The sequence below is a fragment of the Centroberyx gerrardi genome, chromosome 8, assembly GCF_048128805.1.
Source record: "Centroberyx gerrardi isolate f3 chromosome 8, fCenGer3.hap1.cur.20231027, whole genome shotgun sequence".
Taxonomy (NCBI): domain Eukaryota; kingdom Metazoa; phylum Chordata; class Actinopteri; order Beryciformes; family Berycidae; genus Centroberyx; species Centroberyx gerrardi.
Genome location: NC_136004.1, coordinates 2,779,963 through 3,039,311, shown reverse-complemented (window position 1 = coordinate 3,039,311; position 259,349 = coordinate 2,779,963). Strand labels below are relative to the sequence as shown.

At 40.1% G+C, this 259,349-nt stretch overlaps 4 protein-coding genes and 1 long non-coding RNA gene across 5 annotated transcripts in view; 2 read left to right on the top strand and 3 right to left on the bottom strand.

Annotated features, from left to right (window-relative positions):
- Positions 1-21,223, bottom strand: part of apba1a (amyloid beta (A4) precursor protein-binding, family A, member 1a) — a 27,536-nt gene extending 6,313 nt beyond the window's left edge. The window contains exons 1-7 of the mRNA XM_078285252.1: positions 19,631-21,223; positions 10,893-10,991; positions 10,699-10,738; positions 8,994-9,139; positions 3,751-3,783; positions 1,172-1,258; positions 182-367 (exon numbers count right to left, since the gene is read on the bottom strand). Coding sequence (XP_078141378.1) covers positions 182-367; positions 1,172-1,258; positions 3,751-3,783; positions 8,994-9,139; positions 10,699-10,738; positions 10,893-10,991; positions 19,631-21,223 — 2,184 coding nt within the window. The remainder of the gene's footprint in view (positions 1-181; positions 368-1,171; positions 1,259-3,750; positions 3,784-8,993; positions 9,140-10,698; positions 10,739-10,892; positions 10,992-19,630) is intronic.
- Positions 21,224-77,103: 55,880 nt separating this feature from the next.
- On the bottom strand, positions 77,104-94,442 carry ptar1 (protein prenyltransferase alpha subunit repeat containing 1). The gene is made up of 7 exons (XM_071899496.2): positions 94,348-94,442; positions 91,057-91,226; positions 89,855-89,921; positions 86,530-86,634; positions 83,712-83,952; positions 79,732-80,093; positions 77,104-78,692 (listed from the first exon to the last, which is right to left on the bottom strand). Exons 1-7 carry the CDS (start codon positions 94,431-94,433, stop codon positions 78,305-78,307), a joined length of 1,419 nt encoding a protein of 472 aa, XP_071755597.1. The 5' UTR covers positions 94,434-94,442; the 3' UTR covers positions 77,104-78,304.
- A 1,715-nt stretch (positions 94,443-96,157) lies between these two features.
- On the bottom strand, positions 96,158-97,522 carry LOC144539626 (uncharacterized). The gene is made up of 3 exons (XR_013505058.1): positions 97,404-97,522; positions 96,772-96,842; positions 96,158-96,306 (listed from the first exon to the last, which is right to left on the bottom strand). It is a non-coding gene; the product is annotated as an uncharacterized LOC144539626 (long non-coding RNA).
- A 15,182-nt stretch (positions 97,523-112,704) lies between these two features.
- Positions 112,705-146,102, top strand: mamdc2a (MAM domain containing 2a). Its single transcript, XM_071899495.1, has 13 exons — positions 112,705-112,852; positions 130,014-130,264; positions 132,918-133,002; positions 133,217-133,354; positions 134,206-134,462; positions 137,119-137,212; positions 138,152-138,298; positions 139,615-139,880; positions 140,085-140,181; positions 143,067-143,222; positions 144,174-144,433; positions 145,801-145,885; positions 146,044-146,102. The coding sequence occupies exons 1-13, from the start codon at positions 112,705-112,707 to the stop codon at positions 146,100-146,102; spliced, it is 2,043 nt and encodes a 680-aa protein (XP_071755596.1).
- A 21,170-nt stretch (positions 146,103-167,272) lies between these two features.
- On the top strand, positions 167,273-239,639 carry arid3c (AT rich interactive domain 3C (BRIGHT-like)). Its single transcript, XM_078285291.1, has 8 exons — positions 167,273-167,392; positions 167,741-168,409; positions 215,244-215,316; positions 232,545-232,728; positions 233,908-234,152; positions 236,199-236,489; positions 238,049-238,138; positions 239,406-239,639. The coding sequence occupies exons 1-8, from the start codon at positions 167,354-167,356 to the stop codon at positions 239,585-239,587; spliced, it is 1,773 nt and encodes a 590-aa protein (XP_078141417.1). The 5' UTR covers positions 167,273-167,353; the 3' UTR covers positions 239,588-239,639.
- Positions 239,640-259,349: the final 19,710 nt, after the last annotated feature.

Sequence of the window (259,349 nt, the reverse complement as noted above, 5' to 3'; positions counted from 1 at the left end):
TATCAGGAAACCAGGGAACTTGAAATGAATGTTAGGTTAGGAAGCCAAATGCTTCCACAAGCAATTTGAATTGATGGCAGTTGTTAAATTGTCCCTCTTAGATACAGTACATCAGCACATGGATATGCTTGCCCTTCTGGCAAGCAGAAACAACAAATGCATCTGCTCTTGTTGGACTCACATCCTCAGACTCAAAGACGTGGCAGATCATCTTGTACTGGCGCTTGTTGTCTTGGCCGGGGTCCGAGGCCTCCACGTTCTCCTGGGAGTCGGGTCGAGGCATTCGGCGCCGCGCCATCAGAACCACGATGTTGCCAATGTCAGCAATGTAGGAGATAGTCCGCAGAGGGTGGTCCATCATGGTCTCCTGGTGGGGAAACAGAGAACCACAACACAGGCCTTATATCATCTACAATAAGGTTAGAAACACATCAACTAACTTAACATGAACGCTTGTAAAATTGAAGCTGACCCAAACAAAACCATATGCAACCATCTGTGACAATGAAATAAAATAGAAAATATGACCAATTATGGCCATCAACAGCACTTCGAGAGGACTAAAGACGGCTAATAAAGAGAGCTTCCAAGGAGCAGAGTTATGATTTCTATATTTCTCTCATCTTCCAGTCAATATCTGTGCACATTATTTGACTCATTAGACTATTTGACTCATTTTCAATATACAAGCTATGATGTAACCATCGCTTGTGCTATTTTGGGAGAGCACCCATGTAGAAATCTAGCTTGGATGTTAAAGAAATAAGGGTGAAAGCAGGTATGTCATTGGGGTTATCAAGTGGTCTCCTCCCATCACAGATGATTGGTTGACATAGACCCAGGACACCTCCACCCCCTTCCACACCCGCTCTCCTGCTCTCAACACAGAACTAGAACTCAGAACTAGACTCATGGAAGCCCCATATATAACTGTATGTTATATGTATACAGTTTTTATTGCGTAAAAACTACATTTCTTTGTATGCATATGCACACATTTTCATGGCTCTTGGGGCTCTGCACTGTCTTAACTGTGCACACCATAACTCCCCTAAGCATTGTGCATGGCAAAACTGTTACATGCGAACACGTTACACGCCTGGCTCTTATGGATGAGATCCTCCCGAGCACCTAATAACATCTTCAGTCAAAGCGGTAGACTGTGCAGTACCTGGGAGTCAGCGTTGAGCACTTTAATCCTCTGGGTGGAGATGAACAGATCCACCTCTGTCATGGGCTGAGGCTCACCCTCAGGGGCCTACAGACACACACACACACACACACACACACACACACACACACACACACACACACACACACACACACACACACACACACACACACACACACACACACACACAACCAAACATGCCACAAAAATATTTGCAAGCACACATATACACACTCATAAAACATACATACAGACATAAAAAAAAAAAGGCAAAAACTTAAGTGAGTAAATGTCACTGCATAAATAGACACAGTCAAGCTGAGAGCTCAACAACAGGCTCATTATGACCAGACTGCACAGTGAGAGAAAACACTGATAAACCAGCTGCTAAAGTAATTGCACTTTTTGATTCATGTTTCCTTATCTAAGGGCCGGCAGCTATTTGAGCAGGAGGCAAGCCTGGGCACAAACTGCAGGGAGTTAACGATATGATAACACATAGAACTCTTAAAAGCAGTTTGGAGACGTGCTCACATGCTGGGGGCAGTGCTGGAGCTTCACTTATAAATATTAATAAATAGCTATACGATTTCAATGTGATTTATTTTCCTCATCGGGTGTAAAGAGGAATCAGCCGCAGTTTACATGCTCAGTTTGTACACCTTCATATTCCTCTAACACTTCATGTCTCTAAACTTCTTATGGCTTACTAATCTAGGTAAATGACTACCTATTTTAGGTAAAGTGAACTGAATCCCTCCACTATGGAGGCCCAAAATACTCAAAATGAAATTATCATATCTATAAATGATGAAATCAATAATTAAATGTACCCTTTTATTATGAGTTACTCAAAATGAAATGAATGCACAAACGAGTAAAAAAAAATACAGCTTTATACGGCTCTTGGTGGCTTCTAAAGAATAATGGACCCAATCATTTAAAATTTTTATTCAGAATTTTACAGGTGTTTCTTTTCTAATGTATCTCTATGGGAAATGGCCACTACGTCAAAATGTGAAAAGTCTCTGGGTATTATGAAAAATGACATTGGGAAATAATAACTTTTATTATGAAATGAAAAATGAATTAAATGCAGCACTGTTATTGTGAAAAGGGCTATTATGAACTGTTTGTAAGAATAATTGGTAAGTTTTAATAGAATAATGGTACATTTAATTATTGATTTATGTAATTACTTATTGGTTTATACAGTATATGGTACATTTAATTGTTGATTGGTTTAATTATTTATTGATATAATAATTTCATTTAGACTATTCTAGGCCTCCATATCCACCAAGTTGTTTCCCTCTGATATACACAGCAAGCAAGTACACAGAGGTACACCGAGGATGGGATTGAGTAATGCCTCGTTCACATCATGTAGGATTTACCTTAAATGTGACCTGCCGACTGGAAAAAAACATGCAAGTCAGCCTCCTAGTGGTAATTACAAGTGGGAAGAAGTGTTTAAGTGCGACTTAAACACTTCTTCCGCTTCTTCTGATATAATGTGAACGTGGCATTAGCCCGTCTGTGGCTACCAGGGAGGTTGGTTAGTCTCATTGGTGTTATAACAGATCACTGATTGTCAATACTGATCCCAAGGATGCACTGTGTGTGCTAGATTTATATATCTGATGTCAAAGTATAGGGACATTTGCAACTGTTTAGAGGAGTGGTCAAAGGCCTTCGCAGGCCTTACTATTGCATTGCTGCCAACATCTGTCTTATTTTTGAGTTCAATTTCAATAGGGTGTCAAGCCTTTTCAGTAGGTTTAAGTAGGACATATTGGCCCAGTTGGAACCCTCACTGACCACCCTGCAAGACACCTCATACATAATACATGTTTAATTCAGCTGGTACTTTCATTGAGTATCCGAAATGGTAGGTGGCAATGTTCACACACACACAATGGGTCCCTGAAACCAAAATTATTAACTGCAAAGGTTATAGTAGTACACATTTATAGTGGGTCTGTAAATAACGGGGGAAAGAGAAGTAACTTCGCAACTGACAGATTCACAGTGCGAGTGACACTATGACTGCTAAAGATTGCAATGGAACATGTACAATACCACGGCAAATACATAAGCGGTGCCAGAGAGAAAAAAGCACTTTGAATACAACCACAAACACAGTATATCTTCACAGTGTTTCAAGAAAGGAGAAATTAAAGAGCTCCTGTGCAGCAATTTCCTGCATCCAGCAAACTGAAAATCTTGTGATCTTAAATCAACATTATTTGATTTAAAAATATAGTAATACTATCCAAATTGAGGTAGCAAAATGTCTGATATGGAATGAAAAAATGGTGAGGGGAACTCGACCGAGAGACAGACCTAAACAATGAATACAATGACTCCAACAGTACAAAGCTGGTTTGCTGGATTCAGGAAAATGCAGCGAATCACAAACGCAATGAAAGAGACACTCGAGAAGACAAAGAGGACAGGCGAGTGACATCTAGACGGACGAAGAAACAGACAGAAAGCAAAGCGGGGGAATGGTGGGTGGTGGGGCAGTGCTGGGCAATGCGGAGGTGGAGGAAGAGACATATATGTAGGTACTGCACCTTCTTCCTGTTCTGGGCTAATTTCTGGGCCGTCTGCCAGGCATGGAATAAAGCAGACAGGAGAGTTATGGGTTAGAGCAGAGCACAGGAGAGACTGGTTCTGGACAACAGGGAGGGAGGCAGGGAGTGTGTTTCAGTGTGTGTGTCTGTGTGTGTGTGTGTGTGTGTGTGTGTGTGAGAGTGTGTGTGAGTGAGTGAGTGAGAGACAGAGACAGAGATAGAGAGAGAGAGTGAGATAGATAGATTGTGTATTCGTGTGTCAGCAAATGTATCCTCTTATGTGTGCGGCTAGACCATAATGTAGATCCATATATTCCATCAGAAAGTGCTAGGCTTGGAAGTCACATGTCAAAACCCACATGTGAATTCAAAGCACATGTGCAATTTGGACATGTGGCAGGTTTTACTGTTACTTCAGATGTGAACATTTCAATTCATAGGCGAAAAGTGTTCTTCACATTTTCACCTGCAATGACAAGATTTGTTTCACATGTGAAAACTTAATTTCACATGTGAAGAGACAATTCACAGTTATGTTTCGGAAACATAATTTTAAAGATATCCGCCAAGCCACATGTTGATATGATGAGATTTGAATACCCACAATGCTTTGCGGGGCAATCAGTGAAGTCAATGCATTCTTTGTCCCGCTGTGGTAACCTGTTCATTGGTGCCAACAGCTATATGTTTTCATTTATTCTTCTACTGAACATATTTGTTTTCTTTGTCTCAGTTCTACTGCTGAAATTTTGCACACCCAGCAAATATGCTATTACAACTATATTTTCTAGCGTTGCCATTGTGTTTAATAATAATTTTTATACAAATTTTGTCTTAAATGTTTTTTTATTTGTTTTCTGCATTAGTGTGTCAGTAAACTGCTCTTTATAGTATATATTTTTTTTATTTAGAAACTTTTCATTTCATTATTTTTGAAAGCATCTTCGCTTTATGGATGTTTTTTTTTTACTTGTGCCTAAGACTGTATATTCTATGTTTCTTTGACGTATCCTATTACTTTTTGCTGCAACGACCCAAGTTTCCCACAGGGATAAATGCTGGTTCACCTTATCCTTAGACCAGGTGGCTGGATCATTTCAATTCCACAGTGAGGTTATGGGTGGTCCTGTATGGCTGGTAAACTGGTATGGTATGGCTGGAACACTGCCAGGGTTTAGTGATTCATTTCCCGCTGTGACTAAAAATGTTTGCACTCATGTTACTGTAGGAGGCTTTGGAGTTTGGATACAAGCACCCATGGAATGTACTATTAGATGTAGTATTATATTATGGTAAAGGGCATTTGTTATAGCCTTCCTATACCAGCAGGTGTCTCTCTTGCCCTTGCTCCTGAAGAGACTAAGTGCATACTCTGATTCATGCTCAGCACTTTCTGTACTAACACCACTTTGCATTTTAGCTCTGTATGCTCAATTTGAAAAGCAAACTCCAGATGAGGGCTGCCAAAAGCTAGCATACATTTCTAATCACGGCCTCTCTACCAACCAGTAATCCCTTAAAATAACCTTACATTTACATGAATTCACCCCTTAATTCATGCAAAATCCCTTTAAAATGAGTTAAGGGAGTTATTAATGGAGGAGACCCCATCAAAACCACCTTAAACAGCCCTTATTTTTTGACTCCTTACTTTCTAATTTAATGTAAAATTCAGGGAGACACCCCGGTGTCGATCCCATCCTATCATATCCCATCTGCAGGATACGTGGAGGATAATATGTCAGACGTTTAATCTAAATCCTTATCTTAACTCAGACTCAAGTATATGGTTAAATCCCAAATTACTAATAGGCAAAGCCCCTTTCTTATGGAAAGAGTGGGTGGATAAAGGCATTCTTACACTTGGAGTTCTATACGAAGAAAACACCCTCAAAACATTTAATAAGCTAGTCCTAGATTTTGATCTTCCCAGATCTAAGTTCTGGCAATATTTACAACTAAAGCACTTACTAACACAGGTCTTTGGATCGCCCAGAAATATCCCTCAAAATTCCGATATTCTCGCTGGTGTCACTATGGTATATGGAACAGGCCACGAGGCTTCATTTTATTATTCAATGATCTTTGATCAGACCATTACAGTATCTAATGCTCTAAAGATAGCCTGGGAACGGGACCTGGGCTTTTCATTAAGTGTACAGGAGTGGGAGGGGATTTGTGGAAACTCTAAGAAAATGTCAAGGGCTATTAGAATTAGGCTTATCCAATTCAAAATTCTCAACCGATTTTACTGGACACCTTCTCGTCTTCACAGACTAGGTCTTAAGGAATCGGCGGAGTGCTGGAGGTGTCAGGCCCCAGACTCAGAGGGCACTTTATTTCATGCCCTATGGGAGTGCCCAGTGAGGCGGGTCCACGAATGAATTACAGAAATTTCTGGGGACAATTTTGGTTTCGAACCAAGGCTGTATGTACTGGGTGAACCTCTACAAGTTGCCCATTGTAGTGCGTCCGATTGGATTTTGACTTGCATCATGGTGGGTAGACAGGTTTTAATGAGGGGCTGGAAGACACCAGGGAGCCCGTCCTTTCAGGACTGGTCTACTGAAATCGGCAAAGTAGCCTCTTATGAGCAAATGTCTTATAGAAGCACTGATAGGCAGGACAAATATATCAAAAAATTGGGAAAATATATTGTATATCTAAGTTCGGGTAACGGGGATTGACCCCTGTTTGGAGTGGTAGCACAACAGGCCTATATGTTACTTGGAATGTATCACTTGGAAAACCTGGCATACTACTATTAATAGAGGACCCATTTTGGCGTGGGTTTTTTTTTAATTTTTTTAATCTTTTATCTTTTAAATAAATTTAAGATAAATTTAAGTTAATTAGTTAATAAAATGTTCTTTTCTTGGTCTTTTGTAAAGAGTTTTTTGATGTTTGTTATTCATGTTTTTGTCTGTACTGTGTTAAAAATGTGAAAACTTTAATAAAATATAAATCATAAAAAATAATTCAGGGAGACAGGAACTTTCCATTAATAACTCATTAATAACCCTGTAAACCTGCACAAAAGGCATAAAAAATCCCTTAATCTGCAGTGTCTCCATGAACCAATCCATGAATAAATCCCTTAAAAACCCATGATACTAACCTTACTTTTTTAAAGCTATGTTATTTTTAACGGATAATTAATGTTTATGTAATGAGAAAGTGAGTTGTGGATTTCAGCTTTAAAACACGTTCCCTCCGGCTGTTCTATCAATATTTACCGTAACTCTTTGACTAAGGAACATAACCCTTAATTGGTCATTTAGGATAGATTATTCCATGCCCCCCCATGAGCCCTTTCACTGCTGAGAAGAAGGGAAGTGAGGATAGATTGTGCACAGGTCCCAAATCTCAACTGAGGCCTTGCGGTGCTGTGACACTATGATAGATAATACAGAAAATCATTTCACTGTGCTTGTGTGTGTGTGTGTGTGTGTGTGTGTGTGTGTGTGTGTGTGTGTGTGTTTATGAGCTCCCCCTGAGGCCGGAGGCACTGCATTTTTACTGCTGGCTGAAAAATGCTGAGTCACTGTGAGCTATGGACTGGACGAGTGGTGGGAGGGTGGGGTAAGGGGGCTGATGCAAACAGGGTGATGACAGCAAGACCCTGGTCATGTGACAGGACGTGAGCGAGGGGAAGTGAATCTGTCATATTTAAACATTGCAACCATGCAACAGTGTATATCCATAGAAGTCCGCTGATAGCTGATAGAGATGTTTTTGCTCTTGAGTGAAACCCTGTATGGAGCATACAAATTAAAAACTGCACATGTTTTTACTGCACATGTATTACATTTCATATATTGCATTTTTACAATAGCCAGTCGAAAGCAGTAGGGTGTTAGAGATTGTCAAAACTGACTATCAGTCATCACAGCTCATGGCTTGGCCAGCTAAAAAGCAAGATACATCGTAAATGCGCATCAAACAGTATCAAAACTTCAAACCTCATTAAATTCCATGAGGCAGAATAACAATAACAATAAGAGTAATACTGACAATAATAAACGTTATTTATATATATTTATGTAACACTTAACTAAAAGTGGGATGGACAAAGTGCTTTACAGAAAAATTAAAACAATATTAAAATACATTATGAGGAGATAAAATTAGGAAGCATTTTCAGGAGATAATGGGTTAAAAAAAGCTTAAATAAATACATAAAATGAAATCAGGAAAAACAAAACACAAGAAACAACACAAAATTAAAAGTGGGCAAGAATACAATTATCTAAAAACGAGTCTATAAAAATACATTTTAAAAAGTGATTTAAAAGATGAAACTGAATTAGCAGCCTATTCCTCACGCAGGACATTCCCACAGTCTAGTGGACGTGATGGAAAAATCACCTTTAGTCTCGAGTGTAGACTGAGGACAGTCAGAATCAATAATCATTAGTCTGAAGTCTACACTAAGGGAAAGTCAGAATCAATTGCCTTTAGTTTTGAGTCTACACTGAGGACAGTCAGAATCAATCACTTTTAGTCTTGAGTCTAGACTGAGGACAGAATCAATCACCTTTAGTCTTGAGTCTAGACTGAGGACGGAATCAATCACCTTTAGTCTTGAGTCTAGACTGAGGACAGAATCAACCATCTTTAGTCATCAGTTTAGACTGAGAATAGTCAGAATCAATTATCTTTAGTCTTGAGTCTAGAATGCAATCATGTCAACTGCTTCACTATAGAGCTAGTAACGTCTTGATTGCCTGGGCACAGCTCTGCAATACAGTCATATGGGGCCGATGGACACTCCAAAAATCAAACCACAAAGCAACCAAAGCATGTCTTTTTCAACATATTGATTATCACTCTCTAATGATACAGGCCAGTAAAATGATGTAAATTAAAATTGTATAAAGTCATGGCTTTCTCCTACAGTTTTGATGCTACCTTGGCCATTGCTTTGCCACTTCCCTGTTCACTTTGTTGGGGTTGGGGTAATGAAGCAGTTGATGAGATTTTGGTCATAACTGATCGTTATAATTAAAAAGATGGGACAATAGGGTCCTAGTCAAAAATGTCCACAGCTATGCTTTAAAAATATAGATTGTCTCTTCGTTTGGTACCAGTTAAAAACCAAGATGCTGCATTCTGAATAAGCTTGAAACGTGTGAGTGACATGACCGAGGCTGGCAGAAGGAGATGTTTTATCTGAGGACTTGAGGAGAGTGTGTGTACATACATGTGTTTGTTTGCGTGTGCACTGTGTGTGTGCTTTTCACCTTGATGCGGCTGACAGCCTCCTGGGCCTGCATCATGCGAACATTCTTGGAGGGCGTCTTATCCGACAGCAGCTGGGTGGAGCCCAGGTAGTTGGCTGCGAAGATGATCCCATCGATCAGGTCCTCGGGGTCACATGGGCCTGGTACTGGAGGGGATGATGGGAAGGAGGGAGAGATGGGAAGGAGGGAGAGATGGGAAGGAGGGAGGAAGGGAGGAAAAGTGGAGACCAGGAAGAAAGACGCAGGTCGTGTTTAATTCTGAACTTCTGGCTGGGAGAGAGACCACTGAAGCAATTTGACTGGTAAATTATTGGAATCTCTGTATCCTTTACTTTCCCTCTCTTCCTCACCCTCTACCTCTCTCTCTCTCCCTTACCCTCCCTCTCTCCTTCTCAGTCCATACTGGCTCCAGAAATCCTTGACATTTAGAAAGTGCTGACGCGGCATTCACATCAGGCTTAGATCAGCAGTGCAGTTCAATAAGCTATGTATTAGGAATCAGTGGGGAATCAGTCTCGACGCAACAAACACTGACAGCAGACGGTCTTCAAGCACAGAGGTTTAAGTGTGTGCATAAGCCATCCTCTATCCGTCCTGCATCTCCATGTGCCGATGTGTCTAAGAGCCTGTAGGATTTTCATTAGGTCCTTGTTGAACTGCCATGTCTGAAATGCCTGTGGTAGTAACCTTTAAATATCAGCTGATGGTTTTTCTTGTGGAAGCATTTAGCTAGCTAGTAGGAGATTAATTTCAAGTTCTCTGGTTTCCTGAAATGGTAAACTGTGTCATTTTACATTAGATTGATTAATTAGGATTTGTATATTGTTTGTTAGACTTCTTTGTTGTAAGTGGGCTTAATCCTTTGTTGAGCATGTAATGTTAGCAGCAACATTAGTTATGAAGTTGTATTTATTTCATTTTTCATTGTTATATATAGTGGGTTTTCAAAACTGGAAAATGTGTTGACTGTTTTGTGTACTTTTGTTTGTAAGTGTTCAGCTTGGTTAACACTGGTCAACACTGTTGGCTGTGGTAACTTTGTAATAATCTAGACGGCTTGGTAGTGACGATGCTCACAACTAGCAAGCAGTGAACTAGTGCTAAGCTAGTTTTCAACTGTTCAGACAGTGAACATAGCCAAGAAATCTTTGAGACCAATACATCAGGCCCAGCCATCCCCCGTGTCTCAAGATCTTTTAAGACTTCTTCACTTGAGCCGCATGTCTGAATTTAAAACCAAGTGGTCACAGGACATGAACAGGCTGAACGCTAACATTAATTTAATTAATATAGATATTGATATGACTGAAAAAAAAGAGAAAGAATGTTTTTGATGGCACTGTGCAAATATGCAATAAGGCATTAACTCGCTTGACTTATCAAACACACAAGTCTGGAGTAATCAATAAATTAACACCTGCATCATTTAACACTTGACCAATAACAGATACAACGCATGGACATGCAACCAGACACTGAACTGCTCACGGTTAAAGAAACGATTCGCTCTGAATTTTGGAAAGGTCTGAATGGTGAAGTACAACAAACCAAACATGCACACTTGCTGAAAAAACTAAAAAATGATTTGCAGTAAAAATCAAGCGTCAATGTCCCTGGAAGGAGCTTCTCCTTCAATCAGTGAACATGTGTTTCTGTCTCCTGCAGCCAGAATGTCTATGAATGCACCATAATGTGAAGCACTCACCTTCTACGTATGTGGGGAAGGATGCAAGGCTTCTCCTAGACTATGAATAAATAGACAGGACAAAGTGTTATGATTTATTCAAACATGATTTCAATTCAATCTGACAGGCAAAAGTGAAAATCAGATGCAATGCAAGCTATAATGAATGAATGTACAGTGAATATCTAAACTGTATATTGAAAAATTGAACACACCTCTTTATTGGAGGGAGGGGATTCAAAGCTGTCATCCTGTAACAGATGTCGGCTGGATGACTCGGCCCCTGGAGGAGAGGACGAGCCTGAACCAGGAGACTAGAGAGAGAGGGAGAGAGAGAGAGAGAGAGAAGTCCCACTAACTGAGATGCCGTAGATTCATCCTGCACATTTTACAGCCACCTTTAAAAGTTACGTCAAAGGAAGACCACTTTTTGTGGGTTAGATGTTTTGCCTCTTTCGTTCCTTTGGTATCCTTTGGTATTCTTTAGTATAAAGCATCTAGGCTTGGGCGATATCCAAAAATTTGATATCGCGATACTGTCCCACCAAAATATCGCAATATACGATATTATCGAGCATATTAAGCGTTTTTTGGGGTTTTCTTTTTCCCCAGTTGTTTGGGGTTGTCTTTGGGGGGGAGGGGGCATCACAGACCAGCTGGGGTGGTAATGTGTGCAGTTAACTGACGTCACCTTACATCAGTGGTTTCCATTATGGTCCATGGACGCCCAACAGGCTGCGGGTTTTCATTCCAAAACTACAGCAGCTGTTTTCACTGATTAACCAGAGAATTATAACTAATCAGTGAAATCATCTGGGGCAGTGATTGGTTGGAATGAAAACCTGCCGACTCTTGTGCCGCGTTCACGTCATGAAGTGGAAGAAACAGATGCTGTCTCATTGCTACAACTTTGAAGCATTTACGTGTTAGACTTGCTGGTACTCCCACATCCAAAATAATTTTCATCTATGAATTTAAAATCAACCATAAACAAATTGCAGCAGCTGTTATCATACTGCAGTATTACCTTGCTGCAGTGTTTGCAGCTTGTGTTGACCAATTACCACTTGTGGGCTGATGTGAAGGTTTTTTCCCAGTTGGCAGCTCGTACTCATGGTAAATCTGACATGACGTGAACGTGGAATTGGACCTTGACAGCACATGGAACTAATGCGTTACCTAAATTCTGGGTTACACCACTGCCATTTGGGGCTGCTGATGTGCAAAAAATGGCGTAGTGCAGCTTTAACGCCAGCAGAAGGCATAAAGCCAGGCCCAAAACACGAGACAAGAACACACAAATCAGCTCAGACACCTCACATGCCCAACGCAAAGCGCGTCTACCAGTTACATGACAGCATCCATCTTGTCCGCTTGGAGTCTAAATGACTTGGACAACGGTAAGGCAAACACACACGCTGTGATGAGGTGAGCCGAGACGGCACACGGACGCACCGACGAGACGACTCACCGCTCACAGGCAAAACATCACAACTCATCACCTCCACGTGGGAGAAAGAGCAGCATATGTCCAAACACAGAAAACCACACAGGCAGGGAACATCCAACCGCTTTTGGATTGCAATTGAAATGAACGGCGTATGTTATAATGTCTGCTGCAGTGGATTGGGAGAATATACACCAATATGAATCACTGATTCTTGCCAACTGGGACAAACAGGCCTATGTGTCTATTTAATCACATACAAGTTTCAATATTAAAATATTAAAATCTAATCATATATGATTATAGATAGTTCTGGTAATACCTTCTGGTTTTACAATTTTTTCACAAAATTCACATAATTTTTATGTCACTACTATCTAATTCCATCAAAATCAATACAGTTCTATTTTTATTTTGTACAACACAGATTTAGAGCCAAAAACTGTCCTTTCTGCCCTATATATACATATATGTGCAATTAAATGTTGACTTATGTTCATTTACTGTATTACACTACACCAAATATACTGCTTTTAAATCTCCCACCTTATCTAACTTTATCTTTAGTATTACAGATAATCATTTTGGACATCAAAAACAATGTTTTGAAGTTTAAAGAAATAAATGCTCCGATAGATCAAAGCTATTGTCTGAACAAGTTATGAGCACATATATTTCAAATCCACAAAAAGTCCATCTGACAGATCTGGCAAGGTGACAGTGAGCTATTACAATGTGTATTTTCTTTATTTTGATTACTCGATTAATGAGTTAATAAGGTTTTTACGTGACAGCAGTGGTATATGCAGTATATGAGTTGTGGAGGTTTTTTTTGGACATTTAGAAATGTAAGGCCAATACATATCATTGATAATAAAGTAGAATTTGAACAATTAAATTTGAACAGAATTTGATCATCATAATATAGAGGGAGACAGAGGGTGTGAGTGTGTGTGTGTGTGTGTTGGGGGGGGGGGGTATTGTTACGACAGATAGCTAGATACATAAACCTGCCTAGTGTGACGTCATTTCAGATGTAAGTCGAGCAGTGTGCTTGCGCTTGTTTGTGTGTGTCCCTTTTCAGTCTCAGTCTGTTGTATCAGTGTCGGATCAATGAGAAATGTGATGCCGTATCAATGTCAGATTTAAATGAAACTAACATTGGAGTCCTAACATTGATTCTATGTTGATTCAGTGTTAGTTTTCTGTGTGAGAAGCCAGAAATCTGAAAAATGATCAAAATAAGTACAACAAACATTCCCATTTAAAGCAAGACTTAGTGCAAGGAATATCAAGAAGTGACAGTGATCTGATGGGAGTCTTTTTTCTCCTGCTCAAACACAAAATGTAGCAGTGAGCATCGCTAGTAACAGACAGAGCAAGAGCTCAAAGGGTGCAAGGGAGCGTTAGATCATTTTAATACTTTTTGACTTGCAACTTGCAAGCTATTTAATTAGCATTAGCTGGCTAACCTGAAGCAACGACAGGAATAATGTTGTCAAAAATAAAAATGGACAGGAGAAAGTTAGCAATTGCTCTGCTTGCTGTTGAAGAAGAGGATAAGGAGCCAATTTTGAAAAGGAGGATGTTGATAGTCAACATCAGTGATTCTCAAACTTTTTCATATCAAGGACCCCTAATTTAGTCCACATTAGGGCCACGGACCCCCATTTGATGAGATTTTGTCTCTCCGACCGAAATCTGAGAATATTTTTATTGTTAGATATGATTTTATCCAGAATTCCATGACTATCTGTATTGTAGGTAGAGAGATAACAGAGAAACTATGATCAAAACAGTCATTCTTCAACATTCTCTAATTGTGTTAACTTCTTGTAAATGAAATAATGCTGAAGTTTAACAATTCATCAATTTGCTGGGGACCCCCTGGAACCCCCTCAAGGACCCCTGGTGGTCCCCGGACCCCACGTTGAGAACCATGCATAGTTTGGAAGAGACGCGCGCCTGCCACAACTAACCCATTGAAAACAACTGAAAAAAAGGCCCAGGCCCCTTTGCGATCACGGCTGACTGGCGTAGTCGAAAACCAACCTGCTATGAAAGATAAATAATGAGAGACAGAAATGCCATGAAAGGCCGCGTCGCAGCAGTGTGCAGAGTGTAATATGTGGAATAGCATTATTTACAGCCTATTTCATAACACCTAATCCCTTTACACACCCATAATGCTTTAAGTGTGCTAATGCGGAGAATGTCATCCGTGGTAATAGACTTTGTAATGCTATAGAAATGATAATGCTTGGAATGTAGCCTGCAAAAATACACTCCTGGATGTGTGCTATACATGAAATAGAGCCAAACAGGCAACCTATTATAGTTGCAGCCTATTCAAAATGATTCACGTGAAAGCTAGTTATTACAGTACTCTTACTCTATAGGAAGTCTATTTCTCAACACTGCATATTTGCAAAAAGACATCATTCCACAAAAATATATATATGGTATATATGGTGATTTGGCTATACATTTATTTATGCAGCTTATAATGGGGAGGAGAGGGACCTGTAACCTTGTAATTGTCCAAGACCATCTTTCCACTTTATACTATTTCAAGCTAATAGGGTCAGCCATTCCTTTAGCCTATGATTGTTGGTACAGTGTGGTTTTTGAACTGTTGAGTGGGCTGTTTCAATTGTTGAGACCAATTATTGGGTGTAATGTTGTGCGGAGCCTACTTGATAACCAAAATGACACTCTTTCTACTAGGATTTTAAATAGGTGCTTATGTAAAATAGCATAAGGCACAGTTACATGATCAGATACTGTGTATTGGCAAATGTCTCAATATTTCTCATTTTTCCTGACTGAAATGGATGTGCCCTGACAAGATATCCGCGGGTTGCAGAAAGCCATTTTAAGACGTCATTAATGCTAACTGGAATTTAATTCAAGACCAGTTTAAAAATCTAAATAATTAAACAAAGCTGTCAAAACCAGCCTTTTTCTGATTGAACATAGCTAATGAAAGTTGTGAAACTATAAATGGGCAGAATAAGAAAAAGGACACCAGCAAATTTATTGTTAAGTGACATGAAATCCACTTGTGCTTAGTAAAGCAGATAGGATGGATATTGTACTACTAACCCTGTTCTGTATCCAGAGTGGACATGCAGTACTCTGGATACAGAAAAAACACAGCCTCTAATAACAAGGTTTAAGACATTTTAATACTTTTTAAGGCTTTACATTTAGATTATTTATTTTATGACCTTTTCAGACTTTTTAAGCCAGTGTATACCCTGCCTTAAGACATTGACCATGTCGATTAACAAATGAAAGTTGATGATGTAAGAAATATGAAGCCACATTTGGCTTCAAATTGAAAATTTGGCGCTTACAAAAATACAATCATGTGTGAATTCATAACTTTCCACATGTCATATGTCTCTTCAAAGAATTGATCGACACTGCCTCAGATTCAACTTTGACTTTTAACACAGGGATACATTATAATAAACTCTTCAAAATGTCCAAACCTGATCTCGATCATGATGTTGGTCAGGCTGCTGCTGCTTGGCTTGTTCCTCCTCATGCCTCTCTACTTGGTACATCCAAAAGTTTTCCATCGCTCTCAATGAATGGACAATTCTAGCTGAACCTGTTAGTGCTTCTAGGAACTTCTAGGAAGCGTCCAAGATGAACAGCGGCTACTGCTGAGAGTGGTACTGAATAGTTAACATAGTCTGCAATAGCTGGCTACAAGCAGGCGGGCAGCTACTCAGGTGACACTCAGGTATCAGGATTCACCATGGAATCAGCGGGGTGTGTCTGTCTGTCTTTCTGTTAGTCTGGATTTGATTTGCTAAATATTATGCTAAAAGCATTAATGTACATGCCAAATCATCAGTGAAATATTCCTCTGATTCTATAAAAAACATATTGATGTGGAAATGTTATCCAGTGCAAACCAGGCTACAGGTATGTTCTGGCCATGGTGATTGTGTGTGTGCGCGTGTGTGCATGCGTGTCATGACAAGCAGCGGAAAACAGCCTATCTCCTCCTGAGTTATTGGATCCTCACTGAATTATTTAACTTCTCTCACCCTCCATCTTTCTCTCTCTCACCCATGCTGAATAAATCATTGGGAGGGTGGGGGGGGGAGCAAAAATAACATGTGACAAGAATACACTAGAGGAGGTGGAGAAGGTGAGAGAGGGAGAGAAACTACAGTATATGACTATTCGGGCCTAGAACAAAGTTTGGAATAACCACCATGAAGATACAGCTGCATAGGGAAGCCTGGTAAAATGAGGGTCTGCTGCTCTGTTGCAACATGGCTGACTGTGTTTCTACTAGCTAATGTTACGTAGTTAGTAGTGGCTAGTTGCATGTTAACATTAGTTGCCATCAGGATTCCCACTGGTCATTGAATTTCTGGAATATCATGGAATTTTGAGAGGTGTACTCCAGTCAGGGAATTTTACAAATGGGTCACTTTACAGGAATACACCAGAATATATTTTCCAAACCAGTCCAAAGCAGAGACTTTAGAAAAACATTATCAAACCAGCAGCCTGATGCAGCAGCTGAACGTGCGTTCAAAGTTAGGGTGTAAAGTCTACACTATTATGTTGAAAATAGTTTGACACTAAAGCTGTGTCTTTATTTAGTTGCACCATGGAGACTTAGGGCGTTTACACATTAGTCCTTTTAACCTGAACCAGTGTTCGCTAGGTTGTCACACTGTATTGGTCAGATTCGTTTCACATTGCCTAATATCAAGCAGACCTAATGAATTGCCATTGAACGACACTGTAGTATTCCGGCAGACTTTTAATTTGACCATGTAGTCCTCTGCAATGCATTAGATATACTTCCGCTTTGGGGCGGAGTTTCTCTCGCTTAAAATGTATAAGGAAGGGTCAAATGACTGTGGAAAGTATCAATAAGACAAAAGAACCCCCCTGTCAACAATATGTAAGAATTAGACGAGTGTATACATCCTTGTTTTTGTAAAACATTGGCCGAGGTGGCGGGTATTCCGTTTTGCACTTAAGAAAACATAGCACCTCCTTACCGAACGTGGAGGAAAAAAGAGAAAAGAATATCGTTAATGACTCCACGGTCGCTACTGGCTAGTCGATTGCAATACCGACCAAACTAGGTTCGGCAAACTCTTTCCTCTTTGCTGTACTTTGGCTAAAAACAACCCAAACGACCCACTGTGAACCAACAAAACATTGCGTATATATCGTAATTTCCTCTGTTTGGTTCGTACTTTAACAAAATGGTCTGAATGGAAGAGGACCGAGACCTTTTGCAAGTTTTTGGTCTGCGCCAAAGTCCATAAGGCGTGTTCACACCTGTCAAAGTTATCTGAACTTAGCAAAGTTTGTTAAGGGAACAATGAGTAATATGGACTCCACAAATCTCAGCCAAAGCCCCCAGTTCCGCCTCTCTCACCCCTCCCCGTCCCTGTGAGCTACGGTGGCCTGAAATTGACAGAAAGTATGAACTGGCGTTTTCACATCAGATGCCACCTAGCCAAGTAGCAATAGTTCAGAAATGTCAGGTGAATGCCAACTGTTATAAATGTTTACAACATTCCACAGAAATATTATACAAGTCAAGTAAAAAGATGGAATCAATAGCTAGCGATGCTATGGGCTAAGCCAGTGGTCTAGCAGCTCAATTGTAGCTAACGCTAACCAACTTTACCCAGTACCCTTTTTGCCGCTTACTAGCAACATTTGTGAGCATATTGCTTGACAGATATTTATTTATGCACAGCGTAGCTGTGGCGAGCTAACATTTGCCATGTTGCATCAACAAGAAAAGTTAGCTAGCTTGTGTGGCTAACATTAGCTACATCATAGGTTGACTGGACCAGACTGCTTGTTTAGAAAGCTTGAAATCTCAGCAGCCATTGAGATAACAGTGGAGTGACTGGCATTGATCAACAATACATGTAAACCCCTGCAATATATTATGGTTATTTTATGCAACGAGCCAGTAAAATATTACTGATTGCTCCTTTAAGTCTGCACCAAACAATGTAGGTGTGAAAGCCACCTTAAGGCTGAGCCACACTGAAAGCAATGTATTCGCATTCGCCCCACAGATTAGTTGCTTCTGGGCATGTCAACTAGTGGTAGCAAATGGGAGTCAATCAACTTGGTCAAACCCAAACATTTTTATATTCAAAGAGTTTGGATATGTGTAAACTTTTAATTACCAGGCATGGAGTCGGATAAATAAGTTTCAGTCAATCCAAAGCAATTAAGGAAAAGCTATTGCTATGGATTGCAGAGATCACTAGTAAATCCATCTTAATAGCCTGTGTAGACTCATGAGGGGCACAGACATCTGCCTCCTTCCTCCAGGCAGAATCTCTCATATCAGTGTTCCGACAGGTAGGGAGAGACGGGTCGTACAACTCAAGAAATCTTGACACCGCTATAATTTGTGTTCAAAAGACATGCCAGGGTATAGCTAACGTTACTTCCTGGTAATGACAAAGTGGGTGAAAGCCAGCAGATGCACTGCGCAATCAGTGTCATCCTCTTAGGCCAAATGGATTGGTTCTCGTATGGCAAACACCGCCAAAATCAATTTCTCCTGCCCCAATTCTCAGTAGCATTAACATTGGCTAACTTGCACGATAGCAAGAGAAAAAGAGAATAAACATAGCTAATTTAGCATCACCAGGCATCAACAAATAGGTATCTAGTGCAAAGTAGTGCAGGACTTTACACCTAGCAGGGGGTAGGTGTAATTTTTTAAGTTGTAACTTATGTCTACTTACATCTATATTTCAGTTCTCTGTTGGAAAAAAGACCAGCTAAACGTGGTAGATGGTCTGAGCTGGTCTTTGATGGGCACTGCTGGTCTTTTGCTGGTCTTTGCTGGGCAGAGATGGTCTCATGCTGGTTAAGGTGCTAAATGAGAAAACCGATGCTGATACTGGTGCTATTAGTCTTATTCTGTCTGTGCATAGTATGTGAGCTCTATTTCATTCATTAACTTACTTTACTTAATTTACTACTCTCGCTTTTGTGTATGTGTGTGTGTGTGTGTGAGAGAGAGAGAGTGTGTGTGTCTGTATGTGTGTGCATGTGTGTGTGTGTGTGTGTGTGTGTGTGTGTGTGTGTGTGTAGTTTCAAAAAGCATGACAGATTGTTGGTTAGAGCAAACTCCCTTCATTGCAGAGAGAGTAGACGGGATGAGAGGAGAGGAGAGGAGAGGAGACGAGAGGAGACCAGGGGAAAGAAGAGAAGACAAGATGAGGAGAGGACAGGAGACGAGAGGAGAGGAGAGGAGACGAGAGGAGACCAGGGGAAAGAAGAGAAGACGAGATGAGGAGAGGAGAGGAGAGGAGAGGGCTCAATCTTTCCTAAAGGTGGCATCATAATGCTATCAGCTTCATTAAAGTCAGTGAAGTGACCCAACACACTCAAAGATTAACAGGTGTCTGATAGAAAAAGCGTAAAAATATCACTTAGTATCAAAATTCACCAATAAAAATCCCAAATCCCTGCACTTACGTCGCCCCCTAGTGATGGCTGCAGGTCACACTCGGCAGTGGGGCTCAGGTCCTGTCTCATCACCCAGATAGGCTCCTTAGGCTCATCGGGTGTATAAGGAGATCTGACCGTGCGGGTCTTCACCTCCTCTATGGCCTCCTTAATGTCCTTGATGGCCAGAGATATGGCATCGCGTTTCTCCTGACTATTCCTCATTGCAACGGGTTCCTCTAAAGGACTGACAGCCTGGTTTTTCTCCCCTCGGTTGGCGGCTTTGTGGTTTTTGTCGGAGGGAGGAGGGTAATCTCCTTGGGAGTCGGGTTGGGGTTTTTCTTCTCCCTGCAATTCCTCGCTTTCTTCATCGATGGTGTCGTCAGCGGCCCGATGGAGGCTCTGAGAGCTCAGGCTCTCTTTGACCTCGGCCACGATGCTGTCGATGTCCTCTTCCTGGTCGTAGCTGTCGGCGCGCGGGTACGGGGCGAACTCTGCCTCCTTCTCGGGACTGTCCGACTCGCCGTCCGAGCGCTCGTCGTAGTGGCGCAGCCGGGAGCCCACCGCCTCTTGCTGGTGATAATCTCCGCCTCCCACCCGGCCCTCCAACAGCCGAAACCCCGCCCTCCGCTGCTGGAGAGACTCGGCGCGCTCGGCCCCATCGGCAGTCGGCGAAACTGATGAGGGAGCATCGCCGATTTCCTCATAAACGTGTTCGGAGAGCGAGTAAATGTCGTACGGTTCAGAGTAGGCCTCGTCCTCTGGTCCGGCCTCCAAACTCTCCAAGCTCCGCACAGCCGAGACGTCAGCCCGTCCCCCGGAGCGGCAGAGGGGCTGGGTGTAGACGTAGTTGGAGTACCCAGGGTTCATAGCCTCCTCTGCTTCGTCCTGTCTCTGGGGGTGCTGAATGTCAGGCAGGGGTTCGCGCGGAAGGGGCGGCGGCTGAGGAGGGTAGTTGGGGTGGGGATGGAGGTGTTGCTGTTCGGCCTCGGCGCTCTCGGTGTACCCCTCTGCCTCGGGGCGTAGCTGGACTCCGTAGTTCCCCACCTCGTCCTCCACCTCTGGTTGGCCCTCGGGCTCCAGCGACATCATCACCAGGCCGTCGTCGCCCTCGGCCCGGTCCGTGTGGGTGTGGAAGCCGCTCTCGGTGCTGGCCGAGCGCGCCAGCACAGAATCATCCCTCTCTCTTTCGTCCTCCTGGTTCATCTCAGCGTGGTGTTGCTTCTCCTGTTGTTGTTGTGCTAGCTGTTGTGCTCTCTCCGCCTCTCTCTGCTGCCTCTGTCTGTGCCTCTGCTGCTGGGCCCGGATCCGGGCCTCGCTGTCGCCCTGTCTGCGGTAGCGCGTCACCGCGGGCCGGGGAATCGGCTGGGGCTGCTGGGGCTGCGGAGGCGACTGGGCCCTGTGCTGCAGCTCCGCGTCCGGCTCCTCCTGCGGCCTGCGCTGCGGCGGCCCCCTGGCTCTGCCGCCGGCGCTGCCTCCGCCGGGGCCCTCGCAGCGTCTGTAGCGCTTCTCCTGGTTGCTGTGGTTACGAGGCCGCCCGTTGTGGTTGTTGTGGCGATGGCGGGGAGGGGCGTCGGCCTCCTCCATCATCTCCTGGCCAAGCTCCGCCTCCTGGGGGTTCATGGCTGTCTGGGATCAGTTGGTCCAAAAGGTGACAGGGGAGGGGGTCTAGGAGTCCATCGTCAGCAGACGCCTCAGAGACACACGGTCAGGGCAATGGCTGCTGGGAAGAGACTGAATGATAGAGGGAATAAGAAAGGGAGGGAATAAGAGGGGAGGAGCAAGAAGAGAGGGAGAAATAGGAGAAAAATGTACTGTAAGTATCCAAGAAGATTCTTTACAATCAAACATACCAGCATAACAGTTACTCATTCAGTTGTTTTCTCTATCCGCTTAAACCTTTTGAGGGTGGCTTTTCAAGTCATCAAAATACAAGTCAAAGTCAAGTCCCAAGTCACCAGAACTCAAGTCAAGTCATGTCTCAAGCAATTCAAATTGTGAGTCAAGTCTGACTCGAGTCCAAGTCATGTGACTCGATTCCCCACCTCTGAGAGTCACCAATCCACATGACTGTGGGAGGAAACCCCAGAGAACACGGGGAGAACAAACTCCACATAGAAAGGACCGGGAACCCAGCATGTACAAGTGGACTAGCCGACTACATTAGATCATATTCAAGTCAAGTCACATCAAGTCAACTATTTATATATAATGTCTTAAACACAAAACAGAAGGTTAAAAGATAAAGGTAACATAACAGTAAACAATCTAAACATTCCAAAGACCAATGCATTCCTAAAAGCAGATAAAACACATCGGTCGCACTGAAAGGCCACAGAGTAAAAGTGTGTCTTTAAGTGATGTTTAAAAATTCAGCCTGAGCTCCCAGTTTGCTCCTCAACCCTCAAAGCTGTGTGTGTGTGTGTGTGTGTATGTGTCTGAGTGTGCGTGCTTGCATATGAATGTGTGTGTGAATGACCTAGTTTAAAAGCAAAGACTACTGTCAAATTCTACAGTGGTGCTCCGTAGGAGAGATCTTATACCATCATTTCTTTTCCAGTGAGACAATTTAGTCCAAGTGAGTCAAGGGAGTGAATACTCTTACAAATTACATTTTCTCTTATCAGACTTTTACATTTGCGCATACATTTTTTTTTTTTTAATTTCCATTCCACTTTGATAGATAAAGGATAATGGTATATTTTAACTTGTATTTATCCAGGGAAAGTTGAATCAGTTCCATGCTCTTTTCCAGCATCACCCTGCTTTACATTCATACAGTTCCACACATTCACACTTGGATCTGCCCAGCAGAGCCACAGTCTTCTACTTGTGGCCATTGAGAGCAGTTAGGGGTTAAGTGCCTTGCTCAAGAGCAGCTCATTGGAAATTTGTCAATTACTTTCTCCACCCAGGCTTTCCCAGCCAATCCAGCGACCCAAACTCATTTTGTGGCACAATAATATGGGTAAAAAGTCAAGGAGGTAAATACTTTTATGGCACTGCAGATACCAAATGAATGTTACAATGCTCCCTGACCTAGCCTCAACTCAATTTCTGTGTTGAATAGCTGTAATTGTAGTGCCTGACGTTTTTCTGAACATGGAATGCCTACTCAGTCATTTTGTGGAATAATACTTTTTGTTAGGCTTTAGGCCGAGGCCACACTGATCCATTGTGTCTGTCCGTCTCCGTTCATTTCAGTTCATTTTCAATAAGAGCTGTCTGTTGTCCGGACAGGACTGATGACGCGTCCGTCTCCGTCAGACTTCCATCCGTGTTGACGGACAGAAAGTTCAACCCAGTTGAACTTTTTCTGGACGGACGGATTCGTCACCATCCGTTTAGCCAATCAGAGGCGTTTGTTTTGGAAAAAATAGCGGTGAACACAGAGACGATGGTACGACAAAAACAAAGATAAAATGGAGAAAGCCTGGTGTAACATTTGGATGACTGGAGGTTTTCCAGGTCAGTTTCTTATTTAAGTTATACTGTATAGTCTGTTTCTTCTGTTTTCTATGAAGTAGCACCATTATGAGTGTATTTCTGCCTCTTCCACCATGTTGACGTCCCTAAACAGCCCAATGGACAGAAATCTATCCATCAATAATTCTGTTTTCTGGCGGATCAATGTGGCCACAGCCTTAGACGTTAGGCTTTAGCAGGGACAGTTTATTGCTAACTTACAGCTTAGCTAATGGTTGTCCATCAAATCCAATGATGACTTCTGTGTCTTAGCGAGTTTTTGATGGCAGTCCAATCTGGGAACCACAGGTTTCACCACTGGTTGTGCCTGTGTAGGTAGAGGTGTTGGTGGTCTTTTCGGTCCACTGGCGGTCCTCTCTCCCCCAAGTCTGGGAGTCCCTGTAATGATCAACATTTTCTTTTTCAGTTACTATGTGCTCAAATCAATTTCAGTGAATGAATAATACATTTTAAGTTATTCCAAATGATCAAGTAGAAAGGCAATGAAAGGGAAATCCAAAATCGATAGCTGAGATTTCAGCACACTGTGTTCTTATCAATCAATGAAAACACCAAAAACAATGTCCGTCTTTGCCAAGAGTACAAGGAGAGAGGAGGATGAGAAGGAGAGGTGATATTACCCATTACAATTAGGCTATTACTACAGCAGCAGTGTCAATGGCAAATATTAAGGGGCAATGGGAGAGATGATGAGACGAGATGTTTTTGTAGATACTCTTACATATTTAAAAAAAATGCACTCATATATATTTTATCTGCACACATGACCTGCACTTTACATACTGTACCGTAGGATATTCATTACATTAGGGTATTGTAGTATATATAATATATTATATTATATTAAATTGTAGTATATTATATTGCATACATTATATCATATGTTGTAATTATTGCAATTATTATAGTTGTTTACATTGTCATGTCTAACTGCACTAAATGTAATTCAAATGCTGTAAAGTCTTGTGTATTGTATTATTATTATTGTATTGTCCCGCTGCACTGTGGTCCCGAAGGAATGACATTTCATTCTTCTATATACTGTGCACTGTATATGGTTGAATGACAATAAAGTTCAGTCACTTTATTATCCCAGATGGGAAACTTGACTTGCAGTCAGGGGCACAAAATAAAAAACAACACAAGTACAAAAACAAAAACAAAAACAAAAAGTACAAAAATGTTTCCTGTATATACAATATACAGAACACAATAGTACAACAAAACAATCTCTAAAATGCAAAATTACATGTATAGATTAAGCAGAGTTATTGCACAGGGAACAAAGGAGTTTTTACTCCTATTGCATTTAGCAAGTGAAGGGGGTGGTTTGTGCAGTCTAATATAGACCTGGCCTTACGGAGAACCTGCTGGTCAAAGATAGCCGTCAGGGGGGTCTGTGGGACACCTATCACCTTACCAGCCACCTTCAGAATATAGCTCAGGTGGTTTTTGTCCCTGATGTTCAGGTTACCATACCAAGCAATCATAGAAAAAGTAAAAACAGATTCAATAAATGACTTGTAAAACAAAGACATCATTTTCCTATCTACATTAAAAGCATTTAACTTCCTAAGGAAGTACAAACATTGCTGTCCCTTCTTACAGACCACATCAGAATTTGCATCAAATTTCAGGTCATCGTCAATGACTGTTCCAAGATATTTATAATGTTCTACAAATTCAATGCCAATTCCTTTGATGAAGGTCTGAGATGGTGGGTGGGATGATTTCCTTCTAAAATCAATGACCATGTCCTTGGTCTTTGTGGCATTTAATTGGAGGAAGGCCTCATCACACCATTTGACAAACTCATCTACCACCGGCCCATGCTCAGATTCGTCTTTATGGAGCAGGCTGATGATAACTGTATCATCAGCGAATTTCAGGATGTGCCTGTCCCCATGCTGGCTTCTACAGTCATTGGTGTAAAGAATGTAGAGCAAGGGGGACAGGACACAGCCCTGAGGAGAGCCAGTGGAAGAGGAGTGCCGTTCTGACAGAAAGCCATTCACTCTCACCCTCTGAGACCTACATGTTAAAAAATCTACAATCCAGCCCACAAAATTTACATCAAGATTAAAATAAATAAGCAATTTCCTAGCTAAAACATGTAGTTGGGTAGCATTAAATGTATATTATAAAATAAATCTGCTTGACTTGACTTGACTTGATGTTTGCATTCGGCAATAATGAATGCCAAGCATGAGCACTGTCTCTGAAGACAGGGAAACATCCAAAGACCCATTATGTTAAAGGAATACTGAGTAGGATTTGCCTGTGGCTTGTAAACACAACTTTCAAAGTTGGCCCCTCCCCCCTGCAGTTGCCAAAACGGTAAAAACCGGTAAAAACCACCACGCAGACAAGGCTTGTTCCAAAACGAATTGGGGTTTGCATTCACCTGTTGGAGAATATTTAAGGAGAGGATGAAGAGCGACGCGGAGTTGGCCTGTAGGTGCCGGTTAGCTTAGCTGCAGCTTTTCTACTACAATGAAGCTACGCTAACGGTAGCTAGCTGCCAGCTCACGACACTAGCACTGACCATTTGCCCTGTTTTAGAGTTCCAGACCGCTACCGTAGCCAGCGAGGCTTTTAGATATAAAACAATTTAGCAGTGGTTTTAGTTGCAGCCGCACACACCTGCTGCCAAAAGGTTGACGCCCAGAAATGTACCGAACATTCAGGAATAAGAAAATCCATGCAAGCGCACACACTGTCACAGACTATCAATGGGCCATAAGTAATGATGGAGTAGGATCATTTTTGGATGAGTTTATGCTATTTCAAGGGGGAAAATCGTACTCAGTATGCCTTTAAGTTAAACGCCCTTCCTGCTATCCAATGAGGAGAAAGAGGCGTTAGCCCTATGACAACACACATCCTAGTAAAAATATGCATGAAGGCATGAAACATACAGTAAGATGACCAGATTTGATGTACCACAGCTCACCCTTCCTACCAAGAGACCTACCATTTTTTTCATGTGGCAAAAGGATGAAAATTATACTTTAAATAAAATGATTGAATGTAATTAATAAAGATATTGGCCCCCACCATTATGCTTGGATTCCCAAGAAGGCAAACTGCTAGAAAAGTAAGGGGAGGGGAAGCACTTTTTGGGCAATGGCCATTGAGATAAGGATAAGATTATGGTATTTCTGAGGAATCTCTAAACCTGTTAGATCCCCAATAAAGCAAAGGGAAGGGCATAATGGAATGCTACAGCCTATTAAATGCATCATTTTAGCTATAATGTTTATCTAAAACTCTTGAATGGTAAAATTAACTCTATGAAGAGTCTTAAATTGAATTAACTGCAAACGTCTTATCGTCAACATCTGAATATTTTCACAGACTCTCCACGTTGGGAGGCCTCTGGCAAATTGTAAATCTTCATGCCGTTTTTTAATAGGAATAACAAAACTAGCTGTCTTTTCGTGCAACACTTTACAGATATTTGATAGCTGTTTTTTGGAGTTACTAATAAGGAGTAGCTTCTCTAGTAAAGATGGTTCCAGAGTAAGTGAATTAATAGAAAGCTTTTGTTTTAAGCTATTTTTCTTAGTTATACAAGCTATAATGACTACTTAGTGGTAGATTATATTTTGAGTTTAATGCATCCCAGGACAGAAGAGAACCATTATGAAAGATCTCCTGTTTAAACCTTTCTCTTTCCAATTAGGAAAGATAAAGGGTTTCCCATTAAACCATATAGGTGCCAAACATTCACTGCTGTATTTATTGTTAAATTACTGAAGCATTTTAGTTTCTTAATCCAGTCATCCAGGTGGAGTAGATTGCCAAGTGGAACTTTACCACATCTGTATCCAGGAGTTAGTTGATCTATCAGAGTTCATCCATTTAATAACATTTTGTAAATGATGGGAACAACTAATACAAATAATCACAGTATTTTTTTACAAAATTAGGATGAAAAATGTCAGCAACCATATTTTACACGACTAAGGTGTGTCAAAAACTAGACACATGAACTTTAATAAGAATGACAAGACTAAAATGATTTTGAGGTTTTTTTTTTGTTAGAAAACTAAAATTTATTCAGAGACTAACATTTAAGTTGACCAATTAATTATAATTGGTCATGTCTTTGCCTTCAGATAACGAACATAAATGCAAATTCTTCCCCTCTCACCATCGCCCATGCTTCTCTTTGCCCGACTGCTGCTGTCACACACACACACACACACACACACACGTGCATATTCCTCATCACAGCGAGCTTTTAGGATTTTAAATGCTGGATAGTCTGTAAGTGAGGCAGGCAGTATTTTTGAAATGTTTTTAAACCCCCAGGCCCAAATGCCAGGCAAAAAGCAGACTGAGGAATATTGGAATATGGAAAATTCCATTTATAATAAAATAATAATAATAATAATAATAATGCATTTTATTTGTATTGCACTTTTTATTCATAGTGAATCTCAAAGTGCATTTATACCTGGTATTAAAATGCAATGGGAAAAGACAGGTGGAAATGCAATCTGTACAGTACGTTGACATTACTAACTGCCTACAGGGTAGAATGTCTTTGGCACAGGTAGAAACGTCACCATCGACGCTATAAATGTCATTGCTGTGGGTAGAAAAGTCATCGTCATGGGTATAAACATCATCTCCACAGGTTTAAGTGTCGTCACCGCAGGTATAAATGTCATCGCCACAGGTAGAAACACGATCACCGTGATTAGAAACGGCATCACCATGGATAGAAACGTCATCGCAGGTAGAAACCATGTCACTACGGGTCAAAGCGTCATCACCACAGTTAGAAACCTCATCGCTGTGGGTAGAAACCTCATGACTGTGGTCAGAAACATCATGAACGTACTAGAGAGCAGTAGAGGGCAAAGAGTAGGAAGTCCAGGATGTACAGTAACCGCTGCCGTGTGCCAATGACAACCCTAACCCAATCACAATGTGGAGAGAATGCAACAGGGACATACAATTAACAGTAAAATGCAAGGTTAAGTGTTTTCAAAGTATGTCCACAGGGAGCTTGATGTATGTTGACTGGGAGGTTGTTCCATAGTGTTGGGGCTCTGATGGCGAAGGCTCCATCATCTCTTGACTCCAACACAGGGACAGTTAAAAGAACTTTGTCGGGGCGTCCTGGTGGCTCAGTGGTCAAAGGCACGTACCATGTAAACGCAATGAATTTGGTCCAGGACCTTTGTCGCATGTCATCCCCCTCTCTCTCCAAGTCTTTCCTATTTCAACTATGTAATAATGGCTAGAAATAATAATAAAAAAATAAAAAAATAACTTTGTCAGCTGATCTAAGACTGCACTCTTGTGGCAGGCACTTAAGAGCTTTGCTATTAAGGCCAGAATACAGAGAATTGCAATAGTCGATGTGGAATGAAATTAGAGCATGAATGACTTTATATGATATATGATGATATATGATATATTTCTTGGCTAGAAAGAAGCAAGACTAAGCAACAAAAATGACTCCCACATGTGTGGCTGCTGGCTTGATATTAGCTGTTAGGCTGCCAAAAGTTTCATTTAGTTTGAGCAACACTTGGGACTTGTTTCTCAAATGTCTGACAAGAATCAAAAATGACTCCCACATTTGTGGTTGCTGGCTTGATATTACTTGTTTGGCTGCCAAAATTTTCATTTATTTTTAGCAGTTACATCAGAGGGGCCAAATACAACAACTTCAGACTTATCTTCATTCAGCTTCATTCATCTGATTTTGAGACAAATCTAACATTTATGTCAGCTCTCCCTGAGATTGTCAAGAAGATTTTACAGGGAGGTATAGTGGTGTGTCGTCAGCATAACAATGAAAGGAAATATTATGCCTATGAATTATGTGGCTGAGTGGACATGTAAATGGAGAACAAGATAGGGCCGAGGATGGATCCTTGGGGGACTACACAGGAAAAATGAGCTACGCAGGATGTAGTACTACCCAGGCCAACAGAGAACTGTCTGTCAGTGAGATAAGAAATAAACCAATTGAGAGCTCTATCTGTATTCCCCACAAAATTTCTGAGAGGTCAGTTAGGATGCAATGATCAGCCAGATCAAGGGCAGCACTGAAGTCTAGTAGAACCAGAATGGAATATTCACCAGAATCTGCTGTAAGGAGATCAACATAAAGGCCCTGACACACCAAACCGACGTCAAAGAACCAGAGGCGACAAAGGCCGACTGTTGCGTCGCCTCACGTCGCCTGCGTCTGGTCCAAAAAGTTGCACTTGAACACACCGCAAAGACTACAGCCGACGGCCAACTAGCACGTACGTTCTGCGCCTGCGTGAGGGGAAATAACCGTATGTCTGATAAGAAGTTGCAAATGGCACTGGCGTTGTCAGCCCTTGGTCTTTTGGTTGTGGAAGAAGAAAGGAAGAGGCGGAGGCGAAAAATAAGGAGAAACCGCACTAAATGGGTGAAATCATGAATAACGTTACTCCAGCGACAGGCTCAAGGGGCTTTCCCGAACCTGTCTCGAGAGCTGGAGATAAATGAAACCTCCGATTTTAAAAATTTCGCTCGGCTCTTTCCTGTTCAGTTCCACATGTTGAAGGAATTTATCAGTCCAATCAAAACAAAAACACAAACTACCAATCAGAGTGATCTCTCTCACCGACGGGCTCCGACGCCGATTCAACATGCTCAATCGGCCGAAAAGACGCCGACAGGGTCCGACTAGTGCCGACGGTGCGGGACACACCGCAAAAACTAGGGACACTGACGCTTACCGACGGCCCGACATTGGCCAACGGCCGACCGTCGGCCTGGTGTGTCAGGGCCTTAAGGGTCCAGACTGGGCTTTTTAAGAAGAGGCTTGATTAATTTGAGGAAATAATCTCCTGTTTGTGCTGAAATCTGTTCAAAGGAGCCAAAAGAAGTGCTCACTTTGTGGATCACAATCAACTCATGCTGAGGAGGAACAATCAGATTTTTTTGCCAAAAACTTGCCAAAAAGGCGCATAAACAGCGTAAATTTGGGAAAATGGAAAAATCAGCTCCGTCAGTCCCTGCCTATGCCAGTGCTCAATGCCCATGTGCAGTTTGAGATTGATTGGCCAGCCCGTTGAGGAGCAAAATGGATGCGGACAGACGGACGGAGATTTCCTCATTCTATAGTAGGATGTTCACAAGTTTCTTGGTGAAGGAGGATAAAAACTTCTCACATTCTTCTGGAGTGTGCTCAAAATTACTAGGCACTGGAGCATTAACACCACTGTTAGTGGTATCAAATAGAATTCTAGGGTTGCAGTGGTGAACGCTAATTAGAGAAATATTTCTCTCTCGTAGTCTTAACTGCAGTAGTAAATTCTGTCTTCAGTTCCTTCATTGCTACTCCTCCATTTCCTTTCTGCTTTCCTGCACTCTCTTTTAATTGCACGGGTATGCTCATCCAACCAAGGAGAGTTCTTGAGAGTTTGTTTTCTTCTGGTTTTAATTAAAACTTTACTCCTAGTAGAAAACTTGTCGGCATGAGTTTCAGGTTGTCGGAGTTGGAAGGTAAACGTATCCACCCTTCCACACCCTGACCTCCACACTTATACTTTCCATTGCGCTATTTCAATGTCAAACTACTACCCGTTTCTAGTCATGCCTCCTTCACGTAATCCTTTTTGCGGTGGGAAAATGTATTTCTGTTACATGGAGCATCTATTTGCATTTTAAGATATCATGCTCATTTCGCAAAATTTCATGAGACCACAGACCAGGCTGCGAAAATGTCCCGGGAAATCTATCCTGTTAATAATGAATCCGTCTGAAACAAGTCCGACTCCAGTCATGCCATTACAGTCAGACCTGTCAAAACATTCAGAGTTGGATGCGCCTCCCTTTCTTTATCAGTCTACTGACAGCTCATCTATCTTGGCATCACTCCAGACTGGGCCAGTGACTTGTGATTAATTGCAGGCTCAGTCATTGTTGACGGAGACAACATCAACACTGATTTAACCACGACTTCAGTCGAGTTATGGTGCATTAAATACCACCCATGCTTTAAAAGCCATTGGGGTTGATTCAGTGTGAGAGTGCCTTAACATAAGGGCATAATCACATAATCACATGTAAACACTGAATTAGACTCATTATAGCAATCCCTTAAAAGAAAGGATTTTATTTGCTCCCTCTCATCGTTGTCCTCATACACTGAGTTCTAGTCATTATGAGATCCTCCCCCATCTACCTCATGCTGAGTCACTCTTGTATCATTATTGTGGCGAATTATCCATCCAGAGAGAGCATGACAGAAAGACAGAGGGTGATTCAAAAATAAAAATAAAAAGGGAAAGAAATTGAGTGGGAAAAGGGAGCGAGAAAGAGAAAAAGACGTGTTTAGAGACCGTGTCCTAATAAAAGCATTGGTGGTAGAAATATAAAGAAATATTCATGTGGAACCATTAAATAGAGAACAGGCCTATTAGTGCCATGGCTGGATAAAGCCATCATACACATTCCATTCAATTAGCCTGCTGCCAGCTAATTAAGGTTGGGAAAATTTCTCACTGCTGCATACTCACTGTGATAGTATAGGACAATTCGCTTTACACGGTGGCTATAGTTGATGTCATACTCAGACTGGGAAACACTATGCAGAGCACAGCGAAGCAGATGAAAACAATGGCAGACTCAACTGCCCTACATTAATATTTTGTTTATGCAAAATATTCAAATATTATGGGATAAGCCCATATCCTGAATATGAAAAACCTGAATATGCTAGTTGGGATATGGCATTATTAACTGGTAGCTGTAAACACCATATTGCATTGGGTTGTTGGGTTTGGTGAACAGCGCAGGCGAGTGTGTGGAGTGCATTGGCAACTGGTGATCAAGCATTTAAGTGTGCACTGCTCTTTTGGGAGGCATGATTGTGCCAACATTTCATTTCCATAGTTTTCTTAGTGAATGAAATGAGAACTCCAAGACAGAGGAAAGTGCCCAATTTGTCCACACAATGCAATCTGTCTGAATCAGGGCCTCAGTGTTTCTTTTTATTTGGCTGGCTGCTGCTGCACTTACATATGCATCCCAGCTGAGAGACTTTCCATGCTGTACCCTGAACTGAAATCTCAACCTCTGGCTCATCCCACCACAGTCTACCAGGGACCATCTTCCAGGCCTTCCATTGACCCCACCACCATCTATACCCTCACTGATTATGCTAATCCGTGAAATCAGATCCTGTAGAGTTTGGTTAGAACAAAAACCTTTAGACTCTAGCGTCATGATTGACCATGGTTGAAGATCACTGTAACAGACTATATAATGCCTCTATATGGAACTTGAAACTTGGAACACTTGGAACTATGGAACACTACATGGAGCTTATGCCTTAGCCATCTAGGAGGCTACTGAAGAAGCCTTCCCTGCTTCTTTGGACTACATGTGTGGGCAGCCATCAGTACACTTGTAGGTGTGGCCCCTCTGTGTGTGGTGTGATTGATAACTCAACATGCCGTCTTTCCCTATGTGCTCATATGTCATTGCGGCAATATGTCACTATGTGCTATATGTCCCAATGTCATTATGTCATTATGTTGATACTCGACTATGTGTAAAATGTTAGGATGAGCAACGAGTCTACTAACCCTAACAGGCAAACTGAACAATAACAATGAAGATGGGCATTTGAATTCAATTTGAAGTCGAAGTCAATTATAAGTCAATGAATTATAAGTCAATGAGGAGATGTGCAGATCTCAATCTTTCTTATGCTGTGTGCGGGAAGGGTTAATTTATATTGTTTATGAGAACTGTTGAGCTTTTGTTTCAAATAATTAACTGAGAACTGTGATTAAGAATTGATTATTATACTTGAGTAATTGTTTAGGAGAATTATTGTTGAGTCGAATTTCTTTTGTTTATTACTTAGTGTGCAAAATATTGGTTTGCTGGGGTGGGGGATGTTTATTGTGATTACTGTGTTTTACTGTGTCATATGTTGATATATAAAGAAGGTCAGGGGATTGAACAGAGGGGCAAACAGCATTTTAATTTTTTATTTGAATTTTATACAGTTATCTATCTATCTATCTATCTCTCAATCAATGTACTTATTAGAATGATTACAGTATTTTATTATCTTGTGTGCCGTGTGTCAAGTGCGTGTTTCTGCTGCGACATTTGGACTTCTGTCTGGGATAAATAAAGTGTGTATGTATCTATCTATCGGTCTAACTCACATGTTCTCTCTCATTTTCACTCCCTCTCTCACACACACAAAAAAAACAAAATCAGTCTCTCCCAAAGATCTTTGCCCTCTCACATGTATACATGCAAAACTAAAGTGCTAATTAAAGTGCTAAAGTACGTAAGTAGTAAGTGATTTGTGCCTGGCTTTTTTTTTATTGTTTATCTTATTAGTTTTGTTTGTAACATTCTTTGTAACACTGTTTCAAAAAGTACAATATAAGTGTTTTTTGCTATCATTAGTTAATTCAACTGAATTCAACACCTGTCCCTGGAGCAAGTTACACATGGGGTTTAGGTGGCCTTGCTCAGGGGCATAGGCCCTTTTCACAAACATGGCTGCCGTACTTCCACAGGGTATAGATCAACATAGTGCATAACACAATACAGGTGTTGTCATTGATATATCTTTCTGTTGTCAGACGACTGCAAAACTATAAAAAGTGATTTGATCGAGGGTCACAAAATGCTAACAGTACAGAAATTAGCGTTAGCCTTGGTTAGCCAGTTAGCATTTTGTGACCCTCGATCACAGTTACTTGCGCAGTGGTCTGACAACAGAAACAGAAAGATATGTCAATGACAACACCTGTATTGTGTTATAGATTATGCTAAAACACAAAATAAGTGATCACAGACAGAGTTATTGGCTTTTAACATTGCTGGCAATGATGAGAATCGAGCTATACCCTGCAGAAGTATGGCAGCCATGTTTGTGAAAAGGGCATATTTCAGCAGTGTTGGACATGGTATCAAGGCGCAGACCAGCTGCACTTAATCTACATTGTGACCTTGATAATCAACCTGCCAACCTACCCATTATTTTTGGTGTCACTGCTGTGGCATTTTCTTTTTTTATTTTGTCTCCATCTTTGGTGCCAAGCGCTCATGGCGTTTCAGCACTGTGGTGTTTCTGCACTGCACTTCCCAGAGATCACTTGTCAATCAAACAGTGTGTCCAGTACTGTGATGTCTTTTTCCTTGGATGTTCTGTTGATGAACTTTGAGTTTCTGTAGATGGCGCTCTTTTCTTTCTCTGTTCAGCCATGGTGGCTATCACTGCTCATGCTAGCTACCCAGTTCTTCTTCTGTTTATTCCAGGAACGAGCTACCAGGCACCGGGTGTCAAAACAGTGTTAAAGCTTTCATGAACTGGTTGTAGGTTGAATCACTATTCTGTTATATGAATTGGCCATAGAGAGTAGCAAAACGGACATTTACTTCTATAAAAATGTTGCTATCTGTTATTACTTTGAAGACAGTGCGTGGAGTGCAGTGGCAACTGGTAATCAAGTGGGGGCATTTAAGTGTGCACTGCTCTTTTGGGAGGCATGATTGTGCCAACATTTCAGTTCCATAGTTTTCTTAGTGAATGAAATGAGAACTCCAAGACAGAGGAAAGAACAAAACAGAAGTGCCCAATTTGCCCACACAACACAATATGAGCGAATTAGGGCCTCAGTGTTAGTGAATTGTTAATCCCTATTGTGTTAGATCAGTCGGTAATAGAGTAGCAAAACAGACATTTATTTAGATGAAAATGTCACAGATCATTACTTTAAGTATTAAGTGCGTCAGTCAGGCACTCACCTTCTGGTAACAGATGTAAGTTGGCACTGTCGACTTGTGTTGGCCTTAGTTCCAATAGTAGTTTTAGGTTGGCACAGACAAGTGGTTCAGATCACTACAAGTCCATCCTGGAACAGAGGGGAGAGGACACCACGTTAGATTACAAAAATGAGTTGATTCCCAGTGTACCCCAGTGTGATTCCCAAATGTACTTTCAACACGTCCTGTTATGAGCTTCTAATGGCTCATAGAGTGTTAAAACACATATCTATTACAGCTGTATTAAGAAATAAGTCAGGGGCGGGCAGAGAGTATGCAGGTTTTCGGTCAAATCAAAGACTAAGCAGCTGATTTCACTGAATAGTAATTTACCAAATTACAGAATTTAATTGAGCTTTATGTTTGTTTAATTGTTCTGAACATGTCTTTTTATGCTCATACAATTATATCCATTCTCAATGTACATAACACGTGTTGTGTGTGTTATGTGTCATGTTTGGTGTCAAACAATTCAATCATTTGTTTTGGGTGTTTATGGTACTATGTGCACTGCTTCTGATACATTCAGAATGAGGTTGTAACACTGGAATCAGATCCACAGTGACAGGCATTTTGATCAGAAAAATGTACCTAATATAGCGTCCCATACAGTTGCCCAGGGAAATACCAGCATGTTTAACTAGATTAGGTTTAATGCTACGACCAACTAATGGTAGTTCACTAACTTCAGGCTATGGGACATGGCTATGTTTTTTGGGTCATGCTGTAATCATTAGCAAATGAAATGATTAACCATTTGAGTAAATGTTGAGTAATGCTACAATTTCTGTTCACTGGCCTGAGCTTCTTTTCTAAAAGAAAGCCCAGCCAGCCAGTCAGATGGGGCATAAGTGCAATGCATAAGCACTTATCCACGCAGCATCACGTAAACGCTAACGAGTGCCGTGTTTTTAAGAACATTAGATTGAGTGGTACTCATACCGATGCGAGTGCAGCCGGTTCACACTCAGGTAACAATAGTCTACACAGCTGAGGGAGATATTTATTTTATTGACATGACTAAAAGGGAAACTAGTAGTTATATTTTCTCTATATTATGTTCATTTCAGCACCTCCTGCTCAGTCTCCCACTGTCATTGGAGTTTTTAGTTTCAAGTTATATTTAAGATCATACATATTTTTTATTTTTATTTTATTTAGTTGTGTAAATGTAAAGCAGGGAATTTCTGAAAAAGAACAAGAAATAGTGCTCAGGGAATAAGAATATGAAGAATAGTGAAAAATATGTTGCTGCTGCAGAATTCAATAAAAGCAGTACTGAATCTAAAGAACTTTTCTTTGTCCTTCGATAAGGGATTCGAAATGATTTGGATTTGATAAGCAAATTCAATGCTGGATTCAGATTCGATAAAACGCTTTCGAACCCCAACCCTAATAGTATGACCACCTCCTCGAGTTTGTTGCATTTCTGCAACCATTCAACGAGGATTTCCATGAGCTTGTCATGCTGTGCAAGATAGCCATGTGAGCACTCAATCCAGGCGGGCAGTCATTACATATGGATGAGTTTGTTTAGCATTTTAGCAGTGACCATAAAAATTGTAGCATTGTGCTCCTTTGAAATGGACAAATTTATTGTACTGTTACAGTGTTAAGTGTTAGAATGTGTTCCTGATTTTTGATCGACTTGAGGGAGACTTGTTAATGCCGTTTTATAGCCGAGTGAGGTGTAACATTGGTCAATTCACTTTAAATTCACACAATTTGGGATGTAAAAGCTCGTGCAGCATAATCCAAGTCTTCTGAAGCTAAACGATCGCACAGTGAGTGGAAAAGACCTATATTTACACCATTACTCAGCGCAAATCTTCACTACGGCCGTTGTTTTCGAAAACGTTCATGCTTATGCGCGGCCAGACCTCATGCGTTCACGTGAATCTTCCCCACTTCCATGTTTACACTCCTACACATAGGCCTGCGTCACGTTATGTCAGGTACAGTCACAGCGCGATCGTTTAGCTTCAGAAGACGTGGATTATGCTGCATGAGCTGCATGGAGTAAGTTATGGTATTTTTTTGCCCTTTAAAAAAAGAAAAAATCGGTCCCCACTGACTTCAGTTGTCTGAGAATAAAGGCTGAATTCTGTGTTTAACATCCGAATTCTGAGAAAAAAGTCCGAATTCTGACTTTATTCTCAGAATTCTGACTGAATGAACTATTAATTTAAGAAGTCTGGTGAAGGTCTTGGGAGGGTTGTAACAATGAATTGTGTTGAGTATAGCTCAATGGATAGAGCATGGCAATAACATTGCCCCGGTTTGATTCCCACTGGTGCCACCCATGCTAAAACGTATGCGCACTCTGTACTGTAATGTGCTTCAGACGAAAGCATCCACCAAATGACGTACACGTAACAATGATAGCACAAAATAAACCTCTATCAACGGATATCTGTAATTTTCTTCTCCAATTACGAGTATTAGATTCAAAAATCCTACATCAGAGTCTGGCGCTAATACTAACCATTGCAGTATTACAGCAATCAAACCCAAACAAGCCAAAGTCAAATCAAAAGAGGAAAAGGCGTACACAACTGCAAAAAAAGCTTAGTAATAGAAAGGAGAAGAGAGAGAGAGGGATGTGCAGACAGATAGAAGAAACACATTACAGCTCCAGTCCACCTCGACAAGAAGAAACAGAGATAAGAAAAAAGGTCAATAGTAGTACATCCTCCATGTATAAAGAACGACTGTTCAAACGTCTCTAAGATAATCAATTACTAAGGACTTGCAACAATGGACTCGGCCCTGCCAAGGAGATGTGACAAAGGCTATAAACAAAACAATAGATCCACTGACGAAGACCGTGACAGGCAGAGGGAGAGGAAAAATAAAGCCATACTGCCGTTCTCTAGATATAAACATAACTCTTTATGGCACACAGGCATTTTTTATGCACACAGATATACAGACAACTTAGTGTTTTCAGCACACAGAGAAAAGTAGCTAGCTACTTCTTCATGCTTTCTGACACCTTGCAGGGTTTCTGCAGGTTTCAACAAGTTAAATTTAAGACTTTTTAAGACCTTTTTAAGACCATTACGAATGCAATTTAAGACCTATTTCACGTCCATACTGGCAAAAAAAGTACGAAGGATATGAGCATTTTTAACAATAAATAACAATAAATATTGGGGCAGCAGGATGGACTAGTGGTTAAAGACACCATCCTTAAACCAGATGATTTGAGCCCCATGTCAGCAAAAAACGTGACCGTGTCCGTGAGCAAGTCAGTGAATCCCTAACAGCTCACACACACATACAGTTATTTATTATATTTATTGTTTATTGCATTATAGGATATTATAGATCGGTGTGTAAAGTCCAGAGCACCTCCGCTTTTAATGTTGGCGTAGATCCAAACGCTGTCCGGAGGTCGCTTGCCGGAGTTGCATGCGAACCTCCTTGGTTGCATGGGTCGCGCTGGGGCCGGACTTTGATGCTCCCGATGTGAAACCAGAATATTGGGTGATGGCAGGCGTTTGCTGCTGGCTTTTTACGGCGGCTTTATGTTTTTCAGACTTCCCATGCGACTCTAATGCCTTTATACCCAACGTTCCTAATTTCAGTGTTTTCTTGCACAAGGTGCAGCGGGCTTCAAATGTGTTTTCAACCGGCTTCAACCAAGCACTAAATTGGCTGTTCTCTTGTTGAACTTGCACTTGCCCATTTTAGATGAAAGTAACGTAAGCCCACACACCACAACGCGATCGCGACACACTAGCTGGGTGTGCTTCGATAAATTCTGACTGGGCTGCACAGTTTGCATTAGTGGTTATTGGTTCCATGTTGGTTTCGTTTTGTAGTTTTGTTACAGCGTGATTAATACACATTTTTCTCAATTTAAAAGCGAGACTGAAGTTAATGCAACTTTATAAAAGTAACGTTAACTTCATAATCCAATCAATTTTTAAGACCTGTCAAAATCATATTTAAGACATTTTAAGACATTTTAAGGCCTAAAATTCAGATTATTGGATTTTAAACTTTTTAAGACTTTTTAAGGACCCGCGGAAACCCTGCCTTGACTCCATTCATAATAATAATTAATTGAGTCATTTCAATCTGTTTACCTTAAAAACTTAAGTACAAGTAAGTAATTTAAAGGATAAGGCTGGTGTTTTTTAATGCATTTCTTACCGTCAACAAATCCTATGAAAATAACAAAATCAGCAATGAATTTGTTTTGCTAACAAGTCTCGTCCATGTAGCCGGTGCCCAATGAAGCCATGTCTCAGTAGCCATAGAACTCCATTGTATTAAAAAATGATTAAAAACATGTCAGAGAGCCATGCCGTTTCATCATCACGATGCACCGAGCCAGCCGATTTTTTCCTCAAACAACTTAATAAGCCGACCGTAAACACGTTTTCCATCTCAGGAAAGTAGTTCCATAGCACCGAAAATAGTCCCCATCGTAATGAAGAATTTTTATGATTTGAATTTGATGTGGTAATAACTACAATAGCCTGACTTTTCATGGTAACAGTTAGCGATTTTTAAAATTGAAACTATGTCTTTGTGAGCTGTATTTAAAGGTTTTTAGCTTACAATTGGAGCCAATGACTTCTGGGTTGAAGGCTAAAAAGGGAACGTGGGAAGTCAGAAAGTAACGGGAGTAGAGCAAACGCATTGTTGATTTTGTTATTTTCATAGGATTTGTTGACGATAAGAAATGCATTAAAAAACACCAGCCGTATCCTTAAAAGGCAAACCGAGTAGAATTTTGCTGCTTGTGGCTTGTAAACACAACTTTCAAAAGTTTACCCCTCCTCCCTGCGGTTGCCAGAACAGTAATCAGTAAAAAAGCACAGCGAGGCAAAGCAGAAACTCGTTCCAAAACAAGAGTAAATCTGGGGTTTGCTTTCACCCGTTGGAGAGTATTGAAGGAGAGGATGGGGATGAAGAGCGACGCGGAGTTGGCCAGTTTTCTGTTGGACAGGTAGGTGTCGGTTAGCTTAGCTGCAGCTTTTCTACTACAACAGAGCTACGCTAACGGTAGCTAGCTGCCAGCTCATGACACACACTCGCTCTGACCAGTTGCTCTGCCAGCGAGGCTTTTACATATAAAATGATTTAGCAGTGGTTTTGGTTGCAGGCGGACACACCTGCTGCCAAAATGTCGACGCCCAGAAACGTCCCGAACATTCAGAAATGATTAAATGCAGGCATACACACACACTGTCACACACTACCAATGGGCCATAAGTCATGATGGAGTAGGATAATTTTTGGATGAGTTGATGCTATTTCAAGGGGGAAAATCCTGCTCATTATGCCTTTAAGTAGATCTTGAGAATTACTGCTTTAAATAACTTGTAAAAACACATTGAGATGAGCAAAAAAATGGCAATAAAATTAAGGTGAAGACGTCTCAGCAGTGCATATAGCGCAGCCTAGCTATGACGCACACTCACAAATCAGAAATCAAAACCTAAATCCCACTTGTAGTGAAGAGGAGAGAAAGGAAAGAAAGAGAGACGAGTTGGGAGAGGAAAATCTCATTCATCACTCTCTCGTTGTCCCTTCTCCAGTGCTGCACAGTAGCGAAGCGAGGAAAATCATTCTTTGTGTCCTTGTTAAATCTGAAGTTTTATGATGTGGCTGTTGCACCTCTGTGACAGATGAAACAGCAGGGCTCCAAACAAGCAGACTGACACGACACACACACACACAGCGAAGCATGTACTCACGCACTCACGCATGCACCCGGGCACAGACACACACACACACACACACACACACACACACACACACACACACACACACACACACACACACACACACACACACACAGCACGCACTCACAAACACAACTCAATTTCTCAAAGCGACGTTGGTGACTCAACTGAGAGTTATAACCCAGATTTCCTCGGCGCACATAACAGATAGTTGGCTTCTGAAGTGAGTCTGTTTTCTATTTCCTTTCAATTACCTCTCACAGTTCTGGCTCCCTCAGACAACTGTCTAAAACTGTATTATAGAATTACAGGAATACATCAATAACAATGGCTTTAGATAACGAGAGCTAATTGATAGCCAACATGACAACTGAATAACATGACTCCCTTATGCTAAAGACAGGACTGATGTTAGTTAGCTGCATCATAGCGTAAGTTGGCTAACGTTGCCTCTCAATACATCATAGTAACTAATGGTAGTTAAAGCAATATTCCACTTACTTTTGGGGGTTATTCGGCACTTGACTTGCCATGAAAACCAGAATATAAACTAATCACTATGATTGGATGCAGCTGGACGAGTTTGTAGTGTTCAGATTTTTACTTCCCATTCATTTGAATGAGCCACGAAAATAGACTGAAAACTGACATTTAACACGTTGGTGAACAGATTCAACAACAGATCCTGCTGCTGTGATTTTCAACTGACTGTGGGTCCAACGTTTTAGAACATAATTCAGCCAAATAGGATTTTTATTGATAGAAGAGAACATAGCGGCGGGATACCATTTAGGAGAGATAGTTCCTGTTTGGGAGACCAGATCTACTTTTATTTATAAATAAAACATTTTGCGTAAACCAAGAATAAATATAGTTAATATTTGATAGTGTTAACCTAGGGAATGTCAAAATTAAGTGTTATGAGTTATCTGGTTTATTTATAACAGTTCACCTTTATAAGTCCATCTTGATGGATCATGCACATCCCTCTAGTAAACAATTGCTGTACAAACGCAGTAATTCATTTTTACTGATGCTAGGATTGTGTTATAATAGAACAATAAATAGAAGACTAAATAAATTGAACCTTTGCACATCTTTTATAACCTCAAGTGTACAGTCCTGTGGATTTATTATTAGTACATTATTCGGTGAATGCATTCTTGGCTTTACAATTCAGTTTGTGGAATGAGGAGATTTTGATGACACTCCTCCAAGTTAAATAGCCATAAACATTTTCTATTTTCCTATTTCACACGTTTTTGCGATATTAGACTCATAATGCACAGCGCTTCCTGTAGTTTGGTTGAGTCAGCACACCATGGTTGGTTTGGAAACGTAGCGAGAAACCTCCCCTTTAAATAAAGTCTCAGTCTGATTGGTCAGATTGTTTTGTGCTCATACAGCCAAACAAAACAAAGGGGAAAACGCTCCAGGGTTGGACATAATTGTGCTTTTAATTCAGTTTTCTTTCTTGCCTCTTCAGTTTTGGTTAGGATGCCTGCAAAGATTGAACTGGAAACACAGTTTGGGACAGTAATTGGATAAAAACATAGTCAAATATATTTAACAAAATCTGAAATGAAAATCTGCTCAGTGTCCTGATGGTCACATGAATACAGTTGATGGCACCGATGACATTTGGACATTTTTGGTGTGTCTGCAGTAACATGTTACCTGGAGTAACATGGAGGGATGTGGGCTGGTTTGAATTGCTTTAAATGCCATTCCCCATTGTTCATACACCAATCAACAGCATTGCATAGGCTAACTCATTTCCCCCAAGTTTTTGTGACTCAACAATTCATATCCTGTTGATGTCATTGGTGTTCATTAGTGTGCGGATTTCTTGTTTCGCATAATTAAACCGACGGGAGCACTAGACATATTGCAGCGATTCAGGAAAGGAGCAAACAAATTGACTTCGGGTTAGTTAGAATTGGCCTGTCATAATGTGAAGATGGACATGCCTTGATTTACATACTCATCAATTCAAAGTCTCATTTTATTTATTTATTTATTTAACCTTTATTTAACCAGGAAGTCCCTTGAGATTTAAATCTCTTTTCCGAAGGAGACCTGGCCAAGACAGTACACCAGTTACATCTTGTAGGAGGCAATGATTCTCCAGAGTAACTCCAAGTTTGGAATTGGTGGAGTGTAAAAACTGAGTCACGCACAGATGCACAGCACTTTGGTAAAGGTCTGAATCCGGTTCAGAGAGGCAGACTCCTGCTCTACAGTCAACCCATCTTTTTATGTGGTACTGCAGGGGTTAGCTAAGATTGCCTGTCTCAGCATGATGTGTAGCTGGCCAACACAATATAGCTTGTCTCCCCACAACACACACAAGGTTCTTTTTAGAGCAGAGCTAGGTATAATCTTTGTTACCATTTAGACAGACTGATACAATGTTTATGACATGTTCATGAATATGTTTGTGCTTTTTAATTCACTAATACGTTTGTGCTTTTTAATTCACTAAGAACATTCATCCTTTTCAACTATATGATATGGTCAATGATTTTCAGTAGCCCCTCTTAAAACATATCTTCCTCAAAAACAATCAAACAAATTTTTATGTTTGTGAATATTTAAAATGTATATACTTTCATTTAAATAACAGACAACAAAACCTTATGATTTTCATTTTGCAACAATCAAACAATTCAAGAACAATCCAAGTAAAAGTCAGCTTGGGGAATCAGTATTCAATATTCTATGTTCATTATGTGATCAAATTCCAATTCTTTCAACATATTGATTTCATGTTCTACAGAACCTACTTGAACACCTATATTCATATAGTCATATACTGTTATATTTACTTTTTGCTTAATTGCAGTTAATCGTCTGCATATGGTTTAGGTTCTAAGACAATTGTAGCCTACTACTACTACTACTGTCTCTCAACCATTTTGCATAGCAAATTTACAGTTCAGTAAGGTATTATTGGAGACATAATATTTCTAATATTCCAACCAAGCTAATTCCATGCAATACAGGCTACATGCTACTTGAATTTAATTAATTTATAATGTCCCATTACATAGAAAACGTCTCAAAGCAACATTGTTCCCCCAGCTTATTTGCAATGAAGTAAAGCCTTTGTTCCCTGAGAGCTAGTCATGTTTTGTCAATTACATAATCTCATTTGACCAGACAATGTAGTTCTTTTAAATAAGACAGAAAAAAGCCTGACAGGGCGTATTGCTGGGTGACCAGGCTGAGGCCCACAGCACATGTAATGTTGTAGGTTTGAGTGCTGAAACATTTTCTGCAGTCACACTCCATTGTAGCTGAGCTAGAAATATCTCAATGTGACGTCATGTCGTCTTCATTTGGCCAGTTATCCATAAGAATAAGAAAAACATACCACCAAACAACAAAATGGACCGAGGAATGCAAGGTACATCACCAAAAGCTGTTTTTAACCGTGTTAAAATGTTTTAGAGTGGATTTTCCCTAATATTTGATTCAACAATGAGTTGCAGTTAGATGCTGGCAACTGTTTCACGGCAGTATGTTCAAAATGTTCAACTGGTCATTGTCAAATTAAAGGGTAACTTAGGTATTTTTCAACCTGGACCCTATTTTCCCAACTTTTTGAGTCTAAGTGACTAAAGGGGACAACAATTTTTGAAATTGGTCCAGTATTGAGCGAGATCGCGTCAGCCGGCAAAAGGTCGGCTGAAGGGTAAAGAGGTAAAGAAAAACAAAAGGTAAAGAAAAACATTTCATTTCTCTGTAGGGTCCTTTCCATAATGTTGTCAGACACTTATAATAACAATCTGAGCCTGTCAGTGGCAAAAACAAGCACTTTTAGTGGACGTACATTGACGGTTCACATTTGCCCCGTCGGATTACATTGCAGCCCGTTTCGCGGCTGCCGGCGATGCAATCTCACTCAGTACTGGACCAATTTCAAAAATTGTTGTCCCCATTAGTTACTTAGACACAAAACGTTGGGAAAATAGGGTCCAGGTTGAAAAATACCGAAGTTACCCTTTAAATACTTGATTTGTATCGATCCAGGTTTGTATTCTAAATGACCAAACAAATGGTTGCATAGTGCTGTCACTCATGCTGACAAGTAAAAACTAGCTTTACGCCTCTCCCATGCTAGCCAGCTGGGTGTCTGGGTAAGCAATGTAAAAAGTCATGGATACAGATAACACCTCTAAACTTTTAGTAACACCACTTATTGAGATCACAAAGGGTTTGGAGTAGAAACATGTTACAAGTCATTCGTTTACAGTCTTGGATAACATCCCATAAAAATTACCGGATTCATTTTTTCCGGTAAAGGTTGCAGTTTCTGTTGTTCACACAAGACATGCCTTTCCGCTGTTTCACCATAAAGCTACCATTCACACAACACTGGCAATACTGTTAAATTCCTCTGTTGTCATTCCCTGGAAATTACGTTTAACCGTTGCGCCGGAGTCACTGCAGTTTGAAAACATGGCGGGTGAAGACGCTTGGCACAGTGCTATGCTATTTTGTCATAAACAACCAACTCCCTAACTGTCCCTGAGAGCTGCTGGCTAATCTCTTCGTCCGTTCGGACGCAGTCCTATTTCCTATTTAGTCCTATTTTTGTCCAATTCGACATTTTTCCAATCCTTCGTCAAAAAAGCCCATTGTATAGTGGCTTGTATTTCCCTCCGACATGTGGTTTACACAGCACGGGTGACGCGGAATAAATCAGTCATCTCCTTGAGAACTTTGTGATTGGCTCACACAGTTTGACAAGAGAGCGTCCTACATCAGAGCCTCCTAACGTTGTGCGTGCTTGTGTCATTAAAGGTCCCATATAGTGTAAACAGGATTCCCCTTGCCTCTGTGATCATAAAGGAGTTGGATGGTCTATCTAAACATGGTGAAAGTATCAAAACGCACAGCCGCCAAACTAAATCCACACAATCCATATTAGAAAAGCGAGCCTCTAAATGAGCCGTTTGGACTTCCGTAACTTTGTGCCGTCACAAAGGTTCGCTCATTATCATTTTTGTAAGAAATAATAGACTAACAAAGTGTTTTTTTCAAAGCGGTTGAGCGGTTGTCATTGTTTATTACCGGAGAGTTTTCCCTACCTGTAGCTGCCGGGCTGCGGTGTCTCACGTTTCACTCTTGAAACGGTTAGCCAATCAGAACAGAGGGGTCGTTAATATTAATGAGCCTTAAAGACCCAGCATCAGAAACAGCCTGTTCTTGGTAAGGCTCAGAGAGATGCTGGAAAATGAACGTGTAAAAATGGATTGAGAGTGTTTTTGGTACATGACACCACACACAGCTTTGAATGGACTTTGGATTTTTTATAATGCGATTGAAATATAATGATTCTTGATAATATGTGACCCGTTCTATCATTTTCAGTCGGAAGTCGCAACGGCGCATTTGTGGATAAACGTGATTTTATGAGAAAAGATCGATTTTTGGCTGTTTTGGGGTTTCATCAGATTTTAAGCCTTGGCTTAAAAGATTCAGGTTTTCATCAGATTTTAAGCCTTGGCTTTCATTCTGTGTAAAGATTATTGTGAAATTCAAACGCTAAATATAGTTTTGAAGCTCATAAAGGTAGGGTGACAAGCAGAACTACTAGCTTAGTTTGTCAACAAAGCTCGCATTCCTCATGTTGCCAGGTTCGCGGTTTTTAATGTACTTGGAAATGTTATAAATGCTGTAGGACTTAAAACGCTGTTTATTAAGTTTGTCAGGGTTGTATTGTGGAGTTTTGTTATTGGTTTGTTATTTTGGACTAGTTTCATTGATCATTGGGCTGTTTATGGGTTGGGTTTAATTGGCACCGGGAGGGTTTTGTCGCTAAGAACCTGGCAACACTTCTCCCCGTCCCTCTCTCCCTTACTATGTGTCCCTTAAAATTATGAATGAACATCTGCATAGTAACAGGTTGACCATCGTTCACTTTATTGTCTAATCAAAATTATTGTTTCATCCTCGGGAAAACGTAGCTGTCAGGCATCTCAACCTCTGTGTGTGTGTGTGTGTGTGTGTGTGTGTGTGTGTGTGTACGTGCACACATGCATATCTGCTTGAGAGTGCGTGTGTGTGTGTGTGTGTGTGTGTGTGTCTGTGTATGTATGGGCACTCAAGACTGCAAATGTAATGTTAGTATGTTATGTTATGTTTGAATGATTTCTTTATTTGAATAAATGTCTCAGAATTGACTTTGAGGCCCTTTTTCTCAAAAACATCGTTTGGAAACAATCAAGACATCAAGGGGTGCATCTCACTCAATCTTTGGAGTACAAAGATAATTTTGATATCACCAGAAAGCTTAAATTCTCCTCTTTCCAACAGTGTATTAAACTCAAAATGGTTTGAGGGGTCAATGTGAGCAGGTCACATATGTTTAATAAAAAGGGTGTGGATGTGATAAAGTGTGCACAGCTTAAGGGGGCTGTAGTTGACATAAATAATAGTCACATTTTCTCACTATAGAAAGTAAGATGTCTAATTAGAGCAGAGATCCAACAGAAACTTCTAGTGAAGAGGTAATATATCACCATGCTAAATACTTGAATAATAATACTGCTTTGTCATTTGCTTTTTAGGGGGACATATTATGGGCAGTAAGAACATTACTTAATGCCCCTTTAAAGGAGACTGCTAGATGTTCTATTTGCATGATTGGATGTCCATCATAGCAATCGGTTATATATGGAGTCAACTACTATAATTATTGTTGGTTTTGAGTTGTGGTGTTGACCAATATGCAAGATTAGTGTAGGGTAGCAGGTTATAATGTAGTAGTAAATATTACTGAAGTTTAGACATGCCAATTTATATTTAGCTAAGAAGTTCAAGTGATTTTCAGTCAAGCTGGTTAGTTATATGATAGTTTTGAATGATTATTAGTGACTAGCAACCCTACAGTCACTTTACAAGCATAAAAAGTTAATATTTGCTGTTTTATAGCCAGTAACATTTGACAGCAGGCAGCACCACTGAAGGCTGGCTGATCGTCATGCCTCCTCTCTCCTCCCTCTCGCCCTCGGAGCACAGGCGGTGGCAAAACTGCTGGTTGTCATGGAGACGGCAGGGTAATTACTCTCTGTGGGAGGCCAGGTGAGGAGGTGACCTCTCTAGGGGGTAGCACTGCTCTCCCACCTCCACCAAAATGGCTGTCTCTTCCTCGCCTCTTCCAATCCACCAGAAAAATCTGGACAGGAGAGGCATTGTGGATATTCATACATTCATTCATTGGGCCTCATTTCTCGAAACGTTTGTAAATTTGTGTGTACATTCCCGCATTAAAATAACTAAAATCTTACGCCGCATTCATGAAATGTTCGGAAGCATCTCTTTTTAATCATATTCACGTGGGTATGCGGATGAATCACAAACACTCGTAAATGGGAAGCGTGTTAATTATCAGAAATAACATTATGGCACCACCTCAGAAATGCAATAATGCTGGGGATATAACTAAACACGGAAGGCTTTTACTCTGAAGCAGCTGAAGGCACGTGACGTAAACCAAAATGCTGTGTTAGCCACCGAGGGCAACTCAATGCTGGATGAATGATTATCTAAATCTACATAAATTTGTGTATTTTTCGCTGCTTTTTTGTGGGCAGATCTGTTTGTAACATTGCAAGGTAGGAAGGGACTTAATTACAGCTCAGACAAAGCACGGCAAAGAGGCTACTATCTGTTGGATGAAAACAAAGTTGTAACGTCGGGCTAAAATAAAATTCCCAACGACGTTACGCAGGAGCTATCGCAGCTCATGCTAACTACCCAGTTCTTCCTCTGTTTATTCGAAACAAACCAGAAACATAAAACGCATCACTTCCTATGCACCAGAGGATTTTTCTCAAGAAAAACCTACCAGTGGTAGGTGTTTGGAACAGCAAATGTAAAAGCTTTCATGAACTGGCTATAGGTTGAATCACTACTGTGCTATATCAATCAGTGAGAGAATAGAGAGAATTATGGAACTTTGACATTTAAAAAAAAAAATGTCAAAGAAAAATGCTGCACTGCCCTGGAATAAATGCTTTCCTTTATCAATTAGCTCAACTGGTAGTGTATGGCACAGGTTTCATGTGTTTGAGACTGGAGAGGGACTTACCCTGACATTAACATGCATCCTCGGTACCGCAGATGTTTTTTCATTCACAACTTTTAGTATGTGAGTAGATGAAATGAACATGAATGTTGACTGTAAGTTCTCCAGGACAGCTCCAACCATGCATTAGAGCAGCTGGTCCCATTTGAATGAATGGCTGTTGTAACACAATGGGTTCCAAAAACAGAGAGTTAAGAGGTTTTTTTTGGGGGGGGGGGTTTCTGAGAAACTGCTAGTCCAAATCACGTTGATCAAAGTTTTTTGGTGTCTGAGCAGTCTCTCTGGAGAAACCTTTCAGAACAACAATGATAGGGCTAAAGATGGTAGCAGAGAACTCAAAAACACAATTCTTCCTTATGTTCTGTTCACAACAATGTGAGTCTATATAGCAGTGAAGTTACCATTCACATGTATTTGTAAATAGTTTTGGATGACACTTTTGAAGGGTATCCTCTAATGGTCTAGGGTCACAACAATGCTCTAGCACTAAGCATGTACAGTATGTGATGTGTCTTTATGGGAGCAGATCATTCACTTCAGCCTCTCTGGTCCCATTCACTAAAGTAGAGTTTGGTATATTTATCCAAACTAAGGTCCACGCTCTAATTGTAGTAACGTATCAGGTCGCTAATTTACAGTTGTTGCAGCTCATTAACCTGACATTTATCACTAACCTCACATTAAGAACACAGTAATGTGCAATAAATAAAGCTAAGGAGACAGATACTATGGTAAATAACTTTATTGTTTAATAGTAAATACTAATCTGTTTACTTGTAAAAAAAATAATTAAATGAGATAATAACGTTAGGAGCCTAAATTTCTCAATAATTTATTAAGTTTGTTGTTCTGAAACCATACTGTAAGAAGACAAAGGATTATTTAGTGTCATAATATCCTGTAACTGCAGGTTAACAAAAATTAATTTAGGATAATGATACTGAAATATACAATATTGAAGTTGAGTATGGTGTATTTACAGTGAAATTAGCCACTTAATAAACAGGTAATTTAGGGTCTACTTTTATGCCACATTACTCAATAAGTTAACCCCCTTCTGCCTGGGAGATATAGGCCAAGAACAAGAACAGACTGCTCTCTCTCTCTTGTTTGATGAAGGAACAGTTTGGAAATAAGCGTTTCCTAAAATGCTGTTTCCCAAAGTGAGGTCTGGAGACTCCCGGGGGTCCTTGAGGTCCCCAGCAAAATAAAGAATGGTTTGTTTGATTTCAATATCATTTAAGTCACTATAAATTAACCCATACAACTATGAGTGTAATCCTAGGTGTCCTATTGCTTTTTTCAGCAATGTATTTCTGTATTTCAAGATTCCTTAGATCATCAAGAAAATTAAGAAAATCAGTTAACACTATACAACTTCCATAAACTCAAATTGATGTTTACAGCTTTAATGCTAATTAAGGTGCACTCTGCAACAAAGCTCTAAAAACTCTTATGAAGTCTATAGCATCACATCAGCCGTTTTGATATTTTGGAAAATGCTAGTTATGCTAGTTAATGCCAGAAATAGTTGACTGGCTAAGTCTGCTGCCTCTGGAACCATATGCACTGTATGCCACTGGCCTAAGATCAAATCCCACCAGTTTTTCCAATATGTGTAAATAAACATATATATTAGAAAAACAAAAACAGGCCACACTATTATTGTGCTTTCCTTATACGTCCAGCCATGTACATCATGCTTTGCCTAAGAAAGAGTAAGCTATTGACCTGCTCTCTCCAGCTTCTTTCCATTTCTTCCTCTCTCTCTCTCCTGACATTTCTTTCATCCCTCACACTTCATTTCTTTTTAGCCCTCTTCATCCCACCCTTCTACTGCCTTCTGACTCTCTCTAGAGAATAAACCTTTGATGTCCCTGTGGGGCAATTTGATTCGCAGGCAGTAGTCCAACAAAAAAAAAACCAACAACAAAACCAAAAAAACATAAAACAGTATACAAATACAACAACAGATGAACATAAAAAAAAATAGGCCTACATACAGCAACAGCATCACTTAATGAGTGCAACTCAGAACTAGCTTGGATTCCTTTGGCCAACATAACCACCATGGCCTCTTTTTGCTAAATTATTTAAAAACTCAATAGCTGCTGAGACAAAAGGTTTCCCACACCTATTGGTCCCACAATTGGAAAACTGAACCTTGCCCAGATGGAAGCAGCTGGAAGTCACCATAGAGAAGGTGAGGAAAGTCCTTGGGGACTAACATGTTAGGGATGCAACTAGGAGCCAGGCCCTGTAAAGCTTTAAACATTATCAGTAAAATCTAACCATGACAAGATAAAAGCATGGACGAACTCCTCAACGTCAGCAGAGGATATAAAAGGACCTAATTTTTTTAGATGTTCCTCAGCTGGATGAAATGTGACCCTTGTCACTTCACTATCAAAAAAGAGTTCAGAACCAAAAAGCACACCCAAATCACGGGCAGCATGCTTGAAATTGGTGGACATCCTGCCAAGATCATTCTGGATAGTGCTGATTGAGCTCGAAGGGCCGAATAAAACAATGTCTGATTTTTTTATCATTGAGCTGGAGAAAGTTCTGCAACATCCAGCACTTAATATCTGAGAGACAAGCCATAATACGAGTTAAGTTGCCTGCTTCACTGGATTATCGTCCGCATAGCAATGGAAGTGGATACTGTGTTCATGAAATACTGTGTTCACGAATGTGCCCCAGGGGAAGCATGTAAATTGAAAATAATGAGGGACCAAGTATCGACCCCTGGGGAACACCACAAGTGAAAGGGACCAGAGAAGAAGAGGCCTCTCCAACTACAATGGAGAAAGTTCTGTCAGTGAGATAGTAGGGAAAGCGTAGGGAAAGAGCCGAGTCCTTGATGTCGACCCATTTTTCCAGCCAATTGATTAGGATTGTGTGGTCAACTATGTCATAGGCAGAGCTAAAAGCCTAGTAGGATTAAAATCGAACAGTCACCGGAATCAGCTGTGAACAGAAGATCACTAGTGACTTCCGCCTACATTGAAACACAAATCATGTGGAATCTATCTTCTCTAAAATTTTTGATAAAAATGGTAATTTAGAAATTGGTCTAAAAAATAAAAATAAAAAATAAAAATAAGAGGGTCCATTTTTGAGCCACAGTTGAACTATTGTATGTTTAAGGCTGGAGGGGAAAGAGCCAGTGTGAGCTATTAGTTTGAAATAAATCTTTCAGGAACCTGGCAGGGATGATGTCTACCTCTATGGTCAGCAGAGATATTTTCTCAAAATGGGTCAACATGGCAGGGGGTTCAAAATGAATAGGGAGGTCTCAAGAGAAATCTGAAGCCTAAGAGTGGAGAAACTCCTCACACTTTATAGGGAAGGCTTCAAGTGGATGGCTAGGAGGAGGACTGACAACACAATCAATGGTCTGAAATATGACCCTGGAATTATGACAATTTCTGTCAACAACGTTAGAGAAATAAGAAATCTTTGCATCCTTGATATTCCAGAGTTTGGTGTTATTCTTAAGACTAAGATGACCGATTGCAGATGAAATCCGTGTTTGCCTCAAAGTTAAGTTTATCATCCAGTGTTGTCGCCAAATATTTATACTGCTGCACCACCTTAACTGGCTCATCTTTAATAAGGGTTGGCACAGGGAAAGGATGCCTCCTGTGGAAATCTATGAACATCTCTGGATACGTTCAGTTGTAAGAAAGACCGCTCACACCAGCTAACAAACTCTTCTACATCTGTTCCTCATCATGACGAAGGTTGACAGTAACAGAATCATCTGCAAACTGCCAATGACAGGTCTGGAGTCATGACTGATTTGACAGTAATTTGTGTATAAAACAAGTAAGTACATGGTCCTGTGACTCAATCATCCTCTTCCTTCTCTATCCTCATCTGTTTATTTCTTCCAGTCCTTTTCAGCATTAATTTATATTCACCACCTCGCTATGTCTGATGTTCCCTATGGAGTGGCATACATTCAATTTGCTTCCTTTCCCCTGCTAGCTAGCGAGAGTTTCTCAGCTATGGCAGCTATACAATGATACAATATTGACTCAGAACGGACATGTCTTGGGGAGAAACCGCAAAGATTGCTTGCCAGACAACTGCGCAAATTGGAAAATGATCATACGATCCATAAAGTCAAGTCCAAACATGGTGCTTGTCTTACCTCAGTGAAAGATATTAACAAGCGTTTTAAAGAATTCTATGAAACTCTTTATTCCTCCAAAACGAATGCAGGACCCCACAATATGGAAAGCTTTTTTGAAAATATTAATCTTCTCTCTCTTATACAAGAGGATTACACCTTCCTAAACAAAGACATCACCCCTGAGGAGCTAAAAGAAACAATTAAAACTTTAAAAGGAGGCAAAACCCCAGGCCCTGACGGGCTCCCTTGCAAGCTGTACAAAACATTTGCTGACACACTCACACCTTATATGCTTAATATGTTCTCTCAGGCCCTCAAAAATGGGTCTCTGCCACAAACGCTTAACAAGGCTGTCATAACACTTATTCCGAAAAAGGGCAAGGACCCGGAGGAGGTTGGAGGATATAGGCCTATATCTCTCCTTAATGCGGACCAGAAAATATTGGCTAAAGTCTTAGCAAATAGACTTAACAGGTATATGAGCACGCTGGTTCATCTGGACCAGACCGGATTTATCCCTGGTAGAAACTCCTTCTCCAACCTTAGATGTCTTTCTAATATAATGTACCATTCTAAGTCCAGCATGAGTGATCTCGTAGTCGTCTCTCTCGGCGCCGAAAAGGCGTTTGACCAGGTAGAATGGTCCTATTTATTTGCCGTGCTGGACAAATTTAATTTAGGAGATAAATAAATTTATCGCCTGGATTAAACTTTTGTACAAAAATCCCAGGGCCCAAATATTAACTAACGGAATGTTATCCTCCCACTTCAGCCTGTTTAGGGGCACAAGACAGGGTTGTCCCCTCTCGCCCCTCCTGTTCGCGCTAGCTATCGAGCCCCTCGCAGAGTCAATTCGCACAGACCTAAATATTCATGGCTTCAACATCACAGACACATTTGATAAGATATCCCTATACGCAGACAATGTTCTGCTGTTTATTACCAAACCTCAAGATAGTTTTCCGGTTATTCTGGACAAAATAAACTTGTTTGGAACCTTTTCTGGTTACAGGATTAACTGGACCAAAAGTGAGTTGATGCCTGTTGGGTTAAAGGACCTATCCCTGATACAATATTTACCATTTAAAATTTCTTTACAGACTTTAAAGAATTTTCCTCTCTTTTCAAAGCTAACTATCCCCCTCTTGTGGCCAAATTACAAGCCAACATTCAATTTTGGAGATCACTCACAATTAAAATGATATTCCTTCCCCAGCTACTGTACCTCTTCCAGTGCCTCCCCGTGTTCTTGCCCAAATCCTTTTTTAAACATTTAGATTCTATTATTCTCCCCTTCATTTGGGATTATAAAAGTCATAGAATTAAGAAAGCTCACCTCTGCAAACCAAAACGAGTTGGTGGGCTTGCGCGGTTTTGAAATCCGTTCGCACAGTTTACAAATCCGTTTGCACGGTTTTACGTTTTTTTTTTTCTACCATTTGACCCCAGAGGGGCTCTGTACTTTCCTGCTCCCCATAGCTGGGAATCCGTCATTCCCACCATCCCAACTTGATAATGGATTTTTACAGTGGAGAGACTTGGGTATTCACACAATTGGTGACTTTTACCTGAGTGGAACCTTTGCCTCGTTTGCTCAGTTGCGAGAAACGTACGAACTCCCTAGGAGTAATTTTTTCAGGTTTCTGCAAATCAGAAACTATGTGCTTCACCCTCACTTCTAGATAGGTGCCTTCTCCAAAATGCGGGTCCTGACAGAAAGGTGTCACACTTTTACGATTCATTACAATCTGTCAATCCCCCCTCTATGACAGCAATCAAAACTGCATGGGAAAATGAGCTGGGGATGCGGATCCCCGATGAGACCTGGGAAGAGAGCCTTAAAGAGATTAATGCTTGTTCTATCAACTCTAGGCATTGTCTCATTCAGTTCCGGGTTATCCACAGACTCCACTATTCGAAATTAAAGCTTCACAAGCTGTTTCCAGACATCTCCTCACAGTGTGACAAATGCAATATAGCAGAGGCAAATCTCCGTCATAGCTTCGCTCTCTGTCCCAGGATAGAGAGATATCGGACACAATTTTTTAAAACATTCTCTGATATTCTTAATATCCACATTGAACCGGATCCTGTCTTAATCGTACTGGGAACTTCAGATTCCACATCTGTATTAAAAAGAGCACAGCAGCAACTTCTTTCCTATGGTCTGGTTACAGCTAAAAAAATTATTTTGACATTCTGGAAGAAGAAGGAAGTTCCCACTTTTAAGCTGTGGCTCAATGAAATGACTGATACCCTTCACCTTGAAAAAATAAGGTTTTCTTTGAAGAATAGAGAGTCACAATTCAATAAGATTGACTGACTTATATGTCAATACACAGCCCTCATACCTTGCAAAACCCATGGCATTAAATATAGAGACAGTGCACACTGGATGAGGAGCTATACATCTTCATGTCAATTTACAGTATTTACTTGAGAATTTTTTTCCTCTGATTAAATAAAACTCCCTTTCTCTCAAATACAACGTATGTTGCTTTAATAGAAGGTTTTCAGGTGATGTAACACAGTGATTCACAAACTTTTTCATATCAAGGACCCTAATTTAGTCCACATTAGAGCCACGGACCCCCATTTGATGAGTTTTTTTCTCTCTGACCCAAATCTGGGAATATTTTTAGTGTTAGATATGATTTTGTCCAGAATTCCATGACTATCTGTATTGTATGTAGAGAGATAACAGTGAAACTATGGTCAAAACAGTCATTCTTCCACATTCAGTAACTGCGTTAACTTCTTGTAAATGAAATAATGGTGAAGTTTAACAATTCATCAATTTGCTGGGGACCCTCTGGAACCCCCTCAAGGACCCCTGGTGGTCCCCAGACCCCACGTTGAGAACCGCTGATGTAACATCCCCTCTGGTGGCCATAGTGGAGGACCTCAGCTCTTTCCAACATGCTGTTTCAGCTGTTTGTTTGGGTTATCTGAGCAGACTCATCTCAAGCTTCAACTGATAGTGCTTTGCAGTATGGTTTTCCAATGTCACAGTAACCCAAATCTGTAAACAAATCTACATTATCAGACTATTCACTGAACTGACCTACACTCACACCACAACAATCTTGTTAGGTATCTCTCTTTTTCTAGCCTGGTTGTTATATATTGTACATTCAATTCAAGTTCTTCCATTTCCCTGCTAGTTACTTTGCTATGGCAGCTATATAAAGATACAATGTTGACTCAGAACTGCACGTTTGATTGGCCTCTGTCAACCCACAGCTAGGGCTTCCAGAAACAGGTTTTGGAACGGAATGTCAGGTTTTCAAATTATTTGTACAGGTCCGGTTCATGGTCCTGACCGGACAATGCTAATGTTGAGTCAGAATACCATGGTTGACATTTGAATGCCATCTACATCAGCATCAGCTAATTGCAAATGAGTATCAGTCAATGTAGGTGGGAGCCTGTTCCGTAAATGTAACGGCACGCCTTCATGTGTGAAAGGGGCTAATAATTATTTTCCTCTCTGCCTTTTCTCTTGAATCCAACCTATGGTGTTTTAATATTGAACTAATGCAAAGTCTAGCAAGCTAGCTTTGACCACTTGACTCCATATTATTTAAATTCACCTTTAAGTTTGCTTGCAGAAACTAGGCCTTGCTAATCATTGACGCTTGCCGCTGTGACACTCAAGAGATTTCACACTCCAATTTACCGTAAATCCTCTAATAGTGGCCTGTAGTCAATTAAAAGCCGGGTCTCTGATAATGGTCGGGGGCGTGGTCGACGCGAACAAATAAAGGCCGGCCTCAAATACAGGCCGGGGAAAAAAACAAAGGAAACAAGACTAGGTCAAAACCTAGTATATGGCTGGACCGTGTCCGTCTCCTCTCTCCGCCGCTGCCTCTCCACTGCGCCCATAGCCCGCATTGATCCTCCCAATCCAAGCCCGGACGCCCGGTGACGCATCGGCGTCGGGACCCCCGCCGAAATCTCGGCCGGATCACCGGGACCACATCGGCGCCCAGGTTCAGTTAGCTTCAGTTCATGCAAACAACGGTGGATACCGGTAAACTCCTGGTGCCTGTTTGTAACTGTAGTTTGTAGTATCGTACAAGTGCCACAAGATGGCTCGGCCGGTGGAAGTCTCTGGAGCATGCCGTCGTCGATTACCGTAATTATCGTAATGTATTGCAGTAACAAAAAAACGTCTACCTAACGTACCCCAACAGAAGCAGATCAGAAAACAAGGAGGCTTCTTACTAAAATATGAGCAAATATACTTATCAAACAGAGGGAATTAGAAATAAAGGCCTGTCTCTAATATAAGCCTGCTTCCAATAAAGGCCTGGTACCCTCTGCCGTTGAGGTAAATAAAGGCCCGGGCCAATACTAGAGGATTTACGGTATATGCCATTTTTCACTCAATGGATCTGAGACATGCTGAAAAAAGTTATAGCAGGTCTGTTAACAAATAATACTGTACAATTGAGTCTCAGTGGTAGAAATATCAAACAGCTGGTTAAGAACTGCTGCACAGAACAAACACAATAAAATGATTCGAGAGAGAGAGCTACAGCTGGTATTATCAGCATAACAGTGGAAACTAATATTGTGTTTGCAAAGTACCAATATAGTCCTCCACTTGATTTGCTAATAATGGGTAGAGAGAGGTTGTGAATATATGCAGGGTGAACTAAGGAACACTATTAGCCTCATCTCTCTCTCTCTATACAGTATATATATAGAGAGATCTGGCTGTCATGAATATTCATCAGTTTCTTAATGGGCGTCGTAGACATGCTATTTAAACATGCTAAGTTTAACTTGGCAAACTTAAAGTTCGGTTGATCCAAACCCCCTCTAGACATCCAATTAGCACTGTGGAAGAGATGGAAGAAATGGATAGACTTCTCTTTCGATTAGTTAGCTTAATGCTAGGTTCAGACATTATTTAGCATTCCCTTTCAACTGATGCGCAATAGCATTAGTGGCAATTCCATGGGGTCCAGTCCTAAACACAAGGAGAGGAGAGTGTTGCGTCTATTAGGTTCTGACTTGAGGAAATAATTAGGAGGGAGCAAAAACAAAACAAAACAAAAACACAGCAGCCAAGAATAGGCCAGAGTATGCAGAGCCTCATTTAATCTGGATCATTCTCCTTTTGTGTACGTGTTGAAGTTTCGTTTTCTCACAGGCAAGACTTGTGCTGTCTCTGTAACTGTGCTGGAAATATCGACACGATGTGATGTTGTCTACATTTGGCGAGTTATCCACGGGAATAAGAAATATACACCACCAAACATCAAAATGGACCCAAAAATGAAGAAAGGTACATCGCTTGGATTTTTCCTTTAGCTATATCTACTGAAATCTGTTGAGACAGCCAAGTTGTACATTTAGAAACATAGCTATTTTCAGTTGTACTAGTTCTACTTAGTTCTACAGTAAGCTAGTACTATGCTGACACTTCCCAAGTAACCTAGACCAGTGCTTTCAACTATGTGCCATTGTTCAACTACGTCCCAAGAGTTTGCAGGTTTTCATTCTAACCAATGACTACACCAGGTGAGCTCCTCCTCTCTGGCTGAAGGCGAGCTAATCAGTGAAACCTTGAACGAAACACTGTATACTCTCGGCCCTTCATGGCGCATGATTGCCCACCCCTGGTCTAGGGTCAAAACAGACCATTCTCAATTACACAGCCGCTCACATTAACTCAATTTATTAGTAGCTGGAGTGGAAGCCTACGGTGGCCCTGAGGGTCAAAACACAACATTTCACAAAACACGACATTTAACAAAACACAACAACATTTCACAAAACACAACAACATTTCACAAAACACAACAACATTTCACAAAACACGACATTTCACAAAACACAACAACATTTCACAAAACACGACATTTCACAAAACACAACATTTCACAAAACAAATGAACATTTCACAAAACACATTTCAAAAAACAAATGAACATTTCACAAAACAAATGAACATTTCACAAAACACATTTCACAAAACACAACAACATTTCACAAAACACAACGGCAAAAGAGAAAACAATTCAACATTTCACAGAAAAAGGAAAAGGTAGGTCCTTTCTTTATTGTTACTGATTGGATGTATTCGTTGTCACTCAAGGTAACAGGAAGTGGGACCAGAGCAATGGCTCTGAGAGATGCGTTCCACTGGTTCAAATTAACTGAAAATAACGCTTCCGGCGTTTAGCCTTCAAAATAAAAGCGTGATATTTTAAACATGTATAAATGCTGTTTTAAACCAATTACTTTGTATTTAATCGTCAAATTCAATAAGTGAACACCCATATTAATGTTTGATGTCAAAATAATAATGAAAAATGCCATATTATGTGCCATTGTTAACTATAAATGCTGCATGTATTACACTTTTTGATATTTCTGACTGGACACTGTACAGTTTAGAGTAACTGCACAAGTTCTATGTCAAAACACTCCTGCAGATGTGTACTTTCACTACACACCAACATTTAGGCCCAAGCTGCCCAAGAAAAGTCATGACAGGCCCTCAAAGTCAGCCATACTGTAATAATGTGACATTTGTAGAATAAAGTGGACACTGTACAGTTTACCTTACATTGTAACTGCACAAGTTCTATGTCAAAACACTCTAACAGACCTGTACTTTCTCTACACACTATCATTTAGGTCCAAGCTGTTAAAGAAAAGTCATGACAGGCCCTCAAAGTCAGCCATACTGTAAAACTGTGACATTTTCTGACTAAGTTGGACACTACAGTTTATCTTTCATTGTAACTGCACAAGTTCTATGTCAAAACACTCCTGTATACCTGTACTTTCTCTACACACTATCATTTAGGTCCAAGCTGTGTATTTATTATTTATGTATTTATATCTAATTTGTCCCATTTCTTTTTTTCAGTCACACCTGCCATTGAAACCAGTAAAATTGAAAACTGTAAAAAAAATATTTTACAGTGTGAAAAAGACTTGACCTGAGACTATTGTGTGTGTTTCAAAGGTGTGTCTTAGATACTTTTTTCTACAAATGTCACAGTGTTAGAGTATGGCTGACTTTGAGGGCCTGTCATGACTTTTCTTAAACCATTTGGGCCTAAATATTAGTGTGTGTGAAAGTTCAGGTCTGCAGGAGTGTTTTGAAATAGAACTTGTGCAGTTACACTAAAAGGTAAACTGTACAGTGTCCAATTTAGTCAAAAATGTCAGAGTGTAACATATGCAGCGTTTATAGTTAAAAATGGCACATATTATAGCATTTTTCATTATTATTTTGACATCAAACATTAATATGGGTGTTCACTTATTGAATTTGACGATTAAATACAAAGTAATTGGTTTAAAACAGCATTTATACATGTTTAAAATATCACGCTTTTATTTTGAAGGCTAAACACCGGAACCGTTATTTTCTGTTAATTTGAACCAGCGAAACGCAGAGCCATTGCTCTGGTCCCACTTCCTGTTACCTTGAATGACAACGAATACATCCAATCAGTAACAATAAAGAAAGGACCTACCTTTTCCGTTTTCTGTGAAATGTTGAATTGTTTTCTCTTTTGCCGTTGTGTTTTGTGAAATGTTGTTGTGTTTTGTGAAATGTTCATTTGTTTTGTGAAATGTTGTGTTTTGTGAAATGTTCATTTGTTTTGTGAAATGTTGTTGTGTTTTGTAAAATGTTAATTTGTTTTGTGAAATGTTCATTTGTTTTTTGAAATGTGTTTTGTAAAATGTTAATTTGTTTTGTGAAATGTTCATTTGTTTTGTGAAATGTTGTGTTTTGTGAAATGTTCATTTGTTTTGTGAAATGTTAATGTTTTTTGAAATGTTGTGTTTTGTGAAATGTTCATTTGTTTTGTGAAATGTTGTGTTTTGTGAAATGTTGTTGTGTTTTGTTAAATGTCGTGTTTTGTTAAATGTTGTTGTGTTTTGTTAAATGTCGTTGTGTTTTGTTAAATGTCGTTGTGTTTTGTGAAATGTTGTTGTGTTTTGACCCTCAGGGCCACCGTAGAAAGGACTGGAAATGGCCACAAGAGATATGGCACTGAAAACTGTGATATTTGCCTCATCAGAACTGTTTTCAGTTTCAATGAAATAAACGTTGGTCCAGGCGCATTTGCTGTAGCTGACATGCAGAACTTTATTCATATCTATTACAATTAAATACTGCTGAATGAGTCTCTCATTCATAATTGTGGTTACTAAAAATGTCCTGATATCAACCCTCGTTGCTATCCTGCGAGTTAATAAAACATGAAGCAATAAAACATGCAAAATGCAAAATCGGGCTGAGGCATCTCATTTTCCCCACAGTCTCCCCTCCATTTTTCACACCAGTGAAGTGTGAGTTTAAAAATGTCTGATTTATACACTCACGGCAGACTAGGAGCTGTGGGTGGCCAAGCAGTGAATGTAGCTAAGAATGAGGATAGTCCACATGGTCAGCAGACAGTCTGACAGAAAGGCAATTAGCCACTCCAAACAATTATGATATCAAGAGAAACCAGAAGACGCACTGAAAAAGTTAAAATGGCTGTGGTGCTGCATGATTCCACAATAGGAGGGAATGGGTGTCTCGCTAACTTTGATTTTTGCTTAGTTGGAATGAAAACCTGCATACTCTTAGACCAGTGATTGTCAACCTTTTTCAAATCAAGGACCCCTAATTTAGTACATATTAGGACCACAGACCCCCATTTGATAGGGTCATTTCAATTTGAAATTTTGTCTCTCAGAACCATCTGAGAATATGTTTATTGTTAGATATGATTTTGTCCAGAATCCCATGACTATCTGTATTGTAGGTAGAAAGATAACAGTGAAACTATGATCAAAACAGTCATTCTTCTGCGTTCTCTAATTGTGTTAACTTCTTGTAAATGAAATAATGGTGAAGTTTAAAAATTGATCAATTTGCTGGGGACCCCCTAGAACCCCCTCAAGGACCCCTGGTGGTCCCCGGACCCCATGTTGAGAACCACTGTCTTAGACCTCCACGGCCCTCCATGTCCAAGCTACCCTCTAGAGGCCATTGTCCATCCCTGACTTATATACTTATAATTAACAACATAGTGCACACTCACTCCAACCTCAGGATATAACAGCTATTTATCTATCTATACCACCAGGACAATAATGGTGGTATAGATGGATGACTGTGTGTATGTGTCATATAACAAGCCAATACCAGATGCGTTTTTTCACTGGTTAACATTCTTCTGATCATCTGTAAAACCACATACATGTGAGCTCCATCAATCCGTCCCATCTCACTCCTACAAACACTCAAGCAAGCCATCATTCCTCCCTGCCCAGTCCTCAGCACTGATATCCTGCCATGTTCCATCATTCAGTCATTCATTCATTTTCTGAGGGCGGCTAGAGCCTATCCCAGCATGCATTGGGTGGAACGCAGGGAGACACCCTGGACAGGTAACCAGTCCTTCCCAGGGCTAACACAGATGGACAGTCACTCCCGTTCATACCTATGGACGATTTAGAGTCTGCAATCCACCTGACTGTGGGAGGAATCCCAGGAGAACACAGAAAGGACCAGGAATCGAACCGGCAACCTTCCGGCTGTGAGGACACAGTGAGACACCATGCCACCCACCAGCATGTGCAGATTAACAGTCCCCACTAAGGAGGTCAGGGGATTGGCTGGCCTCTCAGGGGAAATTCAGTCTCTGCTCACCGTCTGCTATAGAGGCCATTTCTGCCCTCGAGCAGTGACTTTCCCAGACAAATGGAGATGCAATTTGCCAATGGGGAACAGCTTCCTTTTCCATGACTGCCAAGATCTCCACTTGTTTTATGTCCCTTCTGTCTGAGCGGGCAACTGATTGCACGCTGCCAAAGCCAATGGCCACTGACAAAGACAGAAACGACCAGAGACAAATGGGCTGAAACCAAAGCGAGCAGGTTGGAGTGTAGCTGTCTGCTTGTTCTTGATCAATAGATGGAGATTAAAGGCAGCTAACACAGCAGCAAACTGCAACATTGCTGATCCTCAGTGAAGGAAAAAAAGACCATGTTTTTGTAACATGCCGTCATCATTACCAACTCAGGGAAGATATTTCCTGTTACTGTTAAAAATTGCACCATGGTGGTCATCACTCATATTGAATGGCTACTAGGTATGGTGTTTGTTTATGCTTGAGCCAAGTCATACTTTTACTAATACTCTTTCCAGCGAGGATATGGTTATATCAAGTTGGGCAAACTTAACCTTAGAGCTACAATATGCAACCTTTCTCCTTGAGGCATTGGGCGCATCATTAGCCCCGCCCTCGTCTCCCTCAGTTGGTCAAGTTCCCGCCCCAACACCTGTCACTCATCTTGACGAGCTGTCATCTAGCCTGAGGCTGAGGTACGCAGGTGTTGAAGAAGCAGATGGAGAACTCAGACGATCTGCAATAAAAAAGCCGATGATCACCGTGTTTTTGAACATTTAGCTTCGCTGTTCTTTCTTTTCTTACTGCTTTCCTCCATTGTTGTTGCTGGGACTTCCCTGCTCAGTGGCCACTAGCCTCACCTTGATGGCCACAACCTAGCACACAAATGCCCGTACAACACACCCACAGCAAATGGTATACGCCCCCAACAACATTAAAAAGCCAATTTCAAGCAAACACAGGGATTTAGGCTTGAATACACAGGGCCACAGACTCATAATGTACAGTACATCCTATTTACTGCCATTTAAATGTCAAAAAAGTTGCATATTGTAGTTATAAGCTTTCCAATAATCACTGCGCAAAGCCAAAACCTTATTTTCAAATATCAGTCTTCTGAATCCAATAAGACCCTCTGCACAAGGGCCTTCCATCAATTTCCGCATTTTATTCCCCAGAATGTAATGAGGGGATGCGAGTAGAGGAATCATATTAATGTAGCTGTAAACTGGTGCTGAGAGAACGCCCTGCACATCATAACACATGACATCTGGATGCCATGCTTTCTCTCAAACACAGATTAATGAAGGGAGTAGCCTAGATATCACAGTCCATGCAGACTATTCCCAACTGTTTTGGTCCTGATGCTGCTGCAACAGAGCCTGGTAGGGAAATGCTGTAGGCACTTGTGGAATAGTGATAGCTCTCATCATCGAAGCCTTGCCACCGATTGTAGATTCATGGTCAAATTCAGTTTGCTTACCTGCTTTGCATCCTCATCAAGCAAAAGTGGGGATGAGCAGCAGTGAAGAGTCAAACACCAAGCTCCATTATAAAAACAAAACTGACTATCTTCATTTCAGCTATAGTCCGACATCAAGAGATATGTGATTTTGGCAGGGTGGCAGATCCGAGGAGCCCCGGGCGTTTTTTGTATCCAGTGGCCTTCGTCCTTTCATCAGCTCAGATTTTGTCAGAGGCACCGGGCCCGGTGTTGTGCCAAAATTTGTATCCCCTAAAAATGTGTGGCATGTCCTCGACGTGTCCTCGATGTGTGTTGCTGGTTTTACCACCGCCACAAGGAAATCACCGTGAGGGGGAATGCGCTTAATAAATCACGAGCAGACGGAATGTACAGCCTGACAACTTCCTTACAGAAGGAAGGGCATAGGTTTCATTTCAGCTTTTTTTTCTTTCTTTTTCTCGTGTGTATGTGTGTATGGGAGGGGGGTTGTTAACTGTAGGAGCCTTAACACAACTCTGTTTCCCTCACTACATCAGCAAGACTGAAACTGCAGACAGAAATTTACATGAGAAAAGTCTGCAGGTATGAGAGAGTGCAGAGAATTCTTGGTCAATGTGAATAATGGCACACAGAATAAAATAATGAAACATGGCATAGGTTATACATGCATTCCACAATTCCCTACACAGTCTATAAATGCCTTTAATGTATGCAATAAAAGGAATTTCAAACAACTCCCAATAGCCCTGCTGGTTTTCACCCTTGCCATGCTAATCAGGGACTGATTTACACCTGGGATGCCAGATGACTGCAATTAACTAGCTGGTAGGACAGAAAACCACTTAACTAGGAGAAGGGTTCCACATTTTTAAAGGGGATGGGGTGTCTACCACAAATTGTGCTTTGGTAAAACTCACCTATGCTTCTAAAAACGCAGTAAAAATAAGGAAATTAGTAGGTGGGGTGCGGGGGCAGTATCATCCTTCAGCTGGTATAAGGGGGACATGTCCTGTCTCCCCTGACATACCTATGATGAGCTTGTGGTTTTCAGGTAGTAGCCTAAGTCGGTCCCGGTGGAGGAAAGCCCTGCAGCATAGACAATGATGCTTTCACTTGTTACAGAAACTATAACCAGCAGCTCTGTAAACAACAACCAGGCCACGCAAACAGGCTGGGAGTCTGCATATGCGTCTCGTTTTGGCATCAGCATCACATCGGGATGGGAGGCTACCTAATTAAAGCCGAAGCTGAACAGGCCTATCATCTGTCAGCCGCACAGCTTTGTGTACCAGTTGATGCGCAACACAACTCCCGGGGATGAGAGCGACCCGACCCAGAAACCGACGCTGGTAAAGAGAAAAATAATAAAACACATAGACGAGTCTGTTTACTGCATGGTGGTTACTGATGGGACTGAGCACCTGCCAACAACAGGGCCTCTATGGGCCGCTTCCTTCATGTCAACAAAGTGGGCGGTCGCGTTTCTGCCCCAGCACAAAGACTCATACATCAGCAAGTGTTGCGTTTTTTCGCATCCCGGTTAAATCCTGGGACGGCATTTCCCCCATTAAAACGCGTCGTTACCTTTTCCCCTGGCCACTCCTCAAACACAATCAACGGGAAGAAATCGGCAACACAGTGTTCTCCGGTCAGCGCAACAAAAAACACCCGCAAGAAAAGTGTTTCGCACTTTTGTAACGGGAGAATCGTCCGCAGGGGCCAGCGAAACGGCGTTTACAACCAAATCTGCATGCGTTTTCCTCACCTGGTTTCAGCGGTGATGTTGCTGCAGGCTGGAGATCCGCTCCGCCGCTCCCACACTCCGTCCTCCATCTTCCCTGTAGCGGCTGTGCTCGGCAGCCTCCCAGCCCCTCCTTCCACCGCCGTCACATCACAGGACACACAAGACAGCACACACAAAGACCCTGTCCACTTGTTTGGCCGTCTATTGGACTGACAGACCCGTTTGCAGCAGTGTTCCCCACAAAATGTAATTTCTGTCAGGGTAGAAAAACCTCAGAAACAGCATTTAGACCTATGGGACACTTAAACTCTTCATTGAAACAATAGGGGAGAAAGGGGTAATAAGAGCCACTTTTTGCTATTAGTGCTACTAAGGCAAAATTGTGTATTTATGTCAAATGATTGCTATGTGCACTTCAGGTTGTCAGGCATTAATGGAAATTAAAACTCTGTAGCTTAAACATTTTTAGACACAGGTATGACACATTAAAATAAGTTGGTATTTTTGCACAATTTACCCTGTAGCGTAGGGATGGGGCAGGTTGATATGGAGGTAAAACGTTACTGTACTTTAAGAGTAACTAAACCCCAAACCCTAATCTGTGTAAAGCCTGACATCTAATGGTACCACCTTCTACAGGTGGTGACATCACCTGGCACCAAAGAGCAGCCAATAGCAGAAGGCCGTGTAGCATGCTTTTTACCATTAGATGTCAGGCTTTATTGTTGTCCTTTTCGGTCCTTTCACTAAGGCCTTTCTAGCCACTAGGGGGCAAACAATCTGTCTCTCATTCTGTCTCCTCTGAGAATTACAATCTAACAGCATAACTGATGTTTACTTCAATATAACATGGTGATAATAATTGTCTTCTTTTCAAAAGGATAACAAGCACAACAGTGACTGTCTACAAAATTTTTGTTTGTGTGGTGTGTCTATCCGTTTTGACTTTCTGTTTGTTCTCCTTTGTCGATTTTCTCAATATATCTCTTTGGTGTCATTCTTCTTTTCTCTTGCCACTGATTGAATCGACTTTCCGTCTGACTCTTCCTTGGCAGACTTCAGTTTGTTGGTTTTGCATTTGTAATTTTATAGTAATGATATATATCTTCTCTGTAATATTAGAAAATACCACTTGAGCACATATCTGTGTGTTTAAATTAATTTAAGAGAATGTTATTGTATTTAGATTGTGGTAAACTGAGACATTGGCACAGCGCATGTGAGGAACATCTGCTGGTCAAATGGATGTAGGTATGAGGTATGTACTCTATGTCTGTATGTATATATACGTATGTATGTATGTTATGAGGTAGATGCTCCATTATTGGATCTGGGATTCTATTGGATGTGATGCACATTTATGAGTTTGGATTTAAACAAATGCATAACAGTTCTGCGTTTGACTGAACAATAATTTGTCTGTGATGTATGTTATTTGGCAGGTCTGATTCTATATGTATGTTTCCGTTTTTGGTGTGAAGCACTTTATGCTGCTATTTTATGAAATGTGCTCTACAAATAAAGATTGATTTATTGATGCTGTTTGACACGGGTCTCTAATAAATAGATTACGTGTAAACTCAACCTATCAAACCAAACCAGTCATGTGATTCACTGACTGAACGTCATTATTCACATCATTATTTCCGCACCAAAGCACACTGGGTTAGATACAACTGCTTAGCGATTTTTGCACACGCCTCAGAGTTTCTGTGTCAGACATAACATCACTACTTATACAGTCTTAAGTTAATATACAATAAAAACCTCAAATGTACCAACTTACATTTAGATACAAGAATTATAACATCTTTACCATGATGAATCACTCAACTCAAAAATCACTTTTTTGACCTGGTTGCTTTGCCACTTTTGTCATGTGCTGTCCTCCATCATAGATTCAGGGAATTGAATGATTGGGTGCACTTAGGTACCGTGACGGTCACATGATGGGTGGAAACTGGCCAGGGTGGAGCGTACCATGATAATCAAGTCTATAAATAACCCGTGGTGGCGGCAAACTAACCCCGCCTCTCTAAACATGACGGACGGAGCAAGAAGAGGAACAGCGGCGTCGTCACTCATTGACAGCAAGCTGTCACTGTCACCAAGCAACCACAACTTCTCCATTAATTCTCCAGATTGTCAAGACAATCTGGAGAATTAATGGAGAAGTTGTGAACTGATTAAGGGAGCAGGGAACTATACAGTAGAAAGTGATAAATTAATTTGATGGTGTTATTGAGCAGATATGATCTACAAAATTGTCTTCATATGAAGCAACGAAAACCGTTGTAAAAGCAATTATAACTGTTGCATTCCTCTTCAAGCCTCAGAGTTGGCCATCAATTGCCTTTGATCATAGTATTTCAAACTCTGTAAAGTCTAGGCCTAACCTTGCCAACAAGAGAAGTATAACCATAACTGAATTCAGGCCTATAATTAATTTAGCTTACAGATAAGACCTAACATTATTTTTATTTAACCTTTATTTAGCCAAGTCCCACTGACTACAATAAAAACAAATACAGGAACAGAACAGACTACAATAAAAGCATAGGATACAAAATACAGCATAGACTAACAAAACATTTTAAAAAGAAAAATCTGCTACACAGTTGAGAATGTAATTAAAAACAGTGACCAAGGAATTATCCTCCAATTCTTTAATTTTGGATTTAAAAGCATTTAGCAAGATTAGTTTGTTTAGTTAGTTTTAAGTCATTCAGGATCATATCCCAGGCAGAAGGTGCACAATAAACACCCTTTTTCTAAGCTATTTGGGACAGAAAGCATATACAAGGTTATACGATGAATTCCCAATCTAGTTTAGGCTTAAGCCTTCATGTATTCGTACCCCAACAACACTTAATTGTGGATATGTGTGTGAGTTATGAGTTATTCTTAGAAAACTTCTCATAGCAATTCAAAAGATAAGGAAAAGTAGCCTATGTGGACTGCAAATGTTTGATACATTTGGCCAGTGGATTGTGGAGTGTTCATCAGGTTGTTTTTTCTTCTGCTATATGGGCTATTGTTTTGCATGACGTGGCCACTTTTTGCTGCTGATTCAGAGTCAGGGCAGGCGGCCACCAAGAGTGTCCATCTTATATCGAGTACAAAGTTTGCCCAGCCATTACTCCATCGACGGACCGGAAGCCCATAAACAAGTGCACCCATTCTTCCCAAGCCTAGGATCAGATGCTTGCTTTTGTGTATGTTTGCTTAGAAACAAGGGGTGGCTCATCCCAGAGGCTCAACTTACCCCATTCTCCCATACTAAAGAAATCATTTTATATGGGTTAACAGTTCCTTAAGGCAGGGTGACCCACCACACCTATTCCATGGCGGCATACACTGTAAATGTCACACAGCATGTGAATAATCCTCAAAATACACATTGGTGCAATTTTCATCATTACATGACCTTATCTATCAAAACACCCGTTTGGTAAATGGTCAAACATATGAATTTGAAATGTAAAGTTGCACTTGCTGTTACTAACATTCTATGCTACCTAGCTAGCTAAAGTTGCCAAATATAATTGGCATAGCATTGGCTGTTACATGGGGAACAGTATTTTATGGTGTGCAAATCTAAATCTCAGGGACATCCATGTTTTGTCCTTGGTTTTTCCGAGCTGGACAACTGGAACGAACAGAGGTAGCAATTACGACCTACCAACTATGAATTTGCGACTTCCCACTTTGAATGGAATGCAGCATCAACAGTCGGTGATCATCATACAACTATAACTAAATCAACTATTTTTCATTAAAGTATTATGCTTTTTCCCTTTCTGATACAAATTACTTGTATGTCATTACTGATTTATGAGTTTATGTCAAAGACTTATGCCGCAAAAGGTGGCAAACTGTTCTGCAAATAAAAATGAGAGTAAACTATGACCTTCAGTTGGTGATCATCTTAAGGTAAACCACCACTAATAGAAATAAAAACTAGTAATAATATTAATTAATACAACTATTAATATAATAATTTATATAAAAACTATTTATAACATATAACTTACATCAGTTTGACACGTGTTCGATTGAAACACAGTATTATAAAGTAGGAACCCTGTAGGGACACTAGATGGCATTGATTACCTGCCATTACTAGCGTCCTCCGTGGTGGCTCAAACTTTCACCCTTTCTCCTAGGCCTTAGTATCACGTAGACGTCACCATCAAAGTTCCAATAAAGTCTTTCGGGAGCTGGGAGCTAAAGCTAATGCTAGCTCGCTGATGACATTGATTGTGCACTGCTGCACGCACTTTACATAGCCCTTCAGAATAAAAGTCCTTCGGCAATATTCCAAAACCTGTGAGAGAGGAGTGTGCACAATACTTGGCGGGCTAAGAAACAAGTAAAATATAAACTTTACTGTCATTCAGAACTCAATTCTTACCCCGCAAAGTATCGTGCACACTCCCTCTCAACACGTGTTAATAAGTCATGTTCATTTCACGTATTTGTGTAAGATCAGGTTGTCACATCTTAGCTGTTGATTGAACGTCATCTAAATGTATATATTCGTAGAAATTACTTGGAAACAACGGCTAAACTAAGACGTAGACATCTACTTAACTTTCACTTTTCAACCCCATGTAACCTTAATTTAGCCTGAACCATTTAGATGCGTTTTAAACAGCTAATAAACCTAAACTTGCTAAGTGGCCAGATCTAAAGGCCATACTTTAGATCTGGTCCTCACCAGTGGTTTTCCCCCCATAAATGTGAACCTCATTGACTTTTATGTCTCAGATCATAAAGCCATTGTTTTTAATGTTCCCTTATCTCCTCCCTCTAGTAAGCCTTGTGCCACTGTTCTGTCACGTGTTCTTAATGCTGATTCTGCCAGTAAATTCTGTGAAGCTTTCTCCAATACCTTAACCTCGAGCTCTTTTATGCAGCAACAGTGCCCGGAGGCTCTGGCTAATTCTTTCAACACTACCTGCCTCTCCATCCTTGATCATATCGCTCCTCTAAAAATCAGAAAGAAAAAGCATAATCCTTCTCCTTGGTGCAATGAGCACACTCGGGCCCTCAAGAGACAATGCAGAAAAGCTGAACATATATGGAAGGCTAATAGGTTACAAGTTTCCCTTGACATCCTAAGAAGTCACATGGTCAACTATCAGACTGCTGTTAAAGAGGCAAGATCAGCCTATTTCTCCAGTTTGATTTCCAGCAATTCCCATAACTCCAAAGTTTTATTTAAGGTTATTGATTCTGCTGTCAGCGGTTCCTCCACCTCTAATACTCAAACTCAGCCCTGAATTAGTGGAGGAATTTCTGACTTATTTTGTTAAAAAGGTGGAGAATATTAGGACTCAGATCATTTCAGACACGCGTGTCCTATCTGTCCCCCCCTCAAACTGTGCAGTGCTGACTCAATTACAGCCAATTTCCCTCTCAGTCCTAGAAACCACTGTCTCTCATATTAAATCCTCTTCCCAGCTTGATATTATTCCCTCTAAACTTTTAAAAGACGTATTGCGTACTGTCAGTCCCTGCATTTTATCAATTATTAATTGCTCCTTGGCCACTGGTATTTTTCCTTCTTCCTTTAAACATGCAATTGTGCAACCCATGTTAAAGAAACCTAATCTTGACTCGCTCACTCTAAGCAATTACCGACCTATTTCTAAAATTTATTTTTATCTAAGGTGTTGGAGAAAGTTATTGCCTCTCAACTGATTGATTATATGAATGTTAACAGCATTTTTGACAACTATCAGTCTGGTTTTAGAGCTCTACACAGTACTGAGGCAGACGGCCCTAGTCAAGGTGACAAATGACTTATTCCTTGCTGCAGATAAAGGTGAAAGCTCCATTCTGGTCCTGCTAGACCTGAGTGCGGCCTTTGATACAGTAGACCACTCTATCCTTCTACAGCGTCTTGAAACTTGGGTTGGTCTAAAAGGGTCTGCTCTCAACTTATTACGCTCCTATCTGTCCAATAGAACCTTTTCTGTTGTTGTTGGAAATTCCTCATCTTCTGTTTCCCAGTTCACTCATGGCGTTCCTCAAGGGTCAATCTTGGGGCCGTTACTGTTCTCCATTTATATGCTGCCCTTGGGTCAGGTCATTAATAAGCACAATGTACAGTACCATTGTTATGCTGACGACACCTAGTTATATGTCCCGTTACAACCCACTAATCATAGCAGCCTAACCCAACTTACCGCCTGCCTTTCTGATATCAATTGCTGGACTTCTCAAAATTTCCTCAAACTTAATGATGACAAAACGGAAATGATCTTGTTTGCCACACCCAAGTCTTTCAGTCAGATAGCCTGTAATCTTGGAGCCCTATCACATAACATTAAGCCAACTGCAAGAAATTTGGGTGTTTTATTTGATTCTGGCCTTTGTTTTGATGACCAAGTTAAGAAGGTTGTTCAATCATGTTTCTTTCAACTTAAGTGAATTTCAAAAATTAGATCCTTCTTATCCTTTGAGGATTTACACAAGGTTGTCCATGCCTTTATTTTTTCTCATTTAGATTTCTGTAATGCCCTCTACACAGGTATTACTCAGGCTTCCCTCTTTTGCCTTCAATTGGTTCAAAATGCTGCTGCTAGGATTATTACTGGTTCAAGAAAACGAGATCATATAACTCCAATTCTGGCCTCCCTGCATTGGCTACCCGTTCATTTTCACATTGATTTTAAAATTTTACTGTTGACCTTCAAGGCTTTACATGACCAGGCCCCTAATTATATTAAAGATCTACTAACCCCTTATGTGCCTGGGCGCCCTCTTAGATCGGCTGATAGTGGCTTTCTGGTTGTTCCCAGAGCCCGGCTGGTGACTAAGGACTATCGGGCTTTTGCAGTCTGGGCCCCCAAACTCTGGAACGAGTTACCTGCTGAGATTAGGTTTGCTAAATCTGTCACTGCTTTTAAATCTCTTCTAAAAACATTCTTTTTTAGAAAAGCTTTTATCTGTGTGAATTTTATTATTATTTTTTTTTATTTCATTTTACTCACTTATATTGTATTATTATTGTTTTATTGTATTTTATCCTTTTGTGAAGCACTTTGTAACATTGTTAAGAAAAGTGCTATATAAATAAAGTTTATTATTATTATTAAGTGGGACTGCTTCCAAAATGCTTTCACAACTCAACTTTCTCACGTTGCCCAGGCTGACTCACACTCCGTTTTACAAACTCTGTTGGTAAACAAACTAATTGGCATAGACTAGAATTAGCTGGATGTTGATCATTTACAGAATTGCATTTTTGGTACATGGAATTACCTACCTAAATGCGTCTCACTCGGCAACGTACAGAGAAGTGGACTAATCCGGTTATGCATCGTCAACCCTGATCAAACCAAACAAATCGTATCCTCAGTGAAGCGTCATTCAAAATGTCAGCGAAAATGACGTGAGCATATATGTATAGTGTTATCATGATGTTATAAAAAGAAAAAAGGGAGAAACGTTCTTACCTTATGGAAGACACACTTTGCTCCCTCCATGCCAGAGAGCAGAAAACTATCATCTGAAAGCTCCATAGTGTAACTGTCACCAGCAACCTGTTTTATCATCTGAAGACTAAACATGCAAGAGTATTGCCAGTATTTTTGTTTTTTTTTATCCAAAGTTTAGGTGAGTGTCAAAATACTTCAGTGTGATACCTGCCCTAAAATTAACAAAATGTTAAAGTAACTAAACTGTTGAAACCTCAGGCAAAAAACCTCAGGCATTCCCACATTTTTCTTGTACTTAAAATTTTTCAAATGACATTACCAGACAAATCTGTGGATATGAACAACACCTGGAAATCGTGATCCATATTGGGGATTGTGATACTGCCTGAAAAGATTGTAATATGATATTTTTCGCCCAAAACATCGCAACTACATCCTTGTCAGTATGGGATGGAAAATTAGTATCCCTTTTGTTTGGAGGGAAACTCAAGACTTAAAAGCTCATTTGCCAGCACTAACTTCAATTCCTTACATGCTGGTGAAAGGCTTTTTGTATATGTGCACGACTGTGATATTTTTTTTACAATTGGAAATAATACTCTGATGTGCGACAATATCAAAACTGATCCAGTAATTCCACATACACAATATAGGACTTGGGAAAATGAACAGCAAGTAAAAAACAATCTTTATCCTAGATGAGCTTTATTTTCTTGGTAAGCAGATGACAAAACACTGAAAGTGAAGATAAAATAGTATTACTCTATAAATAAATAGAAAATTGATGAGATGCTAGGGATTATTAATAAAGGGCACACCCTCCACTGAAGTCAATTGAACAATAAATTAGAAAGAAGGGGGAAAAAAAACAGAAGCTACATTATTCTTTAAAAGCTCATTGAACCTTTGTAAAAAGAACATTTCTGCATAGATGTATAATTCTTGTATTCAAAGTTTGTGTTCTAGGTCTGTATGGTCTGTAAGTATGTGTTAAAATACCCCCCACACAATACGATTTGTGATATGTTTGCACCCATTCATGATACCCAACAAAACTAAGGGAAGATAAATGGCTCAAAAGAACAAATTTCACTTCAAAAGTTAAGAAAACCTATGACGAGGACACAGTGGTTTGAGGTGATAAAGCCTCTTACCTAATTCTTACATTGTAATTTCCCTAAGAGAAGCTGAGGACAATGTGGTAAGGATTACATGGAAGCACATGTAAAACTGGAAATAAACATGAAAAAAAATGAGGCCTTTCTTACAGACCAGACTAACAACCATCAGTAAGTATTCAAATGCAGTAATAAAATAAGGCTACATTTGAATGCCCTGAATGGCCTTGTCCTCTGGTTTGTGTACCTGGCTGCTTTCAAACGGCCCTTGACTTCTTTCGAGCAGCTGACCTCAAACTGGATAATCAAGTGAGCTCCATTCACAATTTGTTCGTGGCTTGTGAGGTTAAGAATTTGTCTCAAGATAAACAGACTAAGACACAAAGCACAAAACAGTAAGACACACTTAGTCACTAGTTTGTGTAGCAGTGGGCACACATCTGTGATGTCTTAGGCCAGTGGTTCTCAACCTTTTTGGCTCGTGAGTCCTTAAAATGAAGCGTGATTCCCCGTACATAAGCAGAGTGGTTAATAGTTCAAACAAATATTGAAATATGATTTTCCCTTTTCAGCTTGTTTCATTCACAAGAAACTAAAATTTGAGAAAAAATAAGATTTATAGGTATATATACATATATACATATATATATATATATATATATATATATATATATATATATATATATATATATAGGTATAATGTTTTTTTTCCTTACCCCATAAACCATTTTGCAACCCCCCAGAATTCCTGACCCCCCAGGTTGAGAACCACTGTCTTAGGCTACTTTGGGCTCTGTTCACAGTGGCTGTACATATGCTTGTGTAGTTATAGGTGCAGTCTCTGTCCAATAAGGCTTAGGATACCGGAAACATACAGCTGCAGACTGTTTTTGCTCTAGCAACCTTTACACCATCTTCACACACCAACAGTTGAGTTTGGGTTGATTATTCAGTTCTGTAACATCGAGTTAGTCGGCCAGTTTGAGAATTTTCATGCCTGTGCTCAGTAACCCTTCAAGTATTTCTTTTTTTTTTTTTACATCTGACCTCCAAATTTACCATGCATTCACACTCCGAGCAACACAATCAACAAGTCATCGGAAGTCTATTCATTTCCTATACAGCCAATTAGCTGGTTGCTCAATAAGCCAGTCAGACTTTTATTTGAAAGACTACAGGAATTAATGTCTCAAAACCAATGCTTGGAGAACAGCTGCATCCATCGTTGGGTTTTTCCCATTTATTTTTGATTAATTCTACCTAATTATCGTTTGGCAGCTAGCTATGCTGACTCATCAAAACAATGTAACATTATGAACGGCAATACCAAAGCAGCAAAAAAATACACGATTTGCCTGTTCAAAACTTTGTAGCTGCAGACTACGACAAAGATAATCTGGCCCCGCCCACAATCAGTCAGAATAGAGCGACCCATCGACCAAGTTGCTCACAGTGAATGCACAGTCAGTTATTAAAGGCTGACAAAAGCTGACCCTGATCAATGACTTTAAGATAACCGCTTCCTCCTCCAGGTTCTCCATTGCCTCTGTGGTCAGGAAGACTGAAATGTTGCTCACATCATAGATGAACAGCACAATGTATGAGAGCGAGAGAGAAAGATTTCGGGTGGGGGGGGAGGAGTCCTAAGTGTGACTCAGTGATTAAATTAGGTGATTAGGGTGTAGAAAGGGTGTCTGGCATTCACCACCATCAAATCCCTAGTCTTAAAACACCAACTGACATAATCCATGTTGTCGACCACTAAATACAATAGGTACAACACAACATCTTAACAGAATTGAACAGAAACAATATCACACAATAGCAGACAGCATCCAAGACATCGGCTGATTCTTGCTTCAGCACCGCAATCACTGGACTACACGTTCAACTATTTCGTCCACTGTGAGAAATGGTTCATGTCAACCAGATAGAAGGGCATTTAAAAGGTGAATATTCCTTTTAGGGGATGTACATATATGCACTTAGACTTGATCAATTGATTAGTTATCAACACAAGATGGAGATGATGTTCTTGGTGGTTTGTGCAATTTTGGTTGCAATTTGGACAAGATGGCATTTGCCTTGTTCTTCAATCTTATTGACATGTGGACCCAGTGACTCATAGATAAGTATTGGTTGGATATGTTTTAACATACATGACTCTGCAAATACAGTTTTGGAATATAGTGAATCTTCATACCATACAGACTTGATGAGATACTCAAACATCTTGGCCTTGAATAATCAGCATTTTAACAGACCCTGTTTTAATTTCCTATGGATCAGGCATATAGGGTGACTTAAAATTTGTGACCAAAAACAAATTTAAGACTTCCATTCTTCCCTTACTAATATGGCTGAGCTGAGACAATGTAGTGAGAGGAAGTACCATTTCCACCTGCTTCCATGTTATCACAGAAATGAATTGTGCAGACATTGACATGTATGTTGGAACTTTTACAGGAGTGCTACAAGTTATTTCTAAACACAAAGATACTGTAGACTCAGATTTCGACTGTTTTGATCAAAAGTCTATTTTAAACAAGGTGTTGACAGAAAAGGTAGCTAGGCCTATTGTTAACTAGCTAGGTGCAAAATAGCAGTGTATTTAAAAAATAGTTGTGATATTGATGTTTATCAATGATTACCCCACGAAACAATGATTATTGTCTGAAAATAGTCCAAAGTGCTGTTTAGTTTTTTTTTTACCTGTTGCCAACTACACACCTTTAACAGTTGTAATAGTTAGAGTAACGTCAGCATGTAGCACCAGTGAATGTAGGGGGAATTTACTTCCCTAGCACTCTATCCTTCAAAGTCAAACATCAGTACCACTAAACTGGTAAAACTCCATTTTCTGTGGTTCTGGATTTAGTGCTTCAGGTTGGCAGGAAGTTAGACTCGCAACTTAGCTATGACTAGCTTTTCAGCTAGCAAGCACAACCTTTATTTAGCTAGCGACTAGCTTTTTTGGCTTTCTTTTGCAAGCTACTGTAACTTAGCAATTAGCTACATAGGACATATTGTGGACTATATTCAACAGTAAAACTAGAGGGTAAAATCAAACAGCAGCTGCAACTGAGGAAAAGATTAAGAGAAAAAAGTACAAAGTTAATAAGTGTTACCCCCTTCAGAATGGAAATCTAAAGAACCTCAAACTTGACTCAAAGGTAAGCAGAAATCTGGTTGTGCTTGAAAACACCTTCAGTTGAGGTCAGATGAACGTGGGGGATGCACACAGATTGCGGAGCAGCTGTCAAAAGACCTTGCAATTTTGATTTTCTTTTTGTCAGACATGTTAAAATGGTCTTTAATTGATGAAAAACAGAGCAAAACAGTATTACTCCATTTCATAATTATGCGGTTGAAATTTTAATTTAGCATTTTCGCTTCATATTAGCTTTAATAAGAGTGTGATTTCAATTGAATTAGATTCACATAAATACTTCTGCTCTGCTCTCACCTCTGCCAACACTAATATGAATATACATTTGTCCTGTAACAAGTGGCAGCTTCATTTCGTTTTTTTGCTAAAATATAATGGAAGAAATTGGAAGAAGCAGGTGCAGCTGAATGCCAAACCAGTAAACCAAAAAAAAAATGGAGATTTGACTTGGTATATGTGGATAGTTGTCCTTTACACTGTAAGAGACCTGAGGCATTTTGATACCTGAAATAAGACAGAATCTAACAACAGACACATAGGCAAGCCAATACTCTTAGGTGTATGCAGATTTCCATTCTGAAGGGGTATCGGCTCAGACAAAGCTCTGCCAGAGAATCCAGATGTTTCCAGGAAGAACAGACTGGGTGGCGCCACAACTGCCTTGATCTAAGACCCCATCCTCTCAAGTCACTGTCAAGAGGATAGGGAAAAGACTAAGTTGCCCTGAGACCCTTTTCTAAGGTCATCGCTGCTTTTTGACATACTATTAGTTAAGGTTAGCACTAAGGGAAGGGTAAGCTGATCCTAAGTCTGTGTCTAAAGGCAACTTCCATGTTGAGAAGGGAGAGAGGATGGGGCTAATTGTCTCTCTTTCAAGGCTGCTGACCAATGACAGTGTCCAACCATTTCTTATATGCCAGGGCGAAGCACCTCTGCTCTGGGCTGCAGCAGCCATCCAGTACACCGGTTACAAAGCTGTGCTCAGAGGGCAGAGCGGGGGGGCAGGGCAAGAGGACGCCCCTCTTCAGACGCTTGGTGTCGCGGGGGTCTGGCAGGGACACCCCCTCCACCTCCATAGCCTCGCCAGCACGTAGCTGTCCATTCACGCTATCCCCCCTGCCCTCGCAGCCTCGTCCACCGGCCTTAGCCAGGCCTGGGTCAGTGTTGTTAAGGTGGACCGACTCGGTGCCTCCATTGCTGGTGCAGTGGTGGTGCTGGTGTTCCCTCCTCCAATGGTGCCACAAGTAGAAGACATGCCGCCTGGAAGGGGGTGAAAAAGTACATCCAGTATCTCATCCCATTTACTTACAGAGGCGGTGTTGAAAAGAGTAAATTAATTGGATGTTAATTTACTCAATTCCTAAAAAGAATACATGTCATGTAAGGGGACTGTATGCAGACTGCAAGGACACTCACACAAGGCATAATAACAAATCAAGGCAGTCATTCAGGGCAAATTCTGATGTGATGTGACATTGTGGTGGTGAATATAATAAAGCAGGTGTCATCCTGAGGCTGTTTAAGTTTCTGATGACAGAACTTCACCATTAGCTACACCATTACCCATTTTCCCCAGGGGGAATCATTAAAGTTTCATCTTATCTCATCATGACACCTCTCCATTTAACCTGACTAAACAAGATAGAGCAGGAGGACACACATCTCCCCGCATCTTGTCTCTCTGGCTATTCGCCTTGTTCCTCTCATTAAGAACAAAGCATACTCTGCAGCAAACTAATACCTATATTTAAATACAGCACTGGTAGTTCTCAGCTATCCCAAAGTGAGTGATAAAAATGTATTAATATTTGCACCAAAACAAAATAGCCAGCTTGAAGTGAAGCCTTTTGACTGGTGTGACAGCCACTTACTGTCACACCAGGCACACTGCAGGTTTAACTGCAGTGGTGTGACTGAGATGTGCAACATGGATTTGACATGACACTTTAAGGCCAAAGAGATACCGTTTATTGGTAGCCCATATAGAACATTTAGAATCTACAAATAATTTCCTGTTTACTATGTGATATGTAATCTTGTGCAATATGCATGTTCAATTCCATTGGGTAGAACATGACAACATTTCAAAGCAATGGTGCACTGAAACATTCTTAAAAGCTTTTAACTGTGTTGTATTGTACTGTGCTTCTACTTCATCTATTTATGTTTTAACAATATGGCTGTAAATGCTGTTTTCAACACTGGACATAAGACAAATCTTTTTCATACATTTGTTCTTGACTTTCTGTAAAGTCAAGAACAAATGTATCTTCTCTAATCCTAGCCTGTGTGGCCTTACCTGTGACACCAGAGTGTCTCGTGGCCTGGGAAGGACTGGATCAGGTCCGTGCACAGTTCCATCTCCTGGTGGAAGAGATGGAGCACCGTGGCGAAGCCGGGCTGCCTTTCCTCCTCACCGACTCCCTCCGCTCCTGACATCTCCCCGTTGGCCTGGAGGTGGGCTCGATGGTGGGGATTGTTGCTGGGGGCTGCGGTGGGTCGATGCTGGGGCGAACTGGTGGTGGTTGTGGTAGAAGCTGGGGCCTGGGAGAGCTCGGCAATCAGCTCCTTGAGCAGGAATTGGCGGTAGTGGAAGCCGCTGTGGTCGGACACATGCATGGACACCCATAGGCGCATAGAGGACAACTCATCATGGAAAAACTATGAGGAAAGAAGGGAGAGAAAATGGAAGAGGGAGAGATTAAGAGGAATGTTGGAGGTGAATCAATGTGCACAGGAGATGCAGGGTTCAACAATGATTCCCCATACAGATTCCCATTTGGAGCAGATTGTGGAATTTTAGGTTTCGCTTTCATTTTCACAGTGGGAGGCTCTGTCAGATTTAGTACGATGCTACTGGTCTAACAGGGTGAGGATCTCCAGGAGTATGTCAAGAGTTGAGCTACTGTTCCTCCACCTTGAGAATAGCCAGTTGAGGAGGTTCAGGCACCTGGACGTAAGGAAGCACCTTGAATGCCTTTGGAAGTGTACTGTGCACAACTGACTAGGACGAGACCCTGGTGCAGACCCAGGATACGCTGGTGGAACTATATTTCCCAGCTGGCCTGGGAGGAGGAGCTGGAGGGACTACATCTCCAATTAAAAAGCTAGCCTGGGAGTGCCTCAGATCCCCCAGGAGTAGGTGGAGGACACTGCTGGGGAAAAGGACATCTGGGCTGCTAACTGCCCACTCTCTCCTTATATATTATTACAGCAAAACATATCAGTAACCAATTGCCAATTGTATCAAGCTCTAGTGCAATCTGAGAGATTTACAAGAGGGCATAAGGAAGAGGGTAAAAGTATGCTCCAAAGACTGTAAGACAAGAAACCATTAGGGCTGGACAATATATTGAATAGGGACAGTATATTCAATATTTTTCCATGCAAGGTCAAGCTATATTGTTAATACTGCATTATTGCATAATGCACATTTGTTATTTATGTCCAAACCGCACCCATCTTTAAGTTTTGTCACAGATGTGCTAGCTAGCAGTAGCAACAAGATGGAACAAAGCAACAAGAATAAGGGGGACACCAAACATATACAAATTTGGAATAACCCATCAATAACTATTCAAAACGCTCAACTACACTGGGAGACGTGGATAAACTGTGGAATTCAGAAATTATCGGATATTATAAACCATAACTCCGTACCCTCATTTCAGGAACTAAAGAAAAAATATAAACTAAAAGACATAGAATTTTTTAAGTATTTGCAATTGAAAAACTGGATAACAGATAACTTTGACCTCAGAAATAGAATTTCAACTGAGATAGGGGAAATTCTAAATAAAAGGGATAAAAAGAGACGATTAGTAGGTGCTGTATACAATATTCTTATCAAAGCTGAGGGCAATGAAGAACTGCTACAGAATATATATAACAAATGGAATAAAGACCTTGGTATGGTAGATGCAAAAAAGAAATGGAAGGAATGTTTACAACTTACATATAAAATTACCACTAATGAAAATTTACGTCTAATGCAGTATAAATTAATGACAAGAATATACTATACTAGAGACAAAATTCATAAGTTTGACCCCAGCTCCTCTGATAGATGTTTAAAATGTGGCACGCAGAGTGACTCCCTCATACATGCCTTTTGGTATTGTGAGAAAATTAGAAAGACTTGGGAGAACATTGAAAGATGGATTTCAAGAACTTGTAATTGTAAAGTAGCATTTTCACCAATGATTTGTCTCTTTCAAAATGTTGGGAAAATAAGATACCCAACTGGATGGCAAATTCTTCTTTCATCATTAGTTTATAAGAAGCTAATATTGCAAAACTGGAAAAATAAAGAAGCACCTACACTTCAAAAATGGAAAACATTAATGAAATATTACTTGAGTATTGAAAGGACAATGTCGGAGGACAGCAACAAAGAGAAACAATTTCACAAGATATGGAGCTCAATTTATGAAGCTCTGTAGATAGTGGAGCCGCAATATCACAATCACCCAGCATCCATAAAATTTTGTTTTTATTTTGTTTTGTTTTGTTGCGTGTTGTGTGTGTGTGTGTGTGTGTGTGTGTGTGTAGGTGTGTGTGTGTGTGTGTTTGCGTGGGTGTATGTGTGTGTGTGTGTATGTGTGTGTTTGCGTGTGTGTGTGTATGTGTGATAAGTGTGTATACGGTATGTATGTGTGGGTGGGGATGCTATATTACCTGTGATGACAACCATAGGTGACTGTATAATATTTGTGGATGAGCAACTCAAACAGGGTCAAATCATGAAATTTGTCTTCCTTTTTTTTTATTTTGAAGAAATGATGATTATGTAACATGTTGAAGATTGAATGTATTGTATTCAGACCCTTACTCACCCAATAAAAAATAATAATAAAAAAAAAAGAATAAGGGGGACAGACAGCAAACAAATGTTTAGTCCCCAAAATATGGAAATGGTTTGATTTAAAGAGGTCAGAAAAGCAGCACAGCACTGTCACTTGTAAACTGTACTACACTGGTGGCAAAAGCAGCAGCATTATGAATCTGTTCCTCAAATTACACCCTGTGCACTACAGGGAATGTGTGGAATGGGGTGTTATGGCCTATAATATATATCATTAAATAATTTGAAGCATGATAACATAGATATAGATTAACAGTATACTGTATAATCTATAATCAGTAGATTTGTTTCTCTTCATATTTCAATAAAAATCCCTCTGAATGCATAAAAGATTCTGGTATACCTGCTAGGGTTGTGCTGATGTATGATGTCATCGGACATCAACAATAGGCTGTGTCAATGGCGATGTGACTTTTTCAAGTGCCGATGCTGAGGTCTTTTTTCCATCAGTATAATATTTTTCAGTATAACATTTCGCTTTTTGCAATCTAGCCATTAGCCAAAACAACAAAATCTTTGAATAAGAGGTGTTTAGAACAATGCTCAGCCGAGTCAGCAGAGGAAAGGAGAGACACACACACACGCACAGAAAGCCTAGCATAATGCCCCTCCAGGAGTTGACATGAACTGTCAGGGTATGACACAGTCTTCTATATCAAACCAGTGCTGCTTCTATTCCAACACTAGCATCTGGGCACCTCAGGAGAAAGATAGAGAAGACAATGATGTGGAGATCTGGAGCACCTGAATGAGAAGCACAGTGACCCAAAGACCAAAAGGACTGCCGGACATGTGCTCAATCATCGATCCAAATTCAGAACAGCTACCATTCTAAGCGACCAGATAGAGAAGGAGAAGCACCCAGCTGTTTCTGAGGTGGAGTCTCCTCTGGTAGATCAGTCCAACTGCCAGCCTGATACACCACTGTTCACATCTGCATCCAGTGAAGAAGCAGTCCTGATCCACAATCGCTCTCGCTCATTAAACATAATATGTGCTAAAGTGTTAGCACGGAGCATCAGAGCAAATGATCTATTGGGAACACATGGATGATTTTGATGGGTAAGCTGATCAAGGGGACAATCTCCCCAAAACCCTGAATTCCTTTAAGTCCACTTACAAACAATATGCAAAAACTAACCTCAAACAATCTAATGTGAAATGATGTGACTTACCTTATCAGTAAAACAGGGAGTTTAAAATGAATCCTCTACTAGCTAGCCTAACACTTCCACAAGCAATTTCAATTTGAGCAGAAATGTGAAACGGAAAAAGCAATCTTGCAAGGCAACTGCTTTGAAAAATAGTGGCAGCAGGAGCAGTAACTATGGTCCATCAGCTGGCCTATAAAGGCTATTACCACCGGTATTTCAGACATAGCAGTTCAACAAGGACCTAATGGGCCATCCTCCTACCTTGACATTGCCTTTGGCCATGTGCTGCAGCACCCAAATGCGGTGGGACCAGGCATTGTAGTTGCTGGGGTAGCGGCAGGCGGCGTCGGAGCACACCTTCATCTCTTGGTGTAGCGTCCTGGCCAGGTGATCGCTGAGCTGCTGGCTCCTCTCTGCATCGACCTGGTCCGGGTCTCCCTGCGGTTTCCTGCTGCGTCCCAAGGCAGAGCACTGCCGCAGGATCTGCTGGAGCACCCAACGTCTGGAGGGAGAGATTCAATGTTACACTCACTTGCTTAGTCAGTCTCCTCACTATGTTTTATGCATTTCCACCCAGCATCTATCACAGTTCTAAAACTGTGCCAGCTGTTGGCTATTTAGTCATGTACTAACATAGTCAGCCAGCTACTTTTTTTCAGTTTTTTTTTTTCATATTTCAAGTTCTGTAAAATATACCACACTGCTAGCGCATTGTCAGGAGTCCTATTTATGAATATTGTTCAATCAGTGATTTCAAAGTAGGTATTTTGCCATTGACAGCTGATGTATAACACCTGATATGACAACACTGATTGGGGTGTGGCCAGAACCCATAGAGAGCAGCGCAACAATGATTTTCTGCCCTATGTGATTTAGTGTTGATATGCTCTTTTACAAAAAAAAAAAATACTATATTCTCTTAATTTCTTCTTGTGAATTGTATAATCCAGTGAGTCACTTTCTTTTGTGTCCAAATTATATTGACTCAACTGAGCTCCAACATCTAGACTGTTCAACAAAAAAGGAAGAAGCAACTGACCTGATTGATGCAATTAGTTTGGGGATGGCGCAGACACCACCATGGGATAAGGTTTCAACCAAAATTAAATTGTAGTTATGATAGAAGCTATTTTTTTCTGGATGATAAAATGTACACATTAACTACATACCATCATGCTTAAATTGTGAAAGTGTACTAATATGCCCACGTAACTTTTTATCCCTGTATACAAAAATACATATTTTTTAATGCATCAGTACCATTGCCTCAAATATACATATACGTTTTGCCCCCCAAGGTGGTGGCTAATTTGGAGCCCATTTGCATCGTTAAAACTATGTCGAATATCATCACCAAAGCTCATCTTTATTAATTTGAATACACAAGACTGTGTGAAAACAACAGGAAAATTTGAGACCTAAACCTGTAAAACTCTGCAGCACTTTATAGTCAAGGCAGACTCCCTTTACAAAAGAACACCGTGCCTTTACTGTAAACCCTAAAAAAATCTAAAACTCCCATTGTTTGAGTTGATTTTCATTGAACCAAAGCCATGTTGAACATAAGGTCTAACCACAACATCTGCTGGACAAAAGTGACATTGCAGCCAATGGAGCACATTATTTTGGTTAACTAATCGTTCTAACTTATGCTAATGTTAAAGACATAATACCCTGTCTAATATGTTGGCATTTAGTTCCATTAGAAAGTAAGTAAGTCTGTTAAGCAACCTCATTATTTTCTTCATATGCCATTGCAAACCATGACTTTTCATTGCCTTCCTCCCTGCATTTACTGGTATACTTTGTTAGCCTACAAGTAAGCGGATACAAATTTGACTTTTCAAACATAATGCAAACACAACATTATAGAAATCTAAAAATATCAGTGTGTATGCAGTAGGAAATAGATGAAAGATGATGCAACACTGGCATGCACACATATCACACGCTTGCATAGTGATCATGCTTGAGCATCACCTCACTCACACCTTCCTCCTAATCTCTCCATCACTTTCTCATTTTATCACTCCTTCATGCTTTCAACCTCCATTTCTCAGGTTCACCGTCTTCTCGCCGTTCATTCACACATTTACACTATTGTCCTATTCTTCAGTGAACTACCCGACCTCTCCCTCCCCCCTCCCTTCTTTCCCTCTGCCTCTCCAATAAGCTGAATGGAGCTGGCTTGTCCACAGGGGATCACGTGAGTCTAGTCTACCCATGTATAAAGCCAACTATCAGTCTTATGGAATACACTGTGGCAACTCTGAAAGACTTTGCTCCTCTACTCCACTACTTCCTCACTCCTTATTCTCCAGGCTGCTTTCCTCCAACGGCAACAGTGTCATATTTACATCCCACTCATGAATATTTGTCTGAATCATGGCATTTATAGGATTCTGGCCAACATGGAAACACACAGCGAATCCCTGCTAGGTAGTAAACCAGGCCACAGCTATAGCATAACTACGCTAAAGGAAAAATCTTTCCTCGGATCCTCATTTAGATCTCATTAATCTGTGAGCATTTCAGGAGTTATTTTGTGATGAAGTGCTGTAATTTGCTTGTCTGGAGAAGTGGAGATAGACAGGAAAGATTAGGTGAGAGAGAGAGGGGGATGACATGTGACAAAGGTCCCAGGCAGGACTTGAACCCAGGATGTCATGACCACATGGTATGCGCCTTAGCCAACTGAGCAATGTTATTACACCATTAATCATATAAAAAAACATCAGCTTTGATACAGTCATCCAGAAAGACAGAAAAAAATATTGGAAAAAACACAACTTTCAGGAAATGTAACGAAGGGTTCAGGAAATATAATACCAGTATGGCTGCAATAATTAGTCAGCATACTGAACAAAATGTATTATGCAAATTAATCCACATGGATCTTTATCATTTTTATCATATCAAGCTTTCAATTTTAAGTTGCTTGATTCATTTTTCTTTGTTATGACTGATCGAACTAAGAAGGTAGTTGTTAGGGTTAACTGATTACTCTAATTTTGTTTTGCTTTTCATTGTATAATCTGGAAGTGACAATAAGACTGTATAGAGAACAACATGGTCGTACCGGTGTATCCATGTCTCCGGGCTCTTGGGGAATTTGGTGAGGGCCAGCTTGCCCAGGTAGAGGTCCTTCTCTGGGTTAAGTACTCCGCACTGCAGCAGCTCCTTCCTGCAACACCAAGCCGTCATGCATTACAATAGATCTTAACAGCAGCCTAGTGTCAATGGTGCAGAACTGTGGTGTATGATGGTGGACATATTCACTGAGCACCTATGTCCTGAACAAACAACAGACAGGTAAAGCAAGCTGATACAAACTCAACAGCCCTGCACAAATACAAATGCTTATGTTTGTGCTCTCCCTGTCCAAACTTTTACAGATGACACTAAAGGGACTTATTTGAAAATTATATTTTGAAACTGAAATGTATCTATTTATACCACAACTTTCCAGACACGGTAGTCTCCACTATGCACACGTATTTCAAATCCTGAAATTAGCAAGGCCTAGTTAACTAGGACAATTTAGTGTTCTTGGTTGTCTGGTAGAGTTTTTAGACCCAGACAGTGAAAGTTAGCCCACTCGCCGTTCAGGAGGGCCAGGAGGCTGAGGTGACAGATTAGATTTGAGACCCAGGCATTGGAGTGGGGTTTTGTATTAAAGGGGCTGTCACAACAGAGCTTGGCTCACATCAGCCCTAAAGGAAAGGCACCTTTCTCAAGCAAGTGGGTGAGCAAACACACACACCGACACATTCTCATGTGAAATTATGAAGACATTCCCCTGCCAAAACTATTTGAGCATGAAAAAGTCACTTTGCATTTTCAAAACACTCTCCGAAGATGTGACTATTGACTTGTGAATGTGAAAAATAGCTTGTAAACAAATGTTGTAAACAACTTCAAGAACATATGACTTGGCAATAATTACATTTGTACATTTCAGTTTCACACATTCAGTCTTTTGGCAGTGCTTCACTGCTAAACCCGTGTGAATGCTTAAGCCAGGATGCGCAAGTGTGTGGTCAGTTTGTAATTTGCAAGCAAGCAAGCAAGCAAGGCGGCAGGAGCTGAGAGAGACCAAGAACCCTGATTGGTGGACCTTGGTAATTCAGCTCACACACACACACACACACACACACACACACACACACACACACACACACACACACACACACACACACACACACACACACACACACACACACACACACACCGTTCCCAAGGGGCAGCGAGTGACGCTGTTTCTCCTCCTCACTTTTAATGTGTTTTCAGTCAGTAAGTGTGGCTGGGCAGATTAAGCTTGTGTTTTTGAGCGCAGTTATAAGCAAAAAATGTTTATCTGAAAACGATGGTGCAATGAAGATCGTTCATTTAAAACCCCTAAATGCGAACCATGAATGAAAGTCGCATTAATGAGACAGGACCGCTTCACGGACAGCCCACACCCGAGGGACTTTTGTTTCCTCAGTGAGGCCTGTCAGGCTGCAGCCTCGCACAAGGCTAGAAGTCTCCCTGAATTCTAAGTATTTTAGCAGTGACAAAACATCACTGATGTGTGTGCGCATATGTATAATCGCTGTAGTTAGGGATACAACAGTGACTATTTTTAAGAAGAAATCATTTAAATTACTGACACTTTAGCTACTAGGTTAGGTAGCTAATCAGCTAACAGGAATATAATGTGGTGCAGTTTGCTCATCACTTGCAGTTGGCTCAATGCATAAAGAGACATGCTGGTGATTGGCAGCCTTGTAGGAGGCCGCCGCCTGACAGGCTTTACTGAGGGAACAAAAGTCCCTTTTGAGGATGTTTGATTGGGTGATGTGATGATGTGTACATGTTGGACATCAAACAACCCTTGAGGCAAATTGTCATAATATTGCCATAATGATGGCTCATTGGTGATGCTCATCAGCAGTCTGATTGCGAGGGGGAAGTCCAGCAGACTGTTCTCCCAATAGTACACTACAAAAATACACAGCAATTAAAATACAATATACTGACACAAAAAACTTGCATGCATCCAGTAGAATTTGAAACTATCTACAGCCATTATACTATGCAAAATCTCAAAATTTATTTGAGAATGATATATCACAGTGTTTCCACTATATTCATTTAGCGGCGGCGGCAGAGTTTTCACCACTACTGCAATCCTGGTGCGCAATATTGCCCAATTTCTCATCAGTCATATGGTGGCAATCATTACTTATGATTATATATTATTAATGCAGTTTTTGTACCCCACCTGACCTCTACTAGACTATAAGGCGTACTGCTTAAAGCCCATATATGGGTCACAGAATACGTTGCAGGAATCAGAAGTTTATTTTAAGATTACAAGTTTTATGTTCATTACTTTAACTCAATCAATCATAAAGTAATTATTTTAAATAAGGGGAACTACGGTAGGCCACTGTGCATTTGGCAGTTTTTTTTGCGGGTGCAGACAATTTTTTTTTTAAAGAAATCATTACAATGAAAAAAACTAAACCACTGTATAAAGCCTGCAGTTTATATTCATGTGTTGAACCACAACAAAAAGCAGCATCACATCGAGACATTAATCTTCAATTCATTTTTGTGCTGCGCTAGTAAAGTATATTCCAATGTGGACTGGTATAATTACCTGGTGTCAAAATTCATAAGGCTCTTAATGATGGGTAGAAGATGCCACGTTGGGTGCGCGCAGTCTGTGAAATTGGGACTGAAATTACTGACTAGCTCCGTTAAAGACTGGATTACTCCTCCCTCCCCAGGAAAACTAATCCGCTCAATGATAGCACTCGAGTGTCATGGCCGCAAAATTATGATGTCAGAGCTAAACTGTATAATGTTTGTTAAAAATGTTATGACTATGTTTATTTTTCAAACAAACACTGGTTTCTATCAATAGCCTCTTTAACATATGAAACCCATAAAATTGCTTTAATTTTTCCGGTAAAGGCATTTGACAGAATATTGCAATTGCGATTCATATCACAAGTTTTTCTTGTCATACATTTTTTAGAATTTTAAAGAAAAGTGATTTTGTAAAAAAAAAAAATAGATGTCAGTGTACAGGATTTACTGAGTTTGAGTATGATGAAAGGTTTTCACCAATATTGTACTTGATTCATGGACCAAAAATTACCTGGAGCTCTAAAAAGACCTTGTTCAGAAATCATATTGCGATTTAGATTTTTTTTTCAATTAATTGTTCAGCTCTAGTGACGGCCGTGCCAATATGTGTCAGTGTGCCACAGATAAGCCTACATATAGGAAACATTGCAAGGGCATACAATACAAAACTTTCCTTCTCGTTCAGGGCATTACAATTTATGAAAATCTTCTCTTTTTGTGTTTTTGAGTCAGGGCTGGCTGGTGTGATTAGGGCGTATTTGTACCTGACATTCCAAGCCGTGGTGAAGTCCGGGTTGAGCAGCAACAGAGTGCAGGTGATATCCACTAGAGCTGGCGGGGGAACACAGAAACATAATCTATAAACTACCACCATTTGCAATATTGTGTATTATTTGTGGCGCGGCGTTCAGGAGCTTCTGTTCCACGCCCATAGTGGACGTGTTTATTTTCACCAGCATGGACAGTATGCAGCCTAGCTTACGTGCGGAATAGAAGTGGCTGAAAACAACTGCATTTGTGCAATTGACATCTCATCAAAGCTGTGAAATCCCACAGGAGCAGCAGTAAAAACACTGAAGAAACACTGGGGTGTCTGGTGATGTGTAGCACATGGCATGTTGAGAAAGTATTCAAACAATTTCAGTAAGCTGCCCACTCGGTTTCTACCAGTTTCTCCTTGTTTCCAAAACAAGCATGTAATTGGTGTTAAGCTGCAACCACAGTGCTTACCTTATTGGGGCCATTGTGACAACTGGTAGCCAAAAGTACACTGATACTAGATTGTGCAGTCACCAATAAGGATGTTCATAATTAGGTTGAATCAATGATCTGTTATTTAGGCCTATTCTTGACTATGTGCAACATCAATCAATGTTATTAAAGTAAAAGATTAATTTTGATGTAACTGGAAAAATGTTCATTTAAATTGACCATGTCAAATAGTATAATGTAAACATTCTGTGCTTGCTTGGTTCACGAGTCAAACTTTGTTTGAATAATTTGCCAACCCAGGGATTAGAACCCAGAACCCCCTCATGAAGATCCGCTTCTCTATCAAGTGAGCTAAAGCACCAGGGTGGCTGCCTGAGAAACTCAGGGTGTTTTCACTTGGTCCGTTTAAACCTTCCAAGTGAACTCAGAGCGATTAGGTATTGTATCTCTGTATCCTGTGGCTCTATATGTACATGACAGTCTGGTGCACAAACCCAGGCTGTTATGGAATAAGGAACATAGTGTATGCTGAAGTGTTAGCACAGACCACAACAATCTAACGGGGACACATGGATGATTATGGTGTCCGTGTTCTCATCACTTAATGGCCAAGTTGACCAAAGGGACAATCTAACAAAAACTTGGTGTATTCCTTCATGTAGGCAACCATCTCACAATAAAAACATGTAGGCTCAGCCTCCTATAACCTGAAGCCACTGATATTCTCTGAGCAGATGAGTGAGTGTGCAGTTACCTTCCCTGTCCAGCCAGTGTTTGCGCTGGCGGTAGAGCAGCAGCTTGTTATGGACGTAGGGCAGCAGGAACTTGACACACCAGCTCTCCACGCCCAGCTTGTTCTCCACCAACACGATGGGGCTGCGGTTGTAACGGGCCTCTGGACACGGGATCAAGCCAATCTCATCGCTGAGGGAGGAGACAGTGAGAATTAGGACGTCGCTCTGTGATTTTCTAACTGTAGCGGTAAACACGTCAACTCATTCACTCCAGTCATACAACCCCCCCCCCCCCCCCCCCCAATATACAATAATTCCCCTTTTTTCACTTTGGCGCTAGCAGAAAAGCTTTGTCGGCCTCGGAAAATTTCCCTCTGCACAAAAAAACCCTGATATCAGTCCAAAAATATAACTTAATCTGATGCTTGCCAGCTGAAAATAATATTGCTGTCCAAGACAGAACTTACAGCTAGGCTTACAGCTTTCTCCAAATGCATGATAGTGACACCAAGTAGCTGCATACTTGCAATGCATGCATACTGCTGAGAGGGTGGAAACTGGAAAATTCACACAATTCTGATGACAAGGTTCAAGACAATGAGTCCTATCAGGGTTACTTGCGGTCAAAACAAGCGTCACTATGTCACATGACATTTGGATGCCATTCCAACCACTGCAAAGCAAGGTAAAACAACAAGACTATTCCTCCTCAATTATTGTACTATTTTCATTTAGTCATAAGCCAATGTGACATTATATTTGCCTCAAAACTGTCACAAAACCCAGACATCAAACAGCCATGAATCAAGAACCTCATGCATTCAGATCATCCTTCCCCTGGTGCCTGTTCTCTCTTTGTTGCTTTGTATGCGTAAACGTCTTGTCAAGCTCCATGACAAATTCTGACAGTTTAACGTTGCCTCACTTATCGACAAGCATAGCATACTTCATAGAACACAACCTATTCTGTATTGTTAGGGTCCATTGACAATTGGACACGCAAATGTTCCCCGAAAAATGTCATCTTTTAAAACTGATTTGCACTGCTCAGTGCTCACTACTGAGACTCACAGTGTGTTTTGGTGGTAAAAGAATTAAAAGTGTGTTAAAAGTATTAACAGATGAACCTGATCTTAAATTGAAATTTTACTGAAGCAATGCGTTTCGGAGAATATGCATGACAATTAACAGTGAACCCTGATGATTACAACAAGTTCTTAAGGCATGTTCTAAAAAGGTATGTTTGCTGATAAGCATTTCGTTTACATTAACCTGCCAGAATTTCACCATGGAGGGAATTTGGGGACAAATTTAAATATTATTTCAAATAGTTAAATGTTATGGGAGAAGTAAAAAGAAATCCCGAACACTGTCTGCACTTAGATATTAAATACGTTTATTATCAGGCAATGTTTCAGTCAAGGAACTACGTCAGGCATATATTGTATGTTCGGGGGTTTTTGGCCACAACGTCCTGGGTTCGGGTTCGGGTCCGGCCTGAGGCCAGGCCTGGGGCCTTTGTCGCAGGTCATCCTCCCCTCTCTCTGTTTTGTAAACACACTTGGCCCACTGTTAATTTGCCATCTTCTGCCAATGTTGGCTCATTGTAGCACTAACGATAACTGGTGTGGTTGGCTGGTGTGACGATGATGCAATGGCACTGTTTCTTCTGATTATCAGAGTAATACTTTTTGCAGCCTTAATTTACATTATTGATCATGCAATCTGACACTCATCTTTTTGTGTGTGCTTTTTGTGTGTGACTGGTCATGTTGAAATGTACTAAATGGACTTTTGAGGACACATGCGATTGGTTTGGATAGCTAACTAGTAATGAAGATGAAGCTTAATCTGCGACTGGTTAGCTTGCTGTGTGCATTAAGTAGTTAGCTGATGTTATCAAGCTGGCTATGTTGACGGCCTCTATACACTAAAAAGTGAGAGTACAGACACTTCACATTATCTCCCTCCCTTAATGTTAGTTGATCAATTGGCATTAGCTGGCAAGGTGATTAATTGCTTAGAAATGTTAATACAGTTTCCTCTACGTTTATTGTTAGACAACGTTTTAACTAACTTTGTCTCAAAATGTAGGGGGAATGTTGCTATGGATGACATATCTTTTGAAACCAGTAGGCTAATTATCATGGATCTCCCACTTTTTTCCAAAATAAACTTAACTAGGTTTTAGACATAGATTCATCTTTCTCACAATGAATCTTTTCTTCTCATTGGCCACATCACAATCCAATGCAACCTTCATATTTGACAGAGAATTTCTCAAGAACACGAGAACATCTTTACAGTTTGACATGAGACTGTATGCTTCAGGTCATACCATCAATTAAGACACACAGGCATTCATTTTCCCAGCGGTTTCAACCTGCTCTGTGCTACTGACTATAGTGCTGTATATCTGCTCCAGGTAGTAGTCTTGGGGCTTCCCATTTGTGCTCGATGGGACAAATCACCATCTAATGCATCCTCCATGTTTTGAATTGTCATGTAAACTTCCAGGATCTTTCTCCATCCTCAGTCCTTGTCCTTCTTTAGTTTTGGAATCAGCCATTTACATCAAACGCATCATGGAGGACACAAGAACATATACTGATAAAGACTAGCCTAAATGTTACACTTCACTGCACTACATTTTCAGTATAATAATTGTGCAAATTTCTTGATATGGCTACTGAAAGCATCTAGTTAACAAATTAAAAACATATTAATCAAATATTTACATTACAATGAATGAGAACCCAACCAGTAACTAGCTGGCTAAACATTCCATGTAAAGTGAATGCATCGTGCTATCTTTGAAAGTAGCCTAACGTTACTGTACGCTCTATAGAAGAGATGGAAACAGGTAGGGAATATAACACATTTCAAATAAACTGACCATTAATTAGATCTATATGTCATCGCCATGAATGAGCAGTGGGACAAGTCCAGGATCTGGACTTGTTTTGACAGCCGCTTTGGCGTCTATTTACTTGGACGCTACACATATTGACATACAGTTTTCTTAATTTTGTTGTCTAACGAGGGAATGTTGTCCCCGTAGGCATTTCTGGAACATTCGTTCTAGTCTAATTAACAGTACTCGCCTGCCCTGGACCTCGCTCATATGAAACCAGGAGGAAAAACTAGCTAAAGCTACACACTCAACTTTCCGTGGAACGTTTTCATTCCAGGTAATAGCCTCAGCCCACAGTTGAAATGATGGTTCATTATGGTCCCAGTCTGGAAACGACTGGACGTTACAGAAGCTACTTCATGTTATCTGTTATCTGCAGACATTCCACCATACTTACATATTTGGGTTTCTCTTGAAGGCGTTCGTGATATCTTTCACAACTCTCTGGACCAAGACGTCCACCTCCTCCTCCGACTCCGCCATTTTTGGAGCACCTGATGACGTCATCCATTCCATGAACTTTATCCGGGTAACAAATGACAGTGCAGCCAGTGCGCACGTGTGAGTTGCTTTTACCATGGCAACCAGGAAGCAGTTCGAAGTGCGTTGTTGTTGTTGTTGTTGTTGTTTTTATCAGAGCCATATAGAGAGAGAGTTGCGTCAACGGAAGTCCAAAATGCTTGATCGTCACGTGATTCACGTAGCTTCAGATAGTTCCAGGAAGTACTTGGCGGGCAATTTGAAAACGTAAATACAGAGAGACAGAACTGCGATTTTTGGTAATTAGTAGTCAATAAATGCATTGATTTACAATATTTATATACAATATTTATATAGCACACCGACATGTGTATGTAGTTACATCAATGTTTTTTTAAAAAGTAAAACTTGTATGGTAGTCAAGAGTAATCGCATCCTAATGTTTATTGATATATTTAAAGGGAGGGGAAGGGAAGGAATGTTTCAAAATTCAGATTAGATTAATTTTCTACCATTTCTTTAATTCATGGTGGTTTCAGTAATCCCATGGTAACTGAGGGCCTAAGTAATCTTAATGACTTAAGCAGAAATCTGCTTATTAAAAAGGGTACATCAAAACATCATCCCATCCAGACAGGACAGGACACATTAAAACACATATATATTTATACACATATAAATATATATATTTTATGTATCTTTTGTCTTTTTACTATGCATTTATTTACCGCAATGAATTCATTAAATAAATCTCTAATAAACTCAGAAACATGAATAGCATGTCAAGCAGGTTGTCTGTGCCCTTTCCTCCGTGTTGTCCTTGCATATAGTCTCCACCATGGTTTGCTGTGCTGCATGGGGATGCTCCAATCGCTCGGAGAAAGGAGTACAAATGTACGAATGTATTTTCACAAGCTAGTGTGGTTTATGTCAATCCCTACTTCATCAGTGAGTTTTTATCTAGCTGCCCATGTATTAAAAAGACGAAAGGACATTATGAGCGCTGGCATTTCTTTCTATCAAATTGACCTTGAACATAATTCAGTCTGCCAACTCACGTTAACAGATTATTGAGAATGAATGCAAATATACAGAGTTTAGTATGGCGTCTAGGCTCTAATCCTGTCACTCCCTGCAAGCGTGCACCTAGCTAGCCAAAGAGAGCAGCCAGGGAGGGACAATCCGGGGGAGACCTAGAATCAGAGCCTACAGGTGGATGCTGGGGTGGAGCTGGGGATGATAAAATGATATATGGTTAGCAGCAGCTAAGATAAGATTGCACTTTATTGATCCCCTAGGGGAAATTCGGGTGTCACAGCAGTGGTGTACAGTACAATGACAGGAAATAAGGTATATAATACAGTAAAATAATAAGGTAAATAAGAATAAAAATGGTGCAGAAAAGATGAAGGCAATATAGATCAATATAACACACTATAAAAACTATGAAGATAAACAATATAAAACTATTAAAAAAGTGTCTCGTGTCCAAGTGGACACAGTTACTGACTGGTTACCATCCTTGATAATAAACACTTATTTCCAAATGTTATGGAAACCACAAATAAGCGTACGGTTTCCCCACTGACACGGAGAGGAGAAAAAAATGGTTGGCTCAAGTCAGCAGGAGCAATCTTACTATCACTAAAGATCACAACAAAAAAATATGCGAGGTAATAATATTCAAACACTTCATTTGCACTTTTTCACAAACAAAGACCATACCATTGGGAAGCTTAATGTTTGGTTTATTAAAAATAAGGAACAGGGAAAGGCTTGTAAAACCCAGGGAGTTGAGACTCAGGGTGCAGGGTGAGGGTGCTGTCTCATTGCAGGGAGTCTTCAGGCTCCATTGAATCCCCCTGTGGTTCTTGGGCTGAAAGAGAGAGGGAGAGAGGGAGAAAAAGAGGAGAAAGGGTTAGACACACCTATATAGGCTTGGATGGGAAATTGCCTTGGGAGATGAGGTGTGGTCTTTGTTCCTCAACTTAAGTTATGGAACTTCATTAGTTGTGATCATCAACAGCTTTTGCTGCTGATGTTTAACAAAGTATGACAAGTGGCATCAGTTACTGATGTGATGTTAATTTATATAAAGTTGTCTCATGTTCTTGGTTGTCTTTTATATATGTAATGAGTGTATACATGTCCAGTGCTCCTACAGCAGGTTACTAATATACACTAACAAGATAAGATTACTTATATAATACAGTAATAGAATACATGTTTAGTATGATTACTTATATAATACTGTAGTATAATACTTTTAGTATTTAGTATGATTCCCCATTTAGCCTAGTATGATTCATTTTTCAAAATTGCTGGCCTATTTTAAACTTACCTTGTGTTTTCAATCTCACTTAGGTCCTCCAACTTCCCTCTCCCTTTGCCATCAATCCAAAATCAGCTGAGCTGCAACATAATACAGACAGGCAATAGTCAACAGAATCACAAAGCCTAAAAACACTCAACCCATAAGTTACGTTTTTGTTTACTGTTTTGAAGTCTCAAATATGCACTCTAAATCCATATCAATAGCGATGTATCACAAACATAGCTCTCTTCCTTATTATTGTGTAACGTTAACTTTATTATTAGCTCTTACTCCAAAATGGATATCCTCATTTCACCACCTCCACCCACCACTCTACAAACACATGCCCCAATGTTATATTTAACTAATATTTAACTCCCCCCACCCCGCAAAAAATCACGTTTAGAAGTATTTTTCTCTAATTCCACAACGTTGGATGAAATGGCATTAAGAGAACGGAATTTATAATTAATAGGCTGTTCGTGGTTAACGTTATGTGTTGCTAACTTTATTCAGTATCCTAGCCTAATCTGTTATCTGTTAACGTTCCCTAAATCTACTAATTTAGAGGGGGATAATCCACTAACATGCTTTAATGCACATGTTAATTTGATACAGATGTGCTGATAATATACAATCTGATTCTTTAAACATCTTACCCTTTCAAAGTACATCACAAACGGTCCATTCCGCTGCAACTCTACTGCGCTGCTAGTGTTAGCCGCTAACTTCCGGGAACTATTGAGAGGCTCCGCGATCCGCCATTGCTGTAAAAAAAATGGTCCATTGGAGAGAACGGAGATGACGCAACTCTCTCTCTATATGGCTCTGGTTTTTATAATTATTTTATCTATTAATTTATTTATTTTATTGAGATGTCTGAGGGTTACCAAATATCATAAATGTACAGAGACAGGTTACAGCATACATATTATATCACATCACATTGAATAGAATATTAAAGCATTTGGCAGACTTCTTTGCCCACAGCAAAAAAGCTTAAACCACTACATTTCTGAAATATGAAGAATTATATTCCATAAATGTAAAGGATTCATCAAGTATCTTTTTATCCAAGTGTTTTTCATTGATTGACATTGAGTGTTGTCACTTCCTATTTTTAGATATTTTGATTCCTAAGTATGTAAAGAAAAATTTCATATTTTTTAACATTGAGAACAAGGCCTGATACCTCAGAGGATGACTTAATGACATTCAGAGTTATAGGAGTTTCCTTTTCATTTGTCACAAACTACGAAACCAAACCCCTTAATTTTATCACTGAAATGTCCTTAATTTCTCATTACATAACATTAATTTTACAAAATAACAGCTTTAAAAAAGTAAGGTTAGTATCATGGGATTTTAAGGGATTTATTCATGGGTTGATTCCCAGAGACACTAGTAATAAAGGGATTTTTCATGCCTTTTGTGCAGGTTTACAGGGTTATTAATGAGTTATTAATGGAAAGTTTCTGTCTCCCTGAATTTTACATTAAATTAGAAAGTAAGGAGTCAAACATTAAGGGGTGTTTAAGGGGGTTTTGATGGGGTCGCCTCCATCAATAACTCCCTCAATTAATTTTAAGGGGATTTTACATGAATTAAGGGTGAATTAGTGTAAATGTAAGGTTATTTTAAGGGATTACTGGTTCGTAGACTGTGGTGTCATCTGCTAGTTGCACAAATTTAATCTCATTTTTTTTAAGAGAAATACCTGTAGATGAACTTTGCGTTACCAAAATAACTTAAAAGTTGAGCAGTAAGGAAAAATAAAAAAGGAGAAATTGGGCAACCTTGACGAATAGATCTATGAAGAGCAAATCTTGGGCAAGTTCCATTACAAAGCTTGACACAACTATTGAAACCAGTATAAAGTGCCTTCACAGCATTGATAAAGAACAGACCAAAACTGAAAAAAATGCAATGTCTTGAAGATGAAATGGCTTTTTGAAAATCTAAGAACAAAATTAGGCAGCTGTCATCAGGTCAACAGGTCATTATATTCCAATAGGTCTAAGAGCTAATATGAAATATGTCTATCTTTCATAAAAGCACTTTGACATTCATCTATTATGCTGCTGAGCTCACTTTTGAGACGCTTTGCCAGAACTGTAGCAATAATATTACAGTCATTATTCAAATGCGTTATCGGACGCCGTCCATCTATGTCTAGTTCACTTCATTTGGTTTTGGTATAAGAGTAATAATACCTTCTGTTAAGGAGGTTTCTTTGAAGACTGCCAAAAGGAAGATATCTGAGTGGCAAAAGCCTTATATAATTCTGCTGTGAGCCCATCAATATCAGGCAAAATATTCGCAATTGTACAAGCTACTGTTAGGACAGTCATACCACTATAAAAAACTAACAAAATTAAATAAATAATAATAATAATTCTAAAAAATATGCACTTTATGTTATTATGTATGCACTTTATGTAAGGCAATTTGACATTTTTTGATTGACTAATGGCATCTCTTATCTCCTACACATTCAGCTCTTTAAAGTGAATTTCACTACAAAGTTCACTCATAACCTTTTTGTTTGTAATGGGGTTGAACATTTGAGTAGGATCATTTAAATTGTTGTTGCAGGAGTAAAGTTCACTTAAACGATGAATTCTGAGATTGCCTTCACAAACTGAACTAAGTGTGTATTTACCAGGTTTCACAAACCTTTACATGTAATAACTAGTAGTAACTAGTCATTTAACTACATTAACTACAAAAGACATGATATTCAAAGTCATGTATTTCTAAACAGTATTGTCATTTCTCTAGTCATTGAGAAAGTTGCTTGATCTGATGTGTATTTTCAACAGGAATCTCTATGATGCAGTAATCCCTTAAAATACCCTTACATGTATTCACTCCTTAATTCATGCAAAATCCCCTTAAAATGAGTTAAGGGAGTTATTAATGGAGGAGATCCCATTGAAACCACCTTAAACACCCCTTAATGTTTGACTGCTTACTTTCTAATTTAATGTAAAATTCAGGGAGACAGGAACTTTTCCATTAATAACTCATTAATAACCCTGTAAACCTGCACAAAAGGCATGAAAAATCCCTTAATTACTAGTGTCTCCATGAATCAATACATGAATAAATCCCTTATAAACCCATGATACTAACCTTACTTTTTACAGCTATGTAATTTTTAATAGATAATTAATGTTTATGTAATGGGGGAAAAAAAGGACATTTCAGGGATAAAATGAAGGGGTTTGGTTTCATAGGCACAGGGCAGATGTGTCAACAGTGTGTTCATATCATCAGGCTGTCTATTCATATCATAAATCAGGTATAAGTGACATCACAACAATGTGCTATATACTAAGATTTTGAATAATAGATATAGCATTGTGGCACTAGGGGGAGATATGTGGCTGTTGTAACATGGCCTCCTGTGCTACCACAGTAACTTCCCCACAAAGGAATATCTAGCTCATCTATAAAACTGAGTCATTCATTCCAAGTAATGCAATCTTACTGCAATCTGTGCTTATTATGGTATGTACATCCTGCTTTGCTTCCCATCCTAAATCATCCAATAATATCCTGAATCATTAGTTCTAAGCCAAGAGAATAAAATGTTCTAGTCAATGAAGCCCACACTGTTCCCTCATGTATTTGTGACCCCATGTAAAAAAAAACATCGTAGATAATGAAAAGGCTAATGATTTAGGAAATGCAACAGCTTGAGAGTCTCTCCCCGACTCCTCCACCTGAAACTCTTTAAAGCCTGTAACTTCACTTTCAAACAATGTTACATAAGAGATGGAGAGCATCTGTGGAAAAAGTGTGTTATCCTGATGTGGTCGAACCAGAATGGGGGAGTCAGCGGTTTACTCACCAGCAACCTTCAATGCTTGAGGCCTTCAAATGTTCTGAAAAGTCATTAAAATCGCTACTTATGCGATGTCATACCCAGTGATGTAGTCGTAAATGAAAAAGAATGGTAAACTACTACCTCCAGCTGGTGATCTGCATTGAAAACAACCACTGATAAAAAAAAAAAAGTGTTATATTTTCACAAAAAACATGAATATATGCTTTCTTTCCCCAGGGGAGTTATTAGGGGTCTTCTGTTTTCACCATGAAATGATCGCGTGTCCACTCTACATTAATACAGAACAGGGTTAGTGGTATAACATGTATCCCATCTGCTTCACACAGTTAGATTTTGTGTCCCATAACAAATAATTTCCTGGTTTCCTTTTCTTACTCTCCCCTTATGTTAAATCGGAAATAGGCTGGCTCTGATTCCAGGTAGCATTATGAGACATTTTGAAAAGTCTGAAATCCCAGGTCCAACCATATCAATCAGGAAAAGCAGGGTGTCATGTATAATTCCAGACTTTGTTCAGAGGTAAATCATCAGGGAAAACTCTCCTACTACTGCCAAGTTTTCTAGGAGACTCTTACTTACATTGGAGAACAGCTGGATAGTATTTGGGCCTGTCTCTCATTTCAGCATGTGGTAGGCTACACCACAAATGGCATGAATTACCTATCAGGATGTGACTACAACGAGGAGCCAGTGAGCATCAATGTGTCAGACCTGATGAATGGATGACAGAACGACAATGACGGCTTGATCAGAATCAGAATCAGTTTTATTGGCCAAGGAAGTTCGACTTGATGGATTGCTCCCATAGATCACATTAAAGGTGCTATGAGTAGCAGTTTTCCCACGGTGCAGCCGAGGGCATCAGGAGCCAAATTCAGGTCAGGCAGGCAGTCAGGCAGTCAGTCAGACATCTGTCGCTTTATTAAATGTCGCTTTGTGAGATGGCCTCTAGAGGGCGTCTTTGACTACGAGGTGGCCACTCGCCTATGGGCTAAATGCCACATTCAGTCCATCAAACTGATAAATGCCACCTTGAGTCCCACACACTGAGCCACACTCTCCGCCGTTAATTTACAGACATCCACGTCTTCTGCTGCCCTATAAACTTTAACGGTAGGTAACGTTATTACCTGTGGTATTTAAGTTACGTTAGTGGAATTCAACACACGCGCCGTGGGCCTGTACAGGATTGTTAAACATCAATATCATTGTCAAATGAATTATGATACCTTGGTTTAATTACCGTAAACAGATGAGACCATGGTGGAGATGATTGGTAGCCTCTATCTTAGGGCAGTGCTAGTGTTTCTCAAAATTAAGATCCCATTTCCCCCCAATTAAGATCACAATGCCCATGGCTTCCTGTTGCAATGAGGATGCTGCATCTTCAGTGAAAGAGTAGAATTCTGAGAATAGTCAGAATCTCAGAATTCTAAGAGTAGAGTCAGAATCTCAGAATTCCGATTTTAAAGTCAGAATTCTGAGTTCAAAGTCAGAATTTTGAGAACAGTCAGGATGGCAGAATTCTGAGATTAAAGTCAGAATTCTGAGATTTAATAAAGTCGGAATTCTGAGAATGAAGTCAAAATTCTGAGATTAAGGTCAACAAACAACACAAAATTATGAAAAAGTACTATATAAAAAGTTTAAAGTACAAATTCAGGAAGTAGGTCTCTTTTTAAAGTAATATATAAAAAAGTAACATAAATGGGAAGCTATGGAAGTCAGTAATAGAGAAAAAATAATAAATAGCAGTACTGTATATGCAGATGCAATATTGCATTGGGTTCTGAGAGTGGTTGATGGATACTACTGCACACATTAGACTACATATAGATGCATATTAGATCATTTTGGTTTTATCATGGCTATACGTATTTCATACTGCACACATAATATTTATTGCATATGTTGTTGAAATTGTTGATTGTATGTTGATATACACTCACTGAGCACTTTATTAGGAACACCATACTAATACTGGGTAGGTATCAGCTTTCAGCTCAATGTCAACCGGCTACCAAAGTGACATCTGCCTCAAGGTTCGACGTGTTGCATTCTGAGATGCTTTTCTGCTCACCACAGTTGTAAAGAGGTTATCTGAGTTACTGCTGCCTTTCTGTCAGCTCGAACCAGTCTGGCCATTCTCCTCTGACCTCTCTCATCAACAAGGCGTTTCCGTCCGCAGAACTGCCGCTCACTGGATGTTTTTTGTTTTCACACCATTCTGTGTAAACTCTAGAGACTGTTGTGCGGGAAAATCCCAGGAGATCAGCAGTTTCAGAAATACTCAAACCAGACCGTCTGGCACCAACAACCATGCCACGGTCAAAGTCACTGAGATCACATTTTTTCCCCATTCTGATGTTTGATGTGAACATTAACTGAAGCTGCTGACCTGTATCTGCATGATCTTATGCATTGCACTGCTGCCACATGATTGTCTGAATGGATAATTGCATGAATAAGCAGGTGTACAGGTGTTCCTAATAAAGTGCTCGGTGAGTGTATATATTGATATATTCTTGTTTCTATAAAATTTTTATGTTTCTATTCTATTTTTCCCTATTTTGCTGCTGCAACGACCCAATTTCCCCCCGGAGATCGATAAAGTTTCATCTAATCTTATGACAGGTTCGTTATGTAGATTCACATCTTTTGTTTCTATAGTAGTTTCATTATCTCGCTCTCAGATTACACACAAATTAATTCCAATGCGAGGGCCTTCAGGCAGCAAACTGGGATTGAAATGCGTAACGTGTAAGTGCCGTCCTGACAGAGATCAAAACAAACATTTCTTCAATTTAGTGTCTATTATGTCATCATCTTATCATTCTGGAAACACACACAATATTTTGCTCACTAAACAGAAACAGACTTGTAGTATTATGTATTTGGATGTGATTTTTTTCCCCATCATTTCTGGATATAACTATATCCAGATGTGTAATATGTTTCCTATCCCTCCCCAGTATAGGCGACTCTGGAGTTCTGAGATCAGGGCTTATCCTGCAGGTTCCACATACATTTTATATTAGATGTTTCATTCCCTAGAAAAATCACATCTCATCTTCAAACAGGAAATAGAGCAATATTCTGGGATGTAGTGGAGGGTAAACCCATATAAACACAGTTTACCCATCTTTTTTATAGAGTTAAATAGAGTTTGCCCACCCTTTAAGGCTGACATAAATCTTGAATTCATAGTATATGTTGTAGTAAGTAGTATCAAACTGGTGTGAGTTACATGAAGAAAGGGTTTTTGAGGGAAACATCAATTAAGGCCTTTCTGAAAGCATGATTTTTGTTTCTATTTGTGGTAGTTTGCCTTATGGTGATCACTAACTGGAGGTCATACTATACAATCCTCTGTATTTACCACTACATCACTGGGGGCTATGGCTTATGAAGCATTAAGCTGCCTGAATAGAGTGGCTATGTAGGGGTTGTGGCTCTCTAAATCGCTTCACTGAACTTTATTGCACTTGATATGCGTGGACAATTGAAGACATCTGTAACCTATTGGAAGTTTTGTTATATCCACAATAATCACCTGCTACTGAAGTTGGCGGCCCATTCAAACTACACTGTAAAGAAGCTCAGAATAACTTAAAAACTGAAAAAATAAAGAAGATCACTTCCACATGTTCGAAGAATAAACATGATTTTGTGGGCCAATCATTCTGTATCAAAGAAAGCAAAATAACTTTTTCCAGCCATTTATGACCTGGACCGTATTTTCCCATCATTTTCCATCATACCAATTGATTCTGACTAAAATTGTATCAATTGCTTAAGAGCTGCTTATGTCTTGCTTGCCTGGGTGTGGCTCTCCAATACAGTCCTAATGGGCAATGGACACAATGGACACATAAATCAACCCCAAAAGTACCCATTTCCCCTGGGGTGTGACCTGTGCTGGAGATGCATTTGCCCTTCCATTGCCCAGTATGTGTGTGAGTGATTGTGTATACGTGTATGTGTGCGCGCCATGGGGAAAAAACAAAAACATACTCAATCCAAATATTATTGGATTGATTCATTATGGATTATATCTTTTTTTTTTCCGCTGATGGCAAAGATGAATGGGATTCTGTTCTTAAAATGTGTGAAATAATGTAAGTAGAACCTACGTACAACAACGTTTATTACATATTTAACATGTTACAGAATAAAAAAAAATATTTTGCAAACAACCAAGGTGCAGAGGAAATGCTGGAATGCTAAACTAAGTACGGCTAGTGTTTGTTTTTTTTTTCATTGCAGCTTCAGAACCCTTCAGAATCCCCCTCAACAAATAAAGAAAGGCATAATAGAAGAACCTTCAAAAGTAAAAATAATCAATACCTACTGGCTGTAGTCCCATTAGTCTATAGAGGACTTTCAGGTGACATACTGTAACCATGGAAGTATTATTTTATCGACTGCAACACGTTCTGTGGCCATATTGGAGGTCCACAGCACTTGACAACAACAGCTGAGAACAGCTGATTATTATTTCTAAACTGATCAGAATCAGAATCAGAATCAGCTTTATTGGCCAAGTATGTACACATACAAGGAATTTGACTCCGGTTTTTCGTTGCTCTCAATATACTTACACAGAATAGATATACAGGTAAAAACAAGGACAACAAGATGAACAGAGGTAAACCTAAACATTTAACATTTAACTACTATGTACAAATATCCTTTGTAAGCAAAGGACAATAGTGCAATGGTGCAGAGTGCAAAGATGCTGGAATAAATATGGAGTTGTTGCTGTTACACACAGGTTACATTATATACATGAGGTATTACACATTACATACATTATACACACATTACACATTATACACATTAGAATCAAGAATCAGGAATCAAATTCTTTAAATCAGATATTGCACAGATGATGATGATGGGGGAGGAGGAGCAGGAGGAAATCCCTGACCTGGGCCTTTCACTCCTGCTTTTTTCCTCCCCCTTTGTATTGCAGTTAGGGTTGTGTGTGTGTGTGTGTGTGTGTGTCTGTGTGTACTGTGCGTGCGTGGGGGGGGGGGGGGGGGGGGGGTAATTATATACATGAGGTAGGTGTTACAGGTTTATTGCACAGGGATTGTTTCTGTCACTGTATGACTGATTTAAGTGTTCATCAGAGTGATGGCCTGTGGGAAGAAACTGTTCTTGTGTCTGCTTGTTTTGGCGTACAGTGTTCTGTAGCGCCTACCAGAGGGGAGGAGTTGGAACAGGTTGTGTTCAGGGTATGATGGGTCTGCAGTGATCTTTCCTGCCCGTTTCCTGACTCTGGAGATGTATATGTCCTGAATGGAGGGCAGGTTAGCACCAATGATTTTTCCTGCATTCCTGACTGTCCTTTGTAGTCTGTTCCTGTCCTGTTTGGTGGCCGATCCAAACCAGACTGTGATGGATGTGCAGAGAACAGACTGGATTATTGCAGAGTAGAACTGGATCAGCAGCTCCTGAGGCAGGTTGAACTTCCTGAGCTGGCGTAGGAAGTACATCCTCTGCTGGGCCTTTTTGATGAGTGTGTCTATGTTGGGTGCCCACTTTAGGTCCTGGGAGATTGTGGATCCCAGAAACCTGAAGGTTTCCACAGCAGACACGGTGCTGTTGAGTATGATGAGGGGGGGCAGTGCTGGGGGGCTCCTCCGAAAGTCCACTGTCATCTCCACAGTGTTGAGCTTGTTCAGCTCCAGGTTGTTATGACCACGCCAGAGGGCCAGCTGTTCAACCTTCCATCTGTATGCAGACTCGTCACCGTCCCGGATGAGGCCGATGACCGTGTCGTCTGCAAACTTCAGGAGTTTAACAGATGGGTCTCCTGAGGTGCAGTCGTTTGTGTAGAGGGAGAAGAGCAGAGGGGAGAGCACACATCCCTGGGGGGCGCCAGTGCTGATTGTCCGGGTGCTGGATGTGATTTTCCCCAGCCTCACCTGCTGCCTCCTGTCTGTCAGGAAGTCTGTGATCCACTGACAGGTGGAGGCTGGCACAGCAAGCTGGGTGAGTTTGGAGAGGAGGATTTCTGGGACGATGGTATTGAACCCTGAGCTAGTCCACAAACAGGATCCTTGCGTATGTCCCTGGGGAGTCGAGGTGTTGCAGGATGTAGTGCAGTCCCATGTTGACTGCATCATCCACTGACCTGTTTGCCCGGTAGGCAAACTGCAGGGGGTCCAGCAGGCAGCCTGTGATGTCTTTCAGGTGGGCCAACACCAGTCTCTCGAAGGATTTCATGACCACAGACGTCAGGGCGACGGGCCTGTAGTCATTTAATCCTGTGATAGAGGGTTTCTTGGGGACCGGGATAATTGTGGAGCGTTTGAAGCAGGAGGGGACTTTACACAGCTCCAGTGATCTGTTGAAGATCTGCATAAAGATGTGGGCCAGCTGGTCAGCACAGACTTTCAGGCAGGAGGGTGACACGCCGTCTGGGCCTGGTGCCTTCCTGGTCTTCTGTCTCTGAAAGAGCTTACTCACATCCTCTTCACAGGGGGGTGACAGGGGGTGCAGATGGTTGTTTGATGTGGTCGGAGTGGGTGTGGGGTGTGAATGTGGGCTTATCAAACCTGCAGTAGAACACATTCAGGTCGTCGGCCAGTTGAAGGTTCTCCCCAGTGTGGGGGGATGGTCTCCTGTAGTTGGTGATTTCCTGCAGGCCTCTCCACACTCGTTGGCTGAAAACCTGTTTTTCAGCTTATCAGTGAAGCACCTCTTTGCTACTCTGATCTCCTTAGGCCACATCCACACTAATACGTTTTCGTTTTAAAACCCATAACTTTTGCTACGTTTATGCCTAGCATCCACACTACTCCAACGTTTTCGGACCCCTAAAACGGAGACTTTTGAAAACGCTGCTGACCCCGTTTTAGTTCGAAAACTCCGGGATTGCGTTTTAGTCTGGACGGGCGGAAACGGAGACTTTTGAAAACGATGACACAGACGCCCACGTTCACTTCCTGATTGGGTCTTATCAGTCACGACGTCTGCCTTGACCGCCTTATACTCGTGTGTTACTTTCAGTAACAGTTCCACCTCGTCGTCGGTCCAAGCAAAGAAATCTCTGGTCGTACTTTTCGCCATTGCTGTTCTTCCTCCGTAGTATTTTCTGCAACTAAGCAACCAACCGCAGAGTAGACAATCTGCTTCCTGTTTACACCGGCACGCGTATGCCCAGTGTACGTCAATGGTCATGTGATATGCGTTTTCAGGCGTGTTAGTATGGACGGAGATTATTTCTGAAACGCTCGTGTGGACGGAGATCGTTTTTGTTTTAAAACGCCGTTTTAAAACGAAAACGTATTAGTGTGGATGTGGCTGTGTTTCTGGCCTGGTTGTACAGGATCCTGTCCCCACTTCTGTAGGCCTCCTCCTTGGCCTGGCGAAGCTGCTTGAGTTTTGCAGTAAACCAGGGTTTGTTGTTATTGTATGTGCAGAAGGTTTTAGTCGGCACACACATGTCCTCACAAAAACTGATGTAAGATGTCACAGTGTCAGTGAGATCGTCCAGGTCTGTAGCAGCAGCCTCGAAAACGCTCCAATCAGTGCAGTCAAAGCAGGCCTGTAACTCCAGCTTTGCCTCGTTGGTCCATCTCCTCACAGTCTTGACCACAGGCGTAGCAGATTTTAGTTTCTGCTTGTAAGTCGTAAACTGATGACTCTGCTGTCTTAATAGTATAGAATAGACATGTTGCTGTTTTTGACTGATCATTTCATCACCAATACATCTTACCTCTTTTGTGTTTTGTGTCAGCTTGTTAGTTAGCTAACCATCATCCGTTCAGCTAGGCTAATCATCACTATGTTGCAAACTCGTGATTTTCCAAGTTGTATGTAACAGTAAAAAGAAGCTGCCATTAATGACAAAGTGATGTCTATCCCTCCATTGTGGTTATCACAGTCTGCTTGGCAATGGAAACAGGCGGCTGTGGAGGGTTTAGTCTAGGGAAAATAAAATGAATCACATATCCTGTCAGGAGAGTGTGGCTGTTTCAGGCAACTCAGGCCGTTTTCGAAAGACTGCTTTGCCTCCTGCAGCTGGCCTCTGACATAACACACAAACACACACACACACACACACACAAACACACACACTCACACACACCTGGTACTATCACACCCCACACTGTAGACACATGAGAGCACACGTTTCTATTTGTATTTCCACTGTGGCCACAGCTTTAACTGTAGCTTCTGTGCTGGGTAAAGAAGGAGGTCGCAAAGTAATAATCTGCAACAATTTCATATAAATGTCTGTTTTTCTACTCTCTATAGCTTACTGATATGACACACTAATGATCCAATGTATACCCAGTGCATGAAAGCTTTTTCTTTCTCATTTCTAAACACCAGTAGGTGTAGGTCTTTCCTGGGAAAAATCCTCTAGTGCACAGTGGGTGAGTTTGGGTGGATTTTACATTTCTGGTTTGTTTAGAATAAATAGAAGAAGAACTGGGTAGTTAGCATGAGCAGTGATAGCCACCATGGCTGAACAGACAAAGAAGAGAGCGCCACCTGCAGAAACTCAAACTTCATCAACAGAAAATCCAAGGAAAAAGACAAAGTCACAGCACTGGACACACTGTTTGATTGACAGGTGATCTCTGGGAGGAGCAGTGCAGAAACACCACAGCAATGAGTGCTGAGCACCAAAGATGGAGCCAAAATGAGATGAAAACAAAAACTTCGTAGATTAGCACTCTAAATCCCCAAAGGATCATAGCACGTGTGTGAGATGGAGTGTTTGTGTGGTGATCTCAACCCATCAGGTCCATTTCACACAACACTTCCATCTTACATAAAGCCGTGCTAACATGGGTTCCGCTACCACGTTTACATTAGGAGCAGAAGGTGTACCTTATACTTGCCAACTGGCCATTTTTCCAACAACAACTTCCGAAGTTCAAAGATCAGCCTCTCACTCAGTGTGATAAGGAGGAAGCCACTGGGGGCGTTTGAAATACCGACAGGGGGCGATAACGTAACGCAAAGTATTCCCAGCTAGAAAAACATATGCAGCCCGATTGTCTTATCTTAGATACACCAATTCAGCAGTTTTACCGTGATTACAGACAAGTTACAAGTAATTCATTGTGCCTGCTTTACTAATATTGCAACCCGCCCGTTGATTAACAGATGCATAATAATACGCTAGGTTAGAACAGCCTATACCGGTGACACAAACAATAACAATACAAATAATGAAATAACCAGCCCTTACCTTTACAGTCATTCTTATGCTGTTGTTAGGAGGTTCTGTCTTTTTAATCCATTTCCGAATGTCCATGTTGAAATTGGGGGAAAAAATAGCTAGCTAGCCAATCTTCATAATCGTCTGTAGTTCTTCTCCTTGCGCGGGAGTTGTTCAAGTCAACGCAACGCAACGCAACTTGCGTCTTGACTGAGGGGGCGGGACAGTCCGGGTGAGGGGGCGTTGCCCCCTCACGCCCCCTCATGGCGTCGGGCCTGAAGCCACTTGCCTTGTCTCATCACACACTCCACATTTCACATAGTTTACATTTACCCATATTCACTGTATCGTGCACCTAGCGGTGCACGATACATGCTGGTTTGTCCGTAAGGAGGACCTTATTGAGGGACAATGTTCATAGACTTCCATTCATTTTGGATGGTCATTCAGTTTCATTGTGGCGCTAGATGCTAGAAATGATTGGAAATTGTGAATGTAGCCTACTATTAATATTATTAGATTTGATACTTTAAGTTGTTATATTGGTCAGCTTCACAGACAAAACAGGTGGTGAGCTTGACATTAGCACTAAGCTAGTTTTGACTTGTTCATCTATGCATGTCTTGGTTAACTTAGTGTGTAAAGACAAAAACAACATACAAGGTTTAAATTAAGTTTCCCTTTACTGCCCTTTTTGTTACAGAGATCTCTACGACAATGGGAAGAAATCATATTTAAGAGTTATTGATTAGTTGATTAGTAGAGATGAGCTGAAACACAGATGATGGTGATTTGAAGTTGATACGTTGAACAAAAAAAGGGAGGCATTAAAAAATAAAGCATAGAACTGAAATATCAGTAATTATTCCATTCGGTGACAGCCTGTAGGCTACTGTAGCCTATAGTAATGCAAAAACTGTGCAGATTATGGCTGATCACAGTGTTGGTTTGAAGTTTCTGTCAGGAAAAACAAAAAAATAATTTGAAAAGGCAATTAGAATATTTGATATTTATTTTAACTTACTGGTGATCAATCAAGGCAAGGGCTGTGAGACTGTGAGACTGTAGGCCTATGAGATTTGGGTTTAACTTTCGATCACAAGAAAAGAAAAAAAAATGCAATTTCAAAATTATTAGCTATTAAAAACACAGGTGCTCCCTAGTGTTGATGCAGAGGCTTTGAAAGAACGAGAGTGCTGCTGATCGTAACAGAATTGATTTGAAGTTGTCATAAAATGCAAAAAAGCCATTCCAAAATGTAATGATATGCCTAATAGTTACTTTAAAAAAAAAACATAAGCACCCTTTAGTGGAAATGAAGGGCTCTCAAAGGAACAGGGGGTGTCACTAATAAAACAATTTGTTTGGATTCTTGTGGTTAAGAAACAAGTTATTGCAACCTATACTGAAATTTTTCCACGGTCCCCAAGTCCTCCGGTGGCCAGGCACAGCTTGAACGGATATTCAGCATATTAACTTGCAATTGCATTGTAATTATTAATGGTAAGACGGTCCGCCTCATTTTCTCCTCCAAAACAAAACTAACTCAAACTTGAAACTAATGTCACCACTGGGCTGCAGGCTAAAGTGGCTGCTAAAAGTTATTCCAAGCTTGTTTGTAGCATAGTTTCAATGAAAGGGACATTAACTATGCTAACTTAAGTACAGACTCTACAAACCAGTAATCCCTTAAAATAACCTTACATTTACATGAATTCAACCCTTAATTCATGCAAAAATCCCCTTAAAATTAGTTAAGGGAGTTATAAATGGGGGAGACCTCATCAAAACCACCTTAAACACCCCTTAATGTTTGACTGCTTACTTTCTAATTTAATGTAAAATTCCATTAATAACTCATTAATAACCTGTAAAACATGCACAATAGGCATAAAAAATCCCTTAATTTCTAGTGTCTCCACGAACCAAACCATTAATAGGCCTAAATCCCTTATAAACCCATGATACTAACCTTACTTTTTTAAAGCTGTGTTATTTTTAATGGATAGTTAATGTTTATGTAATGAAGAAATTAAGGACATTTCAGGGATAAAGTTAAGGAAATTGTTTTCGTAGTGAAGCGGATGATGGAAGTGATGGAAGTGAAGGAAGCAAGAAAAAGATGGTTGCACTGCGGTTGCAGTAGCCTAATTATTTTCAAGAGATTTTGAAGAGATGGGAAGGGGCCCACAGAGATGGCATTTGCACTGGGGCCCAGAAATTCGTTTTACGCCCCTGCTCACTACGGCGTTACCGACCAGATGGCTTTTGCCGCACAGTATTTCTTATTCAAGATTTCTTCTCAGGGTTTACGCTGCACTCAAATAGCCTACAAATGAATGAGAGTGCCATCCCGAGCCATCCCATTCCGCTCAACATCAGAGAGTATCGCGATGTGCCATGTGTATGGATCGAGCCAGGCAGGAGGCGGAGTGGCGGAGCGACCCACGGCGCCTGGACCGCTCGCTTCCTCCCTCCCCCCCAGGACATCCATCCATCCACCCGGTCATACGCTCCATCTCTCCAGCTGGGATTACACCATGTGAAAGTAAACCAGTCACTCTGAGGGTTTCGACGAGCGAAGTCTATTGGCAGAGTCGCTCGGCAGTCGCTCCTTGAGGGGAGACAGTTAACTACGGAAGGATTTACTCGCCTCAACTGCAACAGTGGCTACGATGACCAGCGTTTGCCTTACTTTCCTGGGTAAAGATTTCCGTTTCAATGCATTAAAGTAAATGTCCTATCGGGTGGCAAGTGTTTATGTTCTGCCACGACTCTGCATGTGTCACAGTCGAGCAACTTCACCAACAATTGTCTCGTTAATTGCAATTTATGCCGTTTATGCAACAACAAAAAGTTGACAAATGTAGCCTGCACTTAAACGAAAGCAACTTGGTCACAGTGCAACTTTGCAGCATGGATGCTTTTCTCTTTCCTTGCAGTGCTGGTGCTGTGTGGACTCCTCAGGGCGCAACAGCAACTGCTGCACGGATCCTGCAACTTTGAGCAAGGCACCTGTGGCTACACATCAGACCCTGAATATGGCACCTGGACAATGAATGAAGAAGGTACGGAACAGAACATAATGATTAAATCCACTGGACTTATAACTCTATAGACCCAGGCAACATATTTTCTAGCCATTTCTAAGTGAAATGTAAGTTGAGACCCAGGTTAAGTTCATCAGTTGCATGAAATGAAATAATGGTGACAGGTGGGATTTGCACATATAAATATGCAGCCTACTCTCCCAACTATTAACTTGGATTTTACCAGTCAGCAGACAATGGACCACTAGGTCCAGGCAATCTCAAGCTGACCAAGACCCTCGCTTTTTGCATGACTGATCCATTATACGCTATTAGTGGTTCTTTCAGATGCATGAATAGAGACAGACATTCAGTGAATTTTGAGTGTGTGTGTGGGGGTTTGTAAGAGAATGGGAGAGGGTGAGAGAGAGCGAGACAGAGAGAGAGAGAGGGGGGGGGGGAGAGAGAGAGAGAGACTGAGTGTGTGTGTGTCTGGCAAGAACTTTATAGAATGGTAATGAAACATGACCTGAATTTTTCCTGTCATAAACGGGTCTTTGGAGGGTTCCTTGTCTGCAGATCCAGTGCTCACAGTCGGCATGAGTTGCTGCCAAGTCAAACATCTCATCTCTCCCACAGGACACTCATATTTGCCACTGTTACTGCTATTGTAGTAACAGCCTAATTCTAATAGCTAACATCACCCCGCCTCACCTTCATCTCTCTTGGCTCCCTTGGAAAAGAAAATGCATATTGTATTGTTTTCTTAGAGTACTTGAATGACGTAATATCATCCAGGAAAACATTTGTTTTTGAAGCAGTCTTGTTTTGTGAATGTCTTTTAAACTGAAATGAAAATATGAATTTTGAGCTGCATAAAGCAAGTTCATAAATCATTTTATCTGTTGACACGGTTGACAAGAGTAACAGTCAAACTTTTAAAGTTATAATCCACAACATTTTCATATTTGTAAATGTCCGTTTTGCAACTCTCTATTGCTGATTGATACCATACAATAGTGATTCAGCTCATGAATAAGCCAGTGTCATGAAAGCTTTTATGTTTGCTGCTCTAAACACCTGGTGTGGGGTAGGACATTCCCAGAAAAGATTCTCTGCCGCACAGGGAGTGATATGTTTTACGTTTCCTGCAGCAGCAACAGTTGTTTGTTTGGAAGAAACAGAGGAAGAACTGGGTAGTAGCATGAGCCATGTTAGCCACCACAGCAGACCGGGGGGGGCACATGACCTCCGAACGCAGAAACCAAGCAGCCGGTTCCGGTTCTGCAGTTCTGCCCCAAAATATTTTTTTCAATTAATTTTCAGTGGTTGAAACCACCTCTCCACTGGCTATATAAGCTACTGACATGAACCATATTGACTTTCTAATAGGCTTGGGTTGGTGTGAGAATTTCAAACCGGTCCAGTGTCAAAATATCTGCCAAAACCAGTAATACCGTTAATACAATATGTGCAGTGCATCATTAAAGTTCTGTATGATGAGTTTTTTGTGGTAAAACATTCACTTTTAATTGTTAGTAGATGCTAACTCTAATTTTAGCTACCGTGGCCACGTTAGCATCGTAGCTATATATTATCCTGTTAGCTTTTGTGAGTAGTATTCTACAACGGCAGATGCAGCGTTTTATCCCAAGCATCTTATAGTATCATCAGTGTTTATGTGATCAATAAACACACACTAGTTTGTTGTCTGACGTCATTAAAACTGCGACAGCAGTAAAATCGTCAGAGTGCAGTTGCGAGTTCTGACCAGAGTAGCCGCTGACGTGCCAAGTTATCACATATAGCTTGCCCTTTGCTGCATGTCATCCCCTCTCTCTGCCCTGTCTTTCCTGTCTCTCTCTATTACCTATTAGGGGTGAAACGGTTCCCCACGGTTCATTCGGTTCTGTGTCCCCCCACGGAGAGCCGGTGCGATCAAAACAACTTGCTCTTCTCGCAGCTTTTAAGGAATCTCTCAGTGAGTTCAGACAGGCACAGAGCAATAACCAAAACCTTGGGGGTAGTGATGCGCGTTTCAGGTGTTTTTTCAACATCAGAACCCCCCATTCGTTCTCAATATTATCTTCAATCGACCCTAACCTGTCCCACCCGTGGATAAACCTGCGGGACCCGCGGGTTTCGGATTGACCCGCGCATCACCACTTGGGGTGTTTATAGCGAAAGATTTGTAGCCCTATTCAGTAGTGGAAGATTTCAGTACATGATTTAAGTTGCATTTTATGTTGATGCCCTGGAGTAAAGCCACTGAAGATTGCATTGTGTGTTACACTTTATGTTGATGTTGGCCTACATAACCTACAATGCAGGGATATTTTATGTTATAATACAAAGAGGAGTATTTACTTTTGAAAGAAAGTCTGTTGATTTAGTTATACTGGACTTTAATTTTCAGTTTAAGTTTTAATTTAGACAAATTTAAGATAAAAAAAAAAAAGATTCTTGGCCGGAAACACCAGCATGTCCCCTTTGGCTTCAGAAGAGACCTCTGGTGCGTAATGACTTTCCCTGCTGTACTGTTTCTGATGGAGTGCTTGTTGCACAAATGCATAAATGCTTGCGGGCAACGTTTGACAACAGTGGAAAGTGGGTCTCGTTTATTTTCCACCAATCTAAGGGGTCGGCTTCGCCATCAACCACAGGCTCCTGTTTATAAATAGCCATCTCCATGGAAACATGCTCCTCCGTGGTTTGGGGACTAGCAGCAGCACTGGCACCTGTTGCTCTCTTCTTCCCGAGGAGACTTCCCTTAGGAATCTGTATTACAATATCTGTATTACAAGGACCATATAACTGGTGGAGGGCAGAGCAGCATCACTTTTTGCATCACAGCATCACAGATTGATTTCATCAAACTATATTCTAAACTAGATTCTCATGCGGAAATTAGGTTGTTGCAGCAGCAAAAGTAATAGGATTCAGCAAAAAGGAAAATGAAGAGTATAAAAACACAATTTAAACTAGAAAATGTGCTCAGTAGAGCACAGACCTCCGCCATGTCTGACAACACCCCGCAAGGAAGTTATGCACCTTTTGGTGATATGCCAGTTCTGCCTTGGCCCATAACCAACCTTCATACCAAGTTTTGTGCAAATCCGTGGACAACTTTTTGAGATATCCTGCAAACAGACGGGTGGACGGATGGTGGGACGGATGGATGGATGGATGGACGGATGGATGGATGGATGGATGGACGGACTTAATGGGAAGCCAATGTAAAGAAGCTAAAATGGGTGTGATGTGAGATGTCCTGCTGGCTCTGGTCAACAGCCTTGCAACAACGTTCTGGACTGTTTGTAGACGATTCAGAACATCCTGACCTGAGTTTGGCAATGTTTCTTAAATGAAAAAAACATGTATGGGTCAACGATTTAATATGTTGCTCAAAGTACATAGCCTGATCAAAAATAACACCAAGATTTCTAAGGTTAGACCGTACAGATCAGGGAAGGGACCCAATATATTGAACAACCTTGGAAATGATACTGTCAGAAGCAATGATAAGGACCTCAGTCTTATCTGCGTTAAGCTGTAGAAAGTTGTTACCCATCCACTCCTTAATAGCAATCAGATTGCCATTTGTGTGCCAATTGTGTAAAACAGACAGTTTGTCAGTCTTATCCGGCTTAAGCAAGATGTACAGCTGAATATCATCAGCGTAGCAGTGATAAGAAATACCTTCAAAGTTGCTAATACTCTGTCCTAGGGGAAGCATATAAGGCAAATAAGATAGGACCCAAAACAGAACCCTGGGGCACACCGCAGGATAGGGCAGCAGTTGCAGACATGGGACCAACCAACAGAAAAACTCCTATCCGAGAGATGGGAGGAGAACCACTCCAGGGCGCTCCCAGAGACACCCACCCACTGCCTAAGCCTTTCAATCAGAATGCAGTGATCTACAGTGTCGAAAGCTGCGCTAAGATCCAGCAGCACCAAAACGGAGCATTCACCCACATCAGAGGACATCATTGGAGACTCTGAGAAGAGCTGTTTCAGTAGAACCGAGACTGGAACTTACCAAGAATGTTGTGTGCGTTCAAAACAGCAGTGAGCTGTTTGGCAACAACTTTTTCTAATATGTTTTAGATAAAAGGCAACTTTGATATAGGCCTGTAGTTTTTCGGCAGGGATGGATCAAGGTTTGTTTTTTTAAGGAGAGGCTTAACAACTGCATGTTTAAAATAAACTGGGACAAAACCAGATTGCAGGGAGCTATTGGTAATAGAAACCAGGCACGTACCAAGAGACCCAAGTACATTTTTAAACAGAGAAGAAGATTTCATACTGCCCACCAGATCAATGAGTGGCTCGTAAATAAAGGTTATGCCATTACTCAATATGTTAGCCACCCTCTACAGTGGGTGCCACCACCCTCCGTAGAGCAAGACCAGCATTTTCAGCAAGTATGTGCTTGAGGAGGGTAGAGGAGGGGGAAAGCCTTGTTTTGTTGTTGTAATGACATGGCTGAACAATAGAGGTCAGCATTGAACCAGAAACTACACATAGACCCTTTAGCTAGCTAGCCACCTAGCAGGCCTTAATGTTTTACACTAGCACAGTTATAGATAGATATAGATATTATAGAGATAGACTCAATTTAAAAGAAATGTGTTCACAAGACATGAAAATTAACTAAAGTTCAACCATCTTATCCTACGCAAAGAAAATATATTTGCTTATCTTTCATTCGGCATTCGGTCACAAATCCAGGTACCTGTCTCTCGTTGCTCCCAAGCATTGTAACATCGCAACAGCAAACTAAATGTGATTGGTTCACACTAAATATCCTACTCATGTAGAAGTACTCTTAACTTGCTGAAAGAAGAAGTATATTTACTGGTGACAAAATGACAACGACAGAAAGTGTACTGTAGTTGTTAAGAGGTACTTTAAATAAAAAACAGACATTATTGCATGGTCTTTCCCATTCAATGCAAAAAAATTGAGAGGGCTTCAGATAGGAGTTCCAACCTAAACTCACAATTTAGGAATATGTTAGTGGTGGTTTCTGCACAGACCATATTGTACAGAACATACCTTCAGAACTGTAAATCTAAATGGGCCAGGCCATGTGTTTGGATCTAATGAAATTCACTGACTTTCCCTAACCTATTCATTGTTTCCCTCACTCTCCAACTCCCTCTTTCCGTTGCCTGTTTTTACTTACCAATTCACATTCCTTCTTCAATTCACATTCCCTCTCTCATCTCAGTCTTTCCCTCCAACACCCAAAAAAGTTTGCTGTGGGAAAAGTTAATTGAAGGGAGTAGTAGCCCACATAAAATGCAGGTTGAAAAAGAATAACAATGATAAAGAGTCAATGTAAAAATATGGTGTGTAATTGGCAGGTTATGTGCTATTGAGAGCGTGACCAGTTGAAGCATAAATCTTTATTCCTACAACTGCGTTGTCAACTTGGATTATTGTTTACTTTCCATAAATTTACTGTTGATATTGCACATTTTTATACAGTATATTCACCGTCCTGAAAATAAGATTTTGAAATACGTCATTATTTGATATATTAAAAAACTTAAAATGGCCATCCCCATTATCCCCATATACACTGATGTCTAGTTAGCAAAGCTAGCGAACCAGTTAGACAACAATCAGACAAGTATAAACCAAAATTGCTGTAGTTGGATGGATGTTTTTTTTGCTAATTTTAACTTAGTATTAAAAGACAAACTAAACCCTAAATCCAAATCTGTATAAAGCCTGACTTCTAATGGTAAAAAACATGCTACTGAAATTACCATCTGCTATTGGCTGATCTTTGGTGCCAGGTGATGTCACCACCTGTTGCACTCTATAGAAAGTGACATCACCTTGCACCAAAGATCAGCCAATAACAGATGGCAATTTCAGCTCTTTACCATTAGATGTCAGGCTTTACACAGATTTGGGTTTGGGGTTTAGTTTGTCTTTAAAGGTTCAATGGTGATATACCATAGAGGAAAATTAAATCTTCTTATGAGCAAACAATGACACAACCTCACTCCCAAATCAATGTTTTTCACATATTAGTCTACTATGGAAAATTATCATTTTAAATGTTTATCCCCAAACTGATTTTGCTTAAAAACTACACAACAGAGGGGGCAAATGACAAGGAACAACAGGAACAACGGCAGCACAATGAAACCAAACATGCTCGTGATGACAATTTAAACATACTCACACAACTCAACTTCTGTCTTTCAGATAGAAGTTTAAATAGACAATGGAAAAACACTTTTCCTTTGCATGATTTTGGTGGGTATCTGCAAGCGGAGGATGAAAGTGTTCCTTGTCAGCTCCTTGCAGCATCAAGGGGTGTGTCTGAAAGCTCAGTTTTATCCATAAGAAAGTGTTGCCCAAATATAGTGTCATTAGTAAGGAAGTAGATAAAGCAATTGTGAGATGTTAAATGTTATCATTTGTTTATAAACAGTTTTATGAATTGGCTCAATTAACCAGCAATTTAAAGAATCTATCTACATTCTTTGGAATTTATTCAGTAATTAGCCAATATAATCACTAAATAACTGAACTAGTCTATTGCAGTGGCTCTATGCAAAAGTGTGAAGCCGGCAATGTTTATGGTTTGAAATCATTTAACTGTACAAGCTCAGACTTTATTGCAGGCAATCTGGCAGTCAGCTGGGAAGTCAACCGGTTAATTAGAGAATGCAATTGCCACTGAACCTCAAGTTCACCCACTATCATATGGCTGCAGCGGACTGCAGGACTGCGCTGTCAGGCCCAGCCTTCTCAGGCCCACCACTCTTAAGGCCCTGACACACCAAACCGGCATCAAAGAACCAGCGGCGACGAAGGCCGACTGTTGCGTCGCCTGCGTCTGGTCCAAAAAGTTGCACTTGAACACACCGCAAAGACTACAGCCGACGGCCAACTAGCACGTACGTTCTGCGCCTGCGTGAGGGGAAATAACCATATGTCTGATAAGAAGTTGCAAATGGCACTGGCGTTGTCAGTCCTTGGTCTTTTGGTTGTGGAAGAAGAAAGGAAGAGGCGGAGGCGAAAAATAAGGAGAAACCGCACTAAATGGGTGAAATCATGAATAACGTTACTCCAGTGACAGGCTCAAGGGGCTTTCCCGAACCTGTGTCAAGAGCTGGAGATAAATGAAACCTCCGATTTTAAAAATTTCGCTCGGCTCTTTCCTGTTCAGTTCCACATGTTGAAGGAATTTATCAGTCCAATCATCCAGAGGCAAAACACGAACTACCAATCAGAGTGATCTCTCTCACCGACGGGCTCCGACGCCGATTCAACATGCTCAATCGGCCGAAAAGCCCCGACAGGGTCCGACTAGTGCCGACGGTGCGGGACACACCGCAAAAACTAGGGACACCGACGCTTACCGACGGCCCGACGGCCGACTGTCGGCCTGGTGTGTCAGGGCCTTTAGGCCCTGTTGCTAGCTCACTATCGCCATCTACTGCTTTGGAGGTTAAGCACCACTACAAATTTAACTTGAATAGTAAACAGTCTGGTGAAACAACATATAAATATTAATTTCCTTGAACCCTTTACCTTAAATACAATATAATACTTATTATACTTAACTAAAATATTCACCAGCAAAAATAATGTTTGTCAGCATAGATTACCCATTGTGATTACTTGCTTCACTGTAGAGGTTTCATAATTAGCTGGGAGCTAACTATGGGAATTAAAACACGTCCTTTCAACACAACACCACCCACACAGCTATTCCAAGTTTGTTTGACCCATTCAAGCACTGAGAATGCTTGAATGGGTCAAACAAACTTGGAAGGGTCTACCACCATCAGAATACTGCCTGGGTGGCTGTGTTACCACAGGCATAACTGCCAGGCAGGAAGACAATGGTAGACCAGCATTGCTTAAGGGGCTGGTTGGCCTTTTTGCTTGAAGAATCATGTTGTGTTGCCATAGGTCTTAGGTAACACAGGGCAAAAGCGAAGTCAAACATGAAAATACTGAAAATGTTGAAAACGTCTGTCTACACGAGCCTAAGCTAACCTCAACAAAATTGGAGTTAGCTAACAATGTTAACACTGTCTGAAGCAGCAATAGATTAGATTAGATTAGATTAGATTAGATTAGATTAGATGTTCTTTATTGTCCACAAGGGAAATTCATTTTGTTCAGGTCAGTATCATACTAACAGACAAGACAGTAAATATATAAAATAGGTAAATAACATCACAGTAAAAAAGACACCACAGTAAAAGACACGAGGTATGACTCTAAAATCTACTAATTCTGGGAATGTGTGTGTGTGCGTGCGTGCCTGCATGGGGGGGTGTTAGCACAACAGGGCCAGTTCTTCCAGGTGTATGTTTGTTAAGAAGCCTGATAGCAGAGGGGATGAAACTGGCCCTGCCCCTGTTTGTTTTGAATACAGGGGCAGCATATCTCCTACCAGAGGGCAGGGTCTGAAAGCAGGTGCTGAGGTTATGAGTTGAGTCCCTTGCGATCTTACTTGCTTTCTTCACCGTCCTCTGGTCATAAAGCTGCTGGAGGGTTGAGCACTGCTCCCCGCAGAGCTTGGACCCCAAAGTGATCACCCAAAATAGCGTGGCCATTGAGATTGACTTTTAAAATATTGCATTGCATTGTTTGCATTTCATTTTGCTACAGTATAAACCTTCAGTACAGTACACTACAGTATAAATTGTCAGCCACTTCTTGTCCAGTATTGTGGAAATGCGTACTGAAGCAGGGTTTGCTGGGGTGAGTTGTGTTTCAAAACTGATTTCTTTACAGAAGAAGTACAGAATTGTGATCCCCAGCCCTAGAGATGTGTCACTGGATTCCGCATGCCAAGCCAGGCATTCCATCCGACTCCCCTCTTGTCTTCTTTTTTCCACCACGAGGTCTAACATTACTGTGTGCAGCAGTCCACAGTGCTTTCAAAAGCAGCTCCCTCTGTTTATGATAATCTGTCTGCAGAGTTTATGTTACTGCTGTTAAGATAAGTGGCAGTACTGTAAATTGTGTGTGCCATTTTTCTTCCAGCCAAACCCAGGGGTCTTGAGTGTTGGTGTGTACAAACTATAGCCAGTTGGCTGCAAACTCCCTATGACACTTGAACAGCGCTCTACCTCAAGCTGAGAACAGAAGCTTCAGGAGAGGACTGGTGTAGTGTGCAGTAAAGCAACCTAACCCAGAAATGGAATTAGTTCCAGCCACCAGAACAACTTTGGAGATGCCGATGGAGTACACCCACCATGGCAAATAAATAGGGTCATAAAAACGGCAGTGTTTCTGTTTGGTTACCATGGCAATGTGGGCTCGCGCTGAGGAGGCTGCGCCAAAAAAAGAAACCAAGGCAGAGTTTGTGGTTATAACCAGGATGGATGTTCTAGGTGATTATATTCACTAAACAGAGACATCAGAGACAGACAAAGACATCAGGCTGTGTTGAAATAGGATAAACACAAAGACAGGGATGGATTGAGAGAGGTGGAGAGCTGTCTTGGCCTTACTGTTGTTTCAGAGACCACCATGTGGAAAACTCCAAGCCATTCTGTCTGGCTTGTTTAGAGGTTCTCCTGGCCAAGTACTGAGCTAAATTTGTTGACAACTTAAGGTGAAAAGTGCTTCGAAAATAATAGATCCAATCTGTTTGTAGACCATAAACTCTCCTCTCCTCTCCTCTCCTCTCCTCTCCTCTCCTCTCCTCTCCTCTCCTCTCCTCTCCTCTCCTCTCCTCTCCTCCTCTCCTCTCCTCTCCTCTCTCCTCTCCTCTCCTCCCCTCTCTGTCCTACTATTTTTTCATTACTTTAGTTAAAGCTGTACTCTTGCTACTCCCAGCACCTTGATAATCCAAGCCCATTTGAAATAGTGGACGCTCAAACTCTTGAATTGTTAGGGTGAGTGAAACATGTTGAAATAGTGGGTCACTACAATAGTGGCTAACTAAAAATTTGAAGAATGAATGCGCATTAATTTCAAAAACATTGATAGAATGTAATTTGTTTATCGGCCCAAGCCTAGTACATGCTAGGTTTGGTGAAGGGGCAGTAAGGACGATCAGACACCATAATGTGGAACACAACACTCAGGAAAGTTTAGCATACAAGATAGAGATGGGTTTTTAAAAGCTTCTTAAAACTTGTAACAGTTTTTGCAGTTATATTTAAGGGGAGGCAGTTCCAGAGGGTGGGAGCGACAACTGAAAAGGCACAATCTCCCTTTGATTTCAACCTGGACTTGGGAACCACTAATTGGCACTGGTCAGAGGACCTAAGAAGACCAAAGACCTAAGAAATGTACACACAAATTCTTTCAGCAACATCAAATCACTGCTAATTCAGGTCAGGCAGTCAGTCAGTCAGTCAGTCAGTCAGGTAACGCTTAGTGAGATGATACGCTTCATCAGATGGCCTCCAGAGGGCTTTTTTGACTGTGAGATGCAGTGTTTCCCATACAGAGGCACAAAATCAAAAGTTGGTCTGTATAGAAATGGATCTAAATCGATCTCTAATGGCCTGATGTTGCATCATGTCATGTCTGTAATTTGGAGATGTACAGACAGCAGACCAGCAGCACTGAACTCAATCCAGAGTCTCCCGGTGTGAAAACAAAAGTGAAACTTAACATTCCACAGTTAGTAGATTTGCAGACAGTAACTCGTCTTTGCTGCCCTACAAACTTTAACGGTAGGTGACGTCATCTTTTGGCATTTAAGTAACGTTAGTGGAATTAGGTAATTTAACCATGTGGCAGTGCTTCAATGCATAGAATTGAACACACGCGCCGTGGGTCTGTACAGGATCTGTGCTTGTTCTTTTTCTTTTCCACAAGGAATTGTTTTTGTATTACATATCGCACGTTCATTTTCCCAAATAAGGGATTCCAAATTCACCTGCACATCCACACCCTCCCTGATTCAGAGCTAAGGACAAAAGATACTCAATTCATACTTAATTCATACTGTGGACAGCGAGTAATACACATATCCAAAGCGGCACGTTCTGTAAATGTTACTGTATCTTCATCTGTAACGTGAATATATTTGAAAGGTGTAAAGCATTTTTTACAATGCGGGTCTATATGCCTAGACACATCTGTGCATATCTATGGCCCTCTGTGTTGTCAATGTGAATACTAGTCAAATCCTGTGGCTAAATGGAGGCACTGCAATTTTCACATATTTTTATATATTGCATGTACATTGCTATTTTTAAGATTTTTTTTTGTGTCTTACACACCCTCTAAATGGGTGTCAAAATTGCTTGAGTATGTTTATACAATCACCATTTGCTCTATTTGTATTCTATTTTTCCTTATTGTATCCAACTGTTTGCTGCTGTAATGACCCAATATTCCCATGGGAATCATTCAAGTTTCATCTTATTTTAGGCTTATACTAGGGCTTGGCTAAAACAGTCAGCATATTCTTATACTGTATGTGATGTAAGTGAGGTTCTATTCTACTCTATTGGCTGAGTAATTCTCCTTTCATCAGCTGCAGAAAGTATTAGTCAGTCAGTGGTAGATGTGCTGTACTCTGTACTCTGTTTTGGAAACAAGGACGTTGCTACAAGCTAGTGACCGGCATTGCAACACATTTCGTTGTCAGGCCAAAAAAGCAAATGACAAAGCAGCATTATTATTCCAGTATTTAGCACGGTGATATATTACCTCTTCACCAGACGTTTCTGTTGGATCTCTGCTCTAATTACTCCTCTCGATTGTGAAAATGTGACTTTATTATTACAGGCTTCTGTAAGCTATGCCAGAGACCTGCCAATAGAGGCAGACAAAAGTCAGAAATTACTTAGAGCCCCCTTAAAATATATGGAAAGAGCTTGTGTGTGTGTGTGTGTGTGTGTGTGTGTGTGTGTGTGTGTGTGTGTGTGTGTGTGTGTGTGTGTGTGTGTGTGTATGTGTGTGTGTGTGTGTGAATGAATATGAGAGCAATGGCAACACTAGGTGAATCAACAGTTCATAAGCTGTAGGAGAAGGATCTGCCGCAGCTGGTTTCTTTTGAATACAGAGGATGACAAGGTGTCCTATATTTAGTGAGTGGAAAGTTTGGATATGTTTATAGAGAGGGAGTGTATCAGTTATGTGAGGAAAGGCTATTTAAAGTGGTAATCCTCCAGTTCCTGTTTTTTTGGGGGGGTTTGACATCTTTGGTGTTAAACGGTCATTGATGTGGTGTTTTTTATTTTGTCTCTATCTTTGGAGCTAAGTGCTCATTGCTGTGGTGTTTATGCACTGCACTTCCCAGAGATCACCTGTCATTCAAACAGCGTGGGTGGTACTGTGACGTCTTTTCCCTTGGATTTTCTGTTGATGAAGTTTGAGTTTCTGTAGTGGCGCTCTTTTGTTTGTCTGTTCAGCCATCTTGGCTATTGCTGTTCATGCTAACTACCCAGTTCTTCTTCTATTTATTCCTAACACACCGTGAACATAAAATGCATCACTTCCTGAGTGCCAAAGGATTTTCCTCAGGAAAGACCTACCCAATACCGGGTATTTAGAACAGAAAATGTAAAAGCTTTCATGAACTGGTTATCGGTTGGATCACAATTGTGTTACACCAATCGGTAAGTAATTAATACTTGTACTTACAGCCACTTATAGAAGAGAGACCTAGGCCATCATATTTTCTGTATTCTGAGTGTATTCTGGCTGTTGAGTTTCAATAAGTTAGTAAAGGATATTTATTGTGAGTGTGGAGTTGGATAGCCAGAGAGTAGTACTTTAAATTCTGGAGGAAACAAAACCATGCCATATTCAGGGATATTAGAGTGAAAATGTAAAATCTAAATATGAGAGGTCCTAGAACTGTATTTTCTCATTTTTTTAAGGAGCATGTGTGTAGAAGATATACATTTGTCGAGTTAATTTGGTATATACCATCATTTTTGAAAAAAAAAGCTCTTTATTTTCTGATCCTATGAGTGATGTTAGAGTGTCACGCACGTTTGTGTGTTGAAAATTATTTACCTGACATGGCCAATCAGCACTGTTTAACCACACCACTAAGGAAGCTAGGTTGAAAAAAAATCAAAATATAATATTGAGAAAGAAATAGTCATGTGAATAATGGAATTTGGGAATATTTGCACTAAGCTCACTGCAGAACCTTGAAAAAATTAAAAGGGCAAATGCTGTAGTCACATAAAGTATGACTTTAGCTGTGTAGCTAGCTTTAGCTTTAGCTTGTTTGCGCTTACTGGTGGTAGGGGGCACCCGTAATCAACCATTTTTGAAGAAACAATGGGAGAGATAGGGAGATTTAAGATTTCAAAATTTTTAACGTGATTTATGCCTTTGACAGAACATAACATAATTAAGCCATCTATCACTAACAAATGTGGAGTGCATAAAATGATTTATCTAGCCGCTCTATAGCCGCTTAAACAGTGGCTATAGAAATTTGCCACAGGAAATAGCGTTACCTTTGCTAATAAGCTTGAAATGTCAACATCAGACTGCCAGTAGACATGGATAAATGATAGTATAGCCATCTCAGATTAGACCTTAGAACTGACTTCAAGAATTATTATTATTATTATTTTTTTAGTCTTATTTTTGAGTCTTGAATTTTGATCCCTTTGCTAATCTAACTTGTACGTGGAATACATGAAAACCTTTACGAGATAACGACTAATGTCGGTGTGTAAGTTAAGGTGCTTTGAAAAAAGGCAGAAAATAATGCTTTGTAGCTAGCTAGTTAAGTTAGCACATGGGTAATGGAGGCTTTTTTTGGAAGTTGTGTTTAACGTTATGTTAATGTTATCTTTCCAGCACACATTGAGGCTACACATGAACATTTTCCAGTTACAAAGTTATGGTAAATAAATACTGCATTCAGAATGTTGCTTACTGTGAGATAAGATGAAGTAACCACAATTGAAAGCAGTCATTCTATGTCAAATCACACACCATGACACACCATATCAGAAAGGGTTGTTGTTAGTAAAGTATTCCTGTAACATTACTTTGTAGAAATACAAGTTGATCTCAGAGAAATCAAAATGATTGACTGCACCCAAATTGGACATTTTAATTGGGTAGGATTTATATAATATTCTGTAAATATGGTTTGGAGATCATGGTAAATGGTCATTCATGTTAATGATTCAGATTTGAGAAATCCAAATAAATTTTCAAAATCCACCCACAGATCTCCAATCCCAACCTCAACCAATCATAATCTCAACCACAATACTGAATTTGGAAACCTAAAGGGTGAACCAGCATAGCAGGAACAGCGGCATCTAGAGGTCAGAAACATGTACTAACATTATACAATGAAATATGAGATGGAAAACTTCAAAGACTCATTCATCTGTACAGGGGAAAATAACCTTCACCATATTCACTGAGAATGCATTACATATTACAAAGAAGCAATACTCCAAGGCCTAGCTTCATACTACTTGTCAAACATAGAGAACCGATATTGTACAGTGGTCATTGGAGTGAGATTGGTGGGGGTTTTGGTGGGGTCTGTGGGTGAGTTTGACCATTTATGTGGATTCCTCATGTCTTATCATCACTAGGAAAGGATTAGTCCAAATCAGATGTTGGGTACTATATTTACAGAATATTGTATGAATCCTACCAGATTAAATTATACAATTTGGGTGCAGTCAATTAGTTGAATTTCTCACTGATCAAATTATGTTTCTACAAAATAATGTTACAGGTCTGCTAATCTTATCCATTTCTATAGAAATCCTTTCAGAACATTGTGAGACGGTGGGTGTGTGATTTGACATAGAATGACCTAAACGTCATTTGGGATCATGAAGACCAGATGGAGATCCATCTTTTTGAACTTAAAGAGCCTCTGGGTCTTTAAGTTCTGGTTCTGGCCCTGACTCCTCCTACCTGCTGCTGCTGCAGCTGACCAGATACCTGGTGGCTTAATAGATAGGGTTTCCCCTAAAACCTCATCCAATAAGGCGAACCATTTCCAGGTGCCTGCGTCGTCCTCTCCTGACTGTGCTTACTCCTGATGGTCGGTTCTGAAATCATGAAATGCTATGTTCGGTTCTATTCTTAGAATATCCAAAGGTGCTTGTTTATTGATATTTTGATACTCTTCTGATAATGTCAACATTTAAAAAGTAAATGGTAAACATAGCACTCTGGCTCAAACAAGTCCCGACAGGCCCATCTCAGCTAAAACAGCTCTGGACAAACTAGGGATGGGCACGGTTATTCTAATATTCGAAATGACGTGGGTATTCCACTATTTAGGCAAATCAGCGCTCATTGCCAGTGCGCCAGATAACCGACACAAACACCTGCGCTTTATAGCGCCGACTCTCCGTTAGGAGATCATAGAAAACCTGTCCGAAATGTGTGAGAGAGTCAGACTGCCCGACCACGGGACCAGCACTGTTGATGCTGACCACCAGCCCCAGTTTGAAGCTTTGCAGCTGTCAGCTGCTGCTGGGGCTTCTATTGTGTGTTTAGGAGAGTGCAGTTGCATTTGGTTTGGTGATTTAGGCGTGGTTTCACTGACCTGTAGAGAGAGTTTGGCCAGGCCTACAAGAGCACAACATTTAGAGCGACTGAGCAAGTGTGTGTGTCTGTCTGTAGGAACAGACAGAGGCAATTGCCTATGTCGCCTATGCTAGAAACCGCCCTTGACACCAGCAACCTCCATTCCAGCAGAGAGAGTCTTTTCCATGGTGGGCTTGATTGTAAGTCACCTCCGCACCCACCTCTCCCCTGAACATGTAGATAAGCTCATTTTTTTAGCAAGAATGAGTGATGCAGTAGGTGGGCTTATGTGTTATGTTAACTGGAAATGTTTTAGACATACTTCCGTCTTACACATATTTTTACTGATATTGTTATGTTGTAATAATCTATATATATATGTATATATATATACATATATATATATATATATATATATACATACAGTATATATATATATATATATATATATATATATATATATATATATATATCATGCATAATGCGCTGCAAGTAGATTTCTATTGATATCCAAGCCCACCGGTAATGCTTAGTAGTCCTATTTTACTTGTTTTGCTGTTATGCTTCAGTTAATTTAATTTAATTTCAGTTTGTGCCTCAAGTATGAAATACTGTTCATCAAAAGGCTGGTTTTGTTTGCTGTCAACTGCACTGATTCAGCCTACTGATTTTGCTTTTTTTTTTTCTTCTTTGTTCAATAAATTGAACAAATTGGATTTGGTTTCCTTATTTTTTTGACTAATAAATAGAAAACAGTTGCAATAATGATTATTTGTTTAGTGAAGCCCTTCAGACTACACTATGAGTGCGCTGCACTTTTTTTTCTTTCTTTCTTTTTTTTTGGTGTAGTTCGGTTAACTGGTTGGGTTTTTTTTTAATAGAATATTTGAATATTGATAAGACTTCAAATGCCCATCCCTAGGACAAACACAGCAATGGGAGATGGAAATATTGAGATGCTGATTCAATCTCAATATGTTTTGTATTAAAAGAAACACTACAAATTCAAGATAATTTTGCACTCTGGTCTGTTACAAATTCCATATTCTATTTTTGAGTGTACATGCTGTTGATAACACTCACTTGTGTAGATAAATAAATACATGTTACCTGACTGACCGGATAAATCATTCACTGTTTCAGACTGGAATACACTGCACTTACTCCCATCCTTTCTGGGCAGTATTTTGTTTGGAAGTATTTTGTTTATGAATCACTTCAATCAATTCAATCAATTATCATTGGAAACACGTGAAAATGTTTAATAGATATGACACACACTGGCTTTGCAATTATTAATTAACGCTCTGACTGCGGTTTTAAAGGCCAGTTACCATCTGATATGATTTGATTTATCATAGCCAACAGGGGGCCGCTATTCTATTACTGAGCTTTATGAATGAGCCCCTACGTCTCTTCCAACACTGAACTACCAGCATTATTCATTCATTTCCCATACCCACTTATTCCTATTCAGGGTTATGGGGGCAGAAATCAGGGAAACACCCTGGACCGGTTGCCAGTCCATTACAGGCCTAAAACACAGAGAGACAAACACACACACACCTATGGGCAATTTAGAGTCTTTGGACTGTGGGAGGAAACCCACGCAAACACGGGGAGAACAAACTCGACCACCATTAGCTTTAATATGAAAGAACAACAGATATCACACATACATGACAGTATCTCCACTTGGTTGTCCTAGGGCGTTTGATAACAGTGGACACGGCCTTCCTCTATGGCCAGGAGCGGGCGGTTCTGGTCAGTCCAGTTCTGGACCAGCTGGAGTGGAGCTGTCTGAGGCTGGTTTACCAGATCACCGGCGCCGGTTCCCTGCAGCTCCACCTCAGACCCGACAGTGATAACTTTGACTACCAGCTGTGGACTGCCAACCAAGTGTCTGATAGCTGGCTCATCGCCAGCGTGGACCTGCCCAATACCACCATCCCCTACCAGGTATGTAACAGTAACAGTTAAGACCTTAAGCATCAGCATAATGATTAGTGTTTAAGTTCTCAGATGTCGCCCCGCACTAGCTTGACCTCATCCTTTACACTATAAAGTTAAAGGTCCCATATCGTATAAAATAGGATTTCCCTTGCCTCTTTGATTATAAAGGAGTTGGATGTGCTATCTAAACATTGTGAAAGTATCAAAACGCCAACTAAATCCACACCATCCATATTAGAAAAGCGAGCCTCTAAACGAGCCGTTTGGACTTCCATAACTTTGTGGCGTCACAAAGGTTCGCTCATTATCATTTTTGTAAGAAATAATAGACTAACAAAGTGTTTTTTTCAAAGCGGTTGAGCAGTTGTCATTATTACCGGAGAGTTTTCCCTACCTGTAGCTGCCGGGCCGCGGTGTCTCACGTTTCACTCTTGAAACGGTTAGCCAATCAGAACAGAGGGGTCGTTGATATTAATGAGCCTTAAAGACACAGCGACAGAAACAGCCTGTTCTTGGTAAGGCTCAGAGAGATGCTGGAAAATGAACGTGTAAAAATGGATTGAGAGTGTTTTTGGTACATGACACCACACACAGCTTTGAATGGACCTCAAGACAGAAAATAAAACACTGGAACGTGGAGAATATGGGACCTTTAAAGGGACATTGAAGGATAATTCCAGTTATTTTGAACCTGGGCTTTATTTTCCTAGTTCCTGGGATGTTTGCTTTATGTATGGGGCTGTTCAACTGAGGTCAGATAGATTGGGAAGACCAATTATCTTAGTGGCTGGGTGAGCGATCTTTAGGAATTTATTCCTATTGGTGACAATAAGCATATTGAAAAAATAGATGGTGCCATATAGAAGGACTGTCTCGATGATGATGAGGAGGAGGAGAAGGCGGGGTTAGACACACCACTGAGATGACTGAGAGTCTCTACTGACAGTGGTTCTGAATGTCCAGTCTAGGTATTGGACCGCCTCAACCACCTCTACTGTCTCTACTGAGGTTGTGATCAAGTGTTATGGGGGGTTGATGAGCAGTTGTTAGGGTTAGGGTTAGGCTTAGAGGGGTTAGACATTGAGCTGGAGGAAGTTATTGTTACACCATGTGGGGAAGTGAAAATGGACTGTTTGTAGGCAAATAGAGAGAGAGTTATTGTCTTTGAGGAGAGCAATGATGACTGTTTGTACCATAGGGATTAAACATATGCAGACGACAGCCAACTGAAAGATGCAGCGAGCTCCATGGAATTTCTATGCCCCCTACTGGTGCCTGTAATGTACATAGAAAATAGTGGGGGGTTGTCGGGGAGGGGTATCTGTGAATGAACAGTAAAGTGAGACAGTGGGCTATCCAATGGGTCACAGTTGCGCTTACTGGAAATCAGCCAGTCTCCCAATCAAATACCACTTGAATGGCAAATGGTATATAAAGAATTGGAATATCCCAGATAAACCGGTCACCGCATTCTGTAAGAGGAACAAACGTGGACAAAAATGAACCTGGTGTATTTATGGAAGAAAATAGCACATTTTGTTTAGTTGATCTAAATTTAAAGAAGCGTAGCCCTCCTTAAGTACAGAGTGGGTTTGAGGCCAAGGCCCACACAGGCTATAATAGAAGCTATGATGTAATCCTCAGACTTAATAGCTCCCTCAGCTTTAACCAAAGCACTCCCCTCTTAGAGTACCAGTGTTCCCTTGAACTAGGGCATTACATAAAATGACTGATGACACCTGAGAAAGAATAAACAGTGTACATTAGGGTATTAACTTAAAACCCCATAATGGAGACTGTTATGTAAATTCAAGGACAGACCTCCCTCAAGAGCATGAGAGAAATGTTTGAAGGTGGACTGCATAGTCATCTCACATCATTAAAATATGGCTACAGATTAGTATTTATGCCTCTAGAATTAGGTGCTTGGATTACTGGCCTGTAGGCTCCAAGGCACTGACTGGAGAGGCCATATGTCTCCGGGCAGATATGAATAGATTTAGGCTTGGTAGGTTAGTCAGAGTTCATTGACTGGGCAAGAGGTCTAAATATATATCAAGACAGAGGAGGTGATTGGTTCATTTGCTTTTGCCTACTGATATTTACCACAGTTGAGAAGTTTGCTTAGTCATGAAATGAAAAATGACTTTTTCACCTTTTTAGCTAATTGTCCATATTATAACTGACACTTATGCCAAAAGATTTTACATTTTACATTTTCTCTTATTTTTAAATCAAAATCCTATTACTTTTACTTCCTGGAGAATGGCATATTTTAGTACCATCACATATTTTTGAACAGGAAATCTGGTCAAATTCCACTTTTTTTAACTGGAATTTATTCATTTGTAAGAATCTAGAATTTGTCAAGCTCAAGATTATGTACAAAACATTTCACAGTGGCTTGTTTCACAAACTAATATGCAATGGGCTTCACTGCCTTTCTCATTTCATATTTGTTGTGGTCCAGACTGCTCCATATTTGAACAGCCCCTCCCCGCGTTATGTCCCATTACAAAATCCTGTTTCAACCGGAAATATGTTGAATTACAGAAGCAAGACACCATACCTTTTGTGTGATGTGATGCGATGCGATGCGATGCGATGCGAAGCGAAGCGATGGCTGTCTGTAATCACAAATTTGTCTTTCTTTCCACAGCTTTTGTTAGAAGGCCAACCTGAACATGGTCCTGGCAACAGTGTGGCCATCTTTGAAATTCACATAGTTCCTGGTTACTGCATAGGTCAGTGTGGACACCATATAATCTGCTGTAAGAAAAGTTAGATGTATAGTTGAATAGTCTAATGTGACTCTTTACAACATCTTGTATTTCTTGCTATAAAATCTTGTATTTTTTGCTACAAAATGTGCTTGATTTAGTGGAGAATAATGTAAAGCTTGATATTGAATATAAATATTGTGCTTTGTATGCTTTCATTTGCTGTTACTGTTACCAGAGTGCAATTTTGAGGAGCATCACCTGTGTGGCTATAGTAACAACTGGAACCCAAATGTCAACTGGTACGTTGGGGGGAGCCTGGCTAGAGACCCTCAGTCTAACCTGCTTGACAACCACACCACCAGCAACCAGAGAGGTACATACACACACATGCACACACACAAACACATACATAGTCCATTTGAGCTCAGATAAAACACTCAAACAAAAATCCTTTCTGACATTTCATGTTATCCATCTATACCAGTGGTGTCCCGCCATGTGTCATCCAGAGCCATGAATATGCAGGTTTTCATTCCAACCAAACAATACAGCAAATGATTTCATTGGTTAGAGTCCATGGTTCATGGTTTATGTGCTTAAAGCAATATTCCACTTAGTTTTAACATGGGGGTTATTCGGCACTTGACCGCCATGAAAACCAGAATATAAACTAATCACCAAGATCAGATGCGGCTGGACAAGTTTGTAGCCTTTGGATATTTTGAATGAGGCCACGGAAATAGCCTGAAAACTGACATTTAACACGTTGGTGAACAGATTCAACAACAGATCCCGCTTTTAAGACAATAAAGCAATCTTGGGTCCTTCATCATTTTGCATTTCTATTCTTGGTTTACGCAAAAAAGTAGATCCGGTCTCCCAAACAGGAACTATCTCTTCTAAATGGTATCCCTACACTGTGTTCTCTTCTATTTTGACAAAATTATGGTCTAAAACGTGGGACCAAATGTCAATTGAAAATCACAGTAGCGGGATCCGTTGTTGAATCTGTTCACAAACATGTTAAATCTCTTGTTTTGTGGCCTCATTCAAATGAATGGGAAGTGCAAAATAACCCCCATGGAGATGTGTATGTGTCATCTTAATAATCAAATGCACTTCTTCATGAAGTCTTCTGATCACCTGTAAAACCACACACATAGATGTGAGCTCTATCAATTTAGCTCTATAGCTATAGTTCATCTATAGCTCCCACTGCTCCAGGTCACTACATGTACGTGGACTCGGTGTATGCCAAGCACTTCCAGGAAGTGGCCAAGCTGACTTCACCCATGACCACAGCGCCCATGGCCGGCTGCCTGTCCTTCTATTACCAGCGGGACCAGGAGAGGGGAAACATCTTCTCTGTTTTCACCAGAGACCAGCTGGGCCACTATGAGGAGATCTGGAGACCAGACGTGTACGCCACCATCAGCTGGACAATGGTCAGCATCGACATCAAGGCCCCACACCCCCTGGAGGTCAGTGCTGGAACTGGTTATGATGGCGAACAGCAAATAGGGATGAGCCATTGTATGTCCTGTGAATTTGTTGACTGACTTTGGGTGCTCTTTGACTGGAAACTGGAATCACTGCAGTTTCTAATAGTGGGTCCACGTTAGGTTCGGGCGAAATCCAAAATATCGCGATACTGTCCCGCCGAAATATCGCGATATACGATATTATCGTTCATATTACCTATTATTTTTCGTGGGTTTTTTTAGGTTTTTTGGGGGGTAATTTTATTTTATTTCTTCCAAATTACATAGAATTTCTAGACTATAATAATAATTATTATTATTAACAGCCTACAAAATATTGCGATATTTGATAATATCGAATATCGGCCCAAGCCTAGTTCACCTACTGCCTCTATTAGGGATATATTAGGGATATATATATATATATTAGGGATGCGTGACTGATCATAATCGGCCGAAAGACGTTCTGTATAGGTCAGTAGTGATTAGGGATGGGTATTAAATTGGTACCGGTTCCTGATTGGTCAGAATCGAAATACCGATAAGCTTCTGGACAAACGGTATCATCACGTTTATTGACCTCTATCAGCAACAAGTAGGGATTGCAACAATATTGATAGAACTTATCTGTAATTGAAAACAATAAAATCACACAAACAGGGCTGGGTATCGAGAACCGGTTCCAATTTAGTTCCACTTCCAAATTGCCTAATTCACCAGAATCGATATGCCACCGCATTTAAAAAACAACAACAATACCTCTTATCAATCATTAAGAATGTTGAACAACTGGGTTCTTCTCAAGTAGTTGAACAACAACCTTTTTGACCCTTTCGGTGTGCTGTCAGTCGCAAACAATGACTTCATATGAGGGGGGTCATGTATGTACTCACTCTTTAGTCAGTCAAAACACTGGTGAAGTTTGTATGTCCATGCAACACACAGTGAGTTTGTTTGTGCAGCTCCATGGCAAAACAAGACTGTTTCCTTAGACTTCCAAAAATGGCAAAAAAAAAATTACCATACAATTACTTCAAACAGCTTGTGCAGTATAATCCAAGTGTTCTGAAGCCAAACAATTGCACTGTGGGTCCAAAATTCCAATTTTTCCGCCATTATCTCCTAGATTTCTGCACTTGTTCTACGCTGCGCCAAAGTAAAGTTTTTTCACTTGCTCTTGTATTGTGTTCTCTCAAGTAAGGCATTATGCCAAATGTGTCTTAGCTGTTTTGAAAAGTAATTCTGAGTAACTCTACACAGCAATGTCTGTCTTGAGTAATAAAACAAAGTTCACTCCACTAAAGCTGCATGTAGTCTTTCAGCCCTGCAATTTATACAGTAGGAACCGATGAGGGAATCGATAAACAATCACATCAATAAGAAGAATCGATAACACTTTAGATTAGGGAACACATATTAACTATTAATAAGTTGCTTATTAACATGCTTATTAGTAGCGTATTAGTTAATTATTAGTCATTACAAACCACTTATTAGCACCTTATTCTGCACTATTGTATTCTACAAGTATAGCCCATAAACTATGGGTTTTCTCTCAATAGCCTCCTAATTAGTGCTTATAGCAGTCAGTAAGGAAGCTGTTGCACAGGAATTGGGCTTTTAGTCTGCTTTGCTCAGTATGGGGCTTATAAGCCCCATGTTGAGCAAACTGAATAATAACTCTACTTGTCATTTGCTTTCTTGGCTTGAGAACAAGGTTTTTTTTTAGCCTTTGTAGCTGAAATATGTTGTGTTGCCAGTCACTCACTTGTAGCAGAAAGAGTCTTGAAAGTCAGAAATCTCAGCACTTGGTCAAATAATCATTGAGTCATTGGTATTGATTAACAGCCCTATCAACCCTCCATAGATATATGATGGTCACTTTGTGCTGTCTTACTTAATGTTACTTATTGCCCCTTTAAATACATCTACAAAGACAGCTACTGTGAATCAAACAGAATTGGAAGGGACTGTTTGGGAAGAATTTTTCTTTTTTCATTAAGATGAAAAAAGTAAGTTCTCAGTTTCTGCATTATTACTACCAGTGCAAGCCAGTGTGCTTTACAAAGAAATGTTTGTGAAGGCAGACTTTGCTGGAAGAGTGTTTTCTCCCTCGAGCTTAGGGTTAGCTTATTTAATGCTTTTTCATTTTATGCTGTAAAGATAAGATGTTTATAAGAATAATCATGTAGTACTTCTCTTTCTCAGTGTGTGTGTGCGCGCGTGTGTAAACCACATGCACACGGATGTCTCCAGCTGGCTAGACAGACACACTCATTTACACTCCTCTGTGGGTTTCCACTGCACTTTCAAATGAATATGCTTCCCTGTGACTCCACCGTTTCCCTAACAGTTTCCAGCCAAAACGCCTCCCAGCGCCCAGTGCTGTCACTGTGGAAAGACGCTTACATAACATTACTAACGGGGTCAGTTCTTCTGTTTGTCCAGTAATGCCAAGGGTTGTAAAGGGCTTCTCCATCAACAAGCGCTCCATTGACGAACCCCAAATTCCTGAATTTACCCTTAAATTCGTGTCACTGTTTGGCTTGTGGATAGCTTTCCAAAATATCAGGATATGTCATACTGTAGCCTCAGTGATCAAACATGTTTACATGTGGAAGTCAACATTGACTTTGCATCTCTGTTGTGTCACCAGGTGGTGTATGAGGTTGCTTTTAACAGTGCCAGAGGTGGATACGTGGCCATAGATGACATCTCCTTTTCCCCTGAATTCTGCCACACTGAGACAGGTGAGAGAACACATCTGGGGCTCTGTTTTTGTGAATCAAGGTGCAAGCAGAGGTGATGGCACTAGTTCACGACACTGCTGCACAGATTTTTGGTAATTTCATGACCAGAGGCACTGGTGCAGCAGTGACGTACCTATGGCACACTTGTAAAAGGGATTGGAACGGTGATTGGCTGATCACTCATGACCTATTTAAGACATTTATTGGCCAGTTATAAGTGGCCGGTTAATTGGCGCACCAATTACTTTTTACACCAACACCAATGAGTCTCAAGACCACTTTTCTGATATCTTGGACTTGTCTTGGTCCTGGTCATTATTGAATGTTGACTCGACTTATTCCCTTAAAATTTTCAACAAAATGTTTTTCTCCGCCTGGTCCACCTTTGTTGATTTCCTATCCAGCATTGCAAACGATTTAAGGAATTACACCTGTGTACCTGTGTAATGGTCCTCAAACTTCTATGCATTGATTAGGTCAAAGTCATATGCATTAATTAGTTGGATGTTGTAGGGTATAATATAGAGCTCCTGTAGATAGATTTACATCTCTGTTGATCCTTAGACTCCTTAAGCATTATTTTTCCATTTGGAATGACATGTACATAGTTTATTGCCTTTTTTGGTGTTGGTTTTTTGAATAGGACTTGATTTGTTCTAGTCTAGGTCTTGACTTGGTCTTGACCCCATTTGGACCTGGTCTTGACTTGAACTGGTAATTGTGGGAGATGACAGGGTGTGAATATTTGTCATTCACATTCACAAAAATATGCTATTTAATAGTGGGAATTATACACACTGCTTATAAATCTGAGAATAAATGTGTGTGTTTCGGCCTTTTTGCGTTTTACTTTTTTACATGGGCCATACACAATATTATATAAGTGACCAATGTTGAAAAGGATGATTTGTATTGGAGGTGTTGTGTTCTTTGTTCCAGAGCCGACCTTTGACCCCTCTATAGCCAACTGCGACTTTGAGAATGGGCTATGTCTGTACTATCAGGAGAGAGTGGAGAGTAAGTTATGGAACAGAGTTTCAGTCAAGCCCAATGCCTACAGGATCGGAGACCATACCACAGGAACAGGTAAGTTCAACAAAAACAGTTCTTTTTCAGTATCCATATCTGCTCCAAAAATAACAATGGTACTCCAGATCACATTTATGATTAAATCTTTTTATATTGTGGAAGCATTAAAGTTAATTTTATTGAAATATTAATGGAAAATGAAAATGCAATTCCACAGGAGCATTTTGCATGCATGCATATTTTGGGTCATAATGAAATTTTTAATTACAAATTCCAAAGTTGCATTTGATTTTTCCCGTATGTGCACATTCAATTTGAAAATGGAAACGCAAAAGACCATTTCACATTTCATTTTCAAAGCTCCACTTTATGGTTAACAATACTCAAATGTTAATGCACATTTGAAAACAAATGAAATTGAATATATCAAATTTATGTACGCTGCTATGAGTCATAATAAAATAAAAATTCAATAATCCAATTAGCATTTGGATTTTTATGTACTAATATGCACATTATCTTAGATATTGAGAATGGAAATGGAAAAGGCCATTTTACGTTTCATCTTGAAAGATGCTTTATGGTTAACAATATTCAATTGGTAATTTAAACTTGAACAGACAAAACCATTGACTGTTTGCAGTTACGTTTCCACAGTCTCACGCCGTTTCTCTACAAAATAAAATAGCAGTGGCAAATGTTTTTGCATTATCATTATCTACCAATCAAGGCAGGACCACAGGTTTGACTGATGCTAGCTATATGTGTCAACCAGAGCTCTCTTGACTCTCTTGACAATGGCGACTACAAGGCTGTTAGCTGAACAGGTTGATAATAGTTGAATTTCATCATCAGATGCTCAAGTAGAACAAAAATTTGAGAGTTTAGCTGAACACTCTGCTGTCACCACTACTGATAAAGAGAATAGGAGAATACTTTGATCTGATGTACCTTGTCCGAGTGGAGGGAAGACCAGCCATTCTGTTGCTTAAAGCCAGAATGATTGACTGACAGGTAGACCATGATGATAATAATGACATTTAATTTTGGTAGAGAAATGGCACGAGAACATGGAAATGTCATTGCATTTAAAGTTGAAATTCTCACTTTTATTGCACTGTGTGCTTTGAAGATATGCTTTATTAAGAAATGATCCTCAATGTTTGATAATTGCAGCAGCCAGCTAGAATGACACAAATTCATTTTTAATGTCTTAGTGTTGGCTTGCTGTTCCATCCAGCTTAACTCCCAACTTTACCTAAACCCTAACCCTAACCCTAACCCTAACCCTAACACTCTAACCCAAATGCCTCCAAAAATCCCGGCAACCCCACTCTTAATCCAATTCTTTTCTCTTTCTATCTCCAACTCAGGCTGTTTCCTCCTGGCAAACACCCATTTCACCTCGAGGCCTGGTTACGTGGGTCGGCTCCATGGACCCTTTTTACCAGGGAACCACAAATACTGCTTGAGGTTCTACTACATGCTCCACGGCTTTAGGAAGGTGGACAACGCTCTGGCTCTTTATATTTATGATCAGAACGACGTGGCCCAGGAGAAGGTGTGGAACCTGGCTGACACTTCCAGGGCTGTATGGACCGAGGTGGAGATCACCTACATGAAGCCCATGCCCTCCAAGGTATGATGCAATGGATGGGTTATACATGTGGAGGTGAATGTATATGGATGATTGACGGATGCATAGATGGAGGAACCATCAAGTAGGTGGGTTGAGGTATTGATGCAGAGGTAAATGAATGGATGGAATGATGAGCGGATGAAAGAATAGATGACTAGATAGATGGATGAACAGCAGTGTTAAATCTTTGTCTCTGTCTCCTAGATCGTATTTGTCAGCATATGTAAGAACTTCTGGGACTGTGGCCTGGTAGCAATTGATGACATTACAGTCAGCCTGGGGGATTGTCAAATCACTGCAGGTAAGATAGAGATCTAATTTGACTTTCTTTATTCCCAAATGAGCCAGGGGTGTGCTTAAAATGTTGTGATCAATGTTCCTTCCAAGTCAGTGGTGTCCTGTTCTGTGCCATGGAAGAGTCTGCAGGTTTTCATTCCAAACAAACACTACAGCAACTCATTACACTGTTTAGTTCCTCCTCTCTGGTCGAAGGTAGGTTAATCACTGAAATCAGTTGCTGTGGTGTTTGCACGTTGGCTCCACCATAGCGACACCATGTGGCCAATTGATGTAGTTTTTGTTGCCTGAGTAGTGGGGGGCCATAAGAGCCCACCTGCCAAATATGGTTGCTCTAGGATGTATGGTTTCTGAGCTGCAGACACTTTTAGCAGAGAAATAGACAGAAGAATTCCAGCCAGAGGTGTGACCAAGTCAGCTTAGCTCGAGTCCCAAGTCAGTCTCAAGTCTTGAGGCACAAGTCTCAAGTCAAGTTCCAAGACTAGATGTAGATTATCAAGTCAAGTCCAAGTCAAGTCCATGTCATTAATGTCAAGTCTCAAGTCTAAATGTAGAACAGCAAGTCAAGTCAGAACAAATCAAGAGTCCAGTATCAATTTAATATCTTAAAGAAAACTAAATATCTAGGACTTTTCAATGCAATATGGTTTTAATAGGATAAAAACTTGGTAAGAGCATCATGAGTTTGATTTCTATAATCAGTTTCAACTTCAATACATTCAATCATTCCATACAAATTCAGAAAACAGAATTTAAATTCAGTCGTCTGCTGGAACAAATCTCATCACTTTCAATCTAAGTCATTTACACAAACACAAGATCTGAAGTCAAGACTTTAGAAACCTTTTCGAGTCATCAAAGTACAAGTCACAGTAAAGTCCCAAGTCACCAGAACCCAAGTCAAGTCAAGTCTCAGGTCTTCTCTTGATGCATCAAGTCAAGTCTCAAGCAATTAAAACTGTGACTCGAGTCTGACTCAAGTCCATGTCATGTGACTCGAGTCCCCACCTCTGATTCCAGCAAATACAATAGGGTTATAAATATTGGGGGGTTAGTGTGTCCAAAGCTCATCGTATGCACTTTTTGAGGTGAGCAATACCTGCAATAACAAGTTGGTAATGGGGCATGGAAGAAATTATTAACTTATTAACACACTTGCATAGTGTTGGCGGAGGTATGCGCTCTACTGACTGCCATCTAGTGTTGCTTTGATTTGACTGGCTCACGGTCAGAGAGAGTGTAAGGTAGGTGGCAGGGACAAAGTTTGAAAACAGGCAAATACCAAAGACTGTATATAACAAAGGTGTTCGTTTGGAGGGGGGCGGAAATTCAGACCCTGGCTGTAGATCTGCCGTTGTTGCTATCAATGATGTGTGGGATGATGATATCTGGCTAGCTCAGCTTCCCAGCTTCATCCTTCACTGTATCCTAATGAAAGGTTTCTCAAACATACTTACATAAGCCCCAGCTGGTCAGTGTATACGTCAAAGTTACGGTTTGTTTTTGTTTAACTTTTCTTTAAAATATGCGGGTCAATTAAGATCAAATTCCTATTTACAATAACATCCTGGCAAACGGCAGAGAGGCACTGAAATAAAATAACACACAACAGAGAAAGTCATGAGCAAATCACAGAAAAACAAGGGCAACAAATCGCACACCAACAGGTCATTACTATGATTCTTCTACATTTTACATTTCTTCTTTTACCTGCTTTCTTTTTTAACCGTCTGCTTTTTTTTACCGGCTGTTTCTGTGAAGCATTTTGTGCTGTAAGCTTGAAAAGTGCTATATAAATGAAGATATTGTTATTATTAAAAGGAAGTTATTTATGAAGTGGCCCATGACTTAATAGGATCATGGATCTAATGGCTTGATTGACAGGCAGTAAGTACGCCTCCTTGCGGAAGAGCTGTCCTGATTGGTTGTTAAGATTCGGGCACCCTGAGATTTTGGAGTGGCTGATTACATGACCTGGGACAGCCACAGAGACCAGAATTCTTCTCAGAGCATTTGATTTATTGATAGCTGTTGGGATGTAAAGAGAATTTCAACAAATATCACCAAAATGGTTCTAAAAAAATTGCCTACCCCAACTTTAAATTCTCCACTTAGTAGCTTCTTTCTTTCTTTCTTTCTTTCTTAATTACTCTCTTAATACTAATAATTACTTTCTTAATATAATTCTGTTACCTTTTCTCTTTTTTAAAGCAACAAAAGGATAAAAGACATCACATAAAAGCAAGTCTATAAAAATAAATGTCCTCTTTTAAAGACCAGAGTGTTCTCATTGAACCGTGGCAGTACTTTTGTGCTTAACTTCTTAACCTTATAAGGAGCAACAGAGTCAGCAATACAGGTACAATTAAAAAGGGAGACCAGCTCTTCACTGTTGAATTGCATCTATGCAGCAGTTACTGGCAAGACAGCTGCCATAAAACCCTCTGACAACTTACTAGTAGAAGTGCAGTTAAAGTTCCACTTAGTTTTAACATGGGGGTTATTTGGCACTTGACCGCCATGAAAACCAGAATATAAACTAATCACCAAGATCAGATGTTTATAGTGTTCAGATTTTGACTTCCCATTCATTTGAATGAGGCCATGAAAATAGACTGAAAACTGAGTTTCCCACTTTAAATCACTTCTTAAAACCTTTTTATTTAAACTGGCATTTTGTTAATTTTTACAGTGTTTTATAATTTAATATTCATGCTTCAGTTGACTGTTGCACTAGTTGCCTGCATGTTTTTCTTACAGATTTGTTTGGAAGCCAGTTTGTAGTTCTTGGCAGAGCACCAGCCAGAAGAGGGTCATTTGAGGAGACAGACTTGCCTGTTACCATACCTGTTTTCCACATTGTGCACTGCTTGTGTGTGTTTGTTCCAGGGACTGCGGGCTCCCTCCCAGGCCAGTGCAACTTTGAAAGCGGAGACTGCGGCTACATCCAGGACAAGGAGGAGGATAACGTGGACTGGCTGCGAGTGCGTGGGCAGACCCCCACCTCCTACACTGGCCCTAGAGGAGACCACACCACTGGGGTGGGTGAGTCATTTCCTCATTCACTGCTTCATTCATTCCATTCATTGTCTTGGGAGGGGGCGGGACTATGGCTGTGTTCGTCTGTCAGATGTGATATCTCACACCGCTGGTCTGATTTGGATGAAACGTGGAGGATCTTGTTACTGATTGGTCCGAGGGTGCCTGCATCATCTGTGTGGAACCACATGTTTACTGGAACATCAACATACTCTCTTTCGCTCTCTTTCACATGCACACACTCACAAATGTTGATCTGACCACATGCGCTTACTGCTTTCACTACTTCTGCACTCCCACACTATTCATACTCGTGTGAATACAAGTACATTTTTGCACACTGTAAAAATAATAATAATAATAATAATAATAAGCTTTATTTATATAGCACCTTTCATACATGAAATGCAGCTCAGAGTGCTTTGCAATAAATAGAGAAGACAAATTGAGGTAAAATACAGTGAGAAAAATAGATAAATAAAAACAATTAGACAGTTAAGAAATCATGTAAGACAGAGTTAAAGCACAGTGAGACAGAAGCATAATATTAGCAAATTACAAAAATGAAGAACAATTAAAAAAAAAAAGACTAATTAAAAGCAATATTAAACCAATATGTTTTGAGATTCTTTTTAAAAGTGCAGAGTTTAGTTTGGGACCATAGTGACTAAAAGCTTTTGCTGTCCTTTACCATACTCTCATATTTCTCCCATTGTTATACGTATATTGCATACATATTGCTATTTTATAATATTTATAATTCATCTTTTTCAAGTTATGCTGCAGCTGACACTGCTGCTTTTCACATGCTGCTGCTACATACTGCTGCTATGCACATCCAGTCCAGACTTTTGCACATTTTCATTCATACATTTCTACTTCATATGTGTTGGAATTGTCGGTTGCGTATGTTTATATTTGATGTATCCTATGTTTTTTGCTGTGTACTCTATCCAGGTTACTTCATGTACATTGAAGCATCGTTGATGCGGCCGGGCCACAAAGCTCGGCTGCTGACCTCTGACCTGCGTGGCTCCTCCTCCCCTCAGTGCCTGGTCTTCTACTACCACATGTATGGATCTGGCACCGGCATACTGAGCGTGCTCCTGCGCCGCAGCGACCAGGAGCGGGACACGTTGCTATGGAGACGACGCGGTGAGCAGAGTGTCAGCTGGATGAGGGCGACGGTGGACTACCATTGTGACATCCGACACCAGGTACAGTGATGTGTAGATGATGTGAGGGAGGTGGCAAGGCGTCGACCGGTTCCTCACATACAGTGTTGTAGCGAGCGAACAGCAGAACGACACGAAACAGCAAAGAGCAGCCAGTAGTTTCAATGAAGCAAACGCAGTGGACCGTAGGCTTGATATCCCAAATTTAATATCGCGATACTGTCCGGCCAAAATATAGCGATACACGATATTATCGCGATATTACTTACTTGCTATTCAAGCATTGGAGGAAACAATTTGGTGTAATTTGCTCATTCCTGCCATCTAGGAAAACGGGCTGATTGTGGAAAAGGGAACCCACTTGAATTAAAAAGACAAATTTTTCCCTTCAAGTACGATTATTTTTGTTTCTTTACTATCCTACCACTAGTAGATTATAGGTTTATAAGTTTAAAAGCTTGAGCAATTGTTTTTTTGGAGCAGGGGGGATATTCGATATCGCGGGAAATCGCGATATTCGCAAAATATTGCGATATTCAATAATATCGAACATCGGTTCAAGCCTAGTGGACCGAGTCATTCTGGTCACCTTGTCTCTATTTCAGCTACAACCAACTCCAAACTGTTGTTACTGGAAAACTGGACTGTTACCTCCTGTATTTTGTTCATACAGGGAGAGATGGATCAGGAAAAGATTTTTGGAGTCATATCCAGGACCTGATTATACAATTGATAAAGGAATTGTTTGTGGCAATGAGTCACAAAAGTAAAGCTGTGAATGTCAATTTTTGAAGCAGATCATGTTTAATTTGATAGCAAAACAGTATCACGTCAAGTTGTTATTATAGCTATAGTTAATAGAGCCATACCTTTATTATTAGATTAGATAAACTTTATCTAATACCTATAGTTAATATAGCTAGTGTAAGTGTAAGTGCTATGATCTACAGTTAATAAACCTATAGGCCTATAGGCTAGCTAGTGTCAAGAGATTAGTGGTAGCTCTATGCCACCAAATATTTTTTTATTTTATGTAAAATAAGTCAGAATTGGTACAATTGTCCGAACTGGTTAAATATTAATTTATAGAGCATTAGGTTGAATGATGCTGGAATAGAGTTTTAATTTTTGAACTATTAAAAGCTTTTCTAATTATGATTTAGATACTCACTGATTTTCATTAAAAAAAACAGGAAAAAGACATAGGAAAAATAAAGTTAATGCTCACACTGAAAGCTGATTGGTTCCCAATCTGTTTGGACTAGTCAAGATGTATTCCAAAGTGATATTGTCAGGCATTCCCTTGCTTATGCACTATGTCGGAACCAGTCATACACTCCCATTCAAACACTTAGAGCCAATGCATATAGCCAGCTGGACATCGTTTATGAATTGTCTGTTTCTTGCAGATTATATTTGAAGCCATCCGAGGGCCATCAATAAGAAGTGATATGGCTATTGACGACATTGGTTTTACAAGAGGACCATGTAAAGGTTAGTATTATACTTTGCTACAGTCATATTAGAAAAGCTCATATCTACCCAACTCAAAACAGATATTAGTAAGTGTGACTAGTGTATGCATTCTCTGTGTGTGCCTCTTGTCGTAAAAATAGCACTTCATATCATTATTTTATTCTCTTCCTCTTTAGATCCTGGTGACATCATTCCATACTCAGGCTTCTCAGAGTATTTCAATGAGATCGAGTAACACTGAGACTTCCAGGATGTATTTCTGTATGATCACACGTTGGGGTGGGTGGGTTTGGAAGCGAAGTGTGTGAATGTGAGCAATCCACCGAGACAATTTACTAAAGAGTAGAGCAATGCTTATATTGCGACCAGGGCCTACACGACACTTCACTACTGTCTTTTTTGTGTTTCCAGTCCAGTTCTGCTGCAGTAATAATAATTTGTTTTAATACTCAGTGTTTCTCTCATTACAGTGTAAAATAATGCCATTGTATTGTACACCGGTGCAGGTAAAGCAGTTATGATTCTCTCCCCTGATGTTTTGAAGGGAACGTGATCAGCACTTTGTTTTCGATTTTGTTCAGTTCAGCAACACTTAAAGCTGCAATAAGCGATTTTTCTGACCACTAGAGGGCGACAGAAACCGCAACACATTTGTAAATAAAGCACAGCAAAGTCGCTGCACTACGGAGGGCTACTAACGACAAACCTAGCCGTGCATAAATGCTAACAACTAAGCTAAACGTACCTGCAGGGAAATGTTGCAGGTCACCAGTCTCACTTTGCAGAAATGTTTCTCCCGCTGAAGGTTACATGTCCCACAATGACAAGTGAAGAGGTAGGTAGCAAGTTTACTAGTTTAACAAGTTTACTCGCTCGCTTCAATGATTCCGCCATTACGAGAATTTTTTTCAGGTATGGGAGGGGGTGAGAGCCACTTTTAAACAGCGAGGGAAGAGACAAGCTAGTTTTAAAAAAATGATAAGCTACTGAATGGACTTGGAGGAGCAAGCTTTAGAAAAGAGGTGAAAACAGCAACGTAGCTGGATATTGGTTTATATTATTATGTCTCAAGGAAATCTCCACATAGCACATGTTAGTTTCAGGATTGGTTATAAGGTCTGATATCGCTTATTGCAGGTTTAAATTTCTAAGACAGCAGGCTCCGATTCAGAGTTGGCGAGTTGCCATGCAGGGCCCACAACTGCCCACTGGGTTGCCAGGTTTCTGACATAAGTACGTTTTTGCGGATAGGCGCTCTCAGCAGGTCAGTCATATTCCCTTTAAGAGAAGCACATGTCTATAATAGATCAAATAACACAAATCAAATAAGCCTAAAATCTGTGTTACATTTCCAATTATATGATAGCCTTTTATTAATTAGCATATTATATGGATTTACATCATTGCATTGTTTGTTCATTAGGCCAATAATAGGTTACTCTGTGTTTCTATTTAACTTGATTTCAATATCAAGTGCTATAACTTGGAAATGGCTAATGGGCCGCACACAGTGGCCTCTGTGCTTACACCATCTTTTCTCCAGAGAAGACATTGTGGTAGATCCCTTCTTCAGTCAGAATCCCAGAGTTGATAGGGAACACCTCTTTTTGGGGAAACTCCGCCTCACATACGTAGCTGCTGAAGAGGCGCCTAGCGAGACGTTTGGTGCACAGACAAGGCTGAAGTCTGAATGCCAGCCTGCACAATTTTGCAGATAAATCCCTGTTTCAACTCTGAATGGGAGCCTAAGTCTGCAGTGTAGGCTATTTGTTCATCAGTATTCACTGAAGGATTTTTATATCAAATTCACTGTGACAAAGGATTTGCGTCCAGCTTGAGTATAAAGTCACACAGTAGGCATATCCACCGAATGTCCAAAATATTAGGGACATTTTACTCTTTTCATGAAGTGGACACTGGAGAGGTGAAGGTAAAAGCCATTATCCTTTATTGATTTTCCCTTATTAAATCCATATCAATCACAAAGGAGGAGATGTAGATAAAGAGAAGCAGACCAGCTATAGAAGGATTCGGGACTTTGAGGCAATTGAGATGTGGATTGTGCAAAGGGGGCTACAGCTCAGTATCAGGAAGATCTCCCTAATATATTGTACAGTCAGTGTATAAGCCTAAGATTGACTGCCAGGACTGGTTAGTGTGTCTCTCTTCAGATCTCTAAACCAAAACAGCTTTTCCTCAATAGCACTAAGGTTCTTGTATGTTTTATTTTAACTACTCCGCTGATATTTTTGACTGAAATGCATATTCACTGTGTATTAAAGAGCACCTATGGAACACACTGTCAGGGGAATACATGACGAAATCAGTACTGCATTCAGACAGGGTAATAATGGTTTGAAGCATGTTGTCTTATCTGCCTTTCTTATGTATTGGGTCTGTAGATTACATGCAAGATATGGATGGGAAAAGAAAGGGAGACAGGAAAAATTGAATAACTTATCTGTTTTTTTTTTATGCTGCAATACTCTGCTGTTTTATTTTCAATAAAATTGTGGGAATACATGTGTCATGAATTTGTATATTTTAGGCTACAAAAATCATGAATATATTTCATTGCACAACTGTTGCATTTTAATGATGGTGACTATGTACATAGGCTTACTACCTACTGTAAGCATAGCTTCCATGACACCAGTACATTCTTTATCCGACATTTATACCAACTCTCAGAACTGGCCACTTTTATTTTTATTTGCAATTTCATTTCCTTCAATAGACCAATCCATACATTTCTGTATGTAGGCCTATTTCATTCAAACGGCCTGCTCATGGTAACATTCATAATATACATACGCAACCCATAGAAAGACACAACAAATAGCTTTGATTCCATATACCATTCTCAAACCTCTATTTACATATTGGAACCCAGCGAACCAAATGACTTCCCCATGACATTGTGACGAGGAATGTTACAATTGTCAGTTTAATAATATGACATAATATGATTATATACAATACTGTGCACAAGTCTTGGGCACATGTAAAAAAAATCTGTAAAGCGAAGATGCTTTCAAAAATAATGAAATGAAAAGTTTCTAAATATCAACATCTAACAAACATCAGACGCATCTGTAGAAATCCAATTTGAATCGCATTTCAAACCACATACAAATGTGGCTTAAATCTGATTTGCAAAAATCGGATTCCATGTGTTTTTTTGCTGTTCAGACTTGATAAAATCAATCCGACTCCAATCTGGATATGGCAAAAATCCGATTTGGGCTGGCAGTCTGAACAAGGCCTTAGACAAAATTTATATCAAAAATCTAGGGTGTCTAAGACTTTTGCACAGTACTGTAATTATATATATATATAATCTAACAACTGGCTGAAATAAGTCATACAAGGGAAACTTGCAGCAATAGCATTACATGGGTGAGAACAGACTTGAAACCTCCTACCAGTGACAAGACAGCTAGAATCAAAAGTAGGACATCCAGTCAGAAACTGCAAACAAACATGTCTTTCAAAGTTTTTTTTGACTAACACAAGCTACAATAGTGAAAATAAAAATGCACCTAATGAGGACTTTGCAGTATATGAAAATACAGCTGCTGTTTTTGGCAAAATGTCTTTTTCCCAGCATATATTAATAGCCATACAATCATATGCAAGCCACAATTGCCCTGTATACATGGCATCTTGAATGGGACATGGGAATTGAACCCGGGACCCTGTTCTATGAGGTGACAGTGCCAACCACTGAGTCACCATGCCACCTGTTCAGCCAAAAATATACAAGGAAATTCTCAACCACCAAACTTATACCACACAAAATGGAATGGTGTGTCTACTATCCTATAACAGTCCATTTTATTCTATTTCAGTGTCCCAGTTGTTCCTAATGGCTATAGAATGACAAGAGTTACTCTTGCAGTGACTCTGCCTACTGCCAGAGGCATTATTGAATTCTGTCCCTTGTCGATTAGGTAAGTGCCCCACCTTGTGGTTGGAATAATCCCCTGACTTCAGAGGCACAGGTAGAACCTCTATGGTGGCAGCTCAGTCTTCAATTGTTTGCATTGTATTGTATTATATGACTATATTATAGTCATTATTGTTCTCCTGCTTTTGTCATGTAATTATGGTTTTGAGGTAAGAGTGCATTGCCACAGGAACTGAAATACTTCAATGATTATGGATAAAGCATAATAGGGAATTTTGAGTTGCCACCCTTAATGTAAAGGGGAATCAAAAGGGGGAAGATGACAGCAAAGGTAAAAAGGGAGAAGAAAAAGTGTCATGTGTTCTGCACATGGAAAGCTAGAGGAAATTAAATTCAGACATGCAATTCTGATTCTAAATTCCATAAAATGTGAATTTATATCAGAGCATATCAGGTCCTCAACTCTTAGCAACAACGGCTGAGAACAGCTGATTGTGTTTCTAAACTTACAACTCAGTCATCTTACCAGAATGGACAGACATACATGGTTAAGACATTATTGGTTTCTTTCTGTGCTGTTTTTATGTGATAATTGATCATTTAGTCACTGATACATCCGACTGATTTTGTGTTTAGGTAATGTCAGCTCATTAGCTAAAGGCTAGTTCACACTACTATTAGTTTACGCTAATTCTGGACCATTTGGACCAGCGGGTTAAGTCTGGGCCAATTGGGGTGAGACTAGGCTCCTCTGGGTCTGTCGGGGGGAGTCTGGGCTTGTAAGGAGGAGTCTGGGCTCGTCAGGGGGTGTCTGGTTCTTGTCTGGGCAAGTCAGAGGGAATCTGAGCTAGTCAGGCTAAGCCTAGGCTAATCGGGACCAGGGGTCAATCAGATAATCCCGTTGTGTGAATGAGTTCAAGACTCACGACGACTCCAGACCAGTGACGACAGTTTTTCCAACGTGTTTTATTTGGTCGGGGCAGCCTGGACGGCTCATGTAGTGTGAAGCAGTCCAAGACTTGCCACGACTGAAATGTGACAGCAGTCCTGGCAACAGCCAATGGGAGTTTAGCTCAAGGGGGAAGGAAAAGAGAATTAACCAGAAGACAAGTCACTTTTAATAGCAAGAATAAATACACCAGAGGAAAAACCAATGATCCAGCCTGCTACCACTAGACCAGCCCAGTCTCAGATCACCACAGATGTCTTTCTGACTTGGATGACCCACAGTCATAGATGCTGTGTTGCTTGTTACTTGTTTATTTAAATTACTTGAATGACCTTTTAAATGTGACTTCAATGACCATTTGAATGTCCACATTGTTTTTGGACATCCTTGTGGTATTTTGTTTTGTTTTTGTTACAGAGAATGACCATTTGAATGTGACTTCAATGACCATTTGAATGTCTACATTATTTTTCTATTTTCTATTTTTCTGTTGTTTAGTTTACTTTCAGATTACATTTAGATTACATTTTGTAATCTGGTTACTTTTACATAACTTCCAAATGATTACATTTGGATTGATACAGCTAGCCCACCAGTAATGACAGCATCAATAACTAGAAAAGCTACATTTCCTGGAGAAAATATGTGGGCTAGTTGTAAGCAACTGGAAAAGTAGTAGTGGTAGCATTAGCAGTAGTCGCCATAGCCGTGGTAGTAACAAAATCAGAACACGGGACCAAGCCAGATAGCCCTAGGTTCTAAATATCTCCTACAGGTTAACATATAGATAGGTTTGGACACTTCCCCCTCCCCTCTACAGGGATGCAATGACCCTCGTGACGTGCCTTATGAAGACGGTAGTGTTAGCTGAGTAGACGCAACTCAATAACCGACAACACAACAACCGACAACACAACAACTGTCTTTTATGTGGCAACGTAATACCACTATTTTATTACAGGGTATTCAGATACAGTTTATGACTCATGCAGCTGTCTCCTCTGTCCCTGCTGTAGGTCTGTAGTTATCTGTAGAGCTTCCTCTCTCTCTGATGGCTTCAGAGGACTGAATGATGAGCCATTTCATTAGTTATTCATCACCACTTGCAGGTGGCTGAGCCTAAAAACTTTGAAACTGTGGATCAACTTGAGCAAAAACTAAGCCACAATCATATGATGAAGAAAGTGTCCATACGGGGTTTTCTTCTTCCTGACAGTCCCTATAAGGGCCTCTGGCTCCATCTTCTGGTTGCCTTAGATATTGCCATTCAGTTTCAGACTAACTTCCGGTGGAGCTTGTTCAAAATCAACCCCATGCCGAGGGCATCGTCTTCCAATAGTCCATAAGTTGTGTCTTGAGTGAATGGGAGAATATCCTCTGGTTCTTCTTTTATTTCCTCTTTTACTAGAGGTTGTTGTTTAGCTGAATCCTTATTCACCTCCAGCCTGCACATTAATTTAGTCATGGCTTTACGTTGTTTCTTTTCTTGCCATTTTTGAGCTCTGCGAGTCCTGTCTTAAGGGCTTCTTGGTCCTTTTGTTTTTATCAGGCCATTGGAGGGTATTTGGACTCTGCCCTTGGTGTGATGGGGCTGGAATCCACCACCTTCAGCTTGTGCCCAGCTCATGAGAACGTAAAGCACTATTCTGGCTAGAAATGAGCTTTGCATCAAAGTTGAGTCTGAAATTGGAGTAAAATACATATAAATGTTATACTATCTTTCAATCTATTTAATTTTACATATTGCTAGTAATCATAAATATGTGTATTGATTGAAAAAAAAAAATATATAGTATATATCCAAGCCTGCAGTGCAGGCTTGGCCACTCCTACTCATCCATGGAATCCCCACTCAGCTGCATACCGTTGTAACTAGTTACCTGGTTTGGCCTAAAGTTGTACCATGAGGAACATTAATGCACCATATAGGATAGCCTATTTATGTCACTTTTTTTTTTAGGAGTGTAGGCATACTGTTGCCAAATAGAAGCTTCTCAGCGCCTATCCATAGATAACCTCATCTCTAACATTTATTTAAGCAACATTGGTTCATGTATCCTCTATCCTCTAGGGATTTATACACATTTATATGGCTAAAATACGGAACAGACGGATGCGTAGTACATCAAAAATAGAAGCCTTGTGTATTTCCAAAGTTGTGGCTCCGATCCGTCTCCGTCTGCAGATGGAACATAAACGCAACCGGTGTAGTGTTAACATAACCTTAATGTAAGTGTTAAATCATTCCTGAAAATTGTGAAAGGCTCCGAGTAGACCTTTCAAATGGAAAAGCTAAATGTCATTAAAGAATGTTTAGTGCTTGCTTACATTTTGTTGTCATTATCTCAAATTGCTTTAGAAAAAATATTTGAGTTCTAATTTACAAACTTCCCAAACTTGTCCATCATAATTTGTCATTCACTTAACCATTATTCCTCTTGATATAAGTTGTCCTCTCAAAATGATATTGTTCTTAGATTTGAATAGAGAATATTTAGCTTTAAAGTAACTGGCCCCTCTGACAGAATAACTGGCCCGAGTCTGGCCCCTGTAGTTGCAATCCTAAGTAACCCTAACCCATATGCATTTGTTTTTTGAAGACCAACGTCTGACATCAAAAAAGACATGGTAAAGGCACTGGTAGAAACCTTCCAACGCCTAAGAAACAGCAGTGGATAAGTGGATATGTAAGTTCAAATGTTGCAGCCTATTTTTGCAAACAGAAAAATCTAGCCTTCTGTGTATGTCTGTTACACCTTTACTGCCTTGAATTATTTTGGAAAACATATCTTTGTATATAATTATTTCAATCTTCACTCTCTAGGAGTCATGGTTTACTCATGGCAGGTATCGTCATCCTGCAACTGGATACATTAAAGAAAGATTGAGGAATATTCGTTAAGAGACTGAGAGGCTCTAGAAAAGAAGGGAGACAACATCAACATCACATTGAAGATGATGTGAACTTAATAGCCAGGCACATTGTTCTTCCATTACCAGGTATGGGTCTGGTAATGAAAGAGCAATGCCTTGTGTATGAAATGTGCTTAAGTTTGCCTTGCCTTGCATTACCACTGTATTCATGAGTGTCAGCAGTGCCTGGTGAAGGGCCAATTGGAGCCTTTGAGACAAGCTCAATGAAAACTAACCTTCTAAGCTACTGCTGCTGAGCAGATAAAAGAAAGATGGGAGAATGAGACGACCTTCCTTGGAGCTGGTCATCCAAACCCTGCAGTTCTTGCAGCTGCCCTGAATCCTTGTTTGAAGAAGTAATGACATCAGAGGAAGTGTTCAGGGTTCAGACAACCATTCAGAACGTTGCATTTGAAAGCAGCAGGAAAGACTGCTGCTGCAATGATTCTGAACATCTGCAAAATGAAGCAAATGATGAGGAGAGTCACAATGTTTTAGATGACCTACTGTCAGACACAGGCAGCAGTGAAGAAGAACATGAAAAGGACGAAGAGAACCTGAATCAAGTAGTAAGGAATGAAGTCCATTTCAAAAAGGCAAGCTCTCTTCAGTGGTGGAAGACAAATGTGGCATGTTTCCCTACATTGGCCAAGCTCACCCAACTAAGCTAAGAGAGGTTAAACCATTCTGAATGTATCGTTGCTGATGGGTGAAAACCTTGTATATTTAAAATGTCAACTTTTCAAGAGCTAAGACAAACAGCCTTGTTTTTTAGCTTGACCACAGTGCATTTTTGAGTTTTTCCAATGGGGTTTGTGAGAATACTCCATGCCCCTAACTAACTCTTGATTTTTGAAACACATGCACGACTCTATAGCGGGTTTTATACATTAATGAAAATAGCACGTAAATTGACGCTAGACACGTATTTGGGCTTGAAAAGGGTCTCCGTGTAGGTGTTGCGTACCTGCCCAAGAATCTCAACTTGGTGCGGAGTCGCGCACTCTGATTGGTTGATCATAGGGGCGATCACGACGACATCCAACTCTTCAAGCTCCAACTGCTCCAACACCCCATTCCTTCAGCTGCATTGCTATAGTCGCTTCCTTTTTTTTTTTCACCAGTGATTGTTGTCACTGGGTATCTCTACTTTTTATTACTTTGTCAAACAGACAGACAGAAAGTGAAATGGGGATGGAGCTGTAACCGCTGTGTTGTTAGAATAGCTTGATTTGGTAATGATATTTTGGCATGTTTTGAACTGATGTTAATGATGTAGCATATATTTGTGCTTGGTTGAAGTTACGTAGCTAGCTAGATACAATATTAATATGTAGGCAGCCATATGTTGTGAAGTTCACTGAACTTCATGTTTTCCAATAATACTTTGTACATATTGGCATGACTATATTTAACCCCTTTTGTTGTTCTTTTGTTATGTGCTGTGGTTAGGGAGAAACCTCCATCACATCAGCAGTGGACCACATGACTGGCCAATATCTCATTTAATAAAAGGCCAATATTGGCCCAATTTATTGGCAAATCAATATATTGGTCTAATCTTAGTTGGAACTCATGTTTTCTTGTCATATGTAATAAAATAGATGCGGACAGAGATTGAAAAAGAAAGACAGGTGATGACACAACAGCAAGGTGATAGCCATACATGAAAAGAGCACCCTAGACAATTAATTCTTAACCATAGGACACAGTAATTATACTTCTCAGAATAAAAAAGGGTAAATAAATTATTGAAGAGTTGATGCCCTTGGAGTGAGAAGCAACTAATTAGCTTGTCATCATTAGTGGAAGTGGTCAGTGTGTGACAGTTGCAAACCAATTGATTGCACCCAGCGATTTGGTCGACAATCCCTTGAGGTTAATCATTGACAGGATGGAGGGGTCAACCACTCCATGGCTCAAGGCGTCCAGGGTCGGTCGATAACCCTTCATCTGGAACTCAGTAAGAATTTATCTTGAGAGCCACCACTCCTCAAAGCGCCAATACTTAACAACTTTATGAAGGGATTAGAAATGTGGATGGCCTTGGAGGATGAGGATGTGTCAGATTGAGGTGAGCAACTGGATGTCTAATTAATGAATTGCATAGACAATTACCCTAAAAACGATATAATACAGACTACACAATAGCTTATACAACATCATTTCATATGTAGTCAGTGCTATATAATAGCCCTTAGTAAACAGTTTGGGAAAAGACTCACTCAGCATTAAACAATGTGCTTTTGATTAGAATCAAAATCAAAGGTACAAAGGTTTTTTATTTGTCTTGGTTACATTGGTGTAGAGACATATTGTCAGCTTGTTTCTCAGTATGTACTGACACATGATACAAGGACAACAGGACCTTATATAAATTGTGAAGGGACAGTGCTTTGGATAGTAGACTACATATCTCATTCATCATATACCAGTCAGTATTCAGTAACTATGTGCATTCCAGCAGGGCATTATGGTTGCAGGAAATTCATTGAGACATGGTATATACTTTACCAAGATGTCTTTGGACTACTGAGTTTTTGACAGAAAATAAGCCAGAACACACACACACACACACGTTGGACGTGGCTCACGGAAGGGCTGTTGTGGGTGGACTTAACGCGTTCGACTCCTGTTTTGGCTAAAATATCTGAAATAAACCAACATCTTTACTTTTTCTTAACATAGATCATTTAGATGCAGTGTAATTACTAGTTCGGCTGTACTAGATATTTGATATATTCAGTAGATATACCTTTTTCGAGCCTACTTACAACCCTACTTTGCAAACCGGAAGAACTATTTTTCGCTATTTTTTTTTTATAGCGATTTCTATCAAGCTGCATGGCGCGGCTCTAGGGAATTGTAGTTTTTAAAAAATATTAGTGTTTTTCCTAGAATTGGAAGTTGTAAATACTAAATTGAGAGTACACTGAGGAGTTTAAGGGGATGGTAAACACATTTGTGTAATCAGTGTTTAACCCAGTTGTTGACTATACTCACATGATAGCTGAGGTCAAGAGCTCTCTATAACAGTTGGTCCCATGTCTGTAACCCCTTTTGTTGCTGAATTATAAGCATTCAAACATACACCGAGGTCAAGGTTCAAAGGACAGTATTTCAAAGCAGGAGCCATGTAGAATCTTCATACTGACATATGTTACTCTCCAGGTTGAGACCTTTCCAACGATGTATTTGGTTTAGCTCTACGATAAAGTTTTAATTTTCTCATTTCAGGGACACAAGCCATATCAGGCCTAGTTTCAGAGAGCACTTTGAAGGCCCAATATATAAAATGAAGCTTTTTGTTTGTTGATTCTGATTGAAAGGGCTATGTCATGCTGACATAAAATCCCAAAACCAAGAATCATAAAGATACAAAAAATCTCCAGGGTTGTGTAAATAGTAGCCTATGGTCTTTTCAGCCTTAAGGCCCTGACACACCAGGCCGACGGTCGGCCGTCGGCCAATGTCGGGCCGTCGGTAAGCGTCTGTGTCCCTAGTTTTTGCGGTGTGTCCCGCACCGTTGGCACTAGTCGGACCCTGTCGGCGGCTTTTCGGCCGATTGAGCATGTTGAATCGGCGGCGGAGCCCGTCGGTGAGAGAGATCACTCTGATTGGAAGGCTCTTCTCCATTCTCTACAGGAGTCGAACGCGCCAAGTCCACCCACAACAGCCCTTCCGTGAGCCACGTCCAACGTGTGTGTGTGTGTGTGTGTGTGTGTGTGTTCGACTCCTGTTTTGGCTAAAATATCAGAAATAAACCAACATCTTTACTTTTTCTTAACATAGATCATCTAGATGCAGTGTAATTACTAGTTCGGCTGTACTAGATATTTGATATATTCAGTAGATATATCTTTTTACTACCACTTTGCAAACCAGAAGAACTACAACTGTGGTTTCAGCGATAGCAGCGTGCATAGCAACCACCATAGCAACGATAGAAAGCCTGAATGAATCTTGTAATAACTAACAAACTAAACATCATATACATTTACTGAACGAAGATTATGAAAATAAAATGCACATTTCTCGCTAGAAATGTTATCAAAACGCATTTTAATGCTGAAACTATCTTAAAATATTGCATTTTCCACTAGAATAAAAGGAATGTCAGGGTTTTTTTTTTTTCAGAGAGAAACTTGACAGTCACGTGACGTAGACGCAGACCAATGTAGCCATCTCCTGCCGCCGGTAGGGGTGCTAATTTAGGAAACGCTCCTGTGGGTCGTATTAGAGGGTAGGAACAAACGACCTATGTGGTCGTATGGGTTGGAGGACTTGTTGTTTGGGGGGGTTGTGAGATGATCTAGGAAAAATTAAAAAAACAGACTGCCTCTGCTATATTGTATCTAATATTTGCAATAAATCTTATTTATAAATGATAGATAAAGCCATTTTTTCTTATAAAATAATGAACATTATTCAGCCTCCAGATTTCCACTTAAAAAACTGATAACAAAAAGAAAATAATTGGCCAGTGTCGATATTTTGACGTACTCCATTTGGACTCATTGTTAGCAGCAAGAGGCCTGGAAACGGAGCTCACCGTTTCAATGACAGCCGTCTCGCGGGAGTCATTATTCTCTGCGGGTCCAAGTACTACAGGTATGTAGAGACAAATTATATTTAGGTCCAAAATCGCCTAACTTATCCTTTAAAGATTTTACAACCACTGCTGTAACTGACAAATGTATCTGTATAAATGGGTCTCCCACATGGGAAACCAAACATCTCAAGCTGAATGGCTCTAGGTCCCTCCTCCATAATAAAGGTGGACAAATTTACTTCCTGCAAGAAAAGCATTAAAATTCACGTGCTCCTGTATAGTTTAAGGTAGAGCATGGCACAACAGTGTCAGGTTTAGGGGTTCAATTCCCACTAAGATGGGTAAAAGCATCCACCAAATATTATGTCATTCTTCCACAGGAAACTCCCTTATCTCATCTTGAGTGATGCTTGCTCGCCCAGTGTTAGCTATAGTTTTGCAACTGCGGTGGCTAATCTGTGTGTGACCAAAAAACGTATTTCTGCCGGAAAATATTTGAGTGATGCTAGCCCTCCAGTGTTTGGATAACAATGTGTGTTTGTAACTGCAGTGGCTATAATCTATGCTGACAAAAAATATATTTTGCTGGCGAGTAACTTTAGTTAGGGCCTACAACTAGATTGAGCTAGCAAAGCTGTTTTTTGTGTAACAGGTGTGGAATTTATTAAATTATATGCTAATGAAGTGGTGCTCACTATTGAATGATGCTCACTCACCCAGTGTTTATATCACAATGTGTGTTTGGAACGGCAGTAGCTAGATGTGTGACAAACAATATTTTTGTTGGCGAATATTTTAGTTACAGCTAGACCGAGTTAGCAAAGCAGTTTTTCCTTAGAGAGTTTGGGCAATGCTAACAAAACATTTTGGCTAACATGGTACTACTATGATACTACTAGAAGACAGCTAGCGGAGCGCAGAAATATAGTGGAGTGGATCTATGTTCTTGACATTGGTGAATGATGTGGTTATTCTGTGGTTATGTGGTTATGTTATATTATTCCAGGACTGTAATAACTTCAAATACAGCAACAGTTTATGCTGCACCTAGCTAGGAGCCATGACACTGTACAACATCTGTACTTGTCTGTGTTTGTGTTTCTGTGCGAACAAAATTCAAAGTGTGTCCTCTTTCTTTTGCGCCAAATCATACCCCAGGACATGATAGAATAAATAGAGAGAACAACACATAGCATTAACCAATTTACACCGCAATGGTCTAATTTTTCTACAGCTATGTCATCAAAATTCATTTGAGAATGATATATTGAGGCAAATATTCTATACATATGGGCTTTAAGCAGACTGTTTGGGTGGAAAATATGGGAAAGCGTATGGATAATTGACGTATCGATTTACTTAGAGTTGTTGTGGATGTTACAAGCAGTCGCAATCGGGTGTTTACATTTTCATATACATTATAAATACTCTGTGTGAGAGAAATTTCCATATGCTTTAATTAGCAGTTTCAACTTGGTTTCACTCTGCATTCCACATTATGTACTCCTCCATGTTATCTCTTTCACTTCTTTATACTCCTTATAGTGCCTTATAATAACCACCAATATAACCACCTATACATACAGTATAATTGCATAATATCTGCATAGCCTATAAGGTTTAACTTACAGCTGTATGCATTTACACATATTCTGCTGCTGTGTAACTTTCATGTATTTACCACGACTTGGTGCCTGGTACTTATCGGTTCAAGGACAGGTGAATGCTCCAGAATGCCTTATATGTTTCCCCGTCCCTGTGTGTCTTTCTCACTATAAAGAACCTAATTATTCTCATCTAACTCAGAGAACAAAGAACCTGCCACCAACTTGTGTCTTTCTTCTCTCCGTGCACGTATAATAAACCTGTTTGGAAAGAAGACAAAGACCTCTCCTTTGATTACTTGCTTTCTTCATCAGTTTATACTAACTTCTTGAACACACTGTATTATTAAATACCTTACTGATCCCATCATATTAGATATTTTTTTCTAATTTGTAAAACATGCAGCTTAAAGCTGCAATAAGCGATTTTTCTGACCACTAGAGGGCAACAGAAACCGCAACACATTTGTAAACTAGAAGGGCACCGAGAGCGCAGACCTCCGCCAAGGTTCGTGCTATTATTGCTTGTTCGTGAGTCGGATCCGGATCCGCTCCAAAATGTAATGGGTTCTTCCTTGGCCCATGCTACACCCTTCCACGAAGTTTCATGAAAATCGGGCCAGTAGTTTTTCCGTAATCCTGCTAACAGACAAACAAACAGACAAACAAACAAACAAACGGCACCGAAAACATAACCTCCTTGGTGGAGGTAATAACACACAGCAAAGCCACTGCACAATGGATGCCTACGAAGGACAAATGGAAGGATAAATGTAAGTGCAAGTTTACTTGCTCGCTTCATCGATTCTGCCATTTTGAGTATTTTTTTCAGGAAGGGGAGGGGATGAGGGCCGCTGTTAAATGAGGGAGGAGCCAAGCTAGTTTTAAAACAATGAAAAGCTACTGAATGGACCGGGAGGAGCTTCATTCCGGTGCAGAATTTGACAACAAGCTTTAGAAAAGAGGTGAAAACAGCAACAGCTGGATATTGGTTTATATCATTATGTCTCAATGAAATCTCCACATAGCACACATTAGTTTCAGGATTGGTTATAAGGTCTGATATCACTTATTGCAGGTTTGAGCCAAGTTCAGTTAAATCTCTTCTTAAACCCATTTTTATAAAAAATGCTTTCTATAATAACTCTTAGATTCTTAACTATTTGTTCATATGTAGGGGAGACCGGGGATGATTGTAACACATTTTGTCTCAGTCCCTATAACTCTGAGAGTTTTGATTTAGATGTACAGTCACTGTGTGTGTGTATGTGTGTGTGTGTGTGTGTGTGTCTTTGACTACACTGATCCTTTTGAACTAAACCATTTTAACATCTCATCTGTGCATACATGTATGGGTTGTCTTTTTAACAAAATGAACTGAAATTTCAGTGAATTAAACTTAAATCTTAAGTCACTTCAAACTTAATTGACTTGAAATGTGGTGTTCCATCACATAACTGTTTAATAAATGAGTCACAATAACACTTTTTTCAACAGTGTTACAACTGTCCCCACCCCTGTCAGCCATTATATTTCTAGCTGTTGTAGAAAGGTGGTTTGAAATTAGCATGGATGGAATGCATCACATTTTACTTGAAAGACTGCTGTTTAATCTAATACAAGGTCTATCATTTTTACTTCAACAATATCAGTGCTAATCAAAATATAAACTTGGTTCAAAAAATTACTTTCTTACCATATCTGTTTTTTGGCTGTAAAATCTGCAGCTTTACTTACACAGCCATGAAACTGCACATGTAAGATCAGGAAGGAAGTGGGTGTGTACAGTAGTGATCATATGGCTCTAGCTTATCCCTGATTGGTGGAAATGGTGCTGTTACAACTAACCCCAAGTTACAACCATCCCCGGCCTCCCCTATTATTATAAAAAAAAAATTATGTAGTATCTCTCTAAAGTGCTTTGTAAAAAGGTGCTATGCAAATAAAGTTTGTTAAAAGTTTATTACAATATATAGAGGGTGGTGGATTTATATAACTTTATTAAACTTTATAGAGAATATTACTGCCAGTATTTTTATTTCATTTTAAATGTATGTTATTATGGTATAGTTGGCTACCAAAGGTAGTAAAAGATAGCAAAGAGCACATAATCTTAAATCATATAATCTTAAGAATGATAGAATCAGTTTGTGATGACAGTGGAATTGTATACATTCATCATGTGAGTTCTTTGTAGAGTATCTTACCTGCAGCATTTTTATTATACTCAGCCATTTAAGCAAGTCTTTGTAAAACATCAAACATTAGTGAAAGTGGAAAATGCAGTGAATATTATCTTTACTTAGTACTCACAGCAACATTACCAGTCCCATGACAACTGCTGTTTTCATGTTCCTGGTGTGCTTTATCCTCCTCTGTTATTAATACTTATAGATTTTCCACTGTGGTTTTCTGGATTATTCAACACAGCCTGGAAATTTCTACCTGTTAACTCTTGTCTATTACACCAGGCATTTACAGTATAAAAGTTAATTACAACTCATACATACATTTAAAGAGCCACTGATGATTATGCCTCTGTTGTGCTGTTTTTCTGGACACCCACAACTGTTCAACACCTGAAGATGCAATGCTGCCATTCTGCAGGGCATCAAGCTCCTTGAAAAGTCTGGAAACGTTAAAATATCTAAGTCTAATGTCTTATAAGTAGATCCAGTTAAATACAGTTATTAGAGGTCTTATTTTCTCACCATGTAATGACAGGTTTCTGCATATCCACTCTGACATTAATACAGAACAGACGTAGTAGTACAATCTGCATCCTATCTGCTTTACTAAACACAATAACTTCATGTCATTTAACAATGATTCCTTTTTCTTATTCTGATCATTTATAGCTCCACAACTTTTATTAGCTATGTTCAGCAAGTCTTTATTTTGGTAGTTGAACTTGCCTTAAATTCCAGGTAGCACTGATAAAGTGCAGAGATTAAATTATTATACATACTAATACTTTATTTTTGCTTTGTGTGTGATCGAATAATTGCAATTTTCTATTGTTCAATTATTTTTATTTTTATTGTTGCTACTTTTATTGTCACTGCGTTACTTTGGCAACAGATACTGAAGTATCTGTATATACTATACTGAAGTATATAGTAAGATTATGTTGTTTTTTTTTGCTGCTGTTGTTTTAAATTTTGGTTTTTAAATTTGTCTTGAATTCAATTCCAGGTAGCATTAAAAAAGCCTTGAAAAGTCTTGAATTTGGCTTTCTGAAACCAGTAGATACCCTCTTGTGGTGAAGTGTTATTAACTGGGCACTAGGTAGCACTGTTCTACAGCACACTGTGTTGTCCTTCTGTAATGTAAGCTTATTACACACCAAGGCTTAGCATTTTTTTAAATGTAAATAACCCTAACCTTTTAATTGCAAACCTCAACCTATAAAGATGAGTCTGCATGTCTTTGATATTTAACTGATGAAACTCCAAAGTAAAATCAGTGTAAATGCAAAATAAAAAGTAAAAACAGAAATAGTTATGACTGCCTGTGATGATAATCCTCTAATATTTTGGTAATATTACTTGATATAACCAATTATGGACTATTTCATTTGATGTTGCAGGTATAGCAACTTTTTTAGGAATGTAAAACAATTCATTAGAATTTACAAAAAGTATTTGGGCCTGTCCAAATTGGCAGCTGCTGCCAGGAAAGTAAAATCTGTTGTAATGGATACAGGAATAGATAATTAGCATAACACATCTCTTCATTAGTGGACACATTACATTCTTTTGTGAAGTACTATGCCTTGCAACTTTCACACCTTTTTTCTTCAAAACTTAATTAACTTTGTGCTAAAAATTCACTCCATGAAGCACATCCAAAACATCATTACATATTAACTGCAAGGCTTTTTCAGTACAGTTAAGAAGACACTGGACCAGCCCAGTATTTCAAAAGTAATGAGCACTTGTTACAGTTGTGGGATCAAACTCAACACATAACTGCATGACAAAATGATGAGATGATAAAAAGTTAATATGCTTTAATCCATAGAAAATTTGATAATCCTCTCAGTATGTACAGAAAAATATACATTATAAGGCAATAAAACATACTTGTGCCATTGTCATAGCAAAACTGAAGAAGAATTCACCCTTGATATACACAAGTCTGTAGTCACTTTCCATTGTAGCGAAAACCCAAGGATCAATAAGGCCCTGCTGTAGCTACCTTATGTATTTTGTCATGCTATATTGAAATACATTAATCTTATTCAAAATAGTGCCATTACGACGCACACAACTGATTTGCATTCACTGCAGTTAGTTGCTCATTCTATTGCTCCATTCTTTAATGGATCTTTACATGTTAGACGTCAGAGGAATGGAAGATTTTATGGCTCCTTGTGCAAGACTAGTGCAATACTGAAACTTTAATATGGTAATACTGAGACTTTTTGAAAACACTGCTTTTGAATACTCAGTCTGATTTTCTACCTTGATGACAGCATAAAGTTCAAATTTTGACTAAGCTCCAGCTACGCATACATGAATATGACCTCTATGTCCATGCTTTGAGTGTATGATCACATTCATTCAGTAAATAGAGAGAAATAATAGTTCTCACTCCTATTACTCATTTTACTTATATCACTCATCCCCCAATACCTTTTCTGCAAAAATATGAAAGAAACCACATGTACGTGCATCTAATTAGACATCTTCAGTTTGGTTTCCACCATTACATTCAGAGATGTTTCACTTGTTTCATACACCTGCACTTATACATTAAGCCAGACATGTGTTTATTCATTTTCAAGGATGCGCATAGAAAACTGAGACAGATGTGCTGGATGGATGAGTGGTCATCCATGAGATCCTGTTGATTTATTCCCAGAGATCGCCTGTCAATCAAACAGTGTGTCCAGTACTGTGACGTCTTTTTCCTTGGATTCTCTGTTGATGCAGTTTGACTTTCTCTTTTCTTTGTCTGTTCAGCCATGGTGGCTATCACTGCTCATGCTAACTACCCAGTTCTTCTACTGTTTATTCCAAACTAACCGGAAACACAAAACTCATTTTTCCCAGGAAAGAGCTACCAGACACCGGCTGTTTAGAACAGTAAAAGTAAAAACTTTCATGAACTGGCTATAGGTTGAATCACTATTGTGTTACAGGAATCAGATAGAGCAAAACAGAACATGAAAATGTCATGGATTGTGACTTTAAAGCATCAAGCACCTTCAGACTTTGGACTCAGCACTCACATTCATACCTATGGACAATTTAGAGTCTCCAATCCACCGGACTTGCATGTCTTCAGACTGACCATTTGATTGACCCACCTCCTCAACACCCAAATGATTTCCATGCATTCAAAGATAAAACTTGCTCACACCTACCTAGATGTGGCTCTAGTTTCCTGTTGTTCAAAAGGCCTGGTCAGAGATCAGCTGATTTGGTGTTGTGCCGCTACACTATTTTACTCCAAAAATAACAAGACAAGCCTCAGGAAAAGATCTAGACAGAAAAAAGTTGATGGGCAGTGGCCATTTTCTCATGTTGAAAAAGCACTCTGTCCCTATGCTGGAATATCTGGTCATTATCTATTCAAAGTTACTGTAACTAAAAACACAATTGACAAGTCATTAGATAATGTAGGGGGGAACATTTATTATCATTATCATTAAACAGTTTATTAAACATTTGAGACGGTATTTGATGTAACTTTCTACATTCTATTGTACTGTACTGTCCTGAAATGTATTGTATGCTGTACTTAAGTATGAATAAGTGTAACATGGAACTGTTTTTTATGTCCTCAATCTTAGAAAACCCCTTCAAAATCCATTTCAGATATAGGAGTAAGTATTTTAAAACAATGCAGGTTAAACACAGCATCCTTCTCACTGTACAGAATGTTTTAAGTTCAATTAAGTTCACAGCAGAACCACCTGGATTCAGGAAAAGCTTTTCCTTTTCAACTATTTAAAAAAGGGTTCTCCTATATTTGGACTACTTTTTGTGGCTTTTCTTTTGTTTTTCAGTGTAGATTACCTAACCAACGCTGCCCCCGCTGATGATAATTGATTTGCATCACCCAAATGATACATGCTACATCAGAGTGAGCCTTAATTGTAGGGCCACTGTAGTAAATGGTGGGCAATTGCAGGGTTTATAGCAATTATGTTTACACCGCAGACATCTACATATATAACCGTTCACTTTAAACACCATCTTGTCAAAATCTCAAGTGAATATGTGATACGATTCAAGATAGGACTGCTTTGCTTTTGGATGCAACTATGAATAAACATAGAGTTGATGGGGCATATAGAGAGAGAGAATTACTAAAAATACTTTGCTAAGTATTTGGGCTTTACATACCTTCAACATGGAAAGTAAATACAGTGAAGACAGTTTTTGCCATTTTCTCCACCATATTTTCAGATTTTAGAAATAAAAAACATTGAGTTGGTTGGTTTGTGTTGCTTTATAAACTTGGCTTTATAGACTTTATAAAGTCTCACAGCATGACGTTTTATAGCCTTTGCAGATGAGGCTTTTAGATTCTGTTTTCACTATGTGGACATCAGCTGTGAAGCGAAGGCTGGCTTGGCTGGAGATAGAGAAGAAGTCAGAAGTCTGGCCTTGGACAGCAGATAATCTCTGAGAAAGTGGAGGGCAGCGCTGCAGGACTTTCTACAGGACTTTGGCTGTGTGGCCGAGTGGAGCTATGGAGGAGAGGTATCCTTTTTCTCTGTGTGTAAGCAGTACATGGGATGTAACATGAGGGTTCATGTTTCTCTGCCCTCTGAGGTCATGATAACACTAATGGAAATAAATGTGACAATATCCAAGAAAGAGCAAACTGAGCACCATCTCTCCATAATCCTATATCTAATGTTTTATGGCCAAGCAGGCCTTCCTAGATTTTAATTTTCGACAGATCACAGTAATAATTAATATGATTTAGCTTTTCAAAAGTTACAAAAAGATGCAGTTTTCAAATCTTATTTTCCTATTTCGTCAAATGTGCTTTTCATGTCTGGGTGATGGTCTGTAGGAATTATAGCCTATTTTAAAAACAGAATAATAATGCTAAGACTTACTGGGTGCAGGTTTAGTCTATTAAATCTGTATTCTAAACAAAATAGGTTTATCTTTCTTTTTAAATCTGACATGTATTTAGCTGTAGGCTACTGTCCTACAGCTAAAGAGAGATAAATATGTCACCTTGTCTATGTGGAGACTGATTAAGCAGTGCTGGGTTTGATTCAAAGCTCGCTGTGTGCTGTGGCTGAAGTGTCTCCCTGCCCTCCATATTTCTCCCAGTATTGACGTGTTGTTAGCAGATGGAGCAGGAGGGCTGATCTCTGCCTCCAGAGGTCATTCTCACTACAGTTGCCACTTGTTGCCAAAAGCAGCTCCGTGCTCCAACATTCAACACCAACACATTTCAACTATTTATTCAGCCACTATCGAGAACCAGTTATCTGGATGTTGAATGCGGAACATTATCAGGTCTGACTCAGAAAGGAGACTCTTGTGATCCGGCTGATATTTCGGCGCATCTGACGGAGAGAAGCATGGTTGATAACACAAGTATAGCAACTAAATCTGCTTTGGTAAGCGTCCAGGTTTTTATTCTACTGGATTATTAGCCTTAAGTATTGTATAACTGAAGGCCGCGGTATTTTCTCTTCTTTAACTAATGCAGTTAACAACTGCTAGTAATGTTACACCTTTAGAAACTTTATATTTGAGTAGTTTCATGTAAAGCCAGCGGTGTTTTACGCACTTGGCGCAAGTTTTTCGTGTTGGCTTGACCGCTGACTTTTTTTGGTATTTTGTACAGTTTGAAGCCACACGAAATGGCCTCAGTGTTGTCAGTGAGGCTAATTGGTGGTGCATGTGTTTTAATCTTATAAAGTGCATGTGATAGTCAATGACGGTCCCCCTCGTCCCCTCCGCAGCAAGCCTCGTTCTCCTCCGCCGGCAGCCTTCCCCTCCTGGCTCCCTCCGCCTCCTCCCACAGCCCCTTCCCCGGCTCGCAGTCCCACCAGCCCGGCAGCGGCGGCATGAAGCTGGAGGCGGTCATGGAGAACCTGCAGCGGCAACAGGCAGCGCGGCTGGCCCTGGAGGACAAGCTCCGGCAGGCGGAGAAAGAGAAAGACATCCGCTCCATGGTGGAGTCCCAGATGCACCAACAAGCCTTAGCTTTCCGCCACTACCAGGCGGCGGTGCGGGGCGCCTTGGCCGCCGGAGTTGTCACCTCGTCCCCCGGGCTGACGCTCCCTCACATGGAGGTCCGCAGGCAGGCGGAGAGAGCCGACGAGGACGGCAACACCTCCAGACCCGGCGCGGACGATACGGAGCAGGACGAGGAGGGAGATGACATGGAGGAGCAGGGGGTCATGGACGAAGAGGAGGAGGATGAAGACGAGGACATGGAGGGCGGGTTGGAGCACTACCCGCACCGCCAGCCGGTGCTCCAGGGAGCCTGCTTGTCTCCAAAGAGCGCCCCGATGCATCTGATGTCCAGAGTCCCGCCGGCCTTCGCCTCGGCCCGGCACGCAGAGTCTCCAGCGCCGCTCTCCCAGTCCCAGCACCACGAATGGACCTATGAGGAGCAGTTCAAACAGGTACAACAACATCGTCTGGCACTGACCTACTAAACACTTCACCTCTTTTCACAACAATAAGCTCCTGTGTTTCTGTATTTCAGTCTGTTTGTGAGTTTGACAGTAGCTTGTCGTTAGGCTTTGTGCAGTTGTTTCTGCAATAATAACTTGACAGCAGTGATTTTCATCGCAGAATATGACTGCAATAAATGTCTGGAGAATTGCTCTATTTGATGAGTGTCGACTCATCGTTATGCTTGGTTTGCTTGATAAAAATTTAGATATTCGTTTGAAGGAGTTTTTATCATAGGAAACTTTTTTCTTAGAGCCGTCTCCTATTTCTAGCGTCTCACCTCCCCATGAAGGGCCCCATGATATATGGTTGACAACATTTGCTATGAGGCTCCTAGTATGTAGGCTACTTTTCAAAGAAAAAAAGTAATTCTGTCCATAGTGTTTGTGTTTGAGGCATATACATATAAGAGTTAGTCACCAGAACTACTGTCACTATATGTTCCTTTTTTATTAGTGTGAGCACACTACAAAAGTAATATTCAGAAATGCAGAAAGTTGATTTAAGTTTATCTAATTAAGTTGTAGCTTTAAAAACTGGTCAAAAAGCTGAACCACTAAGTGTCTTACCTGTCAATTACCAAATAAGATTCAACTGAGGCTGAATCCTGGCAAGCAAAAAAACGTTAGAATGAGGCTAATAGAAATTAACATTTTGACAGTCATCTACTTAATCTCTGTGTGTTGCATTGTACAGTGATATTGAGTGATTTGAGAGAAGCCATTTCTCCTAAACAGCTATTTTGTTTTGTTACCGGTATTACAGCATAGTTAATGACAGTGCCAAGTTAGTTTGATTGATATACAGTTCTCTATATTTCCAATTCCCAGGCTCCACAGAGTATGCAGATCTATATTCTCTGAGCGATTGTGGATGAGGCATGTCATTCTTTATTTATGATGGATCATTTAGAGACTTCCCTAAATGTGATGTGTACATTAGGGACTGCATTAGCGCTGCACATTAAAGCAACCCATCTCACAGAAATGCAATTTAAATATGGCTGAAACCAATAGCCTTGATATAGAGACAATTACGTGTGGAAGATGGACAGAAGAGCTTGTCGAAAGAACATTCGCTGCGCAATTTGCATCTTTTCTATGTACAAGTCAATGATTCATTAGTCGTCCAGTTAGGGTTATTCTTGTTATAGGATACTTCTTTGCAATCTGGTAATTTGAGTTTATACTTGACGTTTATCAGCACACAGGATATGATGTAACTATCCCTTACATCAGTTATCAGATGTTACACACAGTGGCAAAACTGTTGTAAAGTATTTCAGTCACAGTATTGTGTGTGTGTGTGTGTGTGTGTGTGTGTGTGTGTTTATGTGGAGTGGATCTATTTAAAGCCTATACACCTACTGTATAATTATAATCCTGTTGCTGTAGAAAAGTGTCTGCTGAAAAGTCTCCTATTTGGATTAAGACGGTTTTTCTTGCTACATGTTAAAATCAGATCAGGCTATACATACTGTCCGGTTCAAAGATTCCCCAGGATGTGCAGTTATTGTGGGGGTCATTTGTATGTAGTCATTCAGTGTAATGGTCATGGGACAATAAAAGGATGCTTATGGCTGCTAGGCAGACAGAGTGGAGCCAGCATACTAAGCATGCTCAAAGCTGCAAAACAAAACCACATTTGAAGGCAGTAAATGCATCTTTGGAAATAGGAACAAGATGTGGGCTAAATATAAAAGGCCCCGCTAAGGTGGAGAAGTTTTAATCTGATCTTAACCGAAAGAGACCAGCCGATGTTTACAGTAGCTCCTAAATCAATATAGACCTTGTTTGTCAATGCATCTCTATTAGAAACCCCAAAACCGATTTCTTTATTTGTGCTTATTCAAGAAAAGCCATCGTTTTAGTTTCCTTTGATTTGGATTGTTTTCTTTTTCCATTTTTTTATCTTAAATTCAGCTAGATGGTAACCGTAGGCTGAAATATTTGATTCTAATGAGTGGTGACAGTCAGGTGATAAAACCTTACTTCAGCTTTTACAGTAATGACCCAGCGGGAGAGAACGTACAGCGCAATCTAAAGAAATGAGATCGTAAAACATAAAAGAAATTCCTTACAGTCGCAAAAAAGAAAAAAAAGACACCAAGTGGAGAAGACAAAGACCTGAGGCAGAAAGAGAGAGAGAGAGAGAGAGAGAGAGAGAGAGAGAGAGAGAGAGAGAGAGAGAGAGAGAGAGAGAGAGAGAGAGAGAAGTAGTTGCGTATAGTTTTGGCAGCAGCTCAGGAAATGCAGGAAACTGGACCTGGTGGTATTCCAGCCTGGCTCACACCCAAAAATGCTGGGATCTCCCTGTCTGGCAGTGTGTGTGTGTGTGTGTGTGTGTGTGTGTGTGTGTGTGTGTGTGTGAGTGCGTGTGTGTGTGGCTGGAAGTCGGCTTGTTGCCAAACTATTACGAAACAGAAACAAAATCGCGTGCTCTTACACACTGTGCCGTCCTCCCTCTCACACACACACACACACACACACACACACACACACACACACACACACACACATACACTATTTACAAGCATGCAGGCATACTGTATTTATATGAGCCTGCAGGCATTTGCATATACAGCCATATAGTGATGTGGTGGTAAATAAAAAGGAGACTGAACTCTGACCTCCAGTCAGTCGCCAGGCAAACAACCACCAATAGAAACAAAAATGATACTTTATATAATTTCAACAATATTTACACAAACGCATACATTTATTTTATCCCTGAAATTTCCTTAATTTCTCATTACATAAACATTAATTATCCATTAAACATAACAGCTTTAAAAAAGTAAGGTTAGGATCATGGATTTATAAGGGATTTATTCATGGGTTGATTCACAGAGACACTAGTAATTAAGGGATTTTTCATGCCTTCTGTGCAGGTTTACTGGGTTATTAATTAGTTATTAATGGAAAGTTCCTTTCTCCCTGAATTTTACATTACATTAGAAAGTAAGCAGTCAAACATTAAGGGGTGTTTAAGGTGGTTTTGATGGGGTCTCCTCCATTAATAACTCCCTGAACTAATTTTAAAGGGATTTTGCATGAATTAAGGGGTGAATTAATGTAAATGTAAAGTTATTTTAAGGGATTACTGGTTTGATAGTTACACTGTGAATTGTTTATTGAGTTTAATTAGGTTTAACCTCCACTACGTCCCTGCAGACAAATCAAGCTAAGCTAAGCTAAGCAACAGTAATAGAAAGACAAAAAAATGATACGGTTATGAAAATGGCTTTATCTCTGCCTGTTGATCTGATGTGTATTTATGGTCGGTGTGGTGTCAGTGTTTCCAGCAGTTCCTCCGTGACACATACAGTCTTTGCTCTGTTGATAAAAGGCCACTATAGAATATGCTTTGGACTTTGCTTTGTTGTGACAAAATGGCATAATGTGAAAACTGAAGAATTTGTTCATTTAAAAAAAAAAATGCTCATGAGGAATCCTTAGTGACTGAATTGTAGTTTCAGTTTTCACTTTGATCGGACAGAATTGGAAGCGGATTGACCGGTTGATATCAGTGTGTTAGGTGGTGTTGCGCTAATTACAGTTTGTCGCAAATTCCACCATTTGCGTCAAGTCTTCCTTTGTCTGTAAACTCAGGAATGAAGGCTCTGTCATTCGCCTACCTGAAAGCTTCTGTCAGATGTTTCTAGTGATTCAAAAAGCTGAAATGGCCCAGCAGCAGTCCTTCTTACTATGTTAAGAACACTAAAATGAATTTAAAATGAATCCCATTCCCTGCTATCTTAGACAAATGCAGTTAATCGTTGTGTTTTATCGTTTCAAATCTTCACCAATGGAAAGCAAAGCATATTTTTAAGTATTTCTTTTGTTAAGTAAATCACATTTCCCTGAGTGAAAATGCCATATCATGAACATGTCATTGTTTCGGTGCGTGTTTGGGGAGCCACTCCTTTTTTGGATTGCACCTCTCCGGCTTGTTTTTCCAACAACTACAGAAAAGGTGGTGGAGGAGGAGGAGGAGGAGGAGGGAGCTCCAGCTGTACCGGTGTATGATTTCACTCCTGGAGCCTCTATAAAGCTGCTGCCTCCCCCTCCCCCTAACCCCTCCCCTCCCCCCCGCCACTGAAATAATCTATCTCTATTTCCTAAATTTTTTGCACCAAATCAAATTGCCTTTTACAGATAAGCGTTGTCCCGCTTCGAGAGGCAATTTCCCTTTTGTCACTCATCGGTAATGAGACTCTACACTGGAGCTTTATAGCAAAAAGGATTCGCTCCTGATGACTTTAATGCAATGGCACGGAGAGGCGACTTAACGGAGCAAAAACAACACAACGGTGAAAAGAGGGAAATGAGGCAATTGAGAAATCATAGAGAGGAAGGCAGACAGCAAGGATTAAGCCGCAGGAAGCCGAAGCAAAACAGTAGTAGCGGTTAAAGCGCTCTCTCTCTCTCTCACGCATACGAACGCATGCTCGCTCCGTCGTTTCCCGGGGTTTATTTTCGGGGGCGTCCCGTCCCGTCCCCGGGCCGAATCGCGGATGTTTCTGCAGCCTGATATTTTTGGTAGCGATCTATCCGAGAGGGCTTGTCTTCAAAAACACTCACTTCAATCCCCTCCTATTCCTGCACCTCCACCCACTTTAATGTGGCCGTAAAACCTGGGCAGAGACCCCCTCTTTGAAAGAGACACACGCTATAGCGCACTGTAACTCTTGTGTCAACACACACTGTCGCGGATGCGCGTTTTTGCTGGCTGGGAATCCAATAAGCGCCCCCACCCCCACCCCCCAGGATGCAGTATTCCTGTGAAGTTAAAACATATGCATGAAGTAAAAATTCTCCATATGGCAAAGAGCTTGATTTCTTTGTTGCCACCCCCCCCCCCCCCACCCCCCCCCCCGAATGCATCAAGCGGTACAGGCAACAGGGTGGGGGTGGGGGCGGGGGGTGTGTGTGGGGCCCCGGCTTACTCGGATCGCCCCCCCCCCTCCCGCCGGGATCGGAGGCTCCGCATATTCATCCGACAGATGTACCCTCAACTTTAAAATGTGCTCCGTCACTGGAAATGCGTTAACGGCATTCCTAGATTCTTTCACTGTGTGCTATTACTTTTATATAGGGGTGCCACATGGATGGAGGGGAGAGGTGGGGCTGTAAAAGGAGAGAAAAAAAAAGAAGTGATAGAGGAAGAGGAGGAGGATTTTGAAGTGTGTGTGTGTGTGTGGTCAGCCTAGTGGGTATCAGTGTTTTAGTACAGTGCTTGCCCAAGCCCCCCCAACCCCCGGCTCCTCTCCGGAGCCAAGGGTGAAAGTATGCCGGCCGGGACCTTTTCTTTTCTTTCGTTTTGCATTCATAAGTTAAGGGGGGGGGGGGGGGGGGGGGGATGGGAGTGGCCAGTGAAAAAGTGGGCTTGGCACAATGCACCATTGAGGTGTACTTGTTTTCTCTGCAAATGGCTCCTCTCTTTTCATTAAAACAGAGGCAGGACCAACTTGTTCAAACACCCTCCCCAGCCTCAGTGTGGGTGTTACTTTTTTAATCGCACCCGCCTGGAATTTCTGCAGCTGCTTGCAAAAGCCCCCTCTCTGTTTACGAGATGGTCGGCAAACATTGCCTCACCGCCCGCCTGTGACTCCGTTTTTTCCATCCCCACTTTGTGGAGGAGACGTTTGGAATGACCGCTGTGTTCTGTTATCTTTTGATTTCATTTATAGATCTTTTTTTTTTTTTTTAGATCGCATCATCTTTGTACATTCACGGTTATTAACAGTGTGATGGGAGAATGTGGTTTTGGAATGTGGCGCAATGAAATGTTTCACATCATTAGTTATGGGGCCCACAGAGGCCCTTAAGGTTTGAGTTATGGGGTTTGGACCAGGCCTCCTGCCACAGCTTACTATACTTGACTGTGGTTAGACTTAGCTTCATTTTCACACCATTGTGCATTGCTCTAGCTCCAGTCGTACTTTGTAGTATGATCAATGATCTATGATCTAGATCAGTGATTCTCAACCTTTCATATCAAGGACCTCTAATTTAGTCCACATTAGAGCCCAAACCCCCATTTGATGAGATTTTGTCTCTCAAACACAAATCTGAGAAAATTTTTATTGTTAGATATGATTTTTTCCAGAATTCCATGACTATCTGTATTGTAGTTAGAGAGATAACAGTGAAACTATGATCAAAACAGTCATTCTTCTACATTCTCTAATTGTGTTAACTTCTTGTAAATTAAATAATGGTGAAGTTTAACAATTCATCAATTTGCTGTGGACCCCCTGGAACCCTCTCAAGGACCCCTGGTGGTCCCTGGACCCCACGTTGACAACCACTGATCTAGTACTATGAATTACCACACAGTAGCAACATATACTCGTGTAACAGAAAAAAGGGAACGTTGGAAAAGAGGAAAGGGTCTTTGGTATCCACTGCACACAGTTTTTCTACCTCAGTGTTATGCTATCTCTTCCTCCAAAAGATGAAAGAAAAAGCTACTAGCCTCTCTTTAACCTACAAAACACACTAAGAACTGCTCTCCTCCTGTACTTTCAAATGGACAGATAACAAACCCAGGGGGGAAATTCACTGATTCTTCAATATATGCAACCTTCAGCCTCATTTGCATTGGTAGTCTGGTGATTCAGCAGACCCCCCCCCCCCACTGTGTGTATGTAATCAAAAGCTGTACAGTCAATGCCTGGAGATTTGCATGTGCCACCTGGGTACCCGCTCTGCACTAACAAGATTGAGTAATCATTGATAGGCCAAGCTAGCAGATTAGATTGCTGCCATAAACGTCTGCGTTTGTGTGTCAAGGTCTCTCCAGTGTATTGAAGTACAGCGGCCGTTGTTGCTGAATCGCTTCTTGCATGACGACCCCTTTGAGACGTTTGCTCTTATCCTGTCAATCCATCCGCCATGCCAGGCCTAGGGTTAAAACACTGCATCAAGAACAGTGTTTCCTACATGCTGGCAGTTCACTTCAGGGGCTGGCTTTGTTTTTGACATTTCATTTAGTGAGCAGAATTTTTTTTCAGGCACTAAAGTTTCTCATTCTATAAGCTAATTAGGCTAGCATTAGCTAACTAGCTACTGCAACATTAACTGACTATTGATTGTTATAACATTGATTATCACTGGTTTAGTGAAGCCAATATAACACACAGCTAATTACAAATGGGTTTCCTGTTCAGGATATGGTGTAGGCTGCGCTTCAGACTTTGCCATTCTATTCAGTTTGCGTCAGTACAGGTGACTCAAACTATCTCTCCTAAACGGTATCCCTCCGCTATGTTCTCTTCTGTCAATAAAAATGCTATTTGGCGAAATTATGTTCTAAAACGTTGGACCCACAGTTCATTGAAAATCAGTAGCAGGATCTGTTGTTGAATCTGTTCACCAGCGTGTTAAATGTCAGTTTTCAGGCTATTTTCGTGGCCTCATTCAAATGAATGGGAAGTAAAAATCCGAATGCTACAAACTCGTCCAGCTGCATCTGATCTTGGTGATTAGTTTATATTCTGGTTTTCATGGCGGTTAAGTGCCGAATAATCCCCATGTTAGTGGAATACTGCTTTAACAGCACTGTCCAAATGTTAACATTATACTGTAAAAACACCCGGAGATACGTTTTTTTGTATGCATAGGGCAATTGTAGCGAATTCGTAAAGAATCCAAATTTTCCTTGAACACTTTTGAAATGTTCCTCTCCAGCTACTCATAACAAATAACACCAAAAAATGCTTAAGGCTACATTTTGATCACTGGTATTCAGCCACTTGTGTATTGACTCCCCCATAGGCGATCACAGTGGGTGAGTAGAGAGGGGAGGCCAGATACCACATGGCTCCATGTGTCAGCATGCATTAGCCTCCATAGCGAACTGTCTCTACTAGACTGGTGGCTCTGCATTTGATACTCAAAGTGTTTGCCAGGCGACCTCCAGCCTCCCTTCACCCCCGGTTTTCTGATTGGTTTGCCCTGCCTGCTTCTCGCGCCTCTGCAACCCGAGTAGAGAATTATGTACCATGAGTATTTAAAGAAGTCGGAGAAATGCTGGTTACTGAATATCTAATTCGGGTCCTGGATGGACGGTAGATGTTGGAGGTGAATCTGGAGCGTTCATTTGAAACCTGGGAGGGATTGGAACATGAACTGGTATGGGGTGGGAGTGGGGGGGAGGGGGCGGGGCACAAAGTGACATGGAGAAATGGCGACTAGCTGACAGACACACAGAAAGAGATATACACACCAGTTACATCTGTTGCGCCTCATGTCATAGATTAATGTGCTTGTGCGAGTGTGTGAGTGTGTGCGTCTGCGTGTGCGTATCATGTGCGCGCGTGTGCGTGTAAACACTGTCATTACATTCCTACGGCTACCCGAGGGGCCACTCTGTATCAGCACTCTCACATACGCTCATGTCAGATAGTTAAGCAGAATCGCGGAGCTTAGCGCTGCTCCCCTGATCCCCCGCAGCCTCGCATCGCCGTCTCTGCTCGGATTCCAGATTGAGGGTAATCTGGACCTGTCTCATCTGATCTGTCCAGGCCGATGGGCTACAAAGATCAGGTGTAACATAAGTAAATTAACTCCTTCGTTAATCCCGCTGAGCAGGGCGTTTATTTTCATAACGCCTCAGGCCAGAGCTTGACGCAAGCATCTGGCCGCGAAGCGTTAAGGTCGGAGAGGCAAAGTTGAGAGGGAAAAATGAAGATGGTGAGATAGAGAAAGCACACATTCCTTGCGGGGAGAGAGAGTGTGAAAGAGGAATTAGAATTCACAGTGATAGAAAGTGTGTTCGGACCACAGTCAGACACACAAGAAGAAGTGGAGGGTGAATGTGTTTGCATCCCAATGCAAATGTTTTGTTCTTAGAGGATACTCAACTCCCTTGCCTGTAATAACTCCTGATGTCAAGCCAACTAACATTCGGCTCCTTTGCATGTGCTTTGCATGAAGTAGACCATAGACTTTTGCATTCATTCTGTGTTTTAATACCCTTCTTGGGTCGCATTTGTGGTGTGTGTTGCATTCATGATATTTGAATGTCAGTAGAGTGATGCACTGCAGTTAAAGTGCATGAAGAAAAATAAAATCCCAAAATGTCCTTGCCAAATAATTGATATTTTGTTATGTTACACATTATGCAATTGTCTTATTATTTGTGGCTTTCCTTCATTGCAAACACAAGTTTTCTTTTGATTGTGTTAGACATCACTACGAAACCAAACCCCCTAATTTTATCCCTGAAATTTCTCCATTACATAAGCATTAATAATAATTAAAAGCAACATTGCTATAAAAAAAAGTATAGGTTAAGGGGTTTATTCATGGATTGATTCAGAGAGACACTAGTAATTAAGGGATTTTGCCATGCCTTTTGTGCAGGTTTACAGGATTATTAAGTGGAAATTAATGGAAAAGTTCTTATCTCCCTGAATTTTTTATTAAATTAGACAGTAAGGAGTCAAGATTAAGGGGGTGTTTAAGGAGGTTTCGATGGGATCTCCTCCATTAATAACTTCCTTAATTTTAAGGGGATTTTGCATGAATTAAGGGGTGAATTAATGTAAATTCATGAAAATGTAAAGCTATTTTAAGGGATTGCTGGTTCGTAGAGCATTGTGTCAGTGATGCAGTGCCTCTTCTGGTTGTCATTGCATTGCCTGCTGCCATCACCAGTATGAGAGCTGCCTTGCCTCTCAGAAGGAGATAATCAACTGTACCTTCTGAAATGTGTTCAGTCAGGCAGAGGCAGCGGGTTGGCAGAGAGGAAGCTGGGAAATTCAAGTGTCGGTGGCGGCTCTGCGTCTCTGATTCAGGAGGTCAGTAACTCCGCCCCCTTAGCTTGAAACCCCTCCCCTTTACACCCACCCTCACCCCCTCCCAATCACTACTATCTCCCCCCACAGAACCTACTATCTCAGATGCCACCGAAGCCCCTCACCCCCCTCGCCCCCATTTGGCTGTGAGTGACGGGGCGGCATCAGACTAACAATAGCTGCTGGTCATGTTTCCTCCCCTCCCCTCACACCACTGTGGCCCGCTGGAAAGACAATACCCTTTCTGGCTGATAGAGAAGTGTGAGGTGACACTCCACTGAGAGCGCTTCCGAAGTCAGTCCACTAATCAAGAGCAATCCATAAAGTGGAGTCAGGAAAGTAGTGTCATGTTACATGTCAGTTCCAAAGGCACAGCAGCTACTTTTAAAGTAATACTGCGTTTCATATAAATAAATGTCCATTATTCTACTCTCTATCTAATATAACACAGAAATGATTCAATATATATCCAGTTCATGAAAGCTTTTACATTTGCTGTTCTAAACAGCTGGTAGCTGGTAGCTCCTTCCTGGCGTTTTTTGTTTCTGGTTTGTTTGGAATAAATAGATGAAGAACTGGGTAGTTAGCATGAGCAGTGATAGCCACCATGGCTGAACAGACAAAGAAAAGAGCGACACCTACAGAAACTCAAACTGCATTAACAGAAAATCCAAGGAAAAAGACGTCACAGTACTGGACACACTGTTTGAATGACAGGTGATCTCTGGTGCAGTGCAGAACTTGAGGATTACCAATTTAAGCATGTTTCATCAAAGGAGATGTATTGTGTCACAAAATGCGTATTTTTAATCTTCTAACCCAGGGTAAACGTACATTTTGGTGTCCATTTTAACTTGACCTATTTGATAAATAGTGATACATGGGTGATATTGCATTAGTCTTTACCAACAGCACTGCCACATTTTTCTCAATGCCATCATTGTCAAACTGTTACAAGAGAAAATACATTTTAGTAGTGTCTGTGACACATTTAGGCCACTGACGTCTACATGTATCAAATAATGACTCAAACTATCCCAGAATTCCACAGCCATCCCCATCTCCACATCAGAAACCATGCCATGGGAGGGGAGGGGGGTAGGGGACATGCCTGGAACTTCCCATAATCCCCCTGAAATTATCATTTTCATGCCATGTAGCACGCCCTCTAATTAGCGAACAGTTGAGTCCTAAAATAGGCTAAACTCACGCACCGATGCTAAAAGGCTTGCTGCTTAGTTAAGATGGAGGCAGGGTTGGATGCAGGATGTGTTGGTGGAAGTCGAAGCGTCTCCTGGCTATTGCCGCAGTGCCAGGGAAGCAACCGCCAAAATTAATAGGGAAATCAGTGAGAGAGTTCCTGTGCAAGATCCTTGAGATGTTTATATAGGAGACTTCCTCCTCACTAAGGCAGTAAAGAAGATTTATCTGGTCAGATGGGAAATATGAGGTATGTGAAGTGAAAACATAGCAACCCGTGTTTGCTTTGTGGCTCCACTGTCAGCCTATTTTGTTGCAGTTCTGCCTCTTTACTCTCAGTTGTTGGCAAGTCTTCATGTAGAGGACACATTCATTCATGTAGAGGATATTTCCTAATAATCCTATCCATCCATCCATCCATCCATTTATTTTGTTACAGCATTTTTTTTCAGTGAGGAAAGCATCCCTTTTTTCTTGTTAGCAACAAAAGAGTGCAGTTCGAGCTGTCATGCTATAGGGGCGGCTCCTCCAGTTTCATTTGTCAGCTCTACCAACAAACCAAGACAACAATAGGTTGAGCCCTACAGCAGCTGATTTCTCTAATAAGTTCCCCCTTTCCAGTTGGAAGTGCACTAGTCAGTGAAATCGGCTGCTGTAGTGTTTGGTTGGAATGAAAACCTGCAGACTTTTGGGCCCTGATGGCACATGGTCGAGAACCGCTGCGGTAAATGGAGTATGGGTGGAAATTAGATGTGACGCATGCGTCCATGTTAAGTAATTAGCTGTAGGTGTTGATGGGAGGCCGCGGTCAATTATCTGCTCTGTCTGTCAAATTGAGTTTCACCCCAGATAGTAAAGTGGACAAGCAGGCAGGTGGGAGATGTTGGAACATGCTCTCCACAATAGGTAATCTAGGGTACTGCTCACAGTGATTCAACGTTATCACTGTGGCACTGCCTAGCGAGTGCTTCATGAAGATTAGCAAATGACACGTGTCACGTTTCCAGGACAGGGTTGAGGCCCTGCCCACATGCCAGCCAGTACTTTGAAAGTAAGCAACGATCATCTTGTGCAAGGACTAAGGCTGCGGCCACACTGATCTGAGAAAACGGACAGAATTAATAACGGATAGATTTCTGTCCGTTGGGCTGTTTTGGAACGCCTCTGATTTGCGGTGACGAATCATGTGACGAATCCGTCCGTCCAGAAAAAGTTGGGTTGAACTTTCTGTCCGTCAAAACGGACGGAAATCTGATGGAAACAGACGCGTTGTCAACTCTCATTGAAAATGAATTGAAATGAACGGAGACGGACAGACACAACGGATCAGTGTGGCCGTGGCCTAAGAATGCCTCCTTACGGTCTGAATACCTTCCTACTGTGACAAACGAGCCGATTTCAAACACTTTTGAAAGAGATGTATTGACGAGAGACTAAGAAGTTTACTGTGCCATTATGCTGCCAACTGTCACAATATCTAATGGAATGTGTAACCTGACCTTCATAGAACAATGGGTTGAAAAACGGTTGCAGTGTCTTTGCTCATGTAGGTGATCAAAGAACGATTACTCCTCAACACGCTCCATCTGTAAAAATGGTATTGTTTGATTGTGTTCATCAAACCTTTGCGCCTAGCTTTTTTTCCAAACAACAGAGAGTTCATTTGTTTAGAAATCCTTTGATAAAAAGCCTTGTTCCCTACAACATTCTTTATGAAATAGACAGGGCAAATCCCCCTCCACCCTAAACCTCAATGACACCAGCTTCCAGCATTTGAAGTTGAGTTCTTTTCTGTGTCATTTTGGTTGGATGTATTAGATAGTGATCCCCCCCTATGCGTACCACGTAGCCCTACTGAAGATGAGATTATACATCAATGTGTCCTTTTGTTTATGAAAAGGTCCCACAGGAATTCCAGAGCTTATTGGCACATGGAAATTGCTTGACTTCGGCAGACACGGCTCTTTGTCCATGCGTGCGATGAACATTTCGATACAAGCGCTGGAGGTCTGGAAAGAGAGGAGTGAAGGGAGGACAAAGGCGAGAGAAAGAAAAACTCATAGGACAGACACTGGGTGATTAATACCACGAAAACACATATCCGATGTCATTTGAACTGTGATATAGAGAAATTCACTCAGAGGCTTATTCTTTGTTCGCAGGGGTCAGGGAAGCAATCAGTAAATTCAGGCTGAAGTGTAGCTGAAATCAATACAAACTAGATATAGTTCCTAATGTGCTTATGGATTCCTTGGTGCGAAAAAGGAAACAGTTGTACTTCCTCTCTTTGTTTCCCCTGTTGAGATTGCTTGAGAAAACACATTGTACAAACAGAGGAAGGCTACTAGTGCTGCAAGAGCGCTTTAATTTATGGCAAGCTTGGCCAGGGGCCATGGGGAAATAAGTTGGCCACTTTGATTCGCAAAGTGGAAAATCAAAATGGAGGTCCTTATGAAAAAATGTCTGAGATGGATCCCGATACTGCACAAAGGTGATCCATTCTCCTCTTGTTCCAAGTTTAGTAGTTGGTCTTTGGAAATTGGTTAAGACATAAGCAGCCATTATTCATGGTGCCTCTAAAAGACAGCCAATTCCATCAGCACATAGGGCTTCATCCTATCTTCCTCAGAATGAGACCTAATGATGTTAAATAGAATTTTGACACATCCATGGATTTGTTTTCCTTACCAATTTTATCTACAGTCCTATCAGGGCTTCTGACAAATGTCTCAGCGTCGTAAGGGACGGACACGGAAAAGATTATTTGGCTTTGCTCACATGGGGATGAAAAATCAATATTGACCTCGTTGGAAAAAAGCCAAGGGAGACCTATATAATTTGCGAGGGAGTCAGCACTTACAAAAAGTGCTCTTGTTTTGTGGTGTCAAGAAGAAGGCCCGTATGATTCTGTGAGGAAGGAGGGGAGGGGACAGCGGCCAGGGCGGGCCCTTATTCAAGCAGCAATCTCTGACAAATACAGATTTATAACAGATAAAGGAAACACGGTGATGCTGTGGTATGCTACAGTCCACCATTAACTGCTGGGAAATGTCTTGGGCCTGGGTTAGGACACAAGTAGCCAGTGTCAGTCAGTGAACTTTGATATTGGTGAGAGAAGAGAAGAAGAACTTTTATTTCAGTATAGGTAGAAACAGAATAGAAAATCAGAGCATTTTACAGTGTTATTTTTTGGCCATTTTTGCCTTCATTAGACAGTTTAAAGTTTAGAGAGACAGGAAAGACTGGTAAGGAAAGACTCGAACCCAGAATGTCGCCTTTGACCGTTGATCCAGCAGGACGCCCCCCGTTTACAGTATAATCTTAAAGTGCCATTTCTAAATTGGTCTCATTTATCATCCTTGTATTTCACACAATAGTTGTGTGCAGTCCTACTATCTCCGCCACCACTGTCACTTTAAGAATGTGGCCCATGTAATGTGATCCTCTTTAATCAGCGTGTACTCCTGTGAAATCTAACATGGGCTTGCTGACACTTTGTTTCTGTTTGGCATAAGCACAATTTGACGGCCTCTGACCTACTTGCGAGCCGCTGCCCAATAGAATACCGCTTAGTGCTTCTAGATACCTAACATGGTCAGAGATCACCGAAGGGGATCAACATCAGATTAAAACAACAGATTAGCGATTGAGTACATGAGGATGTGGCCCTATATGCGAAGGGCGTGGTGGACGTGGTCAGTTTGCTTCTAGATCATTCCAAATAAAGAAAAAGAAAATCCTCACCCATAAAATGCAGAAAGATTTCTTGTCAGTCTTCGTAATGAAAGAAAGCGGAATCTAAAACAACTAGGGGTGACTAGTGCTGAAGTATGCTTGGAGTTCAGACCTTGTAGCCGTCCATATGGTTATTATCACCTCATGGCAGCTTATCAGCTTGCCATAGTAATCCTACATCCCATTTTAGTGCTGCCAATGGCAACACCGTAAGCCTGATCCCTATAGGTTAGCTTCATATAGACTGGATAGTGACATACTGTTTCTTGTCCTAGCTCATCAATAATTCAGAGCACTCTTTGTTGATGCAGCAGCCTAAAAAGTCAGATTTTTGTTTTCTGCATTGACTGATGAATGCATTCGGCTACTGTAATCCCTTAAAATAACCTTACATTTACATGAATTCACCCCTTCATGCAAAATCCCCTTAAAATTAATGAAGGGAGTTATTAATGGAGGAGACCCCATCAAAACCACCTTAAACACTCCTTAAATTTTGACTCCTTACTTTCTTTCTTAATGTAAAATTCAGGGAGGCAGGAACTTTAATAACTCTTTAATAACCAAACCTGCACAAAAGGCATGAGAAATCCCTTAATTTCTAGTGTCTCTGTGCATCAACCCATGAAAAATTGCCTTAACAACCCATGATACTAACCTTACTTTTTTAAAGCTATGTTATTTTTAATAGATAATTAATGTCTATGTAATGGAGAAATTAAGGACATTTCAGGGATAAAATGAAGGGGTTTGGTTTCGTAGTGCATTGAAGTGCTCAACTTCTTCATTCACTTAAATTCTAATGATTGACTTTCCACTTAAAACCTATGGATTAGTAATAATGTATTTTTTTCCATATATCTTCTCTTTAAGAAATCTTAACAAGGTCCATAAAGCAGACTAAAGCCTTAGGAAGGGATGTTCACTTTAAAGCAGCCAGAAGCCGAGAAGAGATCTTAGTCATTGTCATTTTCTCAGATACTGAAAAACAGCTGACTCTTCTCAACTATTTGGTTGGCTACTTGGCTCAATTCCAGTGGTTTCTCACTAACTTAAACCGCAGCACATCCTATCAGATAGGGAGGGAAGGAGTAAGCCCAGTATGTACCTAATTTGTTCATTATCAGCACTTCTGTCCAACAGCAACTGAGTTGGGGTGTAACCGTTTCCTAGCTGGCAAACACATTACGATGATATCTCACTTGTGATAACACATTGAAATATAAATGCTGAAAAAGTCTCAAGTTAGCATATTTGGCTTCAGCACTATTATTTTAGTTGAGCAGCTAAAAAAAATGCTTTTATGAGGAAGTTTGCTGTTTCCGTAGCAATGATTATTATGTTTTTGCCCTTTTCTTCATAGCTTCATAACTTTCTGCTAGGGTCAGTCATTGGTTTCTGTGGATAATTGTTCAGAAAGTTTTATTTTATCCTTCAAACTAAAAAAGAAGTGGTCTTGTATTCCTACTCACTGGAAGTTGCACCAAAAAAAGAGAATCTAGATGTTTAATGTGTCTGTCTGCCTGTTAAAAAATGTGTGTGTGTGTGTGTGCTGTTCAGTACAGATAGAATTTGTAGTGGTATCTTGGCCATCTGCTTACACAACAGTGGCCTGACCTGCCTTGAGTCCTGGCAGGAAATACCAGCTCTGTGTGATGATGTGGCAGTTTGAGCCATAAATTTACCATTCCCCCACCTCCTCCTCCTCCTCCCTGGTCAGCTCACTCCCATCCCCCATCCTCCATCCTGCTTATCCACATCGACTGACCTTCCCTCTCACAGTCCGTATTCCACTTTTCCTTGAACTATGTAAATGCCGGAGAAGCAGAGTTGTGTATGTTTCCATCCAAGGCGAGCAGGAGGTTATAGGTCTTTTCGCAATACGGGGGGAAAGTTGCTAAAAAATAATGGTTCAGTCCAGCGATTTCCTGCCATTTAGCCCTTGTTTCGTGTCACTTGATTTATGGCCTGATTTGCATCCATCTGTTAGATGAATTAGGTTATGGTAATCCAATTAAAATCTTCACCAGCAGAGGAACCAGCAGAAGAACTGGTGCATGGCTTGGCAAAGAGCGGGGACTGAAATATAAGACATTCTGGTTGTGACTGTGCCATTGACGTAGAAAGATAAATTTGTTCTTTTAGACAATCAATATAAAGGAGTTTTGATGAAAATCTGATTTGAGTGGTCATTTGATGTAATATGTAGGGCCACAACAAGGGTCTATCCACCAGCAATGACTGTTTCCAGTTAGCTATTGTAGTGTACTACCAACATGAACATGTACAATGGCTTGGAGCTATACTGGTGTGACATATCCATTTTTACTCTCTGTCCTACAAAGCAAACAATGCTAACCATGTGCTTTGAAGCAGCTACAATCTCAAACCTCTTGAACAAACAGATGGGTTATGAGCACACTGGCTACTGACAAGTATACAGGGAGATTCATTATGGAAAAAGATAAAGCTAGCGCCGTGAACGCTAAGTAGCTAGCCAGTGCTCGTGGAGCCATAGTGTAATCACCGAGGGTCAATCTAGCCAGCTAGTTGGCTCAGGAAAGTGGTGGGGCTCTTGTGTGCTGACGGGGGGTGATGTTTGTTGGCTGCCCTATAAAAACAAAGGTATCATGGGAATGGCAGCCATTTGGAGTCGGCCTGTCAGGCCCCATAAAAGGCCAGCACACAGAGGGACGGGCTGTTGATTCGGCAAAGCTCCCTTTCTCTGATGGAGAAGTTAATGAGGCACCAGCAGCCTGAGTCCACACATCCTACTGCTGAAGAAAAGGAGGAGGGAGATGGAGGAAAGATCTCTCACTTTTTCTTTCACTATCTTTTGTTTGTGAGCAGGCCAAGACTTTACTTTGCCCTCGTCTATCCTTGTGTATTTGCTAATATTGACTAGAGGCTTTGTGTGTGTGTGTGTGTGTGTGAGTTACAGTTGACACGTTACAGTAGGCTCATCCGCACCAATGAAAAAAGTAAAAACTATCTTAGTGCTAGTTACACTCTTGTCAGCTGTGAGTGTCTTGGCAAACAAAAATATAACAATTAAAAATTAAATCAAATCACCAATAATAGCTGACTACAACTTAATAGCTAATGCCACTGCTAACATACACCTGGCAAGGCCTGCTACACTAACTTTACATCCTCGACAAAGAATTAAGCCCACTTATAATGAAGTCCAACAAACAATATGCAAAACCTAAATCAAACCATGTAATGTTATGAAATGACACAACTTACCTTATCAGGAAACCAGAGAACTTTAAATGAATTTTCTGCTAGCTAGCCAAATGCTTCCTCAAGCAATTTGAATTGTAGAGAAATGTGAAATGGAGCAAATGGAGAAATCTTCCAATGTAACAGCAGTGAAAACTAGCGTCAACAAGAGCAGTAACTTAGCCTATAAAGGTCACTACCACAGGCTTTTCAGACATGGCAGTTCAACAAGGACCTAATGAAAATACTACAGGCTCTTAGACACATCAGCACATGGAGATGCTGGACCTTCTGCCAAGAATAAAAAAAATTAGAAATGCACAATGCATGTCCTGAGGCAGCTTAATGTTCAGAAGATAGAGGACATTGAAAGGAAACATGGGACCAAACCTGTGGCCTTTAGGAATAGGAAATGTGTCTCTAATCTGAATCTTATTCATCACATTTTGTAGCTAATCCTTTAGGGGTCCTAACAGAATTGAGTACAGTCCAATAGGAATTTTGAGTCCTGTAAATTTCAGATAGAAGTTGGATGGAATGTATACAAGTCTTGAAGGGTTTTGATGTGGTCTGAAACCTTTTTATGCAGTTTTGGGAACTTTTGTCTCCTTTAAACACTGTTTTTTTTTAACGTATATTTCTATTTGCTTAAGCACTGACATTGGTATAACAGTGGATGGCTGTCATTTTACAAGATCAAATAGATCTTAGCCTTGTCAAAACGCAAACACAACACCCCTGCCCTCCAAAACACAACATACACACACTCACACAGGTACACACACACACACACACACACACACTCACAGTCACATGCACATGTTCTTAACTGTCGCCTTCACTGATATGCCATCAACCGATGTTGACATGTTAATGTCTCATCACCTTACGGTTTGACGCGTTGACTGTTTGCCACTTACTGCTGCCATGCTGCTTTCTCACCACCTCCAAAATAAAAATGATGATAATCTTAGATACACTGGTCACTGAACTTGTCTTTTTTCCATTGTCTATAGGCAAAAGGTCCTTGATATAAGCCACAGTTTAACATACATTGATTTTTTTTTTCTTTTGGATGCATATTTCTAAATAAAAAGTTTTGAAATACACTCAGTTTTCAATGTAGAAATGTAGTAAGATTTATCAAACTGAAATATATATGAGGATAGGATTTTTGTTCATATTTGTTCATATTTCTTCGCCTTTTAATTACATCACTGCCTTACCTGCTCCTCACCTCAACTCCAAACAGAGGCTTCAGCCATTATATAGGTCAGACCCTCTGCTGTACGCTGTATGTTTACATACAGTAGCTTCAGCTATTAGTGGCCGCAGCTGGTTTTGAAGGGTATGAAGGAGCTCTGCGGTGCCTTGGGGAAGGAAAGCAGCAGAATTCGTCATCGCGGCACGCTGCCTTTGCATCCTCCGACTCCTGTACGTCTGCCAGCGAAGGCATCGCGGCACACTTTGTTTGACCCTTCACACAGAGCTCAGTAGCACTTAGACTGCTGACTTATTTGCCAGAGCTTGCGTTGGCTCACATCCAGCTGGCTTCATCCCACACAGATGCCTGAAAAGCAATGGGTGAGATTTACACACTCCCCGACCATAGGAACGTGGTTCTGTGTTTGTGGTTTGTTTTTGTGTGTGTGTGTGTGTGTTCGTGTACTTCTATCCTTGTGAGAACCAGTTTGAGTTTTAGGATCTCCAGAGTGAGTACATTTTGGCCTGGTCCTCACTTCTTCAAGAGGTTAGGTTGGGATTAAGATTTGGGTTTAGCTTGGAGTAAGGGTTAAATTTAAAATTAGTTTAGGATTAGGATTTGGGTTTTGGGTTTAAGGTTAAGATTTGATTTTTTTCCTCTTCTTTACCTAGTGATATGCAGAGAAGGAGATGGAGAAAGACTTCACTTGAAGCATTGTAAGCACATCTCAAAGACAATATTATTGCATTATAAAGATTATGACCAGATGATATAATAGGCGTCGATCCAAAAACGCTAACAGGGCGTAAATCAGAATAATTCAGATGTATTTTATATAAATGCTGTGGTGTATAATATATTCTATGGATCAAATTAAATTGTTGCAGTTTATGGCGACTGTTGAAAGAATGTCTGACTCTTTTGACGGATTAATTTACACTCTAAGTCCTTAAATACCAAGATCTTGCTCCCATTTTACCTTGACTCCCAAAGGGGCACAGTTACAAAATCTCAGCAACATTTTATACATAAAAGAAACAAAGTTGTTTGCATGTTGTCTATGAAAAAAACAAATGTACCTCCGGAAAAGTGTCCTCCAAAAATGACCTAAGAACACATAATTTTAGAGCATGATCTCCCTTGTTAAACTTGAATATTACATTATCTGTACTGGCTAGTAATATTTTGTCCAGGCTAGCAGAAATTTCACTCCACCAGCCTGATGGGCTAGTACCCAAAATCTTTAAGTTCCACCCCTGATCCTCATCCTCCCATTCATTATATTCCCTCATGTTACACATACACATACACACACACACACACACACACACACACACACACACACGTCTGTCTCTGACACTGTCTGGGGAGGGCATGGTTGATAGATTGAAGGGTTCCCCTGGTCAGAGGAGTTAAATTGAACAAATCTCTCCATTGACGTTCTGCCTTTTCCACCCTCCATTAATGTCATTATGGGATAGAGGGGAGCCACGATGGCTATCCCACAAGGGGAACCACCACTCACTCCATTCATCCCTTAGACTGCCAGGAGAGGCCGAGAAGACAAAGGCAACATGGACACACAGCTGAGTCTCTACTTTTAAATCATTTACATTAAACAAGTGAAAACTAGCTTAACACTAGTTAGCTTGCCAGCTGTAAGCATTTGTTCCAAGGTATTAAAAATCAAAATTATCAGTTATATTCACACTAATACAATCAACCATACTTACAAAAAATGAGAAATATCTGCTGTAATTCATTTATATTTGATTTTCAATTCAGAAATACAAATGATTTTGGGTGTGGGCGTTCCAATGAGTAAAACCCTTCTGCTTCTTTCGATATGACGTGAACGTAGCAGAAATGTTGCAAGAATTGTTTTATCACAGCTATTTAAAGATGTGTAACTGCAGTGTGAGTGTTACTGTGTTGAAAGAACGTGTTTTAATCGCTTTTTGGATTCAATGGTTGGAGCTAGCTTGGGCTGTTGAGTGTGTATTGGAAAGCAGCGCTCCTAGCTAGCTGAAGCTACTTAAACCTCTACAGTGAAGTAAACAATGAAACATTTGGCCAACATTTTTAGAACAATTAATCGCCATCATGGCAAAAACTAGAACAATAAGGGCCATGTTAAAAATAACCGGAATTATCCTGTTACAACTAACGCTAGCATACACTTAGCTAGGCCTGCTACGCTAACATTACATCCTCAACAAAGAATTACCGGTAAGTCCATTTACAGCGATTAAATGATTCCATCTATTTACCTTATCAGGAAACAAGGGAACTTGAAGTAAGTCTTCTACTAGCTAACGGTTCCACAAGTCAAGTGAATTTTAGAGAAATGTGAACTGGAAAAAGCAATCTTCCAAAACAACTGCAGTGAAAACTAAATCTAAAATCAGTAATCTAAAATCAAAGTTAAAATCTTTTGGCTACAGTCTTCTTGAGTGTGTATCTGGTGGAATATTACTTTCCACAGTAATCACAGTCTCATGTGTTGATTTCCCAAAAGACTTTAAAAAAGTGAGCACAAGGCAAGCAAAGTGAGGCAAGCATGTTTTCTTAATTATAAAGCAACATTTATAGGAGCTCCACACTTAGTTTAAGAGGCCATAACAGGGCAGGGACTGAAGACACTCAGGAGACAAGTTTACAGGAAAATGTAGGCTTATATACCTACTTTCTGACTTCCTTTTTCTGTAGCCTGAGGCATTTTTAGGCAGAAGGGTTAGTTTTTCAGAGTTTATGCTATTGATTTTATAGCAATATTTGTTGAACGTTTTGAAAATGTGAGGTTTTGCCCATGGCTGTCATATTTTAAGACACTAACTGCATTTCCATTTAAAAAAAAAAAAAAAAAAGGGTGAATTTTTTTGGTTAGGCGCCTCCTGCCTTGGTGTCAATTCCCAAGGCTGTAAATGCAGGAACAACCATTCACAAAGCCTGGAATTCATCCTTTCTACTGATTGATTTAACACAAAGCACAATAACACAAAGGTCTTATTCCAGGACTGTGTGCTTAGATTATGGACATTAAAGTGGAAATAAATAAATGAATGAAAGAATTAATCAATAAATAAATATCTCTGGGCCATGAGTGCACATCAGCGAAAACATAAAACCTTTTGATAAGATGCAGTAAGAGTTTGGCAAATTTGGAGAAGGGAAATAAATTAAAGTTTTTGACTTTCTCCATTTGTCTTTGTGAAAACAAAGCTATCCAATGAACAAAGAACCACCATTCAAGTCTATTTCTTCTATGTTCATTTTACATTTCACTGGAATGCACCTCCCTGGCTCTTTGTTGTAGGCTTCTGGATGCATGTAGAAACACAGCGCACCTAACAAGTGTTGATCTTGACCCAATCGTAAAACGATCCCACCAAAATATCCTTCCCGGGATAGCCCTTTGTGTTCAAGAATGACTCAAATATCCAGGGTATAGACTTCTTTAAAGTCTGGGTGTCATGTAATGCCCCTAACAGAAGCCCTGGTTGGCTGAACCGGTCCGGCACCGCCACCCATAACCACCCCCACCAACACTTTACAAATGAGGCGTCCCATTCAGGGTTGGCTCATTGGTAGAGCATCAAAGAGCGAGACCCTCATTATCTGCCCTCCATCTTGTGACGGGGATGTGAGCACTCTTTTTTTCCCCCCTCCTCATGTTGAAGGGCTCCTTCTCATTCAATTGAAGTGCCTTAATGTGCTTTAATGGCACACAGTGGAAACATGCTGTGGCTTGTTAGCCGGGAGAGTTTGGGAGCCTCTGTAAATAGGTGTTAGGACCAGTGGGGATCGGTCGGAGGACTTCTGGAGTGTGTAAATGGTGTGTTGAAATAGTTGAAACTGTCTCTACGAAGTGGTAATCCCTTAAAATGCCCTTACATTTACATGAATTCACAAATTAATTCATGCAAAATCCCCTTAAAATGAGTTAAGGGAGTTATTAATGGAGGAGACCCCATCAAAACCACCTTAAACACCCCTTAATGTTTGACTGCTTACTTTCTAATTTAATGTAAAATTCAGGGAGACCGGAACTTTCCATTAATAACTCATTAATAACCCTCTAAACCATGCACAAAAGGCATGAAAAATCCCTCAATTCCTAGTGTCTCCACGAACCAACCCATAAATAAATCCCTTATAAACCCATGATACTAACCTTACTTTTTTAAAGCTATGTTATTTTTAATGGATAATTAATGTTTATGTAATGATGAGAAATTACGGGGTTTGGTTTCGTAGTGTAGTGTAGGAATAATTGCATCAGTTGTTTCTAATCTATGGCTTTGTGTTGTCAGTTCCTATGTGTGCCATGCATGTGACGCAACTGTTGTATGTTATACACTAACTCAAAATTCATAATTTAGGCCCTAACTTAACTAAAGGCCACATCTAGCTTATATATCAGAAGTGTGAAGAGTAATTTGCTTTTGGATATTCAAATAGGAAATAAAAAATGTACATATGCTATTCGTCTGGCTTATATTTGTGAACTTCTTCCAAATAAGAACCCAGACTAATCTGTTATGTATTACTTACAGTACTGCGCTAAAGTCTTAGGCACATGTAAAAACAAATCCATAAAGCGAAGATGCTTAAAATAATGAAATGAAAAGTTTCTAAATATAAAAAAAAATTACTATAAAGAGCAGAAAACAAATAAACATCTACGACAAAATGTATATGAAAAATCTAGGGTGCCTAAGACTTTTTATGTCTGAACTGAAACATCCAAATGAACTTTATATTGTAATAGTTCAGACAGTTCTTTATCAGTGTGGCTACTGTCACAATTACCCCTTTCATTTTTTTCCATTTCACACTCTGTGAAGTGGTACATTAGTATGACACTGCAGATTCGCAAGTGGGAGAAACACTTTTTGTTGGGGGCAATGTGTGACAGATGTTCGCTTATGCACACCAAACTGTCCACAGGGTATTTGGATAACACATATGAATGCTCAGTTTCAGTGGCATTGCTTGTTTATGCAGCCCACCAGCCACATTTTTCTGGGAAGGACAAATGGTTTATATGTGGTCTCTTACTTGTCCTATAGATCAGTGGTTCTCAACGTGGGGTCCGGGGACCTCCAGGGGTCCTTGAGGGTGGTTCCAGGGGGTTTCCAACGAATTGATGAATTGTTAAACTTCACCATTATTTAGGCTAATTTACAATAAGTTAACACAATTAGAGAATGTAGAAGAATGACTATTTTATACTATACTCTCAGATTTGGGTCTGAGAGACAAAATCTCATCAAATGGTGGCTGTCGCCCTAATGTGTAGTAAATTAGGGGTCCTTGATATGAAAAAGGTTGCGTATCAATTATATCTGATTATAAGTCATACGTTTGACTCCCTCTTTAACAGATGAGAGGCCCAATCTGAGTACACCCAGCATAGCCCTAATCACTGTCATTGCTGGCTTTGACGCCTCTACTAGTTATCCTCCATATATTCACTATGACGAAACCAAATTGGAAGGGAGCGGCGAAGGCAATATAAAATTCTCGGCCGATTGGAAGCGTGTTGACTAGACGGTTGATTATTATCCTCCGCCTCTGAAGCACTGTAAGTCGTCATTGAAGGGCAACCAGGCATGCGAGGTGAGTTTGCGCAACCTATTGAAGCACTACTCCCAGAGGATTTGCGCTGGCTGACAGGGTGTAGGCCCTTTTCGTCTGGGTGTCTAGGTGTGGCTCTGAGGGTGGGGGTTGATGTTGTAGACTCGTCCAGATCGGTGTCAGACCCAAGATTAGCACCCACGGTTTACGGTCACGCAATTACCCATCATCTCATTCTACTGGCCCCCATTTGAGCGAGTCCATTTGGTTGATGAAGGCAATACCCTGGGAACCTCTTCCCTGAGAGCCCAGACCCTTTAATTTGCTATCCATATCTAATCCTTTGAAATGGCTGGTCTTCTACTGAACTATTTACCAAAGTAAACTTAGTCGAAGGACAGATTTTGAGTTCTCCAGGGTGAAAGTTGACTGACATGACTTAAAGCCAAGGATAGCAAAGGAGAATGGGTGGAAACTGGCTTTTCTAGATTCCTCTTCTCAGTTCTTGACAGGTTGACTCCTCAGTGGCTAATTATTAATTGTCCCCCACCATTCATGCCTTTGCTTGTCATATCTAGTGACCAGGAGGCATGTTAGAATCTCAGTAGGAGATTCGCAGTCATGGTTTCAGCTTTGCAAAACTGTGAGAACCTAAATAAGCCAAGCAATTTTGCTAGAATATTACCAGTTTCGAAAATACACGTTGTCCATGTCCTTTGTATTATACATTGCATATTGCATGGGAATTCCATGAACTGCATTGACATCATCTATAAATTTTTTCAGTGCAAAGAATGTAGTGGAGTTCTAACCTTCTTCTGCAGATGCCAATTCCCATTAAGCAGGATTATTTAAATGTTAGCTGAGTGCCTGGTCCCAGGCCAGGAGTACATTTACTGCGACTCACATTCCAGTGTTGACAGAAGCCTATCAACCGGTTTCCATCTCCTGCACAGCAGCAGAAGACATTATCTTGTTCCCTGATAATTATGTCCTGGGTATTCTTGTGTAAAGTGCTGAACAGTTGAAGAACAGTAGTAAAGGCTATTAGTGTATAAATGTCTCTGGCATTATAGTGTACAAGCATGACTGTAGTGTAGTGTTACTGTATGTCCTCTTTCCATTTGATTGGGTGTTTAAGAATCATTATGTGACTGCCTGGGTGCCTAGAACATATTCATTACATATAAAATATGGTGTTTGCTGACACTGAATACTTAAGAAATGTTATTAATGTGCAATATTTCATAGATTGTTCTTCAGGGGACAGACATAGATGCACCTTTGGTAATCTGATGAAGTCAAAGTAAGTAGGTGAACAGAGCGAGATGGACACAACTTTGCTCCAGGCAGTGTGAATTGAGTTGAAAGAGGTGTTTATGATTTGTTATTTTAATGCTGACAGTATTATTATTTATAGCTTAAACTAACACCAGGAATAATAGGTGTTATTTGGAAACTGGCAAGAATAGATGTTCATGGTTGGATGCGTTACAGCTAGGGTTGGGGATTGATTACTTAACAATTTTCTTATCGGTTCCTTTTGCCCATTATTACATTATTACGTTATTATATTATGTTACAGACCTTTATAGCACCCAAAAATACTAATGTGATTGTAGCTGTGCTACCAATTCCAAATGTGAATGAGTTAAAAATATATTATTAACTGTTTATAACATACCGTTTTATTATTGGGTTACACACAAAACTCTAGACTTCAAAACTGAACACCCATCACACAACTGGTGGAATTAAAAACTAAATTTTGTTCTATTAAAAAAAATAACAGGAACAAACTGGGAATTGATAAGGCAAACGTGCTTTGATCTGGTCAACTGTGGAAACATTGGAACATTTGAACACACACACACACACACACACACCCCTCCCTATCCACCATTTCAACCCCCTGCCCCCTTCTAACAGCGTGGACACCTGGTTGGTTTCCTCCAATCTGTCATTATGAGACTGGAAGATGTTGCCTGATCAATTTGATTAGAGGACAGCGTGGTGTTTAAATTGTTCTAAGTAAGCAGCATGTCTGTGTTCCCACTACAACGGTAACTATAAAAACATCCAAAACGATAACTATATTTTTGGATGCAGAGACAACAAAACATTTCCAACCAATCAAATTAAAGTCCTAAGAAAGAAGAGGCATGAATGCTTGAGCAACAATGTATCGTTATAGTTTATAGTTATCTTTATAGTTATCGTTCTAGATGCACTATGAAACCAAACCCATTAATTTTATCCCTGAAATGTCCCAATTAAGGTATTTTTTATGCATGGTGCATGGTTTACAGGGTTATTAGTATTAGTTAGTACTGAGTTATTAATGGCAAGTTCCTGTCTCCATGAATTTTACATTAAATTAGAAAGTAAGCATTCAAACAGTAAGGGGTGTTTAAAGTGGTTTTGATGGGATCTCCTCCATTAATAACTCTTTCTTTTAAGGGGATTTTGCATGAATTAAGGGGTGAATTCATGTAAATGTAAGGTTATTTTAAGGGATGACTGGTTCGTAGAGATCTGATTGGGCCTTTAGCTAAGTCTTGTGTGAACTCCTGTCTATACACACTTAGTGGAATCAGCCTAGCACAATGCAGGAGGAAGTTGCTTGGCGGAATTAAACCACCAATTTACAAACCGTTTGCCTCTTAACCAAGTCAAACAAATGCTGACGTTCATTTGCTATTCCGGGGCAGTGTTTGATTGAATTCAGGCTCCTCTTATAGTGTGGTCCAGATGGCCACCCTGTTGACCCATCTAACCTTCAGCCCTGCCGCAGCAAGACTAAACTAATCCAAACCACTGGACCTGGAGGCTTTTAATCACGCCTGCGTCTCTGTCATTAAAGCTGAAGTTAATGTTTGAATAGAAGTATGAGTTGACTGAGTTAATCACAGAGGCCACAGACAGACAGGAAAGCGAGACCAGGGTGTATTCACAGCCAGTTGTCTAATAAAGTTGGGAAAAGTCATGTTTTATCACAGTACATTAAACAAAGCTTTTCAATCGGAACAGTTAAATATTACACAATTTATGGCCACATGTAAGAGCAATGAATTTTGCTACATAGCCTCTAGAAACTCTACGAACCAGTAATCCCTGAAAATAACCTTACATTTTCATTCATTTACATTAATGCAACCCTTAATTCATGCAAAATCCCCTTAAAATGAATTAAGGGAGTTATTAATGGAGATCCCATCAAAACCTCCTTAAACACCCCTTAATGTTTGACTCCTTACTTTCTAATTTAATGTAAAATTCAGGGAGACAGGAACTTTTCCATTAATTTCCACTTAATAACCCTTATTCCATGCAGTGGTTGTGCTTTGTATGAGACGGGGAATATCAAGGAGAAATATTAAGAATAACAAAATGAAATGAATTGAAACATTTTTCTTTCAGCTGGCGTTTGTAGGCTGCTAATCTGCCGCCCCTCCACCCTTTCCAAATACAAATATGTACAACAGGAGTGAGACTTTACCGTGTTTGACTGAGTGTTACTACTTTTATGCTGTAATGAGTAACCAGCGGGGTCTCTTGGGCTCTTTTTAAAGAACCAGCCAACAGTCATGCAAATTTGTCCAGACACGCACTATGAAACCTTTGTTTTGTACCCTATTGGTTTAGAATTTGTGGTAACCTATAAGAAAACCAATATTACATACACACACCAATATTTTAGTCTTGAATCCTATACGTCTGATGCTGGTGTGTTATCTAAAACAGGATTAGATTGAAAGAACAGGAATGAAACAATGAAACAATTCTTTTCTCAGTGGAAGTGGACATTGATATAACAGCTGCTGCATTGGCTGTTGACTGTTTATTTGGGAGGAAAGCAAACTAAAAGACGATAGCCGGGGTTGAGTTTGCTGATCGTGGATCATTAGAGTCAATGGAAGATTCCAAATGTCCCTGCTGCGTTCCAGAAACACACTTGTTTTGATAGTCGCACAAAGTCTCGCAATCATTGAGGAATTCATTTTAAAGGTTGAGCCCCGGGTTTATAAAGATGTCTTTAAAAGTGACTCATAGCATGATGGATCTGTCTTTGTATCCACAGGCTATTGAGTAGATAGCAGACACCTAAGGTAGACATGTGTGACCCATTACAAAACTATTCAGTTGAGCAACATTTCATGACCGATTAGTGAGTTTCGGGTGGTGAAATAGCATTGATAGTGACTAATTATCAAACCATAAGAGGACAAATGTCAAAGATTAGCTCAATCATGTTGACTATAGACCGAATAGGTAAGACATTCCCAGTTCAGATTATACTGTATTTGAATATTAATAATTCTCTATCTACCCAGAACTTGCTGACAGTTATGGTTATTTGTGGTCCTGTAGACAGTGTGATTACGGGTCCTTCATGACATTCTTATTTGTTATTTACTCATACAATTTGGTATTCACTCATACAGCTAAATGCCCCAAATGAAGTGTTTTCATATTCCAACAGTATAGAAACCTGACAAAATGCTTCATGGAAATGTGGTCATGTGGGTGTTTAGGTTTGCAGCTTTGTGAGAATTCAGTTCGAACTGTCAGCAGCACCCACAGAACATGTTATTTTAGCTACATATCCACCTGATCAATTGTAGCCTAATGTGGCGTTTCAGATTGACCACTTTTGCACTTCTTAAAAGCCACTTCTTCATTTTATACTTGTTTTTGATGGACTATAGAGACGTGCTAAATGTTATGACAGTGGTGTACTGTGGATAAGGGACAGTGTTGAGATATGAAAATGCCAAATCCTATCTGTATTCATAACCAAAGTAAAGTTATAGCATATTCAAGTGAAATTTTCTCATCTAAAGAATGACTCCTATTTGATTTGAGTGGGCATGATTAGACTATATTCATCTTTCTCCGTCTTTTCTGCATATATTATGGTATCTCTGACATGTACAGCGCTCGAGTCTAAATGTTTTCTTTATTCTCTCTCTCTTTCATGTCGCTGTGTCGCGGCTCTTGGACTTTGTTCAACCTCTCAGGTGAGCAAATAACTTTTATCCTCATGTTTCCTCATCTCCACTCTGGATCAAAAAAGAAACAGCTCCTCCTTATCCTGTACCTGAACCTATATCTTCAGCAGATGGCGATCTAGATTAGATTATGTCAGATTAGATTAGATTCAACTTTAATGATCCCCGTGGGGAAATTGGGTCATTGCAGCAGCAAGTAGTTATAGGATACAGCAAAGAAATATAGGAAAAGTGCAAGGTCACAAAAATAGGACCCAAATGTACAGACATGTATAGACAGATACAGACAGAGGAACCATATGTATAGAAAAGGAGACAATGTAAATTGGCCATTTGGCAGATGAAAATAACATGGACAGACATGCAGATATGGTTTCTATCTTATTGTTAATCTGAAGATAAGACAGTGTTTGTTGTGCACCAGTGATATAGATATTCTCAAGATTATTGTCTAGCTGAGTGACCTTTAGCGTTTCACTGGTCCAAATCACCTAAAAATTAGATATTGGATTTGTTTTGGTTTATTTAGTTTCTGAAAAGTGCAATAAATAACAGCACTTTCCCATAAAGTTACCACTTTCCTTAGTATACAAATGAACGAAGATAAAAAGCAACACAGGTAGAAGATATCATCTCAGCAGCGGACTTTGAATCCTAATAAGTTAGAATTAACATCGGCCAGGCTTCCAGCGGCCTATCACATGCTCCTTGTTTAGCTTTAACTTTTCTGAGACCCTTAACCGTCGCCGAGGAATAAATTAATCGAGCGCAGGAAAGAAAAACAAGCCTATGAGCAGAACATTAAGCAGGCGCCTGACATAGCGTGAAGCAGCATTTTAATATCAAATGTCTAATGGCTGGTTGTCTGACACTGATTAACACCTCCACCCCGGACAGCATTCCAATTTCCTCACCAGGTTACCTATTCTGGGCTAGAGGAAGGTGGATGGAGCATGTTGTAGCCCTGGAAATGAGACTAGTGGTGGGTTGCGGTTCCTGTTGTTGGGCACAGTATAGGCAATTCCCACACTACCACATCCTGCTTGATGTCGCAGGAAATTACATTCAACTAGGGCCTGCATGAGCTTAATTGGTGCTAGGAATAACACAGGACTGGTAAATCTCACACCTTGGAAATCTGAAATGAACCTTTGATATGTCATTTATTGTGTTGAATTAGGCTTGAATTTGACTGATTTACCAGCTGTACTGCTAAACTAGTGAACATAGGGTGCATTGCTCACACATTTGCTCACACAGTCAATGTGTGTGTGTGTTGCATCTAGTCTTTATAATTAGTCCTATTAAATCTGTTTTTTAAAATGGACAGTTTTAAAAAACTTCATTTGAAAAAGTAAACTACGCGGATTAATAATTAGACCGCACATTCATCTATCTTTCATAAGGAAACGGTCCATTCTGTTGGTAATAATCACATTTCAGCTGTTTTCATCTCATTAAAGAAATGGGGAAAATTGAATTAAACCCATGGACTATGTAGTGCATTATCTGTGTCCTTCCTGTTGTTGTTGTTTCTCCTCTTTTAAACCCCCCCCCCTCTCTCTCTGTCTCTCTCTCTGTCTCTCTCTCTCTCTCTCTCTCTCTCTCTCTCTCTCTCAAAGAGAAACCGGCCATGGCAGAAAGACATAGTGCTGCACTACCAATATTAATATTTTTTGTAGTTGATCTCCTTTAAAAGTGAGGAAAAAGTCTTAAATGATGTAAAACAAAATAAGACAAATGCCGTGAATTGTGTAGTTTGACCAAAAGATGTGAATGGGACCAGCAGCAGTGTTGGTTTTATTTTCTTATGTTGTATTACATTACTTCACTTTAGGTGGGTCAAAGTACAATACAGTATAACAAACAGGTTTTATTTGGATTGGGGAATCCACTGATGAGAGGTCAGAGATCCAATGAATTGACTTTGGCCTCTGTGTGTCAGCGAAACCTGAAATATGGAGCAGGTTCCACCCGTCCGATGATGCGGTGTATTGTACCGCCTCTCGCGCATTGAATGTTCGTGCTGAGTGTGCATTTACATTCTGTCCTCTTTTGACACCCCTCGACCACCACTGGTTGTGGAGGGGGAGGGGGATTTGTATTAAATATTTGGCCTTTGCCCCCCCCTCCCCACGCTTTGTCAATGTCTTTTTTCTGATCTATCTCCTCTTTCTAGTTCGGTCTTTAAAAGGTAATAAAATGCCATGGCATGGTGGCCTATGTTAGTAGTAATTCAGACAGTGATTCTCAACCTTTTTCATATCAAGGAGCCCTAATTTAGTCCTCATTAGAGCCACGGACCCCCATTTGATGAGATATTTTCTCTTGGACTCAAATCGGGAATATTTTCATTGTTAGATATGATTTTGTCCAGAATCCCATGACTATCTGTATTATTACTATGATCAAAATAATAATTCTTCTACATTTTCTAATTGTGTTAACTTCTTGTAAATGAAATAATGGTGAATTTAACAATTCATCAATTTGCTGGGGACCCCCTGGAGCCCCCTCAAGGACCCCTTGTGGTCCGCGAACCCCATGTTGAGAACCACCGGTCTAAGAGTCTGCAGGTTTCCATTCCAACCAAACACTACAGCAGCTGATTTCACCTGTTAGTTCTTCTTCTCTGGTTGCTCAGATGCTGTAGTGTTTGGTTGAAATGAAAACCTGCAGACTCTTGGACCATAATTGAAAACTACTAACCTAAGCCACTATGCCCTCCATGGCACACGGTTGAAAGCCACTGACCCAAAGTATCAAGTTGGAAATATTATAATTAGTATTATTATTTTTAGTTATTAGGGAAGATTACATTGGAATTGAGGGAGATTTAAGTGGAGGCACTGCTACATAGAGGCTCAGGGGCACTGAGCTGTGAAATGGAAAAGGAAGAGGTGGGGGTGGGGGGTGGTGGTGGTGAGGGATTTGTTGTAAAAAAAAAAAGAAAAGTCAGAGTTAATGAATGTAGCACACCTGTTTTTGGGCTTTGACTATTAAATCTATTTTTAATGACAATGCGGGGCATTCTGGTTTTCATGTGGGGATAATTAGAACAGCAGCCTTGAGAGCTCAAGGATAAACATCACGCAATTACTGTGGGACACGGTCCAGCCGGACGCAGGAAAAAAGGAACAGGGCTAATGATGGGGTTCGAAGTGGGAAACTGGCTAGGTGTCGTTCCACTTAACCCCCTATGTCCGCTGATGAGCCTAGTCCCTGACCGACATATTGGCAGCATCAACTGAGGATCAGACTCTATACATCGCAGTGAACTAGGTAGCTTTTGGTCAGGGGTGATTTTCATTAGAGCAAGTTATTTTTGTATTTGACTAAGGAGATTAGGCTTAGTCTACTAGTGGTAGGACAGTAAAAAAAACAAAAATAATCATACCTGAAGTGAAAAATGTGTCTTTTTAATTCAAGTGGGTTCCCTTTTCCACAATCAGCCTGTTTTTATGGAAATAGCAGGAATGAGCAAATTACACCAAATGGCCGTTGTTTCCTCCAGTACTTGAATAGTAAGATCAAATTTCTAGGCTGTTAATAATAATAATCGTGTATCGCGATATTTTGGCGGGGCAGTATCGCGATATTACATTTTGGATATCGCCCGAGCCTAAAGGAGATATCATAACATGGTGTGTATGCTTGCTACAATACAGATAAGTTAATTCATTTGGATCATCCTTGGATTTGGATGCCAGTGATATTATGAATTGTTTTCCATGATGCTGCTACTTTTCACAATGGGATATTTTGTCTGAATTGGTTTGCAGAATTAAGCTGTGAAAGTGCCTATAAAGGTGAAATTCCTTGCATATCCCTCCGCTTTAGTCACCAGTTTAGTGTGAGTGTGTGTCTTGGTGTGAGCGGGGTTGGTAGGTGTTTCTTCGTAACCATTCCTCAGATTTGATTCACTGACTGATGAGCAGACTTGACCTAAATGGAGCTGAGCCTATCTGACGTGTTATGACTAATGCATTAGGTCAATCCTAATTGTTATTTTAGTCATTGATTTGAACTTCCTACATTTTCATACCAAGTCCTTTTTGTGGAAAAATGTTTTTAAACGCGTTGTTGGAAGTCCACATCCGGTGCCTTGCAAAAGAATGATATTTGGACACTCTTTCTATAGTTAAGGCTCTTACATAAAGAGCATTGTACCTGTGAATGTCAAGCCTCATTTTCAGTCACCTTTAGGAAGAAATGGCAACATGTCTAGTGTCTTTCTCCCTTAAAGCGTTTACCATGAAAAATGACACCGGTGTGTAAGTGGTGGTAATGTTTGCCTTGCTGGTGAAAGCTCATGGGATGATCCGCAAAATGTCAGCTGAGCGACTAGTTGTGTTGTGATGACAAAACAACTCCTGACGCACCGGGCGAGACAGCAATCGCTGCATGGGAGCTCTTGGAGATTTTGAATTGTCATTACAGACACTGTCAGAGTTTAGAAACTGGTTTCACTGGATGGCTTCAATAGCTGGGTTTCCACCCAATCTTTTTTTTTTTTTTTTAATTATAGTAATTATGATCTATTAAATCACAAAAGCTGAATCGAAATGGGAAAATGACGCAAAATTTCCTCAATTTTGCAAAAAGGTTTTAACGCTATTTTGAAGTGGAAATGTTTTTTTTTTTATCGGTGAGGAACTTATGTGATAAATAGGAATGGAACCACACTTGTTGAATAAACAATAACATAGGCTTGGCATGATTGGCTTGATGAATGGCTGTATGACCATTAATTGTTACATTAGAATATCATACCTGTTGTTTCTAATATGTATAAGTCTCCTTTGTGGTTGTATGACCATTAGTTGGTACATTAGAATACCACCAACTGTATTTCTTTGTTTTTGTCTTTGGATGAAAGCATGAAATATGACCAACATTAGCTGACAATTAGGGCTGGGAGATATGACCTAAAAATAAAATCTCCGATTTTTTCACACCTACACTTTTCTTAAAAACAAACTAAGTGTATCAAAAACATATGAAACACCAGCGCATCTGTAAAGTCTTTCCACCGGGGCTCCTTCTTGTCATATGGGATGCCACAGGAAAATGATGCTGCTAATGTTACCTGCTTTTTAGCAGCCGTTTGGGGGCTGCCACTAGCTCATTCATCTCGCAGTGCCACACACTTCTCCCAGTCAGCTGCTGCCTCTGTCGGAGATGCTGGAATAAATTTGTCAAGCTACTACCTTCAGTTGCCACAGACTTTAGACAAACTTTACAACGGACAGTGCTTCGCTCGACGTCGGACGTTGCAAAACCGAACCACTTCCAAACGAGCTCCTCACCTGTAGAAGCATGTGCTGCCACCTTGATGCTGTGTTTGTGTCTGAGGGGAAATCTCGGTGGCCGTTGTAATCAACTGCGGAAGCTCAGGGAAGTGGTGGGGCTTGACTGACAGAGCGATCCGTGCCGTATTTACCCAGGTTAAAGTGAATCTCGATTTTCATTTTTACACATCGTCCTAAACCATAAATTCGAATTAATTGATAAAATCGATTTATCGCCCAGCCCTACTGACAATAAAGAACAACAACCACCTGTCCAATACTAATCAATAGTAATCAATTCATGACAGACTTCCACTGTGGTTCTTTGACACTCAGGGTTTCTATTCATTTGCTACATACCAGCTGATAGAAAACACACCTAATTCACATTTTTCAAAAGTTTGCGCAATATTCAACAGTTGGATGGAAACATAGCCAGTGATCATTATGACATTTACATATTTTAGGCCCTATGTATTGATAGTGGACAATGCAATATGAATAATGGACAGTGTTTGTGAGGATCAGATGTAGAGGAAAATAGAATAGTCCCACCTGATTCTTAAATCATTAAGCTCTAATGTACAGTATGACTGATAACTGACAGGATCTTGCGTTTGCCTGCATTAGATATCAACCCACACATACACACACACACACACACACACACACACACACACACACACTGATATGATTAAGCAGCATCAGGGGACAGTCTTCCTGTTCCCCCAATACCCCCAACACCCATCCATCTTTTAATTTCCAAGGCCTTGCTCATTTTTATTTTTATTTTGTAAATTAATGACATGCAGGGTCAATGCATGTCAATTCTGCCATTTACCGATATATCTGTTGCCTCTTCTGTCTTTGTGGGGCATTGGATAGTTCTAATCCCATGTGGCTCTCTAATCCAGCAAGATTCACTGCTGAGTACTGGTGGAAAACAGAATGTCTGTGGTCTTAAAGTCTTAAAATGGCTTGAATTTGATTACCTAAATTCAAGGCTTCGAAAGCCATTGAACACTGCTGAGTACAGCCTTTAAGTTTTACTGTAAATGCAGTTTTAGAGGTCTCTTGGAGTGCTGTTTTACAGTGAGAAATTAACCTTTTTTTCATTTTCACATTGATTTCAGTGGCAAAATTGGTCTTATATTTGGCAAGGTCTTTAATTTTAGGACAGCAAGGCAGGGAATGCTATCAGTTTTTGTTAAAGCAATCTAAAACAATTCTTCATATTCTGTGAATGGTATTCAGCAGTGACAGCCAAGTATGAGTGTATAGACATTTTAAGCATACTACTGTGACTAGCTATCAGAAAGACAAAATTATTGTTTAGTTTAGATGAACAATCACAATACACCTTTAATTAGCATCATTTGAGGGTGAGAGTATAGCTCACCAGTGCCTCAAGGGGTGTTTCTGAAAGCTTAATAGCTGACCAATAGGAGCTTCTGTTACATCTCTGACTTGAAAGCTCATTAGCTGGCCAATGAGAGCTTCTGTTACATCTCTGTGTGTCTTAAAGCTCACTAACCTGCCACCTTTGACTTTGAGATAGTACCACAAAAGTTAGTTGCTGCAAAATTATTGTCATTTTACAGTCATCTTCCCACAGTATTACACATGAATAACATAGATATTAACCTGATAATGTTGAATTAACAAGAGTGCTACACACTCAGTGAATACAATGCACCTTTAATGTAAATACTAGTAAGTACCTGGTATTACAACTTGTTACCACATACTTACCTGGTAGGTTCTACATAATACACAGATTAATTACCTGATATTTTTTAGAGCTTGACAAAATAATTACCAGCAATTACTTCTTACCACATAATTACGTACTGCATATCAGGTATTTACCGTACTGTAAAATAGAGTGCTACCAAAAAATGCTGTTGGTGTCCAAGCATGGTCTTGTGTTAAAGATGCAGGTGTTTTTTCTTGTTGGGCTGTGTTGAACAATCACCAGTTGAACTTTATTTTTTCTCCTTGTGTCCTTATTTCAGTTTGCATTTGACCTTTGTTCACCACACTCTGATCTCTCAGCAATGTATGAACCATTTCATTACTAAACACAAATACTATGTGGGCCTCTTTGCGTAAGCAGGCTCTATTGACTGCCTACAATCCATCAACACACACCAAACACACGTCACATTAATTGTTCGGGGGAGGCAATTTGCGGTCTGTCCAGATTTACTGAGCTCTTTTGAAATGCACATCCTCACTCAATAGAGAGGGCCTCCCGAATCAAATTAAGGCCAAGTGCCATTGTCCTTCTCTCCCAGTTCGGATTAAATGTCTCCCCCTTTGCTTATCTATCTAGATTAGATATCCGTATTATAGATAATAGCGAACAGGCAGAATTACACATCGTTAACCTATTTTCACAACCGCTGTGTGGGCCGGCGTTTTCTTATGTATAGTAAAAATTTGTTTTGGGCAGATGTCATGGGAACCAGATGCACTGTTGCATTTTTAATCTAATTGCGGCAAAAACACATCAGAAGCGGGTGGTTCTCGGGATAAAAGGCAGCAAAGGTACAAAATGGTAATTTGGTGACTGAAATGATTTACTGTGCGTTGTATCTGTCTTTCTGGCTTGAGGCCATGTTGGCCTTTGAAGTGGCCTAGATGAAGGCGACCAGTCTGCTCTGGGACATTTGAAAGCTGGTTATAATGGGTTTGGTCATTGTATTACAACACAGAGGGAGAAGTGGGCATGTCGGCTCTTTTGCCTTGACCTCTGTAGCTGCAGCTGTTCCACATTGGCTCGTACACATTCATCTACTCACACGCTCCTGTATGAGCATAATGGATATTAATGTATATATAGCACACGCATACACACACACACACACACACACACACACACACACACACAGACACATGCATGCACACTCATTTTGGACATTAATTTGATTTGAAGAATTTCTTTAAGACATCAGACTGTGGTTGAAGGGGTGATCGGCTGAGAATAAGCATGTCAGTCAGATCATCAATTAACTGCAGCTAATGGATGACATGGAAACAGACTCAGATAATGGATTATTTATACAGTACATGATATTAAAGTCAGAATATGACAACATAAATTTTCATATGAAATTAAATGCTTAAATGTTGATCACTACAAAGGGATTGGTACTCTAAAGAAGTCTTTTACATACTCTCAATGCCCTATTCAAAACCTAATGTGCTTCACAGTTGACACTAGTAATGTTGCTCAGGCTGGTAAGGCAAAAGATCTGTCAGAAAAATCACACATTTGTTGCTAAAATGACACATACCATAGCAGATAACAGTGCTTTAAAGCAATACGTTTTTGCAACAACTTTTGCAACAATCAGCATCAAATAAGTTTAAGACTGCACTGAAAGCAGCAGCAGGGTTGACAGGATAAACAGGCTAAACAAGTGAAAACTAGCTTAGCGCTAGTTACTTTACAGCTGAAAACATCTTGGCAATATTGTAATACATACAGTATATAATCAATAAATAATGTAATGTAATGTAAAAACAAATTAAATCACCAATACTAGCTCACAACTTACAACTTAACTAACACTGCTGCTAGCATGCACTTAGCAAGGCCTTCTACGCTAACATTACATCCTACAAAGAATTAAGCCCATTTACAATGAAGAAGACCAACAAAATATGCAAAACTTAAATCAAACCATCTAATGTTGTAAAATGACACGGCTTACCTTATCAGGAAGCTTGAAATGAATCTTGTACTAGCTAGCCAAACGCTTTAACAAGCAGTTTGAATTGTAGAGAAACGTCTTCTCATGAAACAGCAGTGAAAACTAGCATCAACAGGAGCAGTAACTTAGCCTATAAAGGCTACTGCCACAGGTATTTTAGACATGGCAGTTCAAGGACCTAATGAAAACACTATAGGCTCTTGGACACATCAGGACATAGACATGATGGTCCTTCTGGCAAGCAGAACTATAATGTCCAGTCAGTAGCTGGGTCACCTCTACAGCCTTGTCTAGCCATCCATAATCTACCCAAAGGTCACCTCGTATAGGAGAGCCCCGCACCCATCATAAACTATGTCTGGACAGAATGAGGTTAGTTAGCTAGTTGTCTGGCCTGCTTTCTGACCATGAGACAGGGAGGGAGGGATGTGGAGTGCTTTGACAATGGTCCTCTTCTTTTCCTTTTTCTTTTCTGGCAATAGAATTAGCAGCATTATAATTTCCATTTTGTTTAGAATGACTTCAGGTTGCTCATATCTCAGTGACAACACGTAGCTTCCAAAATTTGTATGTTTATTATAGTATCATTTAGTTTGACATGCTTTTTTGGCTTTGTCATAGCCTCAAACCTGGATGTAGGGCAGACAAGACCATAAAATATGAACTACTGAGGGAAAACAGACAGAGAAAACTGCTCCATGTTGTGTTATTGAATTCATACAGTTCATTTTTCCCCTCCTGTGCTTCAGAAAGATCTGCTGTATTTTAGCTCTGGCTATAAAGGGGCACGACAAGGTTGTGGATGTAGATGGGGTTTTTTTTTTCCAGGAAAATCCTCAAATTACTTTATGGTGGGCCTCCATTTTGTTAAGGGGTGGGGTCCTTTAGCAGAGTAAATTAGACCAAAGTGGAACTTACTGTCTGACAGGAATTTGAGTCACACCAATCCTCTGTATCTAAAAATATGGGGTAATAGAAGTTTAGCAGAACCAGATGTGCTCTGAGGGGGGAGAAAAGATCAGTTGAAAAGCAGACTCATTCATTTGGGCCCCCAGTGAGCATTTACAGACCTTCATGGTTGTTACAGTAGTGGTTTCGGTCTATGGTAAATGACAAGTCTCAATAAGCTAATGAGACAGCAGAACATGGTGCAAATGTGTTGCTTATGTCTTCCAATGATGACAGATTCCCTATCAGCTTAACACTGCAGAGGCCACTACACAATACACATTGTGTATGAATATCAATAGCTTGGTAATATCCAACATGAGGTGACTGTCTGTGTCAAAGGAGAAGAAACACTGCCATGATCATGTCAAATTACATAAATCAACTTTAGTTTTCACACATCAGATACCAGATATCTGGAGAAAAAAGTTTCTCAGTTTCTCATTTTCCCATTGATCCGCATGTCATTTTGAAATTCTACAATGGGGTTTCAGCAGGTTTCAAGGGCCTCTAGGGTCATGAAACTCGCTCAACACAGAAATGTCCATGTAAAATTCAATTATATATTAAAAAAGTGAAACTTGGCGCAGTTGGCAGGTTTTTCAGGTAGGCCATAAAGTTAGCATTTCTGCCATTTGGTGTGTATTCCAAATTCCCTATGGAAAATATGAATGGGCTTTGTAAGAAACGCCAAAAATAATCTGTCTGTCTGCGCTACACAGAGGCTTACTAGCTATAATACGCTTTGTTCCATAAAATAAAATATATCAACTAACATCACCTTTGTGGATTTTTGTCCTTCAATTATTTTTATATTGATTGTTGCTAACGAAATTATCGTTTGGAAAAAGGGACTACAGTAGTTGTTAGCCTTTAGCTAGCGACAACTGGAAAACACATTTGTAATAGAACAACTAACAAGAACAAGGCAAATATAACAACTATAATAACTATTCAATGCAACGCAATGTAAATCTTAATAATTTGATTTCTACAACACAGTCAAAATGAGACGAGAGGTAAAGGAAGTCGTTCATGACCTGATGCGTCAAAGCAATGCGTAAGTGCTATCGTAGTCTGCTTTCCCTGACGATTAGCATTTCGTTAGAAATCAATATTTAAAGTAACTAAAAGATCCAAAATTTTAACCCCTGGAACAAAACTGAATATATCTCATGGATATGCATTGAACTCCGCCCTTATTTTTGGCATTTTTCAAAAAGCCCATTCATATTTTCCATAGGGATTTTGGACTACACGCGACACAGATGCTAGTCTACGGCGTACAAAATGACGCTAAATGGCGACTTCCGCTCGCAGTCTCTATTGACAGATACAGTGCTTGAAATCTCATCTTGATGTTATCTCCATGAGAATGAGGAGTGTGTTCTTCCTGAGGTATTCGCCCTAAAGCAGACGCAGAGGGCGAGCTATAGCCTACCTCCACAGCACACAGCTTTGACCAATATCATCCGTAAACCTCTTGTCACTTCGAAGGAGGTCGAAGGCCCCTTTTATATCAAGCGAGGATTTACAAGATGGAGGTCAGGCCTCAGGATTAGACCTTGCGTTGCCTCGTACCCACAAGTGATTCATGGCGCGGAATAAGGGGGAGAGATCATGGGAGTCCCTCTTGTTCGGGCCAGTATATCTTACGGTGCTAAATCTGCTGCTGGTTTTCTGCCTCTTGTCAGTTATATGACTCAGATCACCAATTTACTGGGATCATGTAGCCTAGCCTGTACGGGAAGTGGTAAAAGTTTGGAACATGGTGTGCTTCCTATCGTGATTAACCTGCATTTGCTTTGTTTTACCCGCCATTTTTTATGCATGGCTCTCTCATGCATGTCCCACCTTGCTTACCGTACATCAGGTAATAGTGCTAAACAGCTTTTGCAGCCCCAAGGAAATAATATCTTGTGTGTGTGTGTGTGTGTGTGTACAAAACCTGTAGTGTACCTTCACAGCTGCCCCCAGTAAAATAACACTTAGCGCTGCCAATATGTGGTCAGCCGGTTGCCACTTAATCCAGTGGAGACACAGATCGCCTCATCATATTAGTTTACACATCTCATTATGTCAGTGCAGTGTGTGTGTGTGTGTGTGTGTGTGTGTGTGTGTGTGTGTGAGAGAGAGAGAGGAAAGCGCTAACAGCGTGCTGTTGGTGCTGGCACCGAGCCAACTGGAAGGTTGCCAGCATGACCAGGCAGCAGCAGCAGCAGCATTGTTCTCTAATTAACTCACACACACACACACACACACACACACACACTCACACACACACACTGTGCACTCCCAAAAGCAAAGTGCTCTGTTCAGTCCTTCCCAACAGAATTTCATTTTAATTTTGCCCACTTTTTCCAAAGGAATTTCTTTTTTCACAGCTCTTTCGTTAGGATCACTGATAGTTCTGTCTGTAAAAAATGTGATGCCTCTCCCAGAATATTCAGCTCTCTTTCACCGAACTCCTCTTTATGCTCAAACTTCTCAGAAGTTTGTCTAACTTTTCTGCCGATGCTTACGTTTGCGAAAGCGAATGCAACCTTTGAAAGGAGTCCGAGAATTCAGACATCTAGAAACTCGATAAGAGGAAGTTAGACAGCAGACAAGGCGTTTGAACTTCTTTTTCATTCCCTACATTCAAGATGTCAGAGCTCGCATAAAGACACGTTGCCGTTTTAATGGTTAGGCGCATACCATGCACCTGAAGTGTCCTTGCTTCAAATCTGACCTGGGACATTTGTCGCATATCACCCCTCTCTTTCTAAATTCATATTTCCTGTTTCTCTTCACTGTCAAACTATCAAATTTGTAGGTTGCTTGTTTGTACTTTTTATCATTACTACTTGTAAATGATTTAACTCATGATGTAGTTAAATATGCTGCTGCATTATGAGGTGTGCACTTAATCCGGATATGTACAGTACATATTGTATTGTATGTACTCTATAGTATGTACTTTATAGATATGTGCATGTCACCTGAGGGTTGCTGACAACAAAGCACTGAAACTCTGAAACTGTATTAGTATTATTATTACTGCACAGTGTGCATTTTATTGGAAAAGGTGATTCTATTCTATTCTATTCATTCGATTCCATTCTATTCTATTCTATTCCATTCCATTCTATTCTGTTCTGTTCTATTCTTCTATTCTATTCTATTCTATTCTTCTCTTCCATTCTATTCTATTCTACTTTATTCTATTCCATTCCATTCTATTCTATTCTGTTCTATTCTATTCTATTGTTCTATTCTATTGTTCTATTCTATTCTATTCTATTCTATTCTTCTATTCTATTCCATTCTATTCTGTTCTGTTCTATTCTATTCTTCTATTCCATTCTATTCTATTCTATCCTACTCTATTCTATTCCATTCCATTCTATTCTATTCAAATAAAGCAAAAATACAAAAAAACAACTACAACCTCAGTTGTTAAAGCTTTTTACAGTGTCAGAGGTAGACATGTTACTTCAGTCTCAGGTGTAGCGGCGAGGCAAACGGTGACAGGAGAAAGAGCAGAAAGCGTTTTCCAAGTTCAGTGTCGACAGGCTTCCCTCAGCTGACCCTGCAGAGCGGCGGCCCGGGCGACCCGGGAGCCTCCAGGTTCATCTGAACCCAGTGTCCTTGCAGGGCTCAGCTTGCCTTCCCTCTCAATTACTTTTGACACAGAGAGGGGGGGGGGGGGGGGGGGAGCAAAACAAATGGGGTGTCGAGAAGTGTTCAGATGGACAGGAATGCTGCCCGGCCGCTTTTTCTCCCACCCAGCTCCCGTCTCTTTTCATTTGAGCCGGCTGCAAAGGAAAACAAAACAAACTCACAGAGTGCTGCAAGGAAGCTGTGTAGGAACATGCGTGGCTGTAGTAAACTTTAACTTTGAGAGTTGAAATTGTAACAGCGCTGAGTTTTGAGGAAATGTTACTGTATGGAAAATCAGTCCTATCAGAAGATGCTGGTGGATCAAATGAAAGTATTGTGAATAGCTCCCCCTACTGAGATTCAAACAACATGACCAACTTTATTTATGGCTCTATTTACAAAAAAGAGCAACTCTCATGCCAGCTTGTTATAGTAAAAAAAAAGCAAACTGAAGTTAAAAAGACAAAGTTTGTGTGTGTGTGTGTGTGTGTGTTTGTGTGCGTGCGCCCGCCCATGTTTTGTTACACTAGTTGTGTGTCTGCACATGCCCATGCATCAGCCAGTGAAGGGCAGGACAGCAGAATCTTTCATAGTAACACACAAGCTTACACGCAGCACACACACACACACACACACTGCTCATTTTTAGTGATAAGTCATTGAAAAACACTCACTGGACTTTTATTATTGTCATTTTCCCATATCTACTTCAATTATTATTCACTAAATAAAAATGAGTTTGTTGCATTTGGAATAGACTTAGTCTTCAACTGATATAGGTTTTTAAAGGGTGATACTGATATTTTTGGATTGAAGCTGCCGATAGATGACATTTTGTGCCACTGTTCAACATATTTAAATGTGACCATTTTCATGACCCAAAAAATCCAAATAGTTCAAGTATTCAGGGTTTCCTCCAGAATTGTATCCTTTACAGGGTGGAAAAGCCTCTAAAACAGCATTTAAACCATCATGGGACACTAAAACTCTCCATTGAAACACAGGATCATAATAATAATAATAACAACAATCATAACTAATAATAATAAACATGTATGCTTGTGTAGAATCTGATCAAAATGTCTTATTAGAATCAGTTCAGGTTAAGGTCTTCCTATGGACACCCAGTGTAGTATTGATTCTACAATAAATATGGACTCAATCAAACTGCATCATATCTATCATATCAGAACCGGACCAGTTCTGGTATAACAGGCACAATAACAAAAAGAATAATAATAAAAAAGAAGTAAGAGAAGAATAGAAGAAGAAAAGAAGAACTAAGTTATAACATTCAGTAGATATTTTAGAAGAATGAAGGCTTTGCTCTATAGTAAGTGATTTTAATAAATGTAAGTCTGTGTGTGTTGGCGGGTGTGTATGTGCACGTAAACATGTGTGCACGTGTGTGTGTGTGTGTGTGTGTTTTGCCTCCACGTACACATGCTCATCATTACGTCTACATATATGCTCGCACTCCACGGGCCTCGCCATCGATCCCGCGCCATTGTCATCCGCCGTGCATTTGTGCACTTAACATTTTTGCCATCGCTTGCTGTTCCTTTACCTTTCGATATTCCCTCGCCACGGACCGCCTGCAGCGTAGCACTCACATCGCTAACCCCCCTCCCCCCACCGCCCCCCACCCCCACCCCACCTCCGGAACCCTGTGCCACCCCCCACCCCCCCACGGCTTTCTCCCGAGCGCTGACCTGCATTGGGTCCTTTAATATTGGTGACAGCTAATACACTTCTAAATGATCAGTTATTATCTCAGGGGCCTCGTCCACAGGGCCCCACTGATTCCAAAGGTCATCCCTCTGTCTTCCAGTATTGATCGGGTGGGCCTGTTAACGTGGCTCTGGCCCTTATTGAAAGTGAACGTTGCCACTAACATATTTCCATCAGCTGTATCTGGCTGGAGAGGCCCCATTTAAAAGCCTCTTTGACTCCGTCGTCGCCCCGGTGAATAGGGCAGGATGAGGAGCATAATGGATATGCCAATAAAGAAACGAGGGCTACTAAAATATACCGGGGGCCACACACAAGACAGGCAAAAGAAAATACCTTGGTCAGATATTATAGGATTGTTTAGTTCTGTGTATTTTTGTTAAAAATGGAGACATCAATGGTTTAGATGCCAGAGGACACAAAATTTGTGATAAATCTCTTATTTTAAAGCCAGACTTTTGGGAAATTGTGGCTGTTTAACCCCCTTGAGTTGCAGTTATAACCAACCTATCGTAGTTCTATGAATAATTTTTCACTTCTACGACATAGAAATAAAACGGAAAAATGCTCTCTATGCTGACAAATTTTTGGACATTGTTCTGGGCATATTTTCGATGAGATTCTATACATTTCTAAATCTGTTTTGTCTCTTTATGCGTCTTTAGGTCTTCTGAGCAGCTGTATAGTCTCTTGAACTGACATTAACATATACCTCTATGCACCAGTAATCCCTTAAAATAACCTTACGTTTTCTTTCATTTACATGAATTCACCCCTTAATTCATGCAAAATCCCCTTAAAATTAATTAAGGGAGTTATTATGGAGGAGACCCCATCAAAACCTCCTTAAACACCCCCTTAATCTTGACTCCTTACTCTCTAATTTAATGTAAAATTCAGGGAGACAGGAACTTTTCCATTAATTTCCACTTGATAAACCTGTAAACCTGCACAAAAGGCATAAACAAATCCCTTAATTACTAGTGTCTTTGTGAATCACCCCATGAATAAATCCCTTATAAACCCATGATACTTAACCTTACTTTTTTAAAGCTATGTTATTGGATATAATGGATAATTAAAGTTTATGTAATGGAGAAATTAAGGACATTTCAGGGATAAAATGAAGGGGTTTAGTTTGACCTGAACAACAGGACATCATTAAGGGGGGTAACAATAGTTTTTCGGTGTTAAATAAGAGTCAATTTCAGTGTGTACCCCAGAGGGTTAAAGATGGCAAGCTGAGACAACGCAAGTCTTGGAAGTGTGATGGTCGTTTGTTTATAGCTTACAATGACAAACCCTGCTAAGGCTCCGGATGCGAGAAAGCTATTCATGCCCCATGGACAAAATGCATTTTCCTGATATTGTTCTAACACAAGTGTGGCACGCACGTCTTTGTGTTGAAAGAGATGTGCCTGGGCGCTTTACTTTCCTGATCAGTAGGTGCAATCTGATGGACTTACAATGCCCAAGGTTACTCAGAGATTGTCTTGAAGGAACTCATTGTCTCAGTCGTCTTTTAATTCACCACAATCCTGAACGCCTTATTGTTCAGGAGACTCAAAAGGCTTCCCATCTACCATTGATCAAGCATCTTCCTTATTGTCATCAAAGTTGCCATTCATTTTCCGCGTTGCGAAATGTTTACTAAATAATAAACCGATTTCTTTCTCTCCTTTTTCCGCAGCTGTATGAATTGGACGACGACGAGAAGCGCAAAGAGTTTCTCGACGACCTTTTCAGCTTCATGCAGAAACGAGGTGAGTGCAGGAAGGACTGCTTTCTTTATTGCCTCCCATACAAAACTTCTTCTTCTTCCAAACTCATGCCAGCCTTTGAGTGAAGGTTGTCACAACGGAAAAAACATGATGTTCGCATGATTGGAATGCAAGAACTCTGACAGAATTTCAAAAACTAAAGAGCATGGTCACCTTAGTCCATTAGTGAAATTGTTCAAATCTCAGTATCCATTGAGATAATTAGTATGAGAACAGGTAGAGTTAGCCTACTTAATACATTTTTGTCTTAAGAATGTGCCTTGTGGAAGCAAGTATTTTCTCTTTGTACTCAAAGAGCCTTAAACCATAGCTGTAGCTGTGATTGGCCCTGGTTAGGTTTTCTGCTGAAACTCCAGCCCTGGCTTCTCTACAACAGACAGTGCTGGGACACAACAATGCTATCAGCACAGCAGCTCGCAGCCTTGTTTTATCATTACCCTCAAGTTATACGAAAACAGACCAGAGGGGAAGACACAGTGCGGGGCAACATCCTGGCATTCACAATGAAACAAATTCCCTGGTTTTTATTGGGGCCACCAGCAAACTCATCGTGTGTTTTCCCAAAGTGAGGATTCCGCTGGCGGGCCGGGTTTTTATTGGGGAAATAGATCTGTCCTCAGGGCCTTGCATAATATGAGGAAGTTAACCACCCATGAGAGAATAGAAGGCACTGGCATTCACAATGAGCGTCTATTTTAGGAGCACACCACTTGCATGCCATGTTTTTGTTATTTTGGATTCCAAGTTCTATACACAATGTTTTACAGACCTGCAGCTAAATTTGTTTTATGTCATTGTATCTTTTTTTAAACCACGCCTGCCTGTCATAATATTTGTCCTTGAAGTATGATGCAATGACTTGTAGTAAGGGAAATACACAAAGTTTTGTGTGTGTGACTTCGTCTGAATTATCAAGTTAAGATGGACCAGTAATCGCTGTCAACCTTAAGCATCATTTTTAGTTCTATGTTCTATGTAAGAAAAGAATGGGCCCCATCCAGTTAAGCTGAATAAAATATTAGTTTTTCCCCACAGAAAAACAAAACGTAATGAAAAATGTAACAGCTGGAATTCAGATCAATATCCCCGGTCTTTGAATCAATCACAACCGTCCTGCAAACATTCAATAATTTTAAGTGAGCATTATTTGAGATTTTTTTTTTTTTTCCATACTGCGCACTATTTGACTCTGAGATTCATTGCATGCGTTTTAGAAAATGTTAAGACAAAAAAAAAATCCAAATCCTGTGGAATTTGGAGGCGTTTTCTCCATACTTTTGGTTTGTTTTTGTTAGGTTAGGATTAGGTTAGGATTAGGTTTTTCTTAATCCATGAATGGAGTGGATGAGGTGTTTGCGATGTGGTTGAGGCTTTCCCCTCAGGCATGGTTTGTGACACAGTTGATTGAAGCTTTTCATGTTACATCTATTAGTGAATTATCCCTTTTTTTTGTTTTGTTGTTTCTCACCAATAGTTTACCAGGGTTGCATTTTCCCAGTTTATGGAATAAGGTTCACACTGGTCATGGAATTTCTGGAATATCATGGAATTTTGAGAGGTGTAATCCAGGCAAGGAAAGTCAGTGAATTTGATCAATTCTCTGGGAATATCAGGGAATTTTACAAATGGGTCACTTTACAGGAATATAGAAGAATTTATTTTACAGTTTGTTTCAGACATTCATTGCATTTGATGGTGGCTTTCAGCTGGTTTTATTGATTGTATAAAATGAAATAAAAAAATTATTATATATAAAAATTGAAAAAGATCTTTAAAAACATTCAAAAACTTCAACCCAACTATATATTAACCAGGCTATTCACCACTTTAGATAAACAACATTAACAAACCATAAAGGGTGAACATTTTTGTGTCACAGAAGGGCTCCATGACATAACTAAAGTCATAGAGAAGTCATGAAATGTTACATCAGGGTCATGGTGGGAACCATGACTAAAGTTTAGAAATCCCACAGAAGCCTGTAGAGTTTAACTTGATTAAGAACTCTCATTAACAACTTTGAGTTCTCTGACCATATTGCAGCAGTTTGTGGATGTAGAAATGTATTCCACTGACACTTGACCTATTCTTAGATCTAACTACATTTAGTGGAATGTGGATATTTTAGCCTACTGCATGTTTAGGCTCTGTTAGCTGCACCCTCCCGCCCCCATTCCTGACAATTTTCTCGTAATGGCGGAATCGATGAAGCTAGATAAAGCTAAAGCTAAGATAAAGCTAATTATTATTATTATTATTATTATTATTAATTATTAGCTATTAGCCTTTATGCACGGTGCTTTGCAGTTTGTCCTTGGTAGGCCTCCGTAGTGCACTGGCTTTGCTGTGTGTCTCTGTTGTGCTTCCAACACTTTTTAATTGTTTTAGTGGAGCCAAGTATAACTCTGAAACATATTCATATAAATGAATGAATGCTACTTTCTATGGCTTATTACTGTAACACAATAGTGATTCAACCTATAACCAGTTCATGAAAGCTTTTCCATTTGCTGTTCTACACACCCAGTGACTGGTAGCTCTTTCCAGTTTGTTTGATAATTTCCTGTTTGTTTGGAATAAATAGATGAAGAACTGGGTAGTTAACATGAGCAGTGATAGCCACCATGGCTGAACAGACAACGAAAAGAGCGCCACCTACAGAAACTCAAACTTCGCCAACATAACTCCAAGCTCCGCCCACACTGTTTGATTGACAGGTGATCTCTGGGAAGTGCAGTGCAGAAACACCACAGCAACGAGCGCTTAGCACCAAAGATGGAGACACATTTTTTTTTAAAAACTTGCAGATTACCACTTTAAGTTTAGATGAGAATAGGCTTTATGTTTGGATTAGAATCTAGTGTTTACCCAAGATGAAGAAACAGCAGTGTTAATGTACTATATATTTTGTTTAGTTTTGATAAGGTGAATGCACATATGAAAATGTGCACATTATGTACATATGTTTTCTATGTCTGTAAACGGAATATATTTGATAAGGTGAATAGATTTTTTACAACACTTTCTGTACATATGCCTGGCCTTCTGTAGACCTGTGAATACAACTCACATTTTTCACATCCACTATGTTTGCTGTAAATGCACATATTCTTTTTCGCCATATTCTCATATTTTCTCATTTGTTTTATATGGCATATATCTTACATTTTTTTATCATTTCACTTTATTTTCATACTAAATATATCAATATTAATATATATATATATATATATATATATTATATTTTTTTGATATACATATTTTTCATTCATTCTTCTTCTTCGTATGCTCTGCTGCTATTATTTTGAACATACCTGCTGTAACTAATATATATTTCACATTTCATTCATATATTTTAACTACATTCTGCTGTTGTAATTGCTGGCTGCATGATGTTTAACACCCCCATTTGCTCTATTCTTTTTTTATATTCTATCTTTTTATACTATGTAGTTACGCAGTACATTCTTCCTAAAAACATCATTCACAAAGAACAGAAAAACCCTAAATGTGGGCCAGTTCTTTGAAATCCTTTGTAAAAAATAATCCGTTTTTGAAAAAGGAAATTTCTGAAATAGGAAATAGGTGTGTTAGACGATTTAAAATGACACACTGCTGTATTTACGAAGGTTGTGTGAACCATCTGAAAAAGTAAAGTCACATCATATCGTGGTTTTTACAATATGCTGAGCGCTAAGACAGCTCCGGGAAACCAGACCTGCTTCATGAAGTAATGATATAGTTTGGGGGTCACTTGGGTTTAGAGACAGTATAGATTGTTGTTGGAGCGTTCAATTAGGGATTGATTTTGGACTTAGTGTAGGGAGACATTGTCAGTACGAAGCAGATCACCAACAGCCTATCTACACTGTTTGCCTTCGACAACTCTAATCAGAGTGGACTGGTCCAATTGTCCCAATCAATTTTTCTTGAAAACATCACTGTCATTTTGTGATGCTGAACAAATGTCAGCCGGACGGGCTTGCTAACGAAACGCTGTCCCAGTGTAAAAGTGTCAAGCGTCCCGTGGCCCTTTAATATTGTTGATTTATTGGCCGGCTAAATCCAGGCCGCCGCAAGAGTGCAGAGCCTTTGGCTTGTCTTCTCTCTGAGATGCTTTGCAAGTCTGTCACATCTTGTAAAATTATTGACAACAGAAATGCAGGCCAGCTTTATTGCCCGCACTGATGTTGTTGTTTCCCCATTGGCTGAGCTACCGAAACAGACATTGATGACTTCCACCCCTCTCATACAAAATCATCGCTTTGTCAACCCAGTCAAATTCAGCCTGACCTGAAAACCAACATAGTACATAGTACAACATAGCAAAAAAAAATCTTTCCATTGTGTCACATAGGCCTATATTAGGAAAGGGGAGGCTGGTGTGATTTAAGTCAGTGGTTCTCAACGTCGGGTCCGGGGACCACCAGGGGTCCTTGAGGGGGTTCCAGGGAGTCCCCAGCGAATTGATGAATTGTTAAACTTGAGCTTTAATTTACAAGAAGTTAAAACAATTAGAGAATGTAGAAGAATGACTGTTTCGATCATAGCTTCACTGTTATCTCTCTGCCTACAATACAGATAGTCATGGAATTCTGGACAAAATCATATCTAACAATAAAAATATTCTCAGATTTGGGTCAGAGAGACAAATTTTCATCAAATGGGGATCCCTTGGCCCTAATATGTAGTAAATTAGGGCTTCTTGATATGAAAAAGGTTGAGAATCAGTGATGTAAGTCACAAGGAAATGGCATTTTGATGGTATTGCTTCTGTAATTCAACGTATTTTCGGTTGAAACAGGTTGGGGCGGGACATAAGGTGGGGAGGGACTGTTCAAAAGTGGTGGAGGGGCCAGTCTCGTCATTTTGAAAGCTGTGAAGTTGCAGGCGTTAAATGATGGGAGGAGCGGAGGGGGGGTTTGTTCAAAAAACTGTGATGATGTTGGTCGGAATCTTTATGTACAACTACTGGTACACCATGAAGTAACCACTGAAAATATGCTGTTTTCCACCAGGTAGAAGTAATGGGCTCTTGATTTAAAAACGCAAGAAAGTAGTCATTGTTTCTTAAATATGTGTACTTTATATGGACAATTCGCTAGCAAGGTGAAAAAGTTGTTTTTCATTTCATTGTGACTTAATGGTGGTGGTGGACAAAGCTCACATGGTTTGAATTCCTCTAGCCATACCTGTATCAACATGAAAACAACAGGCCTCCGCCGCTCTATTATTGTTTCTGAATCTCAGGCACATTGGTTCACTTCTGTTTGCATTGCTGACAGAGAGAAAAAATGTATTGGTATTGATAATACTTTTCACATTTCTCTGGTTTGACATGATGAAAAAGTCAGAAAGAGAATTTTTTAAATGCTTTGATTTGTAGACATTTTAGAACCACAATGAAATGTGTTTTTGTGTGAAACGACTGTTACAAATTATTTTAATACAGTAAAAAAGTACCAGCCTCTACTTGGATTTAGTTTATTTCCAAGGCCAGTCCATTCACTGATGTCAGATCACAAAAATCACTTTTACAGAGGCCAATACTGTATTATTTTGCTACAACCTACTGTGGTTCTATATTGATTTTGCTTATTTTGCATGCAACCTTTAAAGATGTTTTCACAGTCTCAACACTGGTCCTGGAATTCCTGGAATATCATGGGATTTGGAGAGGTCTACTCCAGACTGGGAATATCAGGGAATTTTATAAATGAGTATAAATGAATCGGACAGGAAAATATCAGAATGTATTTGCCAACTTGTTTCACACATTCATCGCATTAAATGTTTTCAGTCCAACTGGAGTGGAAACCAGACTGAAAAACAGTAACAAAACAACAAGGAACAACAGTTTTGGTCACGGAAGCACTCTGACTTAGTAATGGAAAGTCATGGAATTTTACTTCAGGGCCACAGTGGGAACTCTGTTTGGAGTATGCATGCTCAATTCTGCCTTATGACTGACAGCGTGAGTATACTCTCCTCTGTCATCCCCAGGCTTTTCAAATAAGGCTTTTGGTGCTAAATGGAAGCAGCTGCAGATCCACAATGTCAATGTTGTCTTTGTCACTTTCTTAAAGGGTAACTTCGGTATTTTTCAACCTGGACCCTATTTTCCCATATTTTTGTGTCTAAGTGACTAAAGGGGACAACAATTTTTGAAATTGGTCCAGTATTGAGCGAGATCGCTTCAGCCGGCAGCCGCGAAATAGGCTGCAATGTAATCCGACGGGGCAAATGTGAACCGTCAATGTACGTCCACTAAAAGTGCTTGTTTTTGCCACTGACAGGCTCAGATTGTTATTATAAGTTTCTGACAACATTATGGAAAGGACCCTACAGAGAAATTAAACGTTTTTCTTTACCTTTCGCTTGATCCGGTCTGTGTGTAACCAAGTCTCGCTCAAGTCTCGCGAGAGTTGAGTTGTTGCAGGAAGTTACTGGAAACATGGCTCCTACTAGTTCCTCTGTTGGGGGTTTACGGTGATTATGTTGACCGTATAAGGTGTAATGTAATTGGTTGATCTGCATCTACACAATGTGATTTGCAAAGCTGCAGTTCCCATATGATCTGCAAGTCATAACAGAGACTGTCAGGCTTCCCACTGGTCATGGAATTCCTGGAATATCATGGAATTTTGAGAGGTGTATTCCAAAGAGGGAAAGTCAGGGAATTTGATAAATTCTCAGGTAGAGCTGAACAATTAATCGAAAAAAAAATCGAAATTGCAATATGAACTCATGCAGAGGCTGCAATTATTTGCGGGCTTTTCTTATTGAACTCAGATGAGAAGGGGGTGGAGTTTGTTTTTGTTCCCTGTATCTGTATTTGTTCGACCAACCAAATTATTTGCATCTGCGAAGTGTCTAGCTAGTAGTCATGCCATTGGTCTAAAATTGCCTGACCTTCTTGCCATGGGTCAAGTTTAGTTAGTCTAAATTCAGCTGTAAGCTGACAGATGAAAGGTCATTGATCAAAGATACTCACTCCCATTTTATTTATAACTCCCAACCCCAGTCTGGGTTACAGCGGAATCTGAACCTCAACCCCGGCAAACAGGTGAAATTAATAGATACACCATGCATCTGTATGTGTGAAGGGATACTGTATATTTAGAAATTCTTCCTGTTTATGTTGCGACTGTCACATCAATAATGGTAGGTTGCACAGATACCACATGTGCGTAATAATTATATTTGCTATTATCAGCAAACTGAATGCCTGAGATGTTAATCTGAGATGTTACTATCCAAATCAACTATCCATTTTATGTTAAAGCCATAGAAGCAATTTTGAATTAATGTGTGTTTATGTGTGTGTCTTGGGGAGGTTACATGCATACCAATACATCATTCTTATTAATTATAAAAATACTGCGATTAAGACAAGGGTCATGTAAACACCTCAAAGGTATGATATGCAAGTTTTTGATATTAAAATAACTAAATAAATAGGACATATCATACTTTATCAGTCTGGGTCTGTGTGTGGCCTTGTGTGTTCATGCATAAATCCCCTGTTTGCCTGAAATTGGCATTATGTTGGGGATATTTTTGGGGCATATACCATTTGCTGGGCTGTGGCTATCAAGCACATGGAAGTCATTGCAACAACAATGGTGGAAAACAGTCAGAAAAGAAAGAACAGCAAAGCTAAATGTGTGGCAGTTTGCCGTTTGCTTATTCAACATCTGTAGTGGCTTTACGGATCAGGCATGATGCCAATTCAAGGTAGACAGCTCATCAAGACCAGTGACAAGTGTTGGGGCCGGAACTTCACCAACTGAGGGGGAGGAGGGCGGAACTAACTATACACTTGAGCACCATACTCCAAATAAGCCCGTCCATCAGAGAATGTTTTTGCCCAACATACCTTGAACAGGTTTGTAGTCAAGACCAGGTCCAAAGAGGGTCCAAGACCAAGACTAAAATAGGCAATAAACAGTGTACCTGTCTTTCCAAATGCAATAATAACGCTTAAGGAGTTTCTAAGGATCAACAGAGATTTAGGTCTATCTGTAGGAGCTCTGTACTATATCCTTCAACATCCAACTAATCAGTGCATAAAAGTTTGAGGACCATTACATATTGTACACAGGTGTAAGCCAGAGCTAGAGGTGGACGATATGCCCAGAATATCGTATCATGATCTTTTCAGGCAGTATCACGATCCACGATATGGATCACGATTTCCAGGTGTTGTTCATATCTGCTGGTTTTTCTGGCAGCCTAATGTCGTTTGAAAAATGTTAAGCACAAGAAAGCCATGGGAATGCCTGTTTTTTGCCTGAGGTTTCAACAGCACATGATTGACGTTGCATGTAGCCTGACAACGACAATATATTCAATCAATAACCACAATATGCAAGATTGCAATAAAACCGGCAAATTACCAGAACCTTTTCAACTATGCATGGTCAACATCTTTATCATCTTATTCTCATCATTACTCTAAGGACAATAGTTAAATAATTATGTGCCTGTCCATAGAGTCACTGTATTGAAAATTCTTAGAAATGATAAAGGTTGTGAAAAATTGCTTACAGCCAAAACCTTTTATTGATGTTGAAGGTGCCTTATAGCCTCTGTCACAGTCAGGGTCATGCTATTGTACACCTTGGACCTCAGTGCAGTGAGTACTCTAGATCAGTGATTCTCAACCTTTTTCATATCAAGGACCCTAATTTAGTCCACATTAGGGCTGCAGACCCCCATTTGATGAGATTTTGTCTCTTGGACCCAAATCTGAGAATATTTTTTATTGTTAGATATGATTTTGTCCAGAATTCCATGACTATCTGTATTGTAGGTAGAGAGATAACAGTAAAACTATGATCAAAACAGCCATTCTTCTACATTCTCTAATTGTGTTAACTTCTTGTAAATGAAATAATGCTGAAGTTTAACAATTCATCAATTTGCTGTGGACCCCCTGGAACCCCCTCAAGGACCCCTGGTGGTCCCCGGACCCCACGTTGAGAACCACTGCTCTAGATGTGCTATACATGATCTTTGAAGATCATGTAGCACATCTATATGAGTTAGAGTACCGGATCCAAAATACCCTTGTATAATTTTTTTAATAAAAATTTGTAGTGATACAAGGGATATAATTCTAAAATCTGCAATCTGTCAAACTGTTCATTCATGACTGCATCCAAAACTTTTTGTGCATGTATTTTTAAACGTGAAATTATCATGCAATATTAAAACAAATCTTTAAAAAAAATTTACGTTTTAAATTTAGTTAGAAAACAGTAAGACATGCACCATTGTGATGTATTGTGATGTCCCCCTTTTTGAGCAATCTCCCATTTTTTTTGAAAGCATTTGAAAACAACACCATATTGATTTTGTACTCATGAGGACCAAATGGTGGGAGACTGTTTTCCACCGTTGTATACAACTAAACAGCAGAACCTCCACTCCTCCTGTTGTACAGTATGCTGTATTCCAAGTCTTGAGCCTCCCAATCATGAGATGAAGACATTGTACAGTGCAGGACAGTGTCCAACACTGAGGGACATGTTTTCTTTAATCACATTTTCAGTGATTGTGTGTGTGATATGGACCTGAAATCATTAGCTAAATCACTGCTAATCTTTCGGGAGGTGTTTTTTTTTTTAGCTGGACCAGCAGGTGGAGCAGTCACAGATGACAAGCCCTAACAGTTTGTCCGTCTCATGTTTAATAAGTTGAACAAGTTGAACATTTTAAAGGTTCCTGGTCCTTCCAGGTCAGTGATGCATGTAGGCGTGGCTTGTCGGCTCAGCTACGTTTGTTCGGCTAACGTTAGCTTAGCATAAACACAGGTTCTGTTTGTTCTGTTCGTATAGTTTTGACTACTACATCATTGCCAATAATGCTGACATTGTATTACATAAATAGTCGGTTTGTCAGTGATATGCAGTAAACCACAGTAACTTGTTTGTCTTTTATCAAATGGTTTTTAGCGGAGCTTGCTAGCTTTAGCTAGCATAGAGAAGCAGAAACAAAAGATAGAGCGGAAATATTCATTTAACTTCCGATGCCATTCAAACAGCTCTGTCTGATTTGATTTTTCTTAAAGGATAATAAATTCCGGTTATTTCCAACCTTATTTTCCTAGCTCCCTTCTCCTACACTTCAGGGAGTATAGGGCGAACCTGCAGTAGAACAGACAGAGTAGCTTTTGACTGTGGCAAATACATGTTTTAGACTTTTCATGGGCAGAAAATGGTGAAGGTAAAAAATAAAATTACACCTGTGTTATCCTTTAACACCTAATGAAGACTTGAACAAAAGCAGTGAGGAGGACAGACACACAGCGGTAGTACTGCTGAGTTAATGAGAGCAGTTGACACTAAGGCACAGGGTAGATCCTCCAGACAGCAGGAAGGATAAGGATAGCATAGTAGGAGACGTCCACTAAAGGTCACACACACACACGCACACACACACACACACACACACACACACACACACACACACACACACACACACAGACACACACGCCTGTCAGTTTTAGCCCTGAAGAGCTGAGTTCCAAAATGTATAGGACCTCCTCTCTTATCGCTGTCGTTATGTGAAAACTTTGTCCAATTATGGGGATTTTCATGTTTTCAGCTTAATTGTTCCTCTGTGGGTTGAGAAAACTCTATAGCCTCTTGGGCTTATGAACCCCTTTCAAAAGCCATTGGATAATGTAAAAAATGCATTGGCATCACGCTAAAAATAAGGCTTTATATTTTGGAGGTACTAGGTTTTCACCTGACAGCAACAATACAGCACAATAAAGCTGTCATATGTTGTTTGAATAGGTCATCTACAGTAACTCTACAGTATGTCATTCTAAATTAAATATTTGCTATGTCGTCATGAAATGCATAATATATAATATATAATACAAGTCATGTACATCAAACAAAATACTTATCGTATGGGAAATTGTACAACAAAGGAAGGTAAAACTAGATTAGATAAAAGTTGACAACAATTTGTAGGCAATGTAAGCATGGTTAACATAAAAAAAAACGTGTGAAAGCAGCTAGCATCTTCTGTTGGCTGCTACCTTCCGCAAGCATGTGAATTTGCCTTGTGGTTTGCTGCAATAAAACACTGACCAAAGATATCTACTATCAGATTATAGTACATCAAAAGCCCTCTTTCTCACACTCATCCTGTTTTATAGCTGCTACAGGGCTTGAATGTGCATAGCGAGAGGCAATCGTAAATCATACGAAACAAGGTCTTTTTCAGAGATATGGTGACAAAATGGAAGCGTTTTTTTGCTTCTAGTGTCTGTGGGGTCTGGTTGCAGCCTCAGGTAAGTCATTCATACATGATGTACCTCCCTCCTGCGCAACTCTTTATGTCCACCCTGCATATTGAATGATTAGAAAACACGATAGACCGAGCAGATGAAAAGGATATCCTCTCGGTGTAATTTGGTTGCGGGGGGGCGTGTGCGGCCATATTTACGCACATGTGCTATTTATGTGGGAACCTTCAGACTATCAGGATAAAGTTACTGGGAGAGAGTTTCATCATGAGTATAACAACTCCCTCTCTTTCTCTCTCTCTCTCTCTCTCTCTCTCTCTCTCTCGCGCACACACACTCCTCTTTCATAATGGGTTTGGGCTATAAAGCGGTTTTGACATACACATTATCATGTGTACTACGCGCCTTTTTATAGATCCATCCCCCCATTGTATGTAGCCATTGATTCTCGCCAGCGCAGCTCATTTGGCCACATTCAGGGGAACCCATAATGAACTAAATCATATTCATTTTTGTTGGCCAAATGGGTGGTTGGTGAATAAGTACCTTTTGACAGAGGCATTTACCATCTAATCAAAGTCACCTATTTCATCTTCCCACCCGTCTACAACTGGAGTTCCTTTATCTGCGTTGAGCATGCCATGGCTTTGAACTGGTCCAACCTTTTCTTTGCAATAAAGAAGAATTGTTGCTGAAGAGAATGTAGAATAATGGCTTGGTTAACATGACCACTTTCCTCGTACCGTACAAAAGTCCCGGCCATCGCATTGATCTTAATCCCATTGATTTAACATTTGTGCGACGCTAGGCAGCGTGTGCTTAATTATTAAGTCGAAGTGTGTTATTGTTTGTTCAGCTGTCTCCGCTTTACTGTGACTGAATAAAAACCTAATCTTAATAATAAAGTCATCATGCGCATGATCAAAAATCATCCTTGTGATTGAGAATGGTGGCTGATGGTATATCCAAACAATGCAGACCTTTCTTCCTCTCAAGGTTTCCTCATCCACTTCCGATTGACAGTCAGCTTCTACCAGATTAAATATGAACTGTTCGATTGAAACTCGCTTGATCCGTCTTTGGCTCAGCTCGGTGGCAGGCTTTCCGGCTTTGAAAGTGAATTTGGGCCCCAACTTTCCAGTCCCCCGGGCCTGGCCTCGGCCCCTCGAGGTGCTGACCCCTGGGCCACCCCTGGCCTCGCAGGCATTAATCATCAGCTGCCAAGCGACGCTCCTTCATCTCAGGCTCTTCTGAAAGCATTAAGATGGCAGGATCTCCTTTCATATAAAAAAGCTGACCAACCATTTAAGAACATAGCTAGAAAGTTACCATTATGATTGGTTGAGTTTTATCATTATAAACTAGCCTTCTTCCCACATGAGCATCTAAGTTGCATTATGGTTCATGTCAGTCTCCTGTACATTCATACTGTCATTTCTTCCTCTTAGTATTTAGTGCTGGCTGCATCATGTGGCCGGTAAAGTTAAGTAAAAGAATAATAGATTATGGGTTTTATTTCAAAGATTTGAAAGTGGACTTGAATTGGTCAAAAGTGCCAAAGAATACATGTATAAAATTATTTTCTTCCTGTAAAATTAGCTATTTTGCATGAAAACTTGGAGATTTTTTGGTGTATAATATATAATTGTTGCACTGATTTGGATCAAGCCTAATCAATGATGTTTTGACCCTTGTGATAGTCATAGCCGTGCTTTCTCCATTTCTGTAAGTGTTTTCTCACATATAGATGCTGCATAAGAGTGACTTGATGTTTTATCAGTACTGGTGCTGAAACGATTAGTTGATTAATTGATGATGATTTGTCAATTGATAGAAAATGAATCGATTACAATTTTCAATTAATCGTTTTAGTCATCCATCAAGTAAAAACACCAAACCTTTGCTGGTTGCAGATTCACAAAATTTCTCTGTTTCATATCATTATAAAATGAATACTTTGGGTTTTTTATTTGTCTTTATTTTTGAGTTTGAGTTTTTAAGTTCACATGATTCACGAAAGACCTTGTGTAGCATCAGTTAAACCTTTATAACACTGTGGCAGACTCCATACTCAGCTTGACTAATGTAACTCTGTAAGTTAAAATAACATTAAATCTCGTACCAAAATATCTCATCAATATTGATTGGGAGAAATTAAACATTGATTAACACAGTCTATATTTAGAGGTTCTTGGTCTCAAGAATCAATATCTCTACCCACATTGACTGTCATATTCAGAATACACAGCTTTATATTGTCATGCACAACAGTGTCCTACTACTGTAGATGTTAAAACCAGAAGGCACCAGGGCCTTGCATTGACAAAAGACATTTTGTGACTATTTTGACTAAATACATGTGATTTGAGTCGTATGCTTAAGTGACATTTAGGATTGTTTATGGCATCGCAGGGGAGAACGGGGTAAGTTGAGCCACCCCCTTGTTTCTCGGAAGCCAAACACAATTTCATCATGGTTAAGATGTTATGATTCTTGTATCTAAATGGAAGTAGATACATTTGAGACTTTATTATATATTACTTTAAGGCTTTACAAGGTTCAGTAGTTAGCTTACAGTAAATGTGGGCCTGAGTTACTGAATTAAGCAGTTTTGTCAAAATGGTGGTTGTGGAGTAAAATGTGCCACAAGCCCAAGTTAAACCAAAAGACTGAGTTTTTAAATGAGTTGCACTTCTAAATACTTTTGTATTACCACAATAGTTTTAATGTATTACTACATACTGTACTGTAGCTCAATGTTTTAATTTCCACCCTTATGTAGCAATTATTTTTCATTTGATTAATTAACCTTTATTTACCCAGGGTAGGTTGGCTGAGCATGTGTGCTCTGTCCCATCAATGCCCTGCTCCACATTCACAATTACAGTCACAGTTTCAAAAACTTCATTGGTTGAAATTAACACACATTTTGCTGTAGTAGCACAAAAGTGGTTTATTTTATCCCATGCTCCCCTAGTCCAGAAGTAAGGATGTGCTGTCTTTTACCCATGTCACTTTCACTGTGCATTAGTGTGCTTGTCCTAAAGCTGTTTGTACTAGGCTTGGGCGATATCCAAAATTATATATGGCGATACTGTCCCGCCAAAATATCGCGATATTCAATATTATTGCAGGTTTTGTTTTGCTTTGTTTTGGGGGTTTTTTCTTCTTTTTTTCAGGTTTTTGGGGGGCATTGGAGGATACAATGGTCATTTGGTATAATTTGCTCATATATATCGAATATCAGCCCAAGCCTAGTTTGTACTAAGCTCCATTTCTCCTGACTAGAGAGATACCGCTGTAGCATGCCATTACACTGAACACACCTGAACTAGTCTCTCTTGTCAGAGGAATAGTAAAGGGATGAATCATGCAGCAGATGGTAAAAACCTTTGTGTCGGTTCTTCGGTCTTGGAAGAGGAGATGTGGAATCCGCTTTGAGAGCTTCCATCAAAAACCGAGCAGACAATGGGCGCGATCGCCTCTTTTGTGTGTTGATAAATATCCAGGGTGATTTACTGTTGCCCCAAGGCTGTGCTTATTAATTGATTACTGCCTGCAGACTACCATCAGCACTTTTTCTCAAATAAGTCAACTTTTGTCCCCCGCCTAATTGCTTAAGAACACTATGTCGCAGAAGAAAAGGCTACTTGAGAGCTACCTTAAAAAATGACTGAGTCTTCGATCGCTATAACACTAAATATTCCAGCTCGCCTTGGTGGTACCTTGTGTTTTCAACCTTAAGTATCTTTCCCTCCTTTTGACACTTTTCTTTTTCAAGGCGAGGCAACAGCATTTCAAAGCACGCTGTATCCTAACAGCCAATACACTTGAGAATAATATACGAACCCAATGACTGGGCACAGTAGGAAATACCAGCTTTCTGGTTCTTGTTTTGGAAAAACATGAAAACACATAAGTTTTGTTCCGGCTCTTTTTCCCCATATTTCCCCTCTTTTTTTGGTCTGTATCAGTTGGACATCACTGTTTTGGAATGGCAGGTTCTGCGGTATAATCAGAGGAAGTCATGAGTCTTTATAACAGGGCGATGTTTGGCAGTCTTCGTGCATCTATACCCTCCTTCCCCTCTTCATTTAGGGAGTTGAACACAAGTAGATAAACAGTTGTTTTCCCCCGTGACGCTGCATTAATCGTTCATTTCATGGGTTAAAAGAGCAAAGTCAATGAGGAGGAGAAATTCCCATCCCATTATCGGCTAGGAGGTGCAAAGTGAGCGCATCAGCGATGAAGCCGAGCATAAAGATGATTACTCCACTACTAGAGCCCCTGATGCCCAACATGGTTCCAATTACAAACTCCTCTCTTTTTTTTTTTTAGCAGCTGAGCGATTAACTAGAAGACTACTGTTAGACTCTGTGCGAAGTGGATTTTTCTCCACTCCGTCCACCATTGCTCATTGTCATAATGATCCATGGCCTGATCAGATTGTTTCTGCTGACAAAAGGCCTCCATCCTCACTCTTTTATTCCTTATATCTCTTTCAGGGAATCAGAGAGACAAATACATCAACCCCAGTATTGAAAGCACATAAATCTCGTTTTAAGAGGCTTGTCTTGCCTCAGATTCTGTCAGACAAAGGCTTTTGGGCTGAGGCTTTTATTTATTGCCTCAATGCTTGTTTCGTTGGCCATTGTGCGTTCCACAAAATAATAGTTTTATAGATCAACACAGTTATGCATTATAATCAGTGGTAATAAAGATAAAGAAGTCAGAGGGTGTTGGCCGAGGATCCTCAATGCTTGTTTTGTTTTGTATTACTATTTTACTACTATGGAGTCGTGGCTCTCTGTGCTGCATTCGCACTGTTGACCTCTGCCTTACTTTGAATTGTAATTCTAAATTGTTGCGTAACTCCCATCACTCATAAACCTGAGTTATGAACGTCATCAGAGTTCCCAAACTTTGGCAAATCAAGCCACTCCCGCATTTTCTCCACAATGCACCATGATATATAGAGGGAGTGAGAACTGCAGGGAGAACTTTGAAGAAAGAGATATGTTTTGGTGGTGCTACTTTAGAGTTAACACCGCCATTGTCTCCCGAAGCGAGGGGAACATAAATCTTTTGTTTTAATAGTGTCTCTCCGTTCACATGCCAGCGCCGCGAAATGAAGCCGTAATTACTGGGCTTAATTGATGTGTTTTTACCACCTCAGACGATACTTCAGACCCCGCCTCCCCCCTCACTGTATAGGCCCCACTGCTGTTGTTTGCACTATATTTCTGCAGCTATTGATTGCTATTATGGTAAATCCGATGGGCACAATGGAACTCTATCAGCAAAATGCAGGTTAATTATCTCAGGGTCAACCACTTTGGAAGCTCCACAAAGAGCCAGCCATTCTCTCTTTATTGCCTTACATTAAATTGCAAATGCAAATTATTATCTGGGTCCTTTTATTCTGCTAAGGGGATGGATTGGCAGGAATAAAATAGAGGATGACCTCCCATTTGCCAGAGATTGCGTTCGTAAAGTTTTAAGCAAGTTAAGAGTAATATATCACTTATTCTGGTTTATTATCCCTTTATAATATGCACATATGTTTTGTTAATAGTGTATGTATTAGGATCGGCATACCAGCTTACATTATCAATGGAGATAAAAACAAAATTCTCATTGTAGGTTTCCTGTCTGGGATTTTTTACTGTGCATGTTGATGGTTTAGTACAAGAAGCAATTATTTCATCATTCATAAATAATGAAGGTATAAATAAACGCTAAAAGTTTTTGATTCCAAAGGATGCGCAGATAAAAAACCTTTTAAAACTTTGAAAAAAAAGTGATATTTCCTCGCTGCTAACAGAGCTGTCAGACATTTGACTGGCTCTAGATAAATTGGCCTTATAAGAGGTGCAGAAGCCTATTGATGGGAGGAACCGAAGTTAATGGAATTGATTGTGGATATTGTGTTTGCTTTCTGCAGGGACTCCGGTGAATCGGATTCCTATCATGGCCAAGCAGGTGTTGGATCTCTACATGCTCTACAAGCTCGTCACCGAAAAAGGCGGCTTAGTGGAAGTCATCAATAAGAAAATATGGCGTGAGATCACCAAAGGCCTTAACCTCCCTACCTCGATTACCAGTGCAGCTTTCACTCTCCGAACACAGTGAGTAAGAGCCGAGGCGATAACCCTAGATGACTGATAACCTGGTACTGCCACAGCCTTCTACTGTGGTAGCAGCCACAAGTGTTATATGTGCGAGTGTGAGAGATGATCGGTAAAGTTAACAAGTGGTTTCTCAACCATTGTTCTCGATATTATAAGCAATCCGTCATTCTGAAGTCTTATTTCCATTGCTGTGATACATCTGCTGAGAAAACATGAGGTAGACTCTCGAAATGGCTTCTTTAAATAATACTTATTTCTTGCAAAGATGGTATTTGTGCGGTACATTACTGCCGATCCCTCCTATGACTCATGATAATTATAGTATGATAGATGTGTAGACATTTAATCTGTATAAGTCCCAGTGTTGTTAGATGTTATTGTACTTATTTTTATTTTGAATGCAGAATATTCAGGAGACCACTTTTTAGATGGCATGTGTAAAAACAGTTGGCAAGGACAATTGATTAATCAATAATAAATAAGTAAATAATCAATGGATGTGCATATAGTCAACTTCTGGTTTAGTTGTCTTGAGAAAGTATTCAACCTTCTTGACTTTTCCGCATTTTGTGGTGTTCCAGTTACAGCCTCAATTCAAAACGGATGAAATTAGCATTGTTATCACTGTGCTTTGGCGGTTAGATATTATGTAAAACGTGTCATGGAGCACACAAGAACACATATTGATAATCAGCGTGAGACTTGAGATTCTCTACAACTTGATTGGAGTCCACCAGTGGCCAGTTCAATTGATTGCACATGATTTAGAAGGTTAACACATCTCTCTATATAAGTTCCTACTGATAATGGTACATGTCAGAAAATTGGGCCAGAATGATCCCGATTCCGGCACCCTTAGTTGAAAAAAATATCTATCTATCTATCTGTCTATCTATCTATCTCTCTCTCTCTCTCTCTCTCTCTCTCTCTCTCTCTCTCTCTCTCTCTATCTATAACCCCCACTCCACCCCTCCAGCACCTAGACAGCACTAGCGCACTTGTTAAGCATTGTTTGCCAAATACTAGAATTGTATTTTTATATTGAAGTCAACATCACTTTTGGAGGGGAACAACAGAAATGCTCTCCTTTGCACCACATAATAGGAAACATAAAAACCTCTCAACACCACTAGAAACTCACTAATATGCTCAATTCCTCCCGCCTTCCTCTTCCAGGTACATGAAGTACCTCTACCCATACGAATGTGAAAAGCGGGGGCTGAGCTCCCCCGGTGAGCTTCAGGCAGCTATCGACAGCAACCGGCGGGAGGGCCGCCGGCAGAGCTACGGCTCCTCCATCTTCAACTACTCTCCCGTCGGCACCCCCGCCCTCCTGTCTTCCCCGAAGATGCAGATGCCTCACCTGCCCATGTCCGCTCACAACGGTGGCCACATCTCTCACGTCCCCATGATCAAGAAAGGTGAGATGACCAGAAAATGAACATAAGATACAATAAGATCAGTGATTCTCAACCTTTTTCATATCAAGGAGCTCTAATTTGATGAGATTTTGTCTCTTGAATCCAAATCTGAAAATATTTTTATTGTTAGATATGATTTTGTCCAGAATTCCATGACTATCTGTATTGTAGGTAGATAGATAACAGAGAAACTATGATCAAAATAGTCATTCTTCTACATTCTCTAATTGTGTTAACTTCTTGTAAATGAAATAATGGTGAAGTTTAACAATTCATCAATTTGCTGGGGACCCCCTGGAACCCCTTCAAGGACCCCTGGTGGTCCCCAGACCCCACGTTGAGACCCACTGCTATAAGAGACGATATGATACGATACGATGCAGCAGTGAAAAAGACAAGTACAATATAAGCACACAAGTAGAATGTAAAATATGCAATAAAAACAGTAAAAAATAATAAAAATTGACAATTTAAACTCGTGTTAAGTAGGCTGTATTGATGGGAAGTAGCTGTTGCATACAGACGGTACTAGCAGACACCATTGCTTTCTCAATTATGTAGAGTCTGTCTGGTGCAACAGCGCCTGATGCATGGGAATCATTTGGAGACATTAGATGTTTCTTGCAAGAGTTAATTCTGGTTGCGATGTTATCATCAGGCCAAAACCCACACAAAACCGCAACATGTCTCATATTCTTATCCTGTTAACTCTGCGTGATGATTCATTTCCTCTTTTATGAATACAGTAAGTCCAACAAAAAAAATGTGCACATGATGTACTATACAGATCAGAGGATCTTTTTGAGAAATTGTTGCATGATCGCCCGGACACCGAAGGAGAAGTCAGCATCCTCACGTTAGAAATTCATTTCGCAAGCGCTGCCCCGTTTCCATCCATTCATACTCATGTAACTTGCGGGCAGTATGGTCATCCTCCCCCAAAGAGGAAACATCTTGCAGGACTTCCTCATACCAGCACTGCCAATTTCCGAGTCACGCCAGAGAGTGGAATGCACAAAGAGCTCGGGAGGTGTCTGATAACGGGGCCCGCAAGGGGAAAAAAAGCATCAGACTGAATTACCTAGCGTGCCATAGAGAGAAGCTTTGTTTTGACATCAGGCATGTCTGAAGCACAGACAAAGCTGTTTTAGCTGGTGTCTGGGTGTGATGTGGTTTTTCCGGGAGGTAAGACATTAATGAACATCCTTCCAATTCTTCAATTCAGACACTTTTAGTATGAAGGTATATGAAGTATGAATCTCACGAGCCGAAATCCCCCAAAGCTCATGTAATAATATGTAATAATAACTTTAATAATAATAACTTTATCTATATAGCACTTTTCTAAACAAAGTTACAAAGTGCTTTCCATAGAATACAAGATAAGAAGAATAACAGTTACAATAAAACCCAACAAGCGATAAACAAAGCAACAAAATATCGAATAAAATAAAGCAAATTAAGTTAACCAATTAAACCATAAAACAAAGATCAAACACGCAAAAGAGGTGTAGATAAAAGAGAAAATCAATAAAAGTATACAAAGGTGATATAAAATTGCTCTTTACATTAACTGTGTTGTTACTCTCCTTATTAGATTGGGTAATTGGGAAATTAAAATTAAAAGGGAGGTTATATAAACATATTCAACCAACTATTCCATCATTCAGACATAATAAGTAGGTAGGTTTAGACCAAAATTAGAAAACTGGATATCAGTCAGTCAGTGCCATCCACCTCATACAATGAATATGACGCAGTTTGTTTAATTACATATTTATTGTAGAATTGATCAACTGGTTGTCTATGGGAAGCCCTTAACCTGAATTGATTCTGAAACATTTTGATCAAATCCCACACAAAGTTGTGTGGATGTTTTCTTCTTAGGTCTACATTCTGTGCAAATAATAAAATTAAAAAAACCCTCATTGGTCGAAACCTATTAAGTAGAAATGCATGAATGTAGAAGTCTGGATTCCAGCACTAACAGGATGCAAATAGCAGCAATGTGTCTAGTGTGTGTATGACCAGTCTTCTTCTCTGCAGAGGAGCCCATGATAGCCAGCTGCCTGCCCAGCCGGGTGGCCATGCCCATGTCCCTCGGTGGCCATCACGCAGCAGCGGTGGCGGCCCAGGCGGCGGCGGCTCAGGCGGCGGCGGCCGTCCAGGCGGCGGCTTTGGAGCAGCTGAGGGAGAAGCTGGAGAGCGGCGAACCACCAGAGAAGAAGATGATGATGGTGGCGGAGGAGCAGCAGAGGATCATGCAGCACGCGCTGCAGCATAACCTTCTGGCCATGGCCACTCAGCTGCCCATGAACATCAAACTCAACAACAGAGGTAAGACACTGGACGAATAGGTGATCTCAGAAGGTTTCTGTGTGGAGTTTGCATGTTCTCCCCTTGTTCTCCTGGGTTTCCTCCCACAGTCAGGTGGATTGGAGATTCTAAATTGCCTGTAGGTTTGAATGGGAGTGTCTTTGTGTCTGTGTTAGCCCTGTGATGGAATGGAGTCCTGTCCTGGGTGTCTCTGTGCATGTTAGGATGCCATATCTCCAGGAACCTGAATAGGAATAAGCAAGAACATAAAATGAAAGCATAATCTTACAGAATTCAGGTAAAAGTTTCACCAGTTTTTGAATCTGGTAATTGATTTGTCAGTAAATAAAACTTTCAGGGTTTAAATAAGAACACCCTTTTACATTTTTTGAAGCAGTCCTGTTGCAACTGTAAAGACATTCTAGCTCACTGGATGCTGTCCTTTTCTTTATTACATTTAGAAATAAATGACATAACATGATGATCTCTAAGATAAAGCCCAATCAAATCAGTCTCATTCAGTATTAAAACACTGCTTTAATATAATACTCTTGTGACTGAAAGTGTTAGTCTGGTGTGTCATTTTGCAAAATTTTATATCAGGTTTAGTTTGTCACCCACCAACTATCAGAATGAAATGATGTCTACCTCAGTGGGTGGTGTGTCAAAATCAGCTAATGGCATTTCCAAAGATGCTGGGTGAGATCCCATTGTGAAACGCCCAAGCCACTAATGTGCACATTGTTCATCATATAACATGTGTAATTTGAAGTCAGCTCCACAGATGTTATGAAGAAATAGTTTTTCACGACCACAGGCAAAACACTGGATGTCATGAGTAAAAATGCCTGTCTACCGAAGGCTCTGGATGGCTGCAGTGATCCCGGCACATGACAAGCCATAAGTCACATATTACTTAATGATAGAGGCTAAAGGAAGAATGAGAGGCCTATCTGCTCAAGTGTGATATCATTTCTGTTTGCATCACTGCTTCTCTCATATTAGTCATAATAGCGGGCTTTGCACTTTATACGCAATGGAAAAACGAGTGAGAATCTTTCCCAGGTTAATTCCCACGCTGGTCGTCTGGCTCTAGCCCTCACATATAAACACTGTCATTTAAAGATTACATCCAAACACTATTATTTGTCTGTGCCCAGATGCAGTTAGACGTATAAATTTCTGTTTACAGATTGTTTGATATCGCAGCGGCTCACTGAGATCATCATCATTATGTGTGTAGCGTTGGTGTGTTTTCTTCAAGAGGCTTCTGTTATTTCATAACAAGTCATATTTATTTGAGAGCGCTGCCGAAGTTTGCAAAGTGTATGACTGTGTGCTGTGATAGGATTCATCCATGTGGCATAACTGACGGCGATAACTGACATGTACAAATGGCCGCAACATCTTTTGACAGTTCTTTCTCCCCCAGAACTCTTTAATAAACTGCTCCTTATCCTGTCACTCTCTGAATTATCACCAATACTCCACCAGGGCGCTCCTCTTGCTTCTTCTGTTCCTTTTCTAAATGCTCATATTGAGTTTTTCTCTCTCTCGCTCTCTGCCTCCTCTCTTGACAGATGATAGACAAGAGACCGCATTGAACCTGTCTACCAACGGCATTAGCAGCATCAACATGTCAATAGAAATAAATGGAGTTGTCTACACAGGTAAATAGAGGGGCCGTTTGCTGATGTAATTGCAGGCAGGAAATTCAATAAGTTATAGCAGCACCCTGGTGCTTAGTCCTCTACGCAATTTGATGTCTTTGCTATAAAATCCATCGTAATGAAGTGGCAGTCCAATAGAGTTAAAAAAGTTAAATATCTCAAAATTGGGCCTGTGGATTTGAGGTCGATGGGGCTTATTGTCTTACGTGTCTAGTGGGGTGGGGGGTGAGGGGAGGGGGGTGCCCAGTTTAGCCCTGAAGAAGCGAGCTTGTGTCTTACAGCAGAGAGGCAGTAATTACCTTAAGATTGGCAATTCATGTCATGGCATAAGCCTTGTGGCCATCACATCATATCTGAGAGCTTTCTTCCTGAAAGCCAATGTTCAACCCCAGTAGAGGCTTGACTTGATCCAGCTGATCCTGCCACAACTTGACAGTCACTTTAATCAGTCTAGATGTTAAGAGCATGCTGAAATACAGTTAGTGCTGAAGATGATTGTTGGCTTGATTTAATACCTGGCTGTCATTTTACTATCAGTACATTACAAATGATTAAGGTTAGTGACTGTTTAAAGGGGCATTAAAGTGATGTTGAACTTTGGTAGTAGCTTGGGTTGTGTAGCTTCCTGGACATGATATTACCCCAAAATCGGTGATTCTCTCTTATCTGTTGCTCCGGTAGAGATGATAGGAGATTCAAATTTTTTTCTCTCTCCATTCATGGCCATTGTATGGCAAAACATCTCAAAATCACACTTCTAGCACATAAATGAACACGAACAAAGCAGATTCTGACAATATATAAAAAAACAGTCAATCTGCAGATTTTTTTTTATACCTGAATCATTTTCTTTATGTTGTGTAACACCAAAATCCGGTCAGAAGAAATTCAGATTTCGGAGTTATATCATGGCCAGGAAGCTACACAACCCAAGGTACTACCAAAGTTCAACATCACTTTAAGTAATCTATGACTTTAATCAACCTCTGTTGGCCCTTTATTTGCCCCTTTAATTTCTATTTATTTAATATTATAGAGCTAGACTAAAGAATCTAATAAAAATGTTGAATTTAAGTTTTTTTTGCAAACGATCTCTGCCCAGTTCTTCCTTCCAGTATCTTATCAAATCTCTGCAGATATATTATGGTCAATTTGAGCTATGGAATGATACAAATTTTACTTACTGCCCCTTTAAGAACTGATTAGACAGGACAGCATGGAGAGTGTAACCTAGTGAAAACAGTTGGACTTGATCTTTGTTTCCCAGGCGTCCTGTTTGCTCGGCGGTCAGCCATAGCAGGGATGACAGGACACCGTGGAACCCACAGCAACTCTCATACTCAGGGAAAGACCAGTCCGGGTTTGCCCACACAGATCCAGCCATCCTGCTCCTCTTCCTCCTCCTCCTCCTCCTCCTCGCTTCATGGACACGGAAACTCCTCCCCCTGAGTTGCCCTGCCATCCCCGCGACCCTGGAGGAGACCTTATTTCGTTCCCAAAGACACCAAGCGGTCTGAGACGTCATGAGAGAAACTCCTATTGTTTTTGAAGGTGGCTTCCCTCCATCTAATTGATCCAATTCCTTGTAGGTCAGCTGAAAATAGATCAAAAAGCAACAAACTTTTATTTACAGACTATATACTTTGGCAGTAAAAGATCCTTTTCCCCCTGCTCCCCCTACTCTGAATAGCAGTGTGTTTAGAGGACATTTTACCTTTGTGTGTTAAGCCTATATATGAACTCAGCTGTCTTTCGCTTCCTCAAAGACATCTGTTCAGTTTGGAACAGCTCAACAACATGGTGGCCCATCGACTCAAGGTGCAACCTAGACAAAGCCAAATGAAGACTCCCTGTGTTGCACCATTTTAATCAGAACATGAGGCCACTGAATGTCTAACCTCAAGCAAGAAATGGTAATTGATCTATTGAGTTTGTTGGCATTATCACAGACCTCAGAAACTCGCTGCTTATAGCTAATACCAAAGAAGAAAACAGGTTTGAAAATGGACTGAGAACAACACTGGCACAACAGTTGCAGCATTTAAAGAGAGCTTTAGCACCAATGATCAAACCAGAGGAATATAGCAAGAATACAGTCAAACAGGCAAAGCACATCCTAGGAGGAAAACATGACAGCAATGCATTCAAGGTGGTATGAGTCTAAATTACTGAACAATGTGTTCTCAATAGAGGCTTTATAGTAGTGTCACAAATCTGCTATCAACCAGGTGTGGCTCAATCATGGAGGCTCATTGGAGAATTGGCTGTTAGTTAATAATGTCTAAATCTATAACAACCAGGCTAGAAAAAGAGAGCTAGCTGACGCAGCTTGTTGTGGTGTGGCTGTAGGTCCATTCAGTAACGTTCTCAGTAAAAGTGAATTGTGTGATAAGGTGGATTTGTTTCCAAATGTAGGTTACTGTGACACAGTAAACTGTCTTGTCTTCAGCCCTAGTCTCTACTCCAAAACACTCTGAGTTGTAGCTTGAGAAGAGTCAGCTCAGTTAACCTGAACAGACAGTTGGTTTTTGGCTTTGTTAGCTAGCTAGCAAGCCAGCAGGCAATTTTAGCAAATCAATGTTAATGTTATCATACCACTACTAGCCACTACTCACGCTAGCTTCTCCTAGATATGTTAGCTAGTGTGTAAATCAGATGTGTAAACAACAAGACAATATGGTTAATATCAGATACTATGGTTAGCTAGCTAACAAGCTGACATTATCTAAACACAAAATCACTCAGATGGATCAGTGATGAAATGATCAGTTCTCAGTCAAAAACAGCACAGAAATTAACCGTGTCTATCAGTTCTGTTTAGACGCCCCAAGTTGTACGTTTAGAAATACAATCAGCTGTTCACAGCCGCTGTTGCCCAAGAACTGAGGACCTCCAATATGGCCGCCAGAGGGGGTGTTATGTCACGCGAAAGCCCTCTACACAGCCTGACATCGACAAGTTAAACTGATGAGATGCAGTTGGTCTGGTCCAATGCTTTCCTCATTCATTAGGGTAAATATTGCAAATGTACATCATTGCTCCATTATTGTGGTTGTGGTCAGAAATACTTACAAAATCTGAACTGAAAGGTTGAATGTGGCAGAGCTGCAGCAGAAGAGATTGCATGAGAAATCTTCTGCAACATACATTGTCTCAAATCCTGTACCACTACCAATTAGAAAATACCAGTGATGTTTGTAAAGATATTAGGATAGAAGCACAAAACTGATCTGGTATTACTAGGAAAATGTGGTTGGGGAGAAGAAATCAATAAAGTCCTCATGGTATCTAGTTTGTATAGAAATCTAAAGACCACAGACAAAGGTAGAGCACTTCAATGTGTTATCCAGAAGGTGGGCAAAAAGTAACAGCAAGACATATCAAGACATGTTGTCAGAGTAGAAATCAAATTATCAATCACACAGTGGTTTTATATTGTGAATAGAATCCAGTTTTCGTTGTTTTTTTTAGTAATGCACTTGTGTCTAACATCGGAGAGCTACTCCCTCTTTCGTTTCTTTCACTCTCCTGTCTTTCTCTGCTTTGCTTCATAAAGATATAAAATATTTTCTTTATTGTGAAGGGAAATGGGAAACAATTTGAAGATATATGGGTTTTTATTAAGTCTGTTAAAGCATTTAATTTCAAATTTTATTTATTTTGTTTTATGTTCAATCCTGGGCAGCAAACGTTGCATTCAGCTACACCACTTTGTTTGCAAACCCTTTTTAAGAGTCTTCTTGAATGCAGACAGATACCTCACCAATCTACCTGTATATAGTCATAGTAAAGTATGAATACAAGATATACCTCATAAATTTCATTTTTTGTTATTTTTATTGTAAAGCCACTTGAAAATCAATGTTTTGTTTCAACAGATCACTGGATTTTTGTTTCATATTTTGTATAATTATACCAAAGAAGGGAATATTTTATTAATACACATCTACCTCATTTGTTATAGACTGTGCCAACAAACATGTCCACAATCTTAATTGCCAGTGTACCCATGGTCGTTCATATCCGTGTATTTGTGTGAACGTGAAATGTAGTTGGACGATACTGGAGCATTAAGAAACTTGTTCACATGCATTTAAGTTTGGTGTTGTGCCGGCGCAACAAAACGGCCTTTTGTGGGATAGGGGTGCTTATCAAAGATAGTCAAATCTGCATGAAGAATCCCACATAGTGAGGAAGACAGCAACTCCTGAGAATGGGCTGCAACCAAAGACAGATTGTGGTTGCAGCCAGAGGTGAGACCAAGTCAACTTTGCTCGAGTCCCAAGTCAATCTCAAGTCTAAATGTAGATTTCCAAGTCAAGTCCATGTCATTAATGTCAAGTCTCAAGTCTAAATGGAGAACAGCAAGTCAAGTAATTTACACAAACACAAGATCTTTTGTCAAGACTTTAGAAACCTTTTCAAGTCATCAAAGTACAAGTCAAAGTCAAGTCCCAAGTCACCAGAAACCAAGTCAAGTCTCAAGTCTTCTCTTCATGCATCAAGTCAAGTCTCAAACAATTAAAATCGTGACTCGAGTCTAAGTCATGTGACTCGAGTCCCCACCTCCGGCTGTAGCCCATTCTTGGGAGTTGCTGTCTTCTTTACTATGTGGGATTCTTCATGCAGATTGTTCACAGTGCTTGTTTGTTTTTATTGTGTGGCAAAATGCTATATATATAATTCAGTTTCACGTACACAGTATACTGCTCCAGGCTGATTACTGGTGATAAAGTTAATAATATATTGTGTGACTTAATGTATAGATAGTGATGTTAAAACTATAAAAACACACAATCCTGCAGCAGCGGACAATCTCAGCCACTGAAATGAACCGACTCCTCAGTCGTCTGTTCTGGTATTGAAGGTGGTTGTGGTCTATAATCCCAGTGTTTACTTGAAATGTGTTCTTCAGCAATCAGGTCATTCTGTAGGTGGATACAGTAAGGGTCCAAGAGAGTAATCACTTCCTGGTTATACTGTATATCTTGCACCCTGTGGTGGCAGAAATACCAAAGGTTTGAACACTCTCTGCCACTGGGTGAAACGGACTGAGATCCCTTGTCCTGACTCAGGGTGACAGTAGATCTCAAACGAAACATACCAAACGAATGCGGAATTCTGCACCAAAGTTTGGGCCACGGGATCTCGTGGCAGAGCTTGGCCCTCCTCAGACCTAGAAGTTTAATATATATGTCTCTGAAGAATGTAGAAACCCGTTCATCCATCCTTAATGTAGCGCACATTCATGACAAACGTCACAACGTTGAGGTCCAGATTCTCTGAAATTGCCTTTCGTGGGCAATCTGTGCATTTTTTTTGCGTGTTAGTGGGAGCATTCTCCGATCTGATCTGCTCAAGGAACTTTAGAACATGGTGCTGGATGGCCCATGCTTGTAAAACACAAGAATATCAGTCTTGCAGCAATGATAGCAGCGATAAATGGCCAAACTCTTTGCACAAAGTCTTTGCGCTACATGAATTGGTGTTGTCAAGTGTTAGTGAATTGGGTTGCGCCTCAATTTGCTTGGCCTCTCCTGCAAATAAATGTGGGCAAAGTAAAGAGATTTACATATAATTTACATATGTATGACCATAACAGGCACAAGGAGGAGTTAGTGGCTTTCTGATTTGGTCATTTTGGTGATATAGGCCGCTCTTTCCAGCACAGAAATGTAGTGAATCTGGGCCTCAGTGACCCCATAATTATTTGTGAAGATGAATTTTACTGAAGGACAGAAACGCACAAAGAATGCGTACGTTTTCTACGCGTACAATCCCATTGGTTTCGCTCTTGACAGACTTATCCAAGATGTTCTCTCGCTGTGAACACATTACTGGCACAGTCTAGTCCTCATGACTGTTTTTTCCTCATCCCTTCCTCCTGTACATACTGCCGAATGAGGCAGGTACATATGTAAACAATGCCAATCATTGAACAGCTCAGATGGCTGTGAAACGACAACATGCAATCACCATCATTGTTCTCACCAAAGAGTTCTTGAATCCACGCTCACTTTGTTTTTAGATCAGAAGCAACTACAGAGCAGATTAACAAAGACAAAGTGACAGCTTTGTCTACAGAAAGAAAAAATGATTTTCACTTATGTACTTAAATAACATGTTGTTTACTTTGTATTTTAGCTATGCTATGCTGGTAGTTTTTAGACACTCTAATGGCTTTATTCGCTGTGTATAAAGCTTTAAATGTTTCTTTTATTTCCCTTTTGTTCATCTTGGATGAATCCAGTGCATTATGGGAATGCTGGATTGTGGTGCTCAGGGGTTAAAAACATTAAAAAAAAAAGAGGTGAAAGAGATTTCTTGTTTTGCCATTTGACTTGTAGCATATTTAGAAATAAAATCCTGCTTTTAACTTAAGTGAAATGTCTTTGTCTTATTTCTATGTGCACTACTTTCACTCATATTTAAAGGACAATTCCGGCATGATTGGAGTTTTTTGTCCTTTTATTGTTTTTTTACAGTTTTTACATGCATGCACCACAATTAAAGATATATCTGTTTTGCCATCTACAGTAATGTAAAACAGTAAGGGAATGCAGGAAATTAGCAAAAACTTCAGTCACACTGTATTATGTGTATTATATTTGCTTTTGACATGATGGCTATATGATATACTGTATGTTGATGATTTAATTTCTTTGCTGATATAACTTGCTGATAAAATAGAACATAGAAATGAAAACTCTACTAACCAATAACGATTTAAACTCTTTAATTAGCCTAATAATCAATTTATATTTTGCTACCTGACATTGGATAGTAACTTTTATGGGCAAATTCAATTTTTTTCCAGTAAGTACACATGTGATGGAGTAATCAATTCCATGTTGTCCACCTCATGTCCACTTAGCCAGAGATAATGTCATAAACTGTTATTTTAATCCACAGACACAGCATGTTTCCATTGCATGACATATGGGCACTGGCTACTTTAAATTACATTATCGGTCAATGCCTATAGTATTTTTCAAACACAGCTGTGTAGAATTTAAGGAAATTGCCTTTCTTTTCTAGTGAGAACTGGAGAACATGGCGAAACTCCTATTCAGCAAATGCAGGCAATTTAACTAATGATGTTTCGTTGTGTGCAGCATTAAGCAGGTAAAATGGGGTAAAGATTGGTTAATTAAGGCTGAGAATCCTGATGTAATTAGGAGCAGCCAAGATTAGTGGCCATCGATGGGCTTAGTGGGATTTGCAGGTAATAGAGTTATTATTGGGGCTTGTTGAGTGTTACTTTATACTTCTGAATAAACAAAAACAAATTAGGAGTGGTTGTCCAATAATGGGCTATCTTGTCAGGGGTTGACAGAAATCCATGCCCCTATAACACAGTGTTAATTTTATGCACCACTGACAACCACCGTCCTAATCAATAACGCTACTATAAAATAAGGCAAACCATCAATCTGGTTTGAAGGCGGCGGACGGGGCTGTGTGAAGAAAGGGAGAGAAAAATGTCAGGACTTTTTGAGAAATTTACTCATTGCTCCATACATAATTAAGCCTGCGCACGGTGTGGTACATCCATTAGAATGACTGACACAGCAGGAAGTGAATGGTGATAGCTATCAGCACTTAATGGCTGACTGTTGAGGTGCTGCGTTTTGGGTAAAAATCCAACGGCCACAGACTCTGCCCGAGGCCACGGAACAGCCACTCCAACCTCTCTAACAGAATCCAACATAGAGCATTGAAAAGGTCATGTGACCAATTAATCAGATTACAATTCCTCAGCAGTCATCCGCTAACAGACAATCCAATTACATATTTAAGAAAATAGTATAATTTATTTATAATTTATAATTTTTCACTCGCTCACTCTGGTCATAAGTCACCTTTGATGTGGATCATAGGGAAGTGACAATGAAATCATGAATGTGTGTGTGGCCTGGTAGTTAAGAAGCTGTTGAGGTCCAGTGAACCGCTACCTGCTGAACATGGATGTTGATGTATGTAGGTCTCAAATGTATGGGAAGAAATTCATAATTCCACCATATATATATAATACGGCAACTGAGCGCTCTAATTCTGTAGACCAAGGGTGTAGGTTTCAAACCATGGTGAGTCAATCACTCTGACTTTGAGTCACCTCTTACAAAAAGTCAAAGCACATGCTCTTTTTGGACACATGTTTTTCATATGTGAACATGTGAAACTTCCCATTTCCCACGTTCATATGTGAATTGTCGCTTTGCATGTGAAATTCCGTTTTCACATCTCATGTGAAACAAATACTGTGATATATAATAGCAATGGAAAAAATTTGACAAAAAAACAACAAAAAAACAATGAATTGAGTTTTCACATGTGAAGTAAAAACGGTCACATGTGCTGTCAGAATACAATGGGGGGGGGGGGGGGAATTCACATATGAAAACCAACATGTGTCCAAAAAGTCAAAACATGCAAAACACATGTGTTTTGAATTCACATGTGGGTTTTCACATGTGACTTTTTCGGGTTGAGGTTGAATGTTAAACTTTTATTTAGACCAGACTCTGCTATAGTTACAATGTGGAATATGAGGTTGACTAGATGACTGACCTGATGCCAAGTAAAGCAGCTTATAACCGTTGCCTTACTGATGCCTTACAAATGCAAATAGGTTTAAATCCACCCTGAAGAAATGCTTAAGTGGTGTTCCCTAAATATAGTCTGCCTTTAAAAAGGCCATGTGCCATATTGCCATTTTCTTTTTTTTAGACATTTCTGCGCAAGGTCACATGACTTAATTCTACAGTATATCTGGGCTGTCAGGTCATATGTGGCTCTCAGATCTGGCTTGAATATCAGTTGTTAATGTGACTTTTGTATTGCATTGAAAGTTGTGGCCTTGTTTTCTGTTTGGAAAAGTACTACAAAGTATTTCTCTCGCTATCATACATTTCAGTCTTCTGGAAAAAGAGAATGATTACATCCAATAATATTCCTGACTACTGCACATATGCCTAAGAACAGTTTAATGCCATTTCATGATTAGTAATACACGCCATTTTTTCCAAAACACTCCTGTCAAATGCATTAGGAGTTGAAATAAAAAAGCCCTACAACAATGTCCCAGCATTTCAAATGAATGAAACACTAAGGGTTTAACTCTTTTCTCGCATATTAACATGTTTGCAAGACATCAACTGCTTCACATTTCTGTGTAATGACCCATCAATAGAAACACAGAGATGCTGCCTCCTATCTGCTTTTTCAGTGGCCATTGATTTCGATGGCGACCTCTGACCTCGGTAGTGGAATCCTCGCTGAATAAAATCACCTCGTCTGTCAAGGGGGATTTGCACCGGTGATCTGAAAGACTGGATCTGGCTCTGTCGATACCAATTAGCAACTCCTGCACATACCTGCAAATGCAGAATTCCTGACAGATCTATCCGTTTGCTTCATATTTTTCCCGTCTGCACCTTCAGCGCTCCTTCCCTGCATGAAATGCTTTCTAGACTGCATCACTTTGAGGAGAAAAGCTGACCTCTGAGTTGTTGTAGTTACACGTTTTACACATTTTACCATTTAACCAAAGAATTGCATCTAACATGAATATAAAAGTGTCTGTCATGTGTGTGTTCATAAGACCAGCTTGGAGAAAAGGTTGATTTTCTTTTCCCTGACCAGTTCAAGGACATATCGGGATTTTGGGAGCGCAAGAGAGAAGGATACGTAAGAGCAAAATGAAAAAGTCATATTGGCTTAGGTGGAAGATTTATTCAGAAGACATGAGGATGAAAGCAAAGGGAATGTTGTCAATTCAACCTAAACCTGCCTGAAGGCCATCAGGCAATCACAAGCAACCAAGACATAATTACGATTTGTCACCCAATAGAATGGCCATTGTGACCATTTGAATGGAGTATTTTCCCAATATCTGTAGTATAATGGGAAATACTGTGAAGAATGCCTTGGCAGTTTCACACTCAATAATGAATAAGTTGAAGAGAATGTTATTTGTACATGGTTCAAGCGGCATTCTTCCTTATCATCACAGTTGTTCGACGCCGTTTTGAAAGATAAGTCAATTTCAAACGCAGCTAAGCAATAGGTGTTGAAGCATAAGTGCATCGCGTAAAAAGGAGTGCCATTCTTCACAAATCAGTCGCCGTATTTAGCGCTGTCGGTCCGAAACAGTTCGCCATGCCTTGATGACTGCTCAAAACCCGTTTGAGTTCAGCATTTCAAATGTGTTTTCAGCAGCAGCCCTCCCAGTCTGCGCGGATCAGGTTTCCTTTATCTGTCGGGGAGCTGCCCCTGGGTGTGGTGTCGAGCGTAGGGCTGGGATGAAATTTATTGGGCCGACCCAAAAAAGCCCAAAGCGGGTAGCCACTTCAAAGGCAACCTGATAGGCTCATTCATCATCCTCTTACATCGAATTCCTCAACTTTCATCCACTCTCAACCTAGGAGTAATTTGGTTTTAGAGCATATCAAAATTTCAACCCTTCTACCTTGTTCACTTTTATCAGATTGAAGTCACTTGGTTTTCACTATTGGATAATTTGACTATGGGATTCAATGGGGTAATTGTTCAGGAGAAACCCTACATCCAATACATTTTAAATACAGTAGTGGGAAGATTATGTTTTCTTGGAAACGTCAGGATCTGATCTACTGAGTTTAGATCAACTTACGTCAATATAGGTCGAGTTCAAATAGTTTATATAAATAAATAATACAGAAAATAATTAAAGTGACATCTCGTATACATGCTCTTATACTGCTCTTAATGAAGGGCAGAATGTCCATAGCTGTTTGCATGAAATCTCAAGTTCCCTGTGCCGTAACAATTCATCAGTAATATAAATATATATATTTTTTACAAATAAGTCATTGGCAGATTTACTGTGAACCATGTCAATAGGATTGATTTTGTGTAGCGCTGTCTCGTTCCTTCTCCCTTTAGGCCATAGATAATCTGTTGGGATTGCTCTTGGAAGCATCATCTTCAACATGTAGAGGAAAGCGTTCAGATCCATCATAACCACTGTGACTTATTTTTCCTAACGCTTAGCATTTTGTCATGCTGTAATATAGAAATCAAACATATTCCCTCCATATATCCCAAACAGACAAATTAAGAAGGTGCATATCTCAGGAAACCATATTTTATTATTATAATTTATGACAACAACTCGAAGTAGTGGAGGGTAAACCCACCAAAACCCTTACAAAAAAGTCACGTGAAAACCCACATGTGAATTCAATGCGCATGTGCTTTCTAGACACATGTTGGAAGTGTGAACATTTTTCTCACATTATATTCTGACGTCAATTTCTAGATGAAGAGTATTTTTCCACATGTCAATGTTTTTTCACATTTTCACCTGCCATTAGATCTGTCAATATTTATTTCACATGGGAAAACTTCATTTCACATGTAAAGAGACAATTCACAGGTGAAAATGTCAATGGGAAATTTCACATGTTCACATATGAAAACCAACATGCGTCCAAAATGCACATGTGCTTTGAGTTCACATGTGGGTTTTCACATGTGACTTTTTGGTAAGGGACACTACTTTTTATTTGAGGAATAGTTTCACCACCTTTTTAGGCTGACATAAATCTTTATAACATACGGTCATGGCAGTAAATAGTATCATGCAAGTTATATGAGGATGGGTGTTTTAAGGGGGGAAAAAGCAATGTTTCTCTGATAATATAAGTGATTTTTGATTATATTGGTGATTGCCTTATGATGATCGCTGACTGGTGGTAGGTGCATTCTTCCTTATCATCACACTGTTTCAACACTGTTTTGAAAGATAAGTACATTTCAAACACACTTAAGCAATAGGTGTTTCACATAAAAAGGAGTTCATGCTATCTCTTGTGAAAAGGAATATAACTTCACTGATAGCTCTTAAGGAAAAATCCACCATAAAACACTATAACACTATTAAAAATAACAGCTGTTGGTGATGTACCTTACATTTCTGGGTCTATTTTGTTGTTTGGTGTATTTTCCTTATTCCTGTGGATAATTGACCAAATCTAGACGATATGACATCACAACAATTTTTCAAAACAACTATCTTCATCAAAATAACTCCTGGAATGCATTGAACACCACAGATTGATGGGATCTAACGGTGGAATCAGTTGCCGTATTTATCCCTGTATTCTCCCTTTTTTTTATTTACCACTGCATCACTGATCATAAGTGGAACTCCCAACACAACACTTGACAGCTGACTCAGGACCATTTGAGCTACTGAATAAAAAAGCTCAGTCCTAAATGCACCTGTCAGTGTGTCCATTGGGCCAGAGGATATGGAGCATTTAATATGCAAATGTGTTAAAAACACACAAAGAGACAGGCAGGGGCCCGGATATTGATGAATGCCTCAGCAACTAAACTGCTGACAGCCCAACAAACACAGCTGTGGCTCAGCAGCCCGCTGCCCATGAGTCTGTTTTGCCTGACAAATAAATAGACACAGCGCCTGGTCATGGTCACTGCTGCTCCATAGCACAAAACGAGACACAATAAGAGCGGACAAATCTATTTTCTCAATCGCTGTCCCAGCCGCCCCCAATTTCTATGGTATCATTACATTGGGGTTCACTGTAGTTGCTGATAGCCAACACCATCCTTTGAGGACATTCATTTATGTTCTAAAGTATTCACATTCAGGCAGGGATGGGATGGCGCAGGTAATCAAGTATATATATGGTGATAGCTATCAAAGTGGCAACAAGTAAACTATGGCTTTTACTGACCTCCATCAGCAACCAGTAGGAATTGCAACAACATCAGCAGGTCTCAGGTGGAGCTTAGGGTAGCCTTAGGGTGATTGACGCAAATAATAAAGTCACATTTTCACAATAGAGAGGAGTAGTCTTGATAATTACAGCAGAGATCCAACAGAAAGATCCAGTGAAGAGGTAATATATCACCATGCAACATACTGGACTAATAATATTGCTTTGTCTTTTAATTTCTTGGCTTCAGAACAAGGCTTTTTACACTTCGTGGCTCAAATTTTGGCTGCATTTTTGGCTTCTAACTGCAATTACCTTTTCTCTCTCATTGGAATATATCATTTGGGATCTGTATGTTGTACTATTTTCATAGTACAACATAGTTATAATTTCATAGTTATAATTCCAGCTACACAGTGTAGTGTTTTTTTTTTTAGGAATATGTATGTGTACATGTATGTATGCATGTATGTATGTGTGTGCATGTGTGTGTATGTATACTGTATATATCTATCTATATCTATATCTATCTATCTATCTATCTATCTATATCTATATCTATAGATATATAGATATAGATATAGATATTATTTCTGTATTTTGGTTTATGTATTGTTTTTTTTATTTATGTTTTTTTTTTTCATTATTCGGATATTTTTCCTTATCTACTTTTTTATGGTATGACCATACAAATAAAAATAAAATCAATAAAAATAAAAACCTTACTAAATAAGGCTGCTGTAGGCAGCAACTTTGGAGAAATGAGCAGCTATATTGCCACTAACAGAGTTATAGCTAATGTTAACTCACTTCCACATGCAACACATGAGGTCTCTTTACTGGACTGCCTAGCACTGTTCCACACAACCACTGAGGAAATCTGATGGGATAAATAAATAAATACAAATATTTAGGCTATTAATCTGCATCTCAATCTTATATTCTCCTTTAAGTCTTTGACAATTATAGTCAGTGGTTTTCAGCTGAAAATGGTCATTTTGGTATGTAATACCACTTTAACATAATTACCATTAAATTGAATGAACTATTAAATTGAGTTTGACTGGCTTGAAAAGAAGTTTAAATGAGGCAGCTGACTTTTAAAAATGGATATTTTTCATGAAAAACTAAATCTTTCCAGTTTCAGGAAAATGGATTATATCACTTCCAAGCATTTGTTCTTCAAAGCTATCAGAGCCCACTGTGAAGAACGTTGCTGTTTCCAGGCACAGTGCATCTTAGTGACAAACAATGCCTTGACCTTTCACCTAAGTAATTATCAAATTAAGCATGGGAGCCATATGTGCACACTTTAAAAGCTCCCCATGGGCTTATCCTGGGAGAAAACATTAGATCCCGATGCAAACATGCTCAATTTTAGCCTAAAAATGTGATTAGGGGTTTGGCCCTGCTGAGAGTGAGGCGTCCAGTAGCAAGAGGATGGAATATCCCTTAAAGTGCAATGTGACACTGATCACAAGAACAGAAAAAACTGTTGATGAACACGACCCATTTAGCCCTCTTATAGAAACGCTTCAAGTACAATTAGTAACCTTTGAGCATTAGCCTAATGAGCCAAGCCTTTAGAGTGCTACTGAATGTCAATCAACTTTTAATCCATACAAGTACAGTTGCTTAAAAAGATTAAACACATAGCCACAAACCAGCTTGTCTAAAGATGAAGTAGATATCAGTGAGTCATGAATTGTGAATATTCATATTTGTGTTGATGTATGTGAAATGCCTCAATTACTCTTTATTCTAGGGATGGGACGATATGCTTATCTCACGATACAGTTCAATACACGATATGGGGTTCACGATTCAATACAACCACGATACAATGTAATAAATAAAAGTTCAATGACAACAAAGTATGACTGTGCAGAAATATCTTTACTTCTGAGCCACACATCTTTCTAGCGATGCCATTGGCCGCTAGAATGTAAACAACAATTAAAAAAATATATTATTACAAAGTGACAATAATATAATTTGGATGGAGAGCTTGTGAAATTGTGATGGTCAAGCCGTCTCTTTTGTGATTAGTACAGCAGAATAAAATGGAGCCAATATCGCGATTCATTTTTCTGCCCCACGATATGTATTGTCACATTTTTGTACTGCAATATATTTCGATATATCGTCCCATCCCTACTTTATTCTGATTATTTACTATTATCAGAGTTGGCGCTAGCACTGTGGATTATTTCAGTGTTAATAGATGGCACTCAGTACTAATGAGCTATTTAATCATTTAAATATCCTAAGATGTTGGACTAGGGAGACTTGGGTAATTTTCAGGGGTGCAAAGAAATATCCTACCCAAGTAGAAGTAGCTACTGGTACTTTGCTGGAATGTATACATAGTAGAAAAAAGTAAATTTACTGGTGTGAAAATACTTATAAAAGTAAAAAGTATAGCTAATTTAAAATGTATTCAGAGTAAAAAACAAACATTGTTACCATATGGCGAGAGTTCAATAAGTGATATTGACTATGTTTAGTGTTGCAGAAATACAAATGAAATTCACATTATGCAACATATGTCAAAAACACTGAAAATGTCCATCCCCATTATGCATATGTTACTGTATTAATGTTTCTTCTGCTACTAGCTAGCATCGCTAGCAAACCAGCCAGCATCAACCAGGCTGCAAACCAATAATACTGTAGCTGGATGGATGTTAACTAAACTACTATCACAGTAAATCTGAGAATTTAATGTTATGTTAATGTTAATTTATTACAGTTAACTGAACGAAACCTCTTCATGCTTGAACAGGTTTTTTGCAGATGTCATTTACCTTTGGCCAGTTTCTGATGTAGAACAGCGGTGGAGAGTCGACCCTAAAAGAGTCGATTCATCGACTGCAACAAGCTTGAGAATCAGGGCCGTCACTCTGGGAGTCCAAACTGAACAGTTGACTCTTGGAATCTGCCAATTTTGCTTTTTTGACCAATGATTTGTGTATATAAAATAGATAATTGGTCAAGAGGCATTTTTGGTTGTTCCTAAGTGTGGATTAAAATTATATTAAAGAGATGGAGCATGAAAAAATGAATTCATGCATTTAAGGTAAATGCATGCATGAGTTCTTAATTTGTGTTAATCAGCTTTAGGCTATAGACTGACCAGCATTTTGGATGCCACATAGTCTACATAGCAGTCTCAAATGTAGCTTCCTGTGATTTAATTTAATAGCAGTCAACTCCCACAATTAGAATCAGACTCAGAAGTATGCACCACTAGCTTACAAAATTTGTAATAGGCACTTTTCCCAAACATGGCCGTAGCCTAGGCTACTTCTGCAGGGTATAGCTCGATTCTCACCATTGCCAGCAATGTTAAAAGCCAACATTCTGTCGCCCATAACTCTGTCTGTGTCACTTATTTTGTGTTTCAACATAGTGTATAACACAATACAGGTGTTGTCACTGACACATCTTTCTGTTTCTGTTGTCAGACGACTGCGAAAGTAACTGTGATCGAGGGTCACAACATGCTGGCTAACCAAGGCTAACGGTAATTTCTGTACTGTTAGCATTTTGCGACCCTCGATCAAATCACTTTTTTTCTAGTTGCTCAGTTGTCTGACAACAGAAACAGAAAGATATGTCAGTGACAACACGTATATTGTGTTATACACTATGTTGAAACACGTATGTTGAAAGACTTTTTAACATTGCTGGCAATAGTGAGAACCAAGCTATACCCTGCGGAAGTACGGCAGCCATGTTTGTGAAAAGGACCTATTGATGCAATTTTAATATATAGCAAGGCACAATACTTCAGTCAAAACATACTAAAGTAAAAGTAAAATTACTGCCGTCAAAAATTACTCATAAAAGTACAAGTTCACAAAAAAGCTACACAATTCCAGTAATGTGGGTAAATGTAGCCTAGTTGGTAACTTCCAGCACTGGTCATTTTGCAGGGCTGCTGTGCTCAGGACACAACATGCCAGGGTAACAAGGCTCCCAGACAGATATGAGAGAGGGATTCTCCCAGAGGAGGAGCTCTTAGCAGCCTAACAAGCCTCCCAGCCACCGCGCTGTGAGATACGTAGCTGCTGCTTCATTTCACCAATAATTGGGATCTTGCTTCTGTCTGCCATCCTCTGCCAATAAGAGCCATGCTACAGTTAATAAAGGCAGGGCTCTCTGGTGTGTGTGTGTGTGCCTGCATTCATGTTCCTTTCCACCTTATGTTGACTATATGTGTTCGTGTTGTGTGTGTGTGTGTGTGTGTGTGTGTGCATGAACATGTCTGTGCATGTTGGTGTTTCTGTTAGCGGTAAGGCTGTTGAGTGTTGGTGTGGCAGGTTAGGCTTCAGATGGGAAATGGCTGCCTTACAAGCAGCTGAAGGCAGTTGCCTGGGTCATTCACAACCAAACACGCACATACACATACACATGCACACACACATACACACACACTCTGTCTTCTCATTCATCACTATTATGTAGCCAGTGTCCTGGCAGTCGTACAAGAAGAAGAAAGTCGATAAATAGCGTCAACCTTATTCAACAAAACCTAGAATCCAGAAGATGCGGTTCCCACCTAAATTCTCCCACATCCTTTCTGTGGAAAAATATTATGCATTTCCCATAGCTTGATTGTCATGTGTCTTGAGTTGTCATTTTACAACAAGCCTACTGTATGGATGAAAGGAGGCGCTGGTGAAAGAGGCTTGACAGGACTTGTTGGTGATGTATTGCTTATTCAGGTATTTGCATTTTAACACATGCAATCCCTTCCATCTGCCTTATAGCACTCTAGGCAAATAAGAAGATAATCTACAGAGCCTAAATCCAATAAAAGCACTTCATGAGGAAGGTGTAAAGTTATAGGCAAAGCCCACCTCAATATAGCTGTCCATTGAAGACAGATGAATTCCATCCCTCATCCAAGCCATGCATGTACAGAAGTGTATAGAAATAATTCTCTCTTTCCCTCCATGTTTTTTTTAAATACATCATTAAAGAGAAAAGGAAGATTTTGAAGACCAAAACTCAACTGATAGTGAATGCACTGTAAATGCAATTACCCCAACTTTTGTTTTGGTAGATCTTTGGCAGCTAGCAAGCGAACTCCTGAGGGATGAAACTGACCTTGAATTTGAATGCCCAAAGTAGAAATGCCAGCTTAGCTGTCTGTGAAAAATAGCTGTAACTCAATCCACCTCTGATAGTTGAATCAGATTGCCCAAGTTGACTTTTCCCCCCATTTTCACCCCGTTTTCCCCCGTTGTCTCGGCTGTCGCCTAACCTGACAAGTTCAGTGTACAATGATGAATTGGGCCTTGTGGCCCCTGACCATTCCACTAAGATTAAAAACAAACTTTTGCCTCAGTTGACTGGGGGTCATTATGGGGATAAACTTTTTATAGCGTTACATTTTCTTTTGGATTTGAGGCAGAGGTGTGACCAAGTCAACTTTGCTCGAGTCCCAAGTCAGTCTTAAGTCTAGAGGCGGAGGCGGAGGTCTTATAGTCTAAATGTAGATTACCAAATCAAGTCCAAGTCAAGTCCATGTCATTAATGTCGTCTCAAGTCTAAATGTAGAACACCAAGTCAAGTCAAGAGTTCAGTATCAATTTAAAGAAAACAAAATGGTTAAAAACTTGCTAAGAGCATCATGAGTTTGATTTCTATAATCAGTTTCAACTTCAATAAATTCAATCATTCCATACAAATTCAGAAAACATAATTTAAATGCTGTCGTCTGCTGGAACAAATCTCATCACTTTCAATCTAAGTCATTTACACAAACACAAGATCTTTTGTCAAGACTTTAGAAAACTTTTCAAGTCATCAAAGTACAAGTCAAAGTCAAGTCCCAAGTCACCAGAACCCAAGTCAAGTCTCAAGTCTTCTCTTCATGCATCAAGTTACGTCTCAAGCAAGATAGGTGTACATGATGACATGGAAAATTAGCTAACAAGGTGAAATTTGTTTTTTCTTTTAACTGTGACTTTAAGAGAACTTTAAAGATGCATTCAGTATTGACATTCATTTGTAGTCTGTTCCCAAACCTTCAAGATACTACCATACATTTTTCATTAAATAGTGCCTATTGCTGTCATAAAGGTTGAAATAGTTATTGCAGATGAGTCAGAAGCACCTGTAGAGCCACAGTGACAAGGCTTGTTGTTTGTCCCTGTCTCAGCTTTAATTCTGTTCAGGAAAATATCACCCTGCATTTTTTCTCAGCATGTCATGCTGCATCATTTCTATTGGTGAACTGTAAATACATTCTAAAGTAGCAGCTCTGAATTGTGAGCCAAAAACTACTTTTAAAGTTGTCTACTTATTCTTAATCTAGTCCTCCCTGCTATACAGGCTTGAACTGGATTAAGTTTACAGGGAGGAAGAAAACCAAATATCTGATTTATTCTTAGTTAAAGCTTATTTTGTCGATTGGCCATAACACATCCATTCCAAATGAGTTGGACCCAGTGTAAAATATTTAGGTCTTATATGTAATACTCATCTAGCACAACTCTTCCCCAAAACACAACCAGAATGATCTATTTTGAAGAGAATGACCTCTGAGCTGGCCAGTGCAGCATCATTATTGGACTCAGTAACAACATAGCAGTAATAACACAACAATGTAAAATTAGCAGGCGTTCATATTTGATGGCATATTGTTTCTCCATATTTTATTTCAAAGAAAACAAGCTGTAAATGAAAAATGAGTGAATCGAGTTAAAATTGAAGAGTTAAGATATCAATCCTACAGTTAACTACATTTGCAGTTAACAGGTTGACTCCTGTTACTTTTGTTGCTGCAATGGCCTATTTCCCCACAGGGATCAATAAAGTTTCATCTAATCTTGTCATTTTAAACCCAAATTAGCCATTTAGCTGGTTGCTTGGTGAGGCAGAAACTTAATCCATTTAAATAAGTTGTCAAAATCAATGTCCCTGTTTTTGTTGTCTTGATTTGATGGTCACAAAGTGATTATTGAAATCATACTCATAATAGTCGGTTTATTGCCATGTATATTTCTCCTAGACGCGCTGCCAGGTTGGTAGCTGATTTTGTGGCGTCTGCCTCTGAATCATTTAGGCTGTACTACCCTCTTGTGGTAGAGAGGATGCCTGTTATTTTAGAACTAACTTGGCTTTGGATCAAGTTACACATAACCTGTAGGCTACATTAAAGGCAGTTTCCTATAAATACACATTGAGTGGAATTATTCAATTAAAAAGCTTTATTTATACAGGAATGAGCTGAACCCACTGAGAGCATTTAAAAAGATACCAAAGGTAAAATGCTAAATAAATGCAATAAATGACAGGACAGGAAAATGCATAGAGAAACAACAGGACAGCGACGGCATTACAGAAAACAACATGTTAAATAGAAGCGGCATAGTATGTTTGATTAAAATGAACTGTCTAATAAAGCAAGATGTTGGCGCATGATGTTTTGAAAATCTGCTTTTAAAAACTCATTTCTGGTGAGTTTTGTACAATGATATCTACATACCCTTTCAAGGGAGAAAATGCAATATACTTGCCTTTCTGACCGAGCTTAATATATAATCCAATGTCAAAATTACAGGTATAAAATGCAGTGCAATATGAAATTGAACAACTTTGAAATATCAATTAGGGTCCTACCAAGGTAGTTTAGAAGTCACTCAGTGAGTAGATAGTTAGGAAATCATTCAATTAGTATTAGTATCTCTAAATTATGTCACTTGCTTTATACAAAATGACTAATGTTGGTATTCAGTAATTGAAATTTCCACTTTCATCCACAAGTTGCACCTGCATTTTGAGAATCACTTTATTCATAGTTTTGAAAATTATGTCTCAGAACAAAAGCAATCATACAGTTAATGGTGTGAAAATTAGATGCGTGAAATAGATGTAGGCCTATAGGTTTAAAATTGTATTTCCAGGCCCTAATAGTTGCCTCTCACAGCAGTTTGGTGTCATTTTTTATTTATTTTTTTATCTGAAGGATATACAGACATTTTTTTCTGCACACGTCTTATGATTTTATGAAGAGAATGAAAATATTCACATGGCCGAGGGTCACATTCACTACTGATCAATGTAAACTCTTGATGAAAGGTAAAGCAAGTGTGCCAGGTTTGAATATTGTACATATAGTGGAAATACTGTTACACTGCAAAAACTGACAGACTTGTTCAGTTATTTTATCTTGTATCCAGACTTATCAAGCTTATTTTAAAAATTTTTGAGTGAAATCATCTTACCGCACTGGCAGATAATTTTACCGGTTTCAACAAATTTGACTTTTTTTCAGGACAATGTAACTTGTTTCAAGACATTTACTTGGTAAAAGTGAAATAGACTTGGAGAAAGTTTCTTGTTTCAAGATTTTCTTCATTGTTTTATGATGATTTCTTGAAAGAAGTCATATTGGCATGAATCAAGTGAATGAAATGAAATTTACTGAAACCAGCAAGATTATCTGCCAGTGCAGTGAGATAATTTGA

Bases quoted from the DNA above. Each gene is read 5' to 3' on its own strand.
- ptar1 (XM_071899496.2), bottom strand. From the start codon at position 94,433: ATGGCGGAGTCGGAGGAGGAGGTGGACGTCTTGGTCCAGAGAGTTGTG. The intron at 86,635-89,854 runs GTACAAATACGC...TTGGTGTTGCAG, and splicing joins ACCACGGCTTGGAATGTCAG to GAAGGAGCTGCTGCAGTGCG. The intron at 83,953-86,529 runs GTACGACCATGT...CTCTCCCTCCAG, and splicing joins CCGGAGACATGGATACACCG to ACGTTGGGTGCTCCAGCAGA.
- mamdc2a (XM_071899495.1), top strand. From the start codon at position 112,705: ATGCTTTTCTCTTTCCTTGCAGTGCTGGTGCTGTGTGGACTCCTCAGG. The intron at 133,355-134,205 runs GTACATACACAC...CCACTGCTCCAG, and splicing joins CACCACCAGCAACCAGAGAG to GTCACTACATGTACGTGGAC. The intron at 139,881-140,084 runs GTATGATGCAAT...TCTGTCTCCTAG, and splicing joins TGAAGCCCATGCCCTCCAAG to ATCGTATTTGTCAGCATATG.
- arid3c (XM_078285291.1), top strand. From the start codon at position 167,354: ATGGTTGATAACACAAGTATAGCAACTAAATCTGCTTTG. The intron at 167,393-167,740 runs GTAAGCGTCCAG...TCCCCTCCGCAG, and splicing joins TAGCAACTAAATCTGCTTTG to CAAGCCTCGTTCTCCTCCGC. The intron at 236,490-238,048 runs GTAAGACACTGG...CTCTCTTGACAG, and splicing joins CATCAAACTCAACAACAGAG to ATGATAGACAAGAGACCGCA.